Source organism: Lissotriton helveticus, chromosome 1_1 (assembly GCF_964261635.1).
Source record: "Lissotriton helveticus chromosome 1_1, aLisHel1.1, whole genome shotgun sequence".
NCBI classification, from domain to species: domain Eukaryota; kingdom Metazoa; phylum Chordata; class Amphibia; order Caudata; family Salamandridae; genus Lissotriton; species Lissotriton helveticus.
The window spans coordinates 111,662,742-111,951,099 of record NC_136057.1 but is presented as its reverse complement, the minus strand read 5'-3'; the positions used below and the strand labels follow the sequence as shown (position 1 = coordinate 111,951,099).

Sequence of the window (288,358 nt, the reverse complement as noted above, 5' to 3'; positions counted from 1 at the left end):
AGCGTGATGTGACCCTCCAGGGCATCTCCCGGTGGAGTTTGTCAAGAGCTGTAACTTCTCGCCGACAACAGATAATCGCTCCAAACTTTCACCGAGGGCGGTTATAATAGTGCTCCACAGTTTCTCTCAGTTTCAGCGCTTTCAGATGGTGGTGTCTAAGGATAATTGTAGGGTTATGTCCCAGGCTACAGGAGCCTCACCGTTAGGTGGCCATACTGTAGTGCGCCCTCTAGCGCCCCGACATTCACTTATATTATAAAACGGCGCCCTGGTTGAATGGTCACAGCGGGAATCTGAAAAGCACTGGTTACATATGGATCGCAGTGTGACTGGAAGGGCCATATGGGACCTAGTCTGGCGACCCAAAAGCTATAGGCCTAAGAACACATACATCAGCACCCCCATGCGTACCACCTTGGAGGTTTGGGACTCAGTTTCAGGAGACGACAGGTGGACTACGTTCCCCTCTCCATTCACACCATTTACTTCAACACAGCATTTCCCCCGGCCCTACATGAGTTACTCTTTGACGCCTGGAGGGAGGGAGGGTGCCTATTCCATAATTTTGACCCTCTTACTTTTGATAATTGCAAGGGCGACTACGGAATAGGGAACACAGAAAGATACCATTCTATCCAACTACTACACTGGGCACTTACACCTCAGGTACGCGAGGCTGCCACTCGCCCCCTCACAAAATTTGAGGCTTTTCTCACAAAGACTTTCTCTTTGAAGGGGGTGATTTCATTCATATACAACTTCCTACTTACCACCACACTCTCTCCGCAGTGTATGTATATGAGGGAAGAGCTGCTTCAGCGCACTATTACTGACAAAGAATGGGCACACTTATGGTCCGACAGCATAAGATTCAACCACTCCACAGAACTTCGTGAAGCTCACTTGAAGACCATGATGGACTGGTACCTGCACCCATCCAAGTTTAGGCGAATCTTTCCCAGCACCTCAGACAGATGTTGGAGGGGGTGCAGACTGCTTGGGGACTCTCAGCATATATGGTGGGACTGCCCAACTATCCGGCCCTTCTGAAAGAAATGTTGGCACATATAAAGGACATGCTGGGATACCCCATCCCCACAACTATGGCGGATGTCCTTGTGGGGCTTTGTGTCTCCACCTTAGAACATCAGACTACTAGAGCAGATAAAATGGTTATGTGGCTTTGTATAGGAGCAGCTAAGATCACTCTAGCAGCCGCCTGGAAGAGGAAAGAAGCGCCAGCTATCTCTCTCTGGCACTCTCGCCTATGGAAACTGCTTAGCCTGGAACGCATGTCAGACATTTTCAGCCACGACTACAAGATTTTTGAGTTCAAGTGGGGTCCCCTAGTCTCCTTTCTTTCACGAGGTCTGCCATCGGCTGTATGCCCTTCCACCTACTAGGGCCCTTCACCTATTTCAATTTTGAGTAGAGCTCTAGTGCTGTAGATTAAGTCAAATGCATGAATGCTGCCACCACCGTGGTTGGGTAGGGGGGTGGGAACCGGGGAGGGTTTTTTTCTTTTCTGTTTTTAATTATGTTCACTTTTGAGGGGGGAATGTTAGGCTTGGATAATACGTTCACTAGGTGTAGTGCTTCTCCTTGGAAAGATTAGGATTTAACCTGGCAGACAAGAGATGAAACACATCCAGAGTTGTTGTTCGAACTTTATACCTGGAAGACTGTGCCCTGGGCTGTGCTAGTGTCAGAAATTGTACACTCATTTACGCTACTCTCTGAGAAAGGTGTCATAATTAGGCTGAGCAACGTATCTTGTCAAAGCATTTGGTTGTCAGCTGGAATAAGTTGCTCCCCTGCGAGGGAACTTGTGTTGGTATAGTTTCAGAGACTAATTGCTGGAAAATTCTAAAAAAATATCTTTGACGAAAGTTGAGGTAGCCTTGCCCTCAGGGTTTCATCCTCAGACTAATGGTCAAACCGAACGCTTAAATCAGGGGTTGGAAGAATACTTTGATTGCTTCTGCAACTCTACCCAAAACGAGTGGCCTTCCTATCTACTCTTAGCAGAGTTTTCCTATAACAACACTGTCCACAGCGCATCTATGGCTACCCCTTTGTTATGTTTATATGGTTACCATCCTAGGGCCTTTCATTCAGTCTTACAAGACGCTACTTCTGTTCCAGCAGCAGCCTCTTTTATCTGGCATCTCTGAGCTGTAAGGCAAAGGGTATGTTTCAACATACAGGAAGCCAAAAGGAAATTAAAAACACAGCTGATGCCCTTTGACATCAGTCTCCCTCATATCAGGCTTACGATAAGGTTTGGCTCTCCCCAAGATTCTTACCTCACCGCCTGTGTACAAGTATTGTTTCCACCGACCCACACAGTCAGGGAGGCACCGCTATGGCTGCCTGGGTGTGCAGTGAATGTTTCCCTTATACAGTATACAGTTTGAATCTCTGAGCAGATTTAAAGCCATACTTTTGCAGAAGGAAATGGCCTTAACCTCAGCTCGAGAGATTTCCGATCTCCAGGTTGCAAGGTCTTCAGCTGATATACAGGCTGTAGTCTGAACAAACTTCCCGCTCCATTTCAGAAAAATTGTACATTGTATTTTTAACATGTCTGATAGCAGTGGGATAGTACACCTATTTAAGAATATAAGTTCTGGGCTATTAAGCACCTTTCAGACTGTTATCAGAGTTATTCCTTCTTTGATACACTCCGTGTTTGGAAGCATTTTTGGAGGGCTGCTACTGGTAGTGGGTATCCTGATTTAAAATTTTCTGCTACGCAATGGACATCCCCAATTCCAAGGAGATAGAAAAAGCACTCTTGGAGCGATGTTGCTGTGAACGCATGGTACTCCATCTGGGCACACCTCGGCTTCAGGAGCTAAGTGAGCATTGTTTTTTATTGTTCAGACCAATCTGGGTAGACTGCCTCTTGCCCGTCTCAATGCTGCTTATTCTGTGTATATGAATGCGTGTTGGACATCTGTTTAACACTTCCATCGGTTGTGCCTCCGGACATAGATGGACTGCTGGACCTGTTGAAGGCCGATGTGGTGCAGTGTCCTCAGCATATTCCAATCCTGATGTCAGCATTCTTAGAGCCACCACAGGATGGTTCGGCTCCTGTTGGAATGGACACCGGCTCTGTTTAAGGCTTATAAGCAACAAGTGCATCCACAGCAATGGCTTTGGGAACCATAAAGGATGACCTTTGTTCCATTGCCCTGATCCAAGAGGTGTTACAGGGACCGTCGTCTACGGAGGCAGGCACCAGTGATGTTGAGTCTCCCACACAGGACCCATAGACATTTGCCTCTCCGTGTGCTGGGAAAAATACGGCCTTTTTCTAAAACAACATAAATTGGAATTCAAAAACATAATTTTTGTTTTATTTTTCCACTTCTGCTCTCACTGAGCATTATGGCTTTCAGCATGCTCAGATGGACTTACAGTATATTGATTTTTTTAGAGGACTTATAGAACTTTTTAAGGTTACACCCTTTTTACATATACCATGTTTTTAAGAAAATCATATTTTAGAAATGGTTTTATGCTTTTTTTAGACAGGCATATTTTAGCATTTATTATTATGTCTCCAACACAGAGATAAACACAATGCACACAATACTTCAGTAAAGTAACACAGTAAATAACACTTAAAATACAGTGGGCCCCAGGGGGGCACCAAACCATATACTAAGAAAGTGGTATAAGAATCACGACTCGAGTCAGGACGATGTCGAGAGGATGTATAATCCCTGGGGACCCAAGGAAATACCCAAGGTAAGTAGATTTGGACCCCACGGAGAGCGTGTGCAGTGTGTGAACCCGACTGTGTGCTCCGTACAACTCATTGGAAGACAGAAGGTTGGAGAGCCGCCTCACCCGTGGATACCCTAGTACCCACGTTCCTACAACAGGGAAGGCCGGGTGCATAGGGGTGAAGTGGTGTCGGAAACCGCTGTCGAACCCAATGGAGGACTTAAGGAAACTGCTGCTGCTTGTAGAGGAGAAAAGTGTCCGTGGGATTCCAAACGTGGATTCTTGGAGAAGAGTACCTGAAAGCAGAGTGGACAGAGTCTATGTCACTCTGAGTGAACAGGAGACTTGGAAGACCAATGCCCTCCAATGTCGGGTGCTTCAGGGAAGATGATGATGACCTTGACTCTGCAGCTGTGGGGACCAGGCAACACCGAGGATGACCAGGAGCCAGATACAAGCTGCCTCATGAAGAATTTCAAGTGCTGAGGGGTCGGTGTCCGGAGGGAGCTCTAACAAGCCTTGGCAAATGCAACCCATGCAGGAAGTCAAGGAGGTGCAAAGTTGGGACCAGCAAGGTCCAGGAGACTCACCAAAAGCTGGGGAGCTAGGGCGTGCCTGAGTAATCAGGGGAGCCCAAAGGTGACATAGATGACCCTCCACAGGACCCACATGCCTAAGGCACTGGAGTCGCAGGAGAACCTTGGGCAGCTTACCAAAGTAGCAGGCCACAGTGCACACGATGTGATGTGGCTGAAGATCTTGGTGGAGGAAGTTGCCAGAGGTTGGGGCTACTTGGAGGCCGATGCACGTGTTGCAAAGTAGCCAACTAGTCTTTGTACTTGCAAAGGTATGCGGTGCACATGGGTTCAGTTATTACAGCCCCCACAAGGGATACTGGCCTCAGATCCGGGGAGAAGACAGCTCAGGTCTTGAGAGACATAGAAAACCACCACCTGTGTAGTTGAACCCTTCGGAGTCCTCAGCTTCTTGGGATCAGCAGACCAGTCAGCAGTGTTGAGGTGCATGCGAATGCAGGGATCTAACTCCTTCACTATTGTCTTTGATGCTCCACAGGCCTTGGAGGATTTATGTATGAAGCACAGACACAGACAATGCAGCAGACAAGATGGGGGATGAAGTCGGCCCCTTACAAAGTCCAGAGTGTCTAAACGGTCGAAGTTGAAGTGGCTTTGGAATTGAATCTTGTCCCTCGATAAACCTAGGGCCCAATACCCAGGTAAGCCTTTAAGTACCCTAGGGAAAGGGTTAGGACGATTCAGGGGACCCTCTCAATGGATGGTCTGGACTGGGGAAATTTACTCCCATGTCCTTTGTCCAGGCACTAGGGACAGGGACAGGGACACCAAATGTGCCCCTCATAGAGGCTTTCTGGCACTGGCAAGCGCACCCAGGCAGCCCTAATACACAAATCCTGTCTGGGAGGTGGTCACACTTGCCTCTGACTAGATGCCTATTGTTCTACCTTCCTTTGCTCGAGCTTGGCTCAGCAGCAGCAAGGTAGAAATGTGTCTGTGGTCGGCAGCAACTAGTTTGTGCGGTCTGGGACTAGAAGGCTGGTACCGGGAGCACTGAGAGCCTAATGGAGGGCTCTTCCACTGCTTAGAATCATACATCCCATACCATTTACGGTGTGGGGGTATGATTCCAACATGTTTGATACCTAAAATGATAGGATTCGTTGCAGCCAGTTTCGAGACGGTCATCGCTTAATTATGCGGTGCCCCTCTATATAGTATATGGTTGCTTCACTGACAACCCGTGAGAATGGACTCCATAGGCTTCAGGGGATCCCACTGCTGCCACCAATGTGAGGATTTGGGTGAACTATATGATATGGTTGTGGGGCTTATCATACAGTACACTCACAAATACCATCTTGGGTCCAGTCAGGCTTGTTTATTTTACCTCAAACCCAGCTGTGGGTAACTGTGGCTTAGAGCAGTAAGGGTAAGCAGAGGAACTTTACAGGACAACTGCCATAGGCATCAATGGAAAGGTCCTGATGCTGAGCGATACAGGCAAAAGGAGCTCAAAGGATGCTTTGGTTGTGGTGTGGTCCACAGTAGTGTCTTTGTGGGTCCTCCTCAGTCCATGGGTAAAGTGAGACGAACGTGGCCACAGAGATCGGGGGTCCCTCAAAGTCCTCTAAGTTGCAGTACCAGGCCAGCCGATGCTGGGCTACTGGTCAGTCTGCACCTTGGTTAGGGCGAAAACCTTAGGAGGGGGCTATCGTTCAGTGAGTGTGATGAATCTGGACTTGGATAGCACCCCCGTATCAGAAAGACTCGGGTGCAACTTTTGGGTATTTCAGATTTGTCCTCTTGGGTGCTTCAGGGACAGGTAGTGGTCACATTTGTTTATGCAGTGGCCACCAACTTGTCAGTTTAGGCTACTTCAGCTCTTGTGTCCCTGTAGCTGTCCCAGGAGATCAGCCAACTGATCATTGAAGTCAGTGCTAAAGGTTGGGAAAGGGATTCAACTTTTCCCTGAGCAGAAGCTGCAGGCATAGTCCAATCTTTGTTAGTCCAAAGTACAGCAGTTGCAGTCCTTCCGATGGTGCAGTATCTTGTTGTGAGGTTCCAAAGGCAGCTGGGCAGTATTTATTTGGTCTTCTCTCCAATTCCAGAATGGTCTGAGGGTCAGAGTGCCAGGGATGCTATATTTATCCCAGGAAAGTGCCCTTAGGGTACCATGCAGTCACTAGCCAATAGGCTACTGCGTCCGCTCCTGCCAAGTGATGAAATTCCTGTGAGGTGTGGCATCTGGCAACCCCAGAATGCTACATTCTTATCCATTTCAAGAAGGCTCTACACTTCCTCGGTCGTTAGGAGCTTGGCAGTCCACCCTAGAAGTATAGTTACATGAGGACTACACGCCCACGGTAGAACTGGTTTGGGGACGGCTTTTTCCTCCTTGACCCTGTCTCCACTGACTGACTGACTTAATTATTTCTAAAGCGCACTAATGCCGAGGCGTCTTGGCGCTGAGATAAAGTACAGGCTAGTGCAATGTGACAGGTTAACATTGAGAGGAAAGCCATGTTTTTATTTGCTTCTTGAAAAGTGTCCTGTTGGGTTGAAGTCGGAGTGGTATCGAAAGTGAATTCCACAATTTAGCTGCTTGGTGTGAAAAACGCTCCCCCCCCACCTTACTCTGTTTATCTTGGGCAGAGTACCAATCCAGTGTTTGAGGATCTGAGACAGCATGATGGTTCAAAGCAAGGGAAGAGGACTTGTAAGTCATAAGCCCCTCCTCCATAGATGGCTTTGTAGACTATACACAAGGCCTTAAAGTCCGCCCGTCGTTTTACTGGAAGCCAGTGTAATTGCTTTACGCCAGCAGATGTGGAATGGTGCTTTGGAAGATTAAGCAATACTCTTACGGACGCGTTTTGTAGAGATTGGAGTTTGGAAAACTGGGCTACACCAGCTCCCAATTATAGAGCATTGCAATAGTCCAACCTCGATAGCACTAAAGCTTCGACCACTGTTTTCCTCAGGGGAAAAGGGATAAAGGGTAAGATCTTCCGAAGGACCTTCAGAGTGAAAAAATGGGCTGAAGACACCTGGTTCATCTGTGGGGCAAGAGTGAGGTCTTTGTCTATCAGGACACCTACATTTCTAGCTTTGGATGCCGGCACCGTCAAATTCCGGCTTCAGGGGGCCACCATAGTTGGCGCCAAACAGATGCTTTTGTGCCAAACTCTACAACCTCGGTTTTACCTGGGTTTAGTTTTAGAAAGTTGCGGTTCATCCAGGTCATCAGATCTGTGATGCAGTTTCGAAACCGTTCCGCCGTTGCGTCTACGCTATGTGTCACAGACACCACTAACTGTGTGTCGTCAGCGTAGGACACAAGCGAGAAGTTGTGGTTCTTAATTAATCTAGCTATGGGAGCAATATAGATGTTGAACATAGTGGGGGGCAAGGCCGAGCCCTGAGGGACTCCACCAGGAAGTGTGAACAAGTGTGACTGGAGTCCATTCCAGTGGATTAAATGTTCCCTGGCTGACAGGAATGATGATAGTAGGCTTAGGGCCTTTCCGCTGATGCCGACCTCCTGCAGCCTTCATATCAGTACTTTGTGATATACAGTATCGAAGGCAGCCGTGAGGTAGAGCAGGATAAGGGCCGCCCACCCATCCCCATCCATTGATTTATGAACTTCCTCAGTCGCCAAGATCAGGGCAGACTCAGTGAAGTACCGAGATGTAAAGCTATGTTGAGTGGAGTCTAGTATGTTATTGTAAACTAGGTATGATGTTAATTCTGCATTCATAGTGTTCTCCAAAACCTTGGAAGGCAGAGGAAGACAGGAGATGGGGGCGATAGTTTTTAGCCTCTAAAGGATCGAGCGTGGGCTTTTTCAATATAGGTCTTATACAGGCCCTTTTCCAATCCTGTGGTTTAGCAACGGCGTCAGAGAGACAATAATCTCCTCTGCAGCCAAATGTAAAATATGAGGGGGGCGGGGGTCGAGTGGGGACCCAGATTTAACTTGAAGCTGTAGGACTTGTACTTTTCCTTTCTCTAAAGCAGAGAATTGAGTGAAAGTTCCTTGTGGTGCCTTCTCTAAGTTTTCCCCCAGATGGGTGATCCCGTCTGCTTTAGCTGTATTTGCTAAATTCGTCGAAGACGTTTTGAACTTTGCTTTGAAAAAACACAGCCAGGTTGTTGACAAAGGAACAAAAGGCCTCCTGCTCAGGGGTGTTGGACCTACTACTCTCACAAAGGCAGCTTCACCTTTGAAGCTTGCTTTTTGGGCTAACACTGAGTGGCCATTCTGGGAGAAGAGGTGAAACCTCACTCTGTGGCAGCTGCTTTTGTTCATGTGCTGGAGAGTTGTTCACACATCTCCCCAGGCAGTCAGGAAGCTGTATGTGTGCCAGGGCCTTTGTATGGAGTACAGGGGGGCAACTTCCTAAAAGTAGCTTAATCTCAATTTGACATGTAATATGTTCAGGATCAGAACACTGGTACTGGTGGTAAGGTTAGCTGGTCTCTATGCACTCTTAGAGTCGTAAAACCAGAAGAATCATTCCAAAATGATATTGACGTACCCGACTAGGACAAGCAAACACCACTATTAACCCCTTGGTGCTGTTATTAGTGTCTGGGACACCCCACACACCCCTAATGAAGACGCACTCCTGAGAGAGACATGTGGTCTCCTGCCATGATTTTGGGTGCAGTCATGTCTTTATTGCTTTTCTGAATTCTAGATCACTATTGATGGTCCATATTCTCTTTAGAAGTTTGCTGCACATGTACAGAGAAAGACCCGGAGAGGAGCCTTTCTTAAAATGAGTGTCCTCTTAGGAGTGCAAGGGTTGAGTTTGGATTGTGATGGTGGAATCACATTCATCTTCCTCCTGGATGCAGTGCAGAGCCCCAAGTGCAGGTGAAATCCCTTCAATGAATCTGCACAACATTTTCCTATAAAAGTTCATCCAGTTTGGGTCAGCAGTGCAAGTTAGGTGCAGACCCTCCAAGCGGAGGGCACAAGTGGTCTTTACGATTTCAATTCCCAGAGGAACCTTTGCTATCTATACAGAAACAAAACTCTGAAGGATTTACACAACACGTGGCATGAACTTAAAACTTTACTCAAGGAACTGCCATTTCTTCAATTGTTTTAAATCAATTCAGTATTTTTTGACAAATTAGTGTTTAAAAACGTTTCTGTTGTATTTGAAATGGTTAACACGTGGAATTATTTAAAGTGTTATTACACTAAAATACACAAATCTGTGTTAGGGCACCCGCAGTTTGAAAGAATAACTCAATCTTATTGGATAAGGGAGCTAATTTTTGTGTTATCCTTATCTGGTTCTGTAAATCGTCTGTGAATCAGATTGGCTGGCTGCTACATGAGAAGAATGTTGTGGTTGTCATTATTGGAATCAGTCATTCGCTCCCCACATCCTAAAAACAAAGAAGAATTGGCATAATAGTGGAGGGTATGTAAACCCTGACCCCCAGACCATGTTGGGTGTCCGAAGGGTTCTCCTTCAAATAACAGACTTTTTAAAAGGTATTATTTGTTGTGGAATTTGCAGACCCGACTGCAGGAATAGCATGCTTCAGCACGACTCCCGAGGTTTGCAAACATGCAGCAAGAGGTCATTGTCTTTTTATGGACCTCCTGCAGTTTCGCAAACCCCATGGAGGCTGGGCAAGTGACCAGGACCCTGGAAGTGTTTGGAAATGCTTGACCAGAGTCCACAAAACTCAGAAATATTTGTAAAGAACCCCAGAAATTCCATGAAAAAGAAAAGTTTAAAGTGAAGTTATGATGTGTGTTTAGTTAAAAAATCCTAATAAACGGTAACAATTCCTTCTGTCATGGTGGTAGAGGACTTAATGCCCGCCACCCTGACAGACAGACAGTAGTTCATCCTATTTAGAGATGACATAACATAACATAACATGAGTATTTGTAAAGCGCACGTTCACCACTACGGGCATCTTGGCGCTGAAATAACAGATGTTTGTTGTTACCCAACTCAATGGTACTCATTTTATCGACCCCAAATGGATGAAAGTCTGAGTGGACCCGCCGGGATTTGAACCTGTGACCATGAGGTCGAACACAGGTCCCTGCAGTAGACGCATTAGTCCACTGAGCCACCAGACCCGACCAGCGGTCAGCTCTGTATGTTGGAAGGAACCACCATCACAGCGGTTCATTTCACTATATAATAAGTTTCACCGACAGCTGTCGTTGGTTTTGATGTCCATCCACTGAGCATATAATATTGTTTGTTTTTTAAATACGAACTCCAAATATAGTTATTTAAAAAACAAAAGACCCCCCCCCCCCACCTCCAAACCCCCTGGGATTTCTGTTCCAGGGCGTCAGGCTCCATATGTGTTTTTTCTTTTTTCTTTTAATTTTCTCTCCCAACCAGGCTACACAGGGAGGCCTGAAGCCACGTTTTGGTGTCACTCTAGTGGGTGGCACTATAAATACTGCAATCCAGGTCAAAGCCACATTTCGTTGGCATTCTAGTGGATGGCACTATAAATGCTACAGTCCAGGCCAACAGATCTGGCATTGTGACTTTGTCAGTGCTTGATTTGTTCTGACATGGATTTTGCAAAACAATATTGAGGAAGCTGCCAGACCCTCATCACTCTAAAAACATTGAGGAAGGAAAAAATTATAAAATGTGAATGACAAAACAGACGTATAGATGAAGTCTGACTGAAAGCCACTATAAATAACAGTGTGTAATACATAAACATGATACAATCGAAAGGTAAAACGAACACCCAACCTAAATAATATAATTGATCTGGTGTTGGCTGCCAGCCTCTTGCCTTTGCTAATGCTTTTTGAAAATCTTTGCTGCAAATAGAGAAGGTTGAAAAGATAGATAAATAGAGAGTCTTGAAAGGAAGAGCAGCTCGTAAAGACAGGCAGTCAGGGTTGGATAGACAGATTGATAGAGATAACCTTGTAGATATGACAGATACACCGGAAAAGATAGATAGACTGATAGATAGAATGATAGATTTACAAAGATGTATATCTTTGCAAAGAGATATAGAAGTCAAAAAGATTGATAGAGATGCAAAGGTAGAAGTTACATAGATAGAAGGACAGACTGGTAGATAGAGGGACACTAGATAAATAGACAGGATGATAGATAGACAGGTAGACACATATATATAGACGGACAGGTAGACGGATAGATTAACACACAAACAGACAGAGGTAGATAGATAGGATTGCAAAGACAGCACATCGCAAATTCAATTAGTTATGTTACAGTTAAATATCTATATACGCACAACAATCGACCACTGAAAGCAAACTAGCAAGACAGACAAGCAGGGCATACAGACTAAGTTGGTTTACAAGCACAGCTGTAGTGCTTAATTAAAATACACACAGGAGTGAGGTATAATTGCATTTCATTGTGTGCATTCTAAAAAGTGAATGACTTTATAAAGAATAGATTCAAATGGACACCATCTGGTATACTCTGATATAGCAGCATTGAAATAAACAAAGGCAGCTCCAAAAGTAATTTACAACATCATTAGCAGGAGGCAGGAAATGATAAAGCTGGAATGTGTCCTGTGCTGTGACAAGCTGATAGAATGCGTCCTGCTATAACATGAAGCTCGAACCACACAGGCAACGCTAATGTAATTAAGTACAAACATAAATACTTTCACTGAAGGAAACTACCTCCTCTTGAAAGATTAAAATGCCATCACTCAAAGTGAAGTTAGCCAGTGACTGTAGTAGGCAGACCCACTGCTCCATGCTGTATTCTGTAGTGGGCAGAAGCAAAATGTGAATGGCACAACAACTGACCGTTGGATGGCGAGCTGAAAGCCCCTTTAAGTAAGTATAACACATGTAATTTTTGTAAAATAAGAGGTCTTGGCTAACACCAGACTGAACACGGAAAACAGTGCATGTGTCATTCTGTAGGTGTGCGCATTTGTGGAGAACATTTTGCAGACCTACAGAATGATGCAAAAGTAGCCGCCTGTTTGTTTTTCTTTTTCTTTCTGATGTTGTGCATCATTGGGAAAGCCTACACGTCTTAAAGATGATACTTATTGACTTTGCCAATGTGTGTTTAAAATGGTAGTAAACCTCCTGTTTCATGTGCAGATATGGTCAGAGCCTCAGATCTCTGGAGTTACACTATATATAAGATGCTCAGATTACCTGTCCGGCGCCTACCCTAATCTCTCTGATATTATAAAGGACTCCCTTGCAGCAGTTGCTTATGTTTCCTGCTGTTTTTTTTAATGCTTTGTGTTGCATGGTCCATTCACTGGAAAAGGCTCCAGCTTGTATTATTGATTAGGCCCTGTGATAATAGGAAGCATTCCCTGGACAAGAAGGGAGGCATCTTGTCGCTATGGATTTAACATTGTAGTGTGTCATAGGGGAGAGGGTCTCACTCACTGAACAAGGAACCTTCTCTGGTGTCTTGGTTAATCCTTGAGTCCACACTCCTCGATAGAAGGGGACCACGGAAGGGTGTAATCTAGAATTTCTTCACCTTACTTATCAATAGGGACAATTAAATGCCAATAGATTTTTGTGATTGACTCTGCATTTCAGCTTATTCAGTGTTTCTTTTTCTTAATCTATCAGGTGAAATAAGTGCAGTGATGAACGAAAACGATAAAGCCATTAAACATCACTCGTGTAGGAAGTGATGTAAAAGCAGTATACCTCGAAATCTCTTCCTTTGAAGGCTGATGCCTCGTCAAAGTCTTCTTACAGCAAAAAATCCAAACTTGCCAATGAGGCCTGTACTTGACTCTTAGGCATCAGATGATATACTTGGAAGACATAACACACTGACATAGCGAAGCAAGTCTGAGGTGCTGATTACGAAGGAAGAGCTAACCTGGTGTCAGAAAGAACACACAGGAAAGAAACTGTATGAATGTCACAAAACATTTATTTGTCTGAGAAAGAGCAAATGCCACATCTCCAAATTCATACTGGAGAAAAGTCATATTGATGGACTGATTGTGGAAAAGTGTTCTGTGCAATGAAAGACCTAATCAGGTGTCCACGTAGAGGACAAATCATATAAATGTACAGAATGTAATAAAATGTTAGGAAGGGTGAATAATCTAGAGCAGCATCTACAAAACCACGTTAGTGAAAAACCATATGAATGTACACAATGCGACAAAGCATTTATAACAAATCGAAATTTAAGGCAACATCAGAAAGTCCACACTAGAGAGAAACCAAATGAATGTACAGAATGTAATAAAATGTTCCGAAGTAAGGAGACCCTAATGAAAGATCAGAAAATCCCCACTGGGGAGAAACCGTATGAATGTACAGAATGTGACAAGGCATTTATGACAAAGCGAAGTTTAAAAATTCATCAGCAAGTTCACACAGGAGAAAAACCACATAAATGTACAGAATGTGACAAAGCATTTATAACCAATGGAGAGCTACAGCGACATCAGAAAATCCACACGGGGGAGAGACCGTATCAATGTACAGAATGTGACAAGGCCTTTATGAGAAATGGAGAGCTGAAACAACATCAGAAAATACACACTGGGGAGAAACCAAATCAATGCACTGAATGTGACAAAGCATTTATAAAAAATGGACATCTAAAACGACATCAGAAAATCCACACTGGGGAGAAACCATATCAGTGTACAGAATGTGAAAAGGCATTTGTTGCAAAGCAAGGTTTAAAAATACATCAGAATTTTCACACAGGAGAAAAACCATATAAATGTACAGAATGTGGCAAAGCATTTGTAACCAATGGAGAGCTACAGCCACATCAGAAAATCCACACGGGGGAGAGACCGTATCAATGTACAGAATGTGACAAGGCCTTTATGAGAAATGGAGAGCTGAAACAACATCAGAAAATACACACTGGGGAGAAACCAAATCAATGCACTGAATGTGACAAAGCGTTTATAACAAATGGACATCTAAAACGACATCAGAAAATCCACACTGGGGAGAAACCATATCAGTGTACAGAATGTGAAAAGGCATTTGTTGCAAAGCAAAGTTTAAAAATACATCAGAATTTTCACACAGGAGAAAAACCATATAAGTGTACAGAATGTGGCAAAGCATTTGTTGCAAAGCAAAGTTTAAAAATACATCAGCAAGTTCACACAGGAGAAAATCCATATCAATGTACAGAATGTGACAAGTCATTTATAACAAATGGAAAGCTAAGGAAACATCAGAAAATCCACACCGGTGTGAAACCATATCAATGTACAGAATGTGACAAAGCATTTATAACAAACGGAGATTTACAGAAACATCTGAAGGTCCACACTGGGGAGAAGCCATATGAATGTACAGAATGTAATAAAGGGTTTGGATGGAACTCAGATCTAAAGAAACATCAACAAATCCACACTGGAGAGAAACCGTATGAATGTACGGAATGCGACAAAGCATTTATAACAAATGGAAAGCTGAAGCGACATCAGAAAATTCACACCGGTGAGAAACCATATCAATGTACAGAATGTGACAAAGCATTTATAACAAATGCAGAGCTAAGGAAACATCAGAAGGTCCACACTGGGGAGAAACCATACCAATGTACAGAATGTAATAGAGTGTTCAGAGAAAAGCAGAATCTAAAGCAGCATCTACAAACCCACACTGGGGAGAAACCGTATGAATGCACAGAATGTGACAAAGCATTTACAAAAAATGGAGAGCTAAGGAAGCATCAGAAGGTCCACACTGGGGACAAACCATACCAATGTACAGAATGTAACAGAGTGTTCAGTGAAAAGAAGAATCTAAAGCAGCATCTACAAACCCACACTGGGGAGAAACCGTATGAATACACAGAATGCGACAAGGCATTTATTACTAATGGAGAGCTAAAACGACATCAGAAAATCCACGCTGGGGAGAAACCATATCAATGTACAGCATGTGATAAAGCATTCATAACAAATAGAGAGCTGAAGCGACATCAAAAAAGCCACACTGGAGAGAACCATATCAATGTGTACAGTGTGGCAAGGCATTTATAACTAATGGACAGCTAAAACTTCATCAGAAAATCCACACTGGGGAGAAACCATATCAATGTACAGAGTGTGGCAAGGCATTTATAACTAATGGACAGCAAAAACGACATCAGAAAAGCCACAGTGGAGAGAAACCATATCAATGTGCACAGTGTGGCAAGGCATTTATAACTAATGGACAGCAAAAACGACATCAGAAAAGCCACAGTGGAGAGAAACCATATCAATGTATAGAATGTGACCAAGCATTTATAACAAATAAAGAACTAAAACATCATCAGAAAATCCACTCAGGGGAGATACCCTATCAATGTTCATAGTGCGACAAAGCCATTTGAAAAATATAAACTTGGAAGAGCATTTCCTACCAAACGCTCTCTGATAAGGTATCAAAAAGGCCACCCTCGTTTAAGATGTACTGATATTGAAGTCTTTCATTTGAAACAGTCATCAGTTGCTACGTCAAAAAATCCACACCTCACACAGATATAGGGTGATGCCCTGAAATACCTGAACAAAATGTGGAACAAAGGAACAGAAATAGTGGCTGTCATGGTAGGTGCCAAAGGATTAGTCAAGAAAGGGTCCCACCTTACCCCTATCCCACAGAGATTAAAATATGCAAACTCCAGAGAGCATCAAAGTTCGACAAAATGCAAATGTTACAGAAAACAACAGCTGGATTTATTTCCTTGTTCCCAGCCTACTGTAGTATAAGGACAATTTGGCCATCTTGTGATAAGACCTGACTCTGCCTATTCACTCACCAAAGTGATTTTTGTTCTGCAAGGCTTTCTCGCGCTTGTATCCACAGTTTTAACACATTTCTGATAATGAAATTCAGTTTGTTATCTAGGATGTTATGTTTTTGCTGTTTATTGTTGACATTCCCTTTCTTTCAGTAGCAATCCTGCCCTGGAAATGACAAGTAGAATTTTGGGGTCGGTTGGAAGACAGACAGATACCACTGGCTTAGAGGTGTGCAGCTCCCAAAGTATATGTGCATCAGATTTATGGTTGCGTGTGGGACAGGAGCTGCCACCATTTGTACAGACATTGCTAGACAGTTTGCTGGACAATCTAAATTAGAGGCCTCTACTTACAGCAGTGATTACAATCTCCTATATCACATGTAGGCAACAAGTGTATTCTTTCTACTTCTATACGGTGTATTTGTTAAACATGCTCATCTGTAATAAAATGAACATCTGCTGAAAGGACCAAATGCAATCCTAGATGTTTGAACATTGCAATCATTCTTATACCATTGCTAAAGTGCTCAAATGTCGATTCAGACTATGCCCATGCAATAGAAAAAAAAACCTGTGTTGTATTTACACTGCTCCCTGCATATTCCCTCTTGCATTGTATTTTCTTGTATATATGAGCTGACTTCTATATGTACAGTACTCTTGATACCCTGATGGGTGTATGTTTGTGCTTTAAAAAGCTCTGAAAATAAATATATAAGGATAAACTGTGATGACAAATGCAACAGCATTGTACCATAGTTCCATCCGACCTGGTCTCCGACTGGGATCCCAGCTAGTAACAATGATAAAAAAACATATTACTTATCTGTATGGGCCCATCTGGTGACCAAAGAGCCACAGCAGGAAAAATTGGGCCAAGGCTGCAAATTCTGTTCCATAAAGGGTCCGTAGGTCGCACGCTACTCCACCATTCCAGCGTGTATACCCCAAGAGCATTATGGTTAATGCAGTTTTCTTGAAAGCGGGTGCGCTTTTCAAAGGAATCGAAGTGTAATTGCAAGGTTGCAGGCCAACTCTGGACACCGGTGTTTCAGGATTATTGTCCTTCATCAGCAGAGTGTAGGGCGTTTTTCAGGGGTTGCTGTGCAGGCTGCCAAAGTGTTCTCAGGTATGGTACCTCTCCAGGCGCGTAGGGCGTTACCTCAGCTCGTCAGCTGAAAGGCTCAAGGGAGCCGTGTTAAATAAAGGGTCCGTAGGTCACACGCTACTCCACCATTCCAGCGTGTATACCCCAAGAGCATTATGGTTAATGCAGTTTTCTTGAAAGCGGGTGCGCTTTTCAAAGGAATCGAAGTGTAATTGCAAGGTTGCAGGCCAACTCTGGACACCGGTGTTTCAGGATTATTGTCCTTCATCAGCAGAGTGTAGGGCGTTTTTCAGGGGTTGCTGTGCAGGCTGCCAAAGTGTTCTCAGGTATGGTACCTCTCCAGGCACGTAGGGCGTTACCTCAGCTCGTCAGCTGAAAGGCTCAAGGGAGCCGTGTTAAATAAAGGGTCCGTAGGTCGCACGCTACTCCACCATTCCAGCGTGTATACCCCAAGAGCATTATGGTTAATGCAGTTTTCTTGAAAGCGGGTGCGCTTTTCAAAGGAATCGAAGTGTAATTGCAAGGTTGCAGGCCAACTCTGGACACCGGTGTTTCAGGATTATTGTCCTTCATCAGCAGAGTGTAGGGCGTTTTTCAGGGGTTGCTGTGCAGGCTGCCAAAGTGTTCCCAGGTATGGTACCTCTCCAGGCGCGTAGGGCGTTACCTCAGCTCGTCAGCTGAAAGGCTCAAGGGAGCCGTGTTAAATAAAGGGTCCGTAGGTCGCACGCTACTCCACCATTCCAGCGTGTATACCCCAAGAGCATTATGGTTAATGCAGTTTTCTTGAAAGCGGGTGCGCTTTTCAAAGGAATCGAAGTGTAATTGCAAGGTTGCAGGCCAACTCTGGACACCGGTGTTTCAGGATTATTGTCCTTCATCAGCAGAGTGTAGGGCGTTTTTCAGGGGTTGCTGTGCAGGCTGCCAAAGTGTTCTCAGGTATGGTACCTCTCCAGGCGCGTAAGGCGTTACCTCAGCTCGTCAGCTGAAAGGCTCAAGGGAGCCGTGTTAAATAAAGGGTCCGTAGGTCGCACGCTACTCCACCATTCCAGCGTGTATACCCCAAGAGCATTATGGTTAATGCAGTTTTCTTGAAAGCGGGTGCGCCTTTCAAAGGAATCGAAGTGTAATTGCAAGGTTGCAGGCCAACTCTGGACACCGGTGTTTCAGGATTATTGTCCTTCATCAGCAGAGTGTAGGGCGTTTTTCAGGGGTTGCTGTGCAGGCTGCCAAAGTGTTCTCAGGTATGGTACCTCTCCAGGCGCGTAGGGCGTTACCTCAGCTCGTCAGCTGAAAGGCTCAAGGGAGCCGTGTTAAATAAAGGGTCCGTAGGTCGCACGCTACTCCACCATTCCAGCGTGTATACCCCAAGAGCATTATGGTTAATGCAGTTTTCTTGAAAGCGGGTGCGCTTTTCAAAGGAATCGAAGTGTAATTGCAAGGTTGCAGGCCAACTCTGGACACCGGTGTTTCAGGATTATTGTCCTTCATCAGCAGAGTGTAGGGCGTTTTTCAGGGGTTGCTGTGCAGGCTGCCAAAGTGTTCTCAGGTATGGTACCTCTCCAGGCGCGTAGGGCGTTACCTCAGCTCGTCAGCTGAAAGGCTCAAGGGAGCCGTGTTAAATAAAGGGTCCGTAGGTCGCACGCTACTCCACCATTCCAGCGTGTATACCCCAAGAGCATTATGGTTAATGCAGTTTTCTTGAAAGCGGGTGCGCTTTTCAAAGGAATCGAAGTGTAATTGCAAGGTTGCAGGCCAACTCTGGACACCGGTGTTTCAGGATTATTGTCCTTCATCAGCAGAGTGTAGGGCGTTTTTCAGGGGTTGCTGTGCAGGCTGCCAAAGTGTTCTCAGGTATGGTACCTCTCCAGGCGCGTAGGGCGTTACCTCAGCTCGTCAGCTGAAAGGCTCAAGGGAGCCGTGTTAAATAAAGGGTCCGTAGGTCGCACGCTACTCCACCATTCCAGCGTGTATACCCCAAGAGCATTATGGTTAATGCAGTTTTCTTGAAAGCGGGTGCGCTTTTCAAAGGAATCGAAGTGTAATTGCAAGGTTGCAGGCCAACTCTGGACACCGGTGTTTCAGGATTATTGTCCTTCATCAGCAGAGTGTAGGGCGTTTTTCAGGGGTTGCTGTGCAGGCTGCCAAAGTGTTCTCAGGTATGGTACCTCTCCAGGCGCGTAGGGCGTTACCTCAGCTCGTCAGCTGAAAGGCTCAAGGGAGCCGTGTTAAATAAAGGGCCCGCTTTGAGAATACTGCATTTACCATAATGCTCTTGGGGTATACCCGCTGGAATGGTGGAGTAGCGTGCGACCTATGGACCTTTTACTTTATTATGGCTCCCTCGAGCCTTTGAGCTGACGAGCTCAGGTAACGCCCTACGCGCCCGGAGAGGTACCAGACCTGAGAACACTTTGGCAGCCTGCACAGCAACCCCTGAATATCTTCCTACACTCTGCTGATGAAGGACAATAATCCTGAAACACCGGTGTCCAGAGTTGGCCTGCAACTTTGCATTTACACTTCGGAACTTTTGAAAAGCACACCCGCTTTGAGAATACTGCATTTACCATAATGCTCTTGGGGTATACCCGCTGGAATGGTGGAGTAGCATGCGACCTATGGACCTTTTACTTTATTATGGCTCCCTCGAGCCTTTGAGCTGACGAGCTCAGGTAACGCCCTACGCGCCCGGAGAGGTACCAGACCTGAGAACACTTTGGCAGCCTGCACAGCAACCCCTGAATATCTTCCTACACTCTGCTGATGAAGGACAATAATCCTGAAACACCGGTGTCCAGAGTTGGCCTGCAACTTTGCATTTACACTTCGGAACTTTTGAAAAGCACACCCGCTTTGAGAATACTGCATTTACCATAATGCTCTTGGGGTATACCCGCTGGAATGGTGGAGTAGCGTGCGACCTATGGACCTTTTACTTTATTATGGCTCCCTCGAGCCTTTGAGCTGACGAGCTCAGGTAACGCCCTACGCGCCCGGAGAGGTACCAGACCTGAGAACACTTTGGCAGCCTGCACAGCAACCCCTGAATATCTTCCTACACTCTGCTGATGAAGGACAATAATCCTGAAACACCGGTGTCCAGAGTTGGCCTGCAACTTTGCATTTACACTTCGGAACTTTTGAAAAGCACACCCGCTTTGAGAATACTGCATTTACCATAATGCTCTTGGGGTATACCCGCTGGAATGGTGGAGTAGCGTGCGACCTATGGACCTTTTACTTTATTATGGCTCCCTCGAGCCTTTGAGCTGACGAGCTCAGGTAACGCCCTACGCGCCCGGAGAGGTACCAGACCTGAGAACACTTTGGCAGCCTGCACAGCAACCCCTGAATATCTTCCTACACTCTGCTGATGAAGGACAATAATCCTGAAACACCGGTGTCCAGAGTTGGCCTGCAACTTTGCATTTACACTTCGGAACTTTTGAAAAGCACACCCGCTTTGAGAATACTGCATTTACCATAATGCTCTTGGGGTATACCCGCTGGAATGGTGGAGTAGCGTGCGACCTATGGACCTTTTGCAAATTCTGTTCCACTCGTGAAATTTGCGGAATTTGGGTAATTTTGCGTTCAGCAGAGAACGCGGAAATGCCAAAAAATTCTGTGATCTGCGGCTTCGCAGAGTTATTTGCTTGTTTGTGCTTTCAAAATGCGTGTTCACAAGATATTTCTCCCCGAGCACACAAACAGTGTACACGAACAGGAAAAAAGCATTGCGAATGGTTAGAACAATCAATTCTGTGTGTTCGCGAAACTTTTGCGTGCTTGCGGAGATTTTTTACTGTTTCGCAGAACTTTGTATAGCGCGACTACGCAAATTCCGCCCACCCCTAGGAAGAATACGAAAATGAATTCTCCGTCCTTGAATGGACAAAAGGGGGAAATTGATAGGTTGTTGTTTCACCATCTTGAAGATATTGACACTTGGATAGAGATTATAAAAAATCTGGAAGGTTCTCTCCACCTGTTTGTGAAAGGCGAACTGTTGTTAATTCCACAGTGAGCAAGACTTGCTCTTGTGCTTTACAGATTCTAAAAGAGGGAGGCAGTCAGTGTGTGAGTTAGAAAGGGTCTCCCCATACAGAATTCACCAGCTACTAATCCTCGAATAACAACCTACAATCTCAAAACAAGTTAATCTCTCATCGATATGCAAGAAGAACGGGCTTCTATCACTACTGTTATATCTAACACTGCGGAGCATCTCATGAGTCTGTACTACAATGTGATTGATGCCCGTTTAGCCACCCGGAGGCTACACTGTAAAGCTCTGGGAAGGTTACTCATGCAATGTGGGTAGGCGATTGTTGGGAGAGCTGTTTGGGCGACTGTTACTAAAACACAGCTGGGACAGTTGTTTGATGTCAGACATGCTTCTGATCTGACAGGAGAGCTTAGAGGGAAGAGGGAGTGAAAACTGCAGACTGAGGCAAGCCCCGAATGTAAGGTTAGGCTACCTATCTGGAATGTGAGTGGGGTGAATGACAACCACAAGGCTCGACTGGTGATTGTGTACTTCAATAGACATTATGTGGGTGTCGCATGCTGCTTCTGTGAGAGCTAATCATTTTGCCAATAGCGGGAGCTTGTACTCCTATTACTCTTCCTCCTTAGCGAAGGAAGTGGCCATATTGGTTAAACGTGGCTTACAGTTCAGGCCTCTGGACAAGTTCTGTGATGGAGAGGTCCAGTGTGTGGTTGTCGGATTCAATTGTGACAACCTCATTTTTTAGTAAAGTTAAAGACAGGTTTGCAGCCACTTCCCCTCACTTTAAACAGAAAACAGCCAAGTAATGTATCTTACCTCAGGGTAAACCAGGGCTCGGTTGCTACTGGGGCTATGCTGTGGGAAGTGTTTAAAGCCATTACTAGGGGTGAATGCATATCTAAAGTCACAGGATATTAAGATCATTAAGAGATAGACTGTCATGCCCAGCGCAAGAGATATCATCGTTAGAGTGAGAATATGTGAGTTCTGCAGCACAACCAACACCAGCTATATTAAACCTAAAAAGGCTGGATTTCTGTGGCTTAGTGGACAGTGAAGGTAAATTGCTAGATAAGCATACTACTGCCCAGTGGTGCAGCGAAGGGGAGGAGAGGCATAATTGCCTTTCGTACTCATACTACTAGAAGGGATGGGTATGGGCAAACCTGTGCTCAAATGCATCACTCTACTATACACTACCCCAAGGCAAGAAAAAAACTCAACAATTTGTATTCTCCAATATCAAAACATAGGAGCATCAGGCGAGGCTGTCTTCTCTCTTCTATCCTTCTTCCCTAGCTGCGAAGCCACCTGCCAGCTTTCTTCCACAACCAAGGAGGCCTACAATTTGGTGTGCGTAGGGTCATTCTCTCGATGTATGCAGATGATATTCTGCTATTGCTCAAGGACCCTGCTTGTAGTCTTCATCCTATAATTACTGAAATAACAGTATCAGGGGAATGGTCTTTAAAAATCAAGTCAGAAATGATGCCCCTCACCAGGTGGAGAACTACCCCTGAGCTGCAGGTACCGCTGAGGTGGCAATTGGAACCTGTAAGATACCCGTGAGTTGGGTGTCATTAGAATTTGTCCACAATACCTAGTGAAAACTGTGGGAAGTTCTACCCCAGTCTACCCCACCCCAATCTACTCTACTCCACCCTACCCCCAATCTATCCCACTGTACCCCAAGCTACCACAATCTAACCCGCTCCACTCTACCTCTCCAAAATGTACCAAAGCCCACACTACCCACTATTCCCCAATCTACCCTTATTTACCCCACCCACTCTACCTCATTCCAGCGTGGACCAAGATGCATCTGCTATGCAAGCATGGGAGATTTGAGCTCCCAGCTTTAAAGTATATCACCTACCCCAAGCTACCACAATCTAGCCTGTTACACTCTCCCCCTCCAAAATGTACCAAAACCCACACAACCCACTCTTCCCCAATCTACCCTTATTTACCACACCCACTCTACCTCATTCCTCCACAATTTACCCCAATCCCCCACCCCAATCTACTCCACTCTACCCCAAGCTACCCCAAGTTATCCCCCTCTACAACAATCTACCCTATTCCGCCCTAACCCAGTCTACCCCACTCCACCCCAAGCTACCAGAATCTACCCCACAACATTATACCCCTCCAAAATGTACCCCAACCCACTTTACCTAATCTACCCCACCCTATTTACCCCACCCCTCTACTCAACCCCACTTTACCCCAGTTCACCCCACCCCAATCTATTCCACTTCACCCTACACCAATCTACCCCAAGCTACCACAATCTACCCTACTCCACTCTACCCCTCCAAAATGTACTCCAATCCACTCTACCACAATCTATCCCAACCCTATTTACCCCACCCCACTTCACCCCATTCCACCTGAATCCTCCACCCTACCCCAATCTACCCTACTCTACCCCAATCTACCCGTTCCACTGTACCCCACGCTACCTCATTAAATCTACACCACTCTACTACAATCTTCCCCACTACACTACAAGTTACCCCACTCTATCCCACTCTACACCACCAAAATGTACCCCAACCCACTCTACCCCAATCTACACAATCCCTATTTACCCCAGCCCACTCTACCCCATTCCACCTGAATCCTTCACCCTACCCCAATCTACCCCACTCTACCCCAATTCACTCTACCCCAATCTACCCCGTTCCACTGTACCCCACGCTACCTCATTAAATCTACCCCACTTCTCTACAATCTTCCCCACTACACTACAAGTTACCCCACTCTACCCCACTCTACACCACCAAAATGTACCCCAACCCACTCTACCCCAATCTACACCATCCCTATTTACCCCAACCCACTCTACCCTAATCCAATCTACCCTACTCTACCCCAAACTAACCCAATCTACCCCACACCACTCTACCCAAATCTAATCCACTCCAGTACAAGCTGCCCCACTGTAACTCACTCCACTCTTCCTTAGTCTAACCCCACTCTACTACAATCTACCCATTCCAATATTCGCCTCTCCACCCTACACTATCAAATTCCAATCTATCCCATTCTACCCCAAACTACCCCACTTCCCTCTCCCCTAATCTACCTCATTAAATCTACGCCACTCCAACCCACTCTACCCCACCCTAACTCAATCTATCCCACTTCAATATACTCCACTCTATCCCAACCTAATCTACCCCACTCCACCCCAATCTACTCCACTCCAATCTACCTAACCCCACTCTACCACACTCTAATCTACCTCTTTCTTCCTCACTCCATTCTACCCCAGTCTACCCCACTCCAATCTACCTCAGCCTACTCCACTGCAATCTACGTCACTCTACCCCAATCTACCCCACCCCAATTTACCCCAGTGTCCCCACTCTACCCCATTCCACCTCAATGTACCCCATTCCAACCCAACCTACCCCACTCCACAACAATCCACCTTACTCTTCCCTAATGTACCCGACTCCACTTTACTCTAATCTACTCTACCACATTCAACCCTATCCCATTCTACCCCACTCCAATCTACCCCACTACAATCTACTCCACACAAATCAAACCGAATCAAGCTTTATTCGGTACATTGAAAATGTCCATATAAGCATACTATAATATAGGAAGCAATACATCATACACCAAAATACATTTATAATCAATTATTCAAAATATTACTTATAATATTAGGGCATGTATAACTGCGTTTATACATTCAAAAACATGCCGTTTAACAGATATTATCTATTCGATATCATAATTCATATTTTCCAAATATGCAAGATCCCTTCTTTGTTTAATGTCCGACAATATAAAACCAATTACCGCATTACACATTGATACACTCTCCTACTTTCGGATTTGATGAAAAGCAGTTTTAAAAGTGTACAGGCTATTAGCTGTAAAAAGTGGTCGTAAAAAGATTTTTCTAATGTCTCTATAAAAATGACAAAAAAGTAAAAAATGTAGAGTAGTCTGAAGAGCAGATCTACCATCGCACGGACAATTTGGTAAGTTAGAACTCCACTTACCCATATTAGGAAAAGCAACCTGGTAGTGGAGTTTATTCAGCCTTAATCTTGTAAAGTGGAATCTATGTTGTATATTAGTTGTAAAAATAAGATACGGCTGGATACCCAATGATAAGGGTCCTTCAAAGTAGGAGGTTATACATGTTTTGGTGCTCTGAGCCGCATCCCTCGATGTAGCCCTAGTCTCAAAGAGCCTCTTTTTCAATTTCTTTTTAAGAAAATTTTGGATATCCTCGGGGGTCTTGAAGTTGGCAGCCAAGTTAAATTCATTTAAAAGACCACAAATATAATTTAACCATGATATTTTCTTACAATAATCCTGAGTAAAACAATCTAATATAATGTCCCTCGTAAAATGTGTCTCCTCCCTAGTCCAGGTGCGATGCCACAAAGTTAGAGCAGCTATACTAATTAGGTCAATTACATATGGTGTATCAGTCTCCCTATGCCGTATGATACTGGCTGGGGAAGTCGGTACTGCTAGCAATCTTCTTAAAAATCTACCCCACTATACCACTACTATACCCCACTCCACTCTACAGTAATCTGTTCTCCTCTACCCCAGTCTTCCCCAATCTACTCCACTTCAATCAACCCCACTCCTCTCTATCCCACTTTAATCTAGTGCAATCTACACCAATCTACCCCACTCTACTCTACTAAAATCTGCCCCACTCCACTCTACCCGTCTACTCCACTCCACTATACCCCAATCTACTCCACTCCAATCTACCCCAATCTACTCCACTCTACTCTACCCTACTCCACTCTACCCCAATCTACCCCACTCCCCTACAATCTACCCTCACTCTAACTGGCTCAACTCTAACCCACTATACACCGCTAAACCACACTCCACTGTACTAGAATCTACTCAACTACAATCTTCTCCACTCTACCCCATTCAACCACACTCCACTCTACTCCACTCTTCCACAATCTACTCCACTCTGATCTACCTCACTCTAATCCATTCTTCATCACTCCAGTTCACCCCAATCTGCTATACTTCACTCTACCCTACTTCATCCAACTTCACCCCAATTGGCCCCACTCCAATTGACTCCAATAATTCTACCCCAATCTACCCAATATCCTCCACTCCAATCTACCCCACTCTTGCCCACTTCACTCTACACCCCCCCAATGTACCCCCCCCCCCATTTCCATTACAGTCAACTTCAATAACACCTCTCTCCCTCGGCTCTAGCCCAATCTACCCCACTCCAATCTACCCCCCCTCTGGCTCATTCTACCCTATCCCATTCTATTCCAATTTACCACACTCTACCCCAATCCAATCTATATGACTCCGATATACCCCAATCTAACCCACTCTACCTGTTCCACTCCATCCCAATCTATCCCCTAAATCCCAGTCTACCCCACTCTATCCTACCATAATCTACCACACCCCAATCTATCAAAATCTACTCCACTCTCCCTCACTCAACCCCATCCACTTAACCACATCTTCCCCACTCCAATCTACCCCAGTCCACCCCACTCCAATCTACCCCACACCTATTTACCGCACTCTACTCCACTACAATCTACCCCACTCTACTCCACTACAATCTACCCACTCTACTCCACTACAATCTACTGCACTCTACTCAACTCACTCAACTCCACTCTATTATACTCCAATTTACTCTACCCTGCCCCAATCTACCCCCTCCACCCATTCTACCCCTGTCTACCCTACTACAACCTATCTGCCCCTATCTACCCCACTCTACTCTACCGCAATCTACTTCAGTCCAATCTACTTCACTCCACTACAATCTACACCACTTCAATCTATCCCACTCCATTCTACACCAATCTGCCCCACTCCACCCCAACCTATCCCACTACACTCTATCAAAATCTACCCCATTCCATTAAATTCTACCCCACTCTTACCCACCCACCCCACTCTACAACCACTCCACTCTACCCCAATGTGCCCGTCTCTGATCTATGCCACTGCAATCTACCTCATTTCACTCAACTACAATCTACATCAATCTATCCCACTCCAATGTATCCCAATCTACTACACTCCAGTGAACCCCACTCTGCTGCAGTCTGCTCCTCTCCAACCTACCACACTCCACTCTACCCCACTGATCCCCAAGCTACCCTACAGTACCCCACTCCACCCTACCCCAATCTACCTTACTCAAGTCTACCCAATCTACTCCACTCCAATATACCCCTCTCTACCCCACTCCACTCCACTCTACCCAATCTAATCTACTATATTCCCCCTACCCCAATCCACCCTACCCCAGTTCACCCTGCCTACCCCATTCTGTCCCACCCTAAACCAATCTACCCCTTCGACCCAGTTCTACCCCACTCCATTCTACCCCAATCAATGAACCCCACTCCGTTAAAATCTGCTCCACTCCAACCTACCACACTCTACCCCACTCAAATATCCACCAATGTAACCAAAGCTACTCTAGTATACCCCACTCCACTACACCCCAATCTACCCCTCCACTCTACACAAATCTACCCCAATCCACTCTAATGCAATCAACTTCAGTCTAATCTACCCCACTAAACTCTACCTCAATCGTCTCCACACCAATCTGCACCACTCTAACCGAATCTACCTTACTGTACCCAAATCAACACCATTCTACCTCAATTTACTAACTCCACTCTACGGCACTATACACTACCCCAATCTACACCACTCTACTCCACTTCAGTCTCCCAAATTTATTTATTTATTATATATTTTGAAAGTTTTGTATAGCGCGAACAAGATCTTTACAGATATCAGAGCGCTTCACATAGGAAAGGGGAGCATGAGGGAACATAGTCAAACAGGTAAGTAAAAATGCTAGTAGTGCAAACACGTGGCAACCAAGAAAATCACATAAAACAATAATACATATAAAACAAATAAGCCACGGGGTCGAACAAGGAGTACCGAGCAGCGCGGAGTCTTAACAAAGTTCAGAATAGCAGTTCAGGTGTATTTAGCCATGAATATAGCTTTTACTTCTTTCTTAAACAGTGCAGTGGAGGAGATAGGCCTCGTTTCAGGGGGGAGTGAGTTCCAGATCCTGGGTGCCATTCCTGAGAAGGAGCGTTTATAAGTTTTTTCCTTCCGGAATCTTCGAGGCTTCAGCAGAAGATTGTTTGTGCCTCTGGTGTTTCTAGAGCCACCAGAGATTGTCAGCTTCTGAGTGAGATAGCTTTGTGAGCTCATGTGGACAGCTTTATGCATCATGCAGGTGATTTTCAGATGTATTCTGGCTTCGAAAGGCAGCCAGTTCAGGTTTTTAAAGTCAGGGGAGATATGTGAGTGTTTTCTTCAACCAGTGATGAGTCTCGCTGCAGCGTTTAGAGAAGCTCTTAGTGGAGCAGTAGTAGTTAGGGGGAGTCCGCAGAGGGCGATGCTGCCATATTCTATTCGAGGGATGACTAGTGCTTGTACTGCAGTTCGGAAGTCATTGGCAGGGAGGAAGGGTTTAAGTTTCCTCAGGGTATTTATTTGGAAGTTCGCTCCCTTGGTTGCCTTGCTGATATGTTGCTGCATGTTGAGATTGGTGTCAAGTGTAATGCCTAAGGATTTTGCTGAGTCTACGATGGTGGGTTGGACATTGAGTGCAGTTAGGTCTTTAAGCCAGAGTTGTGTGGTAGAGATCTTGGTGGGAGGTGAGATAAGAAGGAACTCTGTTTTCAGAGCATTGAGTTTGAGATGATTATCGGCAAGCCAGGATTGGGTGCTTCTGATCGTTGAGTTCAGGAGCAAAATGTCTTTGGGGGATTGTAATTTGAGATATAGTTGGGTATCATCAGCGTACATGTGAAAGTGTATATTGGACTCTTGTAACAAGGTGGTGAGGGGTTCCATGACTAGGTTGAACAAAGTTGGGGATAGGGAGGAACCTTGTGGGACGCCTAACGAAACAGGTATAGGCGAGGACATCAGGTTGTTACTCTTGAATTTCTGCGTCCTGTTGTGTAGAAAGGAAGTGAACCAATTGAAGACTGTCCCAGATAGCCCCATTCTTGTGTTTAGTAGTTCGAGTAATTTCTCATGCTTAACGGTGTCAAAAGCTGAAGAGAGATCAAGAAGGATGAGGAGACAGGTATCGTTTTGATCTAACATTTGAAGGGCATCGTCAATTATGTGAGTCATAGCCGTTTCAGTGCTGTGCCCCGCTCGGAAGCCTGATTGATGCGGGTTGAGGAGGCCAAACTGGTCAATGTGTTTAGTCAATTGTAGTTGTGCGCATTTTTACAACAGTTTGGCGAGAGTGGGGATATTGGTAATGGGACGGTAGTTGTTTAAATCAGAGGGGTCGGCTGTTGGTTTCTTTAGTAAAGGCGTGACTTGTCCTACTTTGAGGGAGTCAGGGATTGTTCCTTGTTGAAGTGAACTGTTGATAATTTTAGTCCAGAGTGGGAGGAGCAGAGGGATAAAGCCCTTTACAGCGTTAGCAGGGAGGGGGTCTGTGAGATGATTGGATGGTTTAATGGTGCTGAGCAGTTTCCCTATTTCATCTTCAGAGTAGGTGACAAAGGATGACTATGTGGCATTGTTTTTCCGTTCAGTGGGCGCTATGCAATGAGGCTTGGAGTAGAGGCTTGCGTCAATGATGAGATCGCTCTTTATGTTGTCAGTTTTTTGGATAAAGAAAGTGGAGAAGTCTTCACAGGAGGGTGCCTCGTGCATATTGCTGTGTGGCTGGGGTTGTTCCTTGCATTGAGTTCTGATTAGTTCAAACAGTTTCCTCGGCCTGTTCCTTGCTTGGTCGAGCTGGTGGCTGAAGAAAACTGTTTTTGCGCGTTTAATTTTCCTGAAGTAGGCGTTTCTCTTTTTCTTCAGTGTTTTTAGATGCAGTGCAGAGGGAGCTGATCTCCAGGTGCGCTCTGCCATTCGCATGGCTCGTCGGTCCTCGTTGAGACTCCCGCAAATGTACCCCACTCCACCCAACAGCAATCTACCCACCAGTCTACCCAAATCTACCCAACTCCGCTCTACCCCAATCTACTCCACGCCAATCTATCCCACTCTAACCCAATCTACCTACTCTACCTCAATCAATTGCACTTCAAACTACGCCAATCTTCTTACCCCACTCTACCCCAAATCACACCACTCCAATCCACCCCTCCATTTCACTACAATCTACATCAGTCTACCCTACTCCAACCTACCCCACTCAACCTCGATTTAGCATGTCACTCTACCTCAATATACCCCACTCCACTATACCACAATCTATCCACCCTACTCTAACCCACTCTAGCCCAATCTACCCGACCCCACTCTACCTCAATCTACTGCACTCCACTCTACCCCATTCTTCCTCAATTCAGTCTACCCCAAAGTACCCCACTCTACCCCAGTCTACCCCACTGCACCCCAGTTTACGCCATGCTATTCTACCCAATTCTACCCCCTTAGAAATACCCTACTGCACAATATTCTATGCCAAACTAACCCACTCTACCCCACTCTGACCCACCCCATTATACCCCACTCTACACCAGGCTACAGGCTTCCAATCTACCTCATTCTACTCCATTACAATCTATCCCTCTCCAATGTACCCCACTCTACCTCATTCCATTCTACCCCACTTAACTCAACCCCAGTCCACCCCACTTCACTCTAACCCACTTCACTTTACCCCACTTCACTTTACCCCACTCCCCTCTACCACAATCTACCCCTTAAATGTAACCCACTGAATAGCAATCCTGCCCTGGAGATGAGAAGTGGAGTTTTAGGGTTGGTTGGAAGACAGATACCACTGGCTTAGAGGTTTGCAGCCCCAAAAGTATTTGTGCATCAGGTTTATGGTTTTGTGTGGGACAGGAGCTGCCACCATTTGTACAGACATTGCTAGACAGTTTGCTGGACAATCTGAATAAGAGGCCTCTAATTACAGCAGGGATTACAATCTCCTATATCAAGTGTAGGCAAAAATTGTATTCTTTCTACTTCTGTACGGTGTATTTGTTAAACATGCTCATCTGTAATAAAATGAACTTCTGCTGAAAGTACCAAATGCAATCCTAGATGTTTGAACACTGTTGATTATGGCTTCTATGCTCGCAGAGCTAGTTATGACTTTACTGCTCGTCATCCCAATGGAATGTAAAAGGCCGGTGATCATATTTATAACATGCGAGCAGTTACAATGAGTTTACTTCTTCAACATCCACTTCAGATCTGGTTTTCAACCGATCTCTTTAGTGGCTGTGGTCAGATGGCAGACTGAGCAGGAGCCGCATGGATAATGGCCTACACTAGGGGCAGACGCCACGCTGTTGTAATAGTTTCATGCCTCTCTGCTCTCTTTTTAGACTGCGTATGTACAAGAATATCCCTCAGATTTCTCTCCCTTTTGTAGGTCAAACGGGGTTGTGGCCAACTGAAAACTCCTGTGTTGACAATCCTCCTGTTCTTACGGATGAGCGTCTTGCGATGCTTTGATGCTGCATTAGACAGTTGTGCATGGCATCAGATCTTGATTAGAGGGTGCCTCTTTTTCTTGGAGCAGGATATCCCAATGTTGCTGTTTTACTAGTTTTTTAACATTTAGTCACAATGTTGGTTGGATAATCTTGGATTTTAAATTTTTCATTGAAGGCTTTTGCTTGTATCTTGAAGTCAGTTGTGTTACTACAGTTGCGTTGAAGACGTAGATACTGATATATATATATGGTAAGTTTGCGTTCTTCCACCTTGGATATTATGATCTTTGCAGAAGGCACTCATCTTGGCACCAGGACTTATTATAAGCCAACAGATATGAACAATTTACTTCAATTTTATAGTTTCAATCCACGTGCCTTGAAAGAAAATGTGCCATATGGTCAGTCTCTACGTCTACGATGCAGCAGTTTCCCCTGTATTTAACTGTATTCCGTGTGCTTCACCGACATTGGGGCCATGCTTGGTAGACCTGTTTGTATCTCACCTCAATCATCAACACCTGACCTTTTCAGTTGTATCCGGGAGCCGAGACCACAGTTGCATTTCTTCCAGATTTGTCCCCTTACTGTGTGACACCTTCCATCAATCATGATGATTCTCAGGTTTTTGATGCCAGAGGGCAGAGTTGATCTTAGTGACTCCGCTTTGGAGAGCACAAGTGAAGTTTCCATAATAGACCCCTGGCCTTTTACCCAGCACAATAGTTCAGTTGATCACTGATTTCTTGTAAGCATGTGTCTGACTTCAAAGCTTTGGATCTGACGAGGAGAGTTATTTCTAGACTAATTTATGTAATTACAGGTCAGTATTTTTTATACAGCTTTTCCCGTGGGATCCGGTGCTGAGGCCATAACCATTACCTCCAAAGCACACCATTCAGAAATCCCTCCGCTGTGAACGGCAGAGGGATTTTCCTTTTGACTTTGTCAACCTCTGGAGCTGGGGAAGAGTTTCAGAGGCTGCCCAAGGCATATTTTTCTTTCAGTGTAATGACGATCGGCTCATTTCACTTTCACTGCCTATATACTCATGGGGTTATCTCAGCCCCCTGAGCACGTAGGCAGACTGGATAAGTACCATTGGCAAGCGGATACTTTCCCCTTTCCAATGCTACCCTTCCCTAATAGATCCAAGATTGGGGATCAACACAGTAGGCCGATCCCAAGCAGGGATCCACCACTCGACACCAGAGAGGGGGGATCGTCCCTTGGGCAAGAGCCTTTGCTCCTCCCAAGTATTTTGGACATTTCCAGTCTTTCTGCCTCCCCTGGGGGGCATATGGGGGACACAGCCCCTGATCTGCGCTTCCCCGCGGGAGGGCAGAAAGCCCACTAGGCATCAGGGATTCTTTTTATTTCAATATATAGGGTTGAGGGCTGGCCAAAATGCCCAAAATGGGCATGCCAATGCCCCAACCTCACCCCACCAAACACTTATGGGTCAGTCGTTCTGCCCACGTGGGGGGGGCAGATGGGATAATAGCCACTGATCCTCCCCTAGGGGGTACAAAAAGCACACAAGGCACCAGGATTTTTTCTGTGTAATATGTAGGTGTAGGGACTGCCCAAAATGGACATGCTAATGCCACCACCCCACCAAACACTAACACTAAAGGGACAGTCTTTCTGCCACTGGGGGGCAGATGGGGCAATAGCCCCTGATCTCCTTTCCCCGGGGTGAAATGCCAACTAGCAAACAGGGATTTTTTTTAAATGTCAATTGAGGGGTGTGGGCTGCCCTGAATGGGCATTGCTTTTATGCACCCCCTGGGGAGCAGATGGGGGCAATACCCTTCCATCTTCTATGCCTCCACTATCCTTTTTCAATACAAATAAAAAAGTCACATGTCCACCGCTCAAATTAATTTCTTACTCCCCAATGCTAATTCCCCCAAAATCCTGTTTGGGTTCCAAGTAGCGTGCTACCCACCGAAAAGCACTTCAACACCTCCTCAGGCGCTATATAAATGCAATTACAATTACGGAGGAGCACGTCTACATGCCGTGTCCGGGCTTCACATATTTAAGCTCTTGCTGCCTGATTAGTGAACGTGAGGCGTTTATGTTGATGCAGCGGAGCTTCAGAAATTTCTTCTCAACTCACATCCCATGAAGTCACCGATATCACATTTACTCAACAGTGGGGCCCATAACACTGAATTCACTTACTCTCTCGAACACCTCTTCATGGATTGATGTGATTCATTGGAAGCACCGCTGGAACATTAGTGGAGCGCCTAACCTTATTTAAACCTAGTTATATTATTTACAGACTGCAGTTTAAATTCCCTTTACCATAGTTTGCACATAATACATTACAATTTAGACACACCACCAATGATTTTGATGGCTCAACTAGTAAGAAATTAGTCCAAGGATGAACAAGACCAGTGTGGTAAATAAATAATTAATTACCGGTACTATTTTTGAATACATTAATGAAAACAGATAGCTCAATAAATAAGAGGCAGGATCCGTGGAATCTGAGTCTAACAGGCTTTAATCAGACACAAGGGAAGGGACAGGATCGGAACAGCCTGAAATAGAATGGCACGAGTGGCAGCTGCCACGTCTCATTAACAGTACAAGGTATATATAGTAAAACATTATAATTGCATTACATACAGTAGGCGTAACAAGTGACAAACGTAAGATAAGAACACATGGGCGTGAAAAGAAGGCGTGCACAGGGCGTGCACGAAGACATGTGATGAGAACGTCACAGAAGTGTCATAAAAGTGGGTGGATACATGGAGGGGGCTACCTGGGCAGCTGGAACCTTTAACCTAGTCAAGTCAAGTCAAGTCATAAAATTTGTATAGCGCACTACATACCCAGAGGGTTTCAAGGCGCTTAGGAAGGGGAGGAGGATTATTTGTCAAATATCCACGTTTTAAGCTGCTTTCTGAACGCTAGGTGGTTCTGGGTGAGGCGCAGGTAAGCGGGGAGTGAGTTCCATGTTTTAGCAGCCAGGTATGAAAAGGATCTGCCTCCCATGGTGGTCTTGTTGATGCGAGGTACAGTGGCGAGGGCTTGGCTGGAAGACCGTAGTTGGCGGGGGGGGGTGTAGAAGGACAGTCGAGAGTTGAGGCAATCTGGTCCGATGTCGTAGAGTGATTTGTGTGCGTGGGTAAGCAGTCGGAAAGTGATCCTCTTATTGACGGGTAGCCAGTGGAGGTCTTTAAGGTGACCAGAGATGTGTTCGTTGCGTGGGATGTCTAATATGAGCCTGGCTGATGCGTTTTGGATTCGTTGGAGTTTTTTCTGGAGTTTTGCGGTAGTACCCGCGTAGAGGGTGTTTCCGTAGTCCAGACGGCTCGTGACCAGAGCGTGGGTGACTGTTTTCCTTGTTTCGGAGGGGATCCAGCGAAATGTTTTTCTGAGAATGCGAAGAATGTTGAAGCATGAAGAGGATACGGCGCTGACTTGTCTGTTCATCGAAAGTGAGGAATCCAGGATGACGCCCAGGTTCCGTGCGTGGTCTGTCGGGATGGGTGCTTTTCCGAGGGCTTCCGGCCACCAGGAGTCGTCCCATGAAGAGGGGGAAGTACCTAAGATGAGGACTTCTGTTTTGTCTGAGTTCAGTTTCAGACGGCTTTGTTTCATCCATTCGGCAACTTCTTTCATTCCTTCGTGTAGGTTAGTTTTGGCGGTGCTGGGGTCATTGGTGAGAGAGAGGATTAGTTGAGTGTCGTCCGCGTAGGAGATGATGTTGAGGTTGTGTTGGCGTGCGATGGCCGCGAGGGGGCTCATGTATACGTTGAAGAGGGTGGGACTGAGTGAGGATCCTTGAGGTACGCCGCAGATGACTTCAGAGGCCTCGGACTTGAATGGAGGAAGGCGGACTCTCTGGGTTCTTCCGGTGAGGAACGAGGTGATCCATTCAAGTGCTTTTCCTTGGATTCCGATGTTATTGAGGCGTTGTAGGAGGGTGCTGTGGCAGACTGTATCGAATGCTGCAGAGAGGTCGAGGAGGATGAGGGCGACTGTGTCTCCATTGTCCAGTAGAGTTCGAATGTCGTCTGTTGCTGCGATGAGGGCGGTCTCAGTGCTATGTTTTGCTCGGAAGCCAGATTGTGAGGGGTCGAGGGATTTGTTGGCTTCGAGGAAAGCGGCGAGTTGGTTGTTGACGGCTTTCTCGATGACTTTGGCCGGGAATGGAAGAAGCGAGATGGGGCGGTAATTTTTGAGTTCGGTGGGGTCCGCTGTTGGTTTTTTCAGAAGGGCGGTGAGTTCAGCGTGTTTCCAGTCTTCTGGGAAGGTGGCGGAGTTGAAGGAGCAGTTGATGACGTCTCGGAGGTGCGGTGCGATGACGGAGTCTGCTTTGTTGAAGATGTGGTGAGGGCATGGGTCTGTGGGGGATCCTGAGTGGATGGAATTCATCAGGCGGATGGTGTCCTCGGTGGAGATTGGGTTCCAAGCGTTAAGGGTGTTCACGGGGGGAAGATGGTCAGCAGATGGTAGGGTGGGTTGGTTTCCGGGTTGGTTGTCAAAGCTGTTGTGGATGTCTGCAATCTTGTTGTGGAAGAATGAGGCTAGGGAGTCGCAGAGGGCTTGAGAGGGGGTGATGTCGTTGGAGTTGGCCGAGGGATTGGAAAATTCCTTGACGATGTTGAAAAGTTCCTTGCTGTTGTGGGCGTTGTTGTCAAGTCGATCCTTGAATGCTGTTTTCTTGGCTTTTCGGATCAGTTGGTGGTGAGAGCGGGTGGCGCTTTTGAAGGCGTCCTTGGTGCTGGTGGTTGGGTCTTTTTTCCAGGCCTTTTCAAGGGAGCGGCAGAGTTTCTTGGACTTCTTGAGATCATCGTTGAACCATGAGGCTTTCTTGCTGCCAGGTTTGCTTTGACGTTTTTTCAGTGGAGCTAAGGTGTCGGCGGTGTTGGATAACCATAGCGTGAGGTTGGAGGCGGCATCGTTGGCGTTGGAAGAGAAGGCTGGGGAGTTTCGAAGGAGCGATGCGGAGATTTGGTCTGTGGTGATTTTGTTCCAGTTTCTTTGCAGGGTAGGTTGGGAGTGGTTGATGGGTTTTGGCTTGTTGTAGATGAAGTGGACGCAGCTGTGGTCGGTCCAGAGGAGATCCGTAGTGTGGCTGAAGGAGACATGGTTGCTGGATGTGAAGATGGGGTCGAGTGTGTGACCTGCGATGTGGGTGGGGGAAGTGACTAGTTGTTTAAGTCCGAGGTTGGCGAGGTTGTCCAAGAGGGTGGTGGTGTTGCGGTCGTTGGTCTTTTCAAGGTGAAAGTTGAGGTCTCCCAGAAGGATGTAATCTTTGGAGGGGAGTGCGTGTGGGGTGATGAAGTCCGTGATGTCTTCACTGAATTTTGCGCGGGGTCCTGGTGGTCTGTAGAGGAGAGTGCCTCTGAGTGTTGTTTTGGGATTGATGTGGATCTGGAAGTGAAGGTGTTCGGAGTTAGCGAGATTGACGTCGGAGCTGGTTGAGATGCGGATAGATTTCTTATGGACGATAGCGATTCCTCCTCCTGTGTGGCTGGTACGGTCTTTGTGGGTGATCTTATAGTCTTCAGGAATGGCAATTGTGATGTCTGGTGCGGAGGAAGCATTCATCCATGTTTCCGTAAGGAAGGCGATGTCCGGAGAGATGGTGTCTAGTAGATTCCATAGGTCAATGGCATGCCTGTGGATCGATCTGGTGTTGAGAAGGATGCATTGTAGGTGGTTGGGGTCGGGAATCTGTGGTGTGGTCGTAGCAGAGATGTTGTCGGTGCCGCTGAATTTGCAGGAGTAGCAGGAGAAAGATCCATGGGTGTGTCCAGGAGCGGCTTGGACGCAGTTGGGGGCGCGGCCGGGGTTAAGGGCTAGGAGGGTGGCGGCATCGTAGGTAATGCGGGAGGGCTGGGCAGCGCGAGGGGCAGGGGGTCTGGCGCTGGGCGCGGTCCAGGCGCGGCCTTCGGCGTGGCCGTAGCGCGTGGACGCTGCGCGTGGGACCATTGGCCATAAATGGATGGTGGAGGGGGCGGAGCGTGGGAGGGTCAGCAGGGAGGCGGGAGCGAGGTGGGGGAAGGGCCAGGGGATGTACACAAAATGGCAGCAACAACAACAAGCTTTGCAGCAGGGGAAACGGAGGTGCTTTTAAAAATCAAGTATCTCTGAACAAGCACAGCCAAGAAGTGCGCGCTGGCGATATGAAAGGCACTAATAATGCAGGCACTGTGGTTTAAATACAGACAGTGCAGTGAAGCGCTACTGATGGTAAATGGTCTGCACTCAAGCGCTATGATAAAAAATGCAGAGGCAGAGTCAGGCGCTACAATCACAGGTTAACACTCAGCGCTATGAAGAGAATTCAGCAGAGTCAGGCGCTACAATACCAGGTCTTCTCCGGAGGAAGGCAAGGGGGAGCGACCGTTCGTGTCCAGGACAGGACGGTCACAGCTGAAAGAGGGTGCGAGGACGTCCTATGGATTCCGTGGGTGGGAGGGTCAGCAGGGAGGCGGGAGCGAGGTGGGGCAAGGGCCAGGGGATGTACACAAAATGGCAGCAACAACAACAAGCTTTGCAGCAGGGGAAACGGAGGTGCTTTTAAAAATCAAGTATCTCTGAACAAGCACAGCCAAGAAGTGCGCGCTGGCGATATGAAAGGCACTAATAATGCAGGCACTGTGGTTTAAATACAGACAGTGCAGTCAAGCGCTACTGATGGTAAATGGTCTGCACTCAAGCGCTATGATAAAAAATGCAGAGGCAGAGTCAGGCGCTACAATCACAGGTTAACACTCAGCGCTATGAAGAGAATTCAGCAGAGTCAGGCGCTACAATACCAGGTCTTCTCTGGAGGAAGGCAAGGGGGAGCGACCGTTCGTGTCCAGGACAGGACGGTGCGCGCAAACGGACCATGACGTGTGACTGGGAGAACTGGGGGCTCTGACTTCTACACTAGAAGAGGAGACGAAAGTCTGAGATGTCAGGATGACATGTACCTATAGCATATCTGGTATCTTGTGTTTGGAGTACAAGTTGATAGAATCTAAAAGTTATCAGAGTAAAGGCTACTTGACACTAAGGCTGGTGCATGCATATATTCTACATGTATTGCGTGTGCTATGAATCTTCTATGGAACATTAATACAGTAATTCACTTGCATGGAGACATGAAGACTAGACTATAGCTGGAAATGTTTATGCGGTTCGTTAGCTTAGGAATGTGAAGACGGAGAGCTGAACTGATAACTAGAGGCATAATATATTCTTGGCAGACAGGCAGGCAGAGCCAGGCCGGGCACCGCGCTGCGCGGCAAGAAGTAAGCGAAGGGTCAGGGATGTAGGTGGGGGCTGCATCGCTCCTCGGAGTGGTTTCAGGAGACTGGAGCTTGAATCTGGTGTTCGGGCCCTTTGAGGCCTAGAAACGGGGACAATTCGATAAATTAACGTGCATAATGTAAAACGTGGGCAACATAGGCCTAATACTCGTTGCTTTCACGAGAACTGGAAACTGGCATACTAACGTTGGACACAACTATAATTGCGTCTTTAATCGATCATAGGGGGATATATGCATATCAATCATGCACATATGACATAGGATGGGGAACACGTAGGCACACATGACAGGGCAAAATTCAATTTTCCTCATTCCCTCCTTGTGCCCTACGTTTCCATCAGGAAACATCAATATTCATGATACCATCTATCTGTTCATATAGCATCATTTGTTCGTCTTGAATTGTCTTGGAACGGGACTTTGGACTAGGAATACAAGATGTAGCACACAAGCCGCAAATCGCAGGGCCACATTGTAAACATAGGCAGCAACTGAATATGATCATTACTGCTATACCCAGGAATGACAATACTTTCCATCCCCAGGCAGATATTATACTCCAGAGCCAACCGGACCATGTCCAGGTGCCTGGATTCTGGTGTAACTGATGGGCAATTTTATGAAGTCTGGTTATAGCTGAATAAACAGACGGTGCGTTATTAGGAATGAAAATGCAGCAACTGGATCCGATGACTCTACAAGCTCCTCCCCTATCGGCCAGTATGACGTCAAGGACGAGACGATTTTGGAGCACGACAAATCTCATAGCAGACTGTTCTTCAGTTAAGTTACCTAGAGCGGAAGTAGTCTCATTCACTACTGCTTCAAGGGTTCTGGTTAGCCTACGTATTAGCTTACTATTCTGGACAGGACCTATGAAGAAGAAGAAACCTTTATTGAAGACTTGATATTGTTCTAATGCAGTTTCAGTCTGATCGACAATTGGGGACTCGACCTCCCTTCTATGTCTACTGTGTACTAGATGTGTGTTTCTGTGATAATCGGATGGGGCTAGGAAAACTGGTGGCAGTAGGAAGGCAATGTAACATGTTCCATCCCAATCTAGGGGCAGACGTACATATGCGGTCTGACCACACACAAAATAAGAATGACGTGAGGCTTTGAAAGTAGATTTCCCACTGTCACTATACTCGACCATAGTAGTACAATCACTATGTCCTACATGTACTGAACCATTCTTTCTGACACATAATTCACCTTTCACTGGTAGGACTGAAATAGCAGGCAAATCTGGAGTAGTGTCCGTCTGAACATTCAAGACCATGAAATTCGAGGAATAATTACCTAGATCATATACTTCATTTTCTAGATCTAACCCTGTTCTATGGGAAAGACCTTCCTTGTCTGGGAAACATGTTCTATTCAGAAGGGACATATCATTTGAGGATGACGTTAACGTGGACCATGCTCCACACGAACCATTGTGTGAAAATGGATAGGGAAAGAGTGGCAGAACTCCCTTCGGTGTCTGAAAAGGGGGGAGTCGACCACACACCCAACAATTAGTGGCATTGCTGGTCTGGTGTGAATAGTGTAACATTCGGATAAAGGTATTATTGCGCATGCAAGACGATAGGATAACTCGTGAGGAGGCAGTTCACTAAAAGTGTGCTCTACTGTAACATTAGAGGAAAAATGTACATGCGAATTAATAGGAAAACATAAATGTAAGGCATAACTTATGCAGGTAACCATAAGACTCAGAAATAACATGAATAATAGAGTAATAATGCATCGACTTCGAAGATTCTTACAATAACGTATTCTCTTAGAGTTTCGACTAACTCTCTCACTGTGTGGGTCTATCTCATACATGTCAGGAACCTGTCTAACCGTTTCACCCGAGAGGGACTTAGACAATTAAACTGGCTGACTTACTAGACCTTAACTTTTCTTTATACTCCTGCTGCGGAGTTTTCTCTAACAGAGGAAGTTTAGAGTCAGTATCCGGGCAGTCCTTGAGAACGGGGCAGTCTTTGAAAAATGTTTTTGGACGGAGTCCATGGAATCGCTTCACGTGACTGGAGTGCAACCACCCCTTGCGACCTTCGATCTTGATTGCCGTCCTCGTTGTTAGCAGGACGAGTTTTGGTTCTTTCCAACGGGGTTCCAGCGGACTTGAACGATCAAAATTTCGAACTAGAACGAGGTCGCCTGGTATGACCTCGTGCGGTTTCACTTGGGTGTTGTCTGGAAAAGCAGCGGCAACCTGTGAACGACAAGAGAGTAGTGCAGACATCAAGGAAGCCAGGTAATCTGTAAGCATATTACTGTCAACATCTGTAATGGTACGTGGTCTAGGTGTACCCCATATGTTTGGGGGACGACCGAAAATTACCTCGAAAGGAGACAGACCTGAACGGGAGTGAGCGACCATTCTCATATAAAAAAGGGCGACTGGCAGTGCTACCATCCAATCTACGCCTTTCTCTGCGCATACCTTGGCAATGCGGATTTTCAGGGTCTGATTATGTCTCTCTACGAGACCAGCTGCTTCAGGATGTCGTACACAGTGGAACTTCCACTGGTACCCTAACAGAAGGGATACTTGTTTCATAAGCTCGGATGAGAATGGCTGGCCGTTATCTGAATACACGACCCTCGGTAATCCATAGCGTGGGAAAAACTCACGAACCAACTGTCTGGCAGTGGTCGCGGCAGTGTAATCTGGGACTGGATATGCTTCTGTCCATCTGGACAAAGCGCATACAACTACGAGGACATACTTGAAACCTCGACATCGATCCATCTGAATATAATCCATCTGGAGGACTTCAAAAGGGTGGTCAGGAGGATGGAATCCACCTTGTTCCACCGGGACACCTTTACCTGGATTGAACTGACAACATATCATACAGGTACGCACTTTCTGCTTGGCTGCTGCTCGTAAATGCTTGTTAAACCAAAGGTTCTGAATACTGTCTAACATGGCTTTTTCTCCTAAGTGTGCTGGACTATGTGCGGTGTTAATAATGACTTGAACCATAGAGTCGGGGAGAAACCATGTGGCTTTTCCCTTCGTCAACCATCCTTGATCTGTCTGGACCCCTCCTTGTTCGGACCATTTCTTGATTTCATCTGGGGTAGCATGTGTCTGTATATCTAGTACGTCTTGTGTAGGGTCCTTAACTGTCATACAAGTAGTCTGAACTGAAATGTCTGTCTGTGTCGTGTTAACTGGAATGTCTGGAGTCTGAGCGGTAAGCTTGGCTGTTCGATCTGCCAGGTCGTTACCCTGGGAAATGATGTCAGTGACTTTCGTATGTGCCTTGCACTTCATGATAGCGATAGCTGTCGGTAAATGTATTGCATCTAACAGAGCTTGAATGAGGGGGCCATGCTGAATCTTGGTTCCATGAGAAGTCATAAAACCTCTTTCTTGCCAGAGCACTCCAAAGTCGTGTACGACTCCGAATGCATAACGTGAATCTGTGTATATGTTTACTTTCAGGTTCTTGGCTCGTATGCAGGCTTGGGTCAGAGCGACGAGCTCTGCTGCTTGAGCAGACAGGGTATCAATACGATGTGTTTCTATAACTTCAGTTTCAGTAGTCACTGCATACGCGGCTACTAGTTCTCCTGTACTTGTTCTCATACATGAACCATCCACATAAAGTGTCAGGTTGGGATCAGGTAATGCAATGTCTGTCAAGTCTTGTCTTGGCTTTGTCATGGTGTTAACAACTTCCACACAGTCATGTGTGGCAGGATTTGAAGTAACTGAGGGTAACAGTGTAGCGGGATTTAAAATGTTGCAGCGTCTGATTTCTATGTGTGGCTGAAACAATGTCAGTTCATATCCTGTTAAACGTGCAATTGTCAAGTGCTGAGTCTGTGTTCGGTTTAAAAGAACTTCCACGGAGTGTGGAACTTGTACTGTCAGGGAATGTCCTAACACTATGGAATCACTTTGTCTGATAGCTAGTGCTGTGGCTGCAACTGACTTGAGGCACGCAGGCAAAGCCTGGGCCACCGGATCTAATGTGCTAGAAAAATAAGCACAGGGCTTGTATTGTCCTGCTTGATCTTGTGTGAGAACAGATAATGCAGTACCATCACGTTCAGTGACAAAAAGTGTAAAAGGCTTACTGTAGTTTGGTGTTGCTAGAACAGGTGCTTGGCATAAAGCTTTCTTTAACTCATTGAAAACAAGTGTATGTTCCTGGGTCCAAGGGAGGACAGTCAATGCGGCTGCCTCCTGTGTCGTTAACTGTATCAGTGGCTTGGCTAGATATGCGTACTGAGGAATCCATTGTCTGCAGTAAGAAGTGAGGCCGATAAAAGCTCGTACCTCCTTCTGAGACTTGGGCTGTGGAAGATGTGCTATTAACTGGATACGGTCAGGTGTCAACTGCCTACCCCTCTTGGACAGTAAGTGTCCAAGGTAGACCACTTGCTGTACACAGAATTGTAGTTTTGAAGGGGACACCTTGTGCCCCATCTCGGCCAGGAAATACAAGACTGTAAGTGACGCACGTTCGCAGTCACGTTCAGAACGGGCTGTGATCAATAGATCATCGACATACTGGAGCAGGGCAGTGTCAGTTGGCATGTGAATATTGTCTAGTTGTCTTTTCAGTGCTTGACTGTAAATGCTAGGACTTTCTGTGAAACCTTGAGGAGCTCGTGTAAATTTATAGCTCCTTCCATTTAAACAGAATCCGAAAAGAAACTGGCTGTCTGGATGAATGGGGACACTAAAGAATGCGTTCTTGAGATCAATAACAGTAAAGAACGTAGCTTCGGAATCAATGGCAGTCAATAGGGAAGAAATATCTGGAACCACTGGGTACTGGGGTATGATACATTTATTAAGTTCTCGGAGGTCAATCACTAATCGATAAACTGGAGGTGCACTGGGATCTGTACGTTTTAGAATCGGAATGATAGGAGAATTACATACATTGGAGTCGGTTTCTACAACTACTCCTTGAGCAATAAGCTCGTCAATAATTTTTGATAAGGCTGCTACAGCCTCAGGTGGCAATTTGTACTGTCGGATTCGTGGTAATACAACACCTTGCTTCAGAGTGACACGATGGGGTGTGATGTGCATACAACCTACATCAGTTGGACCTTGCGCCCATAAATGCTGTGGTACATTCAATAATCTTGGATCAAAATCACGTAATACATAATGACCTTTAAAATCTCGCAAAAACAATCGTACTCCTTCTGGGGAACAGCATATGACTGCTCCTAATTCTTTCAGAGTCTTAATGCCTAATAAATTCTCTGGACATGATTTCGTGAGTAACAAGTCTGTAGTTCGGGACAATGGACCAACTTCTAGGGTAACTGGTTTCGATATTTCATTAACAATAGGCTTTCCTGAAAATCCAAGGGAAACATTTCTAGAGCCTGAGAGTGGAGCCCCTGGAACCTCGTCATGACTGATGGTAGTCCTACTTGCCCCTGTATCAATCAGAAACTTTCTGTCTTTCCCTAATACTTGACTGTGTACATAGGGACCCTCTTGATCTACAGGTATCTCGATGAGAGGCAAGCCAACCTCCCTCTCTAGGCTGTTTCATGAATACTACTGGTAATCCGGATATTCCGACTGTGCATAATGGTACATCTGCTGTGTAACGTGTTGTGTGGCAGCTATAGGCTGCGGTACTGTAACTGTCTGTTGTGCATTCTGCGGTGGCTGGGCATTCTGCGAAACTTGTTCTTGTCTATGCGGACGTGGTCTCTCTTTCGTTTTACCAGTAGCTATGTTGTGTTTCAGAACTGTACATTCGTTTATATAATGACCTGGCTGTTTACAGTAATTGCATGTCCCTTTAACGGGAGCTGCAGGATGACTCGCTTGATTCGGGCCCCTCTTCTGACTGTCTTGTGGAACAGACTGTGCAACTAGTACTTTCATTTTCGTGTCTTTCATACGTCTCCTTTCATGTTCCTGCTCCTCCCTGATTCTGTTCTGGTGATACTGGAGCATCTGAAGCATTTGTGACGGAGTATTAGCTTGCCAGGTACTTTCGACTTTCAGTACTCGATTTTTAACTTGTGGTAAAGAATTCTCGACTAGTTTGGTAACAAAAAGATGTGGATACGATTCACTACTTGTTTTCAGACCACTATTAATAATGAAACATTTCTCAAATCTCGAATAAAAATCACTAGTGTCTTCATCTTGTTTCTGTTTACAGGCTGAGATGGCATCCCAGTCTTCCTTTTTCGTGGCTAGTAATCTTGGCAAGACTTGTATCAGCAACTCGGGCAATGCTTTAGCTTTATCCCCAAGACCAGTACCTGGAACTCGTGTATTATCTTCAGTCTCTAATGCGGTCCAATCTATATTTTTCTCTCACACCTCCCATTCTTTTTCTTTGAGTTTTTCATATATGCCTGCAGGCAACAGGACCTTTAACATTTTAATGATATCAGGATACGTGTATTCTCCCATACGGAGCATGTCCTTTAATTCACGATGGAACCCTGCTGGATCTTTATCGTGACAGGGTATTAACTTTTTCATTTCTAGAAGTTCTATTTTCGTGATAGGGGTGTAAACAAATACTCGTTCTAGATCACCCCCCTCTCCCTTAACTGGATGTACTTCTCGCAACGGATTCTGTCTGTCTATGTAGAATGATTTTCTTACTGGAGGTGGGACAGGAACAAAATGTGGATTCAGGAACGTTCTGTATTTGTGACGCTGTTCTAGTATGACACTAATTAAATCGGTACCTAGACCTTTCCATCTGTTTAGGAGTAACTCGTTCAGTACATCATGTAAAGGACCTGGATCAGAATGCTGATCCTCATACAATGTAATGAGGTGCTGGATCATATACATACCCACCAGACGCTGCTCGGCTGGGGGCAGTTTCAGAAACGTTTGGGCCACTATTTCATCTGGAAACGTGGTAGAATCACTAGTCCATCGGACTGCTGATCGGGCTAGTTCTTGTTCATGCATGGTACTAAGCTCACTATAACCTATTCGTGATTTCAGAATTTTATCAGTAGCCTGAAATATTTGTTCAAGAGAACACTGTTCTGGTACGGGAGGAGGAAAAGCTTTCTTGCAATCTAGACGTGAATGTCTGTCGGAAAATCTAGTTCTACCTACATACGCTATTCTGGTGGTATTCTCACTGTCTACCTCTTCACTTGAAGAGTCATTCTCTTTCTCGGTTGTTCTTTTTGCCTCCTCCTTCTGGTGTATACTTATAATTTCCTTACGAATTTTCCTGTACATACTTTCTATACTACCTTGTGACTTGTGTTTTCCCTCGGCTATATTGTCACTCCACCTAGTCAGGCTTTTCATCTCGTCTTGGTCTTTATCAGGATAATCTTGTTCTCTTATTAAACAGTTAATCAAGAATTGTAAAATCATATTTTGAATCTCGGCTTTCCTGTGTGCCATAGCTTCGTGAATACTTCCTGGATTCTCTCCTGTACGGACAAAATGATATATTCTGTCTAGATGTTCTTTCATGTCTGGCAGGGTGGCCAAAAAGTTGGCAACCCGTCTTAAACGTACTGAATATAATATCATGTGATCTTCGCCTGGAACTGGATCATATATGCAGTCAGTAAGAAGTCGCTTGAGGTCTGCGTATGTAGCCACTTTTGGCGTACGCTGTAACGCCGCTTCTCTCGGCGTCAGTCGTCTTACTTGAGGCGGGGTGATAGGAGCACCTCCCCCCGCTCCTCCTGAACTAGAATCGTCTGTTAATACTGTACGTGCTGGTAGAGTGACTGGCAAAACGGGCACACATAATGTGGGCTGGTCCGGGGGCACTGGTACATTAACGTGGTCCCCGGGACCCGTGGCTGGAGGAACAGGAATTACATTATTCACAGGGTGCTGCGGGTGAGCAGGCGGAATAGGATTTGCATATGCTGGGACTGTATCGTCTAAGTAGGACGAAAGAAAAATTTCAGCTGCTGTCGGTTTATGACGTAGCTTAATCGGGACCAATGGTGGCGGTAAATTACAGGGTACTTCCGGGGTTGCTTTCGGCAAGCCCTCGGCAAGAAGAGGATACATACCTTTAATAAGGGCATTTATCTGTTTGTCTGACTGTTCTGCTCTAACTCGTTCACCTTCTTCGATTAATTCCCTTTCTTGGGCTTTTTCTGAGGATTCCCTACTTAACTCTGCTTTTCTGAATTCTTTTTCGGTTCTTTTATGAGATTCTTTGCGCCATAACTCGATGGCATCTTTCTGGGACTGTCTGGCTTTCTTTTTCCATAATGCTTCTTCTACTTGCATGATGCACTCGGCATCCCATGTACCTGATACAGGCCATCTATATTTCTCTTCAAGATCCTTGGTATAATCCACCCATAAGTCTAGATATAATATGGCATCTAAGCCATGCTTGTGATACATAAAATGTCCAGGACTGTCCCTAGGGGGGACAGGAACTGATTCTTCGAGTAACCCTTTTCTGGTTTTTATCTGACGTAATTTCGAAAACAGAGGCATAATCGGGTCGTACTTGAACTAAACACAATACACAATATTCACAGTAATGAAATGGCAAACAAATCACTCATACCACGACATAGGAATACATTAATAACAGTTCGAACAGAATACTACCTGATACACTGAAAACATAATACTTGAATTTCTCGAGAACGGACTTACTAGAATTACTGGATGCACTGCTAAAACAGTACAGAACATACCGGTCTCGTGAAGAGACACGTCATACCGTATCCACCTAGGTGAATACTTCGGACTGGATCTGTGTACCCAAACCCATCGGACCAGGGACAAACTAATGAACCTGTCTAGATACTTCCCCCGCAACGGTACTCACCGGGAAGCAGAACTTGAAGGCCTCGGACTGGACTGGACTGCTACGACGTCTGGTTACTACGCATGCGCTTCGAACTTCGGGCTTCGGTTACAGGTGGGCCTCCGGATACCTCGGACCTTGCTCTCTCGGCTTGGGCTCTGGTCGGGACGAACCGCATTCCTCACCGCCTCGTCTGGATGCCGGACCGCAGTCTCCGTCTCCTCCGTGGGCCTGAGGGAGACTTGATGAAGCAGAAATATCTGCACGTGCACGGTAGAGTTCCGTCACGTCTGTAGAAGGGTCAGGGGGCCTGCGTTACATCGCCGGCGCGTGGGGAAGGGGCTCGTCCCTATTCGGGCGCCATTATGTGGTAAATAAATAATTAATTACCGGTACTATTTTTGAATACATTAATGAAAACAGATAGCTCAATAAATAAGAGGCAGGATCCGTGGAATCTGAGTCTAACAGGCTTTAATCAGACACAAGGGAAGGGACAGGATCGGAACAGCATGAAATAGAATGGCACGAGTGGCAGCTGCCACGTCTCATTAACAGTACAAGGTATATATAGTAAAACATTATAATTGCATTACATACAGTAGGCGTAACAAGTGACAAACGTAAGATAAGAACACATGGGCGTGAAAAGAAGGCGTGCACAGGGCGTGCACGAAGACATGTGATGAGAACGTCACAGAAGTGTCATAAAAGTGGGTGGATACATGGAGGGGGCTACCTGGGCAGCTGGAACCTTTAACCTAGTGGTGCGCGCAAACGGACCATGACGTGTGACTGGGAGAACTGGGGGCTCTGACTTCTACACTAGAAGAGGAGACGAAAGTCTGAGATGTCAGGACGACATGTACCTATAGCATATCTGGTATCTTGTGTTTGGAGTACATGTTGATAGAATCTAAAAGTTATCAGAGCAAAGGCTACTTGACACTAAGGCTGGTGCATGCATATATTCTACATGTATTGCGTGTGCTATGAATCTTCTATGGAACATTAATACAGTAATTCACTTGCATGGAGACATGAAGACTAGACTATAGCTGGAAATGTTTATGCGGTTCGTTAGCTTAGGAATGTGAAGACGGAGAGCTGAACTGATAACTAGAGGCATAATATATTCTTGGCAGACAGGCAGGCAGAGCCAGGCCGGGCACCGCGCTGCGCGGCAAGAAGTAAGCGAAGGGTCAGGGATGCAGGTGGGGGCTGCATCGCTCCTCGGAGTGGTTTCAGGAGACTGGAGCTTGAATCTGGTGTTCGGGCCCTTTGAGGCCTAGAAACGGGGACAATTCGATAAATTAACGTGCATAATGTAAAACGTGGGCAACATAGGCCTAATACTCGTTGCTTTCACGAGAACTGGAAACTGGCATACTAACGTTGGACACAACTATAATTGCGTCTTTGATCGATCATAGGGGGATATATGCATATCAATCATGCACATATGACATAGGATGGGGAACACGTAGGCACACATGACAGGGCAAAATTCAATTTTCCTCACCAGCTTAGTTCGTCTTTAAACCATCTTTATTAATCAAAGAATTTTTTTTTTATTCATAGTTTTATTTCTCTGTTGCTTTATTAAAAGTTTATTTAAAAAATCATGGAAAAAGTTAAATGCTTTAAAGTTTAGAAAACTCAACATTTATTAAATTCTAAAATGAACAGCGTTTTAGTAAAGACAGGATAGTTCAATTCAAAGTTCAATCACCTAAGTCCCTATCTATTCTTTTGCCCTAAAATCATCTCCCTCTACAGCCTAAGTCCCGGACTCAATCTAAACAAAGAATTAGAAGTTTTAATGAAGTCTTACGTGTCAAATCAAAGGACAGTCCGACAGCATAAGCTAGACTAATCCCCGGACCGACTCACTGGAAGGTACTAACCTGGTTCTTAGCGCCTGGACGCCTCAGAGCAGCTGCTGCGCTTAACAAAACCCCTTTTCATTTCATTCATTTCATTTCATTTTATTTCAGCATCTCAGCCTCATTGGAGATCGAAAAGGAGCTTTTTTCACTGTCTCCGGACCTCATCTTTTATACCCTTTTTCACTAACTAAACTATAACATTTTGGTTAATTCAGCATAGTTCGAGCGCTCTGATTGGACAACACGACGGTGGAGTACAAGAAATGTTCACTTTCACGCGGCCGCCTCCGTGGATCATGCACCTTTTGAAACTTCGCATTGTTCGTCGTGCATTACTTCATCATTTTAACACATTTGAAATATCTCATTCCTTTCCCAGGCGCTTCATATGGTCTTTTCAATGCTTGGCAATTGGCCAAGTTCCTCGGCTCTCACTTTGGCCTTGAACTGGAGCCCCCAAGCACAGAGCACTCGTCCTTGTTCGCTATCGAGCAGGCGCATTATTCACGCGACTACCAGGCTTTCAGAGTCGGCCATATTTATTTAGGCCTCAAAATGGCCCACTCGAGAACTATCATAGAAACAAACACAAATTTCAGTTAATAATAGAAATAAAACGTATTCTGTTTGCCTCCCCCTTCTGCTAATAGCCCTGTTAGTGGTTACCTAGCAAAAGCATTCACATATAGGCAATGTTCTTACCAATCTTGCTGTTTCTGCCACATAGACGTTTACAGTAAGCACATAAAATGCGACATGCAATTTTATTTTGAAGCTGCAAGTTAGACAAACATGACGAAATCACAGAATTAGTTCATTATAGTTGCAACATAAGCAGAGTTAATATTCCCGCGTGTCAAAAATAAAATAAAGTGTAACTTATTCTAGGTTGATTAGTTCTTCATACAATTAATTCAGGTTATGTTATGGGTCCTGACTTCACGTCGGGTACACAAAAATGTTTGTTTTGACCCGCGCTCCATCAATGTGTATTACTTTACTGAATTACTGGCCGCAGGCAGTCTTTTTTCATTATTTACATTTCAGCCCTGCACTCGTAGATAGTGCATATCCCTGCAGGTTCTGATATTGAGCTCCACCTACCCCCTTCCTGTTCTCTGATACACAGTGCTTGTGCTGTCCTTCTCTATACTAATTCCCCCACAGAGGCACCATTTGGTTCGAAGCGATCGAGGGGCTGGAATCCAGCTTTCCTCACTGTACACACGCCAAGCATTGCCGTAGACGCCTGCACTTCACATATTTAAGAACTCACCGCCCGATAACCAAAAGATGTGCGGGAGGCGTTCATATGTATGATTTCACTAAATACTGGCCCCAGGTACTTTTTAGGTCGAACCTAGAGTCAGCGCGCAAGCGCTGCTCTAGGGAAGATCTGGGGTAGTTCAGTACAGGAGAGAAGCCCCACCCATACTTTTCATTGGCTTGTGCGTTTGTCCTTCGTAAATGCTGGACTCTTATTCATTATGAGTCTTCTTAGTCCCTCCTTAGTACGGCCATGTCATCAATTGTAACCTCCCATGGCTACTGGCCCCTTTACCTTGTTGTTACACATACTTGTACTATTGATTTACTGAGTTTTTTTCTAGTTATCCAGGACGTGCTTTGCTTACATTTTACGGGCCATGCCCTCTTCCACTTTCAAAGCAGGAAGCAGCCGGGACAATAGCAGCCGTGGCGGGACACAGGGCTGCTAGAAGCCTCCCGGGGAATTGATTGCCCGCTCCCTGCATTTATGACTGCATGAGCATCATAAACGAGGCGAGCCCCCGAGCAGCCCTGGGCGACGCTGGATGAGGAGATAAGAGACGGCGCCATGGCTGCCACACTCAGTGCCAGCTTTGGGTCCATGAGTCGCAACCTCCTAACCTTCCACCCCCCCGCACCCCCACATGACAGTGCCCGCTACAGGTACTCCAACTGTGCAAAATGTCTCAAAACCGATGACAACGCCCCTATTGCTTGTTTAAACATGGTCACGTGATGATCACACGTGTTTATCAAGTGTAGAAAGTCAGGACTAGAACTCTGGCTCATTGTCTGCCTTTAAAATGAAGAAGGAGGTCTGGGGGCGAACAAAAGTCTTGTCCATCCTCTCATTTGAATTAGACAATCACACTTAATATGGGGAGCTTCATTACATTAATGATTTAGACATGCAGAGCTTAAGGGATTCTCCACAAATCACAGCGTTTCAACCCAAGTGCGGAGCGGAGCTTGGAGCAGTCCCAGCGGGGTGGCTTCAGCCCTTAGACCAGGTCACCGCCTCTGACACTCTCCGCGTCCACGTTAGTCTCGAGCTGTGGAGCCCCCGATCCATGCAGAGGTATTCATGGACATAAACATGCTGACCCGGTCTTACCTCGAATCTGTTTGATTACACCCGAAGGTCACAATTGAAAGGTTGTCCCTTATAGGCAGCCACCTTCTGCAGAAGCTCTCAGCAGAGAGGCCAGTGGACCAGGCGCTAAGCTGCAGGTGGAGGAGGGGCCAACAGAGGACGATGAGGCACCTGTGAGAGACTGCAGCCTCGGTGCCTGTGCGAGCCAGAGCTGCACTGGGGGAGACCCGTGAAGGAGATGGAAGGGGGGGCATTGGAGGGATGCACATAGTGCCAATATCGGCCCCACTCACCAGCCCTCCCGCATACATGTAGCACAAATAAGCAGACAGGACAACTTTTTGGTGGAGAAAATTGCTGCAGGTTTATTTGCATACAACTATGCCAACATGGTGGGTTATCTTAGAGGCGACCCAAAGGCAAGCTGCCCCTCGCGGCCTACCACCTGATGGGCCAACTTGCATTGTGGCCTTAGCCAATCGGTGCTTAACAGTTGTGGTGAGGGGATAGCCACTCCCACTTCCGATGAACCATCGGTCCACCCTCTTACTCACGACCCCCCTATGAGGGGAGGAGCGTTCAAGCGACCCCCGGTTGTACAGGTTTCCAACCGCTCGTAGGACCGACGGGGCGCCATCGCACCCTAGGGTCCACCGCAAGACTTTCTGGGGATATTAGGCCTCAGGACCCTTTGTGCTACTGAAGAGGGTACCTCTGAGTACCTTTCCGCCTCTGGATCGCCCTGTAACTCTGCCACAGCCCTGGGTGTGGCGACCGTCGCAGCCTGGGCCCCCCACCAAGGCCGGCATTTCTCCTTACTATTTCTTACTTGCTATTTCTAGTGCCTCCCCCCTATCCAGCAAGAATCAGGTCCATGCATATACTGGACAGATGTACCCTCATCGTCCTGAAACACCCTGTGAAATTGGCGTGTAGCATTCATGTCTAATAAAGCCGAATCTCTCCTCAATAAATGTACGCATTGCGCAGATGAACCTCCTGTGTGCCAACTGCCTCTCTTCCTCCAACAGAGCTCCATGCCACTGGAGTAGGGGCTGAATTCAGACCACTAAAGTTCCCTTGTCCCCAACTGGTTGCCAATTGCCCCTTGTGGTCTTCTTCTAGGGTGCATTACTTTGCCCCATTGACCAGACAAGTTCACAGTTCTTTCCCTTAGATCCCTGGCAAACATAGCATGGTGTCACAACATGTTGGAGGGAATGAGTGTACGGTGCCTGTTTATTAGACACTGCAATCTTTCTAGAAGGGCCAACTTACGCAGCCTACCCTGCTTGCTGAACCTTCGACCGGTCACCGATGCCCGGTCCCTGCTATCCACCTGTGTGCCTTGATACTTCCACCAGTAATGGTGTCGGACTACCAGATTCTGTGTCACCTGCTTCGCTGCAGTCCCTTTGGTGGATCCGCTGGGACCCTTCTGTATCCCTGCACATACTGCATCACGCACTACGGCCCTTTAAAGCCCTTCCCCGTCCCTCAAAGACATCTGACAGCCTGATGCCCCCTCGCAGCTTTGGTGAAAGGCATTGGGCCCAGCACACCCAGTCAGTGTTTGTAACATATATCTTCCTTAGAGTTACCAGTCATTGTGAGTGGCTAGCCCTGTCCTGTCAAGGCATGTCAATGGCCGTTCCCACCTTTTGGTGACTATCTTGCTAAGTGATATGTGACATATGCACGGGTGTCCCGGTGTACCTGCCGTGTAAGAGGCGAGAACAACATGAATGAATACTTGCCCCTTCTTGAGCAGTGGGAACGTCAAAACAATCCTTCTTAAATCGTTGTAGACAAAATATGCTCTGACCCAATGCTCCCCTCACCTTATTGCCCCGCAACCCACAAAAGCCTGGCTATAGGGCGGGTCTTTTTGTCTGTCTTGGATGATCTCGAGGATCCATCTCTTGGTGCATGCTTGCAACCCTTAACATATTACATTAGTTGGACAGCCCAATGCCTGGCCGCAAGTTTATCCATCATGCGTATAAGGCCAGTTTGAATGTTGCTTAGGCAACAACCCTTCTAACACTGCGTAGAGTATCTTCTTATGTTTATCACTTGTACAAGTCACCCCCCTTTGCCTGACCCTCGTTGGACCATATGAAGCTTTCAACAAGCACCCTACACAACTGTATATACATGTTGTGCAACTGGGGGAACTATTACTTCCTCACTCGTACTTCCTGGCATGTGAAAACTGCAAAAGGAAACCCTACTTTAGTACCTGAATAACCAAATAAATTACTGTCTAGGCAAAAGCTTACAAGTGGACTTAGCCAAGGGCCCTCCACTGCATGTCAACCCTAGTTGTTGAATTTTGACTGTAAAATTTTGCCTGTCCAAATCCGCACCCTTCAAGTAAAATCAGCCAAACCAATCGCCTACATGGCCATAAACGCACCAACCTGTGTCCAGTGAGATTAAACAAGTTAGAGGCTTTATTGTATCAGCCAGACCCAAGCGGAGCCAGACTTGAATGGTATTAGTGGGGTCAGACTGGAGGAGGTATGTGTCGCTAAAGCAGGCCCAAAATTCTGTTCAAATTGATCACACATTACCTAGTGCCAATGGGCCTGAGTATAAGAAACTGGTGATGCTGTAAAACAACTTATGTGAATGTCTCAGCTTGGGCCAGAATGTAGGAGGTATAAGTGTGGCTTATGCAGGCCCAACTAATCCACAGGGCTACCCAGCGTGCTCAGGCAATGTGCTGAAAATTGCCTGGTGTTCCCCCACTATACCATTGCCTCCCTATAATTACTACAAAAGGAGCACTACATCTACAACCAGCCCATCTGTAGGCTAAGTCCATACTTCTTAGTTGCATAAATTAAATAAGCTACCATATCGCTTTCTTGCATAGCCAACCGAGAACTAGCCGCCCCCATCCATGGCTGCCAAAGTTTCAACTGCCATGTGTGACATTTCCATTCTTACGGTGCACTATGAGTGACATATAAAAGACCATGAATGACACTTTATTGCTAGCAATAACACAATGAAGGTGAGGGAGACCCGATATCAGTAATTACTCCCATTTGACCAGAAAGAAACTCTAAGAAGACCATGGTTTAAGGCTGCTTTTGTGAGATACTCACAATCTTGGAGTGTGCATGTGTGAGACAGACATATATACAATATTTTGGGAGTCATTGTGCCTGGTATGGTATGAGTCTGACGTAGCTCAGATGGAGCAGCGTATCACAAATATACACAGTCAGTCTGAACAGCCTGGCACCGTACGTACAGTAGATGGGCGCATGCAAACTACGCCTTGTGCGATGCACAACCCTTCTCTGATGGGGGAGCTGTCTCGTTCCAGCTTCGCCTCATACTGAGCATGCCACTCACTGACACATGGTGTCATCAACAAGGTGCACCCCAAAGGCCCCCAAGCAGCAGCTGCACCTAGAGAGAGTACTGCCCTTGCCCTACCCGGGGAAGGGATGTCCGGAACTGCCCCTTTTGCGCACAGGACACCAACCAGGCGGGCGAACAGCCCCAATATGGCTTTTGTGTGGCAGTACTGAAAACACAACGGATCTGGGGTGGTGGCACATCTGCTTGCGAAGAACCCAGTCCCTTATCAAATTGGCGCCCCAAGTCCAAGTCTCTATTTCTTCTTTTCAACCTGTGAGAGCAAAACTAATAGCCATGGTCGCACCACCGTCCCACAGCGGTCTAGTTACCGAGCCCAGTAAGCCTCCCAGCAACGCTTCACCCTACGCCACTTGGGCCATGTGTTCCACCCTTACAACATCACTAAAAGGTTTCTTTTAGATCAAAAGAGGACCTCCTATATGCTAGATGGTAGAGTCACCTACTAATTTCATTACTATTTGTGGGCTGCTGCGTTGAAACACTGTTTCAACATTGGAACACGGCAGCAGCTCCTCAATTATTGTACCCAAATCTGTGACACTCGCCAAATTTCCAATTGAAAGCCTGAATTGGTCTAAGAGATACTATGGATGTTGCATGGGACCAGGAAATCTATCCCAGCAAAACAAAATGTCTTCTCACCCATCGCCCACGTGATTGAAAACTTAGATTGCTCTGAAAGTAAAAAGCATGAACGTCATCCATGTCCTCACAAAGTTCATCCATATCAGTAGACCAGGGATGACTTTATACCTTTAATTCCTCTGACTTATGGATCTCAGTTCGTTACTTGACTACCCCAGATTGCATAGACAACACCTGATTGATAATATCTGCATATTGGAAACCCGATAAGTCGGCCCACAGCCCATCACCTCTTGGCCTTTCTGGAGGAAACATTCACGAGTACTTAAAGTGGTCCGCACCATGGAGCAAACTAAGCTGGGGGGGGGGGGTGTAGGGGACCGCATGACTCAGATTCTCTGGCTGGTTGTACTGTTCCAGCCGCGCACCAGAAAGCCACCCCGTCCAATGAGCCAAACTATCAGCGGGATAAGCAGTAGTAGGCCATTGCAGCCCTTTATTAATGTTCGAGGGCATCTTAAACGCTGTGTGGTATGTAACAGGATCAGTACATGTACTTGGGTTGAATCTGAACTAATGCATCCCTCTGACTAATTGGGCAGGGTGGAATACTGTTTGTTTCCCTCCCTCTGCAATATTCGAATTCCCCTTCTATCTCAGCAAAAGACTGCCGAAGACCAATGCGATAGTCCTCTTTCTACATCTCACTGCCTGTAATTAAGAGACAGGCGACAGAGGATACCGGGATATGGGATCGCACGCCAAGATGATAGCTGCCAAAGAGGTGTGTTGCCAGAAGTGACCTTTCCATGATTTCAATGTGACAGTGTCGTCGACTCGAGAGACACTTTCTCGTGAGCAGGCCCGATTGAAGGTGGGAATTAACTCATGTAGCTTTATCGTCCCAGTTAATCACGGACATGAACATTCCAGCTCAATATCTAACGCAGCCTCCGAGAAATAGGTCCATGAGAAGTGACGGACTAATGAACCAGTGAGATAAAAGTACCGGCAATGTGAAGTGAGAAGCGCTACCTCAAAACAAGAACAAACGCGCCCCTGGCCGAGCTGCCAACCCTCACACTGCCCCAGCTCCCAGTGCTCTGCAAGCTGCCAAGCACCCTCTGACCCCCGTGTCTGCCCCACACCTGGGAAACACAGGAGAAGTGTTGATGTTTGCATTCACCTCAACAGACTCAAACTAAATGTGCATGGATAAATAGTCCCACTTATTTACTAGATAAAACCAAGTGTGAACAAATCCAAACACTATAAAATAAAACAGAAACACATGACAGAAAAGTAAACATTGTGAAATGGTTACACACCATTATACTGTAAAATGGAAGATCTCAAAGTTATTGGACCCAAGATTTAAATTGGCTTTACAATTATCTCTTTTCTATTGCAAATCTAAAACGCAAGCACACCAACATTTGCGTTGCACCAAGTGAGCACCAAATGATGGCCATCTCAACCACAGTGACCTAACTATGCAGATGCAAAATGAATAACTGGTGGGGTCATCTCACTCTATAGTGCACATTGCGGCGGATGAAAGCTGAGATCTTCACCGCACTTATTAGTCATGACACTGACGTGCCTGTTACACACTCGCAGATCTCTGCAGGAGCGCACAGTTCCTCTGTCTGTAGGAGCAGGACCTGTGTCTGTACTCGCCCCAGCCCTTCTAGTCTCCCTGGGGAACTCTGCGCTGCTTTACAGGATAGTTCAGGCGAGATCCTGGAGACCACCGGAGACATTCTGGATGTGCTGCTGCTGCCTTCAACCAGCAGCATGGCACGTCCATCACGGGCGCTGAACCCCGTCTGGTAAGCTACCAGAGGAGAGTAGGGTGACCAACTGGCATAGGTGCAAATTCAGGACAGCAAAAGTAAAAATTCAGGACAAAGGGTCAAAATTTAGGACAGAAATTTGGGACAAAAGGTACGTTTTCAGACACATCAGAGGAAGTCGTACAATAGTGTATAAGTAAGTAAATAGACAACCAACATAAGTGCAAGTCAAAATAAGTTTATATTAAGTTGAGACAACCGTGCAACTCACTGTTTTGGTATGTGCACACTTTTGAGCAACTGTGCAGGTCTTTTTGTGGTATTTCATATGATTTTTTGTTTACAGTTTGGGGTTCCCTTGAAGTGTTGTCCCACCCGCACTGCAGGGGATGCAGAGGCCTTCATTACACCCCTTCACCAAAGACCTCCTTCTGCACAGATTCCGTCACTATCCACCTCCCATGGTGCCCCTCATCGCTATATAGACCCTCGGACACGTGTATGTCATTTATTTTAGAGTGCTGCTCATCCCAATGTAGGGTGTGGAGCGCTTTAGCTCACACACCTATTGCTCAGAGACAATGACTCGTATAAGTATCTAAATCAATATATAGGTCATGTTACTTACGACAAGGAGGGCTACAAGGTGTAGGAGTCAGAAGGCATGTATTCTGGTAGCTACTATATGCACAGCGACAGGAACTATGCAGCAGAGAGGTCCAAATTATGCTGCAGAGTTGACTGAATTATATGGCAAGAAAAGGGAATTTATGCAGCTCAATGCTGCAAATTTGGTCATAGTATTACCATATTATTTTCTGAATTTTGCACATTTCATCACTTTCTGCTCATAGGTTGCACCTCATTAATACCCATATAACACCCAAATGTAGAAATATGCAAAGGAAGGTGACCAGTCAACCTTTATAAAGGGCCTTTGCAACACATCACTGCCTTTTTAGTTATTTTTTAACCATTTGAGGTAGCAATTGTTTTTAAATTAGAATCTTCAGCTATATTCAGCTAATGATGGATTATGTGGCACATGCGGCAAATCCATAATCATGTGAAAACTGTTGTAGCCGCACAATTGCATAATTCCAGTGACCCCGAAATACAAACTGAGGATACAACACACAACATAGTGGTGCGGGTTGTCTTTACAATTATAATATAAATAAATACTTTGCTCTGCATGTTACACTCGGTGCTTTACAAGAGGCGCATTATGCCTCTATGCGACTTTATTTTGAGTCAAAACCGGGATTAGTGAAACCTCAGATCTCTCCAAGAGATACATTAATCACCAGAGTTAAATAGATATTTTTGTTATGGCCAGAAAATTGCAGTAGCGCAAAGCACTCCGAAGTCTTTGCCTTTCATCCCGTTGGAAATTTCAAAATGTAGCTTAGTCCTCCAGCACGGCTCCTCCCCAAAAGCAGCATGCAGTGCCCTAGGCCTATGCAGAGGACGGCACGCCACATGCTGTAACTACACAAGGGCCCATTGGAAGGGAGAGGCCAAAAAACTAAAATACCCCCGCTTTATATGGCACTAAATAAAGGAGCAAAGTGAGCTATCCCAGTCTCTCCTTTTGAAGTCTGTGAAAATTGTTCCCCTGATGAAAATTTGCAAAATTAATGCAAAAGTATGCTTTTTATAGCAGGAAAGAAACTTGGCCAAAAACTGCATTTACCTATATTGACGTTTGTCTTTTATTCTTTCCGTCTTTTCGTGTTCTTTCTTTCCTTATGTCCTTCTTTCTATCCACCTTTGTTCTATACTTTCTTCTTTACATCCTCCATTTATTTTTCTTTCCATCTTTCTGTCTGTGCATCCTTTCATTTTGTCTCACTCTCTCTATTCTTTAAATGTATATTTCATTTTCTTTTCATATTTCCAAATTCCACATTAACATTCATTTGTGTTTTTTTTTTATTTGATCATCCTCTTATCCTTCCTTCCATTATTACATCTAAATCTTTCTCTATCTTTCCAGCTTTCTTTCATTATTTGCTTTCTATTCTTCCTTCGCTTTCTCACTCCATTTGCCTTGTGCTTCTTTTTGTTTTACCAAGAACCAGATACCACACATTATCATTATTTCTCTTTCTGTCGCTGCTTTTGGCTACTTCAGCACCCTCTGACCCCCCCTCCCCCGCACACACACACTCAGAGCTGCATTACAGTGATCATTCCTGCTTTTATTTATTTGTTTGTTTTTCTGCCCTGTGCTGATCTGAGAGTCACAGATCAAAGTTAGGAAGGACCATGGAACACTGATCTGCCCCCCCCCCATTCTTCGCCCCCCCACCCGTCCTCCGGTGCTTCTCCACACCTTCGGCCCATTGTCATCATTCTTTAGTTGATAATCATCCACATCAGAGTGACAATGGGCCCGTACTTGGACTGAGCGAGGTCGGGGAGGGGCTGCTGCAGCCTCAGAGAAGTGCGAGCTGACTGTGATTGTCCCAGGGGAACAGCACAGCCTGCTGCCATCCCCAAAATTACGGACAAATGGCGTCCGTAAAAGAAAGGCTCGCGGACAACGGACAAGGGGCCCAAATAACGGGCAGTCCGTGAAATTTACGGACGGTTGGTCACCCTATGCACAACGCGTGTGTGCTTGCATTGCAGCGGATCCTATTTGGTGGAAATGAGCTAAACATTTGGGGGCAGATTTACAAGCCCCTTGCGCCACTTTTGCGTCACTTTTAACATGGGAAAAATGACGCAAAAGTGTCGCAAGGGGCTTGTAAATCAGCCCCTTAGTTTTCACTCTTTATTTTCATTTTGTTTGTTTTTTCGTTACGCATGTACGCATTAGGCCCATCTCCAGTGCCAGCAGAGCATTGCTACAATTCGGCACCGGGGCGAAGGCAGTGGATTCCATCATTGAAATTTGCTTGTGCCCCATGTAAAGTGAAGTGTACATTTAGATCCAGTATTATCTGTTTTACAAAAGCAGCGACACAAACATCTGCCCCGAACACAACCCCAGCCTGCCCTTTAGCATTCAGAGTCAACCTGAGGAACAGGCGGGGGTCTCTAAGATATGCCTTCCCTGTAAATACCGACCAAGCACTGCCCTATTAATACAGAACCGAGGCAGTCCTGTAGTAATCAGAGACAACATACAGCACAGGTGGGGTCTATATATGTTACACCTGTAGTATAAATACTGACACCAGTCTGATTGTAAATACGGACCCTGGCCTGTGCTGTAAATACTGACCCCAGCCTGTCCTGTAATGATCAGAGACAACCTGCGGCACAGGCCGGTTCTAAGGGATATACTTGCCCTTTAAGTACCAAACCGGGTCCTACCTCCGAACCTGCACGGATACAGAAATATCTTCACATTGTGCTAGCATCACACGTGATGCATGCCACTTGACAGGCGTGTAACAGTCAATACAGCCAGGGGCCGACACTGGTACTTTGAGCCTGTACACCAACTGAGTCTTAAAAATATATATATATATATGGCAAGTAAAGTGTACAGTTTCTTTAAAAATGCCTGCAAAAACGTTTAATTTTGGTTATTTTATTATCAAAATTGTGCTGCAAATTGCACCATTTTAACCTATTTAAAAAAATATATATACAATTCTCGAGGGGCAGTCACACTTGATCAGGCAAAGTCTTGCTTCCATTTTACGCCTCACTACTTTCAAACTTCACCAGCCGCCACTGTACTTAATTGTCATAATGCAGTCCATTTTGGATCATGGTACTATCCTTGTGCTCCTCCACATGACTATGTGTCCTCTAATATTTCAATAAATCGTCAGGCTTTAATAATAGCTCTCTCTTCCGGAATGAGTGCATGTCGTTCCAGTTGTACATTGCATTGGACCTATGGGCTTGTGATATAAAATTAATCTGAGCAATTTTATAAGATGCAGATTTGACCCAAAGGCATCAGAGTGTTGCAGTATTTTATCAAAGCTGCGCGCGTGTTTGTTAAGTTTGATGTTAAATAATCGTAGCGAAGCAAATGCTGAGGGTCGGCTGGCGATGAAGACGTGACGGGTGTTGCCTGGGCGCACATCGATTAATACCTCCTCTCTGTTTTGGAAGGCTTGAGGTCGAGTGCATACTCATGCACAACATCGCATGTGGTAGTATTATCAGTTGCCCTTGGTAGAAACTTATTTGGGGCCCCCTGTTTGGATCAGCTTTGAATTTGATACAGTCCAGCTCTTTCATGCCCACTTTGGAAAGAGTTACTGACAGTGCACGGACATACTCTTCCAATTTCTTAATGTGTTTCCATACAATATGCGGGGATGGTGACGTGTTTGCAAATTTGGTAACACAGCAGCAGCTCACTAATAGTAATGAAAATAATAGGTGACTCTACCAACTAGCATAAAGGAGGTTCTGTTTTGATCTAAAAGAAACCTTTTACGGATGTTGTAAGGGTGGAACACATGGCCCAAGCCGCACAGGGTGAAGCTTTGCAGGGAAGCCTGCTGGGCTCATTAATCTGAACGCTGGGGGTCGGTAGTGCGACCATTGCTGTTAGTTTCGCTCTCTCAAGTTGAGAAGAATAAAAAGAGACTTGGACGGCGCCAATTTGATAAGGGACTGTGTTCTTCGCAAGAACATGTGCCACCGGTCCAGAATCGTTGCATTTTCAGTATACTACTACACCAAAGCCATATTGGGGCTATTCGCCTGGTTGGTGGCCCGTGCGCGAGAGGGGCAGATTCAGATCTCCCGTCCCCGGGTAGGGGAGGGCAGTGCTCTCTCTGGGTGCAGCTGCTGTACAGCACTGAAATGATGGAAATGTCACACTCAGCAGTTGAAACCTTGGCACTCATGGATGGGGGCGGCTAGCTCTCGGTTGACTATGCAAGAAAGCTATAAATGTGGCTTATTTATCTTATGCAAATAAGAAGCAACGACTAAGCTTGTTACAGGTGTAGTGCTCCTTTTGTACTAAATATAGGGAGGCAATGACATAGCGGCTAAATACCAGGCAATACTCAGCATATTACCTGAGCAAGCTGGGTAGTCCTTCAGATTAGTTGGGCCTGCATAAGCCACACATATACCTCCTACATTCTGGCCCACCCAGAGACATTTACATAAGTTGTATCACAGCATTGCCAGTTTCTTATACTCAGGCCCATTGGCACTATGGTGATGCGTTATCAATTTGCACAGATCTTCGGGCCTGCTTTAGCCACACATACCTCCTCCAGTCTGACCCCACTAAGACCATGCAGCTCTGGCTCCACTTCGGGTCTGGCTGATACAATAAAGCCTCTAACTTGTTTAATCTCATTGGACACATGTTGGCACGTTAATGGCCGTGTAGGCGATTGGTTTGGCTGGTTTTATTTGAAGGGTCCGGATGTGGCCAGGCAAAATCAACAGTCGAAAACTCAACAACAGGGGTTGACCCACAGTGGAGGGCCCTTGGCTAAGTCCACGGGTAAGCTTTTACCTAGAAGGTATTTATTTAGTGGTTATTCAGGTACTAAAGTAGGGATACCTATTGCAGTAGTCACATGCCAGGAAGTGCGTAGTGAGGAAGTCATAGTTACCCTAGTTGCGCAACATGTATTTACATTTGTATAGGGTGCTTGTTAAAAGCCTCCTAGGGTCCAACGAGTGCAAGGCAAAACGGGGACGGCTTGTACAAGAGATAAACATGAGTAGACACTCAACACGGTGTTAGAAGGGATGTTGCCTAAGCAGAACTCAAACTGGCCTTAAACGCATGGTGGAGAAGTTTGCGGTCAGGCAGTGGGCTTGTCCAACTAATGTGAAATTGTTAAGGGTTGCAAGCATGCACCAAGAGATGGATCCTCGAGACCATCCAGGACAGACAAAAACACCCGCCCTGTAGCCAGGGAGCCAGGCCTTTGCGGAAGCTGCCAGCTAACTTGTGGGTTGCGGTGCAATAAGCTAAGGGGAACAAGGGGTCAGAGCATAAGTTGGCTACAATGACTGAAGAAGGATTGTTTTGGCATTCCCACTGCTCAAGAAGGGGCAATTATTAGTTCATTTGTTCCCCTTTTACACGGCAAATACACGAGGACACCCGTGCTTATGTCACATATCCCACGGCAGGATTGTCACCAAAAGGGTTCAATGGACATTGACATGCCTTGCCAGGACAGGGATAGCCACTCACAGTAACTGGAGCCTCTAGGGAAGATAAATGTTAGAAACACAGACTGGGGTGTGGAGGGCCCAAAGCCCCTCACCAAAGCTGCGGGGGGCATCAGGCTGTCAGGTGTCTTTGAGGGACGGGCAAGGACATTAAAAGGCTATAGTGCGGGACACAGGATTTGCAGGGATACAGAAGGGTCCCAGCGAATCCACCAAAGGGACTACAGCAAAACGTGTGACACAAAATCTGAGGGTGTCTGGCAAGTCCATGTTGCTCTTACATATACATACACACATCACTCACGTGTGAGATGGGTATAGTGATAAGGATCTGCACCCACATCCCCCATGAGAGCTGCCTTAAAGGGCCATTTCATGTAATGTACTTTTTTTTTCTTTTTACATTTGACTTCACATTGTGGTTCTAGTTTACTCTGCAAATTTGTTAGTTTTGCAGGGTTTTTTGTGCACAGTATATTGTCAATGAAAATTGCAGTTATCATTTGATGGGAAAGTGTACCAAACCAAACTTGGATGTAGCACTCCTGGAACAAATAGAGGCCGTGCATTTTCATTTTCTATAGCATCACAGTCTTTTAGTCACTGTCTGTGTTTTTTTGGTCTGGCGTGACAGCGCAGCTGTCACCAGACAATTATGTGAGCATCAATAGACGGGGCTTTGGCTCCGCCCACACGTTGGAAGCCAGGAGTGCATGTTTTCCTTTGGCAGCATCACAGATGGGAAGCAGGGAGTCATTAACCTACATGGATTTTTAGGTCTGGCTTGACAGTGCAACTGTCACCTGACCTTTTAACCTACTCCAAGATTATTCTACAGTTCTTTGCTTCCACACAAATACATATTTATTCCCATGATATTTACTTATAATGCTTCACTTTACCATACAGCATTCCTTTAAAACCAGACCTATTGCATTGCCAGTGCTTGTTTTAATTACTTGTGGTCATGCTGCGCAGCAGCCACGGTGCTCTACAACATGGCTAAAAGACATTGTCAAGAGCTAATAGCTATCGCATAGGCGAGACCTATTGGCTTCGCCAATGCTTGTTGCTAAGGCTGTGATTCCTGCCTCGTTTTTATTAATAACAAACATCTGCATAACGGAAGAGTTCAACTTGTCATTAGGAGACCAATAGATGTTAAAGGTCCCGAGGGATCTACTACAGTGGCAAGAATTCTGATGACACTTGGGGCCATATTATCAAGAACGGCGTTAAAATTATCGCTTCTAGCATGAGTCAACACCGTGATGTCAATGTAGATTTCCCGGCCACCCGTAAGAATGCCACTAGAGGACTCGCCATCTTGGAGCGACTGAGGTGGAATATCACTGGTCGTGCAGAGACCTGCCCCGCTCAACAATCCTGTTTGCACGGAGCTGGCTCCACTTCTTTTAATATCCCAGCAGTGGGAATTTGGGTTGATATTTCATTGGTACTTCCGTCGAAGCCAGTGAGGATTATTCAGCTGCAGTCTGAAGACCGGGCCTGGGGGACTTGTCCTTTAGTCAAGAGGAAAATCTAACTGCATTTAAAAGCTGGTTGGCAGCTTGTATCACTTTCTTTAGCTCACAGGCTTTGTTCCTGTGACAGATGGTTTAATTTTATTTCACCCAGGCTTTTTACATTTAATAATGGTCATTATAAAGGTTTGATTGCTTACATAAAATGTAAAGTTCAGCATGGGAATGGATATTAGATATGGAAGTCGAGTCCCTTCAGGAAAGTGACCATGAGCCTCTCCTTTGAGCCTGAAGAGTCTGCACCATGCGGTAGTTTGCAGTAAGCCTTTGGTAGCAAATAATAGTTAGCCAGAAGTTAGTCTCAGCAGAAATTACCAGCCCAGAGTTCCATCAATGCACAGCTTTGCAAGATCCTATAGTAGACCTCATAGTTCCTTATTCTCTAAACAGGTTTTGGTAAAGAGACTGTCTAATCATGCAAGACAAACCCAATATGGCCAAGATGGTGGTCTCACCAGGTCTGCTTTAATTCCAGCAATCAAATCTATTCTAGCTAACACTATGGAAAGTTTCAATTCTCTTGAGGACAAGGAGGCGAGGACTATAGAATATTTTATTTCCATCCAACAGCCATGTGACAAACATCACATATCAAACTAACGTTCCCATAAGAACTTGGGCAAATGTACCAGCTCAGATTCATCCAATCGCAATGCTTCCCAGTCCATAATGGTCCCTCGTCATTTTCCATGACCCTCATTCTTCCTGCGACGAGCACCAATACAATTGATCCAGTTAATCCTGTTTAGAACTTTAATTTCCTGAAAATAACAGGGCTTTTCACTGTCTCCACAATTATAATATCCATTTTCATTTCGATTATTAACAATGCAGATGTGCTAGTAGTTAGAAGTTATGCAGGCATACAATGGTACCTTCATAGCCTTGTTCATTTACATAATTCTATATATGAAACATCTATTAGCAACAATCTAAATTACCTTCTGTCAACATTTTCATGTTTACCTCTGTCCATTTAATGTCCCCTGGTGGGGTGAATGACCTTCAGTCCTTTGGTGAGACAATCCTTGCCTCTGTGTCTTTAATAGAATTGAAACATTCAGTTACGTTAGTAAGGATATTTTTCATCTATGCCCGGACTGGAAGCGAGGATTGTGGTAGTTTGAGGCTTATTGAGTCTCAGAGTAGCACATCAGCGACCGCTTTAAAGTAAAACCTCTTGAGGGTTGAATCTGAAGACCAGTCTGCAGCATTAAGAGTGTCCTCTTATCCAGCAGCAAGTGAGAAGGCTTTTGCTGCCGTAGTGTCTCTAGCTGAGTGTGCACCGTACTCTTTAGTCTCGATCCCAGCTTCCTGCATGACCCGCTGAATCCATCTAGCTGTGGTCGGGGATGAAACCGCCGTATGAGCTTTTTTGATGGCAATGAGCAATTGCCTCTCACCTGGAGGGCGAGGTTCCTCTGTATGCTATCGCATGCCTTTATTCATTTTACCACGCACCGTTTTTTGGGGAATGCCAGGTATGAAACAATTCTAGAACTACATTTTGTGTTAATGGGTATGTGAAAAGTAACTGCATCGGGGTAAATACCTTACTTGTTACGTTGACAGCTCAGACGTCTATGACACTTCTGATTGAGACTAAGCGCAGGATCATGTCTACTTGCCGGACAGTTCTAAATAGATATTTAGGGCCATATTTATCAAAAAGAATTGCAGTGAAGCAAGTCCTCTTGCTGCGCTGCGTTACAGGGAAAGGGCCGGAATGTGCCATATTTATCACAACGCCGCGCATTCCTGCCGTTTACCAGTGCTGGCGCACAATGTGCAGCCTAGCGCCAACGCAGCCACCCTGGCACCATGGTGCCAGGGTGGCTCCAGGATTGTTTTTGTGCAGGAAACGGCACATTCCTGCCCAAAAACATTCCAGTGAGACATGCTCCTCTTCATAAAAAGAAGAAGTAACAAAGAGAAATAAAGATATTTCTCCTCATTACGCCTCCCCTCGGAAGGCGTAGCATTTTGGCGCTTACCTCCGAAATGCTGAGGTGTATTCAATCACATGCTGGTAAATCTGTGAATGCGTCAACATCCGTGGGTGTTTGGTGGAAACACACACGCAACGCCCATGGAATGCCTCTCTGGAGCAGAGTAATACAACGCAGCGATTTGTGCTGCGTTGCGTTAGTTGAGATTTATCAATCGGTACACAGACATAATTTCGACCTCAAAAATATCGACATACACAAATATCGAGTTAAAAATATAGACTAGACATAATATCGACCAGACATAATATCGACTACAAAAATATCGATTACTATCGATATTAATAGCAAAAATATCGAATCAAAAATATAGACTAGACATAATATCGAGTAGATAGAATATAGACAACAAAAATATGTCAAATTAGGTGTTTTATAATTTGTATTAATTGTGTAATATAAATCTGTAGCGGGTTGTGGGTTTATAGGGGAATAGGGTGGGAAGTAATTTAAATATAATTATATAAATATGTAATATAATAGTAATTGTTAATTAATTAATAATTGTTTTTTTTTTTTTTTTTTTTTTAATCCTCATATTGCGAAACTTCTATGTGTATGGAAAAATTGGGTTTCTACCTCTGACAGTTTTTTGTACCGTCACTGCCCATTTCCCTCATGTCATGAGAGTTTTCCTTTTCCATGTTTAATCAGAGGAGACGCCTTGCCATTACATATTCACAAGTCTGTAAGCAGAGGGAGAGGGAGCTAGCCACCTTGGCTACTCTATGAGTATCATACTCATATTCCAGACTGTGCTTTCGCTTTAATCATAGGATAGTGTGTTCTAACCTTCTTTATGGATTTAGGTGTTTCTCCATAATTTCCCAATAATTAAATCTCTTACTGCAATTACCCCGTCTGTCTAATTTATTTATCTTTATAGCGGAGTTCATCCATTCCCCATGTGATGGGGATGTTGGCCCAATCCACTTGATGCATATTTCCCTCCTTGCTATCACCATTAACACAAAAAGTAGCTTTGTTTCCATTACTGTTAATTTTACTTGTTCCGTTGTGTTACCAATCCCAAAAAGAATAAGAGTTTCACTTACTTTTAGATGTTTTCGGAATATCAAACTTAACGTCTTACCAACTTCTTCCCAGAATGTTCTCAGGGATGGGCAGCTCCAGAACATATGAATATCATCTGCCCTTTCTTCCCCGCACTTAGGGCATTTTTTAATTCCTGCATTCTTAAATTTTGAAAGTTTTTTCGGAGTCCAGTAGGCTCTGTGCAAGGTGTACAAGTGGTTTCTTTTCAGTCTCACAGATTTTAGTGTTGACCAACATTTCTCTATTGAGTCATCCCATAGGCTTGCTAGTTCTTCTGTATCTAGATCTTTCCCCCACGTTTGTTCTGCTATTTGGTAACTTTCCTCCTCTTCCATTATTAAAGTCCAGTACCATTTTGCTACCTCCTTGTTTATGGGTAAGATTTTTGTCATTTCTTTTTCCAAGGTTTTACTATCTTTATCCTGTGATGGTATTGTTTTTGCCCAACTATTCAGTTGATAGAACTTACATTTTGACATTGTTCCATTAGTGATTTTATTCATTTCTTCCCAGGATATCAATGTTGACCCATTTAGTAGTTGACCCCAATAGTTAATATTGTTTTGTTTTAAAGGGGTGGCCATAACATCTTCCAGACAGTTCGGGGTTCCGGGAGAGTTCCATATTGGAGCCATTGCGCTATAGTAGGGAATTTTTAAAATCGTTCTCAACTGTATCCAAAGTTTTGCTGCTTCCTTAAGAACCTTTAATTTAACTTTTTTAAAATATTTTGGATGTCCAAATTTGAAGAGATAGTGGTCCTCTGCTTCTGTAGTCGCTTGCAAGTATTCCGGATAGTATTGGTGTATTCCTAGAAGGTTCCTTATATTTTTAAATTGGAAAGCCCTACAGTATTCTGTCAAATCTGGACTTGCGATACCTCCTTTCTCTTTCTTTCTCCTTAGCTTCCTCCATGATATTCTGGTTCCCTTGGGGGCCCATATAAAGCTTGCAATCTCTCCCTGTAGTTTTTTCAGTTCAGCTTTTTTGAATTGTAATGGAATGTTATTAAACAGAAAGGTAAATTTTGGAAGTATATTCATTTTTATGATGTTGGACTTCCCTATAAAGCTCAAAGGCAGGCTAGACCATACTTTCAGTAGTTTTCTTACATCTTGGGCTACTCTGTTTAGATTGTTTTGTGGTATTTTATCTATATTTTGATTTATCAAGATGCCCAAGTATCTTATCTCTTTTTTTGTGTTTGGACTATGAAAATGGGTATTCCATGTCATTATTTCTGTTTTCGTATGATTTACTGAGTATCCTGAAACTTGACCAAATTGAGAAATGATTTTTTCTATAGCTGGTTTGGATCTCTCATATTCCTCTGTGAATAGCATCAGATCATCTGCATAGAGTGATAGTTTTTTCTCCCATCTCTGATATTTGAAGGGAATTACATCTTTACAGTTTCTGAGTTTATTTGCTAGGGGTTCTATATATAAGTTAAAAATCAGCGGAGAGAGAGGACACCCTTGTCTCGTGCCTCTACCAATTTTTATATTATTCGTAAGGTTGCCATTAACCAAGACTCTTGATCTAGGGTTTTTATAAATTTCTCCTATCGCATAAAGGAAGGATTCCCCTAGATTATTTTTAATCATTATTTTGTTTAAGAAAGCCCAGTTCACTCTATCGAATGCCTTAGCAGCATCGACAGTTAATATTGTGAGAGGAATATTTTTTGATGTGGCTATATCTATTGTACTTATGAGTTCATGTGTCAGTTCATGCAATTGTCTTCCCTTTGTGAAACCTTTTTGATCTGAGTGTATAAGTTGGGGTATAAGCTTTCCTAGTCTTGTTGACAAAATTTTAGTAAACATTTTATAATCTGCATTAAGCAGAGATATCGGCCGGTATGATTCACATTTTTTTGGATCCTTTCCTGACTTTAAAATGATTGTTATTGTTGCATCATTCCAGGTATCTGGCAACTTTCCTTTTTGTTTAAGTATCAAATTTACTAATTCAGTTATTTGTGGGACTAGTGTGTCTGTTAGAGCCTGGTATAATTCGCTCGGTAGTGCATCAGGGCCTGCGGCTTTCCCTTTTTTCAATGTTTTTATTATATTTTCGACCTCAGTAGGAGTGATTTCCTTGTTAAGCTCATTTTTCTCCTCCTCAGATAGTTTTAACATTGGCATGTCTTTTAGGTATTCTTCTACCTGTTCCTCAGATGGATTTATTTCTTCAGCGTATAACTCCGAGAAGAAGGACTCGAATTCTTTTCTGATTTCATCTTCTTCTGTAGTCAAACTTGATTGATCTTGATTTCCTATGATTTTTATTTTGTTTCTTACTAAGTCGGTCTTTAACTTCCACGCGAGCCATTTCCCACATCCTTCTCCGAATTCATGTTTTGCCATCTTGCTTGCTTCCCATTTAGTTTTTATTCTTTCTTCAAGAATATCACTTAAACCATCTTTCTGTTTTTGCCTATCTTTTTGCAGATTTTCTTTCATAACCGGATCCCTTTCTGTTAGTATCTGAGTATCTAGGGCGTCTATACCTTTTTCGATATCTAGTAATTCTTGTTTTAGTTTCTTTGATCTATATGTTCCTAGACTGAGTAGCTTACCCCTAATTACTGCCTTATACGTATCCCATATTATTTGTTTAGATGTTCCAATTTTGTTATTTTCAAAAAAGGCTTCTGTTTCTTCCCGAAGTGCTTGTACTATTACTTGATCTGAAAACATGGCTCTTTCCACCGTGAATCTTTTGTGTGTATGAGTTGTCTTGATTTGTAATGTTAGCTGTACAGCTGAGTGGTCCGATAGATGGGCTGGAATATGAATTAAGCTTGTTACATTTGTCAGTAAGCTTCTATCAACTAGGAAGAAGTCTATTCTAGACCTATGTCCCAATCTCTTATTATGCAATGTGAAAGGTTGGCCCTTATCCCCTTTTTCTCTCCATATATCAATTAATTCTAAATCTCTCTTGTATATGCCAATCCACTCCCTCATTTTAGGTAGATTAGGAGAATTGGAATTTCTTCCTGGGGGAGACCTATCAGTTTTAGGATCTAAGATAAGATTGAAGTCGCCTCCTAAAATTACTGGAGTGTTAGCTGTTAGTAATTGTGTATACAGATTCTGTAAGGGTTCTGGGTCATCAAGATTGGGGCCATAGTATCCTGCTATTGTGTATGCCATGTTCCCTAGTTTTACTTTTGCTAGTGCCCATCTCCCTTTCCTGTCAACTTCTGAGGATTCTATACTTGCCTTTAAGGATTTCTTTAGAATAATTATTACGCCTTTAATGTTGCAACTTTGGTTCGTGCTGATATAGGCATCCGCCCATCCTATGTTTTTCATTATCTGATCCCATTCCTCTTTCAATAGGTGTGTTTCCTGAAGAATAATAATTTCACTTTCAGATGTTTTAAGATATTCCAAGATTTTATTCCTTCTGCTTTTAGTTCTCATACCATTAACATTCCAACATAGAATTTTTATGGTTCTACCGGTGTCTCCCATTCTCCTTTATAGTTTTTTTATTTTTTTTCCCGGCCAGTTTCGGTAGCCTAGTACTTGTTTGTTGTTTCGCTTTTTTTTTCCCATTTTCCATTTTTCTTTTCAATATAGAGGATTTATTTTTTTGGTTTTTTTCCCCCATTTTGCTCCCCACCCATTCTTTGTCTTGTGTTTTTTTTACGCTTTTCTGTTTCAATGTCTTATTCTTACCCTCCCTGGGGAAGCCTCCTTCTTCTTCCTTCCTTGGGGATTTCATCTTATCCCCTTTTCGCTCCTCTTCTTTGGACCTGGAGTATGTATTGCGGAATCTAGCGCTTTCGCTCTCTTTATCATTTTTTTTTTTTTTACCCACTTATTTTACCTTGTATACATTTGGAGTCCTTTTTTTTTTTTCAACTCGTGGATTTTTCCCCTTGAACAGTGTCCTTCATTAAGCAGAGCAGATTTTTCACCTCTTCAGGATCTCTAATGTTCCTCATTTTGTTGCGCCACATAATTCTTAAAGAGGGTGGGAATTTCATCTGTACTGTAGCTCCTAGAGCTTGTAGCTCCGGCATGAATTTCCCCAGTTCCCATTGTCTGTCTTGAGACGCTTTGGACATATCAGATCTAATTCTGAAAAACCATGAGTCTTTATTGAAATTTCCCTTTTTCAGGGCTTCACCCAAGATTCTTTCTTTTAATGTATATGTCTTGAAGTTTATAAGAATTTTCCTGGGTGTTTTCCTGTCTTTGGGCTTTCCGTAGGGATCTCTATGGACTCTTTGTATGTCTTCTCCTAGCGTCTCAGCTTCACACCACGGGAAATGTTCCACTAGTAGCTCCACAATTAATTTTTTAATGTCACTGCCCTCTTTATTTCCAGGAACATTCAAAATTCTTATGTTATTTTTCCTTGCCTGATTTTCAAGAGATTCCATTTTTTCGCTTATAGATTTTCCCTCTTGTCTCAGCGTGTATATTTCTTTTCTGTTGCTTTCCACTCTACTGTTCAATTTTCCCACTTCTCCTTCTATAGCAGTGACTCTCTCCCCTAGGGCGTTCAATTTACAATCCAGCTTTTCACAAACCTCTTGAATCTTATCTTGTTTCGCCTCAGATATGGCGAATTTGTCTCTCATCTCGATCCATATTTTTTCAAGAAAATCGTTGGTTTGACTTATGGGACTTTTGGGACTCGTCGGTCCTTCCTTCTCATTTACTTGTTGCTCTCCCACATTTTCTTTCTCTTTGTTTTTTTCGGTATCTACATTATTACTGGTTTGGGTTTTCCTGCTGTATCTGTTTCTTCTATTTCTTCTGTTTCTTGTGTTGTAAGTGTGGTAGCTTTGACTATTGCTACGCCTCCTTCGGCCATTTCTTGATGATCAAGATGAGGTCTAATTTTGTCAATTATTTTGCTTTCTGACCCAGCTTTAGTTACTGATTTTAAAAGGAGATTTGGATTTTTGATTTGTGGGATGTTGAGAGACTCCTTTTGTGAGAGGTGATTTTCTTTTTTTTTTTGTGGGCTTAATTCAATTTTTTCAGGTAATAGTACAGGTCGTTTTATTTCATCTTTTGTTTTCTGTACCTGGACTTTAAAAAAAGTTCTTAAAGAGGGTGTGATCTTTATTTTCTGACTTACGTCAACTTTGTTTTCAGGTAGTTTTGAGAGTTTTTTTGAGGGTTGTAGAGATGGTTTTTTTACCTTCCTTCTCTTTACCTCTCTGGGGGTAATATTTTTAGGGTATTGCTCCTGTTTGAGGAAATTCCTGTTCCTATGGCTGTAGTTTGAGACCACAGCTACTGCACTTTTTTTTTTTCCTCTATACCTTTCACACTGTCTATTTTTTTTGAGCCTACACACTTTTCATAAGTGTCTGTCTCATTATCTGTGGATTTTTTACTTCTCAACCCGGTTATATTAAAATTACCCTCCTCCTCCTGTACTTTCTTATTCATGTGAGGCTCCTTTTTTATTAGGCAGTCTATGTTTGTGTTGGTGTTTAAAACCGCTGTTTTCACTGTGTTCGCTGCATTCACGTCTCTTTTCACTCCTTTTTTGCTCACATTTTCCCTCTGAGCTCCAGTGTCCCTGTTAGCCCACACCTCCCGAGAGACTCTGCCCTGAATCCCAGAGCAACACGAAGCCCCGTTCTGCTCACCTTCCCTGCTGTTTCTGCCGCTGCCGCTGATTCCTCGGAACAGGAAGCCAAGCCTCCCAAACACCTTCCTGTGAACCGCCTTCGCCTTCCCAGCCTCTGCCCAGATACCGATGAGGTTCACAATGCAGTTCGACGCGTCCTTCGACAGCCTCACCGGCAGGTCAGCATTCTCACCGGGCTCCGTTCTCAACCTCGAATTTCCAAAAATCAGGTAACCGACCATCCCTTTACTTTTTAACTTTTAACTTTTAACTAGTTTCCTTTGCTTGCTCGAGGCTCAGTAAAGGGTTCCAAAAGAGTTCCTTTCTTGCGTCCGGTTACTCCTGCTTCATGTTGGCTTCACGTGCGCTTCATGTCTCATAACGATAAAGTTTGCTTTTCAGAGCGATTTAATATTTCTGTTAAGCGCCGTCATTATTCCTGCGCTGATACCGCTGTAGCTCGCATTTTGCCCTCCAGGTCTCTCATGAGGAGCTCTCCGACCGGGCGTCTCACTCGGCCGCCATCTTCCCCCCATTAATTAATAATTGTTAATTAATGAAAGTATAATTGGTAATTAATAATAATTGAATAATTGATAAATCATTACTTTTTACTATATTATTTTTTTTAGCGGGTTGTGGTGTAGTGTAGTTCCTATCTTCCCAATAGGCTCTGCGCATTGGAATAGTACCTACAGCAGTAAAGGCCTAGGCCAGACGTTAACTAGGTCTACTACTGTCGATACTAGACTTAATTTTTGGGTTTGCCAGCTAAGCTCAGAGTTCGCTAGAAACTTTCTCGAATGTTCAAGGAAGGATTAACTTCCCTGATTAGACAAGAAGGGATTTAGTTTCTGACAACCATAGAACATGACAACTTTGCTCTCCCCTAATCAAGAGTCAATCTCGAGAGTCGTGTGAGCACAAGGCAATTATTTTACTCAGTCAGTACGTGCATTCTTAGTCTCATCAGAATGTAGAGAAAAGGAAGAGACGGGCGTGTTCAATAAAAAGGTGTTATTTATTGATCAGTCTCTTTTCTCATACATGAGAAATGGATCGATATTATTGCAATACTTATAGTTAAGTAAAGTGCATACATTAGAAGCAATAGTATAAAATAATACTGTAAAAACATTGATATGGTTTCTGAGCCATATGATGTTTAAAATGATTAAAATATATTTACATACACATATACATTTGACTAAACGTACTCAACTGGTGTTTCTAAATACGCCTACCCCGTGTACCTGACCTAAGTCTAATGCGTGGGCGGGAATAGAAAGTTACAGTTTAAGTTAAGTTTGTTTTTGCCAAGTGAATAACTAAAGAATTCTCTGTGAGGGGTTATTCAGTTCTGTACCTGGAATTTAGGATGAATGAGGAATGGTATCTCTTTCTCTGCTCTCGATATTCCAGGCTGCCTGCGAGGGCTGCCCGAAAGCGCCGGTGCTGGGTCTCTCGGCTTGAGATAGCAGCGCGTCTCTCAGCGCGTCAGGAAGGCTGGGCTGCTGCCAGCGGGGTCTGCTTCTGCTCTCGGCTTCGGCAAGTATGGCTGCTCCGTCTTGTCACCACGCGTGTGTTTGCATAGGGCAAGGTCGGCAATATTTATACCTTAAAGGTGCCGAGATTGACGTAAGGATGGACATAGGTACGTCAATAAAGATGTCATACGACTTGCTCGTTAGCACATTCTTTTGCAAAATTTCTCTGTGAAATCAAAACAATGGCCGCACGGATTATCCAGGTTGTCATAGGTTTGATTTGTTATGAGAACGTCGTATGCCTTATCAGGGGCTGGAGGAATGTCGCTTGTCTAATTAGATCTCAAGCGTTATGACCTAATCAGATAACACGTTCCTGTGCCGTAGTGTGACTGCGTCAGATAACGGTATCTGCATCATGGGGGTTTTCTTGCCTCATGGGCTGACTGTTAGTTAACTTGATAGTTAGTTTAACCAGAATAGGGTCAGGAATAGGGGGATCGATTCAGAACCTATAGAAATACACGACACCCACTCCACGCTAACTATGGTCATATCTACTAATCTATGCATAGTATAACATAGTACAACATACTATAGAGTATAGTGTATACCTTACCACCCCAAAATACATAAATGCATTTCGAAATTTTCAAATATACTGAAAAATTGCAGTCATATATATTGTATGCACTTAAGCTATGAATTAAATGCAAAAGTAAACACGCATTTTTATGCATTATTGCTAATTGGTATATGAGAAATACACATGAAATGGCTCTTAATATGGCTATACAGAAAGGAAGTTCGAGACCATTTCATCACATAATAAAATATTTGTGAACATACCAGCGGGCAGCTAAAGTCTATATAAAGTATCTAAAAATAAAAATCTTAGCTCTCTAGGAATAGTTTCTTACTTTAAGCAGAAGATCAGTGTCCCGGAAAAAATATAGGAAGAAAAATATTTTAGGGGCTTGCTGAAAAAATTGCTGTCCGTGAACTGGATTGTAATTGTTCATGTGACTTTATTTTTAAAGTTGAAGGCCGAATTCAGGGAACGCCGTGTGCGAGTTTACTCAAAAGTCTCTATTTCTGTTCTGGAGAGAACATCATATCATTCAGGCTTTCGAAAAAACTGTCAACAGCTTCATGGGAAAGTTCCACTAAGTCGGAAATAGGGGTAACCATGCATTCGTGCGCATGATTGTCTCCATTGACATTCTGATTCGCATTGCTGACAGAAGGTCGTACCTGTTCGATGTTGCTTTCATCTTGAACTTCACTACTCTTCAATCGTAGTGGTGAAGATTCCAGGAATGCCGTCATCAGGATTGGCAGCCTTTGAGGGCAGCACAAAGCGTGAACCTTGGTAGGAACCAACAGTGTATCTGCATCCACTGGCGCATCTGATTGTAGCGTCAGACAGGTGTCTAACACGCATTCTTCTCCGCATAGCAGACACCTTAGTACAGGTAAAACACACCTTTGCCACATTGGTCGAAATGATAGAAACCAAGTCATGTTCAGGTCTCTAAGCCGGGAGAGTCCCAGGATTTTTGATATCCGGTCCCGGTATCCAATGGCTAGGATCGTATCTTCCATTGTCGCGAGAGTTTGATCTGTGACATGGGTTGCCATAACGAAAAATAAGGACTAGGAATAGGATTCCTGCAATTAGTCCCAGGATCAGGGGAAGTCCGCCAAAAATCGAATGGACGAAATCTGGAAAAATACCCAGTATGGCTTTGAATGGTGTTAATGCCATCGAAAATACTTTCTTAAATACCCCTGAGATCCCATTGGTATCAGAAATATTTAAGATTTCGCTCAGGATTTCCGCGAAATGTACGGGGGAATTAGTTGATAATAATGTATGTATCTCTGCAGTCGTCCTTGCGACTTGTAGATCATACGTTTCTTTTGATGACGTGAGCCTTGTAGGCGTCTGAAGAAGCACTGTTTTCATTCTGCTTAAAGTATCTATTCGAATAGAAGTAATTTTCAAACTGGGCCATGCCCTTGCCTCCCTGTCTGGAAAGGAGCTGGGGAATAAAGAACGTCCACAGCACTTGACCTTCGCCGTTGTAGTTACTAGATAAGGAGTCCCGGGCATAAGACTGCAACATCTGCGGTCTACAATAAGAATGTAACTCCCATTATAGAGTCTTTGAAAGAATGGTTCTATTTCAGTTGCAGGTGCGCCTTGCTGGTGACATGAAAGGTTGTATGAATTCCCTTCACAGGCTCCATGCAAACTAATTCCGTTACACAGAAGCGTGCCGCTTAGTGACATAGCACAATTGTTGCCACTAAGAAACACTTTCTGTCCTTTATTACTGACACATGCATGTGAATAGGGCAGGTTCCAAGTTGTTTTAAGGTACCCCTTTCCCAATTTCTCGTACATGCCAGCCTGTATATATTTTTGGCAGTATTGAAACCTGAAGGTTGAGATTGGAATATTTATGATTCCGTGGATTATCCATTCACTGACAGGTCGTTCTGACATTGTCATTGGTAATCTTTCTAGTTTTTCAATGCTCAAGATTGTATAATCAGCACCTTTTTGCGCCATACCGATTTGTCTATCAGTAAGGTTAAAGATTTGGAATAGTGACGTTGTGTTGATTAAACGCCAAGGCACATAGCCTGAACGCAGATTTTGTAACGTCCAGCCAAGCTGTACAATGGAACGCAATTGTGACTGACCATGTTGTAATAACAGTAAGTCTTGCGATAATATATCGATTGCTGAAGACACAATGCTGTCCAATGAAAAAATTCTGGAGGACAGAGTCATTAACCCATTGTCCACTACAGATAGTGATTTTTCCAAATTGATACGGTCAATTTCCCGTATTCTTTCTGCTGTCTCAATTTGAGTAACCTTCCAGGCCTCATTGTATGCTGCATATACAGAGGCTGCTATGAAACGCTTTTGACGCTGTTTGCGTGGTCCCATTATGAAATCACGCAAGTCAGCACCATCAGTAAGTAAAGTTAGGTGTTGCTTAATTTCAGGCAGTGTGGAAGTTTGTAGCCATTGAAGGCATAATTTGCCCACACTGTAGGTTGTTATTATCCCTGGGTGATGTCTTTGGGGATATCTAGGGTCTGGCCTGGTCATTTTGAAACCCTGTGTTTTATTCAGGAATCTATCTTGACAGTAATTTGTATCTGTGGGCCAGATCAACCATTGTTTCCAATCAGGATGTGTTCTGTTTTGGTTTAGTATATGGTTTACGTCTATCTCTTCATCTGTATCAGAGCTATTGCTAAACATTGTTGGCTTTGGAATAGACGGTTTAATTAAATCTTTGATTTTGGCTAAGCCAAGACAGGTGGTTTGTTGAACAGTGTCATTTAAAAATATCATTTGTTCTGGGATCATGCAGGCTCTAAACAAAGCTTCTAAACCCTGTACTTGCCATTCTTTTGTACCCCAAACACTTTTCAAATCAACATTTTTGTCCCAATAATCAAATCCAAAAGTATTCATTTTTTCGAAGAATGAATCTGAATATATCAATTTTGTGTTGGTTATCATGGTTTTCATCCCTGTCTTGTTTGACAATTTAAAATAAAATGTTTCAGCATTACTTATGTTAAAACCTGAAAAATATGAATATTTGTCATATACGGTTCTAGAGCTTCCTTTTGGAGGTGTAGCACAATGTTCCCATTGATTATAATTTAAAACATTTCTAGGTTGTGCAGATTTATGCAAAAAATGGTTACCATAATGGTTATAGCAATACATACTATCATAATTTGTAGAACCTTGCAAATAATCATGTTTTGTAAATTTAGCAGACATTACTAAGTCAGACATCATATTGTTGATGCTTTCGAAGTCCCAATCATCAGCAAATGAGTTTGGTTTTGCAAAATCACTCAAAGAGATCTTGATTTGGTGTGGATATTTCAGGATCTCGACCGGACCATAAATTTCATAGTCAGTGTTGTCCCAGGCTACCCCACCAGGTATAGGATTGGCTGTGAAGTTGGCTGAAGAAAGTTCTGAAGAAAGTTCTCTTTTCTCGACGTGTGAAGATGTGTGTGGTTTGAGGACCAAGTTGATGTTCTGACTTGCTGTGTCCATTTTAGCATATTTTCCCTCAATGAAGCGTCCCAAAGTAAATACCATGATGAGCCAAAGTATGAGGATAAATGCGCCAAAACCCACCCAAAATTCAATCCAAGGAGAAATCAGATATGTTTCTTTCAGATGTTTCAAAAGTTCCTTAGCTTTGTCTTTAAAGGATTTTGATGATGGCTGTGTCTTTGATTCACTGAAGCCGTCAGAGGAATCATCGAAGTTGATGAAGTAACCAGATGCAGTTCTGTCAATTGTTCCAATTGGTTCAAGATTTTTGTTTTTTGCATTTTCACTTGGTACTTCAGTATAGATCGGTGTGTCTCTGCTAAATGTTTTTATTTGGGTTTTCAGAGGTCTTAGTTCTATTGCATTGTTGCATAGTCCTTGTTGTTCTTTTGCAGGCGTTTCGAATGTGATGAGCCTTTTTGTTAGGACCTCTGTACTGGTAGCAAACCTTGGTGTTCTGCTACTTATTGGGAGTCCACTTGGCCTACTGTTTGTTATCGGCCACATGTTGTGGTTTTACCAGGTCGATGGATACAACTCGGTTCTCCTTTTTTCCAGCAAGTGGCGGTAGTACAACTGATCTTGTCCCGTTGACAGACAAGACAGGAACTGCTTTTCTGTAAGAAGGCCCAAATTCCTTCTTTACCGCGATCTTCTCCCTGACTAGATCCCCGACTTTTGGAATCCAGACAGGTCTTGCTGGGACAGGTGGTGATTCTTCAGTGGTCGTTGGCTGTTGTTTCAACTGTATGTTGCTCAGGTCTTTTCTTGTTTTGTTTAAGTCCTGCAAAATAGCCAAACGGTCTTTGACATCAAAGGTTTTTTCTATTACCACTGAAGTCTGACTATCAAGGTCAGAGATCAACATCCTAGTTCCGAATAATAATTCGTACGGACTGAATCCCTTCAGAGAATTTCTTGGCAAGTTATTTAGACTACGTTGGACACTTATTAGATGTTTGACCCACCCAGCTCCCGAACCTAATATCCTTTCCATTATAGATTGCTTTCTGCCTTGGTTTTTTCTTTACACCATCCCGTACCCTCAGGAAGGAAGTGAGAAGATTCCCGCTGGGCTGTGCTCATTTGGCCATGTTTCCCCCCCAGGCTGGATTGCCTGAGTGAAAACAATGGTCGAACGTAGCATGCTCTTAGCGTATATGCCATTTAGACTCGCAAATCTTGTATAATAGTCCGGACGTCAGCCGAGTGCTGGTGATCTACATTATAAGTGGAAACAAGCCTGTATATGTTAATCGCAAGCCATTCTTTTTGCTGGTAATATTATCTGCCTTGATACGACGAGGTATTAAACTGCTTCTCTCCCCACTGCGATCTCTGTTGCAGTTTGGGCAGTTTTTTACAAACATGGTGTAGTGCAGGCTCATGCCTGGCCACCAGTACCGTGATTGTAATTCTTCCAGAGAATCTTTTAATTTAAGGTGTCTGAGACCCTCGCCCATGTGTGCGTCTGCGATTAACAAGTTTCTCCTGTCCATGTTTGGAATCACTCTATCCCCCACTCCAGGGATTCGAGCAAAAGGGACGGAGTTTGCATCGATTATGTATGTATAATTGAGTGGATAGTTGATCGGTAACGCTGAGCAGTCGCCTTTTGATGACGTTTTCACCGCCAGCATTGTTTCACCGTCAATGTATTTTAATGTACGCTTTTTTCGATCTACGGGAGCCGGTTTAGTGGCTGCCGCTGCGGCTGCTTCAGCCAATGAATTCCCTACAACGTGAACGCCGTCACGTTGATGACTCAGTGAGTGAGTCACGTGAGTCTTTGGTAGTTCTTTTTTCAAAAGAGCTACTTGTTCCCAGAGCAGTCTCTGCTTTATTGGTGCATCTGTGTCATCTTTGTAACCGTTCTGAATCCATGTCTGCAAATCCTTGTTATATGCTTTGACGCAGTAATATGAATCTGACACTATAAGTGTCGGGAATTCGCGATCCGCATTATCTAGCGCCATTTTCAAAGCTATTATTTCAGTTTGTAGTTCTGAATTAGTTTCTACTGAGTGTGATTTTGTTAATAGAGGTCTTAGTTTACCTCCGCGCCACACTTCTTTTGTAATCTCACATTTGGGGTTGTATGCATGTTCTCCCCAAACGGAGGGTTGAGCATGTCCGTCTGTATAGATTACACAGGCGTAATGTCGTAGAGGCAGAATGTCGATTGGCAGAGGATACGTCTTTTCATATTTTAGATTTTTTAATTCTTCTAGTTCTTAAAAAATTGTCAACCAGGCTATACTTGATAATTCATATCCTTCGTATAGAATTTTTAGATGGGCAATTCTGGACTTTTTGAAGTTAAATTTGTAACCCTCTGCAGCGAACCCAAGTATTATGGTGTTCACTCTTTTCAAGTGAGTCTCCAAGTCATCATCTGTTAAGTAAATGTCATCGACATAAGATAATGCTTCATCATCATATAGTTGTAGTAATTCTGTTACTCTCGCTGAGAATACCCCCGGGCTGTTCTTGTACCCCTGGGCTAACCGACAGAATTGTTTTTGAGTGCCATTTACTGAGAATGCAGTTAAATATCTGCTCTCTGGTGCTATGTTTTGACAAAAGAATCCATTGGAGATGTCCAAGGTTGTTTTGTATTTTTTGCGCACTATGTTATTCATTAGTGCAGCACTGTGTGAGTTTTGCACTGCAAAGGTTTTGCAACATGTGTTAAGGTGTCGGTAATCCAAAACTAGACGGTACGAATTGTCTGGTTTGGAGACCGGAAACAAAGGATTGTTCATGTGTGAGGTGCAAGTTTCAATCACCCCCTGGTATTCTAGCTGATCTAGTATTTCATTTACCTGTTTTTTAGCTTCTTGCTTAATTGGGTACTGCCTTTGTGCAGTAGGTTGTGATTTTAACTGGATTTTGTGAGGAGGAGAATCCTCATCCCATCCTACATGATTTTTATATAAAGCAGGTGCTAAGGCCACTGCCCACTTTCTAGCAAGTGTATATTTTTTATGAATCGGGATTTGATTCGAGAAGGCAGGCATAATTACTTCTTCGCCATGAGGGCACTCCCTGACAAACTCTGGTGGCCAGTCTTTTTCAGCTAGGAGGATGTCATAGCCCTTGGAGAGGTTATCCCAAAATAGTCCCCTTATTTTCCTAGTCTTATCTCCCTCTATACGTAATGTTATCTCGTATATCTTGTGGGGCTTGCTAACTCTGGTGTCTGCAGTTTCCACTTGAAGGTATTCATTCGTGTCCACTGTCTCCAGATGATTCATAAGGACTTTGCGAGCTATGCTCACCTCTGCTGCGCTGTCTAGCATTGTCTGAGCCCACTCTCCGTTTTTCAGTTGTGTCCTCAGTATTCTCGGCATTGTTAACTACCTTGATACTGGCTACCTTCTTTTTTGGAAATTGTAATTTCTTTTTTAGTTGAGCAGGTTCCTTGTCTTTGGACTTGGCGTGCTCTTCTGATCGTCCTCTTCTTTCCGATTTCTGCGAGGAATTCTGAAAAGATTGAGAGGGACGTGTATCAATGTCTTGATATCTATCAGGTTTTTTAATATTATCCCTATTTCTAAGGTTATATCTATTCCCCGAGGGGTCACTCTGCGGTGACCTCTGTCTTTGGTTTGGAGATTTCTCTCTTCGCCTCGGAGACCTTCCTCGGGACTGGAATTTCTTTTCTTTAGGATTGGATTGTTTGTTTCCATCCCAGTTCTTTTTCGGTGAATTATTATTATTAAAAAATATTTTTTCTGGACTTGTAGTCAGTTGCGGTTTTACTGGTATTCCACCTAGACTATCTCTGCCTAGTTCTTCATAGGATTTTTCTATGATTCTGGCAATTTCAGCTGGTTGGTCTGCTATATCTGTCTCTTTTAACCTCTGGCGGATCGCCACGTTTGCTGCTTCACCTTTTATGTTGGCTAGTAATATAGCCGAGACCTGCTTGAAGTCTTTCAGTAATTTCATACCAAGAGTTAAAGCAGGTTCTGGACCGTATTCATCTTGAATTTGTTTTAGCACATCTGGTATCACCGAAATGGAAGGAACACCGTGCGTTTTTGTGTAGATTGAAGCAAAGACTGTACCCCAAGTGTCACAGTCCTCTATGTGTGGTGCGATTCCCATTGGGAGACATATAGTCAGAATCCTGTGTTTTTCTAATGGGGTGGTGTCAGGAAACACCGCCTCTATTTGGGTAATTTTCTGTGCCAACCAGAATGGTATCTGTTCCCGTTTAGCTGGAACTTTGCCTAGGCAGGATTGGATGTTCTGTGGTGTAATTTTATTTGTGTTCCCCTGGTGAGGGGTCAGCTGTGGAAGTTTAATCGCTGGCTGAATTGTTGAAGTCCGCATTACATACTGAACTAATTGTCTATGAATTTTTAGTAGTTGTTTTAGCTGTATTAACAGCTCTGCTGCAGGCATTCTTTCGATGTCTGGATGTGGTGTGTATCCGGCTAAGACCGGCCACGTTGCTCCTGGTCTTCCTAAAGGACCGAGCCTTGTAATGTGATTGTTATGTTTTAGGGCGCCATCAAATAAGAGCAAATGCTCTTGGAATTTGAGTGGTACTTCCACCTCCTCGAAAGGAGTGTACGTTTCAGGAGGTTCCTCTACTTTGTAATAGTGGAAGTACTTTGCTACAGCATTTGCTGCTGGAAAATGTATCCATGAATAGTATACCTCTGTCTGCCGATATTCGTGTGCCTCGATTACGAATATGACTGTGCCACCTCTAGGTGTCAGTCCATTTTCTATAAGTTTTAAGGTTATAGATCTCCTTTTAATGACCGGAATGAGTATTATATCCGCGTCTGCTGCTTGCATGGTAGCATCAGCATCTGCGAGTTCAGTTGCTAATCTAACTGCCTCTCTTTCATCATCACTCTCTGCCATTTTTCCGACAGGAAGCTTATGTCTTTTGTTTGCAGATCAGGTTTCTTATGGAACAAAGATTAGATGTACAATATTTTGGAACTGTTTATCCTTCAACGTTGACTATACCAAGAACCATACATAGGAGTTCCCTCCTGCGAGGTTTTGGAGGATATAACCTTTCACCCACTCCAGACGTCTTTGGAGTTTTTGGGAAAAGGGGTCTGAGTGAGAAAGCACGACTGAGTTACTCTAAATGTCTTACGTTAGTTTTATCGCCCTTTCCAAACGCGTTGGGCGCCATGTAGTGTAGTTCCTATCTTCCCAATAGGCTATGCGCATTGGAATAGTACCTACAGCAGTAAAGGCCTAGGCCAGACGTTAACTAGGTCTACTACTGTCGATACTAGACTTAATTTTTGGGTTTGCCAGCTAAGCTCAGAGTTCGCTAGAAACTTTCTCGAATGTTCAAGGAAGGATTAACTTCCCTGATTAGACAAGAAGGGATTTAGTTTCTGACAACCATAGAACATGACAACTTTGCTCTCCCCTAATCAAGAGTCAATCTCGAGAGTCGTGTGAGCACAAGGCAATTATTTTACTCAGTCAGTACGTGCATTCTTAGTCTCATCAGAATGTAGAGAAAAGGAAGAGACGGGCGTGTTCAATAAAAAGGTGTTATTTATTGATCAGTCTCTTTTCTCATACATGAGAAATGGATCGATATTATTGCAATACTTATAGTTAAGTAAAGTGCATACATTAGAAGCAATAGTATAAAATAATACTGTAAAAACATTGATATGGTTTCTGAGCCATATGATGTTTAAAATGATTAAAATATATTTACATACACATATACATTTGACTAAACGTACTCAACTGGTGTTTCTAAATACGCCTACCCCGTGTACCTGACCTAAGTCTAATGCGTGGGCGGGAATAGAAAGTTACAGTTTAAGTTAAGTTTGTTTTTGCCAAGTGAATAACTAAAGAATTCTCTGTGAGGGGTTATTCAGTTCTGTACCTGGAATTTAGGATGAATGAGGAATGGTATCTCTTTCTCTGCTCTCGATATTCCAGGCTGCCTGCGAGGGCTGCCCGAAAGCGCCGGTGCTGGGTCGCTCGGCTTGAGATAGCAGCGCGTCTCTCAGCGCGTCAGGAAGGCGGGGCTGCTGCCAGCGGGGTCTGCTTCTGCTCTCGGCTTCGGCAAGTATGGCTGCTCCGTCTTGTCACCACGCGTGTGTTTGCATAGGGCAAGGTCGGCAATATTTATACCTTAAAGGTGCCGAGATTGACGTAAGGATGGACATAGGTACGTCAATAAAGATGTCATACGACTTGCTCGTTAGCACATTCTTTTGCAAAAGTTCTCTGTGAAATCAAAACAATGGCCGCACGGATTGTCATAGGTTTGATTTGTTATGAGAACGTCGTATGCCTTATCAGGGGCTGGAGGAATGTCGCTTGTCTAATTAGATCTCAAGCGTTATGACCTAATCAGATAACACGTTCCTGTGCCGTAGTGTGACTGCGTCAGATAACGGTATCTGCATCATGGGGGTTTTCTTGCCTCATGGGCTGACTGTTAGTTAACTTGATAGTTTAACCAGAATAGGGTCAGGAATAGGGGGATCGATTCAGAACCTATAGAAATACACGACAGTGGGTTTATAGGGGAATAGGGTGGGAAGTAATTTAAATTTAATTAATTAAATATGTAAATTAATAATAATTGTTAATTAATTATTATTTGGTAAATAATTAAAGTATAATTGGTCATTATAAATATTTAAAGAATAAATAAATAATAATTAGTAAATTAATTTCTGTAGTGGGTTGTGAGTTTATAGGGGGATAGGGTGGGGAGTAATTTAATAATAACTAATTAAATATGTTAATTAATTAAATTTGTTAATTAATTAATAATTGACCATTAAATAAAATTTACTTTGTAAATAAAAGTAATTGGTTTTGGAAATTAAATTTAAGTTTTGGGTTTTTGGGTAAAAGGGTATTGTTAGAGTTCAGGGTCAGTTTTGGGTTTTTGGGTAAAGGGGTATTTTTAGGGTTCAGGGTCAGTTTTGGGTTTTTGGGTAAAGGGGTATTTTTAGGGTTCAGGGTCAGTTTTTAGTTTTTGGGTAAAGGGGTATTTTTAGGGTTCAGGGTCAGTTTTTAGTTTTTGAGTAAAGGGGTATTTTTAGGGTTCAGGGTCAGTTTTTAGTTTTTGGGTAAAGGGGTATTTTTAGGGTTCAGGGTCCGTTTTTGGTTTTTGGGTAAAGGGGTATTTTTAGGGTTCAGGGTCAGTTTTTAGTTTTTGGGTAAAGGGGTATTTTTAGGGTTCAGGGTCAGTTTTTAGTTTTTGGGTAAAGGGGTATTTTTAGGGTTCAGGGTCAGTTTTTAGTTTTTGGATAAAGGGGTATTTTTAGGGTTCAGGGTCAGTTTTTAGTTTTTGGGTAAAGGGGCATTTTTAGGGTTCAGGGTCAGTTTTGGGTTTTTGGGGTACAGGGGTACAGTGTAAAAATAAAGTAAAATTTAAATTAAATTAATTTAATGAAATGAAATGAAATTAAATTATATTATATTAATATGTTTATTTAATAATATGTTTTTATATATATATATATATATATGTGTGTATTATTTTTGGTGATATAATGTTTTTATTTATATTAATTATTTATTAATATTACATTTATTTAATAATTATTTCGAAGTTTATATTAAATATATTTATATATAATATTTTTAACTTAATTTTAAGACATTTAAAAAAATCGATATTTTTACAGTCTATATTTTTGTAAGTCGATATTTTGGAGTCGATATTTTGTACTTCGATATTTTTGACTCGATATTTTTGTATATCGATTTTTTTGATTTCGATATTCTGTCAGTGATCCTTATCAATCCACTCAGGGACCAACAAGGTGGCCTTGATGCTTTGATAACATTGCATTTCAAGGGTTGCGTCGCTTCTGCAACACATTGCGATGCAACCATTGATAAATATGTCCCTTGTTATTCTGCCCTGAGAGGAAGAGATTAAAAACCCTATCCACATCCCATAGTGCGGAGTACCAAGACTCTGGAGTTATTGAGAGACAAATACACCACAATAGCTTACTAAGTATCAGGTGCTCGCCCACTGGTTGGTCCTCAAGAGTGGAGTGCCTCGCTGAGATGGCTGATCATAAAGGTATTCACCGACCTGCACTCCATTTAATCGGAGGGCACGCTTGCCAAAAAATCCTGTATATTGACCACTTCTGTCCCCACTGGCCACTGGTTCCTCTGCAAGCACCAAGACATTCATCTCGACGATGCCAATGTGTATTGTCTAATTATTCCATCAGCAGAGCCTTTAGATAGGAGTGACTGAGCTAGGCACATACGTCCTTGGATTTTCCATCTTTCCCTGTAATCCTCCGAACCATAAGACGTAACCTGCCCTCCATTACTCGATGATGCATGCTCCTCGATGGATGCAGTAGCAGAACTGGGAGAAGGGTGTGACTTATTGGAGAAAGTTTCAATATAACTGGAAACCACACTTGAGATGTCCTGATCGGGGTTACCACTACCAGGTCTTAGTGTGGTCGCACAACTGTGCTGAGACCTGCCTCATCATCTAGAAAGGTGGAAAACTATAGCCCTTTTTCCTTGGTCCAATTTTGCAGGAAGGCGTCCATTGCTCCCACATTTGGGTCAAGACTCCAACTGTACTATCGTGATAACTGGCGATCAAACGTTGAGGTGAAGAGATCAATGGTGAACGGACCACAGCACATTGCGATCTGCTTGAATATCTCCATCTTCAACCTACAGAAGCTTACGTCCGACATATGTCTCATGCCAATCCGCTACCACCTTAGGAGGACTTGGCACTGTATGCTGTCCTTATCCCAGCACGGTATCATCAAGGGGCCGGTACGGAGCTCTTCACAGTTGATACGCAGCTGATGTTTTATTTATTTATTTATTTTTATTCCCAGTAGAGAAATCGCCACATCTGGCTACCTTGCACTTCTGCTGGTGTCTGAGTCACTTTCCATACTTGCATGTGGGAGAGCCACCAAGCTGTCTCCTCCTTTGCTTTAAATGACAAGGATGCTTTCTGTGAATCTGTAAGGCCTTTCATGAGATACTTCTCCAACCTCTAGAGGGCTCTGTAGTGCAAAGGACCCGGGATGATGGTCTGTGTTGACAAAGAACATAGAAGAAACACTCTAATGAACAGGCGCCCCCCTAAGCGTAGTGTTTTGTTTAGTATATGTTTAGTGTAGTAGGTGTTTTCGTTTATGAATTCAGTTAATACTTCTAGGCGTTTTAAAATGGCTTCGCCTAACAAGGTGTATAATAAGGCTGTATGGTATTGCGCCCTCAGTTTCAAGGATGCGGGAAAGTCAAAAGGGCAGACATGGCACAACGTTAAAGCGGGCCGCCCTGCAGCCAGCTCCCGCATTATCAACGTAGCTACACCACATAGGGATGGTCCCATAAGCGCGAGTCCTGCCAATACGTTTCATTATAAAGAAAATTTTCAAGGCAGCATTAGTTCTTTACTTGGGGGCTTATTTACAAGCCCCTTGCACCATTTTTGCGTCACTTTCCTTATGTTAAAAGTGACGCAAAAGTGGCGCAAGGGGCTTGTAAATCTGCCCCTTGGTATTTAAATTTACGTTTGATCCGTACTTTCTGGCGCAAGAGTTAAGAACACCGGCTAAGGAGTCTGTGGCCATAGGGTTAGATTCCTGCCATAGATAAGCGGGATGTGCTCTCTGGCGGGATTGGAGGCTCGGGTGTGCTTATACACCTCTTTTTAAAAAATAAATTTGAAAAAAAAGCAATGGATTGATTACAATGATTTCCCTCGGTCACAATAACTAACGGAATAAACATAAAAGCCGTAGTGGTGTCATAGGCTTAAAGTTTTGCTGAACATTTATGCGTCCGCACGTATCCCTAGCTCTTCATGCCTTGGTAGAGCTTGAGTATAAGAAATAACAGCGGCATTAAGTCTACGCATTGATGTTATACTGTTGCTTTTATTGTGAAGTGACCGTGGGAACGAGCATAGGTAATGAAGTATGCATTCATGTTCGGTGGTCCAGCGAGGGCTGGGCTCAGCTAAGCTAACTGTGCCCTCAGTGATAGTCCCGAGCCGGTGGTTTATAGTAACCTGCGGGTTGGATTCAGCTAACTGTGCCCTCAGTGATAGTCCCGAGCCGGTGGTTTATAGTAACCTGCGGGTTGGATTCAGCTAACTGTGCCCTCAGTGATAGTCCCGTGCCGGTGGTTTATAGTAACCTGCGGGTTGGATTCAGCTAACTGTGCCCTCAGTGATAGTCCCAAGCCGGTGGTTTATAGTAACCTGCGGGTTGGATTCAGCTAACTGTGCCCTCAGTGATAGTCCCGAGCCGGTGGTTTATAGTAACCTTCGGGTTGGATTCAGCTAACTGTGCCCTCAGTGATAGTCCCGAGCCGGTGGTTTATAGTAACCTGCGGGTTGGATTCAGCTAACTGTGCCCTCAGTGATAGTCCTGAGTCGGTGGTTTATAGTAACCTGCGGGTTGGATTCAGCTAACTGTGCCCTCAGTGATAGTCCCGAGCCGGTGGTTTATAGTAACCTGCGGGTTGGATTCAGCTAACTGTGCCCTCAGTGATAGTCCCGAGCCGGTGGTTTATAGTAACCTGCGGGTTGGATTCAGCTAACTGTGTCCTCAGTGATAGTCCCGAGCCGGTGGTTTATAGTATCCTGCGGGTTGGATTCAGCTAACTGTGCCCTCAGTGATAGTCCCGAGCCGGTGGTTTATAGTAACCTTCGGGTTGGATTCAGCTAACTGTGCCCTCAGTGATAGTCCCGAGCCGGTGGTTTATAGTAACCTTCGGGTTGGATTCAGCTAACTGTGTCCTCAGTGATAGTCCCGAGCCGGTGGTTTATAGTAACCTGCGGGTTGGATTCAGCTAACTGTGCCCTCAGTGATAGTCCCGAGCCGGTGGTTTATAGTACCTGCGGGTTGGATTCAGCTAACTGTGCCCTCAGTGATAGTCCCGAGCCGGTGGTTTATAGTAACCTGCGGGTTGGATTCAGCTAACTGTGTCCTCAGTGATAGTCCCGAGCCGGTGGTTTATAGTAACCTGCGGGTTGGATTCAGCTAACTGTGCCCTCAGTGATAGTCCCGAACCGGTGGTTTATAGTAACCTGCGGGTTGGATTCAGCTAACTGTATCGTGAGTCGTCAGGAATGCCACGTATATCCTGTGATTTTATTGGAAAGTTGAGCGTCTGAAATAGCAGTGGTATTAAGTGTATGCATTCGTTATGCTGTTAATTTATTTGAAAGTTGGTAGCATAATAGCATGTTAGCACAGTCTGAGCCGATGAATTATCGAAACTTGTGGGCTCAGCTAACTATCATTAGTCATCAGGAAAGCCACATAATGACTTACTCTGTGCTGTTATCCTGGGCCCGCTGAACCCCTATCTGGCTGACTGGTTATTGAGTCAGTTGTAATAACACTGGTCATTCATATACGCTCTGTAGTTCATCTGATTTCGGCAGCATGTGCTTAAACACATATGGCCTGCGTCATCAGGCAGTTTACTCAGTTCAGGAGTCATGCTTTTCTTATTTATATTTTAAAGTAAGACCTGGAGTTACTTAAATCAATTAAGCTGCCATAAAATGTTCCACATGTGCAAGGTTTGAGGGGCAGTATGCCGCTCACAGCAGGTTTCGTAGGCTTGTTTCAAATCTGCCAGACATAAAGCCGTTCTGACTCCCAAAGGGTCTTCAAAGGGGCTCCTAAAACAAGCATTTTATGCGATAGTCCCCCTCCTTGGTGGTATTTATTAAGGCCCAATTTATTTTGTTTAAAGCTCAAGCTCGAAGGAAGGCGTTGCTGTGTGAGAAGTTGTTTGACATTTACTGAGCCTATTATCAAAACTTTAAAGGTTTTGGTAACACAATGTCGAAGAAAATGTGGTCACATTTTGGGTGGGCCCGTACATATGTATAAAGATGTTATCTGTCTGTGATTCAGCAGGGGCCCCTGACCATAGGCTAGGGGGCCAGACTTCATAACACATGTCAGAGCTCAGTTATGTACAATACAAGCATTGGCATCGTATGACTAGTGACGCCTTCAAGGCGATGTGCATTTCCCACCAGGCTTTCTGGCAAATAGATCCAGCAATTGGTCACCAACTACTAACTCAGTATCATCCTAACAGGAATCTTAGATCAAGTCAGGCTTTTACGGCCTCAGTACCTAGAATAAAAAGGGCAAGAACTGGAGGAAGGATGTTTTCCTTCAACTCCGCCAAGATGTGGAACTCCCTTCCCCTCCATATCAGGTCCACCCCCAACCTTCTTTTGTTTCGGAAACAACTGAAAACTTTTTTGTTTAATACTTATCATTAATTTTCCTGGCCTAACCCTCTTTTGTTCATTAATTACACCTTACACTAGCGCTTGAACGCCCCTGGGCAGCAATTGCGCTTTATAAATACTTATTTCATTTCATTTTATTACTTAGTACATTCCTCATTTAGCTTGGTTCTCCATTGCACTAAATGCGCTCCTTTTAAAAGGTTCAGGATTCTTTCTCCATGTAAGTATTTATGGTTCAAGGGCTACACCAACAGGCCCTCAGATTACAATTCATAGCTCATACGATTGTCAACAGTTTGTTTGGGCTGTCCGGGAGGGCCGGGGAGATTAATGGGTTAACGCATCCATTGCAGGGCCTGGGGTTCCGCCCCTTGGTCATGGGTTCTATTCCCGCTGAGGTACTCTTAAGATTTTTATCGTGGCGGAGGTACACCACTAAACACGATGCTATTTAGTAATGAGCATCTGTTATTCAACCCCTAAATGCCAAGGGGTATGGGCGTCGGCAACCCAGGAGTCATTCCTTGCAAGTTGGGATGGTAGTGGCGGACCGGGGACACAATATTTCTTTGCTGATATGTCCCGGCGTCGGCGTCCACAAGTGGTTTGTATTATGTAATAAAGCATACATTAAGGGGGGCGGTGTTTACCCGCAAGCTAACAGGCTCAATTCCTAGCCGGTACGCATAGCCCTTTCCTACCATAGGGTTATTCAGATCCAAAAAACCCAGGGGGATGGGCTGTTGCAAACTGGTAGTAACCCTTTGCGACTGCGACGTGGACTCATTGCCGGCGGGAATAAGGATTAGAATAATGTCAGCTCTGATGCACAACTTTACTATGTTAAAGGTTTTCGGCCACGGGTTCACCGGCTGGTGCAAGTCATTTGGTAAAACGCTGAAATAAATATACGATACCGTAGGCTTTCTCTACTTTGAAATGTAATAATATAGGGTTATAGTGCTACCTATTTCGCCCACAATACCAACGCAACTGTTTGATGCCCGGACAAGCCTAGTAGAGGCCGCAGAAACAAGAAATGAGGTCCTATTTTGGAAAACAATTGACCACCCGTTTTTTAAAGATAATGCAACAGGGAGAATAGAAATATCGGTCTCTCACGAAGACTGGATTATGCACTTTGAGTGTATTTCTAACCCAGAAGCCTTAAAAATTAGTAAAATAAAGAAGAGTACATTTATTTTAGTTGAACCCGTAAAACCCTACCAATCTCGTCTGAAGAAATAAAAAACGCCCTCCATAAAAGTGCTACCGGTAAAGCCGCTGGACCAGATGGGGTGCCCATCGATATTTTTAAAGGTCATGTGGATGTTTGGACCCTAATCCTATTAAAAGTTTTTAATGCCGCGTTAAGAGGGTTCTTGCCTGCATCCTGGGCAGAAAGTATGATCGTCCCAATTTTTGAAAAAGGAGCCAGAGGGAAGGCAAACTGTTATCGACCCATATCCCTTCTGGACTCAACCTCCAAATTAATGGGACAAATTCTTCTGGGGAAGCTGGAAGAATGGGAAAATAGAATAATATTCTCTCTGAAGCCCAGCATGGGTTCAGAAGGGGAATTGGAACGGTAGAACAGTGCCTAAACTTGGAATTACCAATTGGAAAATATACCTTGCTAAGGAGGGTGCTCTTCATCTTTGCTTCGTAGATCTAACAAGTGTGTTTGATCTCGTTAATCATGTCAAACTATGGCAAACCTTGAAAGAGCAGGGAGCACCCACTGATATTATTGTATACCTGTCCCAAATTTATACATTTTTAACTTCCAAAGTACGTTTTGGAAAAAATGGAGAATGTACCGAGGATTTTAGAGTGACAAGGGGAATACGCCAGGGTTGTGTACTGGCGCCACTGCTCTTTTCTTGATATATAAATAATATAGATACCTACTTACAAAATGAAACTGTAGATACCCCAAAAGTTGGAATACGCAAAACTCCAGTCTTACTATGCTGATGATGCTGTCCTTTTATCGAGGACAGCGAATGAAAAGGGGGGGCTCTTGGCCCCCCCGCCCGCATGGCGGCGCGGTGACCGCCTTCTCCCCCATGCCTCTCGGTGGTGGGGCGTGCCCTCCCGGGCGCACCCCTCCACCGATTGGTTGGCGCCCTCCCTGACCCGGATGTCATAGTAGGACTTCCGGGTCAGGGGGGCGGGCCGCAAGAGGGGCTGGGCGGGTGGCGTAGCCGCCACCCCGCCGAGCCCCTTGGGGATAAAGAAGCGGGGAGCGCCCAGGAGACCCTCTTGTTCCCTGGACGCTCCCCCACAGCATGTCGTGCCACGCGCCCGGGGCTTCTTGTTTTTCTTCTCCTTGATTCCCCTTCTACAGGTGGTGCAGCTTTGGAGCAGAGACGGAGTCAAGTGAACGTGAGGGCGCTCGGGGATGCTCATCCGGAAGCAGTGAGGAGTCTTCATGCGCGGGGCAGCAAAGCCCCGGTGAGGGCAGTGACAGCGACCTAGCAGCAGGGACTGCGGCATGGCGAGGTTATTAACGGTGAGACTGGCAGCGCGTTGATTATTTGTAATTGCCCAATATGCTTCTATGCCAGGTCCCTTACGCTGGGCTGCCGCTTGGTAACTGCGGTTAAATTTACATAGTATCATGCTCTGCCTGCTGACTCGTCACTGAACGATCAGTTCTTCTGGGAGGGAAGGTGTGTTCTCCGGAGATGCGCATGGCGCGCGGACGTCTTTAGATTGATGTTTGGAGATTCAGTAGACGGCTCGGGGGACAAGGGCACCGGCAATGCAGTTGTAGAGCAGACCGGGGTTCAAATCCTGGCAGGGGTAGTCAAAAACAGACTGAATTCCGCTATACTTTACACGGACGCCGAAAGCTCGTGCTGATAAAAAATCTGCTTGTCTTTCAAAACATTGCACCGTCTACACGTTCTACATAAACGTTTCATACTGTTAATGTTTATAATGTTCTCCACCAAAAGAATGGTAAAGGGATTTAGCTCAATGGTAGAACGCGCGCCTTGCAGGTAGGAGGCCCGGGGTTCAATACCCGGCATCTCCCGATTTTAGCCAGGTTTATATTGGAATTTGGCAGAAAGCTAGGCTGACTTCAGACCGAGGAAGGTGAGCAGCCCGCATAAATCGCAGACGTTTGCCTTGTGAAATGTTTGTATCGGGGATATGTCATTGTACAAATGTTGTGCAGTAACGCACCCACACAGGTAACATATATTTTTGTATATCAAGGCACGCCGCAACATTTACAAAGAAGCAACTTGTCAAGCTTCTTAGTTGCAGATGCTCACCCATTAGAAAGAGACTGGTTTGTCAACGTAGAGGTCACGCGCTCCTGGCATACCTCAGTTATAAGTACCTTGTTTTAATTTCACACATGAAATGACTGCTATGTGCCCCATTGTTCACTGAACAACTGCATTGTTCTACCCCGAGAGAGCCGAGAACCCCATTCAATGAACTCGAAGCGAGTGTCAGAATGGCACGCGGCAGTTAAATCACTCCCATTTCACCTCCTAGACATTGGTTCTAGTCCAGGTCGAGGAGCTAAATTAAATACACGTGGGTGGTCCTGCTCTGCGCTTGTCCCCGACCCCTACTGATCCGCCTCACACTGTGACAACCTCTGGTCAGGAGGGAGTGCGCCGGGTCACGGAATCGGAAATGTTTGTTCCGATTCCGGGGCGTGGCGGCCGGAGCTGAGGTCACTGTCCGGCCAGCAGTGATTTTACCCACCCTCTGCAACAGTACCACATGGTGTGGGTTGGTTGACCCTTAATTACTGGAAACGTCCAAAAGGAAACATTATAGCGGTACCGCAAGAGAGGAAACTGCAGTAGCAGTGCGCTAAGGACCTAAATGTACATTTTCAAAATAAAGCCAGAGACTAATCGCATTTATCTATAAGCGTAACTTCTTGCATTTTTACATTTGTTGTTTAAGCGATGGAGAGCTCACCGGACTCTTTACAAGAGAAGTATTGGACAGTTGGACTAGAATAACGTTAACGATGCAATGTGATACAAAAAATGTCTGCCAAATTCAAGAACCCACCACAAGACACGTAATTTAGACGTAGATTCTACTTAGAAAAAGATGTTCACACCATTAACGGCGTCCGGTGGCACTTTTAAACGACGCAAATCGTCTTGTTAGATAACTGCAGCTTGCACTCTGCAGTCCCGCGTGATGGCATCTGGTGTCGAACAAAAGCCTGCATTCCTCTCTTATAGAGTTTCCTAAGTGCGGAACAGCGAACTGTAAGGAGGGCAAGTACACAACAGCTCGAGTTGCGTGTCTCTGAAAAGAGCATGACGGCCTAATCCCCAAACAGGCAAATGATTTAATGTTGTGTCCATTTCATAGAATTATTGTGTTACCACCAGGAGAGAGACGTTACGATGCTGCCATAGAGTTGGATGCCAGTGGCGGAGCTGGCAGTGAGAGGTGCAGCACCGGGCCTCAGAGGCCTGAAGGTCACATTTGCTCCTGTTCAATTATGCTTTTTACTACATAATCAAACGTTAAGGGGCATTTTCATTACCTGCACTGTGGCTCAGGGCACCTTAGCTATGCCTGTGTTTGATGTTGGTGCAGAGTCTGGCAAGACCAGACCAGCGTTCACAGAGGACCTATCGAAAGTAGAGGCGTGTAAGCCCATTTTGAGTTTTTCATCTCAAATTCTCTTTGACAGAGGTCACATAGCGGCCCTGCGTCCATGTTGCACACACCAACTGGTTGCTGAGCTACAGTTCACAAAGAGTAGTATTTATTTATTTAATTTAGTAATGCGTTTTATATAGCGCGGACTGTACCAGAAGGCGTCAAGGCGCTTCACGATAGGGACAGAACTGAGACATGAGGAGAGCATTACACGTGAACGGATTACAAAGCAGACGTTGCGTGGCATGAGGTAAAAGTGACAATTGTGAGCAAACATAATACATGAGGTAGCAAAAGTGCGCGGGACGAAAACGTGACAAGTAGGCAGATTACAAGAGAAGACAAAGTACAACTAGAGGTATAAAACTGCAATATATGCTAGACACTCGGGCACAAGAACAAATCTTAAGTAGGCAATGGTGGCATTTGGGTAAGTATCAAAGGCAAACAGATTGCGAGAGGTACAAGCTTTGGCAAAGTCAACAGTTCTGACTCTAAGGGAGTGACTATGGCATCCCACCTAAAGCTCAGTCCGTGGGAGCGTGAATGGTACTATGATGCGATACCCCGTTTGGTAATACCACATACAAGTTGCGTCATCATGGCACGGTTGTCCATGCGTTGTTTGTTAGGGAAGGTCACACCTAAATAGGGGCTTGAAGGCAGTTGAATCAGATGGAGGGTATTACCACGCCGAGAGGCCTCTCCTTTCCGTTGCTCTTTGGTGCTAGGCTTCCTGGATAGCAATTTCAAACAATGCACAGACTGGCATGATTTAATGAAGATGTAGGGAGGCAATTATGTTAGCGGATGGTGAGATTAATTCGGGATACAATGCAGCGAGAATAGATAGTCGGGGGAAGCACATCTTTTATTAGGTGTGTATGGTTAGTCACTAACATGGGTTTGTGAAGTTAACTCCTAACATTAGAGATGAGTGGGGCACAGTACTGTATATTCGTTTAGGCGAAGATAATTTAAATGTTACATTATAGTGTCTCATTTCTGTAATAGGCAGTAATGTTAAACTTGGCTAGCCATAACACTGTCAATGCCTGAAACAATGCGCAAACTTTTTCTCAGCAGAAGTCTGTCCAGTATCTGGTTTCATAGTTGCTTCACGGCGAACTTTCTGTTCATACAGTAGTGGGCAATGATGATCCCTCACCACCCCTTGTTGTAAATATTTTTGTCCACCCTAAGCGTGGAAGGGTATACTCAGACATGAGTCCCTTGCTCATTGCACCATCAGGATTCAAGCAAGCCGGGCCGAAGACGGCTGTAATGCCAGAAACCGGTCCCCGGAAGCTTGTTTCCTTCCCAGTGTAAGAATTGGCTTTTGTAGTCTGGTCTGCCCTGTTCCCATGATGCACTGGGCCAGGGACAGACTAATTTGCATACAGCCAGGTTCTGAAACTGGGATGGTGCAATGAGCTAAAAAACGGTGTTGGATCTAGCCCTGATCTCTTGACTGGGTGAGAGTATTCTGCTTAATTCAGAGACTCTGTCCCTCACCACCCCTTGTTGTAAATATTTTTGTCCACCCTAAGCGTGGAAGGGTATACTCAGACATGAGTCCCTTGCTCATTGCACCATCAGGATTCAAGCAAGCCGGGCCGAAGACGGCTGTAATGCCAGAAACCGGTCCCCGGAAGCTTGTTTCCTTCCCAGTGTAAGAATTGGCTTTTGTAGTCTGGTCTGCCCTGTTCCCATGATGCACTGGGCCAGGGACAGACTAATTTGCATACAGCCAGGTTCTGAAACTGGGATGGTGCAATGAGCTAAAAAACGGTGTTGGATCTAGCCCTGATCTCTTGACTGGGTGAGAGTATTCTGCTTAATTCAGAGACTCTGTCCCTCACCACCCCTTGTTGTAAATATTTTTGTCCACCCTAAGCGTGGAAGGGTATACTCAGACATGAGTCCCTTGCTCATTGCACCATCAGGATTCAAGCAAGCCGGGCCGAAGACAGCTGTAATGCCAGAAACCGGTCCCCGGAAGCTTGTTTCCTTCCCAGTGTAAGAATTGGCTTTTGTAGTCTGGTCTGCCCTGTTCCCATGATGCACTGGGCCAGGGACAGACTAATTTGCATACAGCCAGGTTCTGAAACTGGGATGGTGCAATGAGCTAAAAAACGGTGTTGGATCTAGCCCTGATCTCTTGACTGGGTGAGAGTATTCTGCTTAATTCAGAGACTCTGTCCCTCACCACCCCTTGTTGTAAATATTTTTGTCCACCCCAAGCGTGGAAGGGTATACTCAGACATGAGTCCCTTGCTCATTGCACCATCAGGATTCAAGCAAGCCGGGCCGAAGACGGCTGTAATGCCAGAAACCGGTCCCCGGAAGCTTGTTTCCTTCCCAGTGTAAGAATTGGCTTTTATAGTCTGGTCTGCCCTGTTCCCATGATGCACTGGGCCAGGGACAGACTAATTTGCATACAGCCAGGTTCTGAAACTGGGATGGTGCAATGAGCTAAAAAACGTTGTTGGATCTAGCCCTGATCTCTTGACTGGGTGAGAGTATTCTGCTTAATTCAGAGACTCTGTCCCTCACCACCCCTTGTTGTAAATATTTTTGTCCACCCTAAGCGTGGAAGGGTATACTCAGACATGAGTCCCTTGCTCATTGCACCATCAGGATTCAAGCAAGCCGGGCCGAAGATGGCTGTAATGCCAGAAACCGGTCCCCTGAAGCTTGTTTCCTTCCCAGTGTAAGAATTGGCTTTTGTAGTCTGGTCTGCCCTGTTCCCATGATGCACTGGGCCAGGGACAGACTAATTTGCATACAGCCAGGTTCTGAAACTGGGATGGTGCAATGAGCTAAAAAACGGTGTTGGATCTAGCCCTGATCTCTTGACTGGGTGAGAGTATTCTGCTTAATTCAGAGACTCTGTCCCTCACCACCCCTTGTTGTAAATATTTTTGTCCACCCTAAGCGTGGAAGGGTATACTCAGACATGAGTCCCTTGCTCATTGCACCATCAGGATTCAAGCAAGCCGGGCCGAAGACGGCTGTAATGCCAGAAACCGGTCCCCGGAAGCTTGTTTCCTTCCCAGTGTAAGAATTGGCTTTTGTAGTCTGGTCTGCCCTGTTCCCATGATGCACTGGGCCAGGGACAGACTAATTTGCATACAGCCAGGTTCTGAAACTGGGATGGTGCAATGAGCTAAAAAACGGTGTTGGATCTAGCCCTGATCTCTTGACTGGGTGAGAGTATTCTGCTTAATTCAGAGACTCTGTCCCTCACCACCCCTTGTTGTAAATATTTTTGTCCACCCTAAGCGTGGAAGGGTATACTCAGACATGAGTCCCTTGCTCATTGCACCATCAGGATTCAAGCAAGCCGGGCCGAAGACGGCTGTAATGCCAGAAACCGGTCCCCGGAAGCTTGTTTCCTTCCCAGTGTAAGAATTGGCTTTTGTAGTCTGGTCTGCCCTGTTCCCATGATGCACTGGGCCAGGGACAGACTAATTTGCATACAGCCAGGTTCTGAAACTGGGATGGTGCAATGAGCTAAAAAACGGTGTTGGATCTAGCCCTGATCTCTTGACTGGGTGAGAGTATTCTGCTTAATTCAGAGACTCTGTCCCTCACCACCCCTTGTTGTAAATATTTTTGTCCACCCTAAGCGTGGAAGGGTATACTCAGACATGAGTCCCTTGCTCATTGCACCATCAGGATTCAAGCAAGCCGGGCCGAAGACGGCTGTAATGCCAGAAACCGGTCCCCTGAAGCTTGTTTCCTTCCCAGTGTAAGAATTGGCTTTTGTAGTCTGGTCTGCCCTGTTCCCATGATGCACTGGGCCACGGACAGACTAATTTGCATACAGCCAGGTTCTGAAACTGGGATGGTGCAATGAGCTAAAAAACGGTGTTGGATCTAGCCCTGATCTCTTGACTGGGTGAGAGTATTCTGCTTAATTCAGAGACTCTGTCCCTCACCACCCCTTGTTGTAAATATTTTTGTCCACCCTAAGCGTGGAAGGGTATACTCAGACATGAGTCCCTTGCTCATTGCACCATCAGGATTCAAGCAAGCCGGGCCGAAGACGGCTGTAATGCCAGAAACCGGTCCCCGGAAGCTTGTTTCCTTCCCAGTGTAAGAATTGGCTTTTGTAGTCTGGTCTGCCCTGTTCCCATGATGCACTGGGCCAGGGACAGACTAATTTGCATACAGCCAGGTTCTGAAACTGGGATGGTGCAATGAGCTAAAAAACGGTGTTGGATCTAGCCCTGATCTCTTGACTGGGTGAGAGTATTCTGCTTAATTCAGAGACTCTGTCCCTCACCACCCCTTGTTGTAAATATTTTTGTCCACCCTAAGCGTGGAAGGGTATACTCAGACATGAGTCCCTTGCTCATTGCACCATCAGGATTCAAGCAAGCCGGGCCGAAGACGGCTGTAATGCCAGAAACCAGTCCCCGGAAGCTTGTTTCCTTCCCAGTGTAAGAATTGGCTTTTGTAGTCTGGTCTGCCCTGTTCCCATGATGCACTGGGCCAGGGACAGACTAATTTGCATACAGCCAGGTTCTGAAACTGGGATGGTGCAATGAGCTAAAAAACGGTGTTGGATCTAGCCCTGATCTCTTGACTGGGTGAGAGTATTCTGCTTAATTCAGAGACTCTGTCCCTCACCACCCCTTGTTGTAAATATTTTTGTCCACCCTAAGCGTGGAAGGGTATACTCAGACATGAGTCCCTTGCTCATTGCACCATCAGGATTCAAGCAAGCCGGGCCGAAGACGGCTGTAATGCCAGAAACCGGTCCCCGGAAGCTTGTTTCCTTCCCAGTGTAAGAATTGGCTTTTGTAGTCTGGTCTGCCCTGTTCCCATGATGCACTGGGCCAGGGACAGACTAATTTGCATACAGCCAGGTTCTGAAACTGGGATGGTGCAATGAGCTAAAAAACGGTGTTGGATCTAGCCCTGAACTCTTGACTGGGTGAGAGTATTCTGCTTAATTCAGAGACTCTGTCCCTCACCACCCCTTGTTGTAAATATTTTTGTCCACCCTAAGCGTGGAAGGGTATACTCAGACATGAGTCCCTTGCTCATTGCACCATCAGGATTCAAGCAAGCCGGGCCGAAGACGGCTGTAATGCCAGAAACCGGTCCCCGGAAGCTTGTTTCCTTCCCAGTGTAAGAATTGGCTTTTGTAGTCTGGTCTGCCCTGTTCCCATGATGCACTGGGCCAGGGACAGACTAATTTGCATACAGCCAGGTTCTGAAACTGGGATGGTGCAATGAGCTAAAAAACGGTGTTGGATCTAGCCCTGATCTCTTGACTGGGTGAGAGTATTCTTCTTAATTCAGAGACTCTGTCCCTCACCACCCCTTGTTGTAAATATTTTTGTCCACCCTAAGCGTGGAAGGGTATACTCAGACATGAGTCCCTTGCTCATTGCACCATCAGGATTCAAGCAAGCCGGGCCGAAGACGGCTGTAATGCCAGAAACCGGTCCCCGGAAGCTTGTTTCCTTCCCAGTGTAAGAATTGGCTTTTGTAGTCTGGTCTGCCCTGTTCCCATGATGCACTGGGCCAGGGACAGACTAATTGGCATACAGCCAGGTTCTGAAACTGGGATGGTGCAATGAGCTAAAAAACGGTGTTGGATCTAGCCCTGATCTCTTGACTGGGTGAGAGTATTCTGCTTAATTCAGAGACTCTGTCCCTCACCACCCCTTGTTGTAAATATCATTTCTGTAATAGGCAGTAATGTTAAACTTGGCTAGCCATAACACTGTCAATGCCTGAAACAATGCGCAAACTTTTTCTCAGCAGAAGTCTGTCCAGTATCTGGTTTCATAGTTGCTTCACGGCGAACTTTCTGTTCATACAGTAGTGGGCAATGATGATCACTATAGACTCACCTTTGCAATCAGGTCAGACAAACAGCCACAACCTCAATGAATGTTAAATTCACAGGAGCATGACACAGGGGTGGCTGTAGCCTCTTCTGGTGAGCTCTAGACATGCCCTGGGGGGCAAGGTCAACATGCACATATCGAGCGTAACGTCCGATATGCCAAACTTAGAGGTCCCGAAGCCTCAATTAGTCTGAGCAGGAGTATTTACTTCAAGATATAGTTCCACCGGTTACTGCCTGCTCCACCCATTCCTCCATTGCACGCTTGCCTGCGTTCACATACAAGATGGTTGTAAGTTTTTCAGGAATGGCAGTAGGAAGGGTTCCCTATTGCTATTATCTGGAAGTCTATTCCAGATCTGGGGGATCACGACTGAGAAAGCCCGTCCTACCATGGTGGTTCTATTAAAACACGGGCAGACCAGAGGTCCCGACTAGGCACATAGGACTTCGAGTGCCATTCCGAATTTGGGCTTTATGCGCAATGCACAGGCCCTTGAAGCTGACCCACTGCCTAATAAGGAACCAAAGTAACGGTTTAAGCAAGGGAATGGATGCTCCCTGAGGCTAGGACAGAGCTATACCTCTCTGAGGTTTGTAATGGCAGGGTACACATGTCAGGGGTGGTTTGAACCATGTCAGGTTAGTTTGGACGGTAGGTAACTAAGAGCCAACGCTATGATTAGACTGATAAAGGGCTTTGGGCCAATTTTACAGCTCGGCACGTATAGCAATGTGCTAACCCAAGGCTGAATGAAGTTGTTGCTATTTGCAGAGGGAAGGGTCCCTGGGAATACATTGGGCGTTAATCATGGCTAAGACATGCCTTGTGCGGGCAATGTAAGACAGGCTTGTGTAATGCAGTTTTCGCCACGAAGCCAGAAACACTAATTGTTTGTGTTTGTCTATCTTTGTATTCATGGCTGGGTCCATGGCGGATATCTGAGAGGTGCTCCACACCGCAACATCAGCAACTGGTGGACGACAAAAGGGAAGCATACGTCAGGCACGGCGACCGCAAGCAGCAACTTCAAGTGTCGTGGCGATCGATCAAGAGGACACCCAAGGGCTCAAGCGGTGCTGGCAGGTGTAAGTGCTACCCACTCCCTAAGGTGGGAGTGGGAATTGTCATCCAGGTGGGGTGCTAAGGGTGTACTACCATGGTTGGCCCAGGGGCAGGAGTAGTATGGAAAAGGCGTCTCAACAACTCCCTCGTGGGAAGACGGATATTGAGATGGTTGCGCCTGTGCTTGCAGGCGCCCCCCCCTTTTTTGTTAAGAATAACGCCGCGTGGAGTAAGGAGCATACATCATGGGAGGGTAGGCTGGCACGTAACTGGACACTTTTAACTTGGATTGTGGGCCGCTCCTATGCGAAGTGCGCCAAACATTTTTGCCCCGCTGGGGCGGGTAGGAGAAGGACAGAGCAGGGCGGGTATTCCATTTCCTTCTGTGGGAGGGGGGAGCTTATGCAGCAGCCAGTTAGGGGTTATTATAGGAACCACTCTCCCAACATACCACACCCCCATCAGTGGTGATACTTCACCTGGGGGAAACGACTCAGCCAAATTGGGGAGGCCAATAGTGATAGAAGTGGGATGGGGTGCTCTGGAGGGAGGCAGGGAATGTGCTCTGGGCTACTAATATACTGGCATGGTTGGAAGGGTTTGCAGGGTGAGTATGACCTTTCTAGAGGAGGTGAGGGGGAGGCCAGATCGCCGGTTAACAATGCTGGCCTGTGGCGGTAAGGTCATGACCGGTGAGCAGCTATTTTAAGGTCTGAGGGGGCGGGCATCATCAATTGGAGGTTCCCGCCCAGGGGGAGGGAGCCATTGGCCCCTCCTAGAACTTCAAGGGCAAGGTAACTGGTGCTTCAAAGGGGCGCGGGTTGGAGTAGTCACGCTTTCCTTTGGCTGGTAGCCACCCCGCGCGCGCATACTCATGACGTCACCGGATAGCGCAGAGTAAGGGCCCTCCTTTAGTGGGTAAATGGAGTTCACGGTGTGGACCGGGTAAATTACCGGGCCCGGCTGCGCATGCGCACATCTCTAGGTAAGGCGCAGCTAGTAGGACCTGACACCGGTTAGCGACCTTGCCATATGGCCAAAAAATGTAGTATACAAAAATCAAGATGAGGATGTTAGATGCGGTTAGGAAACAATCTGTATTAGAGTTTCTGTTAAGGTTAGTCTCTCAAACTTGTTGACATGATTGTATCTAATGTCCTGCTGATTTTTGTATAAATCGTTTACCATGCAAAAAAAAAAAAATTGTTATTTTATATCTTAATAAATACGGCCGGGGGGTCTAGCGACCTCCCGCCTTCCAAAGATAACCATCTTTCATGTTCATGTGTTCGGGTGTTGGTGTGGTCAGTTGGGGAGGGGGCGGCAGCCAGTCGCTGACCATGTGGCTTACAACATTTAATTGAGAAATTTGCTGAATTCATGCCAAAAAAGGATTTAAAGCTAAACTGTACTAAAACATTCGTAATGACATGTGGGAAATCTAAGTTGAAGCATAAACAGCACCACGTTGGAGGAGTAGTTATAGGGAGAGTCCCAATGTTCACCTATCTAGGTCTTCTTTTTAATAGTAAGGACTCTTGGAACCATATATCGCCTCATGCAGTCTGAAATTTTTATGAAGAATTGAAGGAATTTTCTGGTTTTCGTCAAAAATGGGAAATAAACCTATAAGGGAAATCCTCACCCTATATAGAAGTAAGTGTGTGATGGGTGTTTGCCATGGGTCAGCGATATGGGGGAGAGAAAATATTGGGCCCTTACAAACACAAGAGAACACATTTTGAAAAAGACTATTGGCAGTTCCAAATCCCACAGCCAATTTTATAACACAGAACTGTCTTTATCATATATTATTCATTTTATTAATATCGCGGGACTTACATTCTGGCGAGGGTTATGGACTAAAGAGGAGACCAAATTTACAACGGATCTGAAAAAGGATTGTTACTCCCTTGATCACAGTAAAAAAAATCCCTTGGCTAGAGCACATCTCTAAACTACTTAAATATTGTAAGATAGACTTTAATAAAATGGATCCGAGATCTATTCTAGAAATAAGTAAGAAAGATCTGAAGTTGAGATATACTATTGCCAGTGAACAAGACAGATATGATGAAACAAGACAGAAGCAAAGTGTTAATATTTACTGTGAAATTCTCTTGGTGGAGGGTATACAAACACATTTAACACCAGTAAGGAATATCCAACACAGATTTTACCTAACAAGGCTTAGACTTGGTACATTACATTACTTAACTGCTTTTTCCGACAAGGAAAAGTGGTCCTATAATTTACCAAACTGCCCGTGCAATGGAAATACCCCACAGTCCACGTTGCATTTGTTACTATTTTGTACTTTCTATAGCGGTATCAGGAAAAGCAATTAGGAAAAGAAGAGAATTAACACATCTAGATGCACTATTATTTGAGAAACCTGACAAGATTAACGAGGTCTGCCTAACTATGAACTAATTTAAGAAGCAGCCTTGTAGAGTAAGCACATTTTTTATACATGAGACATTTTATATTAAATGGTGTATATAGTTCTATATGTTTAAATAAGTGTACATATTTTAACTGTGTATTAGGATGATATTTTAACATACTCCCAGATGAATTATGTGTGCTGCCCCTAGTGACCCACTGTAAAATTTGTATATACTAAATGTTTTATTTATTTTTCCTTTTTTCTTTATTACTTTTAGTATGCTTTTATGGTTGTATATTTTACACTGAATAAAGTTGATTTGACTTGACCTGAATGGACACAGCTTCAGCCGAGTTTAGGTCAGTACACGTGGATTCTGGTGGCCAGATATCTGCGGACTATCTGGTGGATGGCTCTATAGATCAGAACTAGCACCTTGAACACAATTCATTTCCACACAGGGAGACAGTACAGCACAGAATCCTTGGACTGCAGGGGTGGAGATGAGGCAGAGAGCAGTACAGTGCATGACACCCAGGGGCATTGCCGAGATGGCGAATGTTTAGTGAGCTCTGTGCCGACCCAAACATTGTCCTGTCCCATAGCATCCCTTAGCCTGCTGTGGTACCGCCCTACCTCCACCAAGCGACCTGCGGGTGGCACCTGCTGCAGACACCCGTTGTTTAGAGTGTCCGAAGCCCCAGAGAGGTGTTTGTCGGTCTCGCCCAGTGTTGTCTGTTACCTCGAGGAAGATTGGAGCAGACAACGGCAGAAACCAGCAGGTGATAAATTAATTACTGGGGAGCCGGCTGGAACCCATCTCCACGAACCTCACTAAGTCAGGACTCCACCGACAGCACAACCGGAACATCGAAACTGGCTTGGTGCAATACCACCAGCCTGACAGCAGCAGAGTACTGTGAGCCAGCCGAGAAGCCCGCCGCCACTGTGGTCTTCTGTCTCCAGCCGCAACATCTAACTACAGCGGGCAGAGCACCGCCAGCTGAACAGAGTACTTGGGACCGGCACCACTGCAGACTGGCACCGCTGCGAACTAGCACCGCTGCAGACTGGCACTGCTGCGAACTAGCACCGCTGCAGACTGGCACGGGTGCGGACTGGCACCGCTACGGACTGACACCGTTGCAGAATGGCACCGCTGCGGACTGGCACCGCTGCGGACTGGCACCGCTGCAAACTAGCACCGCTGCAGACTGGCACGGGTGCGGACTGGCACCGCTACGGACTGACACCGTTGCAGAATGGCACCGCTACGGACTGACACCGCTGCAGAATGGCACCGCTGCAGACTGGCACCGCTACGGACTGGCACAACTGCAGACTGGCACCGCTGCAAACTAGCACCGCTGCGACTGGCACGGGTGTGGACTGGCACCGCTACGGACTGACACCGCTGCACAATGGCACAGCTACAGACTGGCACCGCTACGGACTGGCACAACTGCAGACTGGCACCGCTGCAAACTAGCACCGCTGATGACTGGAACAGCTGCCGACTGGAACCGCTGCCGACTGGAACCGCTACGGACTGGCACCGCTGCAGACTGGCACAGTTGCAGACTGGCACCGTTGCAGACTAGCACTGCTACAGACTGGCACCGCTGCTGACTGGCACCGCTGCGAACTAGCACTGCTGCGGACTGGCACCGCTGCAGACTGGCACCGCTGTGAACTAGCACCGCTGCAGACTGGCACCGCTGCGAACTAGCACAGCTGCGAACTAGCACCGCTGTAGACTGGCACCGCTGTAGACTGGCACCGCTGCAGACTGGCACTGCTGCAAACTAGCACTGCTGCAGACTGGCACCGCTGCGGACTGGCACCACTGTGAACTAGCACCGCTGCGGACTGGCACCGCTGCGAACTAGCACAGCTGCAGACTGGCACCACTGCAAACTGGCACCGCTGCAGACTGGCATGGCTGTGGACTGGCACTTCTGCAGACTGACACTACTGAAGACTGGCACTGCTGCGGACTGGCACCGCTGTGGACTGGCACTGCTGCAGACTGGCACCGCTACAGACTGGCACTACTGTGGACTGGCGTCGCTATGGACGGACACCACTGTGGACTGCACAGCTGCAGACTGGCACTGCTGCAGACTGGCATGGCTGTGGACTGGCACTGTTGCAGACTGGCACTGCTGCAGACTGGCACTGCTGCAGACTGGCACTGCTGCAGACCGGCACTGCTGCGGACTGACACCGTTGCGGACTGACACCGCTGCGGACGGACACCGCTGCTGACTGACACTGCTGCAGACTGGCACCACTGCTGACCGGCACTGCTACAGACCGGCACCACTGTGGATTGGCACTGCTGTGGACTGGCACCACTATGGATTGACACCACTGCAGACTGGCACCGCTGTGGACTGGCACTGCTGCAGACTGGCACTGCTGCAGACTGACAGCGCTGCAGACTGTCACCACTGCTGACCGGCGCTGCTACAGACTGGCACTGCTGCAGACTGACACCGCTGCAGACTGGCACCACTGCTGACCAGCACTGCTACAGACTGGCACTGCTGCAGACTGGCACCACTGCAGACCGGCATCACTGCGGACTGGCACCGCTATGGACTGGCACCACTGCGGACTGGCACCGCTACGGACTGACACTGCTGCAGACTGGCACCGTTGCAGACTGGCACTGCTGCGAACTAGCACCGCTGCAGACTGGCAATGCTGCGGACTGGCACTGCTGCAGACTGGCACCGCTGCGAACTAGCACTGCTGCAGACTGGCACCGCTGCAGACTGGCACCGCTGTGAACTAGCACCACTGCGGACTGGCACCGCTGCGAACTAGCACAGCTGTAGACTGGCACCGCTGTGGACTAGCACCGCTGCGAACTAGCACTGCTGCAGACTGGCACCGCTGCAGACTAGCACCGATGCGAACTAGCACTGCTGCGGACTGGCACCGCTGCGAACTAGCACAGCTGTGGACTGGCACCGCTGTGGACTGGCACCGCTGTGGACTGGCACCGCTGCAGACTGGCACCACTGCAAACCAATTTTTAAGAAAGTCATCTTGTGGCTTGTCCTGAAGAAGGCGCTGGTCGCCGAAACGCGCGTCGAGAATTATTTGCTACCTTGCCACATATTTTATATGCATTTATGTTTGTTTTTTGTATAAGTTGTTATATATGTAGTGTTTGCCCCTAAATAGGGTCATTTTTGTTCTTCAGTTTCATTAAGCAATTGTTTTTAAATACATTTTATGAATTGAAATGATGTGAATAAACTTGTATTACCATATCTTTGAGAGTGGCCTTTAACCTTGATGGTTTTCTTGAGACAAGCACTAACAATTGCCTAGATATATACTTACATATATGATTTTACCCTGATCTAGGAATTGCTCACTCCTTATTACTCAGGGGCCTTTGTTTCACTCACTACCGATGCGAACTAGCACAGCTGCAGACTGGCACCACTGCAAACTGGCACCGCTGCAGACTGGCACAGCTGCGGACTGGCACTGCTGCAGACTGGCACCACTACAGACTGATATCGTTGCAGACTGGCACCTATGCAGACTGGCACTGCTGCAGACTGGCACTGCTGTGGACTGGCATCGCTATGGACTGACACCACTGCAGACTGGCACTGCTGTAGACTGGCATGGCTGTGGACTGGCACTACTGCAGACTGGCACTGCTGCAGACTGGCATGGCTGCGGACTGACACCGCTGCTGACTGACACCGCTGCTGACTGACACCGCTGCGGACTGACACTGCTGCAGACTGGCACTGCTGCAGACTGGCAGCACTGCGGACTGGCACAGCTGTGGACTGACACCACTATGGACTGACACCACTGCAGACTGGCACCGCTGTGGACTGGCACAGCTGCAGACTGGACCGCTGCAGACTGGCGGTAACACTGCCAACATCTAATTAAGGCCGAGTTATGTAGTGCTCCGCAGGGAGCGGTCAAGTCAGAATAAGTGTCGCTTCCATCTCTGATTATTAGCATCCTTCCATATATTTTAGAAAGCTCTTTGAAATGTGCTCTCTCGAAATGTGTGAATTTGGGAAAGTTTAGAAAAACATATGAATTGGAAAGAGCTTGAATTGCAAACTGCGTTCCCGCTGTCAGATACCACATCAGGTGCGCAGGGGACAGACGCATTTTACTGGTCCTAGTAATCCAAATGTGTCCCTTTCCTCGATGCTGGGAGCCCCATGACGGATAATCCTGTTCCTTGATGAGTGAAGAATGAGGCTCGTCTGACAGTGGCAATTTCCTTTTTTCCATGGTCACTTTGGGCTTAAAGCCTAGAGACACCAGGGGAATCGGGGGGCATATTAGCAAGAATCTCGTTAAAATTATCGCCGTTTGAGCGGCAGGAAACTGCCGCTCAAACGGCGATAATAGCTTGCAGGCGAAGCCACCCCCTGCAAGAAGGCCCAGCAGACGCAGTAGTAGTGGTGGGGGTTTATTGAACGGGTTTATGCTACCAGCTATGTATCGGTTTGGCCAGCTGACTGTTGCCAACTCAGTCTGGGGAGGGGAAGTTAAGTTTTCTTGTTGTACTTGTACACAAGCTTATTAGGAGGGGACTGTGATGCCTATCTTCAGGGGATAGGAGTAGGAGAGGGTTAATATATGAACAACACACGTAATGCAGACACGACCCTCTAGGTACAACTTCCTTACCCGGAATTTCAGGGGGGTGTGCTCCATGGCCAGATGGTACAAAGTCTTAATATGGGACTCAGAGCAGTCAATGGTAAGTCCTCCTCTGGCAGGAAAGTGGCCAAAACATAGAATAATATGTCTCATTCTAGTCGCATGGACTACCTGTTTCTAGACTTGAGACTTTGGTCACTCCTGATGGATACGTGTATCCTATAGAGATTGAACCATAATCCCCGCTGTCTCACTATGAAATCTTTTTGTATTAAAAAAGATGCCCAACCCACTTCAAAGATGGATACTGGTCAAACGACACACAGCACATTAAATGGGCCAAAGTTGTTGACTCCCAGACATTCTGCTTGCAATTACTGAGGACATAGCATTTGGTTTAAAGGAGGTGTCCACTAAGTTATCTAGCGTTGGGGACATAGGGGCAATTATTGCCTCTAATAATAGCCTTACTTCCTCAATCCTGCATCATTAACTCGCAGGCCCCCTTTCACAACAAAAAGTTGGTTTAATAAGGAGCACAGTAGAATCGCTCCCTATTAGTCAGCGCAATAAAAGCTAAATATATGCAGCAGGCCCACCTCGCAAGGAAACTCTATAAAACTTAGGCCTAGGTGAAAAGAGAGAGGGATGAGGGGAGATGGAAAGACCTCCAAGCTGCTTCTTCTGCCAAGACTGTTAGATTTTGGAACCTAGTTAAGTGGGGTAGAGACGGGCAAGCCTACCCACCCCATAATTCTATTACCCTTGTCCGTTGCTCATTTTGTCCATCTATAGTCTGAGGTCACTTCCTCTAATGCTGCCAGGAGTGAGCTAAATGATCCATTGGCATCTTTCCCTGTAGCCTCAGTCTGAGGTCCATATGATGGTGCAGATGTCGCTAAAGCCCTATAAGCAGTTGGCAGAGCCAGGCCCAGACAGCATTCCTGCTGACGTATTTTTTGCAAGATTGGGCAAAGTGGTCTAAGTATCTACTCATTCTGGCGAACGCCATCTCGAGTGGTGTCCCCATTCCTGCTTCCTCCAAGGGAGCTGCACTAATTCCTATTTATAAAAAAGACCGGTGCCTGCCTGGGAACTAGTGGCCTATTCGTTTAATTGATTCAGCCCAAAAATCTTTGCCCGACTCGTTTTGTTTAAAATCCAGGATAGCATAATTGATCATTATATCCTTTCATGCTTGCAAACAGGTTACCGCAAGATCAGCACTATCGATCACATTTTCTGTTTCTTACTTCTATACTGGAGGGTAGTATAAATCACCAGAGGCTACCTTCGTCGACCTCAAATAGGCATTTGATTTGGTTCAAGTAGTTATCTTCATTCCTCCTTGAATTGGGCATGACGTTAGATCTGCTTTCTCTGGTAATTTATATGCATCAAGGTAATTATGCCCAGGTTTGTTGGGTTGAGCTGCGTAAATTTACCTATCAGCTACCTATAGACAAAAGTGTTTACCAAAGCTGTGTTTTGGCCCCTACTCTGTTCTCCCTGTTCCTAAATGGCACGGTTCATTTTCTCTCTTGCTTTCCTATCGACGCCCTTACTCTGGCCAGTACAAAAAAAACCATATTGTTGTTTGCAGGAGATACTTTGCTGATCTCGGAAACACCAGGATGTCTGCAACGTGACCTGCACCATTTCGAGGAGTTCTGCAGGGTGCGAGGTCTTGAGACAAATGCCATCAAGACGAAATATATGTCTTTCAAACAACATAGATCTTACAAGGGAAGAATAATGTTGGGGGACATCCCACTGGAGAGGGCAGATGTATTTAATTATCTTGGTGTCTCCTTGTGTTCGACCATGTCCTGCAAGCACAAGTGGATGCCATGGTTCCTAAGCACAGACAGATTATCTGAGTTATAGTGAAGGAACACAATCGCTCTTTTTCTAAATCAATCGGTCCAACTTTAAAAATCTATGAAGCTAAAGTGTTGGGGTCGGTTCCATATGCTTCAGAACTCGGGGAGTTCCCCAACATTTCCTCTCTAACCCTCTCTGAGAACAAGTTTCTGAGAAGTGCAACTCACCTTCCCCCACCTCTGATACTTGATCTGGGAAGAAAAGGGTTAGTTAACACCTTCACTGCGGCGGCTATTCCTCCGCAGTGCTAAGGCGGCGGGGGGGGGGCGCTGGTGGCGGAACCGCTCCGTCACCAGCCTCGGTTGAGCTGTGCTGATAACGGAGCGGTTCCGTCATGGCCCCGTCCGCTCAATAGAACACGCCGCCCAGGCGCGAAATCAGCTGATGATGTAGCGGTGCGGTCATCAGCGTCGAAGAGGCTAATAAAGTCAAACTACACCCGTTAGTATACTGGAGAAGGGCTTGGTCCACACCAGAACTTGCTCACTAAGCTTTGGCTCAGCGGGATGTTATAGATGCCGAAAGGCTTCACAAAATCAAGTGGCTACAGCAAATTAAAAGCTTTCTACTAGATATGGATATGAGGGTACTTTGGGGAAACCAACCCTGCAAACCTATCCCCTCATCAGAAATCTCATTACTGGCTATGGATCTGGCAATGCGAAGCGAGAGGTGGAGAGCCATGGACAGGAAGGTTCCGTGATTTCAAACGTCGCTCCTTACTGAAATGCTACTGGGACATTATCACTGTGCCTCTTGAAATAAATCTCTATTTCCACTTCAGAGTTGGCACTTCGCCTTTGAAATCTTTTACCAACAAATGGAACTCAAGTGAATACAATTCTTTATAACTAAACATATTTTAGCCCTACTCTAATCTAATGTAGCAAATAGATGCCTTACATCAACACTATGAAGCATTATTTGAGGACATTGGAAAATGGATGGTGCCCAGATTTTGAATCTAACCTACTTGTATGCTGCAATGCTTTGGCTCTCATATGAGAAAAAATAGTATGTAATTTATGTAATGCTTGAAGAAAAAAGTAATACTTCATATGCCGAATGTAACTATGTAAAATGATTTTATGCCATGAATTGTCAAAGTAAAACTTATTGAATTGCTACTAGAATATAACATACTACTAATGATAATAATATTAAAATATACATTGAAAATAACATGCAGGCAATGGTATTAAGAAGGTGGACCTGACAGATGGTGTAAATGGGAATCATGAATGTTCTGGGAACAACCTAAGGTTTTAAGAACAACATATGTCCTTGAATGTCATCGCAGGCAATGATAGATCAATAAGTCAGAGTTGTTCAGTTACTGTATTAAATCAATACTCAGCACTTGTACTAATACTAACGGGTGAAAAGCATCTTCAGGAGCTGTTGGCACTCTGTCGGACTTATCACTAAGCAGGGACATCTTTGTGGTTTAACTGATTGAATTGTTCAGTTCACTTTGGCTTGGAAAAGCCTCCTAGAACTTCAGGGGCAAGGTAACTGGTGCTTCAAAGGGGCGCGGGTTGGAGTAGTCACGCTTTCCTTTGGCTGGTAGCCAGCCCGCGCGCGCATACTCATGACGTCACCGGATGGCGCAGAGTAAGGGCCCTCCTTTAGTGGGTAAATGGAGTTCACGGCGTGGACCGGGTAAATTACCGGGCCCGGCTGCGCATGCGCACATCTCTAGGTAAGGCGCAGCTAGTAGGACCTGACACCGGTTAGCCACCTTGCCATATGGCCAAAAAATGTAGTATACAAAAATCTAGATGAGGATGTTAGATTCGGTTAGGAAACAATCTGTATTAGAGTTTCTGTTAAGGTTAGTCTCTCAAACTTGTTAACATGATTGTATCTAATGTCCTGCTGATTTTTGTATAAATCGTTTACCATGCAAAAAAAAAAATATGTTATTTTATATCTTAATAAATACGGCCGGGGGGTCTAGCGACCTCCCGCCTTCCAAAGATAACCATCTTTCATGTTCATGTGTTCGGGTGTTGGTGTGGTCAGTTGGGGAGGGGGCGGCAGCCAGTCGCTGACCATGTGGCTTACAACATTTAATTGAGAAATTTGCTGAATTCATGCCAAAAAAGGATTTAAAGCTAAACTGTACTAAAACATTCGTAATGACATGTGGGAAATCTAAGTTGAAGCATAAACAGCACCACGTTGGAGGAGTAGTTATAGGGAGAGTCCCAATGTTCACCTATCTAGGTCTTCTTTTTAATAGTAAGGACTCTTGGAACCATATATCGCCTCATGCAGTCTGAAATTTTTATGAAGAATTGAAGGAATTTTCTGGTTTTCGTCAAAAATGACGCTGCTGCAGACTGGCACCGTTGCAGACTGGCACTGCTGCGAACTAGCACCGCTGCAGACTGGCAATGCTGCGGACTGGCACTGCTGCAGACTGGCACCGCTGCGAACTAGCACTGCTGCAGACTGGCACCGCTGCAGACTGGCACCGCTGTGAACTAGCACCACTGCGGACTGGCACCGCTGCGAACTAGCACAGCTGTAGACTGGCACAGCTGTGGACTGGCACCGCTGTGGACCGGCACCACTGCGGACTAGCACCGCTGCGAACTAGCACTGCTGCAGACTGGCACCGCTGCAGACTAGCACCGATGCGAACTAGCACTGCTGCGGACTGGCACCGCTGCGAACTAGCACAGCTGTGGACTGGCACCGCTGTGGACTGGCACCACTGTGGACTGGCACCGCTGCAGACTGGCACCGCTGCAAACCAATTTTTAAGAAAGTCATCTTGTGGCTTGTCCTGAAGAAGGCGCTGGTCGCCGAAACGCGCGTCGAGAATTATTTGCTACCTTGCCACATATTTTATATGCATTTATGTTTGTTTTTTGTATAAGTTGTTATATATGTAGTGTTTGCCCCTAAATAGGGTCATTTTTATTCTTCAGTTTCATTAAACAATTGTTTTTAAATACATTTTATGAATTGACATGATGTGAATAAACTTGTATTACCATATCTTTGAGAGTGGCCTTTAACCTTGATGGTTTTCTTGAGACAAGCACTAACAATTGCCTAGATATATACTTACATATATGATTTTACCCTGATCTAGGAATTGCTCACTCCTTATTACTCAGGGGCCTTTGTTTCACTCACTACCGATGCGAACTAGTACAGCTGCAGACTGGCACCACTGCAAACTGGCACCGCTGCAGACTGGCACAGCTGCGGACTGGCACTGCTGCAGACTGGCACCACTACAGACTGATATCGTTGCAGACTGGCACCTATGCAGACTGGCACCGCTGCAGACTGGCACTGCTGTGGACTGGCATCGCTATGGACTGACACCACTGCAGACTGGCACTGCTGCAGACTGGCATGGCTGTGGACTGGCACTACTGCAGACTGGCACGGCTGCAGACTGGCATGGCTGCGGACTGACACCGCTGCTGACTGACACCGCTGCTGACTGACACCGCTGCGGACTGACACTGCTGCAGACTGGCACTGCTGCAGACTGGCAGCACTGCGGACTGGCACAGCTGTGGACTGACACCACTATGGACTGACACCACTGCAGACTGGCACCGCTGTGGACTGGCACAGCTGCAGACTGGACCGCTGCAGACTGACGGTAACACTGCCAACATCTAATTAAGGCCGAGTTATGTAGTGCTCCGCAGGGAGCGGTCAAGTCACAATAAGTGTCGCTTCCATCTTTGATTATTAGCATCCTTCCATATATTTTAGAAAGCTCTTTGAAATGTGCTCTCTCGAAATGTGTGAATTTGGGAAAGTTTAGAAAAACATATGAATTGGAAAGAGCTTGAATTGCAAACTGCGTTCCCGCTGTCAGATACCACATCAGGTGCGCAGGGGACAGACGGATTTTACTGGTCCTAGTAATCCAAATGTGTCCCTTTCCTCGATGCTGGGAGCCCCATGACGGATAATCCTGTTCCTTGATGAGTGAAGAATGAGGCTCGTCTGACAGTGGCAATTTCCTTTTTTCCATGGTCACTTTGGGCTTAAAGCCTAGAGACACCAGGGGAATCGGGGGGCATATTAGCAAGAATCTCGTTAAAATTTTCGCCGTTTGAGCGGCAGGAAACTGCCGCTCAAACGGCGATAATAGCTTGCAGGAGAAGCCACCCCCTGCAAGAAGGCCCAGCAGACGCAGTAGTAGTGGTGGGGGTTTATTGAACGGGTTTATGCTACCAGCTATGTATCGGTTTGGCCAGCTGACTGTTGCCAGCTCAGTCTGGGGAGGGGAAGTTAAGTTTTCTTGTTGTACTTGTACACAAGCTTATTAGGAGGGGACTGTGATGCCTATCTTCAGGGGATAGGAGTAGGAGAGGGTTAATATATGAACAACACACGTAATGCAGACACGACCCTCTAGGTACAACTTCCTTACCCGGAATTTCAGGGGGGTGTGCTCCATGGCCAGATGGTACAAAGTCTTAATATGGGACTCAGAGCAGTCAATGGTAAGTCCTCCTCTGACAGGAAAGTGGCCAAAACATAGAATAATATGTCTCATTCTAGTCTCATGGACTACCTGTTTCTAGACTTGAGACTTTGGTCACTCCTGATGGATACGTGTATCCTATAGAGATTGAACCATAATCCCCGCTGTCTCACTATGAAATCTTTTTGTATTAAAAAAGATGCCCAACCCACTTCAAAGATGGATACTGGTCAAACGACACACAGCACATTAAATGGGCCAAAGTTGTTGACTCCCAGACATTCTGCTTGCAATTACTGAGGACATAGCATTTGGTTTAAAGGAGGTGTCCACTAAGTTATCTAGCGTTGGGGACATAGGGGCAATTATTGCCTCTAATAATAGCCTTACTTCCTCAATCCTGCATCATTAACTCGCAGGCCCCCTTTCACAACAAAAAGTTGGTTTAATAAGGAGCACAGTAGAATCGATCCCTATTAGTCAGCGCAATAAAAGCTTAATATATGCAGCAGGCCCACCTCGCAAGGAAACTCTATAAAACTCAGGCCTAGGTGAAAAGAGAGAGGGATGAGGGGAGATGGAAAGACCTCCAAGCTGCTTCTTCTGCCAAGACTGTTAGATTTTGGAACCTAGTTAAGTGGGGTAGAGACGGGCAAGCCTACCCACCCCATAATTCTATTACCCTTGTCCGTTGCTCATTTTGTCCATCTATAGTCTGAGGTCACTTCCTCTAATGCTGCCAGGAGTGAGCTAAATGATCCATTGGCATCTTTCCCTGTAGCCTCAGTCTGAGGTCTATTTGATGCTGCAGATGTCGCTAAAGCCCTATAAGCAGTTGGCAGAGCCTGGCCCAGACAGCATTCCTGCTGACGTATTTTTTGCAAGATTGGGCAAAGTGGTCTAAGTATCTACTCATTCTGGCGAACGCCATCTCGAGTGGTGTCCCCATTCCTGCTTCCTCCAAGGGAGCTGCACTAATTCCTATTTATAAAAAAGACCGGTGCCTGCCTGGGAACTAGTGGCCTATTCGTTTAATTGATTCAGCCCAAAAATCTTTGCCCGACTCGTTTTGTTTAAAATCCAGGATAGCATAATTGATCATTATATCCTTTCATGCTTGCAAACAGGTTACCGCAAGATCAGCACTATCGATCACATTTTCTGTTTCTTACTTCTATACTGGAGGGTAGTATAAATCACCAGAGGCTACCTTCGTCGACCTCAAATAGGCATTTGATTTGGTTCAAGTAGTTATCTTCATTCCTCCTTGAATTGGGCATGACGTTAGATCTGCTTTCTCTGGTAATTTATATGCATCAAGGTAATTATGCCCAGGTTTGTTGGGGTGAGCTGGGTAAATTTACCTATCAGCTACCTATAGACAAAAGTGTTTACCAAAGCTGTGTTTTGGCCCCTACTCTGTTCTCCCTGTTCCTAAATGGCACGGTTCATTTTCTCTCTTGCTTTCCTATCGACGCCCTTACTCTGGCCAGTACAAAAAAAAACATATTGTTGTTTGCAGGAGATACTTTGCTGATCTCGGAAACACCAGGATGTCTGCAACGTGACCTGCACCATTTCGAGGAGTTCTGCAGGGTGCGAGGTCTTGAGACAAATGCCATCAAGACGAAATATATGTCTTTCAAACAACATAGATCTTACAAGGGAAGAATAATGTTGGGGGACATCCCACTGGAGAGGGCAGATGTATTTAATTATCTTGGTGTCTCCTTGTGTTCGACCATGTCCTGCAAGCACAAGTGGATGCCATGGTTCCTAAGCACAGACAGATTATCTGAGTTATAGTGAAGGAACACAATCGCTCTTTTTCTAAATCAATCGGTCCAACTTTAAAAATCTATGATGCTAAAGTGTTGGGGTCGGTTCCATATGCTTCAGAACTCGGGGAGTTCCCCAACATTTCCTCTCTAACCCTCTCTGAGAACAAGTTTCTGAGAAGTGCAACTCACCTTCCCCCACCTCTGATACTTGATCTGGGAAGAAAAGGGTTAGTTAACACCTTCACTGCGGCGGCTATTCCTCCGCAGTGCTAGGGCGGCGGGGGGGGGGGGGGCGCTGGTGGCGGAACCGCTCCGTCACCAGCCTCGGTTGAGCTGTGCTGATAACGGAGCGGTTCCGTCATGGCCCCGTCCGCTCAATAGAACACGCCGCGCAGGCGCGAAATCAGCTGATGATGTAGCGGTGCGGTCATCAGCGTCGAAGAGGCTAATAAAGTCAAACTACACCCGTTAGTATACTGGAGAAGGGCTTGGTCCACACCAGAACTTGCTCACTAAGCCTTGGCTCAGCGGGATGTTATAGATGCCGAAAGGCTTCACAAAATCAAGTGGCTACAGCAAATTAAAAGCTTTCTACTAGATATGGATATGAGGGTACTTTGGGGAAACCCACCCTGCAAACCTATCCCCTCATCAGAAATCTCATTACTGGCTATGGATCTGGCAATGCGAAGCGAGAGGTGGAGAGCCATGGACAGGAAGGTTCCGTGATTTCAAACGTCGCTCCTTACTGAAATGCTACTGGGACATTATCACTGTGCCTCTTGAAAGAAATCTCTATTTCCACTTCAGAGTTGGCGCTTCGCCTTTGAAATCTTTTACCAACAAATGGAACTCAAGTGAATACAATTCTTTATAACTAAACATATTTTAGCCCTACTCTAATCTAATGTAGCATATAGATGCCTTACATCAACACTATAAAGCATTATTTGAGGACATTGGAAAATGGATGGTGCCCAGATTTTGAATCTAACCTACTTGTATGCTGCAATGCTTTGGCTCTCATATGAGAAAAAATAGTATGTAATTTATGTAATGCTTGAAGAAAAAAGTAATACTTCATATGCCGAATGTAACTATGTAAAATGATTTTATGCCATGAATTGTCAAAGTAATACTTATTGAATTGCTACTAGAATATAACATACTACTAATGATAATAATATTAAAATATACATTGAAAATAACATGCAGGCAATGGTATTAAGAAGGTGGACCTGACAGATGGTGTAAATGGGAATCATGAATGTTCTGGGAACAACCTAAGGTTGTAAGAACAACATATGTCCTTGAATGTCATCGCAGGCAATGATAGATCAATAAGTCAGAGTTGTTCAGTTACTGTATTAAATCAATACTCAGCACTTGTACTAATACTAACGTGTGAAAAGCATCTTCAGGAGCTGTTGGCACTCTGTCGGACTCATCACTAAGCAGGGACATCTTTGTGGTTTAACTGATTGAATTGTTCAGTTCACTTTGGCTTGGAAAAGGCTCTGCCCCAAGAGAATACCAGTGTTCTTTTATGAAATAAGGACCTGAAACAACATATATATCAAGGCGGGTGGAATATGTTTCAACCTTTATAATCATTATTTTGCTTATGCTAATATGACCGAATGGCCACATTTCTCTTTTGATGTTTTTATGCATTATATGTATTAAATATTATGTATGTTTTTATTGCTTTCATGATTTTATTATATTTTCAGTGATCAAATAAAGCTATGGTGAATATATTTTACTAGAATAAATATTCATGACATTTAGAATAATAGATAAAAGCTATCATAAAATGTTCTTGTTGATTGTCCTGATGCGTTCAATTACTTCATTTTGTGAGGAAGGAGAGGGCAGGGTTGTCATGGTATGCAGATTTGTAGAGCGCACTGTCACCCAGCAGGGTAGCCCGACGCGGAGCAGTTGTGAGTCTAGGCATCCCTTGGGCCTAGTGAGACTACTCGGAGAGCCGGGTCTTCAGCTTCTTGCAGAATTCAAGAACTGAGGAGGAGGTCTTTCTGTGTAGCAGCAGTTTGTTCCAAGTTTTAGGATCTATGTACGAGACATTTCGACCACTGAATCTGGTTTTCACTTTGCCTGAGCTTTGTGCAAGTAGGAGTCTGGATGAGTAGAGGTGTCTGGAAGGTTTGTGAAAACAGATGCGATTGTTGCGGTATTCTGGGCCAGTCTTATGTAGAGCCTTGAAAGTACGGGTGATACGTTTGAATTGTGTTTGCCATCAGTGCGGGAGTAACTAGTTCGCTTTTTACTTCACTGATTAAAAAGAGCCACGATAAGATTATTGATGTTCAAACTGTCAGTGGGAGTTGTTGCATCTGATATTTAATAGATGCAACAGAATCTGCCTTAGCCCACAACTGAAAGTTTGCCAATTTTATGAATAGCGACAGTAACAAGAATAGATGTATTTGGTATGTTAGTTGGGGATCAGGAAGGATATTATTCACACGCTTACTGTAATTATAAATTGCATGGGAAGCATAAAACAGTGTATATAACAATAGGTGTAGCAGTTGTAACAATACACATTTTGTAATAATCAATGAGCGAGCATGGCTAATTATTTTCAATTGATCCCTATGACTTTAAGTTATTCAATATTTGTTTAATGGCGCAGATATCACCTGGCCTGCATAAGGTGCTGGAGAGAGGATATCTTTGAAATTAGGATGAAAGCTGTGGTACCTGGCACGTCGCTGGTAGTCCTCGGTCTGGTGGTTGACTTTAGGCTTGTACAAGACAAGCTCTTGCAGATTACAGTGAGGTTCACACAGATAGATGTGAAATGTGGAGCTTTGCAATGATTTGAACTAGAGTTAGACAACCTGACCAGTAATATCCACTTACCATCCGACTAATAATCACACTTATAATTTGCAAGAACTCGAGAGGTGGTTTCCGAGAATAGTATTCCTTTTGAGTGGCGTTGTTAGGGCTGTGAGGACGGAACTAGTGACTTGTGGGAAATATTCCGCGTTGTGCGTTCCTGAGGATTCTTGGGTTGCTGGTAGCTCAACGATAGGAATGTCTCAATAGGATTGATCTGGTGACTATCTAGTGTCAAAGCAGAATGAACAGAACTGGCCACATGGTGAGATTTAGGACAATAAAAACCTTATGATTCTTCTTTCCTCCGGGAGTGGTGGGTGTTTGTAGTTAGAGGTGTTATCTCCAACACAAATAATACAGTTATGAAAGAAAGAATGTAATATTCCAGGCCAAATTAAAATTTAGCAACAGAAAAAAATTAATGAATAAAAATAACACTCCTGGAGCTCATGTTTAGGATTCCAAATTTAAAAAGGTCTATAAAAACAACCCCTGACGCGGGGTTACCACCTACAGACATATTATGGGAGTAAACCACCTTTGCACTTCTGCTGGGGAGTGTTCAGGTCGAACTGTAGTCCTGTGGAATGGGGCAAAAGATCTGACCAAACGAGGGGGTATTCAATCTGGGTGTGGGTGGGAGAGAGTAGCTAGGTGCCAGGCGGCATATAGGTGGTTGCAGCTCAGCTCAAAGGTGCCAAACAACATGTTTAAAAAAGTAGACACACCACCGTGAAAGGAGGGAAAGCGGCTATTGGCCCTGTGGACTGAACGCCCATTTGATTGATGTTGAAGACGTAGGTGGGAACGAGCACCATTCAGTATGGCCCTCTGCATCACAGATGGAGTCCATCATTCAAAACTGTTGCTGGTGCCTGGCAGCTCATTGGCAAAGAAGCAAAGCTGTTGGCTTGGCTCAAAGCTGGCACAGTAGGAGGTGGATCATGGCTTAACAGGACGTATTCCTGACTACTCAGAACCCCCGAGTCGGCAGACGTTATGCATCGACATAGGTCGGAGTATCGCCCTAAATTGCACAAAGTGGCGCTTTTAGGATCATTAAGGGTGATTGATTAAATCCCAAGATCCATCTGAGAATATCCCAGAAAAGGGACTTGTATGAATGATATGACATTATTCTCCATCGAGGGAACAAACAATTATCAACAGCTTTTAAGCAAAAGGGTGAAAGAATAAACACCGAGGTAGCTGAAACCATAAGAGGGAACCAAGTAAAGTCCTCTATAACTGTATAGACCTAACATAGATGGAGGTTTGAAAGACTAAAACTACCTGGAACCCTCTTTGATCTGAGAGGATTTGTTGTATGAAGAAAAGACATTTTTAATTGTTCAGTCCTGAGGAAGGTGTTTTTCCAAAAGAAAAAAACACACAGAAACTCGTCGACACAAGGATCAAGTTTTTTTTGTTTTTAATGTATTTGTTTTATAGATTGCAATGTAATAATTCTCTATATATGATGCACGAGCCTGAATAATTGATACTATTGGATGTAATATTGTAAACATTACTGTATTGAAGTGAGATAGTAACATGCTGAATTTTTACTTTGAAGCCTTGACGCCCTATGGGCTAAGTAGCACAATATAAGTCGGGTTTATTATTATTATTATTATTAAGTATTGTGTATATGTACATGTTTTTAATTGCATTGAAAGTGTTTATAATCGCAATATCCAAATTTGCTACTCTATAGAAAAAAGGAAAAAAATAAACGAAGGATATGATTTTACGTATTGCTATATATTTTATGATTCGTTTTTCTTTGGTTCACTATATGTTGTTGTGATTGATCACATTATTATTGAACTACACAGAAAGGAAACAATTTTGTTATCACTTTGTATTTCCCGTCCTTTCTGGTATACCAGGGTAATTCTTTTTTGTGGAGGATTAACATGCATGTTGTCACTGGTCTAAAATGAGTAAGCCATTTGAACATAATTCTCCTCTTCAGTAGAGTTCTAGAAGTTACCAAACATAGAGCCCTTGAGGGGGTATTCTGTGATCATCTGTACTCCTCTGGTTACAAAACCCTTGAAACATCTCATCTTACAGCTTCTTGAAGCAAGTTCATTCAACCCACAGTGTGTGTAACAGAATCTGGTCAAATAATCCTGTGAATCAGAATCAAGCCCTGAAGGCAAAGATTCAAGGAACATTGAGAGAGACCCTTTTCAATGTTCCTCTCGATGCAACAACCTCCTTTTGACTCTAGCAGGGACTCTTCCCTCTTCTGGGTCCAAACTAGTCATCAAATGCCAGCGGACCAAGCAGGAGCTTGTAAAAGGAAAACTAGAGTACACCGATGAGTAACTCTAAGTCAAGCTGTAAAGAGTTAAAACACGTCCAAGCTTTTCAGAGATGCAACTCTTTTGTTTAGTGTCATCAAAATGTTAGCATTTGTTTTTACAAGGGGCCTGGTATGTAGAGCAAAAGGATGACTGAGTCAGTAAAACTTGAAAATTATGCAACTGTAATTTGGTCGCAAAACATTCATACATCCCATTCAGATTCAGTATTTGGGCGGGACGTCCTAAACACGCCGCTTTCAAATACTGAATCGCAAAGACAAACTGAAATTCACAACTTGTGTTTTGTACATGTGTAAAAGTATATTTTGTACATGTGTAAAAGTATGTTTTGTACATGTGTAAAAGTATGTTTTGTACATGTGTAAAAGTATGTTTTGGGGCCAGAAACGGCCAGACCTCAAAAATGGTTTCTACATACGGCCCTTAGCTTCCAGTGAGTTAAGCTTCGATAACTGTCAGTCAGCCTGGCCTCAGTCTCACTCACGGATCAGTTGATGAATGCTGATAATTGATGTCAGTCCTGGATGTTGTTGACTGATGTCAGCTCTGGTTGTTGGAAGATGTTAACTTATTGTGAGTCCTGGATGTTGGGGTCTAATGTCAGGTCTGGGTTTTGGTAACAGATGTCAGTTCGGGTTGTTGGTGCTGGATGAACCCCCCACCCCCAGCACCACCCCCGAGGCAAAGTTGCATCTATCGTGAAAAATGACGGACCATTTGTATTCTGCACTATGAAACATTAGGATCAGTTTTGCAGTAGCTTTTTCAAACACCTGCACTTCTTAATTTGTGCACAGGGGCAATATTACCATATTTCAGATGTTTGCGAGATTTCATCTTTATAGATAGACTATTTATGTTTTCTTCTGATTCAGGTCTCTGAATAGGCTTTCATTTTACACACAGCAGGAGTCATAACAAAAGATTCCATGAGGAAGGATACGTTAGTGAAATGTTCTACATTACTAATCTTTACACTATTGACAAATACTATCAATATCATCTGTGCAAAAATAGATACTTTCGTAGAATTGATTGTGTTTTCACTTTCACAGGCAATATCTTGAAGTGGTTTTAATAGGCCATACTGGGCAACAATTGGTCGCAATCGATTACACTTGGTCACAATGGTTTGTGATTTTTCTTTTTTTGTCCCTAAAGGCATATTTCAACATTTGACACTCTTCAAAAAATCTCCATGCATTGTTCTCTGGTACATATTATACAATTCCCACACTAGAGTCCATACACAACTTGCCACATTAATATACTGTTCACCAGAGTCAGGACGTTTCAATAACTATCAGCTTAAATCATTTCACTGGTTTCAATTTGTTTTACTAGTATGACAACGTGCCAAGGCTAGATTCTCTTTGGCTTTTTGAGTAGCAGCACATTTAAATTACCCTGCTGGCTTTCATTCATTAGCTTGTTGTAGGAATTTAGAGAAGAGCATTTCAGTTAACTGCTTCCACTTTTTTGCTCCTCACAATTTTCTTTTTTATGTATGTAATCGCATTGATCTTTCCCATGAGCAAAGTCACAGGAGGGAGTAGCTCTCTTACTACTGCAACTTATTTTATGTCAATCTGCTGAACGTTTGGCATGGGAATGTTTATAAAACAGTGTGAGTGTGTTGGGGGTGGGATGTGTGTGGGCGGGGGGTGTGATTAGGGGTGAATGGGGTGTGTGGTGAGAGTGCACTGGGACTGGAGTGCGTTGGGGGAGGCTGGGGCAAATTGGGGGGAGGCAGGGGTGTTGGGGGGAATGCGGGGGCGTTGGGGGGGAATGCGGGGGTGTTGGGGGATTTTGTCATTTACAAAAAAGCCCTTACAAGTTCCACCTTAAACAGGTTTGCAACTAAGCTAGATTTGCGCTCACCCATTAAGTCAGATTACCATTCTAACTTTAGCTTTTCAAAGATATTATTTCTCATGCAAACCGGATATTTTCTCCCTCATACGCCTAGGCAGACTGAGTTATTCATACATTCAAACACTAGCCGCTTGGTTTTGCAGCGCACTGCTAACTTTTTTTTGGCAATTCCATGCTATCTCATCTGTAAGACGGATTTCAGAATTAGAGCTTGCGTAATATTCACTGCACTTGTAGGGGTTCAGTTCAGGTTAATGTCCATATGTTGTACTTTCTTTTAGTTTACATGGAACTATGTGAATGAACATCATTCCTGAGCGGAGGCGTGCCTAGCGTGCATACGCTCATGGTGAGTCAGGCTAATTTTGTGGTTGAATCCTTTCTGACATTCACTGCACCAGTAGGGTTTTTCCCCTGTGTGAGTTCTCTCATGCTGGGTCAGATGAATTTTCTGACTGAAGCTTTTTTGACATTCTTCACACTGATAGGGCTTTTCTCCTGTGTGGGTTCTCTCATGATGTACGAGATGGATTTTCTGACTGAAGCTTTTTTCACATTCTGTGCACTTATAGGGTTTTTCTCCGGTGTGTGTCTTTTCATGCTGAGTTAGACTACATCTCTTAGTAAAACATTTTTGACATTCATTGCACTGATATGGCTTTTCTCCGGTGTGAATTTTTTCATGCTTAGCAAGAGTACTTTTATCGTTGAAGCTTTTCTGGCATTCAGTGCACTGATAAGGTTTATGTCCCAAGTGTGATCTTTCATGTAACGTGAGGCTGATTTTATGACGGTAGGTTTTACCACATTCAGAACACAGATACCGTTTTTCTCCAGCATGTGCACCTTCATGCTGAATTAAACTTGCTTTTTTGCTGAAAATCTTTGGACATTCAGTGCACTGATATATTTTTTGTCCCAAATGTGTTCTTTCATGTCGTGTCAGATAGTGTTTTTGACTAAATCTTTTCTCACAATCAGAGCACTGATAAGGCTTTTGTTCAGAGTGCGATTTCATATGTCGTGTCAAGTAGGATTGTTGAGTAAAGGTTTTCTCACATTCGGAACATTGATAAGGTATCTCTCCTGTACACCTATTTTTCTGTACTGTCCTGTTCAAATTACAAGCTAGGTTTGTCCCTTGTGAAGTGCATGGGTACACTACTTCTGAAATCTGCACAGTCTTATAAATAATGTACACTGTTTTTTGATTCAAATTGTGCTGTTGTTCTGGCTCTTGCTCTACAGTCACAAAGCCCTCCATCTCCTCGATCATGTGTTTCCTTGCTGCCCCCAACTTAAGGGTTCATTGACGTATAAGAAATTAGAAAGACTCCAGAAACTGCTTTTACAATCAGTCAGCGACTCTGCTCTGTATTGTCGTTACTTCCTGGCCAAATCCAGGTTTTAGACATTGGTTTCTTCTAAAATTCCAGGAATAGCTCTCTCTTTGTAGTCTATTTGCTGCAAATTACAGAATCCTTAAGCTTTGTTCCTGTCCACACTTGAAGCCACCTGCAGTATAAAAAAAAAGAATTAAAATGAAATATCTTTCAAGGTGTAAAACTAATTTTAATGAAATTATTTAACAGAGAATGGCAGCATTCTGGAAGTAATGCATGTACTTTTCCGATAGGACAGAGTTTGTAGTAGTAGTAGTAGTATAAGGATTTATTTCGATAAAAAACCTATCTTAAAAGCATCGCATTAAAAAATACATTACATGCGTACCTTAGAAAAAAAAGAAAAAAGAATTTGATACACAAATAACATCAAAGCTAAAATCAGTGGTAAAAAGAAGAAAAAAAAAACAGGAATAAAGAGGTAAAATCACAATTTACAGATTAGAATCACAAATTATACATTTTCTTTAAATTCACAGATTATACATTTTCTTTTAGCCTTTTAGATCTAATGGCCCAAGCCCATGATAAAAATGTTGACAGACCACATACGTACAGCGACTGAGTGTCAGACATCAGGATACGCAACGCCTCATTGTGATGTCTAGTACCCAATAATCTACATAGTGGTTTAAGCCAGCACTTCCTCGGTGACGCATAAGCCGGACATGCGAACAGAATATGTGCAATAGATTCTGTTCTGGATTTACAGATAGGGCAAAAGGGTGTTGATTGGAATGGGGCATTCCAGCGGGCAGTTAATTCGTGCACTGGGAGGACTCCGACCCTAAATCTAAAATACAAAGCCCTATCAGCGGGTTTCTGAATAATATCAAGGTAGGGTTCTCGGAATGGCACATCCTTAAACCTTAAGAAGTCTACTGTTAATCTACCAAGCTTTGGATCAGTGCTAATTCTTGTTACGACCCATCTCCAATAAAGATTCTTTAATGTTGCCTCAGGGGTGGTAGACCTATTTACCCAGGCTTCATTGAGGCCCAATTCACCAAGTAGAAATTTTACATCTTTAAGCCATTTAATTATGTGACATCCCGTCATCGACATTACTTCTGCCAGCCCCTCTGCATATTTTGCTAGTTCTGGCACTCGCCACAGCCGGGCCCAAAACAGTAGGACTTTTGCCAGATCTTTAATCGAGTGGCATCCTAAATCAAGTAGCAAAGGTACCGATGGGGTGCTCTGCGGGAGTGCCAATAAATCCTTTAGGAATTTATTTTCTGATCTTAACAGCTGTTCCATATTGCAAGAACCCCACAGTTCCGCCCCATAGAGGGCCGAACTGACTCCCCTCGCCTTATAGATATCGATGACCGGGGCGATGGGTCTGGTTGAAGAGGAGCGCTGTTCCTTAAGGAGCACCCACACAACCCTTTTGTGGCTTAATAACATTTTGTATAGATGAGGGTTCCACTGCATGGTGTCAGAAATACGTATACCTAAGTAATTGAATACAGTGACCCTTTCCAAGGATACATCGTTTAGGACTGGGGGTCGCCCGAGTTTTTCCGGGGGGTTCAACACCAAATATTTTGTCTTGTCTGTATTTATTACAAGCCCTCTTTGAGTACAAAAGGACTGAAAATTATCTAAGAGACTCTGGAGGCCCATAGGGGACTTGGATATTAAAAGCGTATCGTCAGCGAGTAAGAGGGTTGGAATTCGCTCACCCGCCAGGGATGGTGCATCAGATGGATTTTCCAGCAAGTGCTCGACCACACCATTCATATATAGTGAAAAGAGAGTGGGAGCAAGAACGCATCCCTGGCGGATATCTCTCTCCACTGGGATTCTATTTGTCTTCTGCCCCTGAGTGCCCCACCTCACTTGGGCAAAATTGCCTTCATGGAGCCTCACTAGGATTGACAAAATATTGGAAGGAATCCCCATATCGGACAACACTCCCCATAAGCATTCCCGAGGCACCAGGTCAAAGGCAGTCTTTAGATCAATAAACGCAAGGTAAAGACTGCCTTTGCCTATAAAGATAGAGACTGTAGGGTTTTGAGGCACGGATAAATGAGACCAACATAAAATAAAGCAGATTGATATGTTAACAGTAAGTGTGCACTCACTCATATCAGTAACATATCAAATAATGATAAATCTATTTACATTTTGTATAGACCGTAAAAGAATTAAAAACAAATTGTTTTGCCATGTTAAATAATATCAAACTGAATAAACTAAACTTGCATAATCTTGTAAAAAGGCAGACACAGGAAAATGGCTGAATGGAAACCTTGAACGATTTCTCTGCCGGGCACCCTGCCTAATCCTACGGAATCCAGTACTCTCCCAAGGAGTTAGAGGTCAGACTGTGTGCCCCTTGAGGCGGTCCCATGCATAGAGCCCTCCAGTTGGTAGTGCTAAAGGTCAAGCTACCAACCAGAATAAAAAGGTCCTTAAGTATTGCCCGGCGGTGTCGCCTCTTAAACCCACAAGATAATAATACAATGAAGAGGCAGGCGCTGGAGACTGGAAGGCAGGAAAGAAGGGTTTTATTCAGCATCTCTCCGGAGGAGAACACATCGGTTCGGACAGCAAGTATCGTCACGAGGTGCTCTAACCGCATCTCTGAGGCCTGGTCTCTTATACATAAGTTTATTGCTTTATTACATACAACACATCCTTGGCAATGCTTTGATGTACGGAGGGATATCCTCCGAATCTCCCCTTCATACCCGTTCCCACACACATTTACAGTTGAAGTCCCCACCCCGGTCACAACAGGTGATGATTACCGCGCAGCTGGACATTCCGCCAATTCATGGAATGTGGGGGTTTGGTCGGATCTCATAGGGTGAGGGCTTTGATCAACCTGGGGGTCCTTTGATAAGGGAAGCTTTCTACTGTACGGGGAGGGGCAATAAACAGTATCGGCAGGGCTAGGTGTCGGCCTGGGAACGGGGAGGACAAAACGGGCACACAGGAAAAGGGGTTTGCATCAAAAGGGCCTGGAACCATGAAAGGAATGAAGGGAAGTGTCGCGCTGGGAGCAGGATGGGGTTCTGAGGCAGAGCCGCGCTGAAGAGGGGTTTATGACCCAAGACGTGTGAGAGTGGAAGTGGGGGGGGTTGTCAGCGCGCGAGGGGTCGCCTGCGAGGTCGAGAGTGAGAGAGACGCTGGCTATCGGCACAGGGCAGGGAGGCCATGGTGTACAAAATGGCTGCCGCTTATGCGCACGAATGGGCCCAGGGAGAGCAAGATGGTGCCGATAATGTTGACATTTTCGGTCTAACCTTTAACAGTCCTCCCTTTTCAACATATCTAGCCAACTTGCCTACTCAATGTCAATCTTCATCAAATTCCCAACCTCGGCATCATATAATGCCCCCATGCGTTCGTTTCCAAAGTCCACGACCTTAGGACAAATACAGTTTGCACATAATGAACACAGGGGTGGCAGACATTGAATCCCTAAACATAGGCCACATATTACTACCACAGGAATTAGGATAATGGTGAACAGTCTCCAGCCCCAGTTCTTAACGGTGTTCCAGAACCAACCACCAAGCGACCATTCTTCCTGTTCCTGGTGGACTTCCGAAGAGAGTCTGTGAAGATGTTCGATGGCTTTGTACACTGAGGGCGAGTTGTCCGGTATGTATGTACAGCAGCTGGACCCAATAATGCGGCATGCTCCACCACGGTCCGCAAGAACCACATCTAGGACAAGGCGGTTCTGTAGGGCCACCAAGCGGACCGCTTGGAGTTCGGCGGTGTTGTTGGCAAAGATACCAGCCGTGATATTCATTGTTGTCTCAACTGCCTGCGTCAAATGTCGGATGGCCCGGCTGTTTGCCATCGGGCCCCAAAGAGGAACAAGTCCCTTCATAGCATCGAGGAACTGTGCTCCTGTTGAGTCGGCTTGCTCGATGTCCTTGGCTCGTTTTTGTCTATGATGATTTGCTGGGGCCACATAAGTCGGAGGAAGGATGAAGGAGATGTAACAAGTGCCCCCCCAGCCTTTGGGGAGCCAAGTGTAGGCTTTGGTGCCGCAGACGAAATACATGTTTGGGGACGACACAAAGGAAGGTGGATCCGTGGAGTCCAAAGTTCTGGTGAAACGACAGGCACTGTGGCCCACCAGCTGTGTCCCATGTCCTTCTATGCACATGTGGCCTGTGACGTTGATGACTGACAGGGCCACAGTCAGGGTGGCAGCCGTTCGTTTCCGCAGGTAGCAGAAGGTGGGTCTGGTTGGATTGTTGAACACCTGCATTTCAATTCGTTCTTTAGCAGGGATATCCATGTGGATGGAGTCGTTGGAGGTCTGCGGGCAGAAGTGTGTCTTTGTTTTGTTTCGCCGGACCCCGTGGGAGAAATGCGTTGCGGTTTTGCTGGAGGTGGCATTGTCCTTGTAGCTTTCTTGCAGGAGGATCAGCCAAGCAAGGCAGGAGCCATGAACCGAGAAGGGTGAGGGGATGAATGGTATCGAGTGTCCAGTGGCGTGGGGTAGCAACCCACAGATCCAACAGTTGGTGGCATTGGAGGCGAGATTGTGCTGGTGAAGGAGCTGTACGAAAGAGTTATTCCAAAACTCCTTTCGCCTCTCTCTGAGTTGGGGAGAGAGCGAAATCAGATAATGTTCCTTCGCGGTGATAGGCCGAGCAGTGGTCAGGAGTGTCTCATGAGCAGGTGAATTTTCTTCCACAATCCAGAGTGTGGTCATGAGGAGAAAGCAAAAAAGGATTGCGATGAAGAGTGCAATTGTCTTTGAGCTGTGGAGTCTGTCTGTTCTTGGGTTTCTGTAGTGGGTATTTCCTGTTGTCCCCATCATCTTCTTATTTGGCGCTTCCATCATCTTCTTATCTGGCGCTTCCATCATCTTCATTTTCAAGGTGCTCGGTAGTGGGCAGAACCACAGACTTAGTTTAGCCTCTCTCCAGGCAACCCTTGATTGCTTTGGGTCACCGTTTTGAGATTCAACTTAGTTCGTGGTCTACTTAGCCGAAGCTCCCTCCTTTCGACGCAGGAAATACCCTTCTCTGGATGGCACAGTGGGATTGGAGAATTTGGAAAGTTCAAGTGTTTCGGTATCAGGATAGCAGGTTAGTGACGGTCGGTCCTTGTTCAGGAGCTCTTCTTGGTCGCCGATGTTTTCCGCCGTGGCCAGGGTCGGGGAGACCATCTTACAGTGGTGCGCGTGCAGCCAATGCCTTTTCCCCTCCACGCGAAGAGCCGTCCGGGTGGTGATTAACACTTGCCAGGGGCCCGTCCACCGGGGTTCCAAACTTTTCGTCCGCTGAAAATTTCGGATCAGCACGAAATCCCCGGGTTGGATGGCGTGACCCGGACCCCTGGAAGCATCGGGGATGGCCTGCTGCACCTGCTGATGAATGACAGACAGAGTTTCAGTCAATTTATACAGATAATCAGACATTAGGACGTCCGGGACGTCATGAATGGAAGTTGGCTTTGGTGCAGACCAGATACTCATGGGTCGGCCGAAAACAACTTCATAAGGGGTTAAGTGATGTCTGGTGGGGGTGGAACGCATCGATAGCAATGCTAGGGGGAGGGCATCTGGCCATTTCAGACCTGTCGTAGCTACTATTTTGGCCAGTTTAAGCTTTAGTTTGGCATTGTGTCGCTCAACGAGTCCAGCGGACTGGGGGTGAAAGACTGCATGAAATTTCTGCCTGATGCCCAACCCCTTTAAGATGAACTGGATGACTTCGGCTATGAAGTGGGGGGCCATTATCGCTCCATAAAATACGACAAAGGCCGTAACGGGGGAAAAACTCCTTTAATAGTACCTTTGCAGTGGCCATAGCAGTGTTGTCACGGGTTGGGTATGCTTCCACCCATTTGCTAAAGGCGCACACCACGACAAGCACGTATTTCAGGCCTTGGCACCTATCTAGCTGGATGTAGTCCATTTGTAGGACCTCAAATGGGTGGTTTGGGACCCCAAATCCTCCCCGGGGCACTACAGTTCCTTTCCCGGGGTTGTGTTGCAGGCATATCAAGCATTGTTGGACCAGACGTTTGGCGGAATCTGTGATTTTATCATTGTGCCAAACTCTGGAGACAAGTTCAATCATGGGGGCGGATCCTATGTGGGCAGGGGAGTGTGCCATAGCCAGTATGGGAATCAGGTATGAATCAGGTAGCAACCATTTGTTTGTGTCCCTTGTCCGCCAGCAGCCTTCATCGTCTTTTAATCCCACCCGTGCCCATTCAGTCAACTCGTGTTGTGAGCTAGCCGTTTGAATGTCTCTAATAGTGTCTCTAGCGTCAGTCCATTTTTCTGCTTGTGACCTGGTCACGTACATATGTGTTGTCGTCCTATTTTCAGCTGTCGTTCGGGCAGTGACGTCGGCTAGCGCATTTCCCTGTCCAATGATGTCTGTCACCTTTTTGTGTGCCTGGCATTTGATGACTGCAAGCTTGTTGGGGAGAAGGACGGCCTCGATCAAGGCGGAGACTAGATCCCCGTGCAAAATGGGGGTGCCATGTGAGGTCAAGAATCCCCTTTCCCTCCAAAGGAGCCCAAAATGGTGAACCACCCCAAAGGCATACTGGCTGTCGGTGTAAATGTTTGCTGTAGTTCCTGTTGCCAGGATGCAGGCTCGGGTCAGGGCAATCAGTTCCGCTGCCTGGGCAGATCGTTGCGTGATACGGGCTGTCTCAACTACAGTTCGGGCCGTGGTGACTGCATAGGCAGCGGAAGTGGTGCCCCAAGCCCATGATAAAAATGTTGACAGACCACATACGTACAGCGACTGAGTGTCAGACATCAGGATACGCAACGCCTCATTGTGATGTCTAGTACCCAATAATCTACATAGTGGTTTAAGCCAGCACTTCCTCGGTGACGCATAAGCCGGACATGCGAACAGAATATGTGCAATAGATTCTGTTCTGGATTTACAGATAGGGCAAAAGGGTGTTGATTGGAATGGGGCATTCCAGCGGGCAGTTAATTCGTGCACTGGGAGGACTCCGACCCTAAATCTAAAATACAAAGCCCTATCAGCGGGTTTCTGAATAATATCAAGGTAGGGTTCTCGGAATGGCACATCCTTAAACCTTAAGAAGTCTACTGTTAATCTACCAAGCTTTGGATCAGTGCTAATTCTTGTTACGACCCATCTCCAATAAAGATTCTTTAATGTTGCCTCAGGGGTGGTAGACCTATTTACCCAGGCTTCATTGAGGCCCAATTCACCAAGTAGAAATTTTACATCTTTAAGCCATTTAATTATGTGACATCCCGTCATCGACATTACTTCTGCCAGCCCCTCTGCATATTTTGCTAGTTCTGGCACTCGCCACAGCCGGGCCCAAAACAGTAGGACTTTTGCCAGATCTTTAATCGAGTGGCATCCTAAATCAAGTAGCAAAGGTACCGATGGGGTGCTCTGCGGGAGTGCCAATAAATCCTTTAGGAATTTATTTTCTGATCTTAACAGCTGTTCCATATTGCAAGAACCCCACAGTTCCGCCCCATAGAGGGCCGAACTGACTCCCCTCGCCTTATAGATATCGATGACCGGGGCGATGGGTCTGGTTGAAGAGGAGCGCTGTTCCTTAAGGAGCACCCACACAACCCTTTTGTGGCTTAATAACATTTTGTATAGATGAGGGTTCCACTGCATGGTGTCAGAAATACGTATACCTAAGTAATTGAATACAGTGACCCTTTCCAAGGATACATCGTTTAGGACTGGGGGTCGCCCGAGTTTTTCCGGGGGGTTCAACACCAAATATTTTGTCTTGTCTGTATTTATTACAAGCCCTCTTTGAGTACAAAAGGACTGAAAATTATCTAAGAGACTCTGGAGGCCCATAGGGGACTTGGATATTAAAAGCGTATCGTCAGCGAGTAAGAGGGTTGGAATTCGCTCACCCGCCAGGGATGGTGCATCAGATGGATTTTCCAGCAAGTGCTCGACCACACCATTCATATATAGTGAAAAGAGAGTGGGAGCAAGAACGCATCCCTGGCGGATATCTCTCTCCACTGGGATTCTATTTGTCTTCTGCCCCTGAGTGCCCCACCTCACTTGGGCAAAATTGCCTTCATGGAGCCTCACTAGGATTGACAAAATATTGGAAGGAATCCCCATATCGGACAACACTCCCCATAAGCATTCCCGAGGCACCAGGTCAAAGGCAGTCTTTAGATCAATAAACGCAAGGTAAAGACTGCCTTTGCCTATAAAGATAGAGACTGTAGGGTTTTGAGGCACGGATAAATGAGACCAACATAAAATAAAGCAGATTGATATGTTAACAGTAAGTGTGCACTCACTCATATCAGTAACATATCAAATAATGATAAATCTATTTACATTTTGTATAGACCGTAAAAGAATTAAAAACAAATTGTTTTGCCATGTTAAATAATATCAAACTGAATAAACTAAACTTGCATAATCTTGTAAAAAGGCAGACACAGGAAAATGGCTGAATGGAAACCTTGAACGATTTCTCTGCCGGGCACCCTGCCTAATCCTACGGAATCCAGTACTCTCCCAAGGAGTTAGAGGTCAGACTGTGTGCCCCTTGAGGCGGTCCCATGCATAGAGCCCTCCAGTTGGTAGTGCTAAAGGTCAAGCTACCAACCAGAATAAAAAGGTCCTTAAGTATTGCCCGGCGGTGTCGCCTCTTAAACCCACAAGATAATAATACAATGAAGAGGCAGGCGCTGGAGACTGGAAGGCAGGAAAGAAGGGTTTTATTCAGCATCTCTCCGGAGGAGAACACATCGGTTCGGACAGCAAGTATCGTCACGAGGTGCTCTAACCGCATCTCTGAGGCCTGGTCTCTTATACATAAGTTTATTGCTTTATTACATACAACACATCCTTGGCAATGCTTTGATGTACGGAGGGATATCCTCCGAATCTCCCCTTCATACCCGTTCCCACACACATTTACAGTTGAAGTCCCCACCCCGGTCACAACAGGTGATGATTACCGCGCAGCTGGACATTCCGCCAATTCATGGAATGTGGGGGTTTGGTCGGATCTCATAGGGTGAGGGCTTTGATCAACCTGGGGGTCCTTTGATAAGGGAAGCTTTCTACTGTACGGGGAGGGGCAATAAACAGTATCGGCAGGGCTAGGTGTCGGCCTGGGAACGGGGAGGACAAAACGGGCACACAGGAAAAGGGGTTTGCATCAAAAGGGCCTGGAACCATGAAAGGAATGAAGGGAAGTGTCGCGCTGGGAGCAGGATGGGGTTCTGAGGCAGAGCCGCGCTGAAGAGGGGTTTATGACCCAAGACGTGTGAGAGTGGAAGTGGGGGGGGTTGTCAGCGCGCGAGGGGTCGCCTGCGAGGTCGAGAGTGAGAGAGACGCTGGCTATCGGCACAGGGCAGGGAGGCCATGGTGTACAAAATGGCTGCCGCTTATGCGCACGAATGGGCCCAGGGAGAGCAAGATGGTGCCGATAATGTTGACATTTTCGGTCTAACCTTTAACAGTCCTCCCTTTTCAACATATCTAGCCAACTTGCCTACTCAATGTCAATCTTCATCAAATTCCCAACCTCGGCATCATATAATGCCCCCATGCGTTCGTTTCCAAAGTCCACGACCTTAGGACAAATACAGTTTGCACATAATGAACACAGGGGTGGCAGACATTGAATCCCTAAACATAGGCCACATATTACTACCACAGGAATTAGGATAATGGTGAACAGTCTCCAGCCCCAGTTCTTAACGGTGTTCCAGAACCAACCACCAAGCGACCATTCTTCCTGTTCCTGGTGGACTTCCGAAGAGAGTCTGTGAAGATGTTCGATGGCTTTGTACACTGAGGGCGAGTTGTCCGGTATGTATGTACAGCAGCTGGACCCAATAATGCGGCATGCTCCACCACGGTCCGCAAGAACCACATCTAGGACAAGGCGGTTCTGTAGGGCCACCAAGCGGACCGCTTGGAGTTCGGCGGTGTTGTTGGCAAAGATACCAGCCGTGATATTCATTGTTGTCTCAACTGCCTGCGTCAAATGTCGGATGGCCCGGCTGTTTGCCATCGGGCCCCAAAGAGGAACAAGTCCCTTCATAGCATCGAGGAACTGTGCTCCTGTTGAGTCGGCTTGCTCGATGTCCTTGGCTCGTTTTTGTCTATGATGATTCGCTGGGGCCACATAAGTCGGAGGAAGGATGAAGGAGATGTAACAAGTGCCCCCCCAGCCTTTGGGGAGCCAAGTGTAGGCTTTGGTGCCGCAGACGAAATACATGTTTGGGGACGACACAAAGGAAGGTGGATCCGTGGAGTCCAAAGTTCTGGTGAAACGACAGGCACTGTGGCCCACCAGCTGTGTCCCATGTCCTTCTATGCACATGTGGCCTGTGACGTTGATGACTGACAGGGCCACAGTCAGGGTGGCAGCCGTTCGTTTCCGCAGGTAGCAGAAGGTGGGTCTGGTTGGATTGTTGAACACCTGCATTTCAATTCGTTCTTTAGCAGGGATATCCATGTGGATGGAGTCGTTGGAGGTCTGCGGGCAGAAGTGTGTCTTTGTTTTGTTTCGCCGGACCCCGTGGGAGAAATGCGTTGCGGTTTTGCTGGAGGTGGCATTGTCCTTGTAGCTTTCTTGCAGGAGGATCAGCCAAGCAAGGCAGGAGCCATGAACCGAGAAGGGTGAGGGGATGAATGGTATCGAGTGTCCAGTGGCGTGGGGTAGCAACCCACAGATCCAACAGTTGGTGGCATTGGAGGCGAGATTGTGCTGGTGAAGGAGCTGTACGAAAGAGTTATTCCAAAACTCCTTTCGCCTCTCTCTGAGTTGGGGAGAGAGCGAAATCAGATAATGTTCCTTCGCGGTGATAGGCCGAGCAGTGGTCAGGAGTGTCTCATGAGCAGGTGAATTTTCTTCCACAATCCAGAGTGTGGTCATGAGGAGAAAGCAAAAAAGGATTGCGATGAAGAGTGCAATTGTCTTTGAGCTGTGGAGTCTGTCTGTTCTTGGGTTTCTGTAGTGGGTATTTCCTGTTGTCCCCATCATCTTCTTATTTGGCGCTTCCATCATCTTCTTATCTGGCGCTTCCATCATCTTCATTTTCAAGGTGCTCGGTAGTGGGCAGAACCACAGACTTAGTTTAGCCTCTCTCCAGGCAACCCTTGATTGCTTTGGGTCACCGTTTTGAGATTCAACTTAGTTCGTGGTCTACTTAGCCGAAGCTCCCTCCTTTCGACGCAGGAAATACCCTTCTCTGGATGGCACAGTGGGATTGGAGAATTTGGAAAGTTCAAGTGTTTCGGTATCAGGATAGCAGGTTAGTGACGGTCGGTCCTTGTTCAGGAGCTCTTCTTGGTCGCCGATGTTTTCCGCCGTGGCCAGGGTCGGGGAGACCATCTTACAGTGGTGCGCGTGCAGCCAATGCCTTTTCCCCTCCACGCGAAGAGCCGTCCGGGTGGTGATTAACACTTGCCAGGGGCCCGTCCACCGGGGTTCCAAACTTTTCGTCCGCTGAAAATTTCGGATCAGCACGAAATCCCCGGGTTGGATGGCGTGACCCGGACCCCTGGAAGCATCGGGGATGGCCTGCTGCACCTGCTGATGAATGACAGACAGAGTTTCAGTCAATTTATACAGATAATCAGACATTAGGACGTCCGGGACGTCATGAATGGAAGTTGGCTTTGGTGCAGACCAGATACTCATGGGTCGGCCGAAAACAACTTCATAAGGGGTTAAGTGATGTCTGGTGGGGGTGGAACGCATCGATAGCAATGCTAGGGGGAGGGCATCTGGCCATTTCAGACCTGTCGTAGCTACTATTTTGGCCAGTTTAAGCTTTAGTTTGGCATTGTGTCGCTCAACGAGTCCAGCGGACTGGGGGTGAAAGACTGCATGAAATTTCTGCCTGATGCCCAACCCCTTTAAGATGAACTGGATGACTTCGGCTATGAAGTGGGGGGCCATTATCGCTCCATAAAATACGACAAAGGCCGTAACGGGGGAAAAACTCCTTTAATAGTACCTTTGCAGTGGCCATAGCAGTGTTGTCACGGGTTGGGTATGCTTCCACCCATTTGCTAAAGGCGCACACCACGACAAGCACGTATTTCAGGCCTTGGCACCTATCTAGCTGGATGTAGTCCATTTGTAGGACCTCAAATGGGTGGTTTGGGACCCCAAATCCTCCCCGGGGCACTACAGTTCCTTTCCCGGGGTTGTGTTGCAGGCATATCAAGCATTGTTGGACCAGACGTTTGGCGGAATCTGTGATTTTATCATTGTGCCAAACTCTGGAGACAAGTTCAATCATGGGGGCGGATCCTATGTGGGCAGGGGAGTGTGCCATAGCCAGTATGGGAATCAGGTATGAATCAGGTAGCAACCATTTGTTTGTGTCCCTTGTCCGCCAGCAGCCTTCATCGTCTTTTAATCCCACCCGTGCCCATTCAGTCAACTCGTGTTGTGAGCTAGCCGTTTGAATGTCTCTAATAGTGTCTCTAGCGTCAGTCCATTTTTCTGCTTGTGACCTGGTCACGTACATATGTGTTGTCGTCCTATTTTCAGCTGTCGTTCGGGCAGTGACGTCGGCTAGCGCATTTCCCTGTCCAATGATGTCTGTCACCTTTTTGTGTGCCTGGCATTTGATGACTGCAAGCTTGTTGGGGAGAAGGACGGCCTCGATCAAGGCGGAGACTAGATCCCCGTGCAAAATGGGGGTGCCATGTGAGGTCAAGAATCCCCTTTCCCTCCAAAGGAGCCCAAAATGGTGAACCACCCCAAAGGCATACTGGCTGTCGGTGTAAATGTTTGCTGTAGTTCCTGTTGCCAGGATGCAGGCTCGGGTCAGGGCAATCAGTTCCGCTGCCTGGGCAGATCGTTGCGTGATACGGGCTGTCTCAACTACAGTTCGGGCCGTGGTGACTGCATAGGCAGCGGAAGTGGTGCCATCGGGGAGTTTGATGCAAGAACCGTCCACCCACAGCTCTCCGTCAGGGTCAGGGAAAGCCGTGTCTCTGAGGTCAACCCTACTTCTAGTCTGTTCGTCTGTAAGAGTCACGCAGTTATGTGCAGGGTGCACGTTGGGATCGTTCTCTGGCAAGGGTAACAGAGTTGCCGGGTTCAGTGTGGTGCATCTTTTCAGGGTGATATGGGGTGCAAGCAAGGTCAGTTCGTATCCAGTCAGTCGTGCACTCGTCAGATGTTGCGTCTTGGTTTGGTTCAGGAGGGTGTCGACTGCATGGGGTACCAGTACCGTGAGGGAACTCGAGAGTACGATCCCCTCACTCTGTCGGATAGAGATCGCAGCAGCAGCTACGGCTCGAAGGCAGGCAGGCAAGGCTCTGGCTACAGGGTCAAGAGTGGCGGAGAAGTAAGCGCACGGTCGTCGCTTAGGGCCGATGGCCTGGGTCAGGACAGATAAAGCGCACCCCTCCCTTTCGTGTGTGTAAAGGGAGAAGGGCTTTTTGTAATCAGGGGTACCTAGGACGGGGGCTGAACAGAGGGCATCTCGTAGTTCCGTGAAGGAGGTTTGACACTCAGGGGTCCAAGGGAGTGGGAAAGGAACGTCTTTACCTAGCAGAGAAAGCAGTGGTTTCACAACGAGGCTAAAGTTTGGTAACCACTGTCGGCAGAAGGAGGTGAGGCCTAATAGGGAGCGGACCTGCTTCTGGGTCTTAGGGACAGGGGTATCTAGAATGGTTTGGATTCGATCAGGGGTGAGTTCTCTTCCTTCTTTGGACAAAAGGTGGCCTAGGTAAGTGACCTGGGGTTGGCAGAATTGTAGCTTCTTCTTGGAGACCTTGTGGCCATTTTCCGCAAGGAAGTGCAGGAGTTGAATGGAGGCTGTGACTGCTAATGGAGTGGTGTCGGCTGCTAAGAGGATGTCGTCGACATATTGCACTAACACCACTCCGTCGGGTAACTGGACTTGATCTAGTTGTCTCTTGAGGGCCTGGCTGTAGATGCTAGGGCTTTCTGTGTAGCCCTGGGATGCTCGGCAGAACCTATATGAGCGTTTTTTTAGGGTGAAGCCGAAGAGGTATCGGCTGTCTGGATGGATGGGGATGGAAAAGAATGCATTTTTGAGGTCAATGACAGTGAAGGTGGTGGCAGTAGAAGGAATCAAAGTCAGGATGGTGGTGATGTCCGAGACCACAGGGTACTGGGGTACCACCACTTTGTTGATCTCTCGAAGGTCGATGATAAAACGGTATGCTTTCTCATCTCCCTCTCCCTGTTTCTTGATAATGGGCAGGATAGGGCTGTTGCAAACGTTGCTAACTACTTCCTCCACTACTGCAGCGTCGACTAGCGACTGAATAATTTTTACCAATGCCTTCTCGCCCTCGGGCGATATCCGATATTGTGGAAGTTTTGGGAGAGTTGCGTCTGGTCGGACAGTAATGTGCACTGGGTCGATTAACATGCGCCCTACGTCCGAATCCGTCTTGGCCCATAGATATGGAGGCAGAGTGTCAAGCAGGGATGTGCCAGTGTCGGTGATGGAGAACATGCGTCGGGGAGGGCAATGTCTAAGCAGGACAGGGTTGTCGTAAAGAAAAACTCGAACTCCGTCTTGAGAACATCTAATCGTCGCTCGGAAGTGTTTCAATAGGTCAAGTCCCATAATGGCGTCAGGGCTATTGGAGGAAAGCAAAAACGTGGTGTCAGTGGTGTTGTTTTCTACGTCAAAGAGGATCGGGGTGGACAAAAGGTTAGTGGAGGGCGTTCCATCGAAACCTGTCGATGTTATAAGTGAGCCAGACAAGGGTGCCCCCGGAATCAGTCGTTTAGATAACGCACTACGTGTTGCGCCAGTGTCTACCAGAAATGGTGACGTGGTACCCAGGACCTTAGCAGTGACGTAAGGGCCTTGCTGGTCAACATAGAGCTCGACTGGATCCCTCCCTTGCCCTTGGCAGTCCTATGCAAAGTTGTGGGTGTCATCATAGTCAGATTGCTGGTATTGGTTCTGTCTGGGTCGATCAAATGCATTTGATCTACCTGATCTGTCGTTAGTCGTGTCATTTGAGGGCCCTCGCTGTTGTCCCTTATTTCTCGGCCCATTTGCTATGTCCTTGGGGTCTTTGTTTCTGATCATGTCCAGAAGAACCGGGCACTGGGATTTCCAATGGCCAGTCCCTTTACAGAAAGCACACTGGTCCTCTCTAATGTCTGTACGTCCACTGTGGGGAGTCGAAGTACGGTCTTGGGACTTAGGGGCATTCGTCTGATAGTTTCCCCGGTATTGGTCTCGTCCTATAGTCACCCCTTGCAGCTGGGCTATCATCACCCTCTCCTTCAAATCCTTCTTCTTTCTCTCGGTTGCCCTATCGTTTTCATTTTTCTGATGTTCATAATATTGGGCCATCTGGAGGATAGCCGTAGGTTTGGAGGCTGCCCAACTACTCTCGCTAGCCTGCAGTTTCTGGGAGACCTCGGACGACAGACCCTTAACATAATTTTGGACGAACAGATGGTGTCCGGTTGCAGTAGTCATGTCCTGGCCGCTGTAATCGGAGAACACTGTTTCGAACCGAGAGAAGTATTCCGATACATCCTCCTGGGGTTTCTGGCGACAGGCCGTTACTATCGACCAGTCCACTTTCTTTTCTGGAATCAGGGTTTTCAATTTCTGTACGATTTTATCTGGGAGGTCTAAAATGGATTTCAAAGGCTTCTGTCCCGGTCCTCGTTGTTTGTCAATTTCCTCGAATTGTGTCCAGGTATGTCCGAGCAGCTCATGGTGGTCGACTTTCCGGATTTGCTTCCACACATCAGCTGGTAGACATAACCCGAAAAACAAGTCGATGTCAGCCAGGGTCATAATCGTTGAACCTAGGGCTGTACCTAATTCAGTATAGAAGGCAGTGGGGTTTTTACGCAGGTCGGGTAGAGATTTCCGGAATGTCAGAATCTCTTGTCGGTCCCATGGCTGGTAGACCCAGTTGTACACTACCCTTCCTTTTGCATCTTGGTGGTTTGCATCATCGTGAGTCCCTGCACCTCGTGGAGGCACCCAGTAAGGGGCAGCCTCTCATATTGGCATCATGGCGCTAGGTGGCTCAGTTTGTGGTTCGGTCGCCACGGATGTCGTGGGTTTAGCTCCCGATTCTCGTTCCGTGAGGTGGTGGAAAACCTCAAGCGTACGCGTAAGGAGATCCGTCACATCACACTCGCCCTCATCCCCGATATCGACCTTCCGGTACAGAGTCGTTAGGCTCTCGGGACCTTGGTCTCGATATCGGTCCTCGTATGCATTCAAGACATGGTAACACAGTCGTACAGTAAAGTGTCGTCTGTGACTCCCTGTATATGATTTAAACATATCCGTGATGTACTCTTCACCTTCCTTCCTTTCTACCAGTGTCCTTACTATCTTGTCGATCCCTGTTCGCTCATCTTTGCTTAGTCTGCTTATTCTGGCGGAACCGGTCCCTCGGGTCTCAGGGTCGCCCAACGTTGCCGTTTGCAGAGTATTTGGTACAAGAGGTTCGGCCGACATAGAGACCATGGGGGCCGATGCTGTGGCACTACCCTCATTTGCACCCGGGGGTGGTGGGTGTTGTGCTAAGGGTTGGGAAGGGGCATATGGAGGAGGCATGTAGATGGTCGGAGGGCCTAACAGCAAATCATCGCTCGCTCGCTTTTGTCTCGAGGATAAATCAGGGTAGAGCATGGAGGGTGTTCTAACCGGGCACTGGCTTGATGTTTCCATTTCTAGTTTCTGTTTGGCTTTCTCCCTTTCCTTTATCTCTCCTTCTAGCTTCTGAGCAGCTAGGTGGGCTGCTTTTCGCAGCTCTTTTTCCAACCTACTCTCAATTTTCCTTTTATGTTGTTCAGTTTCTTTGCGCCACATGCCGAAACTATCAAGCATAGCGGGCGTTGTCTTATTTTTACCTAGGGCTGTTTCTAGCGCGTTTATTTTGTCATCATCGAAGGATCCTATCAGTGGCCACTGACTTCCTTCATTCTTTTTCGTATATTTATGCCACAGTTTGTTATAGGCTATAGCGATCAATCCATGCTTCATGAACATGTCCTTATTAGGGGTGCCTTCCGGTGGAGCCGGATGGTTCATCTCTAATAAGCGGTCCGGGCTAAACAGGCTACCGATCAGTGGGGAGAAGACAGACATGACGGCTCGCAATGAGGGACAAAAAGTCAGCACTGCCTATCTTATCACTGTGCGCAAAGACTAGACAGAATATTTCTATTCTACGTTGTTTGCAAGCAGTGAATACCTCATGGACCAATAAAAATAAAAAAACAATTCAGTGGGAAGAATAAGTAGGCTCGCAAAGGTCTGCGTTACCTACCCTTTCACTATCTGTAAAAAGGGGGAGAGGGGCTCTTCCCTGTTTGCAGACAGAGAATCTCCAGAAAACAGTTTGTGAACAATAGTTCAGTTTCAAGTAATTGATCAGTGGGGGAGAAGGATAGACACGACAGTTGTATTACCTATCCTCCACTGTTTGAAAAGGGAGAGCCTGTTGTTTCCCCGTTTGCAGACAGAGGATCTCCAAATAAATTAACAAGGAGTAATACTAGTATTTTCTGGACAATTCAAATAATCATTTCGCAATTCGTCGTGTTTACACGACCTTACCCGGACCGCATGGACAGTTTCTTGTCTTCCGAATCCAGCGCCCGATCGTCCTCTTTTCCTCGTATTCCTCACGGCACTCCTGATGGTTCCCAGTCAGGACCGTAGATCACTCGAGAGAGGTCTGTTCGGAACCAGTGAAGTTCGGATGATCGGCTGTCAGACGAGGGTCTATCGGACAGGCGCGCTCCCGATCGTTGCAGTCGTTCACTCTGTCGTCAGGACCTCTCCCACTGGATCCACGAGTCGCTGATGGGCCCCACGTTTGGGACGCCAATTGCTAAAGGTCAAGCTACCAACCAGAATAAAAAGGTCCTTAAGTATTGCCCGGCGGTGTCGCCTCTTAAACCCACAAGATAATAATCAAATGAAGAGGCAGGCGCTGGAGACTGGAAGGCAGGAAACAAGGGTTTTATTCAGCATCTCTCCGGAGGAGAACACATCGGTTCGGACAGCAAGTATCGTCACGAGGTGCTCTAACCGCATCTCTGAGGCCTGGTCTCTTATACATAAGTTTATTGCTTTATTACATACAACACATCCTTGGCAATGCTTTGATGTACGGAGGGATATCCTCCGAATCTCCCCTTCATACCCGTTCCCACACACATTTACAGTTGAAGTCCCCACCCCGGTCACAACAGGTGATGATTACCGCGCAGCTGGACATTCCGCCGATTCATGGAATGTGGGGGTTTGGTCGGATCTCATAGGGTGAGGGCTTTGATCAACCTGGGGGTCCTTTGATAAGGGAAGCTTTCTACTGTACGGGGAGGGGCAATAAACAGTATCGGCAGGGCTAGGTGTCGGCCTGGGAACGGGGAGGACAAAACGGGCACACAGGAAAAGGGGTTTGCATCAAAAGGGCCTGGGACCATGAAAGGAATGAAGGGAAGTGTCGCGCTGGGAGCAGGATGGGGTTCTGAGGCAGAGCCGCGCTGAAGAGGGGTTTATGACCCAAGACGTGTGAGAGTGGAAGGGGGGGGTTGTCAGCGCGCGAGGGGTCGCCTGCGAGGTCGAGAGTGAGAGAGACGCTGGCTATCGGCACGGGGCAGGGAGGCCATGGTGTACAAAATGGCTGCCGCTTATGCACACGAATGGGCCCAGGGAGAGCAAGATGGTGCCGATAATGTTGACATTTTCGGTCTAACCTTTAACAGTAGAGGAGGCTGCGACTGACTTTCTACCATGATCGATCGCACGGATGCCACGCTGAGAGCCATACAGTGGCAGCCCGTCAATTGTAAATTGAGCTCGGCTGACCAAGGGGGCCGCAGACTCCACTTCCCCAGCCCCACGAAACCATGATGAGAAGGGCATAGACGCTTGCAGAGGCATAGCTGAGATGTACTGGCAGAGCCAGGCACAGTGGGGCTGAATGGCTGTCTAGAAATAAACTGACCGCTGGGGCACGCACCGCTGGTTGGAGCCTAGAAGCCTGGAGGATGGTTGCCACAATGACAGCGGCTAGATAATGGAGATGAGGTAAGAGCATTCCTTAGGCGGTAACTGCCCCTGCCCTTCCTGCGTTGCGGACTGCTGATGCAGAGAGCGTACACAGTTGCAGAAGGCCTGCCTGAGAAGGCACAGAGGGCCGGGCCTGTGAGGTGCATACAAGTTGACATAGAGGTGCCTCCTGTGCAACCCCTCCTCCCTCCCCATTGATGTGATCATATAGTGGGGACTGTGTCCCGGTAACCTTGACCTTCCAACTGATAAGAGGTTGCTGAGAAGGGATCTTCCAGCTACTAACCTTTGAGACGTGAGAGGTAGTGGATGAGAGGGAGGCTTCTAATCACATATCATCACCCTATGCTCACCCCCATAATAATAAATACAGCACTCTAGATAACTGTAAGCCTACTAAACTCCCCTCCTCTCATCACTTCTACCTCAAGGAGCACCCCACTCACCCACTGTGCTGCCCAACACCTGGCACTCAAATGCCCTATAGCACAAAAGACAGATGGAGAAAAACTGTAGAACACCACTTCCCTCTACTCTTCATACCCCCTCCATGTCACCAACCACAAGACCCCAACCTCCACTTATACTTTCATCCAGGACTATGTGGAACCTACATTACCTACCACTCTTCCTTTTGCAAGGCGACATCACTCCCTTCCTATCCCCAGACCAACTAACCACTCCTTATACCCCTGCACCCCCCTTTGAGGCAGGACCTCCAACTAGTTAAAGAGGGTCTTCTGAACCTACTACACTTCTCTTCAATGATGGAGGTGCGCTGGAACCTCTACATGTCCTTCAAGAATGATCAATCATGCCTCCACACTACGGCTAAACTCTGCCAAAGTCAAGACTCATCCTTGGAAAACAAGACAAATTTTACCTGGAAATCTAGGCCTCATTAACCATCACGCCAGGCCACATGGGATCACTGACCCTATGCCTGATGCAGACATTCACTCCTTTCTACTTCATTTTCAGTAAATCAGAACATTGTTGTTGGAGTCTCCAAAATATCCGATAGGGAGACTGAAGAGAATACAGTCGATGGCCGCCAAGTTCGCACTAATGAGACCACGCCAGTCTTCAGCGTCTCAGGCCTTGGCCGAGCTCCACTGGCTCTCAGTTACACAGAGGGTACAGTTCAAGTCAATGTACATAGTCTTTAAGGCTCTGTATGGCATTGGGCCCAAGCCATTACAGAGCAGATTGGAATGGTATGTCCCCCACGTAACCTTTGCTCCTCCTCAGCTAAACTAGTGAGAGTATCCAGGTTTAGAAGAGTTCGATCAGGAGGAAGAGAATTTAGTATTGCAGCAGCTTCGGCCTGGAACAAACTCCCAGCCGAACTTAGACAGATAGGTAATCTACTGCAGTTCAGAAAGAAGTTAAAGACCTGACTCTTTCCTAGGGCGTAAGTATGTGGACGTGACTTTCTTATCCTTTTTAACCCTGTACTCGCTATTACACTCAAGGTTAATTGATCTCGTGTGTTCAAGCGCCAGGATACCCGTAGGGTCACAGTGCGCTCTATAAATGCGGAATACAATACTTTAAACCTTGATAATTTACTATCAGTCTCCACATCTCCTCAAGAAGCTGTGGTTATCAAATCCCACCTCAAGTCAATGCTTTTGAATTGCAGGTCAGCGGTTAGGAATGCTGCGAATAAAGCCGACCTCATACTCTCGCAAGATCTGGACCTCCTGATCAGACCACAAACTTGGCTTAATGATTCCTCCTCACCAGTTTTGGACGTTCTAGTTCCCCCTGAATATAACCTAATCAGATTGGACAGACATCACAAAGTTGGGGGTGGCATAGCTTGCATCTCTCGCTCAACTTTCACTGTTTGCTTGTCTCTATTTGCGTTTTCTCTCCCTTCTTCTTTTGCCTTCCTCTCTCAGGTCCCGAGTCCGCAGCTGCTGGCTTCTGCTCTCCGCGTGGATGCATGAAAATGCAGAGATGACTGCAACTGCCGACAAGACATGCACGCTAAAAGCTGTAGCCTGGAATGTGAGGGGCCTGAACTGCGGTAGAAAGATGCGGTTAGTGGCAGCGCTTCTTAATTGATATAGAGCAGACATCTGTTTTTCACAAGAGCTGCATCTGATGGGAGCCTCATGTTCACGCCTGCAAGCGGGATGGATGGGTGAAAAGTTCGTAGTGGGATACTTCAACTACGCCAGAGGCACAGCCATTGTTCTCAGAAAGGGCCTCCCTTGGCATACGTGCACTGCAATATGCGATCCCCAGGGTCGGTATGTGATAGTGGAGAGGGTTCTTGTAGATTGCCCAGTGAGACTCATATCAATATACGGCCCCAACACCGACGCCCCCCAGTTTTTTAGGGAGGTGCGGCGGATGGCGGACTCCCTAAGCCCCGGGGCAGTGCTATGGGGAGGTGATTTTAATGTGGTTCTCAACTCCAATTAGGACAGGTCAAATGGTTCTCGTCCGCCTCACGCCTGAGCTGTGGGGCAACTGCAGGCCCTTATGGAAGACCAGGATCTGATATATGTCTGGTGCTGCCAACACCAATCCAGCCGAGACGGGAGTTGCATTTCTTCTGCGGGCCCCTCAAGGTCTAGAATTGACTGACTCATATCCCGTGACGAGGACACTTGGGTTAGAGACTGTGCAAATCTTGCCTGAACCCTATCGGATAACGCTCCAGTACCATTAGAATTTATTTTAACAGACGCGCCGAATAGAGCCTTCAGCTGGAGACTTCCAGCTGGTGCCCTCTGGGACCAGGTGTTGCGAGAGGAGATTGGATCGGCCATAATGGAATACTTTGATACCAAATTAGGCTCTGTGGACTACCCGTCCACACTATGGGAGGCGTCTAAGGATGTCATCAGGGGCAAGTGTATTGCTAAACAAATTGGTGTTTTACATTCATTGAGGAATGATCTGGGGTGGCTAGAGAAAGATTCACTCATTTGAATCAAAATATTTCACGTCCAATCAGCTCACTACCCTTGGGGAGATCAAGGCGAAGACAGCGGAATTTGAGGATGCTGCACACAGAGAAACGCATTTCCTGGGTCAGGAGGCGAGCGCTCACCAATAAGGTGGGTGACCAGGTCGGCAAAACCCTTGAGCGTCTTCTTAAAAAACCTTGGGCAAGTGGCTATATCTGTGAGTTGCGCAATGACGAGGATTTGGTGGTGATCGAGCAGGATGCTGTCCAGGCCAAAATGACTCGATATTACTCTTCACTGTATGCTGCTCGACAATTGGAGGCACTTCCTGACAGGCTCCCTTTCTTCGACTCCATTGAACTCGTGTGGCTCAGTGATGCATACCGAAAGTACCTGGACGAACCATATGAGGAGGAGGAGGAGGAGGTGATTAGGGTAATTCGGGCCATGCTTGGGGATAATGCACTGGGGTTGGACAGCCTGATGCCCACCTTTTACAAGGAGTTCGCGCCGCTTCTCGCACCTCACCTCCTCAATATGTTTGAGGACTCACTTGAGGGGCGTTCTTCCTTCCTCCCTCCCTCCATGAAGCACTTATCGTGACCTTCCTTAAGCCGGATAAGGCTCTGTTACTCTGTGATTCTTATAGGCTGCTATCAATGACCAACCTAGATAATAAAATCTTTGCTAAGTTGTTGGCTATGCGGCTGCTTCCTGTGCTTCCTACGATACTCCGGCACAACCAATGTGGCTTTGTTCCTGATAGGAGAACTGCCCACAAATTCCGTACCCTCTTTGCGGTGATGCAGGAGGTGGACCCCTTCTTCCCAGCTGCTGCTGTTTTTCTGGACGTGACCAAAGCATTTGATACACTGGAGTGGCCGTATTTGTTCTCGCTATTTGCCCACATTGGTATGAGTCTATATACCTCCCCAACAGCCAAGCTGCGGGTCAACAGGGTCATCTCCCCTCAAGTTGCCGTGGCACGAGGCAGGGGTGTTCGCTTTCGCCCCTCCTCTTTGCCATAGCCATGGAGGCACTGGCGGCCAGATAGCGGAATCATGCCCGAAGGGGGCTCGATTTCACGCCCAAGGTAATCCTTTAGTCTATGTACGCGGATGATGTGAATCTGTAAATCAATAATCTGGCAACCAATCTTGACCTCCTTAGACGTGAAATCACTAGGTTGGGCGGCCTTTCAGGTGTTAATGTTAACTGGAGGACATCTGCGATTTTTCCTCTCACTGCCGCTATGGTCATGTTTCAGTCAGAAGAATTCCTGCATAATGGGCAGGCTCCCCTGTGAAGTACCTTGGTATTTGGATTAGTAGGTATCACGAGGAGCTGTGGAGGTATAACTACAGCAGGCTCAGGGATTGACAAATCCAGTCGCACGCTCGTATTTGCGGGGTAGAATTATTGAGGACAAGCTGTTTTTAGGTCATACTCGCCCTTTCTGGCGAGTAGGAAGACAAACTAACTTTTGTCCTCTGTCTCTGAAAACGGAGCAAATGTGACAAGATTTAAAGGCATTTTTATTGCTGACAAAGGGAATGAGCAATACAGATGCCTTTAAATCTTCTTATCTTGTCACATTTGCTCCGCTTTCAGAGACAGAGGTCAAGTAGGTTGCAATTAGGTTGAGGAGATTTTTCAAGGTACTAGACCTACAGGACTAAAGAGCCGTTTACCCCACTGAAGAGCGTTTCCCTCTCTCTGGCGGGCCGGATGGCCATTGCAAAAATGGTGACACTACCTAAATTTCTATATGTTTTTGTGAATCTCACGCTCCCCCTTACCTCCGAGTTCAAGAGGAGACTTCGCTCAGATCTGCTATCTCTTGCATGGGCAGGAGGGCAACCTCCGATGGCCTGGGAGTCTTACGCTCCTGTACAAGCAGGGAGGTCTGGAAGCACCAAATATGGAACTGTATCACAGCTGCACACAGGCCCAATTCGGGTTCCATTGGGTGTACCAGACCCTCTTTATGACACACACCGCAGCCAAAAGTGACCACGCGGACCCAGTTCCGCTACATATGGCTCTGTTTTGCCCGCAAAATCACCTGGGGTCTGGGATTGGCGCTGTTGGCTGCATGGTCTGGGCCTGGCAGCAACTCAGCCGCAGGGCACACCTAGACACCTTATTTGCACCGTTGGTGCCGCTCACTAGACACCCAGCATTGCCTTTCACAAACGAGGCAGGCGCCTGTCAGCGACAGCGCAAGCTTCTGTTGCTTACGTTGGGACATGCTTTCCAGGATGGTGTCTTTATTGCTTTGGACTCCGCACTGGGGGATGAACATACTGGCCTACTTGATAGACTGACTGACTTCCAATTGCGGGCAGCGCTTCGAGTGCTATATACCTCGTTCCCGGTTGCGCCCCTAACTTGCCACGTTCTGGATGCTTTTTTAACTAACCCCTCGCCCCGCAAACTTAGATTCTAACTGCATGCCGGAATAAATGTGTGATATATCAGCGTACCCCCCCCCCCGCCCAACGCGAATGGGAGGAAAGCCTGGGAACCCCATTTGAGGAGAAAGTATGGGCGTACTGCTGCACAGTCAAGACATGTGTCACCCAATTATAGATTGAGGTTTATCCATTTCAAATTCCTTCATAGGCTCTATAGGACCCATGTATGGATGTGTAGAACGGGGTGGAGCAGGGATACGAGATGCTTGCGCTGTGCCTGAGGCCTCCTTCATGCACCTCGCTTGGGAATGAGAGGATGTGGCGAATTATTGGAATTGCGTCTTTGATGTGTTGGATGAAATGTTGGGAGTGCAGGAGGGAGCGCTCTCCGCTTACTGATTTGCTAGGGTAAAAAAAAAACTTCACTGGAACCACGCTAATCATCCCTTACTGTGCACCTTTCAAGCTTTCCTCAAACCACACACAGTCCTGCAATGAACCTACCCACATCAAGGGATCCACGCTCAACTCAATCATTGCCAAAGACACAGTTATTTAAATGGACGCCATAACTCCCTTTGACTGGTCGGATCATTACTTAGTCTCATTTCTCATCCTGGAAAGGGTGTTGACCAGATAAGGTCAACCTCGCAAGGCCAAACAATGGTCAGGTGACTTAAGAAAGATCAATTATAATTGAGCTAACTAACATTAGTAATAACTTACTTCGCCCGTCCTCTTAACTGACAAATCTAGATGTCCTTACAGAACATTACATTCACTTCATGAATGATATACTTTATTCAGTTGCTCCAAAGCAACTCAAAAGAATGCAGAGAAAACCCTCCAAACCCTGTTTCAGCTGCTCCCTTAATGAGGAAAGACATAAACGGAGGCTGGCGGAAAGGTCATGGAGCAACTCTCCCTCTATAAAAAACCTTAAGCAGCTGAGGACGATAAGAAGCACCTATACAAACATATCCATAGTGCCAAAACTGCTCACTTCAGGTCTCTGCTCGAATACGCCAAAAACAGGCCAAAAACAGGCCGAAAAAACTGTTTGCATTTTATAAACAAGCCAACCACTCAACTAATCAACACTCTACACTCAATGACTTAACACCTAGCAGTGAAGATTTTTTTGCACACTTCATCGAAAAGATAAGAATGATCGAACAAGATTTAAAGCGCAACTCACCAAACACACTGGGCCTGACCCAGTCCATTGCCCCGCCATTCCCATTATTGAGTTCTTCTCCCTGTGGCTCCATGGTTCACTCACCCAAAAAATCAGGTATTATGGAACTCCTTTATTCTACCAGTAAGTAACTCAAAACTATAAACTCATTAAAACCTTTCAAGGATCCTCTGCCCGCCAAGCTTTTCAAAGATCTTATACCTTCCATAATCCCACTCTCGTCCAAGATTGTCCATGAATCTCTCCTTCAAGGCAGGGTTCCCGATTGCCTCAAGACTAGCCAAGTCACCTCCGTACCTAAAAAGCCAAATGCAGACTTAAATGATCCCAACAACTTTAGGCCCTTTTCCAATATCATGACCCTAGCCAAACTACTTGATTACACACAACTGCGTAATCACATCTATCAGTTTCAACTCCTTGATCAATTCCAATCAGGTTTCCAAGCGGGTCACAGTACCGAATCTGCCCTGACACACATTACTGATGACACTCAGATTTCTTGACCGAAATGAAAGCTGCCTACATTTTTCTCCTGGATCTCTCCTCCGCGTTCGACACCGTCAAACACGATAACTTGATTGATCTTCTCGAAAAAAGGATGGGCTTATCAGACATAGTTTTAAATTGGTTTGCCTCATTCCTTACACAATAGATCACAGAGAATCAAAGTTAATCATTCCCTTTCTAACAACACCCCGATCTCAACAGGGGTCCCTCAAGGATCTGCATTATCACCCACGCTCTTCAACCTGTACATGGAAATTCTGAACCGCTCGAACATATATTATCAAATGTACGCAGATGACACTCAAATATACCTAAAAGTCTCTTCACCTGACAATATCAAAGCTCTTAACTCTGTCCTTGTGAAAACTCAACATTGGCTAACTCACAATCACCTTATGCTGAATACCCTCAAGACAGAATTCCTACTTATTGCCCCCCACAAGCATACTACTCCCCATTCAAGACTAGCTCAAACACCCAACGGCCCTCAATTGCATTCCACATGTTGTGGATTCCACCAGATCTTTAGGCACAACGCTGGACAAACACCGGAGCATGAAAGACCACATCAGGGCAACAACGAGGAGCCAATCATCAACTCAATACTTACTCAAGTGGCTCCCTCTCGAAGCAAGGATTCATCTCAAGATACCCTGCCTGACACACAGTTTGAACCGAGCCCTGAGAAGGTCGAATAATCTACTACTCAAACGTCAAAAATTCAACAAAAAGAACTTACAACCGACCCTTCTATGGTCTTGCTCCAAGAATATGGAACGGTCTTCCTCCCGAAATCAGAACTAATCCCTTGATCGCCACATTCAAAAAAGAAGGCAAAGGGTTGTTCCTGAATATTTACTTGCAATAATAGTCCTGAAATCACTCAAACAACCTGTACTTCCTGTTTACTGCACTGTTTTGTATTGTCCTACAATGCATTTTATACTGCTGTGTACCCCTCATGACCTGGGCAATTCTTCATTCTTCTCCTGGTTAAATTGCTTGCTTTCATGTACAGCGGTCGGATACCCTGATGGGTCATGTTCGCGCTATATAAAACCTTTCAAATAAAATAAACATATATATATATACACACACACATACATACATATATATATATACACACACATACATATATATGAAAAATCATAAATGATGTATATAATTTGTTAAGCAGACCTAAAGAATATCTATATGTTTTTTAAACCATAAGTAGTATATATGTACTGGAAAACAGTGACTATAGAGGGTGGCAGCCTCTACTTTATATTCGTTGATCTGAAGTCTGCCTTCGATCTGGTTCCTCGGGAGAAGCTGTAGAAGGTGCTGAGTGATCTTGGGATTCCTCCCTATCTTCTCAAGGTAATAGAGAGGCTCCACCTGGGAAACTTTGCGCAAGTAAGCAGTGGACAATATAGGAAACTTACTTCTCGCTTCCCTGTCCAAAAAGGGGTACGACAGGGATGCGTTCTGGCCCCTACCTTATTTTGTCTTTTTATTAATGACCTCCTCAATTATCACACAAACATCAAGGACATCGATGCCCCCAAGCTAACATCAGGGAGGGTGCCTGCGCTAATGTTTGCCGATTACACCCTGTTACTTTCAAAAACATTAATGGGCATCCAGCGCACGCTCGATGGCTTTCCTGATTTTTGTAAGCTGCGAAGGATGGAGATCAATCTAAATAAAACCAAATATATGGTCTTCAACCCTCCTAGTACATCCAGGCCAAACCCTTCGCTAAGTGGTACTCTTTTAGAAAGAGTAAAGATATTTCACTATTTGGGAGTCACCCTGTCAGAGTACTTTGAATGGGGGCCCGAGTTGACCAAAGCAAGTTAAGCAAGTTAGGCCAGACAGTGGGTGTTAGAAATGGGATTTCTGGTAGGCAGAAACCACCATTCCCATGTCAGGGCAAGGAAGTCACCCACCAAGACAACCCCTGCTCACCCTCTTGGTAGCTTGGCACGAGCAGTCAGCCCTATCTCAGAGGCGATGTGTAAAGCATTTGCGCACGCACCCACTGCACAACATCCAAGGCCCCCCACAAAAGGAACTCCACACAAGGTATATGTAAAAATAGCCTTTGTATTACAAAACACATTAGATCGAAACACATACTTTACAATGTGCCAACAGGCACGGGCAGCATTTACAGGGGATTATGTACCGGACAGGGCCACATGCACCACTGTCAGGAATATGCACTTTTAGGTTTAGAATAATAATCACTGTTGGACAAAAATGAAACATAGAGCGCACAACCAGTAACTACTGGTAACAGGTAAGGATCACCTACGCAACCCTAACCACCTTAGGAGAATATTACGCAGGGAACCAGGACCTCACTAGCAACACCTGTACTAGGAAGAACAACCACCTAAGTATCCCAATACATTTAGGGGTATAAGCATGAACATATTACACATGATGCTTCACAACATTCAGAGGTGTAGGGAAGGAAAACACATGATGCATAAACATACATTCAGCGGTGTAAGAACAAGGCACATGACGCATCAAAACACATTCAGAGGTGCAGCACAGGAGAACACATGATGCATAAACAACACATTCAGAGGTGTAAGAACAAGGCACATGATGCATCAAAACACATTCAGAGGTGCAGCACAAACTAATACGCAGCAATTACGTAAGCCACGACCTGTGGCAGTCCCAAATGTCATGTGGGGCCTAAACGGAGCAGCTGCCCACTAAGTGCTGGGCAGCTGGAGATGATGGGGTGGCCAACACGGTGGAGCCTCGCAGGCTCTGGCCAAACACTTGTGTCCCCGTGAGCCTCGTGGGCTCTGAGCAAAAGGTGGGGCAGGGTGGGAGCCTCGCAGGCTCTCACAACCAAAACAACTGTGCCCCTGAGCCTCTCGTGGGCTCTGAAACAAAAATGCCACCATTAGGAGCCTCGGGGCTCGCGAATAACTGGGGGGGGCAAGTGGGAGCAGCCCGTTGCTTTCCGGGGCCACTCTACCACACCTGATCAATGCCCCCTTCTACGTTGGAGTCCCTCTCGGGGGACTCGAGAACAAATGGGGCACTTGGGAGCTTCTCAGGGCTCGTCGACACATATGCCCCCACGAGCCTCTCAGGCTCGTAAATCAAATAGGCTGCCTGAGCCTCTCTGGGCTCAGTAACTATGTGATGCCACCTGAGCCTCTCTGGGGAACTCTGACTTAAGTAAGGCCACATGGGCCTTCCGGCACAACGGCCCTTGCTCTGGAGGGGAGGGGTGGGTACCGGCAATGTGCCCCGACGCCCCCTCTCCTTCTCGGGTGCACTCACCGGTCTTGCGGCAGCTGGCTGGAGAGCTCCCGCTCCTCGGGACTCTCCTCGGTCGCTGTCTCCTCCCGCTGACGGCTTGCTGCGGGGATGGAGGCTGTCTCGCTGTGGAGCCTCCCAGGCTCCCTCGTACTTTGGCCTCCCAGGCAGGCGTGCCGGGGCTCTCTGGCGGTACGACGCGGCAGGACCCTTCTCGCTCCGTGGCTGCGGGGCGGGACTTCCGGTTTGGGCAGGCAACACTTCCGGGTCACCGCGGGCAGCGCGGCGGCCCTTTACTTGTAATCACCGGTGGCGCTTCGGCAATATGAGGGGTAGGCTCCCTCGAGAAGCGCCCAATGACAGGGGCAATGCGGGGTGGCACCCGCTCGGAAACTGCACACTACGGGCCAAAAGCGGCAAATTAGCGGGGTGGGCTCCCGCACCGCAAGATTAGCAATTTAAAGACGCAGGGTGGGCACCTGTGCGCTCGGGGGCACAAAAGGGGGTAGGAGCGCTTCCCTCCTAGGGAAAACAACAGCGCTCTGCCTATCACGAAAGATAAAGCGCTCCCAAGTCTCTGGGGGCATAGATAGCACCGACAGGCCCCCAGAGATGACCCCTATCGCAAGAAGGGTCCCAGTCAACACAGGACAAGGTTTCCAGGGTAAAGCAAAGTCTCCAATCATCCCAGGAAAGGCAGAGGGGTCACAAGGATTCTTCCAGCAATTCAAGGCATCCAGGGGCTGAGCAAGGCCCAGGGAGGCAAGCCTTCCCCATGGCCCAAACAGCAGCACGCCTCTGATAGATTCCAGTCAGAAACAAGAACATTTTACAAGAGGTCACAGCCTCTTTTTATACACAAAAATCCCTTTGTCTAAAGGTGCTGGGTGGGGGCAAAACCAGGCGCAGCTGGTTTGGGAGCACTCTTGATGGGCTCAGCCCCTCTCACTATTCACTGGCCAGGCTAGGGTCATTAGACGCACCACAGGGGACGGAGCCAGCATTGTGTGGGGAAAGCCCAGCCCTATTCAGGTCCCAGGTGTACTCCTCCCTTACATCACTCAGGCTAATCTCAACACTCAACACCGGGGCAGACCCATCATGACTCATGGAGCCAGGCTCACCAGCCAGCTCCAGCCAATCATAAGCCAGACACAAATTACACAAACATGCCAACTTCTAGAAGTGGCACTTCCACACTAGACACAATCATACCGCATACATCATTGCGCAGCATTTAATCACACGAGTCCGCACATACCAAACTCGCATCTGCACTCCCCACGCATCAGGAACTACCAGGGACACACATATTCCCCATGCATTCCTATGGGAGGGCAGGCCATTCTCACACACGCACTCAGGGAGCCCACGCACTTTACACTGCGCCACAGTGTCAAAGTGCGCAAAGACCAGAAATCACTATATTTATTTAATATTACCAGGCAAAATGTTCAGGGGTGAACCTGCCAGAAGGGCCAAGTCCAACAGTGGGTGGTATAATGAAGATGTAGCGGTTCAGTTTGTAAACCAGTAGCCCCTGTGGTGGAAATGTATAAAGCTCAAGCAAGGGACGCCACGTTATATGGGGTGGAGCTGTGGGGGCCCTGCTCCACCTCTAATTTAGCAAAGGTTGGAAACAACTTTGTGAAGCTCGTGGGCCTAACCCGTAGTACTCCTCTCAGATCCGTCCGCATGGACATGGGTATTAGGCCCCAGGAGCAAGAGACATTTTGGAGGAGACTTTGGGTGACCCCAGAGCTGTCTGTCTACAGGGCCAAGCTAAAGGAGCTTCTGACCTTAAGTACTATTAAAAAGCTCCTGTGGCTCCGTCACATAAGGGACCTAGCTACCAAGCTGGGTAAACCGTGCCTCTGGAGAACTCCCAAAGAAAGAATCAGGTGCCACAACATCGAGGCTTGAACTAGTTAAATGTAATAGACAAAACATACTAATGTCCCTGGAAGAAAGTGTCTCAGCAGAATTTTTGCTAGTTAAAAATACATACAGTAAGGAACAGTTTCTGGACTTCATTCAACCCCCATTTGCTAGGAATCATTACGTGTAATTTAGACTAGGGACCCTCCCCTTACTAGCAATTACCAGCAAGTGGGTCAAAGAACAATAGGGGGATTGCCCTGCATGTAATCATACGGTGTAGTCCGAAATACACGTTCTGTTCCTCTGCCCAGCCTATCGGTTGCCGCGCAAGCGCTGGTTAATACAACTCTGCAAGAACCTAGGCTTTGTGCGCTGCACAGAGGCCTACAGAGTTGTAAAGTATGATACTCATCCATGAGTCTTGGCTGTATCCCGATTTTTAAATAGCATGTGTCACATTCGACAAGCTATTCTTAAGCAGAACCATGGGGCAGTAGAAAATGCACTGAATTTTGGTAAGGTTCATTAATTAGATGGATTTTCTGGATTTAGCCCCGCAGTCCCACATTTTTAGCTGTGTACTAATCCTTGAGTGCTGCTTTCCCCTAGGCGGCTGCATCTATCTTGTATCTTTTTAATTGGCTGATGGCGGTAATCATTAGCTTTTTTACTTTTTTTTAGATTTTTTAACCTGTGTATGTCCACTGGATAACTGGTTTAATATATGTATTTGAGAAATGTATAATTTTCTGTAACTACAAAATGTATTATATCTGTTTTACTGTGAACTGTACTTTGATGGCCCTAGTGGCCGAAATAAAGTCATTTGGATTGGTATATATTTTTCTACAAAGAAGTATCTAAATTCATATATGTAATCAAATTATACATAGTTGCTTGCAAACACAGAGTCAGTGAATCCACCATAAGGGTGTGCATATACCCAAAGGGAAGTTAAAATAAGTGTCTGTCCTACAGTGTTGAAAATCTAAAGTTATCCAGACCCACTGATTTCAATCAGGTGGATTCTGCCTGTGCAAGTTTGAATACAGGAGAGCCACAGATTTCAGAGAGAAAGACTTCAGATTAGAGGAGGATGAGACACAGAAAAGTACGGGTGAATGCGGACAGGAAAAGCCCAGGGTGAGGGGAAAGAGGTCCATGAATAAGAAAGTGGCTTAGAGCGGGTAGAGGAGCATCCTACTTGTTATGGGCAGTCCAGTGGCCTCCTCTCATTCAGATGTTCCCTTGAAGTGTGTAACTCAACAATTGGAAATGGTGAGATCAGTGTAATACAGTCGCCCTCATAAGGTTTGCTTAGGCGATCTCCCTCCTCACTTGGCAGAACTCCTCTCAATCCCATGACTGTTCCCTCCTCTGGTCAGTGACTCTACAGAGGCTGAACTCTCCTGGCCTCTTCAGTGATGTGCTTCTCCTCCCCTTCGGTCCCCTCCCCTCTTCTCCTACGGTCCCTTTCCCTCTTCTCCTACAGTCCCCTCCCCCCCTCTTCTCCTACAGTCCCCTCCCCATCCCCTCTTCTCCTAGTCCCCCCTCGCCTATGCTTCTTGCCCCCTCCTCCTCCCTCCCCTACGCTCCCTGCTTCCTCCTCTCCCCTCCTCCGCTTCCCTCAACTCCCATTCTCCGCTTCTCTCGAATCCCCTCGTAATCTTCCATCGCCTCCCCTCCTCCACTTTCCTCGCCATCCCTCCTCCACTTTCCTTGCCTCCCCTCCTCCGCTTTCCTCGCAGCCCCTCCTCCGCTTTCCTCGCCTCCCCTCCTCCACTTCCCATGCCTCCCCTACTCCGCTTCCCATGCCTCCCCACTCCGCTTCCCTCGCCTCCCCCACCCTGCTTCCCTCGCCTCCCCCACTCTGCTTCCCTCGCCTCCCCCACTCCGCTTCCCTCGCCTCTCCCACTCCACTTCCCTCGCCTCTCCCACTCCGCTTCCCTCCCCAGCCCTCTCCTCCTCCGCTCCCCAGCCCTCTCCTCCTCCACTCCGCTTCCCTCTCCTCCTCCGCTCCGCTTCCCTCTCCTCCTCCGCTCCCCTCTCCTCCTCTTCCCTCTCCTCCTCTGCTCCCCAGCCCTCTCCTCCTCCGCTCCCTAGCCCTCTTCTCCTCTGCTCCCCAGCCCTCTTCTCCTCCGCTCCCCATACCTCTTCTCCTCCGCTCCCCAGCCCTCTTCTCCTCCGCTCCCCAGACCTCTTCTCCTCCGCTCCCCAGCCCTCTTCTCCTCCGCTCCCCAGACCTCTTCTCCTCCGCTCCCCAGACCTCTTCTCCTCCGCTCCCCAGACCTCTTCTCCTCCGCTCCCCAGCCCTCTCCTCCTCCGCTCCACAGCCCTCTTCTTCTCCGCTCCCCAGCCCTCTTCTCCTCCCCTCTCCAGCCCTCTTCTCCTCCGCTCCCCAGACCTCTTCTCCTCCGCTTCCCAGCCCTCTTCTCCTCCGCTCCCCAGACCTCTTCTCCTCCGCTCCCCAGCCCTCTTCTCCTCCGCTCCCCAGACCTCTTCTCCTCCGCTCCCCAGCCCTCTTCTCCTGCACTCCCCAGACCTCTTCTCCTCCGCTTCCCAGCACTCTTCTCCTCTGCTCCCCAGACATCTTCTCCTCCGCTCCCCAGCCCTCTTCTCCTCCGCTCCCCAGACCTCTCCTCCTCCGCTCCCCAGACCTCTCCTCCTCCGCTCCCCAGCCCTCTTCTCCTCCACTCCCCCAGACCTCTTCCCCTCCGCTCCCCAGCCCTCTCCTCCTCCGCTCCCCAGCCCTCTTCTCCTCCGCTCCCCAGCCATCTTCTCCTCCCCTCCCCAGCCCTCTTCTCCTCCGCTCCCCAGACCTCTTCTCCTCCGCTTCCCAGCCCTCTTCTCCTCCGCTCCCCAGACCTCTTCTCCTCCGCTCCCCAGCCCTCTTCTCCTCCGCTTCCCAGACCTCTTCTCCTCCGCTCCCCAGCCCTCTTCTCCTCCGCTCCCCAGACCTCTTCTCCTCCGCTTCCCAGCACTCTTCTCCTCCGCTCCCCAGACATCTTCTCCACCGCTCCCCAGCCCTCTTCTCCTCCGCTCCCCAGACCTCTCCTCCTCCGCTCCCCAGACCTCTCCTCCTCCGCTCCCCAGCCCTCTTCTCCTCCGCTCCCCCAGACCTCTTCTCCTCCGCTCCCCAGCCCTCTCCTCCTCCGCTCCCCAGCCCTCTTCTCCTCCGCTCCCCAGACCTCTTCTCCTCCGCTCCCCGGACCTCTTCTCCTCCACTCCCCAGACCTCTCCTCCTCCGCTCCCCAGCCCTCTTCTTCTCTGCTCCCCAGCCCTCTTCTCCTCCCCTCCCCAGCCCTCTTCTCCTCTTCTCCTCCGCTCCCCAGACCTCTTCTCCTCCGCTTCCCAGACCTCTTCTCCTCCGCTCCCCAGACCTCTTCTCCTCCGCTCCCCAGCCCTCTTCTCCTCCGCTCCCCAGCCCTCTTCTCCTCTGCTACCCAGACCTCTTCTCCTCCGCTCCCCAGCCCTCTTCTCCTCCGCTCCCCAGAACTCTTCTCCTCCGCTTCCCAGCACTCTTCTCCTCCGCTCCCCAGACATCTTCTCCTCCACTCCCCAGCCCTCTTCTCCTCCGCTCCCCAGACCTCTCCTCCTCCGCTCCCCAGACCTCTCCTCCTCTGCTCCCCAGCCCTCTTCTCCTCCGCTCCCCCAGACCTCTTCTCCTCTGCTCCCCAGCCCTCTTCTCCTCCCCTCCCCAGCCCTCTTCTCCTCCCCTCCCCAGCCCTCTTCTCCTCCGCTCCCCAGACCTCTTCTCCTCCGCTTCCCAGCCCTCTTCTCCTCCGCTCCCCAGACCTCTTCTCCTCCGCTCCCCAGCCCTCTTCTACTCCGCTCCCCAGACCTCTTCTCCTCCGCTCCCCAGCCCTCTTCTCCTCCGCTCCCCAGACCTCTTCTCCTCCCCTTCCCAGCACTCTTCTCCTCCGCTCCCCAGCCCTCTTCTCCTCCGCTACCCAGACCTCTTCTCCTCCGCTCCCCAGACCTCTCCTCCTCCGCTCCCCAGACCTCTCCTCCTCCGCTCCCCAGCCCTCTTCTCCTCTGCTCCCCCAGACCTCTTCTCCTCCGCTCCCCAGCCCTCTCCTCCTCCGCTCCCCAGCCCTCTTCTCCTTCGCTCCCCAGCCCTCTTCTCCGCTCCCCAGCCCTCTTCTCCTCCGCTCCCCAGCCCTCTTCTCCTCCGCTCCCCAGACCTCTTCTCCTCCGCTCCCCAGCCCTCTTCTCCTCCATTCCCCAGCCCTCTTCTCCTCCGCTCCCCAGCCCTCTTCTCCTCCGCTCCCCAGACCTCTCCTCCTCCGCTCCCCAGACCTCTCCTCCTCCGCTCCCCAGCCCTCTTCTCCTCCGCTCCCCCAGACCTCTTCTCCTCCGCTCCCCAGCCCTCTCCTCCTCCGCTCCCCAGCCATCTTCTCCTCCGCTCCCCAGCTCTCTTCTCCTCCCCAGCCCTCTTCTCCTCCGCTCCCCAGACCTCTTCTCCTCCGCTTCCTAGCCCTCTTCTCCTCCGCTCCCCAGACCTCTTCTCCTCCGCTCGCCAGCCCTCTTCTCCTCCGCTCCCCAGACCTCTTCTCCTCCGCTTCCCAGCACTCTTCTCCTCCGCTCCCCAGACATCTTCTCCTCCGCTCCCCAGCCCTCTTTTCCTCCGCTCCCCAGACCTCTCCTCCTCCGCTCCCCAGCCCTCTTCTCCTCCGCTCCCGCAGACCTCTTCTCCTCTGCTCCCCAGCCCTCTCCTCCTCCGCTCCCCAGCCCTCTTCTCCTCCGCTCCCCAGCTCTCTTCTCCTCCCCAGCCCTCTTCTCCTCCGTTCCCCAGACCTCTTCTCCTCCGCTTCCCAGCCCTCTTCTCCTCCGCTCCCCAGACCTCTTCTCCTCCGCTCCCCAGACATCTTCTCCTCCGTTCCCCAGCCCTCTTCTCCTCCGCTCCCCAGACCTCTCCTCCTCTGCTCCCCAGACCTCTCCTTCTCCGCTCCCCAGCCCTCTTCTCCTCCGCTCCCCCAGACCTCTTCTCCTCCGCTCCACAGCCCTCTCCTCCTCCGCTCCCCAGCCCTCTTCTCCTTCGCTCCCCAGACCTCTTCTCCGCTCCCCAGCCCTCTTCTCCTCCGCTCCCCAGCCCTCTTCTCCTCCGCTCCCCAGCCCTCTTCTCCTCCGCTCCCCAGACCTCTCCTCCTCCGCTCCCCAGACCTCTCCTCCTCCGCTCCCCAGCCCTCTTCTCCTCCGCTCCTGCAGACCTCTTCTCCTCCGCTCCCCAGCCCTCTCCTCCTCCGCTCCCCAGCCGTCTTCTCCTCCGCTCCCCAGCTCTCTTCTCCTCCCCAGCCCTCTTCTCCTCCGCTCCCCAGACCTCTTCTCCTCCGCTTCCCAGCCCTCTTCTCCTCCGCTCCCCAGACCTCTTCTCCTCCGCTCCCCAGCCCTCTTCTTCTCCGCTCCCCAGACCTCTTCTCCTCCGCTCCCCAGCCCTCTTCTCCTCCGCTCCCCAGACCTCTTCTCCTCCGCTTCCCAGCACTCTTCTCCTCCGCTCCCCAGACATCTTCTCCTCCGCTCCCCAGCCCTCTTCTCCTCCGCTCCCCAGACCTCTCCTCCTCCGCTCCCCAGACCTCTCCTCCTCCGCTCCCCAGCCCTCTTCTCCTCCGCTCCCCCAGACCTCTTCTCCTCCGCTCCCCAGCCCTCTTCTCCTCCGCTCCCCCAGACCTCTTCTCCTCCGCTCCACAGCCCTCTCCTCCTCCGCTCCCCAGCCCTCTTCTCCTTCGCTCCCCAGACCTCTTCTCCGCTCCCCAGCCCTCTTCTCCTCCGCTCCCCAGCCCTCTTCTCCTCCGCTCCCCAGCCCTCTTCTCCTCCGCTCCCCAGACCTCTCCTCCTCCGCTCCCCAGACCTCTCCTCCTCCGCTCCCCAGCCCTCTTCTCCTCCGCTCCCGCAGACCTCTTCTCCTCCGCTCCCCAGCTCTCTCCTCCTCCGCTCCCCAGCCGTCTTCTCCTCCGCTCCCCAGCTCTCTTCTCCTCCCCAGCCCTCTTCTCCTCCGCTCCCCAGACCTCTTCTCCTCCGCTTCCCAGCCCTCTTCTCCTCCGCTCCCCAGACCTCTTCTCCTCCGCTCCCCAGCCCTCTTCTTCTCCGCTCCCCAGACCTCTTCTCCTCCGCTCCCCAGCCCTCTTCTCCTCCGCTCCCCAGACCTCTTCTCCTCCGCTTCCCAGCACTCTTCTCCTCCGCTCCCCAGACATCTTCTCCTCCGCTCCCCAGCCCTCTTCTCCTCCGCTCCCCAGACCTCTCCTCCTCCGCTCCCCAGACCTCTCCTCCTCCGCTCCCCAGCCCTCTTCTCCTCCGCTCCCCCAGACCTCTTCTCCTCCGCTCCCCCGCCCTCTCCTCCTCCGCTCCCCAGCCCTCTTCTCCTCCGCTCCCCAGCCCTCTTCTCCTCCGCTCCCCAGACCTCTTCTCTTCCGCTCCCCAGCCCTCTTCTCCACCACCGAAATAATGCACCCCAACTACACTTTCATTCCTACTGAATTTACATTTCTCCTTTGTTAATGTAACACCATGTTCTTAAAGAACGAAGGAAGTATATTTTTTACTCTCATATTATATTCCTCTCAATCTTTGCACATTATCATCCTGAAAATCACAATGACCTGCGCAGGGGAGTCCCCAAGATATTGCAAAAGCTTGTCCCTTCTCGGTCTCACGCGCAGACCATTGAAGTTGCAGAACAAAATCTGTATAGAACTCATGGCGGGTCAAATCGGCGGCCTCTTGCACGGAGAGAAGATTGAAGGTGCCAGCACCCGATTCATCGAAGTTCCAAAGATTAAATAAAAAAAAATAATATAGGGCGAATGAGGAAGTGCCAAAACTAGGGACGGTTGCCCCCAGAAACGTTAACCTCACTGGTTAGGGGCTGCCCAGCTGCCATTCCCAACCGCAAACATGCAACAGGCATAAATGCGACACCTGCAGGCACATACTACAGAACCCTCCTGACCTGATGAAGATCAGAAAATGACTGAACCTGCTGTTTGACAACCTGGGAGGAACACAGAGTCACTGGACTGGTTTTCTTTTAAATCCAGGAAAAAGAAGTGGATTCCAAGGGTCAGTTGGATGACCACATGTTGAAGCTACAGGTATACAATAAGCTACAAGAAGCCTTTGCTCCAACTGCTCAGGCGTCCTCTGCCCAACACCCTGAGAGTGTCTAGGTGCCACCCCGGAGGGGCTTTAGCTTATTACTTCTATGGTGGGTTGGGAATTAAAGGGCTAAATCAGTAGGTAAAATCTTTGTTTCAGTGCTGCATAAATACCTTACGTATTGCCCTTAGGTGAGCCTGTCTGCTCTGTGCCAAAGAGACCATGGGGATGAGCTCAGTGACGCTGAGGGTTAACCCTGAAAAGGGTTGTGATTATTCCCTGTAGTGGGTAGTCACCCTTCCACCCCAAATAACAATCCAATTTCTTCTTGGTCATTCATGCGGAACGCTGTTTCAGCCGTTTCCGGAAGGCAGTCAAGACCTGGTTGTTTAACCAATAACGTTCCTTCTACTGTACGCTACTCTAGTCTTCATTTAGCGCTGGGAAACCCTGTTTGGGTAGCTGTCGCGCTCTACAAGCTGAAAAAATAAATAAATAAATAAATAATAAATAAATTACAAATATTGAAGGATAAGTGTTAGTAAAATCTTACGCTTTGCAATGCTTGTTTACCATGTTACCACTAGCCATTTGAACTACTCGCAGTTTTCTCATATATTGATGTCCTACTTGCGCAACAGTCTAGGTTCCATTGTAACTCTTCAACAGTGCGCTTGAGCACCATTCTAGTACTTTAAATGAACATTAAAAAACAAACATTCCAGTTACCGGAAAGCAAAGGGATTAGATTTGCTGCACCCAGATTTTTCATTATACAGAAACCAATTTAAATGGAACTACTGCAGCGCCGAACAGACTCGGGCACCCGTCATGAGGACTTTCGTCCAAACAGAAGGCTAGAACAGAATGGAACTGCTCACCCCCGACAAGGTCTCTGTGTTCCACTGGATTACAGTAGAAAGGGCTTGAGTTTTGCAAGTCCACAGAAGGGCTGGGGTTGAACGGGGCAGCATCTATAACTGTGCTGGGGGGTTTATGTGGTAAATAAAAGATTACCCTGTCATAATTTCTATAGATAAACAAAGTGTCATGCATTAAATGAGAGGCAGAGTCCGTGGTATCCGAGTCAAAGGGCTTTATTCCAATAACTCGAGTTAAGGGAGAATCTGTTCCATCACCTCTAAGGTTCAGAAAGGGTCTTCTAAACATTATTTTCTGATTACATATTTATACGTGCAATCTTGTACATAGGAGGAGCGCTCGAGGCAGAGCAAGAGAGAAAAGAAGATAAGAGCATGTGGGCGTGCATGAGGGTGTACACTTGATGAGTCATAGGTGAGTCATAGGTGGGTGGATACATGGAGGGGGGTTGCATGGCAGGCTGGAACTTTGCCCTACTTGTGCGTGCAACTTGATCATGACGTGCAACTGACGTGTGACTGGGGGGAAAGCTGACATTCAGTCTAGTAGGGAGGCCTTCAGTGTCAGGGCGACCAGCACGTCTGGTATTATCTGATATCTTGAGTCCGGGGATGTTTTATCTGAACCAAGGGTCGCTCATCACTAAGAGCCAGAGAGGGCATATATTTCTTCGTTCATTGCGTGGGGGCCGTGGGCTTTCTACGGATGCAAGCTCTGTAAGTCACTTAAACGGAGACAGAAAGGCTAGGCCCTATCTCTGCAGACGGGTTCTGTTTACCTTCTTCACCAGGCAGGAATGTGATTCTGTAGAGCAAGCAGATAACTGTTGTGCAAAATACTGTCTTGGCACCCCGTGCTGGGCCTCTTTCGGCTGAGCCAGAAGTATGCGAGGTCAGGGATACGTAACTGCAGCTCTCAGAGTGTCTGGCGTCATGAAACCCTAATTCAGAGACTGGCTCAGGCTGAGCCACAAAAAGGGTTCATCTTGAATTAAGAGTGCACAATGCAAACACATGGGCCTCAATGCAAAATTAACGTTTCTTACATGGGAGACTTGATGACTGGCATCCTAATGCAGGACGTAAATGCAGAGGCCTCATTATTCAGGCCACTAAGGGAAAATGCATGGGTGACATGCACATACATTAAACATAGGGTACACGCAGAGGACATATTGGTCATGTAAAATTTCATTTTCCTCATTCCCTCCTTGTCCCCTACTTTACCCTTCAGGACACATCTATATTCATGAGACCGTATAGTTGATCATACAGCATCATTTGTTCATCTTTGATCCTTTGTATACGTGGATGTGGAACACAGGCAGTCGCAGAACAAGGCGGTTCTGGGTAACAACAAGTCTCATGGCAGACTGCTCCTGGGTCAAGTTCGCCAGAGCAGAGGCAGTCACATTCACTACTGCTTCCAGAGTTCTTGTTAACCTGCGTATCAGTTTACTGTTTTGGACGGGACCTATGAAGAAAAAGAATCCCTTGTTGAAATCTGTATATTGCTCCCAAGCTGTTTCAGTCTGATCGATCTCTGAGACATCGGTCTCTCTCCTTTGTCTAACATGCTCTAGTCGTGAATCTCGATGGTAATGGGATGGGGCCAGAAAGACGGGTGGCAGCAGGAACGCTATATAACATGTCCCACCCCAGTCTGGGGCAGATGTACATAGGCTGTCTGATCGCAAATGAAATAGGTATGGCGTGATGCTTTGAAAGAAGACTGTCTTTTATCGTTAAACTCTACTACAGCTTTACACTCGCTGTGTCCCATATGTACTGAGCCTTTCTTTCTAACACATAAATCACCTTTTACCGGTAGGACTGAAATAAACGGTGGACCTATATTTTGCATGGGCTGAACATTCAGCATTATAAAACTAACGGATGCATTTCCTTGCTCGTACTCTTCATTTTCTAGATCGGTTCCCTTCCTTTGGGGAAGTCCGTCTTTGTCTGGAAAACATGCCTCATTCATTACTTTATTCAAGTTTCCATATATCCAGTCACCCTGGTAAACTATGGACTTTCTGTCTAGTGAGGTCATTAAGGCAAACCATGCTCCGCACGAACCATTGTGGGAGAACGGTAAAGGGAAGAAGGGCAGAACTCCCTTCGTCTTTTGATAAGGTGGGAGTTGGCCACATACCCAGCAATCAGTCGCATTGCTGGTCTGATGAGAACGGTGTAACATTCGAATGAAAGTATTGTTACGCAGGGCAAGTCGATATGACAGTTCATGGGGTGGCAAGTCACTGAATGTATGCTCTACGGTGTTGTTAAGGGAAGAGTGCATATGTGAGGCAAGAGGAGGAAAGAAAACATGTAGTATTAAACTAACACAGATTATAACGATACACAAAAAAAATAGAATATTCAAAGAAACTATACATCTACTATGTAATAGCTTACAGTATTTCTCTCTCATTTTGCTCTTCTTACTATTGTCGTATGCGATCTTATACATGTCAGAAATCTAGTCTAACCGATTCACCACCTAGTGGACTTAAACAATTAAACTTCGTCTGACTTACTAGATCGTAACTTAGACCTATACTCTTGCTGTGGAGTCTTTTCTAGCAAAGGCGGCGCAAGCGGCGCAAAGTCTTTAATGTCTTTGATCTCTTTAATGTCTTTATTCTTTACCAAAGTTCCAGATTGTCCAAAGTATCGTTTACAGTGATGGGCGTGAATCCACCCTTTTCTTCCTTCGATCTTTATTGCAGTCCTTGTGGTTAGTAACACTAACTTCGGCGTCTTCCAACGCGGCTCAAGGGGGCTTGATCGATCGAAATTCCGTACGTAATCTCCTGGTGCTATGGCATGCTCCTTGACCTGGGTGTTGTCAGGGAAGGCGGCAGCAACCTGTGAACGACAAGAGAGTAGTGCAGACATCAAGGAAGCCAGGTAACCTGTCAGCATGTTACTGTTAACATCAGTTATTTTCTTAGGCATAGGCGTACCCCACATATTTGGCGGTCTACCGAAAACTACTTCATACGGAGATAGGCCTGTTCTGGAATGAGCTACCATACGCATGTAAAAGAGGGCAACCGGCAAGGCTACCATCCAATCCACGCCTTTTTCTGCACAAATCTTTGCTAGTTTCGTCTTGATTGTCTGATTATGTCTTTCTACAAGGCCTGCTGCTTCAGGGTGTCGTACACAATGGAACTTCCAATTATATCCTAACAGAAGAGACACTTGTTTCATTAATTCAGAGGAAAATGGCTGACCATTGTCTGAGTAGACGACACGGGGCAATCCGTATCTGGGAAAGAATTCGCGCACCAATTGCCTGGCGGTTGTCACAGCAGTATAATCTGGAACTGGATACGCTTCTGTCCATCTAGTTAGTGCACACACAACTACCAAGACATACTTGTAACCTCTACATCTGTCCATTTGGATATAATCCATCTGGAGGACCTCAAAAGGGTGGTCAGGAGGATGAAATCCGCCTTGTTCCACCGGGATGCCTTTACCTGGATTGAACTGGCAACAGATCATACATGTTCGTACTTTCTGTTTCGCTGCTGCACGCAGGTGCTTGTTAAACCAGATATTCTGTAAGCTGTCTATCATTGCCTTCTCTCCCAAGTGTGCTGGACTATGTGTTGTGGTTATGATTACTTGTACCATGGAATCTGGAAGAAACCATGTGCCTTTTCCCTTAGTCATCCAACCTTGGTCAGTCTGGACCCCTCCTTGTTCAGTCCATTTCTTTATTTCATCTGTAGTGGCATGTGTCTGTATGTCGAGTACATCTTGAGAAGGATCCCTGACTGTCATACTTTTTGTCAGTAGTGGTACCTCTGTCCTTGTCGTGTCTGTTGGTGTCTGGGCTGTAAGTTTAGCAGTTCGGTCTGCCAGGTCATTACCCTGGGAAATGGTGTCTGTAACTTTGGTGTGAGCTTTGCATTTCAGGATAGCTATGGCTGTAGGTAAATGTATTGCTTTCAACAGGGCTTGAATAAGCGGGCCGTGCTGAATCTTGGCTCCATGAGAGGTCAAGAAACCTCTCTCCCTCCACAGTACTCCGAAATCATGAACTACGCCAAAAGCATATTGTGAACCTGTATAAATGTTCACTCTCAAGTACTTAGCTCTTATGCAGGCTTGTGTCAGAGCGATGAGCTCTGCTGCTTGTGCTGACAGTGTGTCTATTCTTTGTGTCTCTATGACTTCAGTAGCAGTGGTCACGGCATATGCTGCTACTAACTCTCCTGCACTCGTTCTCATGCATGATCCATCTACATAGAGTGTTAGGTCAGGGTCTGGAAGTGCAATATCTGTCAGGTCTTGTCTTGGTTTCGTCACTATATTCATTACTTCCACACAGTCATGTGGTGGTGCATTTACTGTACTTGAGGGCAAAAGTGTAGCAGGGTTCAGAATGTTACATCGTCTGATCTCTATGTGTGGTTGAAATAATGTCAGTTCATATCCTGTCAGTCTCGCTACAGTCAAATGTTGTGTCTGTGTCCTGTTTAAGAGAACCTCCACTGCATGTGGTACCTGTACTGTCAGGGGGTGTCCCAGCACTATCGAGTCACTTTGTCTTATGGCTAGGGCTGTTGCCGCAACCGATTTCAGGCACGCAGGCAGAGCCTGGGCCACTGGGTCCAGTGTACTAGAAAAATAAGCACAAGGCTTGTGTTTTCCTGCTTGATCTTGTGTGAGGACAGATAACGCTGTTCCATCCCGTTCAGTTACGAAAAGCATAAAAGGTTTACTGTAACTAGGAGTCGCTAGAACTGGCGCTTGACATAATGCTCTTTTTAATTCCTCAAGTGCCAAGGTATGTTCTTGTGTCCAAGGGAGGACAGTCGAAGACGCTGCCTCCTGTGTTGTCAATTGTATGAGTGGTTTGGCTAGATAGGCATACTGGGGAATCCATTGCCTACAGTATGAAGTGAGGCCAATGAAGGCCCGTACTTCCTTTTGTGTCTTGGGTTGTGAAAGGTCAGAAATGAGCTGTATACGTTCTGGTGTTAGCTGTCTACCCTCCTTGGACAGCAAGTGTACACCACCTGCCGTTCACAGAATTGTAACTTTGAAGGGGACACTTTGTGCCCCTTGTCTGCCAGAAAGTGTAAAACTGTCAGTGATGCATTTTCGCATTCTGGTTCTGATCGTGCTGTAATTAGGATGTCATCTACGTACTGGAGAAGTGCAGTGTTGGGAGGCATGCTAATACTGTCCAGCTGTCTTTTTAATGCCTGACTGTAAATGCTAGGGCTTATTGCAAGAGCAAAACTCCTGCCAATTATTCTGTTTACACTACGAGGGAAAAACTATTCATTTGCAAGCATGCCTTATCTGAAGTCAATGAAGCTTTCTGTGCTGACTGTAAGGAAGAGCAACTTGACCCCCTCCTTATATAAACATTTCTCTGCGGCTCATCAAGTTTTTTTCTCTACACTGCCTTCCCCTTCATCGTGATGTCACCCACAGGGCTGTTCCTCCACCCTTTCAAAACTCTGAGAGCTAAGAACAGCTGCCAAGTTACTGAAGAGAGAGCTTGGTCAAATTGCAAGCATTCTTTATCTGCATGCGAAGGAAGCCTGTCCGCGGAAAAGAATTGGAGTATGGCCAATAATAACAAGACAGGCACTGCTCGGCGCTCCAAGAGGGAAAAGCCCTCCCTTCACAAAATATCTTTCCCTGGGAGCCAGGCCACCTCAAGGCCGAAAAACACATTCTTTGTAATTCAAAACATATCTGTACCCAGGCCAGAGAGCTAACCAACATTCTCTAACTTAACTGAAGCAAATTTAAAACGTGATAAAAAGCATCCTAAAATCAGTAATTAATAAGGACATATTTTATTTCGTAACTTAGACACATGCTAGCATTTTAAAATAATTATATCATAAAATATTGTTACTAGCTGCAAAGGAAAAAAAGAAACAGAACAACATGACATGGAAACACATCACATTTTACTTTTTGAAAATAACATGTGAAACACCATAATTTTGCATTGCATAACCAAGATTTTCATAATTAAGTGTGCAAGCTCTTCTATTCTACCTATTAAAAGGGCCAGATTCATCATTTTTCAAAAAGCCATGTTTTCTAATTGAGTGGATTAACTGTCACACGCTATTCTAAAGGGCAGCTTGCATTGGGAAAAATAATAATGTATATTTTGTAGAACACATTTTTATAATCAGGATGAACCCATTTTTATTTTAAAAAAAAAACACACGGTTGCATTACACTAATTAAAAGCACATTCTATGATGGGTCTGTTTTATATTTTCTTCTCAACCGTGAAAACATTAAAGCACCCTCCGTGCAAACCCTTATCTCAATCCGACTGGTTTATTAACAACTTTACCGACCTCTGAGTCAAACACATTAAATCAAGTGTTCCAAGGCAAACCCACACAAATACGCGGACGCATTTGAAATAGAATGTTAAATGAACACTTCTTTAGTCTCCATGCAAAATGTTACCATTCAGTCAGCAAGCTGACAAAGCACATAGGCAGACCCAATAACCAATGAAAAAGTTAAATCAAACCATCATTCATATAAACACTCACTGACTTTTAGTGTCAGCTCACATAACCATGCATGTTAAACAGCATGTTAAAACGAATACTGCCTTCTCAATACAAGATATTAACCCTTTGGCAGCTGAAGCACAATCATTCCCCAATGACTGCAGTACATGGGAAAGTCATGAACTCATCTCTCCACGTTATCACATAACACGTACGCACATCTTCAAAACGTTTTCTCCAAGCACTTGAAAGAGATCCAGCTCTCTCCTGCCTAACGTAATGATAACATGCTCTGCACAAACCATAACCACATGGCGCTATTCACAAGCCATATTCACAAGAAACTCAACAAGTTATAATAATGACATGCTCTTCATAAACCATATTTACAAGGAGCTATTTACAAGGAACTCCACAGTAAACTTATATGGCCGATGGGGGCGGAGGGAAATCTGCGTTTACGTAGTCCGGTACGGGCTCTTCTATATAGGAGGAAATAAAAGCCTCTGATGCTGTCGGCTTCTTCCTACATACTCTAAAGGGCACAGGTGGTGGCATTCGCGACCTACGGGGTGTTTCTGAGGGGTTCACTCTAGCTAGTTCTTCTGAGAGGACGGGATAAATGCCAGTAACGATGGTATTTCTTTCTCTATCAGCCTGTTCTGTTTTGACCCGCTCCCCCTCCTCTCGCAGTTCTTTTTCTTTCGCTTTTTCCGCTGCTTGTTTAGTTCCCTCTGCTTTGTTCAATTCTTTCTCTGTTCTCCTATGTGACTCTTTGCGCCATAACTCAATGGCATCTTTCTGAGAGGGTCTTGATTTCCTTTTCCATAGCGCTTCCTCTACTCTCACAATGCATTCAGAATCCCATGTTCCTGAGACAGGCCATCTATATTTCTCCTCCAAATCCTTCGTGTAATCTACCCATAAGTCTAAAAACAAAATAGCGTCTAGCCCGTGCTTATTATACATATAATGACCAGGTGTGTCTCTAGGCGGGATGTTAACTGACTCTTCTAGTATACCTTTCCTGGTCCCTATCTGACGTAATTTCGAAAACAGTGGCATGTTGAAACCAACACAATGGAAATACAATACACACAGAATAGACTGACTGAAACAATCATTCACACTACAACACTAAAACACTAAAACAGATACAGTCTAACCTGATACATGGAATAAAACATGTACTTGAAAACAGTTAACTTTATGCACTGGAATACAGTACAACCATACCGGTCCCAGAAATGAGACACGTCTTTACCGTGCCCACGTTTACCGTGGACCAGTCTTTACCGTGTTCGTGTGAACGGACACGTCTTTACCGTGCCCACGTTTACCGTGGACCCGTCTTTACCGTGTTCGTGTGAACGGACACGTCTTTACCGTGTTCAAATAAATGAACCCGTCTTGAACTTTATGCGTTCCCAATAGTGGTACTCACCGGGAAGCAGAACTTGAAGGCCTCGGAAACTTGATACTGCGCATGCGCCTCGGAACAGGTGGGCCTTCGGAACCTCGGACCTTGCTCTCTCACGGGTTGGGCTCTGGTTGGGATGATCCGCGATCCTCACCGCCTCGTGTGGACGCCTGGTCGCAGTCCGTCTCCTCTGTGGGCCTGAGGGAGTAAGCAGGAAGTCCTGCTGCGTGTGCACTTTGAAGTCCGTCACGGCTGTGGAAGGGGGCAAAGGCTGGACCTACGTCTTCGGCGTGTGGGGAAAGGGATTAGTCCCTATTCGGGCGCCAGATTTATGTGGTAAATAAAAGATTACCCTGTCATAATTTCTATAGATAAAAAAAGTGTCATGCATTAAATGAGAGGCAGAGTCCGTGGTATCCGAGTCAAAGGGCTTTATTCCAATAACTCGAGTTAAGGGAGAATCTGTTCCATCACCTCTAAGGTTCAGGAAGGGTCTTCTAAACATTATTTTCTGATTACATATTTATACGTGCAATCTTGTACATAGGAGGAGCGCTCGAGGCAGAGCAAGAGAGAAAAGAAGATAAGAGCATGTGGGCGTGCATGAGGGTGTACACTTGATGAGTCATAGGTGAGTCATAGGTGGGTGGATACATGGAGGGGGGTTGCATGGCAGGCTGGAACTTTGCCCTACTTGTGCGTGCAACTTGATCATGACGTGCAACTGACGTGTGACTGGGGGGAAAGCTGACATTCAGTCTAGTAGGGAGGCCTTCAGTGTCAGGGCGACCAGCACGTCTGGTATTATCTGATATCTTGAGTCCGGGGATGTTTTATCTGAACCAAGGGTCGCTCATCACTAAGAGCCAGAGAGGGCATATATTTCTTCGTTCATTGCGTGGGGGCCGTGGGCTTTCTACGGATGCAAGCTCTGTAAGTCACTTAAACGGAGACAGAAAGGCTAGGCCCTATCTCTGCAGACGGGTTCTGTTTACCTTCTTCACCAGGCAGGAATGTGATTCTGTAGAGCAAGCAGATAACTGTTGTGCAAAATACTGTCTTGGCACCCCGTGCTGGGCCTCTTTCGGCTGAGCCAGAAGTATGCGAGGTCAGGGATACGTAACTGCAGCTTTCAGAGTGTCTGGAGTCATGAAACCCTAATTCAGAGACTGGCTCAGGCTGAGCCACAAAAAGGGTTCATCTTGAATTAAGAGTGCACAATGCAAACACATGGGCCTCAATGCAAAATTAACGTTTCTTACATGGGAGACTTGATGACTGGCATCCTAATGCAGGACGTAAATGCAGAGGCCTCATTATTCAGGCCACTAAGGGAAAATGCATGGGTGACATGCACATACATTAAACATAGGGTACACGCAGGGGACATATTGGTCATGTAAAATTTCATTTTCCTCAGGTTTAGGAAGAAATGGAGCCCAAAGGAAGAATACCTCATGTGGTTGTGCAAAATAGGGTCCAGCTGAATAGTTTCCAGCAGCTTGGTTTGCCTCCTATCACTTGTAAGTCTCTGACAAACTCGACAGACTTGAGGATTTTTTATTAACTTTTCTAAATAAAAAGACCAATTTTTTTAACACCTTACCATTATTTTAAGCTGTTGGTTATTTTTCTCCTTCAGGACATGCCATACCATGTTGAATGAGTGCCTGTTTTATTAAAACAAATATCTCAGGAGCTAGAGCACTGTCTGATGAGAACACGTAGCATTTCCTTATTTGTTTATAAACACTCATTTTCATTAGAGGCAAGTAATGGGACCTTCCATCTTAAGACAGATAAATGACTTCATTCTAAAATCAACAGGTCTGGAAGGAACATACACTAGCTTCTTGAGATGCTTTGAGGGGCAGGAGTATCCCATTTTCAATGGACCATTAGAAAATGCACTAGAGTGCTGCAGCCTTGGAAGGGGTAGGGCGCTTTGATTCTTAGAACAAGTGGTCCTTTTATTTGCTGATCACTACATGCATTTTATTGTTTCCCTTGTCCTTTAGCACCAAGAGGCCTTTGGGTGGACATTATAATGAATAAAATAAAAATATGAAATGTTCCACTGCGAACAGTATAAATCAATCAAGGACTGCAATAAAGGCAGTGCAGAAGACAACAATACCCCTTTTCCATCTGACGATTTCTCCCCTGCCTTCTTCACTGTGTATGTAGCATTACTGGAGTTCAAACTTGCAGCTTCATGGAAATCAGTGGGTCACATCCCCTTGTAATAAGCCCTTTTATGCGGATATCCGAGTCTCATTTAGCTATGAAGCAGAGAGTAAGTTGATGCAACAAAATGACCACAGTAAGAGTTTAAGAAAGATGTGATATTATAATCACAGAAGAAAAGGAAGACAGTTTAGAATTTCAGTATTATAACATTATTTCAAATGGTATTTATTCATAGCATTAAGATCCTTCTTTCTTTTACAAACTTGATCTTGAAGTTTATAATATTAAATGGCTACGTTTTGTGAGTCGCCACTTTCTGAAGGAACGTTTATAACTGTATTTGGATCAAAGCATACGCAAAACAAATTCATTTTACATCCATCTGCCCGTCCCCTTGCCATGCAACGGCAAACACTGGAGACCCAGGGAAGCTTACGGTGCTAGGAATGTCTCCTATACCCAGAAAACATTCTACCAACAAGGATGTTGTGACAGCCTCACTGCCATTTAATGTATGTACACTGCTCCTTCAGTTCATTCCAAAGGCATCCTGCACAAGAGCTGAACACACTTCTTGTGCTAAAGACAGTATTACTATTTACCACAAGAATAAAGGCTTGCAGGCAGGGGGTGTAATGCTGCAGATCCCAAATTATTATAATGATTTGTAAAAATGTGTAAAGTGCCGAGCTTCAGAGCAGTGTCAGCAAACATGGACAGATGAAGGGAGAAGAAGGCTTGCATCCATAAGGCGAGCTGAACATAGATGAGTGACCTTTAACCAGACGTTGACCAGAAGCGGTCAACTGAGGGGTGAATGTTACAATTTTGGAAGAAATGACAGCAGTCAAGAAACACAAAAAGGTTTCGGAGGAGTGTATATTCCTCACTTTGCATGTTGAGATGTCCACCTTGCTGTGTGTAGGTGTGGGTACTGGTATTTTTATGTTGCTATCCTAGCTAAAGAGAAAGAGCACTATAAATTAATGCAAGTGTTTCTTGTATGGTCGGTGATGCCATTCTATAAGCATATGAAACCACAACCCTATCTGCAAGAAGGCTTCAGACACCATTACAAGTGGAAATTGACCTTACTGAGATTGGGTTCTTTTTTAAATAAAGATCTCACTCCAAAATGGCTACAGACTTGGCCATCCCTGGACTGCTGCCTCTGTGGTAACGGAGCAGAGTCACTATTACATCTATTATGCATCTGTCTGGCACTACATAACCGAAGGACGTCACTTTTAAGGCCAATCCTAAGAGAAACTCAAATCCGGACTTGCAGAGCGGCCATCATAAAATGCCTCAACGGTTCTTCAGTTCAATTGTTTAGCAACACTGTCAAATTTTTGTCACTAGTAGCACAAGAACTAGAAAAGAAAGAAACAGCACAAAACCTTGGAAAGAATGAAACACCAAAATAAGAATTTGGCAGAATGGTATAAAGTAGCCGACCTAAATCTTTTTCAGACCTTTTTCTGTACTCCCTTTCTTTCAAAGCTCCTTTCTATGACGAGCCCTAGGCACAAACACGATCATACCAGTAAATGTTCCGGGATAGGAAATTATAGTGACTTAAGAAACTGGATAGAAAATTATGCATAGCAGTTCTGAATTTGCTCCCTTCCCATTTTCCGTTGGCATTAGCACTTTAATTACAACAGAAAGCATGGATATGTTTACATTGCTGTTATAATAATCCGCTGTTCTTTGGTTTCATATCACATGGGGGTTACGACAACAAAGAATGTTTTAATGCAATTTTTATTCTGTATCTGAATTATGACGTTTTCATCATGGTAGTATGTTCCACTCTTTTTATGATTTTAACAGACCAAATAAAAGTATTTGTTATTAATGCAAGTGTTTCCAGACAGAACACTCATGAAGACCTGGCTATTCACCCAAATCTAATCTTTCTTATGTTCTGTAGTCTCTCTTGGTGCTCATCTTTGCGCTGGGATGCCCTGTTGCTGGGGCAGCCTTGCGCTCTACAAATACCTTAACATAACATATTGTGCCCATCAAATGAGGATTTACATATTTGAAATCCACAGCTGTTTTACATTTCTTGATTTACCATTTTGGCAAAGGAAGATTAAGAGATCTTAAGATTTTCAGGAAAGCGCTGAAGCTGGAATCAGAACCCAGATCCCCAGGTTCCACAATCGTCAGCTGAGACACTAGCATATATTTCCTCTTAAGATGTTCTTTTAATGTAAGTTGCCTCCGTGCTGAGTGGGAATGTGCTAGATGCATTCAATAAGATTGGGGTACAACTGAAGCGCAGACTTGGATCTGGCAACTTCCACTCCCCGTGAGAAAAGCCATCCTCAGTAGCAGATAAGGCCATTGAGCTTTTCAAAGGTCTCTTCAGCACTGCGAAGTGCCACGCATCTAGAGTTAATAAAATACATGTAAGTGCATGCCCCTCATCACCCCACTAAAATGCAAATGTAATGCATATTTAGCTCTTCTTCATTGCTTGTGGCACTTGGCAGAGTTGTGCTTTGATCTCAGTGCAGCATGTGTAAAGTCAATGTTAGTGTTGGCAACCTTTTAATGTGGCCCAGTCAGGGTGAGCCGGGCCCAGAATCACAATTTTTGACCTATGGTACACTAATACACTCCCTACAGACACTATGGAAGGGCAGCCACATTGAATCCCAAAAACATGACGTCTTACAGGTTGTACTTACCTTTGGTAGTGGGAGCAAGCTCATTTCTCGGCTATCCTAACCTGTTGGCATTGACCGCAACCCCACTGACAAAACTAAGGCCATACTGGGAGGAAGCAATAGGACAAAAACTGAGAGACAACGAGTGGGTCATATAGGGGCACATCCATGTGAGGTCTCCAGACACACTAGATTCCACTGAACGCGATGTAACTATCTGCACACCATGTACTTACACCCAAAGACTGAACATTATTTTGTTGACAACAGACAAAAAATGCCCCAGGTTCCACAGAACAGATGCAGACTTTATACATGTGATATGGGCTTGCCCATCCATTGGCAAGAGGTCACAGCAGACTTGGGGAGTGGGCAACCGGGAGAAAGCACATGTGTTAACCATGGAGACATGTCTACTGGGCCTGTATCCTGACTTGCAGCCCCAGAAAGTGCAGTCTAGATTTGTGGATTTAGGTTAGATCACGGCCCGCCAAGCAATAGCGATGTGCTGGAGATCACTAGAGGGGCATCCCCACTGCCACTGGAGGAAGTTCATAGAAGGGAAAGAGCGCAGGGCACGGCCCTCCCAACCGAAGAACGCTGAGGGCTCCATAAGCACTCTACAGCGCACCTCTGGAATGAACTGACAGAATCATTCAAAGAACCCGCAACATAACCCCACAGCAAAGTCACAGATAAGAACAGATATACAGAGGCCATCACAAATGACACAGATCAATGCCATGACCCAGAACTGGACTATGAATGATAGACCAGATAGGCAGCTGCTACCAGCGACCATAGTAAATGTATACATTTACAAATTAGATAGTAAACCCTGCGTAAGGGGAAATGGGGTTGCCATGGAATCGTGCGTTAAAACCGCTGAAGTCTTATATAACGGACAAAAACCAGCACCCCACACTCCATAAAATTCTGTCCACCAGCCGTACTGCAAACCAATCAAATTTCCTTTTAAGTCTTTAAATGTGGCAGAAGAGATGAAGATCACAGAAAATATTGGTAAAGATAGACAAGCGATCATGTTTAATGAGAAAGCTGTTAGTAAAGTCTCAAAAACATTCTGAAGGTATGGGGCACCCGGCCCGATTGGACTGTCTGGGTCCGTGTTTAAAACCGATACTGACAAGGAGACCAACTACCTCAGTCCCCAATATTATTACTGCTCTGAGTCAGCTCAAATTCCACACTCATGGAGAGGATCCATATTACACCCAATCAACAAAAAGCATTGGCATAGCCAATAGGTCTCGCCTTTGGGACCTTGTAAGTGTTTAGTTATCCAGCACAATATCCTTGGTGCAACAACATCAACTGTTGCATAGCTAAACACTTATAAGGTCCCAAAGGCGAGACCTATTGGCTAAGAAGGAGCCTGAGAGTCCGCAAAGCCCACTTAGGCGGTCTGTGACTGCATAGAATGTGAAATAATATAAATAGATTAATAAAGAGCATACAAATAAAGAAGCACAATTTAACATTTGAAAACGTTCTATAAATGTGAAGGGATTTAAAATTTAAGTCTAAAAATTAAGTTAGTATCCTCCAGATTAATTTGTTAGAGCAGTGCAAGTGCATCAAATAGAATGGAGTATGTATGGTTGTGGCCTCCACTGAATTTAGAGAGGCTGCAGCCTTCCCATTAAAATGTTGAGATTGGTTGGTGAAATATATAAAATATTTCCTAACTTATGTGCTTGAGTGTTTGTTTCTTTATTTGTGTAATGTTTTGTAGTTCAAATTATCGAAAATGCTACAGTCAGTCACCTGCTTCCAATAATGACTTGGTGGGGGCCCCCAGATTCCAGTAATGATTAAATGAGGGTCCACAGAAGTCAAAAGGTTAGGAATTACTGGCATAGAGTGTATTGGCTTTGAGTAAAGTGGTGTAGACCGAATTGGCAGGGAGTGCAGCCGCATAGAATGCGGTAGATTATAATGGAGTGGCACAAGGTTGATTCAGAGGTGTTGAGTGGAATGACGCGGAGTGGAATAAAATGGCATAGAGTGCAGTGGCGTAGAATAGATTGTTTCAGAGTACAGTGCAGTGTTGTAGAGAGCCGTTGTCTAGAGTACTTAAGTGTTGTTTGGTGTACAGTGCATCGCTGTAGAATGGTGAAAAGTGGAGTGCAGTGGCGGAGAGTGCAGTGTTGCAGAGGAGAGTGGCGTAGACTGAAGTGACATAGTGAGAAGTGACGCAGGGTAGAGTGCAGTAGCATAGACTGTAGGGGCCTAGAGTGGTCCACAGAGTGCAGTGGTGTAGAGTGGCAGAGTGCTGTGTTGCAGAGTAGATTGTTGTAGAGTCCAGTGGTGTGTAGTAGAGTGGCATAGAGTGGTACAGACTAGAGTGGCATAGAGTACAGCGACGCAGAGTAGAATAGAGTGGCTTAGAGTACAATGGCATATAGTGCAGTGGCATAAAGTGTTGCTGAGTAGAGTATAGTGGCACAGAGTGCAGTGGTACAGAGTGAGGTGGCGCAGAGTGGAGTATTTTAGAGTGGAGTGGTGCACGGTAGAGTACAGTGGCGTAGAGTGGTGCGGGATAGATTAAAAAGGAGCAGGGTGGATAGGCAGAGTGCACTGGTGTGAAGTGGTACAAAGTACAATGCAGTATGGTGTGAATGGCATCATGTGGAGTGGTGGTGCAGAGTTAGGGAAGGGGCGTGGGGGACTAATTCAGTAAGTAAGGCTTGGGCAAGGGAAGGGACGAATTTGTGCTGAACAGCCAAAAACACACAGAGTCAACAAATAATAAAAAAGCCGGCACATGCGAGTTTTAAACCACAAAGCCAGTAGTAAGCAATGGACGGAATGCATTCACAGGGAACCTTTCAGCATGTTCCCTAGATGTCGTTAACAAACAAGACAGCTGTGCTGTCAGGTAGGCTATGACCTAATAAAGTGTGCCAGTTTCTGCCATCTGCAGCCGCCAGCACAGATTAAATATACACTAAAGAGAGGCTAATTTTTGTTCGAGACGTGAAACGCTGACGCTGCCATGAGAGCAAAATATTCAGAGTATTTGTGATTGTTTTACTCATAGGTCAAAAGTCAGCCTCTTCAGTGAGAATATGCACGTTCACAACTTCGACTTTGTGCGATTATGGCCTGAAATCCGTCACCGGTGTGTGGGGGGCGGAGGGGTGTCTTGTCATGCGTGGTGTGCCTCTTCACTTCTCCAGTCTCACGAGGCCAGGGGTGTGGAATTTTATGAAATATGTACTTGTCCATGGGACAAGTAGCTTCATAAATCTACATGTCCTGTAACAAAATCCACTTGTCCCTTTGGTGCCATGTAGTGCGCTGTCAAATAATGGCTGCAATGTCTTTATAGAAGACCTCTGATAATAGCCTCTCTGGTTATATAGAGAAACCGGAGGTCAGTGAACACGTTATGTCCGATGTGGTCGATTGGCCCAGAGCACAGAGTTGGGAAGTGCACATGTAACCAGTGCTCCCTTGCCCCCGGAGGTGACTTAAGGATGCCTTACTAGGGGTGCTTAGTGTTTCGCGGAAGGCCTGAGCGGGGCAGTGGACGGCTGGAGAGCGCAGGTCAGCGAACCAGGGCCTTACTTGGCGGCACACCCATCACACAGTAGTACGGGTACTCATTGCAGGAAGCAACATTGTGCGGGCTACTGTCGCCTTACGGGCTAAGGAGTGCCCTGTTCTCCGCAATGAAGCCGAAGAATAAGGCGGAGGGTGCCACGGAGCACGATGTCACCAATGTTGACGGGGAGGATACGGAGGGCACGGCGTCGTAAAGAAGGTTGAATGATCGCCTGGACAAAATACTAGAGGCCATCACAGCAACGAAGGAATCCTTACACAACGACATCTCGCAGGTTGCGACAGGGCTGGGACTCCTGAAAGCAGACCACTCGAAGCTGGTTGACAGGGTGAAAGACACTGAACTGGTAGTTCAAGCACTGAAACCAGCGGTGGTAACAGTAGAACGTAAGCTGGAAGATGCGTTACAGCGCCTGGCAACCCTAGAAAAGAAGGCCGAGGATGCGGAAAGTCGAAATCGGCGCAACAACGTCAGGGTGGTCGGCCTGCCTGAAAAAGTGGAGGGGACGGACATGGTAGTATATCTGGAAGGCTGCATAGAGTACCGGCCAAACCACCCTCGCCGGGCCGTCTGCCTCGCCCTGTGGTCGCTAGAGTCCTTCACTTCAGGGACAGGGACTTATTGATTCAAAATGCACGCGCAAATGGGCCCTTTAAAGTGGAGAATGGCACGGTCACACTCTTCCCGGATTATACGCAGGAGATACAGAGACGCAGGGCCTGCTATCTGTCCATCAAAAAAGAGCTCAGAGATGAGGGGATCCAATATTCGCTGTTGTTCCCAGCCAAATTGAGAGTCATTCTGGATGGTTCGACTCAATTCTTCCTGCCGCCCGAAGAGGCCTGGACGTGGTTGGAATCATACAGGGCGGGCACGGACCGAAGTGGCCGAGGAGACCGGGGACAACCGAAAGCACCGCGGATGCGCCAATCTCAACGTATCGGGAAGAGAAACAAGACCCAACAGGCCCTCCTGCTCGCACGATTGGCAGCTGATAAACAAGATGCACTAGTGGTGACGGCGGCGATAACAGGGTCCCAGAGGGAGGAGTCAAACAGAGGGTCGGACTCCGCGACGACAAACGACACTCGGGTACTGAACTGTCGGATGTAGACAGCGCTCAGGGCCCGGAAGTGACACCTAGGTCGGCAGACGATCTATAGCGGGTATGTTCTTTTCTATGGGTCCCCGTCGATGGACTACACTTGGAGGGGATGGAGCCCCTGGTAGTATTCCTGATCAGTATGACTGTATCTGGCACGGTGTGGGATTGGGGGATGGGAGCTGGGGTGGGAGCTGCCACCTGTCGGGGCTGAACCACATTCCCTTTGCCCTTAAGGCACCCTGTAGTGACTACTACAGGATTCTACTGTGTGAGTTGGAATGGTAGTTTGGATGGGGGCTGATGATTTGTTATTGGGTCCTGTTCTGGGGGGGAGGGTCATGGGGGCTTTATGGGGTGTTCAGGCTGGGGTGGGCTGGCGAAGACTGGAGAGGGAGCTGTTGAAGAACTATTGCAATGGGAACGTTACCTGAACTGAAATGTATTACATGGAACGTGCGTGGATTGCACACTATGTCCAGGCGCCACTAGGTGCATGCATATTTGGTGCGCCGTGGAATTCAAATAGCGCTGCTTCAGGAGACACACCATACCAAGCAAGAATGTGCTGCATTGCAGAAGCGATGGCGGGGGCAAGTGTTTGGCACCGCCTACTCTGCGTTTGCCAGGGGAGTCCTGATATGGGTGAGGGCGGGGTTTCCATTTCAGGTCCTAAATAGTGTCATTGACCCGGAGGGCAGATATGTGGCGGTGGAGGGGAGATTGTTTGGAAGGGATGTGGTGCTCTGTAGCATCTATGTACCGAACACGGAACAGCCCCGATTCTTGGACAAACTATCGGGGACATTAGCGCATTGTCTGGCGGGCCAGGTCATACTAGGGGGAGATTTCCACTCGATAACTAATACCACACTAGACAGATCACATCCACTATTGGCTGACTCACAGGTCCGCAGAATAGCGAAGCAAAGGGTAGAGTGGCAGGATAGGTGGGGATTGGTCGACGTGTGGCGGGGACACCACCCAACAGAAAGGGACTACTCGTTTTTCTCGGCACTGCACGAACTACATGTTAGGATTGACGCCATCTTATGTAGCAACTCAGTGGAGCAGCTGACTACGCACTCGGAGTATCTGGCTAGGACCATATAAGATCATAATCCCCAATTGGTGTCCCTCCAATGGCAGCGTGAGAGGGCGGCGATCCCAACTTGGCGATTGCAACCAGACACTCTGGAGGATCAGGTCTTTAGTTCTGAAATTAGAGAAGGTATTGAACGCTATTTTGCGGAGAATAGGGATACGACGTCCACCAGGGCTATAGAATGGGACGCGTTTAAGGTGGTGGTGAAAGGGTTGTGCATAAGTAAGCACTCTGGGGAACGGCTAGTGGTACTGGCGGATTTAAAAAAAGCTGAGGAGGCGCTGCAGGAAGTGGAGAAGCGGAGGCCAGAACGGCAGACACTGCAAGAGCAGCTATTAGCGGCTAAAGAACTGGTAGCAGCGGAAACAGAGAGGCTTCGGAGTTATGATTACAAACAATACCCGGAAAAAATTCATAACGAGGGGGACAAGGTGGGTACACTACTAGCGAGGATGGCGAACCCGACGATGGGTGGGTGCCCAGTTTTGAGCATACGAACGGAGATAGGCAAAATGGTCTATTCCCAGAAGGCGATTATCTCGCGTTTCTTGGGCTACTATGAGAAGCTCTACCAGAGTCACCAGGAGGCGAGCGGGCTGGACATGGAGGACTATTTGGCGGGAGTCCCACTCCCGCAACTGGGTGAAGAAGAAGCCGAGAGTCTGGGCCAGGCCATCTCCTTGACGGAAGTTCGGGGAGCGATTAAGCAAATGGCTAGGAACAAGACACCGGGAGTGGATGGCCTACCGATAGAATTCTATGTAAAATACATCAACCTTCTGGCGCCACACCTGGTGGAGATATATAATGAGGCGGTAGAGTTGGACCATTTGCCGGAATCTATGAGGGAGGCGCTGGTCGTCCCCTTATTGAAACCGGGGAGGGAGAGTAGTGATGTGACTGCCTATAGACCCCTGTCTATGCTGACAGTGGACTATAAAATCTTAAGCCGCATACTGGCCTCGAGACTGCTTCCCCAAATGACTGCGCTAATCCATGAGGATCAAGTGGGGTTTATTCCCACTAGAAATACCTCGAACAACATCCGACGTCTGATACGAGTGATGGGGAGTGCCTTGGATGCGGATCTGTTGCCGGCTGTGTTATCTGTGGACATAGAAAAGGCGTTTGATAGCCTGGAGTGGGATTACCTCGATAAGGTGTTGGAAAATTTTGGTTCAGGAGAGCGCTTTCGCTGTTGGACGAGGGTCTTGTGTTCCCTCACCACTGCTAGGGTGCGCTTGGGTCCTGTGGTATCTGCGGGGTACCTGGTGCTGGTTGGCAACTAGGCAGGGATGTTCGCTTTCGCCCCTGCCCTGTTTGTATTATGTTCTCTGCTCATGCAGACACACAGACAGGCTGTAGGCTGCAAGCAGTAGACTATTAGATCATGCACTTTTCATATCGAAGCAGCACCTGCCACAGCCACTGGGCTGAGGCGGTAGCAATAGAAACAGAACAAGCATTGGCATAGCCAATAGGTCTTCCCTTTTGGACCTTATAAGTATTTAATTCTGCAGAACAATATCCTTGGTGCAGCATCAACTGTTGCATGGCTAAACACTCCCACTAGCGAGACCTATTGGCTATGCCAATGCCTGTTCTTCAGGCTACTAGCCTTTGATCCCGGATTCTGTTTTGGGGCCATACCTCTGACCAACAACCGCCTCTGCAGACTCCCAAATCGGCTGTGAGCACTGCAGGCTCCCGCGGTCTCCGCTCCTGATTTTCCCTTGCTCCGCAGACTCCGCCGGCTCCGCATCAGGCTCCGCCCTCCTGCTTCTGACAAGCGTCCTCGACCGGGAGCGAGTCTCTCCAGCGTCCACACCACTGCCCGCAGGAGCAATCTCGTTGAGGCGGACCCGGTAAGAGCCGACAACATTACCGCGGTCGGACACCAGGCTAGAGCACAGTTTTTTCCTCCGCTCCTTCCTTTTTGCTTAGGTCGCCATCGGGCTGAAACCAAGCAGCTTCCTCGCCGCACCTCTGCACCGGCCACTAAGCGGCCGCCATCTTCCCCGTGTTGAGTCGACGCTCTACTTTTCTGTTAAATTTGGAAATTTCAACAGCGTAATGGTGACAGGGAATTAAGATCTATGCCCTCTGTTGTCAAACTAGGATCCAAATTAACATTTACAAGACAAAGGTTGTTGTCTATGTCTATTCTCCTTGAAGATTGTTGTAGCAATATGATATGATCTTCCTTCATGAATGTGTTTTTATTAAATTGTTTTAGAAATTGTAATGAAATATTGTGAAATGGTAGATGATTTTATTTAGCAATAAATACAACTTTTTGTATAATTTTTTTTCTTCTTTATAAGTGCTTTAATACGTTCTGAATGGTGTTTGAGGTGTGATGCATGTGGATTGACCTTGAAATGTGATTGGCCTTCATACAGATCCTGACCAAAGGAAAAACCTTTCTTTAACTTAATGCTAACCATTCTACACAGGCTGGCTTTGTGATACATGACAGTCAGGTATGGGAGTTTAGGCTATCCCAAGGTATCTGGCAAAGGGTACTCCCACTATGCTCTCAATAGGATAGGTAGTGTTAGGTACAAGTAGAATAATATAATCATATAACCACACATTAATGTTATATTGGTTGAGCCTGTTGTACGGATTGCGCTGGTAAAGAACTGTGTGTTAGGATGACAGAACGTCAGAGTGTAAGGACTGAGCCTCTCCACAACGTCAGTACCTGTCGGCCCAATCCTGCTAGCTCACAGTTCCTCCCCTGATTGCCTAATCATCCCAGAGTAACAGGTGATTTCGGCAACTTCAAATATGACCCTCTATCCCCAAGGGCACTGTGGAAACAGATCCCCCCTTTTGTTACTCACTCACTCACTCATGCATTCCAATAGTGAACATAAAAAAGACACAAAGAAAGTTTACAACACATTTATTAGAACTATGGCAGTCTATTATGAAGCAAATGTGCTACGATCATTAGGCAAATGCAACTAAGCAAAGTAATTTGAATTACTACTAGTATCATGACGTTAGTGTAAACAAATCACTGTGTGTCTCACGTGCTTAGTGCAGCAAGGCACATAGACATACTTAAGTCAAGCAATCACACACACTCAGTGCGGGCAACCTCACAGCCTGTGTACGGTTCATTATGTCTACCCTGTGGTTATGGAAAGCAAACACGTAGGTCACCGCAAGGACAACATGTTTGTAGCATGTGATCGCATAGACTGATACACAGACAGAATGTTAACACCGCACTACTCGCAGAAGGAGATATATAAAAGCACTCTTCATAGCATTGGCATGTGGTCCGCTGACAGATTCTAAATTATCTGCTATGTGTGTCCATACTGTGCTCAGGTTGGGTAGACCTACAGGCCTCCTCCTAAAACGGCATCATTTTTGCCATATGCATAATGGAGACTGGCTCACAGACCTACATTTAACACTGCCCTGTTTGTATTATGTTCTCTGCTCATGCAGACACACAGACAGGCTGTAGGCTGCAAGCAGTAGACTATTAGATCATGCACTTTTCATATCGAAGCAGCACCTGTCACAGCCACTGGGCTGAGGCGGTAGCAATAGAAACAGAACAAGCATTGGCATAGCCAATAGGTCTTCCCTTTGGGACCTTATAAGTATTTAATTCTGCAGAACAATATCCTTGGTGCAGCATCAACTGTTGCATGGCTAAACACTCCCACTCCCACAAGCGAGACCTATTGGCTATGCCAATGCCTGTTCTTCAGGCTACTAGCCTTTGATCCCGGATTCTGTTTTGGGGCCATACCTCTGACCAACAACCGCCTCTGCAGACTCCCAAATCGGCTGTGAGCACTGCAGGCTCCCGCGGTCTCCGCTCCTGATTTTCCCTTGCTCCGCAGACTCCGCCGGCTCCGCATCAGGCTCTGCCCTCCTGCTTCTGACAAGCGTCCTCGACCGGGAGCGAGTCTCTCCAGCGTCCACACCACTGCCCGCAGGAGCAATCTCGTTGAGGCGGACCCGGTAAGAGCCGACAACATTACCGCGGTCGGACACCAGGCTAGAGCACAGTTTTTTCCGCCGCTCCTTCCTTTTTGCTTAGGTCGCCATTGGGCTGAAACCAAGCAGCTTCCTCACCGCACCTCTGCACCGGCCACTAAGCGGCCGCCATCTTCCCCGTGTTGAGTCGACGCTCTACTTTTCTGTTAAATTTGGAAATTTCAACAGCGTAATGGTGACAGGGAATTAAGATCCATGGCCTCTGTTGTCAAACTAGGATCCAAATTAACATTTACAAGACAAAGGTTGTTGTCTATGTCTATTCTCCTTAAAGATTGTTGTAGCAATATGATATGATCTTCCTTCATGAATGTGTTTTTATTAAATTGTTTTAGAAATTGTAATGAAATATTGTGAAATGGTAGATGATTTTATTTAGCAATAAATACAACTTTTTGTATAATTTATTTTCTTCTTTATAAGTGCTTTAATACGTTCTGAATGGTGTTTGAGGTGTGATGCATGTGGATTGACCTTGAAATGTGATTGGCCTTCATACAGATCCTGACCAAAGGAAAAACCTTTCTTTAACTTAATGCTAACCATTCTACACAGGCTGGCTTTGTGATACATGACAGTCAGGTATGGGAGTTTAGGCTATCCCAAGGTATCTGGCAAAGGGTACTCCCACTATGCTCTCAATAGGATAGGTAGTGTTAGGTACAAGTAGAATAATATAATCATATAACCACACAGTAATGTTATAATGGTTGAGCCTGTTGTACGGATTGCGCTGGTAAAGAAGAACTGTGTGTTAGGATGACAGAACGTCAGAGTGTAAGGACTGAGCCTCTCCACAACATCAGTACCTGTCGGCCCAATCCTGCTAGCTCACAGTTCCTCACCTGAATGCCTAATCTTCCCAGAGTAACAGGTGATTTCGGCAACTTCAAATATGACCCTCTATCCCCAAGGGCACTGTGGAAACAGATCGCCCCCTTTTGTTACTCACTCACTCACTCATGCATTCCAATAGTGAACGTAAAAAAGACACAAAGAAAGTTTACAACACATTTATTAAAACTATGGCAGTCTATTATGAAGCAAATGTGCTACGATCATTAGGCAAATGCAACTAAGCAAAGTAATTTGAATTACTACCAGACTGCATAGGACAAACATCCCAACCATTGCAAATCATATATCTGTCTAGTTCTACCCTTATTTTGTGAGCATAGGGATATATTTGCAATCTCGGGGATTGGTCTAAGCCCCCATACCTGATGTATGTAGTAAGGTGGTCGGCATAATGAGTGTAAACTTAGTTAACGCAGGGTGGCATGTCATGCACTGCTGTCATTCCAGAACAGTCCTTTCTGCTGGAATTCTCCTCTCTGCATCCAAAGGTACGGAACACCATTTACAGGATAAAACTATTGTGTTGGAGATGCCACCGTGTTATGGCTAAATATTAGGCGCTGTTGCAAAATGAGCAAAGAAAACAGTATACCAAGTTATGTATTCTAGACGACCTTGAACAAAATGTGTAGATGAAATTCCAGGAAGAGTCCCTGAATAACAAACATGTACAGCATATTCTCAAAATAATATCGCAAACATAAATGTGTTATATGTGGCTATGCAGAGTAACCAGTGGCAGCCTAAAAAGTCTAAAACGCAAAACTAAGGGAAAGCCAAAGTGGGCACAAAAGGGAAATCACTACAAACTGTTTATCTTTTTCACCATTCTTGTAATGCTGGTTACAGTGCTTTGGGGTTTTTTGCTAAATAATTGCAGCACACTATTTTTATCCAAGATTTCAATTGTTTCAATAAATGTTTAAAAATGCAATTTGTAACTTTCTTGTGTCTACCTTGGGCATGCAAAAGTAAACAACAAAAGGGTAGATCTGTTTTCACGTTTCCCTTAGGGAGTAAACGAGTGGTAATGTTCGTGGTGGCTGATATCATGATATGATATGATAGGAGACTTATATTGTGTGCAGCTACTCCAGGGTGTGTCCTGGTGTGGCACAAGCTGGAGGCCAGAGAGAAAACAAGCTCAGTCTACCAAGAAGAACTAGGTTTTAAGCTTCTTTTTAAACAGCCCTGGATCGCTTATAGCGCGTAATTCCAGAGGGAGCTGTTTCCAAGCTGCCACACCCCAAAAAGTGAGTGATCTACCTCCTGCTCTCTGTCTGTGTGTGGAAAAGTAAATTTTGCCATGTTCTGTGTCCCTACGTGTTCCCCATCTTATGTTATGGGTGCATGATTAAGATGCATATGTATTCCCCTTGTTTGATTAAAGACGCAATTACAGTTGTGTCCATCTCTAGTATGCCAGTTTCCAGTTCTCGTGAAAGCTACGAGTATTAGGCCTATGTAAAGTTACGTTGCCACGTTTCTCAGTGTGCACGTTATTTCATTGTAAAGTCCCCGTTTCTAGGCCTCAAAAGGGCCCGGACACCAGATTCAGCTCCTGTCTCCTGAACCCTCGCTGAGGAGCGATACAGCCCCCACCTGTATCCTCGACCCTTCACTTACTTCCTGCCTCACAGTGCCCGGCTCGGCCTGGCTCTGCCTACGAGTCTGCCAAGAGTATGTTATGATTCTAGTTATCAGTCCAGCCCTCCTTCTCTGCATTCCTAAGCTACTGAATCGCATCAATAGTTTCCGTCATCATCTAGCCTTTACGTCTCCATGTAAGAGAAATACTGTATTTATGGTCATTTAATATTCTTCATCACGCACTACATGTAGAATAATGCATGCTCCAGTCTTAGAGTCTGTTAGCCTCTCCCCTCCTGACTCTTAGTTTATATCAACATGTTCTCTAAACATTAGATACTAGATATTGTTTAGGCACATGTCGCCCTGACTCTCCAGACTTCAGTCTCTGCTCCTAGTGCAGAAGTCATAGCCCCCAGCTTCTCCTAGTAACACGTCATTGTTAGTTTGCGCGCACCATTAGGTTAGAGGTCCCGGCTCCTTAGGTAGCCCCCTCCATGTTTCCGCCCCATTTATGACATATTCTGTTACGTTTACATCACATGTCTATGTATACGCCTCCTGTTACACCCACTTTCACCCTTATCTTTCGCGACTGCTATTGACCACGCCCACTGCTCCGCCTATCATATGTATTGTAATGCAACTATTTTAGTATATATGCTTGTGCATTGTTATTAAAAGTTATCCTTTTCCTTGATCCTGCCCCCGGCAGCGCTGCCATCCTGTTCCCGTGCAGGTTGTCCTGTTCCTGTCCTTTATGCTGTATTAAACCTGCAAACTCCTACTACCTCGAATCTTGACTCTTATTTATTGAGCTATCTGTTATTGCTATGTCCAGTCAAACCTAGATCCGGTATTATTTATTTATATACCACATAATGGCGCCCGAATAGGGACTTGCCCTTTCCCCACGCGCCGGTGAAGCCACGCCGGCCCCCTGACCCTCTGCAGCCGTGACGGAACCATACCGTGCACGTGCAGATATTTCTGCTTCAAGTATCCCTCAGGCCCACGGAGGAGACGGAGGTGGCGGTCCAGCATCCAGACGAGGCGGTGGAGGAACGCGGCGAGTCCCGACCAGAGCCCAAGCCGAGAGTCCAAGGTCCGAGGTATCCGGAGGCCCACCCGTAACTGAAGTCCGAAGTTCGTCCGTCCGGCGTCGAAGCAGTCCAGTCCAGTCCGAGGCCTTCCGTTCTTGCTGCCCGGTGAGTACCGTTGCTGGGGTAGTATCTAGACAGGGTCAATCTAATTGTCTCTGGTCCGTGGGGTTTGGTGGTACACAGATCCCAAAACGAAGTGCCCACTTCGGTGGATGCGGGTCCTGACGTGTCTCTTTATGAGACCGGTAAGTTTCGTACTGTTTTAGCAGTGCATCTAGTTTCTGTTCCAGTCAGTCCTGTTCTCGAGGAAATTCATGTATTCTGTTTTCAGTATTCCAGGTGGTATTCTGTTCGAACTGTTATTTTAAATGTTCTTCATGTATTTTAATGTCGTGGTATGAGAGTGGTGTAATTATCGTGTTCATTGTGTATTGTAATTGTGTCCAGATTACAGTTCAGTCATTCCGTTATTTTCCAGACTACGTCAGTTAAGAACTAGAAAAGGTCTGTTAGAAGCAGCAGTTCCTGTCCCGCCTAGGGACAGTCCAGGTCACTTTATGTATCAGAAGCATGGCATAAGTGCCATATTATATCTAGATTTATGGGTAGAGTATACCAAACAGTTAGAAGAAAAGTATAGATGGCCCGTATCGGGTACATGGGATGCCGAGTGCATCATGCGAGTAGAAGAAGCATTATGGAAAAAGAAAGCCAGACAGTCACAGAAAGATGCCATCGAGTTATGGCGCAAAGAATCTCATAAAAGAACCGAAAAAGAAATCAGAAAGTCAGAATTAAGTAGAGAATCCTTAGAACGAGCCCACGAAAGGGAATTAATCGAGATAGGTGAACGAGTCAAAACCGAACAGTCAGATAGACAGAGGCATGCCCTCATTAAGGGTATGTATCCTCTTCTTGCCGAGGGCTTGCCAAAAGCGACCCCGGAGGCATCCAGTAATTTTCCGCCACCATTAGTTCCGACCAAGCTACGTCACAAACCGACCGCAGCTGATATTTTCGTCTCGTCCTACTTGGACGACACGGTTCCAGAATATGCAAATCCTGTTCCGCCAGCTCCTGTAAATAATGTAAATCCTGCTCCTCCAGTCACCGGAGTACCTGCTACGGTACCCCCGGTCCAGCCTACATTACAATTTCCCACTCTGCCAGCACGAAGAGTATCAGTCGACGATTCCAGTTTAGGGGCCGCAGGAGGAGGTCCTCCTGGTACCCCGCCACCACACCAACGAGTAACGTTAGTCGAGTTACATGAAAGTGCGTTACAGCGTACGCCCAAATATAAGTCTGTTGCAGATATCCGACGAGCTCTTACTGAATGCCGCTATGATCCAGTTGCAGGTGATGATAGTACAGTTATATATTCCATCCGTGTAAGACGGGTGACCGGGTATTTGGATACCCTACCGAATATGAAAGAAGATCTAGACAGAATATATCGTTTCATCCGTACAGGGGATGATCCAGAAAGTATTGGCGAAGCCATGTCTCAAAGGAAAGCTGAGATCCAGCTCATGTTATTAAAGTTTCTGATTAATTGTTTAATAAGAGAACAAGATTACCCGACCAAAGATCCAGCCGAAATGAGAATCCTGACAAGGTGGAGTGATAATATAGCCGAGGGTAAACACAGAACTATCAGTAGTATAGAGAGTATGTATAAGAGAATTCGTAAGGAAATAATAAGGTTACACGAACAACGTAAAGCAGCACAAGTAAGCGAGAAAGAAAATGACTCTTCTACTGAAGAGGTAGAGGACGAGAATCCCGCCAGAATAGCGTATGTAGGAAAATCTAGATTTCCAGACCGCCATTTACGCCTAGAACACAAGTCAGTTTTTCATCACCCAGCACCAGAACAAAGTTCTCTAGAACAAGTATTTCAAGCTACCGATCACATTCTGAAATCACGAATCGGTTATAGTGAGTTAAGTACTATGCATGAACAAGAACTAGCCCGATCAGCAGTCCGATGGATTACTGATTCTACCACTTTTCCAGACGAAATAGTGGCACAAATGTTTCTGAAATTGCCCCCAGCCGAGCAGCGACTGGTGGGTATGTATATGATCCAGCACCTCATCACATTGTATGAGGGTCAACATTCTGATCCAGGTCCGTTACACGATGTCCTGAACGAGTTACTCCAGTATAGATGGAAAGGTTTAGGTACCGATTTAATTAGTGTCATTCTAGAACAGCGTCACAAATATAGTATGTTTTTGAACCCGCATTTTGTCCATGTCTCACCTCCAGAAAATAAACCGTTTTACATAGATAGACAGAATCCGCTACGAGAAGTACACCCAGTCAGGACAGCAGATGGTGAAATGCAACGAGTGTTTGTTTACACCCCGATTACAAAGATGGAACTCTTAGAAATGAAGAAATTAATTCCCTGCCATGACAAAGATCCAGCAGGGTTCCACCGAGAATTAAAAGACATGCTCCGTATGGGAGAATACACGTATCCAGATATAATTAAAATGTTAAAAGTCCTGTTGCCCGCAGGCATATATGAAAAACTCAAGGAAAAAGAATGGGAGGTGGGAGAGAAAAAGATCGATTGGGCAGTTCTAGAAGCTGAAGATAAGATACGAGTACCAGGTACCGGTCTTGGAGAGAAATGTAAAGAATTACCAGAACTGTTAATACAAGTTTTGCCCAGATTATTAGCCACTAAAAAGGAAGACTGGGATGCAATCTCAGCCTGTAAACAGAAACAAGATGAAGACACTAGTGATTTTTATTCTAGATTCGAGAAATGCTTTATTATAAACAGTGGCTTGAAGACGAGTAGTGAGTCATACCCTCATCTTTTTGTTACTAAATTAGTCGAGAATTCAAGTCCACAAGTTAAGAATCGAGTTTTGAAAGTCGAAAGTACCTGGCAAGCTAGTACCCCGTCCCAGATGTTACAGATGCTTCAGTACCACCAGAATAGAATCAGAGAAGAGCAAGATCATGAAAGAAAACGTATGAAAGACACGAAAATGAAAGTACTAGTTGCACAATCTGTTCCTCAAGACAGTCAGAAGAGGGGTACGAATCAAGCCAGTCATCCTGCAGCTCCCGTTAAAGGGACATGCAATTATTGTAAACAGCCAGGTCATTTCATAAACGAGTGTGCAGTTCTGAAACACAATATAGCTACTGGTAAAACTAAAGAAAGACCACGTCCGCCTAGACAAGAACAAGTTTCACAGACTTCTCAGCCACAGAATGCACAACAGACAGTTCCAGCACCGCAGCCTATTGCTGCAACACAGCATGTTACGCAGCAGATGTACCAGTATGCACAGTCTGAGTATCCAGAGTATCAGCTATATTCATGAAACAGCCTAGAGAGGGAGGTAGGCTTGCCTCTCATCGAGATTCCTGTAGATCAAGAAGGTCCCTATGTTCATAGTCAGGTACTAGGGAAAGACAGAAAGTTTCTAATTGATACAGGGGCAAGTAGGACGACCATTAGTCACGCCGAAGTTCCAGGGGCTCCGCTCTCAGGCTCTAGAAATGTTTCCCTTGGATTTTCAGGAAAGCCTATTGTAAACGAGATATCTAAGCCAGTTACTCTAGAAGTAGGTCCATTGTCCCGCACTACTGATCTGTTACTTACGAAGTCATGTCCAGAAAATCTGTTAGGCATTAAGACACTGAAAGAATTAGGTGCAGTTAGTTGCTGCTCCCCAGAGGGAATACGCCTGTTTCTACGTGACTTCAAGGGTCACTATGTATTACGAGATTTTGATCCGAGATTGTCCAATGTTCCACAGCATTTATGGGCGCAAGGTCCAACTGATGTAGGTTATATGCAAATCACACCCCATCGTGTGACTCTCAAACCAGGTGTAGTGTTACCACGAATCAGACAGTACAGATTGCCACCTGAGGCTGTAGCAGCCTTATCCAAAATTATTGACGAGCTCATGGCTCAAGGAGTAGTTGTAGAAACTGACTCCAATGTATGTAATTCTCCGATCATTCCAGTCATGAAACGTACTGATCCAAATGCACCGCCAGTATATCGATTAGTGATTGACCTACGAGAACTCAATAAATGTATTATTCCCCAGTACCCAGTTGTCCCAGATATCTCTTCCCTATTGACAGCCATTGATTCCGAAGCCTCATTTTTTACAGTCATAGACCTCAAGAACGCGTTTTTCAGTGTCCCCATTCATCCAGACAGCCAGTTTCTTTTCGGATTTTGTTTAAATGGAAGAAGCTATATGTTCACACGAGCTCCTCAAGGTTTTACAGAAAGTCCTAGTATTTACAGTCAAGCACTTAAGAGACAACTAGACAACATTCACATGCCAACTGACACTGCCCTGCTCCAGTATGTCGATGATCTACTGATCACAGCCCGTTCTGAACGTGCTTGCGAGCGAGCATCACTTACAGTCTTGTACTTCCTAGCCGAGATGGGGCACAAGGTGTCCCCCTCAAAGCTTCAATTCTGTGTCCAGCAAGTGATCTATTTAGGCCACTTACTGTCCAAGAGGGGTAGACAGTTGACACCCGACCGTATCCAGTTAATAGCGAGTCTTCCTCAGCCCAAGACACAGAAGGAGGTACGTGCTTTTATCGGCCTTACTCCTTACTGCAGACAATGGATTCCTCAGTATGCATTCCTAGCCAAGCCACTGATACAGTTAACGACACAGGAGGCAGCCCTATCGACTGTCCTCCCTTGGACATCTGAACATACACTTAGTTTCAATGAGTTAAAGAAAGCTTTATGCCAAGCTCCTGTTCTAGCTACACCGAACTACAGTAAGCCTTTTACACTTTTCGTCACTGAACGTGAAGGTACAGCATTATCTGTTCTCACACAAGATCAAGCAGGACAATACAAGCCCTGTGCTTATTTTTCAAGCACACTAGATCCTGTAGCCCAGGCTCTGCCTGCGTGCCTCAAGTCAGTTGCAGCCACAGCTCTAGCTATCAGACAAAGTGATTCCATAGTATTAGGACATTCCTTGACAGTACAAGTTCCACACTCCGTGGAAGTTCTTTTAAACCGAACCCAGACTCAGCACTTGACAATTGCACGTTTAACAGGTTATGAACTGACACTGTTCCAGCCACACATAGAAATCAGACGCTGCAACGTTCTAAATCCTGCTACACTATTACCGTCAGTTAATTCGAATCCTGCCACACATGACTGTGTGGAAGTAGTTAACACTATGACTAAGCCAAGACAAGATCTGACAGATATTCCATTACCAGATCCCGACCTGACACTTTATGTGGATGGTTCATGTATGAGAACAAGTACAGGAGAACTAGTAGCCGCGTATGCAGTGACTACTGACACTGAAGTTATAGAAACACACCGTATTGATACCCTGTCTGCTCAAGCAGCAGAGCTAGTTGCTCTGACCCAAGCCTGCATACACGCCAAGAACCTGAAAGTTAATGTTTACACAGATTCACGCTACGCATTCGGAGTCGTACACGACTTTGGAGTGCTCTGGCAGGAGAGAGGTTTCATGACTTCTCATGGAACCAAGATTCAGCATGGTCTCCTTATTCAAGCTCTGTTAGATGCCATACATTTACCGACATCTATTGCTATCATGAAGTGCAAAGCACATACGAAAGTTACTGACACTATTTCCCAAGGTAATGATCTAGCAGATCGCACAGCCAAGCTTACAGCACAGACTCCAGACATTTCAGTTAATCCAACACAGACACATACTCCAGCTCCGACTACTTGTATGACAGTTAAGGACCCCACTCAAGATGTCATAGATATCCAGTTACATGCTACTCCCGATGAAATCAAGAAATGGTCCGAACAAGGAGGGGTCCAGACAGATCAGGGATGGGTAACGAAGGGTAAAGCCACATGGTTTCTCCCCGACTCTATGGTTCAAGTCATTATCAATACCGCACATAGTCCAGCACATTTAGGAGAAAAAGCTATGTTAGATAGTATCCAGAACATTTGGTTCAACAAGCATTTACGAGCTGCAGCCAAGCAGAAAGTCCGTACCTGTATGATATGTTGCCAGTTTAATCCAGGTAAAAGTGTCCCGGTGGAACAAGGTGGATTCCAGCCTCCTGACCACCCTTTTGAAGTCCTCCAAATGGATTATATTCAGATGGAGCGATGTCGAGGTTTCAATTATGTCCTTGTAGTTGTATGCGCTTTGTCCAGGTGGACAGAAGCATATCCAGTCCCAGATTACACAGCCGCGACCACTGCCAAGCAGTTGGTTCGTGAATTCTTCCCCCGCTACGGACTCCCTAGAGTCGTATATTCTGATAACGGCCAGCCATTCTCATCTGAACTCATGAAACATGTTTCCCTTTTGTTAGGGTACCAGTGGAAGTTCCATTGTGTACGCCATCCTGAAGCAGCCGGTCTCGTAGAGAGACATAATCAGACCCTGAAAATCCGCATTGCTAAAATATGTAAAGAGAAAGGTGTGGACTGGCTAGTAGCTCTGCCAGTCGCTTTGTTTTATATGCGCATGGTCGCACATTCCAGATCAGGTCTGTCCCCGTACGAGGTCGTATTCGGCCGCCCCCCTAATATGTGGGGTACACCTAGACCCCGAAGTATTACAGATGTTTCAAGTAATATGCTGACAGATTACCTAGCTTCCTTGATGTCTGCCCTACACTCTTGTCGTTCACAGGTTGCCGCCGCATTTCCAGACAATACCGAGGTGGCACCGCATGAAATCGTTCCCGGATGCATGGTTCTTGTGAGGAATTTTGATCGTTCAAGTCCGCTGGAGCCTCGCTGGAAGGAGCCCAAGCAGGTCCTCCTGGCCACCCGTACTGCCGTCAAGCTGGAAGGCAGGAAGGGCTGGGTCCACCTGTCTCATGTGAAAAGATTTTACGGACTAAAGACTGTTTCAAAGAACATTTCCGAGGATTTTAAAGACTGCCAAAGTACTATTCTCAAGGACTGTCCCGCAAAAGACAATGATACAGATTCCTCCCTGTTAGAGAAAACTCCGCAACAGGAGTATAAGCTAAAATTAAGGTCTAGTAAAATAAGTCAGCCAGTTTGATTGTCTAAGTCCTCCCCTAGGTGAAACGGTTAGACCGGTTTCTGACATGTATAAAATAGACCCCCATAGTGAGAGAGTTAGTCAAAACTCAATCCGATGTATCGTTTTTCTAAGTTTTATATTGTTTTTCAGCCTTATGTTTACCTGCACAAGTTATGCATTTTATTTGTATTTTCCAGTTTCTCATGAAAATAAGTCTGCTAATGCTACAGTAGAGCACACGTTTAGTGATCTGCCTCCTCATGAACTATTTTATCGTCTTGCTATGCGTAATAATTCCTTTATCCGCATGTTACATTACTCACACCAGACCAGCAATGCCACTAATTGTTGGGTGTGTGGTCGACTCCCCCCATTCCAGACACCGAAGGGAGTTCTGCCACTCTTTCCTTATCCATTTTCACATAATGGTTCGTGTGGAGCATGGTCCACGTTAACGTCATCCTCAACAGATATGTCTTTTCTTAACAGTACATGTTTCCCAGACAAGCAAGGTCTTCCCCACAGAACAGGGTTAGATCTAGAAAATGAAGTTTATAATTTAGGTAATTATTCTTCGAATTTCATGGTCCTGAATGTTCAGTCTGATACTACTCCAGACTTACCTGCTATGTCAGTATTACCAGTCAAAGGTGAATTATGTGTCCGAAAGAATGGTTCCGTACATGTAGGCCATAGTGATTGTACTACTATTGTCAAGTATAGTGACAGTGGGAAATCTATTTTCAAAGCTTCACGTCATTCTTATTTTGTTTGTGGTCAGACCGCATATGTTCGTCTGCCCCTCGATTGGGAGGGAACCTGTTACATTGCCTTCCTACTGCCACCAGTTTTCCTAGCCCCACCTGACTATCATAGGAATTCCCACCTAGTACATACTAGACACAAAAGAGACCTCCCAATTGTCGATTATACTGAAACTGCTCTAGAACAATATATAGATATCAATAAAGGTGTCTTCCCTTATTTAGGTACTGTCGTGAATAGTAAACTGATACGTAGATTAACGAGAACCCTTGAAGCAGTAGTGATTGAGACTACTTCTGCTCTAGGTAACTTGACTGAAGAGCAATCCTTTATGAGAATTGTCGTGCTCCAGAATCGTCTCGTCCTTGACGTCATACTGGCCGATAGGGGCGGGGCTTGTAGAGTCATCGGATCTAGTTGCTGCATTTTCATTCCTAATAACGCGCCGTCTGTTTATTCAGCTATAACCAGACTCCATAAAATTGCCCATATGTTACACCAAGATCCAGGCACCCGGACATGGTCCGGTTGGTTCTGGAATATAATTTCCGCCTGGGGATGGAAAGTATTGTCCTTTCTAGGTATTGCAGTAGCGATCATATTCAGTTGCTGCCTCTGTATACAATGTGGCCCTGCGATTTGTGGCATTTGTGCTACCTCTTGTATTCCCAGTCCCAAGTCCCGTTCTAAATCCCGTTCCAAGAAAATTCGAGACGAGCAAATGATACTGTATGAAATGATAGATGGTATCATGAATATTGATGTTTCCTGATGGAAACGTAGTGACAAGGAGGGAATGTGGAAAAGTAAATTTTGCCATGTTCTGTGTCCCTACGTGTTCCCCATCTTATGTTATGGGTGCATGATTAAGATGCATATGTATTCCCCTTGTTTGATTAAAGACGCAATTACAGTTGTGTCCATCTCTAGTATGCCAGTTTCCAGTTCTCGTGAAAGCTACGAGTATTAGGCCTATGTAAAGTTACGTTGCCACGTTTCTCAGTGTGCACGTTATTTCATTGTAAAGTCCCCGTTTCTAGGCCTCAAAAGGGCCCGGACACCAGATTCAGCTCCTGTCTCCTGAACCCTCGCTGAGGAGCGATACAGCCCCCACCTGTATCCTCGACCCTTCACTTACTTCCTGCCTCACAGTGCCCGGCTCGGCCTGGCTCTGCCTACGAGTCTGCCAAGAGTATGTTATGATTCTAGTTATCAGTCCAGCCCTCCTTCTCTGCATTCCTAAGCTACTGAATCGCATCAATAGTTTCCGTCATCATCTAGCCTTTACGTCTCCATGTAAGAGAAATACTGTATTTATGGTCATTTAATATTCTTCATCACGCACTACATGTAGAATAATGCATGCTCCAGTCTTAGAGTCTGTTAGCCTCTCCCCTCCTGACTCTTAGTTTATATCAACATGTTCTCTAAACATTAGATACTAGATATTGTTTAGGCACATGTCGCCCTGACTCTCCAGACTTCAGTCTCTGCTCCTAGTGCAGAAGTCATAGCCCCCAGCTTCTCCTAGTAACACGTCATTGTTAGTTTGCGCGCACCATTAGGTTAGAGGTCCCGGCTCCTTAGGTAGCCCCCTCCATGTTTCCGCCCCATTTATGACATATTCTGTTATGTTTACATCACATGTCTATGTATACGCCTCCTGTTACACCCACTTTCACCCTTATCTTTCGCGACTGCTATTGACCACGCCCACTGCTCCGCCTATCATATGTATTGTAATGCAACTATTTTAGTATATATGCTTGTGCATTGTTATTAAAAGTTATCCTTTTCCTTGATCCTGCCCCCGGCAGCGCTGCCATCCTGTTCCCGTGCAGGTTGTCCTGTTCCTGTCCTTTATGCTGTATTAAACCTGCAAACTCCTACTACCTCGAATCTTGACTCTTATTTATTGAGCTATCTGTTATTGCTATGTCCAGTCAAACCTAGATCCGGTATTATTTATTTATATACCACATGTGGATCCTAGGGGTACTTGTCAGAAATGTATTGGTAGTTAGAAGCTGTCTTAGCGGGTTGTAGATGCTAAATCTGATACTTAAGTAAGTAGGTCCTTTGCCATACAGGGCTGCAAGAACCAGTGCCATAGACTTGCATTTCACTCTCTCTTTAATGGGCAGCCAGTGGAGATCCCAAAGATGCAGCTTAATGCGCGACTGTCTTGGGAGATTGGGCAGGAGTCGGACTGCTGCATTCTGGATCATCTGAAGTTTGTCCTGGAGATATTCCGGAAGGTCTACATAAAGGGCATTGCCCTAGTCAATACGGGACGTGATCAGTGACTGAATGACTAATTTCTAGGAATGGAACGATAAGAGAGTCAGAAATTTCTTCACAGATCTCATGATCCCAAAGCAGGTTCCAACCAACCTGTTAATTCGGGGACTAAATGACAGCGAATTATCAAACCAAATCCGTAAATATTTTACAGAATTTCTTGGGGATCACACAGGGTTGCATCGTCTGACCCCTCGAAGAGAAGAATTTCAGTTTTATATTCATTACATTTCAACTGCACTTTTAGAAGCAATTGAAAGACTGCGGTAAAACAGGTTTTAACATGAGAGCTCTCCAAATCTGTTCCCTTAATCCAGGAGAAGAGCAACTGTGTGTCACCGTGTAGGAGATCACCTTTGCTCCTATTTTTTCTGCTAGCTGGATCAACGGGGTGACATACATATTAAAAAGTCCTGAGGGACCCCTGTATCCACCTTTTCAGAACTTGCAGAGCAGGGGAGAATCCAGATTTGTCAGCTTCTGTTTTCTAAGGAGGATTTTAACAAGCTCCAGGCTAACCCTGTCACTCCTATCTCCTGACGACGAAGAAAGAGAAGAACATGCAGGACTGTGTTGAAAGCTGCCGACAGATCAAATAATATCAGTGCAGTTATACCCCCGGTGTCCAGGGTACCCCTAATAAATTCAGATACCTCTACTAGAGCTATTTCTGTCCTGTACTGGGCCCTATAGCCTGATGGACTCGGGTGGAGAAGCCCATTAATCTCCACATATTTCTACAGTTGTCCATTTACCTGCCGCCAGCAGGGAAAAGGGTCTGTAGTTAGATGGGGGCGGCTGTATCAGCTGTTTTAAGAGGGGTAGAATCATTGCATGTTTCTAAACTTCAGGAACCGTGGCTGTTCCTAGAGATGAATTAAGAATCTTATTGACCAATGGATTAATGATGTCAGCCCCTGCGGTTAGTATTTTATGGGGGCATGGTTCAATCGGGGAGCCTAACTTTAAAGTTGTAAGAGCCGTAAGAGATCCCTTCAAAGAGATGGCTTTGAAGGAGCTCAGTTTTGGGTTGCTAGAGATAACTTCATATTTGTGAAGTATCCGGTATTCTGCCTACTCCCAGGCTTGCCTGAATACTTTGGATGCGAAAAAACCTGCCTGTTCTTCTCACCATTTACCTGATTGCCTCTTTGGAGTAACTGCAGGCAGCTGGGGTCATAAAACTCTTAACCATCTGGTATCCTAGTAAGTTTAGGGGGTTCAGATAGGGCACTGTGAGCTAGTTGGGAAGTAGGCCCAAAATTCCTGATGATACGTGTGAACCAAATTACCATATTCTGACATTTATGTTGCCCAGAATACATAGTCCTACTTTATTCGTATGAACAGTATAACATTCCCAGGGGTATGACACAGTCAAAGAAGGAATTCGATTTCAAGTCAGTACAAAAATGAAAGAACATTCTTTCAAGCAAAAAGGGATAACTTGCTACAAGGGTCACACTGAGGGGGCATTCAGTAAAGAACTATCAGGCGACAGACGTGTCTCAGCAGCTCCCAAAATACTGTGTGTTGACTTGGGTAATGGCCCCCTGTTAGACTCAATCTAGCAGCAATCACAATTTTCAAAGGGGACACAGACGTTCCTGGGTGCATCCGTTCAAATATCATTGGGTCTCTGTTCTTAGCTAGCCTCCTAGGGAGGAAGGTCATTACCCTGACACAGGTGCTGACAGGACTATAGTTGGGAGGAAGTATCCCGAGCATGAGGAGATTCTCTCTAGTGCCAGTTTGCACAGGCTGGCTATCCAGTTGGGATGATATGAAGTGCCTGATTGCCCGAGATGAGGGAGACATTAACGGCACGTCAACCATGGCCAATGGAGGGTTGAGTGAGAAGCAAGGTGTAATGATGTGATTGACCCTGGTTAAGTACCATGACCAGAAGCCTTATCATGGATACATCTACGGTTGCTTGGACAGACAGATCAAGCTTACTGTTTTTCTAATTAAATTAGACTGAGATTGTCTTTGTGACAGAATCTCTGCAAATATCCAAAATCTTGAAGTACGAGTCCTGCAGCCACACCATGTTACGTTTTTTCACAAGTGTACTGGAAGATAAACCTTCCGCTCACTAGTCTGGCTCCAAAAAGGAGATCAACAACCACAAAAGCAAAGAAACAGCTCAAGACACAAGGAGGAACAGCTGGATTCCTTTTAGAGAGCACTTGCAGCAACATATGGACTTGTGAGATAGAATATTATCCCTATTGATGTGGTCTAACGGATTAGAGTTCTCTCAAGAAGATCAACCTCACTTAAGACTTTGTGGTACCCATTTCACAGCAATAGCTATAAAAGTCAAGTGTGTACACTTAGATATGACTTTACAATATGTAGTTTGGCAGATTTCAGTTCGAGTAGTAAATCCTGCTGACACTGTATCCTTTTCTAGAGTTGGAATAATGTCCCTGCAGTGACTTCGGATAAAGAGCTGGTGTATATAATGGCAGCAATGTAATATTTACATTATTGTGTCATTTGATGTGTTGAGACATTTGGTGACAGTTGGAATACTGAGACTTCTGGAAATGATCAAAAAACCTGTGTGTTTGGAGAACAGTTGAACTCTGGACACCAATGACACATGAAAAGTATAACGGAGTCAGTGAGCCTGGAGGCTTGAAAAGTTACAAACTACAAAACATCCTGACCAGAACAGCCGAAGACACCCAGCAGAACACTCCTCCTGGGTACTCTCAGGCAGGAGCTATCAGGTGCAGGAGCTGGAGAAGCATTTTCTTGGGGTCTCGTGATCAGTCAGTGGTGACGTGGCAGTATTACAGGCAGGCACAGTGCTTTCAGGGACACCAATGCTACAGCACTTCAACTAAAGAACCAGGTTACTTTCTTTGAGTAAATGACCCTCGAAGTAGTAAGGTCAAGCAGTCAAGGAATGCTCTGGCACAGGCTAGAAATCATACAAAGGTACAACAAGCATTTGCAATGCAATAGGTCTCGCATTATTTAAGTTTGAGCTATTATTATTGTAAATGGCAATGTTTTTTGCTTTATGCTATAGTTTTCTTATGTACATAAAAAGCTACATATAAAGTATTTGTTGTTAAAATTATTTATGCAGTATTTAAATTTGTTTGCATAAAAGATTACAAGAATATCTTAGCAAAAAAGTTAAACTTTTTAATGGTAATTGACTAAATGTCCATTTGTACATTTTAATTTCAAATAGGTAAGTGTAAACATCACAAATATATTGTGCAAACAGTGCAAAATATTTTAGCCATAAATATTTTTGTTTTACGAGGTAGTTTGTAAGAAAATGATTGTAAAAGGCAAACACTGTAATTAAAATGTAACATATAACAGTACAGTTATGGCTAGTAAACATACATTAGTAGTATAGTATAATTGTAAACAAGATGTAAATAAGACTACAGAAATTAGCATGAATTATCACTTTAATATCAACTTTACAAACATTTTGAAAACACGATCACAGCTGGTAATCATGCATTGGCTTGTTATTACAAGCATTTCATTTTAATAAATATTTCTGATTCCCAAAAACAAATATGACAGTCTCTCAAAATAATGGCTTTTCAGTTTTAGTTGTATCTTTGATCTCCATGTCATCAAGTACTCATGAATATTACTGCCCCATGGACAGAGTCTGGCTTTACATGTCTACATATCAACATCCAATTCCATGAACACCCATCGCATGCCAGGGATGACCATCATCGCTGGTGAAGAGAAGCACAATTGGGTCAAGAATGCCCACAATACGTTGTGGTCCCATTATACCAGGGATGGGCTCAATAATGCCAAAGATGCCAACATCATGCCAAGCATTGCTAGACTAAAAGTGGGAATAATTCTAACAGGGACACCACCAATAAATTAAGAAGGAACACCATTACGCTAAGGCAAGCATTACCGCCTTCGGGTAAAGTCCGCGCTATATAAAAATGCATAAATACATGAATAAAGAAATACCGCCTTCGGGTAAAGTCCGCGCTATATAAAAATGCATAAATACATAAATAAATAAATACCGCCTTCGGGTAAAGTCTGCGCTATATAAAAATGCATAATTAAATAAATAAATACATACCGCAAAACATCCTCGTTACTCTGCCGGCCTGCGACCAGGAAGTCAGGCAGGCCGGCGCGACACCCGGAAACAGGAAGTAGGAGGGCGGGAGCCTACCCCGCCTCCCACGGAAGAGCCGCGATTGGAGCCGTGTTGGGAGCAGGGAGCACCGGAGCAGGCAGGAGCCTACCCTGCGCCCCGGTGCCGAAGGAGGGAAGAAGAGTCCTGCTGCCGGGCCTTGCAGCTGAGGAGAGGAAGCCGGTGAGTGCGTTGCTGAGCGGCGGGCGGGCGGAGGGAGAGGATCATGTAGGCGCGGGGGGGGGGGCGGCCTGTGTATGTGTGTGTATGTGTGTGCGTGCGTGTGTGTATGTGTCTTGGAGTGCGTGTGTGTGACTGTGGGGGAGGGGGTGTGTGTGTGAGCGAGTGTCTGTCTGCGACGTGTGTGTGTGTGTGTGTGTGTCTGTGTCTGTGTGCATGCATGCATGCGCGGTAGGCTGGGAGGGCGGCGCATGCGCAGTAGGCTGGGAGGGCGGCGCAGGACGGAACGTGCGCGTTCGCGCAGCCAAATCCGACTGCTAAAAATCGTGCCAGTTTTGTGTCCCTCATTCCCCGGCATCAGCCGACTATAAGTCTCCGTCCCTGTTCCAGGGCGAGACCTAAAAAGGAGCAGCAGAAAATATACAGAAGGTGCCGGGACCCTCCAGGGTAGATACAAAGTCAAAAACATTTACTGTGTGTAGGAGCACGAATTGGGGTCTCAAATAATATTGAGTCCCATGTCCAATTATAACCTCAGGGATAGCGCTTGGATGTTCTTTAGGACTCAGTGGCTCTTCCTACGTTTTTAAACAAAACTAGTCAATAGGAAATTGGTGCCACATAGAAACTGGACAACTCATTGAGCCAGAGTCCTTGCTACTGTGTTTCAAGTTATTTGATCATTTGTATAATTTTCGAAATTCCAGTCAGGATTGTTCTTTTTCTGCAGTGTGCAGAGTTTTGGAAACTTAAAAAAAGCCTCATCTTGTTTTGCAAGATAATAGGCTGTATTAAATAAAATGTTTAAGTGCCCGATATTTCTCTTTTTTTTTTTAAACAAAAATACTAATAAACAATCAGAGGTTAATAGGGGTACAGTTACACAGAAGGACGCAGCTAGCACTCACAAAGGAGAAAGCAGATTCAGTTTGTTTGGTACAGGCTATCATATCTCCACATGTGTCAGGTATAACAATCAACAGAAAAGGGTACATAAAGGAAATCGCTTCAAGTTACATGCTGTACTAGACATTGCAGAGGTAGTATATCAGACATAGGGTTGTAAATGGTCACTAATAAAACATTTGGGATGGCTGTGAATCTAGTCATACATTTAACAGTAGCCCATTATATGTGGCCTAGAGGGATCAACACAGTTGCATCTTAGCATTTCATATCCATATGGGTGCATTCTGTACATCAGTTCAAAGTCGTCCATTAGAGTGTTTCGCGTACAAAGTGACGTGTCGGTCAGTGCAGTGAGTATATAGGCGGGGGGATGCACCCCATCACCTCCCCTGTGACACATGTTCCCCGCCCTCATCATCATAATTAGCATGACTCAATAAGTAACATTGTAACGGGGCCCATATATCAGCGGGCCTCGAGGTCAGTGGCAATAACTCAGCGTATGATTTAATCTGCTCTTGACAATACACAAGGTCGGTCAACAAATCCTTAAATTTGGGCGCCCTTCCCCTTCCCCATTTGCACGCCACTCTTCGTTTGGCCATGAGCAGCGCCAATGAAACAAATTTACGATGCAATACACGTACCGACTCCACACACCCCAACAGTGCAATAATAGGCGAGGGCTCCAGCTCAACATTGATCATAGTAGAAAGGGCACCAAACACCTGTTGCCAATACCTCTGTACAGCTGCACAGTTCCAAGCTAAATGCAGGAAATCAGCGCCAGCGGCATGGCATCTGTCGCATTCATCGGACTCGCGCAGTTTATACCTATATAATCGCGCAGGTGTGTAATACAATCTGTGTATAAATTTGTAATGTAGTATTCTAAGCCTACTACTTGAGAAAATACGCTCAGTTTGTTGCATGCTGAATGTCCATTGCTCATCAGTCAGCTCTGTTCCCATTTCATGTTCCCAGCGCGCTTTCGCATCAGGAGGGTACACATCCCGAAGTGAGCGAACCATCTTGTATGGATATGGTGGACACCAATCGTTTTGGCGTGGCAGTCAGAAGTATTTTGTGTAGAGGTGCGAACACCTGGGGTTCTTTCGGAAAATCAGGAGTAAGTGTCTTGAATCCCTGTCGAAGCCGAATATATAACAAGCATTTACAATGCAATGGTTTTGCCTTTGGAAAAGTTAGAGCTATTGGCATTGTAAATGACAAAATTTTTATTTATGTGTTGGTTTTGAAAACAGATAAATAAATGGCATTGTCATTTACATTGCCATTAGCTTAATCTCTCGCAAATGTGAGACCTATTGTACCCTACAGACGAGCTCAGCAGACAGCAATTAATACCACACACACACACCCAGAGCCAGCCACACACACACACACACCCAGAGCCACACACACATACCCAGAGACACACACACACACCCACACACACCCAGAGCCACACACACACACACACACACCCACCCAGAGACACACACACACCCACCCACCCAGAGCCACACACACACCCAGAGCCACACACACACCCAGAGCCACACACACACCCAGAACCACACACACACACACACCCAGAGCCACACACACACCCAGAGCCACACACACACCCAGAGCCACACACACACACACACACCCAGAGCCACACACCCAGAACCACCACATCCAGAGCCGCACACACACACACACACACCCAGAGCCACACACACCCACCCAGAGCCACACACACCCACCCAGAGCCACACCCACCCACCCAGAGCAAAAGCTAACTGTGATAAATGTTGACATAAATGTATGTGTTAATGGAAAATGGCCGACAAGAGAGAGCTGATGGGATGAGCTCAGAGGACGAGGGATCATAAGAGTGTGAATCCCGACCCTGAGTGACCCCCCCCCGGATCCCTCCTCAGACCAGCTCCACAAGCGATCCGCACCAGGAACAGCGGGACGAATTCGACTCATGAGCCCCCAGAAGCCACGCTGAAACTACGGGCTGCCTCTGGAGAGCCAGCAGGCGGGCGCAGTTGAAACCGGAGTGCCCCTCCCTCCCGCCTCGCAACCTCGAAAAAGGTAGGAGAGCTCTCGCCGACCTGGAGTAACCCCCGGAGCCCCCCCTCCTCGGTCCGGCTTAACGGGCGCACCGACAAAAACATAGTTGAAGCAAACAAAGGACTCCCCTCATACATAGGGAAAACGATTGACGGAACAAGCTTTCTGATCGGTGTCCAGCTCCCTTATCTCATCGGAGCGCTCTTCCCTCCCTCCCCGTAACCCATGAACAATGATAGGCGCTACCTTCCTGCACTCACCAATAACGGAAGAAGCTCTGTAATCACGAAGAAATCCAAAGAACTACGAATGACGGTATCCGGAACCAACCAGCAGATCTACGTCGTGTCAAGAAGTGGAGACCACCCCTGAGTAATCACTTTTCCCGAATAACCACAGTTTCGATGAAAGAAGCTCCCGACCGTCGTCTTGCCTGAATAAACCCGGGACGTCTGTTCTCAAGATGGCCGCCAACCGACATCATTCCCAGCTAACTTGGCGCTATTTATTGCCAAATACGACCAATTAGCACTAATAATCGTGCCGACCTGTACTCGACCCCCTTGGTGGGCTATTAAGAGGTGACAGGACCTAGAAAACCTCCTGAGAGGTTAACCCCCTCTCCCTTCTCTATCTAGGGACGCCTGACCCCAATATGGCCGACAACTACGAATGATAATTAGCAACTAATGACGCCCTCACCCAGGATCTCCTAAACAGAAGGAGCATATCAGTCTACCAACCCCTGCAACAACAGGAGAAGATTAGACCACTACCCCCTGCAGTTGCCAAGCATATCAACACAGCCTCATACAAATTAGTGAAGTACCCTAGATCACTGCACGACCACTCCTGTCACAAAGCCCCCAACCCACATTATCCCTCGAGGGCAGCTTGACCTCCCTGCTGACTTTACTGTCCCATGATGAAGAGGAACCCGCACAGCTTGTTCAGTCACAAGGTGAGAACCAGTAAAGAGGTGTAGTGTGCTGCTAGAGTGAAACACTGTCTGGCCTGGCAGTGTGAAATCCGAAGGAACTAATGCAAAGCTTTCTCAGCAAGGAGAAAGCAACTCTGAGCACAACGAAGGGGACCAGAAGGTCTTATTCCATAAATCAAAGATTATATCATAAGGTGAAATGTACCAACAAGTTCATCCAAAGTTCAAATTATTTATTTTTCCCAAGGTGTATAAGGTGTTGAATCATCAATCAGCAAATAATATGTTCAATAACATGTCTCCAACTTTGATGACATTTTAAACGATGATCACATATCCCGATGCATTTCGGGCCACGCCCTTCCTCAGGGGATTACTAGAAGGTGAAGAGATTCACGCTCCGCGGACAGCCGCAGAGACCGAGTTAAACCGGGAAGGACGCAGGTGACCCCACAGTCCTGCTGGCCCCTGTCATACTGTTTCCCAGTCATCAAACAGCTCCTACCACCAGTTAGAGAACTCAACTCCTCCGCCCCTCCCAATTAATCCACCCCCCCCCGCAGTTGGTCTATTTAAACTATCAGACCTCATTCAAGAAATTTGAATCCCACTGTAGAGTACTCTCCGCCGGAGAGCCCTTACCCATAACTCCCACCCCCCACATTGCAACTCTACACCCCCCACCCCCTCATTCGAGAGTCCCTCCTCTTTCCTCAACCATACCATGATGCCTACAGCCATACATTCCGACAATTACCCATGCTTAAACACGAACTACCTAACTCCCCACCGTCAAAACACTTTCGCCATTTCTTACCCACATAGACTATCCATCAAAGCACAAAAACTCCTCAAACTTAAAATTATTAGACAATTCCCAGAAACACTTATCGTAGACACGTACCACTGCCCATCTAGAGGTCAGCTTAAAATGGACTTCATCTTTTACAAGGTCAGACCAGACCATTGGATCAACAGCCTTAATGCCCACCTCCTTATTGCCAAAACCACCATCACAGCACTCAATCGTAAACTTACCATCTCCCTGCAAAAACACCAGTCCCTCACATGCTTCATCTCCACAACCATTTTCGATAATGGCACCATCCTGATTCAGGCAAAAAATTAGAACCTCGAGTTCTTTGACTCCTTGTTCCCCACGTTAAAGAAGAACTCCACCCCTACCCCGCCTCATGCTCGAAACGCTTGTCTGGCTAAACTCCAACCCCCGCAAGACTCAGGACCCAGCTCAAACACCCCCTCCTTTCCACCCCCCCGCCTTCGATCGCCAACCTGCACCAACTGTCCACCGTCATGAAAATGCCGACCGCCGCCCTACTCTACCCACCCTCCACTCAGACCCAACACACAACAATGCCCCACTCCCTTCTTCTCCCACAAAGACCCCAAAACCCTCCCACTTTTACTCCGACAGCACAACATACCACCCCCCTTGAGACAACCACTACCACCGTCCAATCCCACCCCATCACCAATCTTAATCATCACTCCAGGGTAGAGACCTACTCGCATCCACAAATAAAGAGCCCTCCCACTACCGCCACACCAGATACCCCCTACAATGATATCCAGATCACCAGAGACGAGCTCCACTCACATTCCCACCCCCAGCGGCTCCCTGGCCCTCTCACCCAACTCCCCACAGTGCAGCCTACCTCCAAACTAGATAGAGCGCCTCCTACCAACTCTATTCACCCGCGACTCACCCTCCCATACCCCTCAAGAGGAGCCGACACCTATTCACCCTCGCCCAACATTCCTTAAAAGTAACACCGCTCCATGCTCACTCACACCCCCAACACAGAACACCATCCTTCTTCCCCCTTCTTCTCACACAAATAACATATCGCACCGTATCACCCTTCTGGAAGCTCAGCTAGAAACGCTGGTTTGAGGCTTGAACGATACCCTCTCTTCCCTAGCCAAAATCTAAGTGCCCACCCATCAGCCCGCCCACTCTTCCACCCACACCCGCACTAGACTGCACAATTCGCCTCCTCCCATCCCGACCCTCGCCTCCACCAGATCGCTCCCACATGTCACCATACCAGTGGTAGAGAAGCGAACAGACAGACCGAATAGAATGAAACCCTCCCTCTCCCCTCAGGACGTGACCACTCTCACCCCTTCCTTCATCCACCCCGCGACCCCTGACCAGAACACCTCTCAGCAGTCACAGAGAGAGACCCCTCCCACCCTTACACTGGTCCCCAAGCTGATCTCCTCACCCAAGTCCTTTATTCAAGTGATTACAGGAGTGGGCAGGGAACATCCCCCCTTGGGACTCCCCAGACCCCCGACACACCTAACCTCTCTAACTAGAGCCCAACCCAGCAATTCATTGCAAGATGAAGAACCTTGCATCAGATGCATGCTCATCAACAGCAAATCTGCCTCCAAACACGCAACAGAACTGGCAAAAGCTATCCTCGCACATGATATTGATGTAGCCTTTATCACAGAAACCTGGCTCAACTCCCTGTCAGCCCCCATCTTGGACACTCACAAAGACCGCCATAAGCAGAGAGGTGGAGGTGTAGCTATCATTCACAAGACTTACCTCGCTATCACAGAAAGCTCACCATACCTATACAGCTCCTTCGAATGCCTTTCTATCAACATCAAATCCTGCACAAAGAGTTCAATACTTTGCCATCTCCTCTACCACCCACCAGGCAATTCTAAGGAATTCGGAATGCAACTATCTGACCTAATCACCCAATGCGCGCTCAACAACGCCAATAACATAATACTGGGCAATCTCAACATTAGATGGAACGAAACAACTAACCCGCTCATCCAATCCCTCAACAACCTTCTGCTAGAAAACGATCTAAAACAACACTGCTCCGAAGAAACACACTACAGAGGAGCGATACTCATGCAAACAGTCTATTCAAAAGAGGCAGCAGCTGAAGTGTGACACCCGGTTATCTTGTTTCCCGGCGCACCGTGCTAATTAACGCAACACAGTAGTGTGGTTTCTAAGCAGGCAAACACGGATGTGGGCCCAGGTATACAGAGAAGGTTTCCAGTATGCTATTTTCGCATTTAAACTACAAAATGTAAATAGATGCATGTTAATCAATATGGATATTTTATTTTTGGTCTGTGATGAGGAGCAGTGTGAGTCACCTGCTGTGGATTTTGTATGCACAATTTAGCTGCTTTGCCACCAGTCACACGTAAAACGATCAGAGGTAGAAAGTAGCTTGGGGCCGGCAACAATGGCTGTCGCTCAGTGGGGGGAGGAGAGGGGCGGTCCGGTCGCCTGGGACCAGCATATGGTGCGGATGGGGTTCACCGCATTGAGGGTGGCGTTGAAGGCTTGCAAGGCGAACTGCAGGCAGAGGAACAGTGCCGCCTGCCACCCTCTTCGCCAGCACCGCCTGGATGTGATCTCACCGCCCGTGAGTCACGGGGAGCCAAGTATTAGGCCCCGGTCACCCCTTACAGCTACCATGCCGCCCTCTGGACCGGGGAGCAATATGAACACCCGGGGCACATTTTAATTGCGGGATAGGGAACGTGTGCCTGTTGCCGAGTAGGTGGCAGATATTAGGGTCCCAAGGTGTCAGCTCATGCCGAGCCACGTGGGGCGGTCGAGTGAGCCAATAAGGACACTCCTGCACCCCGAGCAACAATTCAAGTTACTCGACAGTAAACCAAGGGTGAGCGCCCCACATCCTTATCTGTGCTCAGGCCCCCACCCGGGTCGCTAACACGCTAGGGGGAAAGAGAAGCGTAGTGTGGCATTGTGGCTGGTACTTCAGGTTTCCAGCATTGGTTGGGCTGCTGCCACCAATCCCCGCCACCCCCGTCACAGGTCGCGAACAGCCGCTGCGGTGTCGATCGCTCGCATGGCAGGCACGGTGTTCCCACGGTCAGGGAAAACATGGGTGGTTTCTTTGCCAGCAGGCGCTACATTAAGACTGAGGAGACTTATACGACGGATTAATCAGCAATGTGGAACTCTAAATTAGAAATCAGGCTCTTTTAGGAGCATGCCTACCAGTGGAAGGCATCTGTCCCTGGGATTTGTCCTTGACTGGGTTTGGCTGCGGCAGGAAACGGGTTAACATAAGCCATAAAAGCAAGGATTACGGGCAGAGCTCACTCTCCTGTGGGATACAGAGCAGGGGCTGAAATCACTCTCCACCGGGCGCCATCTTCAAAGAAATGCCCAAAACAAACCCTTAAAAAAAAAAAAACACTGCCCACCGCCGCATGACGCTCGCAAAGGGGCGGAGAGGGAAAAGAAATCGCCGGAACGCCCGCGAATCGCCTCGCACATTGACGGACAGATCGCTCTTCCAATGGCTAGCCTCCATTTATGGAGCTAGCCAATGGAAGAGCAGGCGGGACAACACACACATACTGTTAACATAAGATTTCACCTGCGCGAAACGCTGCTGCGCAGCTGTTCGCCAGGCGAAACCTAAAAAGGTGTCAAGAGGAGATCGCTGAGCGCCCGTAAGCAAGTCCTCTAGGGTGCGAAGCGTTCCATTCGTATATAAGTCCCCCCATTTCGTAACTTGCATGCGTACCATAAGCTTGCGAAAAAGAGCCTCCTGCAATAAAGGCATATTTGGGTGATAAACTAGAGGGAGGAGTGGCGAGTACAGTAGGGAGGTATCCAGTAGTTTACCTAGTTGGTTCCATGCATTGACTGTGCTCAAGACCGTCGTCTGAGTCTTGTCTCTGCCTGGATTGGGTAAAAACAATGCGCCATCCAGTGGGACAGGCTGTGGCATATATCGAGGCTGAAAGACCCAGTAAAAGGCAAAGGGAGCCTGAGCGCTGTAGTAGTAGAGTTCAAAATCCGGTATGTCGAATCCACCCTGTATATACGGTCTCGTCATGATCTCCCATTTCAATCGTGGATGTTTGCCCCCCCATACCAAGCGAGTGAGTTCAGATTGGAGTTGCTGGAAGAAGTAGCGTCCCGGAAAAAAGGGAATATTTAAAAATAAGTACAGCAACTGTGGCAGTACCATCATTTTGGTCAGGGATATCCTGCCTGCCATAGAGAGAGGAAGCGTGATCCATCTAGTAACGTTGTCAGTGAGGCGGGACATAACGGTACCATAATTGAGTCTCATAAGCTCGTCTCTGTCTCTGGAGATGCGAATTCCCAAATATTTAAGTTCATCATCGCACCAAGTCATAGGATAGTCCATAGGGAAGATAATAGTCATGGGCGTTAGAGGAAATAGGTAAGATTTGCTCCAGTTGATGTGTATACCAGAGAGCCTGCCAAATCGTATAAATTCTCGAAGCACAGGGTTTAAGTTGGCTTGGGGGTTGAGGTACTGGGTTTTTCAGAACCGGTGCTTAACCGGTAACCCAGCGGTGTCAGGGAATACACACCCAAAGACCTCCAGTCCTTTTCCTGATTCAGACCACAGAAACTCAGAGTCTTCTAGGTGAAGTCAAAGATCGGTTTATTGGCTGCAACCAAGGTAACAAGTGTCCTAGAAGTACAACACACGGAAGTATGTTCTCAGGAGACTGCTTCAAAATCACGAAGTCAGGCTTCTCTTTTTATACAAAATAATAAGCTTCAGGCAAACATTCCTAGATTTTCAGGATACTATTCACATATTTCGACCACAAATAAGTAACAGAGTTATGATGACAAGCTCACATTTCGTTTGTCTGGTACATAATAAATTACTCGGCAAGGTCCGGTATTTCAATCAGATATCGGTGTTCCCCAATAAAATGAGCACATTCTCATCATAAAACAAGTAGGAAAGAAGGAGCGGGGTCAGGTGTGGGCAAGATTCGGCAGGGTGAGAAATGTGATGAAAGGGCTTTATGGCCGGGTGCGCCTAGATGCTATCTTGACCGGCCACTGGGAGAGGAACTGACCAAATGGGTTGGCTTGGGGCGATGGTTTAAACCTGCCCAGGTCACGAAAAAGTCAATCAAGGAGTGCTTGTCCTTATGATATTGGATTAAGCCTATGTGAAGGGCAACATACAAAATGGCTGCCGTATATAAAATGGAAGCCAAGGGTTCAGGGTATAAGTGACGATTTCGAGGTGAAAGCAACCTTCGAAGGCGGCGAAAATGCTTGTGCATAATGTACTCGCCATTCTCGGTCTTTTGATACTGAATTTGTCGTGGTACGATGAAGTTTTATTCTTGCGTCTGAATGGTTACACGAGTTTGGATTTTCAGTACTACAAACCCTCCTTTTGCCCTTACATAGGCAATTTAACCTACTCTCATGCTAATCTGAGTTTAGGTCGATATTCCTAAAGCCATTGAGATGTTGCTGTAACATCATCCTAGTACTTAGCTCGTCTCTTGATACAGGTTTCCTTATACATGACGTGACACAGAGGCCACATATTGCAGGAGCACACTGTACACACAGACAGAAAAGGAAAAGGATGGCTAAGACCATCCCAATGACCATCAGGATTTTCCATCCCCAGCTGGATATTAGTTCCCAGAACCACCCCATTAATGACCAATCTCCTTTATCCACATGAATAGATTCGGAAATCTTATGCAGTTTGGAGATGGCTTGGTACACTGTTGGAGCGTTATCTGGGATAAAAATGCAGCAACTAGATTGGATCAATCTGCATACCCCACCTCGGTCTGCAAGTATGACGTCTAAAGCAACCCTGTTCTGAAGGGTCATAAGACGATCCGACTGGAGCTCAGCAGTCAGGTTACTAAGGGCACCAGTAGTTTCAATCACGGTAGCCTCAACTACCCTTGTCAATTGCCTTATGTCCCTGCTGTTTACCATGGGTCCCCTGAACGGCAGAAAACCTCTTGCAAAGTCCCCAAATTCTTGACCTGCAGTGTCTTCTTTACTCAAGACACCTCTAACTATCCTCGTCCTGTGGTAATCCGCCGCTGCTGTGTAGGTGGGAGGTAACAGGAACGAAACGAAACATGAGCCCGAGAAGTCAGGGGGCAACCATGTATAGGCTCTATCATGTCAGATGAAATAAGTACCCTTAGCTGCTAAAAACGCAGGGGAAGTCTGAGACCCAAAAGCATATGTATCTGTACAGATACTTCTCCCTAACTGAAGCATATGTATCTGTACAGATACTTCTCCCTAACTGAGCTCTGGGATTCCTGCCAATGCCTTGCAGACACAAGTTACCTTGATGGGGTACAATCCAGATCGGGGAAGATCTCTTCGCTTGCTGTTTCTCACTTAAAGTAACTCCATATCCGGTCACGTTCCAACCTACATATGCAAGTATCTCGTCATTAGGGGTATTTTCATAAGAAGTTACTTCCTTAATCATGTCAACTATGCCTTTTACTAGGGCGCTAGTCTTGAGGTTGTCTTTTACAGAACGTAGGGGTTGGATTTCTCGTGCATATATGAACATCGTTCTGTATGCCCACACAGAACCATTATGACTGAAAGGTAGAACTAGATAAGGGATACCTTTATCCGTCGTGTGAGGCATAAGTCCACATACCCAACAGTTAGTTGTGTTCATTACTAACTGGTGCAGGAGCTGAATGAAGGAGTTATTAATGAATTCTAATCTCCTATGGGATTCATGGCCAGGAAGGGAGTGGAAAGAATGAGGGGAAACAGTAGTAGGAGGAGGTGTAGGGGATGCAGGTGGTGCGAGTGTTACATAAAAAGAGAATCCTATCAGAAATATCATCACACTGGATATCATAAAAATGCACATTATTAAAAAACTTTTTCTTGTCGCCACTGTACACAACTGGCGTCTAGAGTTCGTTTGTTTGGCAGGCCTTTCCATTTCAGAAAACTCCATCCTTTCTAGAGTGCTGCCCGCGGTGGTAGGTTGATTCTGCTAAAAGATGCTTCTGTCAGTCCAGGGTAACTCCCTTAGACCAACCAGAACTCCCGACCTAACGTAGTTAGCTGCACCCAAAAGACTTTTAGGCAACCGCGGCCATAGCAGCGGAACCCGGATGGCGGTTCGAAAAACAAAAATGAGCAAGTTTTCTTCTGATGGAGGAGCTGCCTTTTCAAAAATAGTACTTGGAGGGAAAAAAATAATGTTTTATTAGTCCATAGGTTTTTGCCTTAAAGTGGAAAAAGTTTAATTTATTAGTCCGTATTTCTTGGTCTCAAATCGTATCTTTGTCTTCCCGGTACTGTGTTGTCCTGGAACAACAGTTCAGGCTCTGAAGTGTTCAATCGTTTTGACGGTGGCACACCTTCTTGAAGAATGTTCTCGTTTTCGCACTCAGAGTTAGTTCCTTTTACTTGTGCATCACTGAAAGGTATGAACCGAGGTACCGTGTCTGTTTCTGAGTTGCCGACACCTTCCTGGACCCACTGGTCATATGGCAGAGGAAGAGGTACCTTCTTGCAGTGGACCCCGTGGATCCAGGCCTTTTTTCCTTCCACTCGCACTGCCGATCTTGTAGAGAGAAGGACAAGGTGTGGCCCTGTCCACCTGGGCTGGTCGTTTCTGGTCCTCTGGAAGTTTCGCACCAGTACCCAGGATCCAGGGTCAATGCTGTGTCCCGGAGTCTCAGAGACCGGCGGCAGGGTGTCGTTGACCTGTTGATGTAAAACACGCAATTTAGCCGTCAATTCATACAGATAGTCAAGTAGAACGGGGTGCTCAAGCTCGCTAAACTTTTTGGGCCTAGGCACTCCCCATATGTTGGCCGGGCGGCCGAAAATAATTTCGTAGGGGCTGAGTTTCACTCGCGAATGCACAGTCATTCTGGTGGATAGGAGTGCTAAGGGTAGAGCGTCAGGCCATGTAAGACCTGTGCTCGCTTGAATTTTGGCCAATTTTAACTTAAGAGTGCCGTTGTAGCATTCTACTAATCCAGCTGATTGGGGGTGATTTGCAGCGTGGAACTTCTGCGGGATACCTAATCCTTCACACACTCTCTTCATCACACGACCCACAAATTCACTCCCATTATCAGACCAGACCATTCTAGGCATTCCGAATCTAGGGAAGTACTCTTTCACAAGGGCTTTCGCTGTGGACAGGGCAGTATTGTCTTTCAGGGGGTATGCTTCTATCCATCTCGAGAAGGCACAAACAACAACGAGCACATATTTTAAACTGTTGCACCTTTCCATATGGATGAAATCTAGCTGCAAAACCTCGAACAGATACGTAGGAGGTGCAAAATTACCAGCTGGAGTTGGGGTTCCCCTACCAGGATTGTGTTGCAGACACACCATGCATTTCTTGACCACATTCTCTGCACACTTGGGAATCCCTGAATTCTCCCATACTGGAGCCAGCAACTTGCAAATCCCTTTCACGCTGATATGAGCCATACCATGAGCCATTGTGACTACTGCAAGCACGTACGCATCGGGTAACAACCACCTCTGATGCTCTGACAATTCAATCCAACAACCACTCGCATCCATTCTACCCAAACTTTCTCTCCACGTACTCAACTCTTTCTCTGTGGCTTCGGCTTGAATGGACTTCACACTTTCTATCGTGTCTTCACACATTCCTATGTCACCAACCCATCTTGCAGGTCCTGCAACATACATTCGGCTCATCCCATTCTTCGCAGTTTCTTTAGCCGTTTCATCAGCGAACGTATTTCCACGACCAACATCATCAGTCACTTTCTTGTGAGCGCTACATTTCACAATCAACTTGTAAGGGCAAAGTCAGTGATTCTAGAAGCTCATTTACCAACTGACCATGCTTAATTTTAGTTCCATGCGAAGTCAGAAATCCACGTTCTTTCCACAATCGTCCAAAACTATGGGCCACGCCGAACGCGTACTGGCTGTCAGTGTAGACAGTTACTTTCATTCCTTCCGACAACACACATGCTCTCGTGAGTGCAATTAGCTCCGCTGCCTGACCTGAATTGTGTGGGATGCGTGTAGTTTCAATAATCGTGTGCAAAGTCGTGACAGCATATGCTGCAGTCGTATCGCCATTCGGAAGCTTGAAACATGAACCATCCACCCACAATGTACCATCACATTCAGCAAGAGGAGTGTCGAAGAGGTCTACTCTTCCTTTCGTCTCTTCTTCTGTTCTATAAAGACAATCATGTTGTTCTGAAGTATCTGATTCTTCTATGAATGGTAATAACGTGGCTGGGTTAAGGGTGTTGCACTTTTGAATGTGCACATGACATGCTAGCAAAGTCAGTTCGTACCCTGACAATCGAGCACTGGTTAAATGCTGTGTCTTGGTTCTATTTAACAATGTGTCTACTGCATGTGGGACCATCATGACTAGTGTATTATTCATAACCAGGCCAGCAGACTGTCGAATAGAAACAGCTGCTGCCGCTGTGGCTCTTAAACAACTAGGCAATGCTCTAGCCACTGGATCCAAAGTCGAGGAAAAGTAAGCGCATGGGCGCTGTTTGTTCCCAAATAACTGAGTCAGGACTGATAATGCACAACCATCCTTCTCATGGACATACAATGTAAAAGGCTTACTGTAGTTGGGGTTACCCAACACAGGAGCCGAACATAAGGCTGTGCGTAATTCGGAAAAACTCATTTGACACTCTGCAGACCAAGGGACGGGAATGGGTGTATCTTTACACGTTAACGCCACCAAAGGTTTGGCCAATAACGAAAAATTGGGGATCCATTGTCTACAATATGATGTAATGCCCAAGAAAGCACGCACTTCTTTCTGTGTTCTTGGCACACTCAATTTCGCTATTGCCTGAATTCTTTCTGGGGTCAGTTTCCTTCCCTCCTTCGATAAGAGATGACCTAAGTAGGTCACTTCTTGTCGGCAATATTGAAGCTTGGAAAGTGACACCTTATGATGCAAATCGCACAGATGGTGTAACAGTGATATTGTTGCTTTCTTGCAAATTCCCTCAGTATCCGCAGCTATAAGCAAATCGTAGACGTACTGTACAAGAGTAGCACCTTTTGGCAAAACAATCGTATCAAGCTGCGTTTTTAGAGCTTGACTGTATATTGACGGACTTTCACAGTAGCCCTGAGGGGCGCGTTTAAAGCGGAAGCTTCGTCCTCCTAAACTGAAGGAAAAAATATCCCTGCTCTCCTCAGCGATCGGGATGCTGAAGAAAGCATTCTTCAGGTCAATCACCGAAAACCAAGTGGCAGAAGCTGGAATCATAGTCAATAATGTAGTGATGTCGGGGACAACTGGAAATTGTGGCACAACTATTTTATTCACCTCTCTGAGATCGATCACAAATCTGTACACCGGTGGCTGAGATGCGTCAGTTCGTTTTAAAACAGGTAGAACGGGACTATTGCAAACGTTACCTCTTGTCTCTTCAATCACATCTTTTTCAATTAACTCGTGAACGATCTCTAGCAAAGCTTTTTCACCCTCACTAGAGATTAGGTATTGCGGAATTCGTGGCATTTTAACATTGGCTTTCAATGTTACAACATATGGTTGTATTTCTAAGAGTCCCACATCATTGGGACCAGCTTCCCAAAGTATGTCTGGAAGAAACGACAATTCTGTTGGAAGTTTATCTCTCGATAAGTACATTGGAGAAACCACTTTCTCACCCAGGGTAAGTTGTACTCCTGATGGAGAACAGTACAAAGTTGCATACAATCTTTTTAGCAAATCTAATCCTAGCAAATTTTCGCCACAACCTGTCAGAATAAGGGGTGCTTCGAATTCGCAAGGACCAACAGAAAGAGACAACGGGTCAGAAATCGGGTTCCTAACCGGGGCGCCAGAAAAACCTACAGAAACGTTTGTTTCGCCAGACAAAGGTGCGCCAGGGAGTTTGGAGTGCATAATAGAACTCTTTGTAGCACCAGTATCCAAGAGAAAAGGTTCTGACACACCTGATGTGATCACCTCATCGTATGGTCCACTCTGATCTACTGGAACTGAAACAAATCCCTCTCTTTGTCTACGGCTGTCCTAGTAATCATTACTGCTCCATTGCTCGCCTTCTGTATAGTAATCATCTGTATAGTACTGAGCTGTCCTACCAGATGCGTTGTTCTGCTAATCGAATTTATTCATAAAATTCTGTGGTGGAAGAGACTGCGCATTCTGGGGGATTTTTCCACGTCCTTTACCTCTAGGTGCTTGCTGAACGCCTCTACCTCTTACGTTCGAAGCACCATTCGCACGTTGTAACAAGATAGGGCAACTACACTTAAAATGACCTTCCTCCTTGCAATATGAACACTGGTTGTGACCTATATTGACACGTGGCTTATTATACTCGACTCTTTGTGAGTTCCCTTGATACTGTTGTGGCTGCTGATAGTTATTCTGATAGGTGTTCTGACCACCGTTATTCTGGCCATTACCACCACCACGTGGCGGATAGGCTTGCTGCAGTAAAACTTTAGTCTTTAATTCTTTCGTTTTCTTTTCTACTCTATCTTTCTTGTCTTTGTCTCTATTCTCGTAATATTGTGCAGTGGCTAATATCTGTGCTGAAGAGGAAACAGCCCAAGAACTCTCCGAATCTTTTAACTTTTTACACAATTCTGGAAGCAGATTGTGCACGAACTTGTCGACAAATAATCGCTGACCACCTTCTGTGGTCATGTCTTGGCCACTGTGATCGACAAACGTTTCTTCGAACCTGGTGAAGAAATCTGAGACCGTCTCGTCTTTCTTCTGTTTACATGCAGATAACTTATCCCAATTCACACGCATTGCAGGCATTATCGTTTTCATGTAATCAACTATTTTACCAGGAAGTTCTGCTATTAATGGCTCAGGTTTAGCACCACCAACTTGTCGGGCATCTACAGCAGCGATATTGGCCCACGAATCGCCTAATTCCTGATCATGATCTGAATGACGAATCTTACTCCATAAAGGCTGTGGAACAACGTTCCCAAATAACATATCTATATCGGCTAAGTTCATTATACATGACCCAGCAGTCTGCGACAATTCCTTGTAATACCCTGCAGGATTCTTACGCGGATCTGGTAATGTCTGTTTAAGTGCTAAAACTTCAGCTCTCTTCCATGGGACATGTACCCATACACACTGAAAGTGTGGCGGAATAGGAGGTTCAACAGATGTGTCACCCTCCCTCCATTGCGGGGGAACTTCTCTCATGGGATGCTGTCGTGTCTTTTTCCTAGGTGTATCGTGCTTAGATTGTGAGCCAGAAGTGTTCCCTTTACTCCGATAAGACAACAATACCTCAACCGCTTTTTGGACATCGGGACCTACGATCATTCCTTCTCCAAACTTGAACCGTACATGACACAACTCCTGCGGGTTACTTTCTAAATCATTATCTTCCAAATCCTCACCGAGAAAAACACACATTTGTTCAAAAACATATCTTTGTGTCGGTGCTTCCCACTGAAGGAAGACTTTCATGACAGATTCAACGTCATACTTTACAGTATCTATGATCCATTTACGAGCTAAACTATTCAATACATCTCTCTCTTGGTAGTCAGGCAGTTGACTTCGCAACTGTCTTCGTTCCGTGTTAGGGGTCGTTTTAGGCGACCGAAAAAGTGGTGGAGGAATGTTAGTGACAATGCTGGCCATTTTATGCCAAACGGAATGTGAAAGTGAAGGAGGAACGGGTGGACAAACAGTGTGAGATAAGGCTGAAGTAGAGGCAATAGCAGAGGGAGCATTATGAGAGATCGAAGATGCATTAGGCAAAGTCATAGAAGGTATAAGCGAAGTAGATGTAGCCGGTGTGCCTTGAGGAGGCTGCGCCGGAGGAGCGGAAGCCAGCTGAAGAACAGCTGGTGGGTGCTGAAGAAAGGCAGGCATAACAACCATGGGCGGCGCAACTAAGGGTTGCGGAGGCGCCGTGGCTGTTTGTGCATAGGGGGGTGGAGAACTTAATAAATGCGACATCAATGGGTCTTTTTCACGTTCTTTGGCTGTCTCTTGCTGAAGAGACGGCAAAACTGGATAGCATTTATCTGTTGCCATTTTACGTTTCCTGTGCAACTGCTCACTCATCTGTACCTCTTCTTTGTCTTTAAACCGCATAGCAGCTTGTATTACTGAAATATTCCCTTCTCTCTTATTTTTCTTCTCTAATTTAATTTCCTTCTGTTTGGCCTCTTTACGCCATAGGCGGAAAGAGTTAAACATCGCCGGCCGGGCTTTCTTTTTGAACAGTTTAACTTCGAGGTTATCTAAGATTTCGGTATCAAAGCTACCATGTTGGGGCCATTTTAAAACACCATCTTTTCTGGTGTATTTAATCCACACTTCGTTATATGTGATGGGGCCTACTCCATGCTTCACATATAACTCGTAGGTTGGAGTTCCAACCGGAGGAACCGGACATGAGTCCTCCAATCGGGAGTCCCTATTATTACCACCGAGACAAAACAAATTTCCAAGTCTAAGACTAGGCATCTCTGCTCTCTAGTCTAGTTCCAAACGTCAAAGGATTATCGATTACGATATTTTCTCGTGAAAACACGAGTCCTTCGGTTTTGGTGCTTGCAAGTACCAACACAAAACTTTCCCAAAGGATACCCAAAACTAAGAACCAACTAAGGACTGGGAGACGCTCCACTTATACTTAACTGAAATGTCGATGATGTCACTAGAAGACTCGTCTTAGTGTTTCGCTCTACCAAACTTCAAGGGTCCAAATCAGGGCGATAGCCAGGGCAGCAGTCTTTCGTAGCCGTCGGGAAGCGGGGAACCTCGCAGCAAAGACCTTCGGACCACGTCGACATGCAGGGGTCGTTGAAGTGGCGGCCTTCCTCCGGAATTTTCACACGAAGCTCCTCACGAACCTCTGGCTGGACCGGTACCGCTGGAATCGCCCCAAACGTTGGGCGCCAACTGAGGTACTGGGTTTTTCAGAACCGGTGCTTAACCGGTAACCCAGCGGTGTCAGGGAATACACACCCAAAGACCTCGAGTCCTTTTCCTGATTCAGACCACAGAAACTCAGAGTCTTCTAGGTGAAGTCAAATATCGGTTTATTGGCTGCAACCAAGGTAACAAGTGTCCTAGAAGTACAACACACGGAAGTATGTTCTCAGGAGACTGCTTCAAAATCACGAAGTCAGGCTTCTCTTTTTATACAAAATAATAAGCTTCAGGCAAACATTCCTAGATTTTCAGGATACTATTCACATATTTCGACCACAAATAAGTAACAGAGTTATGATGACAAGCTCACATTTCGTTTGTCTGGTACATAATAAATTACTCGGCAAGGTCCGGTATTTCAATCAGATATCGGTGTTCCCAATAAAATGAGTACGTTCTCATCATAAAACAAGTAGGAAAGAAGGAGCGGGGTCAGGTGTGGGCAAGATTCAGCAGGGTGAGAAATGTGATGAAAGGGCTTTATGGCCGGGTGCGCCTAGATGCTATCTTGACCGGCCACTGGGAGAGGAACTGACCAAATGGGTTGGCCTGGGGCGATGGTTTAAACCTGCCCAGGTCACGAAAAAGTCAATCAAGGAGTGCTTGTCCTTATGATATTGGATTAAGCCTATGTGAAGGGCAACATACAAAATGGCTGCCGTATATAAAATGGAAGCCAAGGGTTCAGGGTATAAGTGACGATTTCGAGGTGAAAGCAACCTTCGAAGGCGGCGAAAATGCTTGTGCATAATGTACTCGCCATTCTCGGTCTTTTGATACTGAATTTGTCGTGGTACGATGAAGTTTTATTCTTGCGTCTGAATGGTTACACGAGTTTGGATTTTCAGTACTACAGGGTGACGGATATACAGTGTAATGTCATCTGCATACATAGACACTAAAATTTGTCTCAGAGGTCATTGCAGTCCCTTGTCATTATGATGTTGCCTTAATTTGGAAGCGAGTGGCTCGACCGCCAAAGCGAAAAGCAGAGGCGATAGGGGACATCCCTGCCTAGTGCCTCTAGTAATATGTATATCTTGAGACAGTTTCCCGTTGATAAGGACCTTAGCCACAGGCGTTTCATATAGCAGTTTGATCCATGAGAGGAAAACTGGTGGGAATCCCATACGTGCCATTATTTCTAGTATGTAGTCTCTTTCTAATGAAACAAAGGCCTTGATGGTGTCTAGATAAATAGCTGCAAGGGGCAGATCTTCCGATACATTATTCATGACGGAAAAAAAAGTCCGTAAGTTATGGGAGGTAGCCCTTCCAGGGACAAATCCCGACTGGTCGGGCAGAACTAGATTGGTCATAAGGAGGTTTAATCTGGTGGCAATAAGTTTAGCTAATATTTTGACGTCACAGTTAAGCAGTGACAAGGGCCTGTATGAGTCGCAACTATTCGGGGACTTCCCAGGTTTTAATAGGGATGTAATAAGGGCAGTTCTCATAGATGGGGGGAGATGGCCCACTTCAAGATCGTCGTCGTATATTTCCTTAAGCACTGGGGCCATAAAATCAATGTATGTTTTATATAATTCAACGGGTATCCCATCTAGTCCAGTGGCCTTGCCCGATTGCATGCTCATAATAGCATCTCGGACCTCGTCAATTTCAAATGGTGCAGCCAAAAACCGCCTCTGGGCGTCGCTAAGCCACGCCAGAGCAACGTCTTGTAGATAATCATTCAGGTAAAGAGGCTCGGACCGAGACGTAGAATATAAAGCAGAGTAATGGTGTACAAAAGTATTCAATATTTGCGTGATGTCTCTATACACTGCTCCGTCTTTCCCCTCAAGTTCAAGTATAGTGTTCGGTTGTCACGTCAGTCGGACCACAGATGCCAAAGCTTTCCCGGGCCTTTCCCCCTCGTTATATCTCCTAGCAGTCCAATACCGTCCTCTAAACCTAGCTTCTCTATCGGCTTCTTCTGCATATGCCGTGATTGTTTCCCTAATTTTTGCAGCAGTATCATTGTCGGGGTGTAGGGCCAGAGAGCTTTCCAGTGTCTTGAGTTCAGCTTCAAGCTTATTAAGCGTACCTCTGACGCTCCTAAGGACCCCCGATCCCTTAGAGATGCATATGCCACGCAATGTGACCTTGAAGGCCTCCCAAATAGTCTCAACCTCTGCTACGGTGCCCTTGTTTCGTGCAAAGAATCCTAGCATTTCATCTCGCAATTCTCCTGGAAAACAGTGTCTAAGAGGATGGTAGGTTGCAGTCGCCAAAAGAAACTGGAGGGGCTTATATCGTCTGCGGCCAAAGTGAGACGAACCGGTGCATGGTCCGAGTATGTTCTGGCTAAGTGTGTCACTTTCGATATCGCCGGGCAGAGGGCTTTCGACATCAGCAGGTAGTCTATGCGTGCCCATGTTGCTGCATGTGCGGTATAGTGGGTACCTTCAAGGGTAGTGGGGTGTACATGTCTCCAAGTATCAGTGAGATTGTAATCTTGTATTATGTCACGCATCGTAATACGGGCTTTGGTGTAATGATGGGAGGATGGACTAGACCTATCCACCTGGGGGTCCATTGCCAAGTTAAAATCTCCTCCCCATACGATTTTATCTGGCCCTGTGGCTATCACCGCCGCCCATAATTCTGTGAAAAATTGTGGATCGTCTACATTCGGCCCATAACAACACACAAGGGTGACCGAAATGTGGCCTAACCTTCCCCACATTATACAGTAACATCCACATGCGCTGCTTTTTTGACTTACTAGTGTAAACGGGGCGCCTTTTTTAACAAGGATCGCGGTACCCCTAGCGTATGTTGAGTAGGAGGAGAAGATAGTGTGGGAAGCCCATCTACAAGCGAATGTCGGAGTGCTGTGTGGGTTAAGGTGCTTTTCTTGTAGAAAGGCAAACTGTATATTATGTCTATCAAGATATGATAACACATGTCTCTTTTTCCTGGGATCTCCCAGCCCCCGTACGTTCCACTTTAGGAAATTTAAACTAGAGCGCGGTGTCTGTTGCATAGTAGCGGGTAAAGGTGATAAAAGGGTGCACGCTGAACCTGCCAAGGTCTCCTTATCCACAACAATTTTATATCAGCATTGCCCAATGTCTGATTTGTTGACATACAGCATCGTCTATACCAGTTTGTCGCACAACGATAGCCAAAAGTACCAAATAGTATAATTTCAAATAGCGTCCCTCCAGAAACAACAGACCCTAAACACACCCCAACATCGTAACCGTCGTGCTCTCCACCCCTATTCAACAACAATAGAGCAACTAACCATTGTACAGTTTGTCCCATCCCCCCTCCCCCACCCACTGCAGCAACCCAAACTTGCCAGAATAATCTTCCCCCCCTCACCCAAAAAACTCCCTAAGGGTTGAAACAGTCCCCAGTAGTCATATCTGAACATTGGGGTATGCCCATAAGGGGAAACACATAGAGAGCGCACAGCGACCTCTCCCTCCAGCCGCACCAGGCACCAGACTAGCATCAGAGAGACCGGGGAGAGATAGTGGTCCCTGACATACATTACTGCTAGATTATAGGCACAGGGCCTTCGCAGGGGAATATTCGATGTCCCAAACCAGTTTACGTCATACAGTGTTCAAGGTCTTTCAGTCAACAAGATCAACTAGTGGCGTTCCGTCGTCCGATCAGGCTTCATCATCAGTTTCCCGTGGATTCTCTTGGCGTGCCGTCTCCCGACCGTTGCCTCTTCGCTGTGCTTTTTTAATGGCCTTTAGATATTCTCCCACTTGGTGAGGTTTAGTGAAAAAACGTTGTTTCACCTGGTGAGTAACACGAAGTTTCGCAGGATACAAGAGAGCATAGTCAATCTCCGCAGCACGGAGTTTCCGCTTGACCTCCAGGAATTTGCGACGTTCCTCTTGTACAATTGCAGTGAAATCAGGGAAAATGGAAAAAGCCACTCCGTTGTAGGACAAGTTTTGCTTGGCACGGGCAGCTCGTAATGCCACATCCCGGTCACGATAGTTTAAAAGGCGTGCTATAATGGGCCGAGTTGGAGCTCCAGGCTTAGGTACAGGAGCCAATGATCTGTGTGCCCGTTCGACTATAAATTGTGCGGAGAAGGCATCAGCCCCAATGGACGTAAGAAGAAGTTTTTCCACATAGTCTTCCATCCGCCCTGTGTCTGTGGATTCTGGAATGCCCGTGACGCAAATGTTATTACGTCTACTGCGGGCTTCTAAATCTTCATTCTTTGCAGCGATAACTCGCAATAAGTTGTCCATACGTGCTAGTTGAGTCGTGTGGGTGGCAGTAGTGTCATCATTGTCCGAAATTCTCCTCTCAGTCTCCGCAAGCCGCTCTTCATGTTGGTCCACTTTATGCACCAAGGTATCCATTCTGGAGGTAAGTCTATCGACCTTATCCACTACCGTGGCGAACCCTTGGCACATTTCTTGTAGTATTTGTTGTATATCTAAGTCCCCAGGAGGAGTGTCACTGCACGTCGCACCTGCACCAGTTGTTTTAGGGTCAGGCGTGGTAGTCTTGGATTTATTTTTGTGGGTTGCGTCAAAGGTGAGTTTCGGTTGTCGATTGTCCTGTCTCACCATGTTGCCTCTGGCTCCGCTGGGTCTCAGAGACACAGCCGACCTGTCGTGCCGTTGGTTGTTCAGGTGTACTACAATGAAAGAGTTGCAGCTATGCTACCATGCAACAGGGAGTAAGCGTTGCGGCAAAGATGAGCTCACCGGAACCAAGAGGCGTGGAGGACAATCCCCTAGCTGGCGCAATGAGCGGCTCGGCACTATAGGTGGAGGAGACGTCACAATTCACGAGGGGCTGTTTCAGGCCAGCTTGTCCGGTGCCTCAGGCTCAGCAGCGTACAAGGCCAAATAGTAACCCAGGAGTGCCCAAAGTAAATATGTTCCTGCAAGTCAATCTCCGTGACAGGTACCTCGTGGAGGTGGGCAGCTCGCTATCTTAATCGCGGATGGTCACATGCAGCACTCGTCATAGGGGGAAATCCGCGCTTGGTCAGGCCGCAATACGATCCACAGTGATAGGGCACAGTCCGCACCCTCCAGATCCCGGTGGTACACGTGCCCTCCCGCCGTGCTGCAGGTAAGACAGTGCGCCGCTCCAATTCGGTGCCCCCGTTGTTCTCGTATCCTCACAGCGCGCCCGCCCCGCGACAGAGCAATCGTACTTATAAGGGGGAGGGGGGGAGGTCACCGGTGTCCTGGGGTACGTTACCTCGCCCGCAATCATGCCAGTTCCCCCACTCACCGCACAGAGGAAGGCTCCGGGCCGTGCGCTTCCCCGCTCGGGTCTCGAAGAGCAGTCTGCAACCGGCGGGGGGAGGGGGTGTTCAAACACACGCAGGCCGGGGCCGAAGAGCAGTAATGTCGCCTGTCCTCACAAATACTAATTCGTCCTTCAGTACCTTCCAGGCAGTGGAGGGGGAGGTGGGGTGAGCACACCGCCCGTAGTGCAGCAGATGCGGCATGCGCCGCGGACCCCAGAGCAGGATCGTCGCCTTGGGCCTGTTGCTTCGTGGGAAGCCCCGGGCTTTCCTAGTGTCACAACCCGCAGTGCGCTACAGCAGGGGCTCCAACGGCGTCCTAGGGGGAATCTTCCGCACTGATTTTCTCAGGCACAGTTGATCAGAGCCACATCAAAATCTGGTCGAGTCTGGTGGGGTATGTAGGTAACCTAATCGTGGAGTTTGGGTGTAATTAACGTCCAGCAACCAAGGATAAAGATCGGATAATGGAGCCAGGGAACAGGAGCCTCACCAAAAGGCGGCCATACTGTGTGTGCGCCCTCTAGCGCCCCCAAGTGCCCGATATTTTTTTCATGCATTTTTGGGATTGATTTGGCTATGCAGTTCTCCTGTGGGTTTTGAATTGCAGCTTCATGTAATATGCACTTTTCATGTGATTTGCTCTTGTTGTGCCATTCCAACTACTCCCTTTTGAATTTTTCTGTCACACCAACATATAGGGAAGACTAAGGGGCCGATTACGATGTCAGGCGGATTGCCTCCGCCAGGCTGGTGGTAGCCACCGCCGGCCTGGCGGAGGGAATCTGCCCGACACCATTTCCCTAATTCCCCCCGCCATATTAGTATGGCGGGGGGACTGCGGCCAACGGAAAGACCGTCTGCCGCTTTTCCGCCTCGGTCGCCTTGCGGCCGGGGCGTAAAAAGAATAATATGGTGGCGGTGTCTAACAGACACCGCCAGCCATATTATGATGGGGAAACAGATGCCTTTCGGCATGCGGTCTTCACTTTGGAGGTCTCCTGCAGCCCCCAAAGTGAAGGAGGGGTGAGGGGTGCACACGGGGGGGGTACCTGTGGTACCCCCCAGCATTTGCATAGGCAATGCCGTAGGCACCGCGCGGTGCCTGCCGCATTGCGTATGCAAATGCATGCAATAATTCATAGCATTGTGCCGGGCGGTGCAGAGTGCACCGCCCGCCACAATGTTATGAATGCAGGATGCGGCCGCCACTGTGGCGGCCGCATCCTAATGCCAAACACGGGACCCCCGCCCTAATGGCGGGCGGTCCCATTCCACGATAGTATGACGGGCGGACAAAGTCCGCCCGTCATCCTAATGAACCCCTTAGTATCTGCGAGATGAGGAAATTTCTTGCAAACTCCACAATACTAAACTTGAGATTTTTTAAAACTGGTCTCGACTAGGACAGCTTTGTTACTTTCCTTTTCTTCAATCACTGCCCACTTGAAATCTTCAAGCCATTTCTGTTTTACAACTCTCTGTCTTTTTGTTTGATCATACTCCCTTTGCTTTTGGTGGATTTCGTCTAATGACTTCCTTTTCCCAACTGCTGAACTCTCTCCTGCATTATTCATTGGAGTTTTAGCTCCAGTGGTTTTTCCCAACCACAACCTGATGTCTGCCATTGCAGCTGCTGCACTCTCTGCCTGTTGTCTGCCTTGTCCTCACTAGTTAGCCAGCACTGCTTCTGTCCGCTCTGAGCTAGAATCAAAGACAATAACTGTAACTAATTTAAAATAACATGAAGTTTGTACAAACTACTAAAGGCTTAACATTTGCTTTCAATAATTAATTAGATCATGGCTCCAAATACTTAACTGCATGATAAGATCTGTAACTCACTGGCACTCTCAGGTTCGCACAAAAGCACCCCAATTTGGAAAGCGCTCTAATCAATCATGGTACTGAACGATGTGCATCACCAGTGCTTTCAACTGAAATAACTCACTATCGAGACTAGGCTGCTCTGGAGAAGTGCCGGTTCTAATATGTATGCAGATGGGGGCAGGGTTATACCTCTTCAGTAAAATTAAAAGGTCTGCCTGAGGCTTCATCTAAAGTCAGAACTGAAAAGAAATCCACTCAGCTTAAACTTATTAGCGCTCCCATAAAAAAACACGCCAACTGTACTGGCTCCCTTATACTCACTGAGAATGAGTAACTTACAGTCAGGATCCCCGAGACAGGAGTGACGCTTGATATTTTTTCTAATGCTACCCTATTGATGAATGGATGCAAAGCCGCGGTGGTGCAAACCCTAAGCAAACAATACTTATAAGGTTCCAAAGGCAAGACTATGCAGGGGGCACCGTTTGTTGGCCAGTGGGCAGTGAGTGAGCAAGCTCAAACCACCCGGGGATCTCTGCAAGAAAAACAGTAAAATAATGGGGCCAAATTGTGCATTTACAGCCCTTTATGTCAGCGAAACGAACTCATTTCTGAACATCAGCTACTCATGAGTTGCTTTGTGCAAGATCACTGACTCCTCTCAGTTAGTCACGGTTTTGGAATTTCCCAGCCCTCACAACAAAACTCACTCAGACTGCCCTCAGAATGTACTTGAACAAATAATACTGCATTTGCTCCTCAGTGATGCAGGTGCACTTTGTGCCATTTTAACAGTTTGCTCTATTATGGGACAGCTTTCATTTTGGCACTGGACTACACTAGGACACACCAGTTGTTCCGAATTCCCAAGACAGGATCAAGGTCGGTGGACTTACATCATGCACCAACAAGACTAACAAAAGAAAAGAGGCAAGGACCAAGGTCAACTTACCCACCACAGACACATGGGATCACCAGCGGGCCAGCTACAACACTGCTACGCCAGGCAGGCAGGCATAGTTAAAAAGTCTCCGGTCAGGCACAATACTGTCATTGCTCCCTAATAACCAGCACGCAGCAAAAATAAAAGCTACCAGATCTCTCTGATCTGGACACAACCATAATCATTCCAAAAACGTACTCCTGGCATTCAGAAATAGGCACTGACAAAACAAATGTTCTAGTTTTAATGTGACATTGGGGGTCTGCCCTGCAGATTCTAGCAGCACAGCTGAGGCTGTGTTGCGCCATCTTTTTACGGAAACAACATCTACGATCATGTGAAGCTCACTCCCCCCTCCCAAAGCCAAACTCTGGGCCTGAACTTACTTTTTGGGGGGAAACTGTGGGTGTGGTAATTAGCAGTAACAGCATAGTACATTCACACAATGTTCTATTGCAACTTGCATAAATTAAGCAGTATTATTATAAACTCTGGGATGACATTTAATTTAGTTTGTACCTTCTGATAACTGACAGAAGTAAGGACGTTCAAGTGCAAGTATAGAAACCCTACGCTGCAACACAAACAGCCAAATCAAACTCTCCACATGCGCTTCATCCAGGAAAAGCGAACCTTTTTTAACCTCTTCCATGCTGATGACGAACCCCAGCCGTCACGCTCCACGGTGCTTGTGTGCTGATGATGGCTGGGGTTCGTCACGGCCCCGCCCTGTTCTTTTGTTTACCGCACAGCGGTGGAATCGGCCCAGCATGGAAGTGGTTAAACAGTTTATATGGGCACAGCACGCACTGTAAACAAATTGCACAGACTAATGCAACAACCCAAAGGAAAATCCTTAATAATTAATAAGCATGCCCTGTGAACAATGCAGAATGATGTGCATCAGAGAAAAAGCATCCCTCATTGGCTTGGAACATGACCACATGCAAAATAAGGCAACAGTCACCCTGTGTAGAATGTGCCAGAGGAGGAACCCTCTAAAGAAATCAGCAGGACCCCAAATTATCTATATTATTTTTGGAAAATAATTAAGTCTCTAGTGAGTCAAGAGCAGTGGTCTGAAACATTTTCTATAATAAGAGCTGCTTATGTTATTGTCCCATGCACTAATATTCGTGATGTAATAGTTACTTTATCAGTCAAGATTACATATCGGCCCCCTCATGCAAGATTTTGTCAGCAGTGATCAACTCAGTGAATCAGGCAGTGTTTCCAGCACAATTGTACATAAAAAAAGGATTAACACATTTGGAACGTCTGTACATGTATAAAGGCATAGCCACAGCTGCCGGGTAATGAGTAATAAATCGCCCCAACACTGTTTTATTTCACTAGTTAGATTTAAATATAGTTGGCAAATTCATCTACCCCATGAGTTCTGAAAATGCACACATTTGTATCTTCACTACATGCTTTCCAGTTCTAGATATTGATTCAACCTAACAAAACCTTTAATTTACACAATGATTACAATCAATCTGTGACTAATGTACAACTGAACTGAAATGAATTCCTGGTCTGACTAACTTGCACAGCAGGTACACACAAATCTAAAAGGAGTCTACCTGGGCACTGGATTTCGCTTACATATAAAAGTCTTAAATAACACAGATCGTATGTGTAAAATCAACTGAAACATATTACAGCAAAACTATATTGGGTCTTAACTAACTGGGTAAATATTCAGAGGTCTCTATTGTGCACTCTTGGAAGAAAGGTAATGTTGATTATGGTAACAAACAACGTCACACAAAGGTTAACCGTAAACATGTGTGGATAGAGCCCCTGCTGCTGGAGAAAGCGCTTTGCCATAATTACTGTGCAGCCCAAGCATCGTGAAGAGATTAGGAAATAGTAAAAACGCACGAGCCAAATGCAGCATGAGAAACCAAACCGCTTTCAAGAAGAACAATAAAAAGTCGGTCAAAATGAAGCCCTTTAGCACGGCGCTCCGTTAAAAAGAGGGGGGTTCTTGTGTGATTATCGGGTCGAGGGAGATGAATATATGTAAGAGCGCCTAGTGTGCATTGGTTCCAACTCTGGTGCCTTTCAATGTCACAGTGTTCAGACAGAGGACCATTATTAAATGGCTCTATCTGTGTCGCATTAGTCAGAGAAACATTACTCCTAGGTATTGTGAGGGACGTCTTTCCGTGTCAGCGGTCTGATCTGATTCCACAGCACAGCGTTTCGAGGGACATTACTCTACTATTATTTATCTCTGGCGCAAGCTTTGTATTTGTATTTTCTGGGAAGTATTCCTTACAGCGGCAACTACTAGGGAGAACACAATACTCATGTAAATAGAATGTGCTCTATTCGGCTAAGTGACTTAATTCGAGGGGCAAGGTTGCTATAATACATATGTGATAGCTATGGGGACTATCACATATGTATCATAGCACCCTTGCCCCTTGAATTGAGTCACTTAGCCGAACAGAGCACATTCTATTTACATGAGTATATGATACATGTGAATCAAAACATGGACATTTAATCTCAGTTCCCCACACTATTTGAGTATATCAATTCATGAGCGTATTCAACTGCCCTAAGTTCTGAAAATCGGAGAAATATATTCAAGGACATGAATCTTGTGGCATTCGCTATTCAATAGCTGTGTGGTGCATGCTGGACCTAATAGTTTAAAGAGCAACAGGCGGGAAACAAACTATGCGCAAATGGAATCTCTGATGGTAACATTTCAGTGTGTTTAGGTCTGGTGTTAATGGGCTTCAAAATGTGAAGGAGAGTTGGGGGGAGGAAAGTAAGGTATGGGGGAAGTTGTGGTGGAGCTTGAGGAGGGAGAAGGAATCGGAGGAATGAAACGGCGTGGACAGTCATGATTTAAGAAGGCCTTTGGGAGAGGTTGGGTTACAGGTGGTTATATAAAAGGTTTTGGTGTAAAAAAAATGATTCACCTCTGCAAGCCAAATCGCCCAGCACTCCGTCCCGACTCCACCGAAGAGAGCACGTGGTAGCGTGCTGCGTCACTGCTGCACTTTAAGCAGCACAGCGTGGGGGCAGGCCAGGGCCGTCCTTGGTAGCGCTTTCGCGCGCTACAAGATTGACGGCCCTGGGACCCACAGAAACAATAGGCAGCACACCACACCACCACCACTAAGTTAGGTGGTGCATGCATGCTGCCCCCTAGAGCCTTCACCGCGCACCACACCACCACCACTATGCTAGGAGGTGCGTGCACTCGTTGCCGCCGTCGTATCATGCTGCCCCCTAGAGCCTTCACATGCTACTGCACCACTGCCAGATAGCACTCGCCGGGCCGGTCAAGTAGGCCTTGAAACTGACTCACCCTTCGGGAAAATCACTCGCATTTGCGAGCGGTCGAGTACATTTTTCGACCCCTGTTATAAACATTCAAAAAATCCCTTCTTGCCCACAAAAAAATTTAAGACACAAAAGGACCCACTAAAATTAGATTTATGGCACCAAGCATCCCAGTGTCCAGTCACAAAGTTGTTAATGGATCAGCTGATGCCCGACAGCAACCCACAAAAAATATCTGCCAGATGTACATTTTTTGACACTGTATAATTTCCAGTCATATATGCACAGAATTACACACACGTGGTATGCTTTGTCAGTTTGTATGTGTAGAACTCCAATTTTAACTTTTGACAACTTGGAAAATGTTAGATTTTACTTCAGCGAATGCTGGGGTAACTCTCCTACCATGGTTGTAAGGCAAATGGATCACCCAGCAAACATTATGGTTTGTACGAGGGTGTCTCAAAAGAAAACTGGGGAAATATCAATACGCACTGGGAAAATGGCATATCACCAAAATGGGATACATTTTCACTAGATGTGTTTACACTTTTTTTTTCACAGATTGGGCACTCTGTGTTCAGTTTATCAAGGCCCAGTGCTTGGTATCAAGGCATAGAGCGGGGTTAGACTAATTAAGACCTGAACTGGTCTGGTAGCTGCAAAGTACTCAATTTGAGATAAAGGCAGTGTAAGTAAGTGCCCTCTTTGGAGTCCACTGGAATAGGATTCTGCTGCCGTGTCGTGAAAGCTTCTCATTGCAGCCACTCTTTTTAGTGGTGCAGGAAGCTTAAGGACTGAGTCCAGTCTCTAAACTGATTTAGAGGCTGTCAAACACTTGCTTTTAGTTGAATATCCCTCGATGGAAGGCATTGCAGGCAGACTAGACGTTCCAATTACTCTGCTCCTATCAGTGTGGGGGTTCTAAGAATGTTCCTCTTCTGCTCAGCAATATAACTGAGCAACTCAAGGGCTTTGCTACCTCACCCTTTATCTTTAATCTGTGGCAGCACTGAGGGGTTAGTCCACTCCTTTGGTTTAAAGTGTAAGCCTATGCCGATGACACACAGCTCTTCCTGATGATGGAACAGGATTCTGACGATTCCATCAGTCACCTGGGGTCTGCTTGACAGTCATTTGTGTCCTGATGACTACATGTCGACCTTATCCTAGGACTGTGTGGTTCAAATAAAGACCGCGCTTCAGTCCTTTTTCACTTATTTTAAAGAGACCAGTTGTCCATGTAATAAAATTGTTTATGGTATAACTGGGATCTTTTAAATTTTGCACTCACAACACTTGAGTACATATATTTTTCACTTCATAACACCAGCTCCGCTGTAAGTCAGGCGTTGTAGCACACTGGGGGGATATTCGGTCCCCCCAGTGAAAACCCTATGATGAAGCATGTCACCATTAGGGTGAGGGTTTTTTATAAAAATAAAGAATTTTTCTTTCCCATTTGTGTCACGTTCCTTTTAACACTATTTGGTTATTTTTAGGTGTTGGGTTGTCAAGATAGTGTTATCACAGCACCCTGGTCACTCTGGTCACTCTTATGTTGTTGATATATATATAGGGCTGGCATAAGGTAATCTGGCTCAGGGAGGTTAAGCGGCTCCTTTATGAGTTGGGTTTAGGAGACGCTTGGGCCAACAGAACAGCACCCTCTAAACAAATGCTAAAGAAGGCGTATTGGTCATGGGTGGATAGCGAGAGAATGTGCAATCCTAACCATTGTAAATCTGTTGCTCAGTTCTTGCTAGTTAAGGAGCTTCCCTATAGAGAACCGTATCTGGACGTAATTCATAACTCGGGCGACAGATCATTGTACTTTAAATTTAGGGTGGGAGTACTTCCCTTAGGGTTGTTTACTTCCACCTGGAAACCACCATTTCAAACTGTACCATATTGCCCATTCTGTGACTCAAGGGTTGAGACTATTGCTCATCTGTTGTTTGAGTGCTATGCTTACGCGGTGCCCAGGTTGAGATGGTTGAAGCCTTTATGTAGGAGCTTGGGCACTAGATCACATGTGGAAGCCTTATGTATATTGCGTTCAGATGCCCGACCCTTCTTTGCCTGCTGTATGGCAAAATTCCTGGGCTGGGCTTGGCGGATAAGAACTGCAAAGAAACTGTTGATACAGTAATGTGCTTTTGCCTACATCGGCTCATAAAATTCGGCCAATAATTCATTCTTTTAATGCCACTTTGATTCTGAAGGCTTTTTTACTGTGTATTGTATTCTTAAACTGTTTTTACTATTGTTGCAATGTGTTGCTTTTATGATATGTTTTTATATCGAAATAAAGCTAAACTGAACTGATATATATAACTAAAATGGCTGCCACAAACAAAAATGGCTTCAGCTGATGCTACCAGCAATGGCAGCTAGTTTTCCATAGAACGACTTCCCTCAACTCAGAGCCTCCTCCTCACTTCTAGAGCTAAGCAAGAAGCTGAAGACATGGCTCTTCAAAAACATGTCTAGAGTTGGGACAGATTGAGGGTGCAAAATTGGTGCAGCTTAAATTTGTTTTCAATGTATTTATTAGGAATTTGTTAGACACAGTGGTTTCTGGCTGGGATGCATTTAAGGCAGAATCCACTGTCCTAGATAGGATGAGTACAATACACTTGTCTGATAACCTATGCTCACCCTTCGATAGCTTGGCACAGAGCAGTCAGGCTTATCCTCAGGGTCAAAGTGTAAAGTGTTGATACAACCCTCAACCTCACAACACCCTATGGACGCTACAAAAAGACTCTACACGGTATGTATACAACACTGGTCTTTGTATTGCACACATATTGAAATCAAAACAACATACACATTGGATATATACTTTACAGTTATATGGAATGTTCAAACTCTTCCATTAGCAGCAGAACGGCATTAACATATATATAATTGTCCTGGGTGTTCACTTGCACCATTATCCCTTCAGCCTTGTAAGCAACATACACACAATACAAGCAATCCCTTCCACATTAAAAGCAACAGGAACATATATTCAGGCTGTTCAGAGGTATTTCACTTTTCCGCTAACACATTTGCATAAGCAACAACATTCCCTTTATCGCGTACTCGGTATACTTGTAATGGTCAAGAAATCACAGGTTATCTCTACACCTTATGACTTAGCCCCTCAGCCACTCACACTACACCAGACAACGATACACATTGCCCCTGCTGTTGACACTTTAATTAGATTAAGGGACCACCTAAAGTGGAAAGAAACAACTATGTTTTCGTTCATCCAGATTAGGTCCTAAGGCACCCAGTGGCACCTTCACGAGTGCAGGATCACTATCCTCTCCACAGGAAAAAGACAGCAACACCAGAAGCTGGCACCCTCCCAATTTGGAGAATGATTTCGCCTCTGGCAGAGGTGGAAGCTACAGTTGCTCCAGAGAGCAAGTCGTGGGTGCACGCAAGGCGGGGCGAGACCATTCAGTCATGCTATCCTTAACAACGTCGTACCTTGTGGCATGGGCCTGGGGAGAAGGAGCGAGTGACCTCAGACTGAGGCCGCGATGGCAGGAACTGTCATCCTCCCAATCTGGAAGACGGACACAGTCTAAGTTGTCAGCTTGGCTATCGCAGAATCTGCAAACTTCTCTGAACACTACTCAGAAACAATAAGGAATACTAACTAGCAGAGGTTTCCGGCTGTAAGCGCGAGCCTCTCTGACTCATTAAACGTCCCCTGCACTCGTCGAACTTGTCCCGCTATAGCCATCCCAGGTGTGCCACTGAACTTTACCAGCTCACTCTTCAGCACAGTCTGATGACTGCACACGTCGAGAGGGTCCATGTCCCAACCGAAGATCACTTCCACATGCTTACGCCCCACCCTGTGTGGTCCTTACGATCTTGTGGAAACGGGGGGACCTTTTCTGTCCCTGGGAACTCGTGGGCAGGATGCCAGTCAACCAGCCCTTGGAGAGAGCCTGGGGACCTGGGCCACAACATATGCCAATTAGCTGCAGGCCAGCAAAATCCAGGCAAAATACACCAAGTGATAGTCCCCTTCCTGGAGCACAACAAGCCCCATGCCACCACTAGTCTGCTGATAATCCAGTTGCCGCCCCCCTGCCCCAATAGTTCTTCTTGTTGATGTTGCAGCATCGAACCAGCATAGTATGTTTCCAATCCCCAAGGCGTCTCTAATTCCTAAAGGCAGAGCCCCAGTGGTTATACCCACAATGACCTATGAAGATGAGATCAGCTCAAAAGGCTACCTTTGAAATGCACAGGCTTTCTCTAAATGTTGTCATGGCTGACATCCTACCCTGGGAGGCTTGATCAGTATCTTTAGTGGGGCCACAACCCTGCCACTTAGAATGCAGGTGCCAATTCCACCCCCTCTTAACCAACACAGGAAGGCCCCTCAGAGTGAGAGGTCTACAGTATACCTTGAGCCCTTAGTTTATGGCTGTCTTATCAGAAATACACAGATGTAGCCATCCCCCCAGCATCCATCTGTGATTTGGAGACAGGTGGATAGGCATACAGAGCCATGAGTACAGACAGTCCCACTTTCCCAAAGTGGTATTTCCACCGTCATAATGTTGAATTCACTCACACACCGGAGCAGGTTCGCCATTACGAACTCATCAATATAAAACACTATACTGACACTCTTCTGCATGCAGGAAATCCAGCTCAATAGCCTTTCCACAGATCCCTCAGGCCAATCCAATACGAGGAGCAGGCCCTACTGTTCCAAACACACTACTCTGTGCCATTCACTACCAGTGTACCTGCTCATGAGTCGATGTGATGTGTTGTGTTGATGATGTTTAATAAAAAAAATATATATATTTTTTTAACAGAGACAGCAACATTCCACTGCTTGAAAGACCTCCTACCTGGCAGACCCAAGGTCAGTGCACACACACACAATCCCTGCAGCAGACACACAACCTCTGCAGCAGATAATGCAATAAGCCAACCTATACCGCTGGAAACTATTGCAATGACTGAGGTTTTACCTGAGATATGAAAACAGGGGCAAAGGGGCACAGGGCAGCAGCCTGGTGCACAGACTTTGGACACAGGGGTAGACTTACAGCGAGAGCCGAGCAAAGAGTGTGCACAGATTTATCACAGAGCACTAAGATGCAGTGCAGTGGCACACATTCCTCAGTAAAGTAAGACGCAGTGCAGTGGCACAGAAACCTTATAGTGCAGTAAAGTGCAGTGTGCACAGATCTATCACAGTTCCTTAAGATGCAGTGCAGCGTGCACAGATTTCTCATAGTGCAGTAAGATGCAGTGTACAGATTCCTCACAGTGCAGTTAGATGCAGTGCAGTGTGCAGAGATTTCTCATAGTGCATTGAAATGCAGTGCAGTGGGCACATATTTCTCACAGTGCATTAAGATGCAGTGCAGTGCACAGGTCCTCTCTTTAAAACAAATGATGACCACAAACACTGCCAGGGCCGGACGGAAAGCCCCCCGGAGGTCCCTGGATAGAAGAGCCCGGCTCCTGGCAGAGATTTCCTCCAGGATGATACCGTCTATTTCTACAAACGCAGCAGAAGGTGCTGACAATCTCCTACCTGAGCAGAAACCTGTGAAGACATTTCCAGGCTCTCTCCTCCTCCTATGGCTGGGGTGGGGCAGGTACGGATTTGGGGTAGGGGATCTATGAGGGTCTGAAGATGAAGATAACTGCACAGACAGACAGGGCGTCCTTCCTCCTTCGCAGCAGGCTGGACACAGAGGGAGAGACAGGAAATGATGTCACCATCTGCTGCTTGTGCTGTCTCTGCCACCGCTGACCTGTAACAGGAAACTCTTCTCCCTTTCACACAATGTACTCAGTGTATTCATCTCAGCAAGCGAGGTGCGCCCTCTGCTGGCCACTTAAAGAACCATCACATCGACTCTCCAGTGAATATACACAAACAAGCATTTTGTGACAGGAAATGCCTTCGTTTTTAGATGTCTCAGAAAGTATTTACAGCTTCACTTAACATTGGCATCTTCAAAACACTGATGCAGAGGACTAAAGAGTATTTACAGAAAGTTGTCAACTGGAAGTGACAGTTTATATTTCATTAAATATATGAGAATATGTGTTAGTGGTGCAATTAAACTAGATAGCTCATTAAGTTTTCATTTTATTTTTTTAACGCTTTAATTTTTTGGGTTTTTCAGATGGACATCATGGTACATAGCAAAGTTAATAGAGAAAAATACCATGCAATTTCATAAACCAGACCAAATACATTGTGGCATAAGTCATATGTCAAAGTGGAAATTAAAAGAACATATTTTTTCTAATCTTCCGGTGTTTTAGGGTTATTCCTTATCATAGCTGCCAAGGTTTCAGATTGCTATGAGTGACATTTCAATGACAATGAGTGACACTTTCTGGCCAGCATAATTAAGTGAAGAGGAAGAGGAAAGCATATAAATATCAGAAATTACACCCATCTGAGCAACAAGAAACTAAAACGTTAAGTGCTGCAAAGCACCAGAAATGGAAGGGCACTAACCTAGTGCCCTTGTAAAGTCAGAGGCACCACACTACTGTTAACTGCTGCAACCAGTTAAAATATCTAAAACACTCCTAAAACCATTTATAAGCAATAGCTGTTTTTTACTGAGTTTTATATAGCGCGAACTTGACCCGTTATCGGGTATCAGAGCGCCTTCCATTGCACCAGTTGCGTTACATGAGGACACATTCATCATTTTTGTTAGGCACGGGGAGATTACGTAATTTGCCCAGAATCATAGGATGTTCAGCGTCATTGCAGAGACTCGAACCCAGTTCCCCAGATTCGAGGTCGACCGCCCTTACCGTTAGGCCAACTATAGTTTCACCATTAAAGTTCGCCATGCATGCAATGGTGTAAAGCTATTTCTGTGATATCGACTGATGGAGCTAAATCTGTTTGTCTAGTTCTGTATTACACATGCAGCACAAATGGTGTAATTCATAAGGATATATGCGGACTGCTGTGATTTCTGTCTCAAATCAGGAGGCACGCTGGACTTGAGAGGAGCTCTCTGACCTGGTGGATGTCACCAGCTTCAAAGTACTAGTGTTGCAAGGAGACAGCAACAATTCCAGGGGCCGGGCAGATAGAAAATTGAACTAGGGACATGATGCCACAGCATCGGATACCTGTTGGGAAGACAGCCGGTGTTCTACAGGCACAAAAAGACGGGGAGCTCAAACAACGTTACACCCGAAGAAAAGCAATTAGTCATTCCAGCTTTCACCAGCCTTAGTACACCCACTGGGCTTTTTGCTGGCAATCAATCGAGGCAAAAGAGGAACATCACTGGCCAGGTGGATCTATTTGTCCAATGCAGGACCCGGGTCCACTCTTGTAGGACGTGAGAGGGCCAAAACCCGATCTCCGCTGCCTCACCCTTCATAATTCTAGTCAGCTAACAGTAGTCTAGATCACAGCCTGGCAGGCTGCTGTTTTTCAAAACACAATCACTGACAACTCTCAGAAGCAAAATAAAAATCATTCATTACAGCTGAGATTCCGACTGCCATGTGAGCCGGCGCGCCACACGCCCACGACCTCAGTTTTGTTGCATCAGTATGGCCAGCCCTGCCACGTACCACGCATCAGGCATTAGAGTAACCCATTTCAGTTTGGTGGTCCCCATCACCTCACTGAAATGCGAAGTCACGCATTATAGCGCCTCCTTAGCTGGTATAATGCACTATAACTGAGGGGCAATGTGTGTTGCACGCTGTTCCAGGTAGGTTTCAGGGGCGTGCTCATGATCTGCTCCTTGCAACTCTCTCCTTTGTTACAATGTATTAGGACTGGACACACCATGGGCCGATACGACACGGCATCATTGAGGAGTCACTACCCAATTACTTGGCTACTTAGATACTTAAAATATAATTGTGAAGCTTTGAGACATTTTAATAAGTGGGGGGTGAGTCACGGGGTTAGTCCTGCAGTGCTGCCGGTCCACGCTACCCGCAGTGGTGCAAGGCATTTCAGGAAGGGTTCGCTGACACTTGTCAGTGTTTTGGGCAAATTTAATGGTGGCACAAGTCCTCTTCGCCGCTCGCACCACGGCATTGTGGATGAGGATCGGTTCCCGGACCCAGAGTTGGCCACGCCTGACTTGCCATTTTGGTGAAGCTGGTCAGTATTGCCGTATGCTCACCATCCCAGCGGTATGGATTCTGTGAGTTACCATTTCACACACAGGCAGAGCCCACCAGCGCCAGCAATAGAGCTGATGCCAGTCCAAGTCAGCGGCCTGCCCCCCTGGCAGAGTGAGAACTGTCACCGCAACACACACAAAGAAAAAACTGCCCTCACTCACAAAATTGTGACATGCTTCATCATTGGGCTTGCTTACTAACAACCTTGTGTTCCATGATTGTCCATGATTTGATTAAAGTGGGGGTTGTGGAAGAAGTTCCTTACAACATTTGCAACAGTCCTATTCTTCCTATTTTGAAAAAAGACACTGATACTAGGATTTACAGATTCATCATTGCTTTGCGGGAAGTTAACAAGATTGTAGTACCGCAATACCCTGTGGTTTCTGACATAACGACACTGCTTACCTTAGTTCCTCTGACAGAAACTACTTTTTCTGTGATAGACCTTAAGAATGCTTTCTTCTCGATACCTATTCATCCTGATAGCCGATATTTTTTCGGTTTCACTTTGAATAATCGATCGTCCAGATTTTGTAGAATTCCTCAAGGGTACACTGAGAGTCCTAGCATTTACAGTCAAGCATTGAAAAGATAACTTGATTCTTTCACTTTGCCTAAAGGAGTGGCTCTCATACAATATGTCGATGATATCTTGTTGGCAGCCGATACGTCTGAACAGTGTGAAAAATGTACTTTGTATTTACTTTCTTTTCTTGCTACACATCATCACAAAGTGTCACAGAAGAAATTGCAGTATTGTTGATCGAAGGTTACCTACTTAGGTCACCTTCTGTCTAAGGAGGGATGTGCACTTACACCAGATCGCATTCCAGCAATTTTAGACACACCAGTACCTTCTACTCAGAAAGATGTCCGTGCATTCATTGGTCTTACTTCGTTTTGAAGGCAATGGATATTAGGTTTTTCGCACATTGTTAAACCCCTGCTAGCGCTTTTGATTAAAGACACTCCAATGCCCCTTCCATGGACAGATGAATGCCAGGATGCTTTTCGTCAGTTACGACAAGCTCTTTGTTCTGCACCAGTATTAGGCACTCCAGATTATACGAAGGCTTTTGTACTCTATGTACACGAGAAAGATGGGTGTGCATTGTCAGTTTTAGTACAGACACATGGTGACAAGCAGCGTCCCTGTACATATTTTTCAGCGGTTCTTGATCCTGTTGCTCATGCATTGCCTGGGTGCTTCCAGTCAGTTGCAGCAGCAGCTGTGTCCATACGTCAGAGTGAAGGGATAGTTTTGTCACAAACTGTTGGTGCTAGTATCCCATGCGGTCGATGCCCTTTTGAATCAGACTAAAACGAAACACTTAACTAGTGCTCGTTTGACAGGATATGAATTGACACTGTTAGCCCCTCACATTACCTTGAAGAGGTGTGCGACTCTGAACCCAGCTACTTTGTTACCATATCCAGTGACTCAGACTCAGTCACAGGAATCTCACGATTGTATATTCCTTACTGAGGAACAGACAAAGGGTTGCGTTGATTTTCAAGATACGCCCCTTTCAGGTGTAGATGGGAAACTGTGGGTTGACGGGTCTTGTTTGAAGTTACCAGATGGCACGACTTCAGCTGCTTATGCAATTACGACACTTCAGACAGTAGTGGAGACAGCTCGTATGCCACAGAAGTCGGCTCAAGCAGCTGAGCTAATAGCTTTGACACGAGCGTGTGAACTTAGCACTGGCTTGCGTGTGAACATCTATACAGACAGCCGCTATGCTTTTGGAGTGGCCCATGATTTTGGTCTACTTAGGAAGGAAGAGGCTTTCAAACATCCCACGGGATGCAGATAATGCACGGAGAATTAGTGCATAGCCTTTTGACTGCACTGACATATCCAAAGAAAATAGCTATTGTGAAGTGTAGCGCATACAAGAAAGTGACTGATAAGACAGGACAAGGCAATGCCTTTGCAGATCGCATAGCTCGTGAGACTGCAATGCAACGAAGTACTACATCTATGTACGTAGTGAAGTCACAAGCTGAGCGTTGGCAAGATGCTAGACAAGAAGTATTAGATATACAGAGATCTGCCTCTGTGGAAGAGCTTGAGCAATGGTCTGAGGAGGGAATGTTGGACGATGAGGGTTGTTGGCGAAACAAAGAGATGGATAAATGGAAACTGCCTATAGCCTATTTACAGCCTATGGTTCAAATGGCACATGGGCTGGCACATGTTGGAGCTCTAGCGATTACGAAATTCCTTATGCAAGTTTTGGAGCATCCAGAAATTGCCAGCACAGCTAAGGGAGTAGTTCAGTCTTGTTTGATCTGTTGGCAGTACAATCCTGGAAAAGGGACACAGACTCCTACAGGAGGGTTTGCTACACCAACTGCACCTTTTGAAGTTTAGCAAATGGATTATATCCAACTTGAACGCTGTAACAACTTAAAGTATGTTCTAGTGGTGGTATGTGCCTTCATGTGCCTTCAGTAAATGGATAGAGGCATACCCTACAAAGGATAATACAGCTCTCACCACAGCGAAGGTGCTTTTAAAGGAGTTTTTCCCTAGATATGGTGTTTGCAAACTTTTGTGGAGTAATAACGGACCTCATTTCATTGTGCAAGTTGTTGAGTATGTCCTGAAAGGATTAGGGATGAAACAGAAATTCCATGCAGTTTTCCACCCACAATCAGCAGGATTAGTGGAAAGATACAACGCTACTTGAAATTAGCGAAAATACTGGCTTCCACGTCTTTGAAATGGCCTGATGCACTACCCTTGGCATTGTTGTCCATAAGATCGGTGCCACATTCACGATCTGGGCTAACACCATATGAAGTGGTATTTGGGAGACCGATGAACATTTCAGCAGTTCCTAAACCACGCCCCATACATGATGTACCATGTGTTCTGATGAATGATTATTTGGCACAGTTAAATGACAGTTTGATCTCTATCCATCAAAAGGTTCGAGAAGCTCTGCTTCCTGACAGATCTACAGGTAAGGCCCATGAACTTCGGCCCGGTGACCATGTGATGGTCAAGGTCTTCGAGAGGTCGAACAGCTTGGAGCCGAGGTGGCGAGAACCTGCTCCTAGCGACAAGGACAGCAGTTCGAGTGACGAACAGGAAGAACTGGGTCCATAGCACTCACTGTAAACGAGTGTCGCCTACCTTGATGGAACCTGCTGTGCTGACCGACCATCGAGAGATTCTGGAAATGGAGAAAGGCCACACAATCTCACCTGACGAATCGGAGGAAATCTTCCCAGACCACACGATTGCTGGAGTATCCTAGTACCAACTAAGACCGAGGAAAGAGTCTGCTTTGTTGAAAAAGACTGGTTGAGCTACCGTCCTGGGTTGGTGAAATGGACTGCCGATGTGGCATGGGGGGGATCAGTCCTATGTAGTGACACCCGTCTTGACCCTCGGTGAAGAAATAAACGGCTGCCCAGGGCAAAGAGCTCCAACAATTGTTTCAATGATGAACTTGGCGGGCAGACTACTTGCTCGGTCCTCCCACCCTCACCTGCATAAAATGACTGCCCCATCCCGGACGCGCAGCGGGCGGGCGCAGCAGGCGCAACGAAGGCTCGCCAAAGGCGAGCCCGTCTGCGCCAGACCCGGGCCTTGGGCCACCCCCCCCTGGTCCTTATATTTCATGCCCTACACCCTCCAGAATCCAGTACGAAGCTGCTTATCTCAAGACGCTTAATACTACTATCAATTCCTGTACTCCCACAAACTTGCGTCTTGTAAATGACTCTTCATACGCTTGTCCTCACTGCCCCTTCAAAATAATTGATAACTCCTATTTGCTGGGTTCCACGAACTTAATTCACAAGAAGTCTGCTAAAACCATTAAAGTGGCACTGCTCAATGTTCGATCTCTCTCCAAACACAGGTATGAAATAGCTGACTTTATCGAAAACTGGGATTTGGATATCTTATTCATGACCGAAACCTGGGGTGACCAGACCTCTGATCCTGATTTCACCACGGCCACGCCGGAGGGCTTTGCAAACATCAGACAGGATAGACCTCTAAATAAAGGTGGTGGCATAGCGATAATATATCGCAATACCTTTGTCTTACGAACAGAGCCTATAATCACTAATACATGTGAAGCATTGAACTTCACATTTTTCACTCCATACTCTAGCTCCTATAGAGGTGTTTTGCTTTACCGCCCTCCTGGTTCTCGCTCAGCATTCCTATCTTCCTTGAGTCACCTTTTGGAGCCTGTAGCAGGGGAAAATAACTTCACCATTATAGGCGACTTTAATTTTCACCTCGATCTCTGCGGTGATCCTGACACCATTGCCCTCCTTACCAAAATGGATGCAGTAGGCCTAAATCAACTCATCCATTCTCCCACGCACTTAGCAGGACATACACTAGATGGAATCTTCTCCAACCTCAAATTTCTCTCTATAGAGAAAATACTGCTCCTCACCTGGATAGACCATTCAGCTGTATGCTTTGACATTTCCCCTTCTTGTCCCCTTCCCACCAAATCCTATAATACCAATACTTTCAAATCATGGAAAAGTATCAACATTGACGACTTCAAGAACAAATTACACATGATGCAGGATATTAATACCTCTAATCCCGAAATTGCAGCCACCATCTACACCAATTGTCTTCAAACCCTAGTTGACACCACTGTTCCTACTAAAAAAAGATCTATCAATAGAACATCTAACTCAGCCCCTTGGTTCAATGAGTGTCTTAGGTTGGAAAAACAAAGTTGCAGACAACAAGAACGTAAATGGCGCCAAAAATACGACCCTCATGAAAAAATCTGTTATAAAGAGAAATTAACTAAATATAAACATGTGATCATTACTCAGAAAAGTCTATTCTTCAACAATCAAATTGAGTCAGCACAAGACTCGGTTAAACAACTCTACCAGGTTGTCTCTCATCTCACAGGTCACGATAAATCCACCCCCGAAGAGGCTTCTCAAGCTAAGTGCGACGCCTTGTCAACTTACTTTCAAGATAAAATGTGTGACATTTATTCAAAATTCAATAATCTTAACCATGACATCACTACTTCCCATACTACCTCTGATCCAATTCTTACTAATTTACCCACTTTTTCTTTTGACCAAATTTCTCCAGAATTGGTTCACAAACTTATGATGACCATTAACTCGGGCTCTCCCAATGACCCTTGTCCTCCGTCAATACTTAAATTGGCTCCTGTTATTATATGTCAAACTCTTTGTGATATCTATAATGCCATGCTCACCTCAGGTATTTATCCTTCAGTATGGAAAAGAACAGTAATTAAACCTTTACTCAAAAAATCCACACTAGACCCTTCCAAGGTAACAAATTACAGGCCAATAGCATGTCTTCCCTTCCCTGCCAAAATCAGAGAAAAAAACATGAATAGCCAGATCTCTGAATCCATTGACAATAACAACTGTCTTGACGACTCGCAGTTTGGATTCAGAAAGGGTCACGGAACGGAGACGGCATTAATAAAAGCTTCTGATGAGATCAGAATGATCTTGGATAGAGGAGGTGCAGCGGTGCTTATAATGCTCGATCTTTACGCAGCCTTTGACACGGTCGATCATTCTATCTTGATCGACCGTGTCAAAAAATCAGGAGTTTCCAGGAACGCCATTTCCCTTCTTTCCTCCTTCTTAGCTAACCGGGAACAATCTGTTTCCATGGGCGGATACTCCTCCTGCTCCTTCTCTCTTCCCTGTGGTGTCCCCCAGGGATCCTCGCTGAGTCCAACACTTTTTAACATTTATGTAGCGGACTTAGCGAGGATCATCAAAGCTCATCGCCTAGCAGTTACATCATATGCTGACGATACGCAGCTTGTCCTGGCTATCAATAACAATGGACTGGAAGTAGCCAACAACTTCCAACGGGGAATGCTTGCCATCAGTAGCTGGATGAGTAAAAATTGTTTAAAGCTCAATTAAGACAAAACTGAAGTCATGGTATTTGATAAGCTCACTCCTAGTTGGTCCCCCACTTGATGGCCTCAAGATCTTGGACCCCCTCCTGTCCCTGTCACCAAGGTCAGGAACCTAGGAGTGATCTTCGACAACAAACTCTCCTACATACACCAAGCAAATTCCATTGTTTTGGTTTCATTCTTCACCTTAAAAATGATTTAAAAACTACAACCATATCTCCCTGTAAATACCACAAATACCTTGATTTCCACTCTACTTGCTCTTATGCTTAATGCACAAGAACAGGTGTTAAACTAACTCCAGTTGGTACAGAACGCAGCCGCCAGACTTGCCACCCGAACACCTAAGTTTAAACCCATTTCTAATGTCATCCGAAAACTTCATTGGCTATCTGTGAGGCAAAGAATTAAATGTAAGGCTTTGTGCATAGCCTTCAAATCCATCCATGAAAGGGGTCTAAACTTCTTACAACATGCCCTCTGCCCATCCAGACCAAGTCGCACCCTTAGATCTGCCAAGGCAAATCTTCTGGAGGTAGCCAAAACAAGAAAAGCTACATGGGGAGACAGATTCTTTTCAATTGCCACGGCTAAACTATGGAATGCCCTTCCTAATCAACTTAAGAGCACTCCCACCCTAACTCTTTTCTGGAAACACCTAAAAATCTGGCTATTTAACCAATAATCTATGCTAATTAACTCATAATTCCAGCTCTTCTACGATCTTCTGTCTAGCGCCAAGACACCCTCGGGTAATTGCGCGCTCAACAAGTTGTATAAAATAAATAAAATAAATAAATTAACTGATCATGTCTGCAGAGAGATCAACTGTTGCTAAGACCATTTGTGCTGTAGGACTTGTTGTTGCTATGGTGGCTATAACCGTAATACCCTTGTTTCTTGGGAAAGTGGCTCCTGCTCAACAGCTTTTGATCGCCACTACTCCAGTAGCAGTTGAGCATCATTACTTTACGCTTCCCTACCATGAGCAGAAGCATCGACAATACTACTTGAACAACACGTTCATTCAGATGCTGCATCACACTCACAATGCCACAAATACTACTGACTGTTGGGTGTGTGGGATGATACCTGCTCACCAAAAGAAAGGAGCAACACCTTTTATTCCACAATGGTTTTTGCCAAGCTTGGTTTACGCTTTTGTTTGCTTCTGAAAGGGCTAATTTCACAAGGATGACAGTAGGACGGATTCATTATCACCTCAATAAAGAGTGTTATCCCGATGAAAATAGTTACCCTCAAGCTAAAGGGACTAAATGGGAATGGGAGGAGAATCAACCTGACAATATTTCTGCACCATATGTTTTCACAAATACGAGAACTATAAAGAACAATGGACCTTTTGTGATTTCTGTGACCAGAGCTAAAGCAGACTTGTGTATAGGTAGTATTGGATGAATTCCTGTGGGGAGAAGTGAGTGTACTGTGGTTTTGACTATTGAAGGTGCCAATAACAGCCGTTTCACATCCTCACATGATACCTATTTTGTCTGCGGTAACAAGGGATATTACCAACTACATGTTGGATGGTCAGGAGTATGTTATGTATCCTTCCTGTTGCCCCCTGTGTTTATGGCACCTGCATTGTATCATCGAGACTTCAAGCTGTACAATGATATTTCCAAGAACAGAAATAAGAGGACAAGAAGTATTGATGAGGTTGACCAAACTGACACCGCTTTGCAACAATATGTTGATTTCAATTTGGGCTTGTTTTTCTTTGTGGGTGCTGCATTAAAGAGTAGAAAGATAAGACGATTGACTCGTGTTGGGACTTGGAAACATTCCAGAAGCGCTGCAAGTTGTGAGAATTGTAGCACTCCAAAATCATATGGTTCTTGACGTGATTATAGCTGATCGAGGTGGTGCATGTCGCATCATCAGCAGCAGCTGTTGTATCTACATCCCGATCACTCACCTTCAGTGCTTAATGCAATCTCTAAACTGCATAAGATTGCTGCAGAAATTCACCCAGAGACTGGCACCTGGACTTTTTCAGGTTGGATGTGGACACTCTTTGTAACTTGGGGCTGGAAGCTACTGACTATCCTATGTATGATACTGGTGATATTATTTACATGCTGTGTATGTATACAGTGTGGTCCCATGCTTTGCTCCATTTGCATCACTACTTGTACACCTGCTAGGAGAAATGTTGCAGAAATAAAAGCCCAACAAATGCTGAATAAAGAGGTCACTGAAATGATGAACATCAATGTACAGGATGCATATTTAGATTACCTTAGATGAACGAATGTCTTCAGCTAATGCAAAAAGGGTTGTCTGTTGTAAATTGGCAGCGATCGGGGTTTGCTTTTAGCTGAAGCCATCTTGTATGCTGGCAGCCATCTTGTCTACCATGTGCTACCACGTGCGCACCATGTGCTCTGTCCTACCTTACTGTTGTTTGCTCTTGTATTCTGCCTAGGAACAAACTATATTTAGCTTCTTCCACTTTGCACATGCTCAGTTGAGCTTGCAGCTGTCCATGCGGCTGCCTCTAGTCTGTAACTGTCAGGATGTGTTTACTAGAATTAGCAACTGTTAGCTTCTCCCACTTGTTGACTATACATTTTCTGTATGACCTTATATGTACCTAAAACCTTCTTCTTGTATTTGTACCGCCTTCTTTTGAGCCCCTGTGTGGGTATAAAAGGACCATGCTCCTTCGGTTCAGTGTGCTACTTCATACACTACCGAAGGGTGTTGTGTGAATGTAATTCCACCTCATGAGGTTAATTCATTTTGTATTTTATATTCCTGTTTCTGTGCCAACTTCTATCCTATTGGTCTGAGGAGTTGTGCAGAGAAGGGTGAACCCCTAGCACTGGTAGGCCTTGTTGAGGCCCACCACCACAGAGGGGTGAAGGAGTCTTAATCTTCTCCTGTCACCACCATCCTTCATGTTTTAAAACTAGCCAGATGACCCAGGAATAAAGTTTTGCATGGGTACACATCCAAGCTAGTTTTAACTTTCACTAGCTGCACTTTTCTCCAGTGATCACATATTTTCATTTTTTTTTTTCTTCTTTAGAGTTTTACATAGCGCAAACTAGACCAGAGGAATTGGGTATCAGAGCACTTTAAATAAGCACCAGTTTCGTTACAGATGAACACATTCATTTTTTGCTTTTTTCTGTTAGGCATGGGGAGATTAAGTGATTTGCCCTGAATCACAGGATGTGGAGCGTCAGTTGCCGAGACTTGAAGCCGGTTCTCCAGGTCTGAGGTCGACCGCTCTACCATTAAGTCTACATCCTCCCCTCCCCTTTGCTCTACCCCAGGCATTGGTCTGCGCAGTGTGTTAGTAAGCAAGTCCAATGATGAAGTATGTCACAATTTTGTGAGTGAGGGCAGTTTTTTCTCACTGAGCACCTGCCATCTTTTATTATCCACTTCCCCACTCCTTTCTGTGTGTTGCAGTCATAAATTGGGGAGGTCAGAGTAGAGATGTCACCTCTCTCCCCTTCAGGTTGTGTTAAAGGGATTACTGTCACCACCAGTGTGTGTACAGTGGCACATGACCATGAATCATGCAGGGGTGGTGTTGGTTGCACCACAGGCCCGGGAGTCCACGAGGAGTTGTTGCAGGCTGGCCATGCAGGGGGTCCGCCTGTTGCAGCAGCAACAATGTTCCGTTGTACAAGTAAGTACCTGAGAGCGAGCCGGCATTCATCCATCTTCATGTAAACTTGTGCCGTATCTGTTATTTGCTTTTAAAAGACTATCCATACATAGCTACCAAGGTTTCAGATTGCTATGTGTGACATTTTCATATTTTCAGTGTAATTATGAGTGACATTTCAATGACTATGAGTGACACTATCTCCGCCACCACTGACCAGAGTCACACGACGTCACCGGCGCGGCCAAAGACACTTCTGATGAAGATAGATAAAAAACTAGCATTTGCACGTGGCATTTCTTGAGACCAGTTGTGAGTAGCCCCGTAGCTTGTCCCATTTCTCCTCAGTGAATTGTTTGCTGTATGTTTCCTCTCATGTTCTACATTTGTATCACCTGGTATAATTCGGTCACAGCCTTACATCCAGTGACGAACCTACAGGTGTGCTTACTGGTGGGCTTTAAGGAGGGTATTTGTGACACATCAAATAAAGGCATTTTTTGATTAAAAATCATGAGTATCCCACCAGAATCAGGTCTGACGATATGTATGTTTCTGTTCATTGGTCAGCGCATTCTGCCATGTTGTCTTCTGTTAATTTCGACCTTCCTTGAAGCATGCTATAGTACTTGTGTGTCCGTCCACTGTTTGGGTTGTAGGATCTACTTTTCCCTGCTCCCTTGATGTCTGCTTACTCACACTTTTAGCCTCACAGGCATACTCTATGTGAATGTATTTTGTTACGGGAGACTTTTTTTTCTCTTTTTAATACTTCATTCAATATTTTTTTAATGATATTCACGTATATATTTTAATCTTGCCTTGTAACTATGCCCTTAGCAGATGCACATCCAGACCGCATACTTTAAATACTTTCCTCAACATTCTTTGTTTATTTCTTCATTTCAATTGCACTTACACTTTAAACTCTCCCTGTGACTGTATGTCATTGACAGATGCACATCCTGGACACATACATTTATTTCAACCATTTAAAACCAATTTCCATATTTTATATTTTTACCAACTTGAATTGCAACAGATTTTTATTTGTAAATATCTCTATTTACACAGCTAACTAGACTTATAATGCTACATCTTACCCAAACACCCGTACTACCAACCTGCCGTAAGAAAATAAAGAGCTATGACGCATCCAGTGCTTGCCACGTTAGAGCGCTTTTTCCTAACTGTTACATTTTTCGTGAAATCAGTTAATGTTTGCACACATTCGAGACAACAGTGTTGCGTAACAAAAGTGTTTTTCAGAAACTGGTATAAGGTTTCTTTGGCTGCTATACGCTAACTTACATTTATTTGACAAACTAAATATATTTTCAAAAGCTCACAAAGTATTGCAATCTGTGCTCTCACAATCTTTTCATTTCCTTATCTTAACTGACCTTACTGCTGCAAAGAACCTGAAATATAAGTAAGGGCACTCGTGAGAGGCCCCTGCGGGGAGCGGAACTGAGCCAGCTTTATGAAACTGAACAGAACTCAACTTGTTGTGCAGACAGTCAGTGACTGCAGAGCTCTGAGCTGTGTCACTTTCACAATTGCTTTAAGGGCTCCCAGCTGTGTAGTTACTTTGTGCAGCTGCCTGCATACAGCGAAATGCAGAGCAGCCTCTCAGCTAAACTAACAGTTACAGGCCTAATGAAGACGTGCGCTTGACATCCTGTGCTGCAGGAGACAGTACGGGCTACAAAGCAGGTTGAAGATGCGATCCTTCCTCCTGCCCCAGCAGACAACAGGTCTCCTGGGACTTATAGTCCCTATAGCAGGCAGTTCAGTTCAGTTCAATAAAACTTTATTCGGCCACGTTTTGGCCATAAAAGTACATTTCACCGTAAAGGACATAAACAGATAAAATGTATAACTGCGGTACGAATGTGGTTCAGAGCACAAATAAAATTCATCCATATAATAAAAACATTTCCAAACAGAGCGAAGTCATTGCTATTGTCAACCCATGTTTTTTCTTTTACGTATAGCCCCTGATAAAAAACTTGCAACCCCATAACTAATAAGTGGGGAGTAGAACACTTGCAGGTAAATTAGTGCTGGTCTTACTTGTGCAAAATAGCAATTTGTTAAAAGTGGTAGAATATATTTTGCTCGCAGCTCAGTATAAAAGCAACAGAAGAACATAAAGTGCAACAGATCTTGGTCAGAAAGTGTCACATGCACATGGCTGTAAGGTTCCTTGCTTTGAGAAACCTTTAGGTACAGTAAGGAACCAATGGATATAATTAAATCTAAATCTAGATAAAAGGAAGCGATGATGCAAATTATTAACAAAAGACCCAAAAGGTTCATCGAAAATCCCAGGACTTGTAATCATAAAATGTTTGCGTGTAGGTTTCTTAAGTTCATTTGCTTTCCTATCCAGATTTCTCCTAGTTAAGAATTGCGTTTTTATAACTTTCACCTCCATGAGGTGCATCTTTCTTGGTTGATTAAATAGCTCTGGTTGTCCTAGTGCTGAAAGCTGCCGAGAAACGTAGCTTAACCAGGGAATATCTGCGGCTCTATCTTGCTTCATGCAGTCATCTAGAATAATTTGGTTTAGGTTCGCCTCAGTTCTAGACCATAGTTTTAACCACCATATCAAGGCAGTCTGTTGACAGTGCGCATGGTTCTTTGTTGATAATTAATGCTTGGCACAATGGGGTTCTCTCTAGATCAGGCCGAACAGGACTTTTTGGGTCGTCAGTCATAGCTCCGATCCTGTGCTTTCCTGTCTCCTCTGATTCCGTACTCTTGCATGGACACGTACTGACTGGGTTGTTACTGCTGTGCCCTTTTACAATGGGAGAACAGAGCCTCAGAAAGCACAGTCTCTAGAGACTGCCCGTCCCTAGGGGCGATAGCCAGGCTAAGGTGTCAAGCACAGGAAATACATGCCTATTAGAAACACTTTGCTTCGGAGGGCATTCCCACCACTGGTCCAAGGGTTCATTTGCTATCAGTCCACTCTCTCAAACTCAGATGCCTTTTACAGCACCTTAAGTTCTACAGCTGCAACCAGGCATCCTTCCTGTCATGCTGGTTCTCTCTCTTCCTACGACAAAGGATACAGAGTTTGTATACATGATACCCTACCAAGTGTCTTTTCAGACACTGAAAGCCTCAATCTTATTAAAGACAGCATTACTCCTCCACTACTGTGACTTATAGTCATAATGCGGTCCATGTTGTTCAGAAATAAAGACTTGATAATAATTCTGTGTTCGTCGGAAGACTGAGGACGTTATCCTGACAATAAATGCGTACATTAAATAAAGGTATACCTATCTACACTAATGGTAGGCTGAGACATAATGCAATGATTAATGATACACAATATACGTTTGAGACTCTTTCATTGATTCAGCACAAGTATTGTCAATTAAATTAATCTAAAAGATATTTGGGGATAGTGCAAAATATATTATTGTTTAAGTCAATTGCTTGATGGAGAAATATTAAATATGAATGGCTATATATTTAACAGAGACAAATCCTGTGACATAACTTTCAGTGTCATATTTTACTAAGAAAATAATTAACCCGTTCGGTGCGGAGGACGGCACCCTAGCTGGAAGAAAAATTCCCATTTTAATGTTTGCTGATAATCTCCAAAACATCGGGTGGATTGCAGCATGTCCTCACGCGTTTTGCCATATGAGGGGGTCTTAAAATCAATACTGCGAAGACAAAGTTCATGGCATTTAACCAGCACAGATCGTTTAGAGGGAAAATGATGATGGATGGGCTAACCCTGGAGCAGGTTGATGCTTTTGTCTATCTGGGCATCAAACGGCAAATGTATATGAGGTGGAAGCCACACATTGAGGTCATAGCGTTAAAGCATCGGCAGATAGTAGGTATTGTTAGGAAAGAATTTAAAACTTCCCTGACAAAGCATTTATGTCCGGTACTTCAAATCTATAACATCAAAGTACTGAGCCCAGTCCTATACGAGGCTGAGCTGTGGGGTCTAGATAACTTGACCTCGCTATCAACAACCGAGAATGCACTCCTGCGTGCAATCATTAGTCTGCCTCAGAGTACACTCACCTCCCTCTAAGGAAGTACCTAGGTAGGAATTCCCTGGCGGATTTCGCCAGATTACGGCCAATTTTATTCTGGCGCAGAATATGGTGCACGCAGGAATTGGCAGTGTACGCAGAGGACCTAAGGGATTTAGTCAACTTGGATCGCTTTCACAAAATTGGCTGGTTATGTGATTTGAGAAGCCTGCTCAACATAATGGGCTTATCACACCCGTGGGACTCCCCTTCCACGAAATGTTTCTGACAAAAAGTAGCCTCAAAGAAATGTATTGGGACATGGTTGCACAAGATGAGTTTAGGTGCTATGACCAGACTTCTCTCTCTGGGCTTTTCCTCCAGATTAACCATTCCCAATACTTGAGCCATACTGGGATACTATGCAAAATTCTTTGGATCGAAAACTTTACTTCCAATTTAGATCAGGCAGTCTGCCCCTGAAGTTTTTTACATCCAAAAGGTCTCCCACTGGAGACAACAAATGTCTTGCTTGCGCCAAACGTGCAGAGTCATACGCGCATGTGCTTTTTGCCTGTCCTGCCTTTGCCGGACCGTGTAAAGCTTGGCTGGCCCAGCTTTGTAAGAACATGGGTATGAGGTAGCCCTGGGAATCTTCTGCACTAATCCATCTCCTAGGTATGCAATTTTGGTGCCCAAATACCTTAGGTGGATGTGGCACAGACATTCCAATTAAATCAAGGCTGGATAATGTTTAAGATTTTATTTTATTTATTTATGAAGTTTTGTATAGCGCTAGCCTGACCGGAGGGTATCCGAGCGCTTCACAGCAATTGCATAGCAAAACATGCGCGAGAATAACATATTACAATAAAGCGAGCAAAAGGGAGCAGAACATATAGCAAAACATTGAGACAGTCCGGGTGGGAGTCGTAGTAAAGAAGATGTTGAGTGGGTCCATTACAAGGACTTGTTATCCCACAGCCGGGTGAGGTAAAGTGTCATTTTCAGCACTCCGATAGGTCCTATCTGATCGCTGGAGATCGATCGAGGAAAAGAAATTTGAGCTAACTTTTGAATTTAGCGAAGGAGGGAATAGTTCTGATGTGGGGGGGGATAGAGTTCCATATTTTGGGTTCCTGTTCTGTCCTGCTTTTTTGAGTTTAGATGCCAGATATTGGGGTTTGCCTGTGTGGAGGGGTTTGTGGGTGAGGCAGGCCGTTCTGAAGTTCGCCTGCATTTCTATGGGTAGCCACTTGAGTTTTTTGAGGGCAGGAGAGATGTGGTCAAATTTCTTTAATCCCGTTACCATTCTGGCAGCCGTATTGAGAGTTGTTTTTAGCAGAGCAAGGTGTGTTTTCGCAATTCCAGAGAGGACTGCGTTTCCATAGTCCAGTCTTGACAGCACCAATGCTTGAGTGGCTTGTTTAAGGTCGTTGGGTGGAATGAAAGGTTTTATTTTGTTTAGCAGTTTCAGATTAAGGAAGGCGCTCTTAGCTGAAATCTTAATGTGTTTGGTCATCTCCAGTTTTGAGTCTATCGTGATGCCTAATGATTTGACAGAATCGGCCAGGGAGAGGTTCCCATTGAGCGCATGGATCAGCTTTAGCCACTCAACCACTTGAGGGTTCTCTTCTTTGTTCGAGATGAGGAGTAGTTCGGTTTTGTCTGGGTTCAGTTTTAAATGGTTGCTTGATAGCCGTTGCGCATCTCTTAATATTTCATTGAGTCTTTGTATGTCTTTGGCAGAGGAGATTTCCAGGTAGATTTGGGTGTCGTCAGCATATAGGTGAAAAGGGATGTTAGCTTTCCTGAGTAAGGCGGCGAGGGGTTCCATGTAAATGTTAAAGAGTAGGGGGGAGTGCACTGATCCTTGGGGGACTCCCCTCCAGACTGGTTGCAGGTCGGATTCGAAGCATCTGATTTTGATTTTCTGGGAGCGGTTGAGAAGGAATGAGAACCATTTAAGGGCTACCTTGTTTAAACCAGCCCTTTCTTCAAGGGCTTTGAAAAGAAGTTTGTGGTCAACTGTATCGAATGCTGCCGATAGGTCTAGGAGAATAAGGAGGCAGCATTGGTCTGAGTCCAGTGATTTGTGAATATCATCAATTATGTTGAGGATTGTGGTTTTAGTGCTACATCCTTTCCTGAAACCGGCTGATGGGAGTCGAGGAGGTTGATATTGTCCAGGTGTTGAGTTCATTGTTGGAGTACGCATCTTTCTAGGATTTTGGAAAGATGAGGAAGGTTGGAGTCAGGTCTGAAGTTGTTTAGGTCATTTATGTCCAGGCCTGGTTTTGTTAGCAGTGGGGTGACTTGACCCACTTTCAGACAATCTGGAACGATTCCGGTTTTTAGGGAGCTGTTTATAATCCTGCACCAGAGTGGAGCAAGGGAGAGTTTCAATTTTTTTGTGAGTTGAGCCGGGAGAGGGTCTAGGGTGTGAGATGAAGGTTTAGAGGTGGAAATAAATTTGACTATCTCTTCCTTAGGAATGGGTTCGAAGAGTGACCAGGATTTGGAAGTGGGAGTGGGAGCGCAGCTGAGCACCCCAGCTGGGCTGCTAAGGTAAGGAGAGGAGAAGTTGATGTCTAGTGAGCGCTCGATCTTGTCGATCTTGTCATTGAAGAAGGTGGCGAAGTTGTCGCACCGTTCTTTGGAAGCTTGACCCAGGGGCGTATCAGGTTTGGAGGTTTGTTGTTTGATGATCTTAAAGAGCTCCTTGGGTCTGTTTTTTGCGCAATCCAGTGCAGAGGGGAAATATACAGATTTTTTGTTCTTGATATGACTGTTATATTTCTTCCTGATAGATCTGAGTTGATTGTGGTGGGAGGTAGTGGGCATGCTCCTTCAACGTCTTTCTGAGGTCCTTAGTTGTCTCCTTTCGTCGTTGATGTCAGAGTCGAACCAGGATCGGGACGGGATGGCTCATTTTTTTTTAATTTTCAGGGGTGCTAGTTGGTCCAGCAGGGATACCATATTTATGCTGTATAGCGAGGTGAGGTCATTTGTGGAGAGATCCTTGCCGCTGGGTTGGATCAACTTTAGCCTTTTTTCTAGGATGTCGAGGGGGATCTGGGAGAGGTTTCTGGACCATTTGGGTAGCTCTTGAACAGGAGGCAGGGATAGAGCTTTTTTGTTGATGTGGAATAAGATCATGTGGTAACCTCCCACCACTGTGCAGGTATGTGACTGCGCAAAGCAGCTATTGGTGGGTATACCACGCTCGTCAACGTGTTTTAGATTGCCTTTTGATTGTTGTTTGTGAATATTGTCTCTTAACTCGGTTTACACTATGTGTAACATAACGATGGTTTTGATTGCACTTTTGAATTAATGTCTTAACCAAATTTAACTTTTGTAATATAGTTTTTAAAATTCTTTTTATCTGTAATGCTTTTATCACTAGCGCAGTCTAATAAAACTTTTTTGAATTGATATTGACCCATCCTTACAATTTGCTGGTTGGATATGCCAAATTCCAATCTTATTTGTGCAGGTGATGCATTGGTGGAGAGCTGAAACAAAAATGTTAAAACTTTGGTAATAGCATTATTTAAAGGTCTAGGGTCCTTGCCACAGAGTGCTTCACTGCAGTAGGGTAGACTGGGCAGCATTTTTGCATTTATTACTTTTAACAGTGGACGATAACAAGACCCCACCAAGGAACTCTGCAATGTACGAAATGCCATTAGTAGGGAGTTAATTCTCTTCATCAACTCTGCTTTATGTAGACAAAATGATCCCTTATCGTCGAAAAAGAACCCAGGTATTTATAGGTTTTCACTTGTTCTAATTGTCAGTTTTGTAAAAACCATTTATATTTATTGCATTTCAATGCCTTGTTATTAACTTCCTTTACTTCGTTTTAACTTCATTTATTACCATCCTGTTCTCCATAGAGTATTTTGATATTTTGTTTATTAGACGTTGTGATCTTATTTTTGTTTCACTTAATAAAATAAAGTCATCAGCATATAACAGGTTTGAAATGTGTCTATCTGGCAATTTAGCTGGATGAGTGATATTGTTATCTAACACTTCTGTTAAATCAGATAAAAATAAATTAGATAGGGTGCAAGTACGCACCCTTGTTTTAAACCCTGAGATGTTTCAATATTTCTAGATAATTTTGTGCCTTTAACTAATCAAACCCCAGTCCTGGTCTAATTATATAGTAATTGAATTGCTTTTAAGAGGCCCGGGCCGATACCTTATTTCTCTAATTTTAGACAGTCAAAAGCGGATTTAAAATCCACAAAATATAAGTATAGCGGTTGTTTCCTGAGTTTGTATTTTTCAATTAGGATTGCAAGTATTAAAATGTTGGTTGTTGTACCTTGTCCTTGCATGAACCCCGGTTGATTTGGTGGAATTATCTGCATTTATGTTGCCCATTCTGTTAATTCTGACAGGAGGATTCCTGCAAAAAGTGTGGCTTCCGTATCTTGCAACATTATTAATCGATAGTTTGTTGGTTGTTCCCACTCTTCGCTTTTATAGATAGGTGATTCGGGAATGATCGACGTTTGCAATGCTTGGTTGAAAACACTTGTTGGGTAATCTGCCCAGATAGGCACATTTTCTTTTTTTCTTTCTAGAGTGCAGCTGAAATCCCATTGGGACCAGGGACTCCATCAAATTTCTGTTAACACATAAGCTTACATACTTGGTCTTCAGTTGAATGCAATTCATTTTCCTTATTATCCGTCACTCATATTGTATTATCTGGACCTGGGTTGAACTCCATGTCTGGATTGCAATTCAAATGAAGTTGTAAAAACTTAATCCAACCAGATTCAGTTAATATAGAGGATGTTGTTGTCCTACTAACTCTATTCAAGTTGTTAATCAATTTCCACAATTCTCTTCTATTGTTCTTTTTGCTAGTATATAGGGCTTTTGCTCAAAGGGCCTCATTTACTTATGATTTCTTTTCCCAAATTAGATTTCTCACATCTGTACTACATTTTCTTTAATTATCCACCATAATCTTGATTGTCTGGCCACTTCTTTACCATTCTTGATATTCTATTATGCTCACTTTTTAGTAGACGGCCTTCAAAGGCCAGTTTTACGAGTACCTGCGACTTTTTATCTTGTTGCTTTCTTTTTGAGTGTAGTTTGTCATTAATTATTTGTAAAAAGGGGTCCACTTTTCAATTGCACAGAGAGTGAGATCTTCAAAACAATGTTCAACCATCTCTTCTAGTTTATTGTAGTTATGTCACCTTGAAGAATCACATAATTTTCATGCCGTACACAGTTTAGTTTTAGCTCAATTATATGTTAACTATGGTCACTCCCATTTGCTTCTGCAATCCGAAAAGATTACATTTTCTTGAATTGGTGGATGGTTAGGGATCACCCATAGATAATCCCATTGTTGTATTAATTCATCTCTAATATATGACCACAGCAAATTCATTTTGTAGTCACCTGAAATAATAATCTCAGGTTGCATATCTTTATTCAATTGCTGTTGTAATATAGCCATTAAATTACTAGCCAATGTTTTCCTCAAATTAGGATCAGGGTGAATATATATGTTTAATAATAGCGATTTTGTCCTGTTTTTAACTTGACTATTAGACAGTTACAAATATTTAGAACTACTAACTCACTTTCAACTTTTAATTCTATTGAAATAAAGGTTGCCATACCCCGCAGGCCGTACCATATTTATTTACTTTCTTAGTAGGTTTGTAATAGACCATAAAACCTTCTAATTTAAAAGGATAGGAGGCCCAGGTCTCCTGGAGAAGAATAATTTTAAAATTGCCCGATGGTGTATTCAGATGCTCATTTTGAGACTCTGATTGTAAACCTTATATATTCCAATAGCATATATCTAGCCTTTCTCTTCAATTAGATACCTCTTCCTGGACACCGTTAGATTGATTTTGTCAATCTTGGTTTGCTCCATGTAGGTCTGCTGTCAGCCACCCAAATTGCAGTTCCTCCACTACTTCCCTTTTAGTTTCTGTAGTGAATATAGAACCTTGGCCAATAGTTTTACCAATAGGATTTTTCAGTATTGAATATACCTGCTTGTTGTCTGACCCTTTACATTGACCCACTAATTTTTGGGGGGAAATAAATGGGCTTGCATAGGAGGGTTGAAGTGGCCTTGTGATTTTTATTCGCCAGGTAAAAAAGACAAAATATTCATGTAGGATTAGGCCTACTAAGCCAGTAGAATTCCAGGATACCAATGTCAGTTCTTGGTTATCGACTTTATTGGGTAAAAATTCAATTGCTTCTATATCTTACCTTCAAATTCCTTCAAATGAGGGAATTACCTTACAACGTTTAAGGATATTACCCCAGTTCAAGTTATCATGCTTGCCCCTGGACTGGTATTTTGGTTTCTAAATGAATTGTATCTCTCCTTTATGTATCCCGTTTTTACTTTCGAGTGCTTGATTTGTACCAATTTTATTTTGCAGAAAAAATTAGTCAATATCAGGTCTTGGGATTTTCCGGTTTGGTTTTCTAACTTTTGGTCCCAAGTCCTTAGTATGGTTGGTTGTGGACTCTTAATTAAACTTTCCAACGTCTAATGATTTTTGCTTCCATCAATAACCTGCTTCTGCGGTACCTCGATTTTCCACTTATTTTCCGGTGCGCCCAAATTATCTTGATCAGTCATAGTACCCTTAATATTAGCTTTATTATTTCCTTTTTGCAATAATTCCAGTTTTGCCATCATTTTATTTCCATCAACTTCTAGCTTGACAATTTGGTATTGGTCTTCAAGTTTTCGATGTTATCTTCAGGCGTTTTTCTTATTGAACAAAGGGAAAAGTGGTTTCTTACATCTGTAACTTTATCAGGCTGGTTCTGAGTTGCTTTTATATCTTCGTTTAAATTCTGTAATCAATTTTCTATTACTGCTTTTAGAGGAGATAAAGAAATTAACCTTATTCCTCGCTCTCCGTTGTTTTTTCCTCTGTCTTTTTGACATTTGGGGTACTGGGGATGTTACGAGAGAAGCTGATTTCTATTCTTCTACCTCCTCCTTCTTTTTGTCCATTAAAACCATGTTATTTTGAAGGATTAACTTGTTGCTTGTAGTTATTTTTTTGTGCTACATCCTCAATCGAATAATCTTTATTTCCATTAATTTGTAAATGTCCTCTTAAATCCTTGATTATTGTATTTAATATTTCTGGAGTTTCAGCCAATGTATTAATCAACTGTGCACAATTACAATCTGGATATGGTGCTACTGGTTGTGCCTGAGCACATATTACTAGATTCTTTAATGTGGCTAGCTTCTGGTGAATTCCCGCTACTAAAGATGCCATGACATCGAGAAGTTGTATTTGCACCTCCATTTTGTTCGATTGGTACTTTAGTGCCTCTAATGTCAGTTGCAAATTTTTGAAATTTGGTCCCAGATTGCCACGGAGTCCCAATTTCTAGAGTCTCACTTGTCTGCTTTCCATAGGGTGCTGTTTATTATTCTCACAAAAGGGGCTTAGTTGTTGTTCCTCTTTTCTATTCAACTGTGCATGTTGCGACCTGCTGTTATGATCATTATTTTGGTAGGGTGTTCTCCAACACTGCAGATTGTCTGATTTCAAAATATAATCGGGCCAATTATCTTGATTTCCATTACCCAGCCTATGACTCTCCTTTCTCCTTTTTTGTTTCATATCGTTCAAAATTATATTAGTATTTATTTGAAGAGATTGTGATAAGTTATTGGTTCCAATAGTTTTTTGCGGATCAACCCCTATAATGGGGCTACATTGATATACCTTGTTTGTTTGAGTTAAGGGCATAGGTTCCACGCAAGAGTTTACATTTTTTATTTTTACTGACACTTCAATTGGAAGTGGTGCACACGATGACAATAACTGTTGAGCAACTACCGACAATAATTCAGATGAACTTAAGTCCCCGGGCTGCAAATGTGAGGTTAAGGGGACAGTTAACATTTCCAAATCAGTTATTTGCCCCCATTGATTGGCCGATTCTTCCTTTATTTTAGGTATTTGATCCCCTCATATTGGTCAGGCACACCTAATCCTTGATTTGATCTTGTTATTCTTGCCTCACTCAGCGGTTTCATTGGAGTTTGTAGTTTACATGAATCTGGTTGTATAGTTAACATGGCTCCCATTGGTTCCTTCGTGAATTCAAACTTATTTGGAGTCCCAAATATACATATCATTGGGGATATTAACAACTGATTTTTCCCGGATTGTTTTACTTCCATTTTATTTAGAGATGTTGAGGGTTGGTGTTGTCTTTTTCCCTCTTAATGGGGGGAAAAGGTGGCCACTCCTTGCCTGATCGCATATGTCCCCTAACCTCTTACAGGGTGCAAAACTCCTTTCAAAGACCTTAGGTCTGGGCACATTTTGGAAGGGGGCCTGCACCTCAAAGAGCTCAATGGGCTCTTAATTTCCCTTCAGTAATCCAGATCAATCCACAAGAGCCCCTCAGGAAGTCTGCAGCAAATCCACACTGTTGTGTTATACTGACCGAACGAGACGGGTTCACCAGATGAGATCACAGGCTGCACCTGAACCTAGTCGGGCCACCTCCGTGGTCCACGCTCGCTCTCGCTCAGAAGCCATCAGCTTTTGGTGGCCGCTCTCTTCCTTGCTTCCTGTGATCCTCACAAATCAGCTCCAAGTGCCAGACCCGGGCTCTCGACCAAAATCCAACCAAGCACAGGTGAGGGCAGTCAAAGAAATGGGAAGCTGCGAGCGTCGGCGGTAGATAGAAGCAGATTTACTCAAGAAAATTAAACAACTAAAATGAATTCCTCACCATATTCACTCACTCGTGTTGCTCATTTGAGTGGCTTCTGCAAGCAAGTCCGCCTCTTTCTCCTCATCATGCGGCTCCAGATCCCGAAGCCAGCAGGCTCTAGCTAGCACGGGTGCAACGCAGAGCGCGGAACCCGCATCGTCAATCAATGAACGGCAGCGGCGGCTGCAGAGAGCAGAAATGATGGGATTGGCTATTCTGAGAACTCCTAGAAATATCTCCTGCGGAGCCTCAACACACTGCCGAACTACACTCTATGCTGCTTGCCGCTGCCTAGTGCTCCTCCTGCCGCTATCCTCACAGCTCCGCTGCCTCTCAGTCTTTCTGGGTCGCAGCCATGCTCCCGCTGCTCTTTGCCGAGGCAGAGAACCACTGACTCATCAAATGGGACTGGAACTAAGTGCAAGCAGTACAAGCTTTCCTCCCTCGTCCAATGTTATATAATCAAATATTGAAAAGGGGTCACAATATTCAGTTTTGCTTCTTCTTTCGAACATACTTTATTCATTTTTATATATTAATTTTAATATTATTTAATTTTGTAAAAAACTATTGCAGACCTCCTGAGTAGGCCTCGCAGACCCCTTGGGGTCCTCGGACCTCAGGCTAAGAACCACTGTATCAGAGAACTAATTAGGGAGGGATAATACATAAAAAAGAGAGTCAAACCACTATCCACAAAATTAAAGATAGATGACTATGTGTATTTAATGAAATTAGGACTTTCCATCATTTACAATGAGAACACCGGGATTATCTTGCAAGACTGGAGACTACCATTGTGCTATTTTAAAGCCGCTTATTCACAGAAAAAGAAAGAACAAGTGGTTTGCAAAGGAAAGTTTTGAAAGTGGAAGCTGAAACCAATTAGCAGCTCTCGGAATGTTCTGTTGTTGCAAACGTTTAGGAAGCCACTGAACCCCCAGAGGAATGACCTCATGAAACAGGTTCTATCAAGTCTAGATTGTTTCATGTGTCGTGTAGTACCTAGGAATCCCAAGGACCTGCGCGTTTTGGATGACCTAAACTGAGGGCTTGGTGTCCCAACCGCTTTCTAACACCCCCACAGGATATGTCAGCCATTAGACGAGCTAGCTCTACAGTGCCACTACCACCCCCCAACAGTGGTGCATAGTAGTCTCTGGCAACAACTGAACATGACAACCCTGATTTCTCAGGGATCGTGGTAAGCAGTACAATATGTTTCGCCCAGACACTCTTGCTTGCTTTCTCTCAGGAAATACACAGGATTGCGATTACAACTTTTCAATAAGAATCTATTGGTCCAGTGTCAGCCTTGTTTAAAACATATGTGCTGCAACAATCAGGAGACAGAAGCATACGAAAGAGATTGCTAGTACCAATACAGTAAATCGTAGCTACATTTCTACCATAGTGCTAATGAGATGAACATAAGCACTTCAGATAAAAATAGTAGCACTTGCATATTCCTAAAATGTGCGCCTTAAGTTGTTTGCCTAAGTGTACCGAGCCTAGTCTGGATGTGTAGGCGTTTATGTATATGCGAATCTCTAAATGTATCTGTAGCCAAGAAACCTCTAGGGATGAATCCACCCCCTCACCTGATGGTTGCGAATGAAGGACCCCGTCTCTACCTCGAGGATGACACCTCGCAAGGGATTCCAGGTGGCTCTGCAGTCGGCAATAAACAGATAGGATCTCGGGTATGTCACCTAGTTGGGTCCCCTCCAGACCGCAGGGGACCCAACTAGGTGAACTACCGTGAGGAGAACTCCCGCCAAAATTAGGAATACGAGAACCCTCATCCCCCCCAAGACCATGGGGCACAATTATGCTACCTTATAAATACTACGTGACAATGCTTGATCATATGTATTAACGCATGCCTATTAGTTGTAGCGCACTTTCATTTTTCATTTCCTTTGATTACCTAAATATAGGTCCTTTAGGAGCGGCATACCCAGGCTGGTCCCTGTTTAGTCCTGACGAAGAGCTCTGGGGAATGCTCGAAACATGTTGTCATATACTAGGGATTCCTAACCCATTATAGCTAGGTTTTTCCAATATCTTACCCCGTTTTTGGACATACCAACGAGGAGCAAGAATATAATATTTCGCCCACCAGCTAGGTATTTTTAACTTACCTCTGTCCACTCCACTACACTTTTGCCCCACACATAGTCTTCACTAAGGTGCTCCTACGTAATTCTGCAAGTCGGAGCACGCCTCAGTTTGTAGGGGACTGAGATGGCCCCTATGATGAGGCATGTCACCAAGGGGGAAACCCTGGTGAGTGAGGGGACTCAAGAAAGAAAGTTTTTTTTCCTGCAGATTTTCTGACTCACATTGAGTGAGCATCTCTTCCACCATTGGCTAGGTTCTTCAACCGGTATCTCGGGTTTTCAGGTTTAGCATTGCATTAGGAGGGTGGACCTAGCAGATAGCTCTACCGCCCCCTTATTTTACTGATTCAAAGAAGAGAAGAGCCTGCCGTGGGTGTAAAACTGTCAGTAGACTGCAGTGATAGGGGAATGGAGATTGAGATAGGCTGTTGCACAAAGAAAATGAGACCGCAACAAAAGAAAAAGTGCCAGGAAAGTAGCAGTGAAACAGAGGAAACAGGAGCTGAGATAGCTGTAACTATGGGACACAGTTGTGCAAAGAAGAAAACGCTGCTCAGAGTTGGTGACCAGGAAAGACAGCAGTTGACAGAAAAATAACTGGATTGAAACAGTATTTATTGAGACAGACTGCTGTACAGACGAATAAAAGTATCTTCCCAGCTTAGCAGTTTAAGAATTTCCCCACAACGGTTGTAATGCCTTTGTGATTACAATTCATGCACTGCTTGAAAGATTGCTTGAATTCATTCAATTCAGGCTAGGCAGTGAGCCTCTGTTCCTCTTTGTGGTCGTAGCACCTTACTACACTTTGCACTGAAAGATTTACAACAGTAAAACGTAAGTCAATCAACTGGACTGCCCGCTCGTTCTATTAACACTGGTGTTCCTTATCTTTTTATGTCTGAGATGAAGAATATTTTATGGCAGTCATTTTGAACCGCGTTTATTTTTTTCCAGCTTGGTATTTCTCTACCTCCCTGATTAAATTAAGTTGAACATCTCATTATTATAAGCCGGGGCTTTTGCAGTAGCAACATCTTTTAAATACAAGCATGTAAACAAAACAGCTTGTGCTGTTAATATAAAAGTTGTGGTACCCGCACAAACATGTTACTTATTTCCACACTGGCAGGGTGTGTAAATCTTGATTCTGCTAACGAAGTATCAAAAACAGTTTGTTACTATTTTTTCTTCTGCAAATGGTGATAGTGGGGCTAGCGAGCCACACCTTTTCAAGGCTTGTTCAAATCTTGAGTCAGGAAGAGAAATATCGCCCTTAGTCTACATTCATTAGCAAGCCATCAAGAGCGCTTCTCCTGTCAGCAGGAAATAAAGACAACTTCACTTGGTATGTCAGTAACTTTCAACAGTTTTACAAATTTGGAGAAACTGTTTCTAATAACGCTCTTTAATGAAACAACAGGAATCCTTGAAGGATACATTGGTGGAAGAGGTTACCCCAGAAGGACTAAAGCAGGCGAAGAAGAGGCCAAGAATCATAGAGACAACCTCCTGCACCCTTATGCATGAGTAAGAGAAGAAAGCATGGCCGTGGTTCTCATGTATAATCCATTAGAAAATTGTATTAAACGGATTATAAAAATAAATTGGAGAATTTTGGAGGTTGGTGAGAAGAAGCTACCACTGTACCCCTCTGTTTGAACAGAGGTCAGAACCTCAGGAACCCTCACAACAATGACCGACATACCTGGGGCAGTTGGTGTAAGTACATCAGACAGTCCGCCCTACTTATGGTAGGCATTCTGACCTACGTGTTTCTCTTCAGGAACACAATGAAAAGACTGGTTGTATCAAACAGAAAAAATCTATGAAAAATGACCCAGACTCCCTTGTAGAAAGCTCTCAGTGTATCAAGTACATGATTTATTGGATTTACAAAAAGCAAACTCTCACTTAAGGAGTAAAACCAAAAAGTCTGTTGTGCAACCGTGTGAAAAATGGCAGCAACTCAGCAAACTTTAGGTGCTTTTAGAGGAGCTCCTGTTGCTCCTTGAAGACACAGGGATAGCCAGGTTGGTGGAGATGGCTAAATATGGTGGACGGTAGTCTAATGGGGTAGTGGAGGTTGTTACGCCTGTTCCTCTGGCAGACTGTGGACCCCTGTCAAACTATAAATGAGCAGGACAGTCTTCAAATGTAATTCAAAATAGAAAAATCACTAAAGAAAGGCGGGTTGGATTTAGGGCACTCTATCAAAAATGCAACAAAGCGTTAAACCAGCCAAACCAAAGGCCCACTCACCATCCTTGTTTAGAGTTGGACAGATTGTCAGCCTTTCATCGGAAATCCCAATGAGTCTGTCGATGGAAAACTTCTCGAAGGGCTCGAAGAAAACCCATCAGACATTATTAGATGAAGCAGTGCTACATAAGAACCTTTAAAAAAAAATTTGTATTTGCCAAATTCATGTTTTAATCCCTGTGGTATTTTTATGGATTATTAACAAGAGGACTGCCAAGATACAGACATATTTTAGCTTTCCTAAATCAATCAGGTATTGATTGGGTAAAAAAGACTGAATTAAGTTCCCAAAACAGCCGTGAATCCCAGAACTCAGTATTACTGGCAACACTTCTCTCTTCATTAACACAGAAGGAGAGGTAGTACCATCTCAAGAAAAGAACAGCCTCTCACCCTGAGAGAAGGCACACTGGTGAGAATAGTCCCCTCTGATACCACCTGCACCAGACTCCCAGCTGAAAGCAGTCATGCTATCGAGATTTGACCCCTCTATTACCAAATAAACTAGGCTTCTTGCTGACATCACAAATTATCTTTAAAGTTTAGGGTATAAATCACATCTAAGATCGCCTCATATACACTCAGCAAGTCAAATACCATTAATTCAAATACATTTGTTTTATTAGGTCTAAAAACATACATTTCTTATTAACATGTAACATCTAGTCATAATTGTGTACATTTCAAAGCATCATGATTGTTCTTGCTGTATCATAATTTAGTTCATGTTAAAGTAAATCCTGGTACACACCTCTGTAGTGTGGTTTTTAAAGGCTCTTGGATGTCCATACATGGGTGGTGTTTGGTTATGTATCATTAATACAGATCTATAAAGTATTAGGTTTCAAATGTATTATACCACTAATGGAAGTATAAACCCCTTGCTCCTAAATATAGATTCTCCAGTTCAGAACTCGTTGCTGTTAACGTGAAAGTAAAGTGAGTTCGACCCTGGAGCAAACCCCTGTAGTGTGTTATGTATAAGGGTGGGTGTTCTGAAGAGCAGTCTTGTTGATGTTCCTGACTGGCTGGGTGGTATGTTTTTTTCCCTCGTGTGTGTTCGCTGGTGACTCCGGAGGGTTGATAACTGACTGAATTTCTTCATTCATTCACTGCACTGGAATGGTTGAGGAATGACTAAAACTACTTCCACATTCATTGCAATGGTATGGTTTTTCCCCAGTGTGTGTTCGCTGATGTGATTGGAGAGTTGAAACAGACTGAAGCTCTTTGAACATTCACTGCACTTGAATGGTCTTTCTCCAGTGTGTGTTCGCTGATGACTCCTGAGTGTTGAGGAATCACTAAAACTACTTCCACATTCACTGCACTTGAATGGTTTTTCCCCTGTGTGTGTTCGTTTATGTACTTGGAGGTCTAATAACTGACAGAATTTCTTCACACATTCAGTGCGATGGTACGGTTTTTCCCCTGTGTGTGTTCGCTGATGTCTTTTGAGTTGTGATAACTGATTGAAGTTCTTCGCACATTCATTGCAATGGTATGATTTTTCCCCCGTGTGTGTTCGCTGATTATCTTTTAGGAGTGCTAACTGACTAAAGTTCTTCACACATTTATTGCAATTGCACGTTGCTTTTCCTGTGTGTGTTTGCTGATGGTTCTTTAGTAGCGATAACAAACTAAAGCTCTTGCTGCATGTATATGTTTTTTCTTTCTTGGTTTGTGTCTGTGGGTCGGGTTTATAATTGTCTGCATCCCATGAGTGTGTTTCCTGAGGAGCTAACATGGTTGATAAAGCACTTGTGTTATTCTCACATTCCCGGTGTGTCTGTGGTATTTTGGGATGGTTGATTTCAGATTTCACAATGAAATACAAGACTCGCCATCTACATATATTATTATTTTGGGAAGTAAAGCTTCTTTGTAGGTGGGTATGTCTTTTGATTGCATAATAGTTTTGTGTGTTACGGGTAAAGATTAGTCTTCCTTCTGGTCGATGCAATGTAGCACAGTCTGTTGTAGATCAAAGACCCTCTCTTTCTATTACCCTTCAGTTGTCTGGCTCCACTCCCTTGTGTTTTTCTCGTGCTCATGTGGTTTGGCCAGACAGAGTTTATAATACACCTAGCACGCTGAATAGTGGTCTGCCATCATTACAGGAAGCAGAGCAATGCTGTATCCACCTCATACCGGACCATGATCAATGCTGGTGGTGGAGGCCTGTTTATACAGGAGGTGGTTTGTCAGTGTTGTTGCCTTAATTTTCTAGAGGTCATTTCTTAGTCCTGTTGCGTGCATCCACTGATATGCTCTTGACTGCTTCTTCCAGGATCTAAAAGGTTATGTTCAGGTTCCTCAGTCTCTGACTGTGCAGATCTTTTCCTGAATATTGGCGCTCATTTTGTCTAACCACTTTTTTCAGAATTACACAATTACTGTCATAATTCACGATCATTTGGGCATTCAAGGCTGGTTTCCTATTGGATGTAAAGAGATTTAAAATCACTAAATGGAAATGTAAGAGAATGTGAATACACAATATTTAACTAGTTGTAAAAGATATCTCTTCTTTACCATTTATGAAAGTTACCAAGAGATATTTCACCATACACAGACATTTAACTAAATCTTTCATTGAACATGTCACTCTTACTTACTTCAGAAAAGGAAGTGATTTTCCAGTGTTCACAGAGTAACTTAGTACAGAAAGAGTACACATGGAGCGCCCACTTGCTAGAGGTACAGCTTTAGGAAGATGCAACATGGCCAAGATTTTATTTAAACAAGAAGGGATTGTGGAAAAAGAGATGGATCAGGATGTGCTGCTGTCACTTCAGTTTCAGGAAGTGTATAACAACGGTAACCCTTTCAAGAACCATATCACAAACAAAACTCTTCAGGAAGTATATAATAAAGGTAACGCTCCAGGAAGTATATAAGAAATGAAGCTTCATTCACACTCTTCTTGACAGTACTTTCCTGTTCACAGTTGAGCAGCTGAAGTTCCAACTCCTGTCTTTACTTTTCTGTTTGTTAAGTGATCTTTGCCACATTCCTAGGGATTGTTCAAGCATATATGAGAAGATTACAGCATTGATTATAGAGATTCCATCACAACCTGTAATATACCTGCGATATCTCTGCTGTCAATACAGGTCTGCTTTTTGTCTTTTTCTACCTTACCATGGCATCTGACTTAACGTTTTCCGTTTGGTGCCATCATGCTACTCTGTGGGTGGATGGAGCGTAGGCAGAGTGGGACAAGATGTCCGTTGCTTGAGGGGGATTGCAGCATTTACACCTTTGGGCATTTCTTGAAATCAGCTTCACCTTACTCCCTGTTCATCGCCTTCCATACTCCCTTACGTCTGCGTACTCGCTCAGCAGGGTTCATTCACAGCTAAAGCAGAGGAGAGACTCGATGCACACAGCAGACATCAGGTAATGATCTGATAGACAAACGGCCATGCTTGGCAGTACCAGGATCACAAGCGTCATTAAAGAGGCTTCCCCGGGACATACAAACGGAGGAAGTGCACAGGTAGCTACTAATGAGGCACAAACAGAGGAGGTGAACATGTAGGTACATGCTCCTTTTTCGGTCTGTTTCAGGCCTTTACTGGGCTGGGTATTGGTGTGCACTATATCTTATTCCTGCGGCTGATAGAGGCACTTGCTGCAGGGGTGTTACCACTTTGACCCTTTACAAGAGGAGAGCAGAGCCTTACATAGCACAACACCTGGAGACTGCCTGCCTTGAGGGGAAGGTGAGGGTCCGGGTGTGAGACAATATCAGCAAGGGACATAAATGGATCCTATGAAACACAGCCGCAGAGAGGCGAAATCGTCAGCCTAGATGGAGAAATGGGTCAATAGTTTTCTGGAGCTGTGGCATTTAATTATGGATCACCTTGGCGAGTTTCCATATTGATACTTCTTCTGTGCTCAGCGTGAGTTTGGCTAATTCTAGAAATATGGGTGTGACGCTCTCCTGAAATTTCAAAATATTATCAGGTTTAAATGGGTGATCTGGAGATCGAGATTTCACTTCACGCATTAAGGTGGAAATAGAATCTGCGTCATGTAGAGCCAATTGGTCCAAGGAAGCCCATTGCGAGTGGTAGGCCCCTGTGTCAAGAGAGAAAGGTTTGACTGTTTCCTCACCCCTGTTAAAGTAAAGATAAAGATCATTGACCAAGCTTGCTGCAGTGGCTGTCAGAAGCTTCCGCTAATCTGGGAGTGGAGGTAGGTTTAATCAGGTTGTTCACAATAGAGCGGATTTCCATGCTTTGGTGGAAGTCTCCGCTCGTTCTACATTGAAGTCTACTAGAGGCACACTCCTTTCGATAAACCTTGAAAAGGCAGAAGGGTCCAGTTTATGCTACTGCTTTCTCATTGTGGGGTTACCGGTAATGTTTTTTCAATGCTATCAATAGTCATAGGCACCAAATAATGGTTTGACCAGGTCACTGGAATAGGGGGAGCAGTTTGAAGTGTGGCCAGGTTGGAAAAAACAGGGTCCAGCTGATGGCCGGCCTCATAGCTGAATGTTTTACTAACTGAGCTAAATAGAAAGTGGCCAGGTCATTAGTAAAGTCCTGGATTTCTTTATTGTTGATTAGATGAAGATGAAGATTCAAGTCTCCAAATATGCTCAAGTTGGACAATTGAAGTGAGTGCACTCTACTAGAGATTCCCTGGGGACGCATTGGAGCAGGGCCGTGGCACTAAATACAGTCCCCAGGCTCCACCGCATGCCGCATCACTCTTCCTGCGCCCGGAGGTGCTTAAAGGCAGCAGTGAGGTCCCACTGTGGGGTACACATCAGAGCAGAGCCATGGCACTGACTAGAGCCCTGAGGCTCCACCACACGATCCAGCACTCTTCCCGCACCCAGAGGCGCTTAAAGGCAGCAGCGAGGTCCCGCTGTGGGGGCCGCATCGGAGCAGAGCCGGGGCACGGACTACAGCTGCTTAAAGGCAGCAGCGTGGTACCTCTGCATGGGCCAAGGGCAGACCCATCCATGCCCGTCAGAGCCCAGAGGAGTCTGGCCCCCCCCTCTAACTTCTACAGTCCCCCGTTACTGGCCCACCATGGGCAAGAAAAAGCTGAGAGTAACAGAGGGGGTAAATGTTACCTCTTTAAATACCTTTCTGGCCAAGGCAACATCGGCATTAGAAAAATAAATCACACTCACAGAAATAAGAATTTGGTTAGGGTTAGGGACAGGGCAGTCATCTAGTCTAGTTGTTTTTCTTCCAGAATTACCGGCAGTCCCTGTACCAACCCCCGAACATTCCTAGCCAGCCTCTACATTTAGTGGGAAACCAACTGACGCTACCTCCGTAAATGGTAAATGAAAAAGAGGTTATGAGACACGGCCCTCCAAGTGTCCTGCCAAAAAAGATCAGAAAGGTTTCTCTGCCAGCGAGTTCCACATGTATGAATAGCCAGCAACTTTCAGAGACTACATTTTCCTCATATTGGTGTGATCTTCTTGATAACTTCAAACTACTTTTGCAACCAATCTATGCCCGTTTAGATTCTACAGATAGCACCTACGGTCATCCCCTCTGATGTCTGTAAAACTCTTAAAAATTATAATTGTGGAACTCATAATTTGCGTTTTAATTGTGAAAACATGATCCATGGTCGTGAGTTAGCTAAATCGCCCTCTACTTCTATTGGTCATCCTTGTGTTGAAAATCAGTTGGCCCCCAGCTGGGATCCTACACGACCAGACCATGTAGATTTGGTCCTTAGGTGTTGCCCACCACAGGTGACCATACAAGACTCTATGGGTAAGGGGCAATCACACAACTTATAAAGACCCCAGGTTAAGGTTAATCCCCCGTCTACTCAGGCCCATAGCAGACCAAATCAACAATACATTGACTTCCCTCCTGTAGCTTGTCAGTATGTTCAAGTTTTAGTCAACGTGCCTTTACTACGTCCCAATCTTAGAAAATCTTCACTTCAGCTGATGGCCAAAGCTCGACACCGGATGACTCAAAACTCTAATCAAGGTCATCTAATCCAAAATCATTTCATATTGGCCAAAAGAATGCAGTGAATTGGGTCTGGTGTAAAACCAACCAATATGACTGGTTATTTTAAACTTTGATAATGAATGGCTAGTGAGAGACCTATTAGGGAGTTTACTGGTTGTCCCTTCACTCCAATCTCAGATTTATGCAGTCTTGTTGGGATTTTTTATAGGTCCGCACCAGTACATAGTTCCACCGTATTCATCCAGGGCCTATCTTTAGTGAAAAATGGACATAAGCCTGCGCAGGTGGCTTTCGATGCCCTTGCCCTATCAAATAAGTAGTCATTGTTGGAAGATATAGAGGCATGTGATTGACTGATCTTTCCACTAAATCATTTGCCTCCTCAGTCTGTTCTTTATAACGATTTTTAAACGGTTTCTGGTTTGGTACCCGTGGAGAGGGTTCAGTTGGTCATTTTAGATCCACTAAGCAGTATTACATCCTTCCCAATTGACCCTACATCATCCTTCTCACCAGTACAGACAGCGATTTGGTCGCAGGAGTCCCTAAGTGATATAAAGATTCTGTCTAGGAATTTAGCGGGCTATGAAAACAAAAAGGATAATCAGAAATGTTTACGAATTCTGATATCTGCTTACAGGAAAATTGGGCAGAGCAGTTTGTCTATGTAAATGGCTACAGCTCCTTTGTTACGCCAGCAGTTGCATCAGCAGCAGGTAGATCTAAGGGGGGCTTACTCAGAATTGTAGCAAACACGATCACCCTAACTAAGGTGACCTTTATCAATGACTCACCCCATTTTCATGTTATCGTCGATGAAGGTTCTGGGGAAATTGATTTGTTACACATTCATTTTTATTATAATAATTTTAAGAATTCTACACAGGTGACAGATTAGTTGGCGGGAATATTGGAATCTCTGTTAACATACCAAACATGTTCAATTTTTTTTATTTGAGCTCGGGATTTTCACGTGTACTGTAGCCCCAATTCGGACTAATGTATTTGTGGGGTAATTGACACTAATGATTCATTGCTAGTCCATCATAACTACGGAAGCATTTCAAACATTTTTTCATTAACTTGGGACCTAGTTATAATAAACCTGTATCAATTCATGACTGGTCAACCCCTAGAGTACTAGGACTCCTGAGGTGAAAAGCCGGGAGTCAGGGAACGCGAAACCTAAATTGTTTAATCTTATGCTGGGTGCACTTTATTTTAAAACACGTACCTTTTGTGCGTCTATGTTGTTTTAATTTCGCTTTTACAGTGCTTGGATTCAATTGAGAATTTGGTGTTGAAATACTGACCCATAGGGACCCCCTACCTTGTGAAGAGCCGAATTTGGGCTCACGGATAATCACCGGCCGTAATCCCCCCGGCGCAGACTTCGGGCGCCATATTGCAGGAGGACCAGGTCAGCGGTCTAGTGCGCAGGCTGATTTGGGGCCTCAGCGCTACAAAATGAATGTCATTTCCCGTCCGCGCAGCGGGCGGGCGCAGCGGGCCCGCCATTGGCGCGCCGGAGGCACGCCCGTCTGGGCCCGTCCGGGCCAGACCAGGGCCAGATACAATGTCCATTTCACCTGAGTATCGTATGAGGTATTCGCGGGAAGAGCTCTTTCATTTAAGGCCCAGAATATCTCCTTTAGAACCATTGACATTCAACTCGGATGTTCCACTTCCGAAAGGTAATCCCTTGACTTCGAAGTATGTGAGCTTGGCATTGCTTAATTGTAGATCTGTACCGAAACACTGTTAATTCAGGACACTAATGTGGATATAATGTTCCTCACAGAAACATGGTTGTCCCCTAACTCAGAGGCAGATATCGTCAGTGCGCTACCCCAGGGATTCTTTATACAGCTCCACAACAGAACCCATGGGAAGGGAGGCGGGCTGGCCATAGTCTATAGGGATAGGTTTACTTGTAGGATACATGAGGGTGGAATTTCTGACTGTGAAAGTGTCAATTTTAGCCTTCAAATCACTCCAAACAAATCTCTATCTGGTCTTCTTGTATATCGCCCCCCGGTAGCCTAGGGCAATTTGTGGGCTCTCTGTTAGAGACTACGATTGCCTCCTTTGCTGCGTCACCTAACTTCTTCTTATTGGGGGACTTGAACCTTCATTTTGACGATTCTTCTGACAAGACAGCACTTGATCTTAAATCGGAGCTAAATGCGTTTGAGCTCCATTTAAAAAACATCGAGGCCACTCATACCAAGGGGACCCTATATTTTCAAACATCCCAGAGTTAGAAGCCTGGTCCGACCATTTTTTGGTCCCGTTTGCTTGGTAAACGAATACTGATTGCCCATGGGCACAGGTGCCTCGCACCCTGGAGAGAGCATGGTCTAAACTCTCCTTTAAAAGCTGGACCCTTAGACTAGAGCAGACTGCTCCCCCTTCTGATCCCGACGCAGTGAAGGCTGACATTAATTTTACTAAATGGCTGAATAACTCCCTTGACTTTGTGGCACCTAGGAAAAAAATGGAAAAGAAGAGCAGGGTCTTTAAATCACCATGGTGCTCTCAAGAACTTAGAGATCTAAGGAAAACCTGTAAAAACTTGGAACGTAGGTGGAGGAAAGATTGGGCCTCCCCTAACAAGGAGAAATATAAAGTGGCCATGAGGACCTATAAATCAGCTCGGAAAACAGCCCAGGCTGCCTTTTTTGAGGAGAAAATTAGAACGTCCTCTAATTCATCTCGAGAGACATATAAAATAGTGAAAGATCTCCTCAAAATTCCTAGCCCCCCGATGGTGCAGGATATGTCGGACTCCAGATGTAACCAATTAGCGGCACTTTTTGAGAATAAAATATTAAATATCCTACAATCTCTACCGCAAAGGGCCATACATATGTTCCTGCGGACTCCACTGCTCCAATCTCTGGCCCTTCTCTGGATTCCTTTGCGCAGATATCTAGGGAAGACTTCCAAATTGCTCTGTCCTCCATGAAGAGTGGATCCCCTAATGACCCGGCACCTATGTATATTCTACAACACGTGGGACCTACCATCTCCCCCTTGGCTACGGACCTTATTAACGCCTCCTTTGATCAAGGGGTTGTCCCCCCTGGTTGGAAGCAGGCTATAGTAAAGGCGCTATTAAAAGAAACTGAACTTGATCCTCTGGAGTTAGCCAACTTCCGACCAATCTCTCTCCTACCAGGTCTCCAATAGGCTGCTTCGCACCTCTCAAACTGGTTTCCGCCCAGGGCAGGGTACTGAGACCGCTCTATTAGCAGTGGTCGAGGAGGCAAGGTGCATCTTGGATTCGGGAGGATCAGCGGCGCTGATCCTCCTGGATCTAAGTGCAGCCTTTGATACGGTGGACCATAAGATCTTAGTCCAGCGCCTCTCTAATTTAGGGGTAACGGGCACAGCACTGTTGTGGCTCACATCCTTTCTGAAGAATAGAACCTTCCAAGTTTGGGAAGGAAGCACGCACTCCAAGTCAATCCCCCTCCAGTGTGGGGTTCCTCAGGGCTTATCACTGAGCCATACTTTGTTTAACGTTTATATGGCCCCCCTGGAGGATGTGGTTACTCCCTTTGGGATTAAAGTTATTACGTACGCAGACGACACCCAGCTGGTCGTCTCGCTTTCCCTGGAGAAGGGTAGTACGGAAAACCTGCATAACTGCCTCTCTGAAATTCACGCATGGATGTGTGACTCCTGACTTAAATTGAATGGCACAAAGACAGAACTCATGCTTTTAGGCCAGCAAATAACATCTCTTCCTATCTCCATCTGGCCCTTGTGCCTGGGAGACTTCCCCGCATTGAAGAAGGAACTTAAAAGCTTAGGGGTGTGGCTTGAGCAGGACCTCTCCTTCAGGACACAGGCAAAAAAGACTGCCGGCACCTATGTGGGCTTACTCCGTTCAGCCCGTAAGATCCTTCCCCTACTACCGGCACAATCCAGGAAGTTGCTTATTCAAGGTCTAATCCTGTCCAGATTAGACTATAGCAATGCCCTTTTTTTGGCCGCCCCAGAATCAACTATTAACATCCTTCAGCGCGTCCAGAACTCGGCGGCCAGGCTGCTTATAGGCACTCCCCGGAGATCATCGGTCAAACCTGCACTCAAAGCCCTCCACTGGTTGCCAATCCGGGAAAGGATTAAATTTAAGTTCTTGTTTATTACCCATAAATCCCTTCAGGGCAAGGGGCCCCCTATCCTTGGAAACATGGTCTACTCCTACAAGGCCACCAGGACTCTGTGCTCTGCTCACGGTAATCTGGCCACAGTACAAAGAGTCAGGAAGGCCCGAACTGGAGGGCGCCGTTTTTCGGTTAATGCTGCGACCTTTTGGAATTCCCTTCCGGTCAGGCTTCGAACCGAACCGTGCTATCTGAAATTCCGAAAGCTCTTGAAACCGTTCCTGTTCCCACAGGACGCGTAAAAGCCTGTGCTCCCCCCAGATATCCTTAGTTGTCCTCTGTACTCCATCGCTGGGACGCTCCCGGGCAGCCATGCGCTTTATAAATCCTAACTCTCTCTCTCTCTCCTTTCATCGTACAGGAATTACCTCGACATCTGATTTTACAAATATTCAGACTAATTTTAAGAGATGTATTAAGTAATCCATAGCCGAGTTGGCAGAGTTCATTGATCATGCTTTCCTTCTTTTTTTGTTCTGTTTGGCCTCTTTCTGCAAAGTCAAGCTCTATATTTACCGCAGAACCGATTCTGAGTAGGAAAAATGGATCTACTCTTAATTGAGATAAAATTAACCCTATTTCCTTCATCCCAAAGGTTGTAAAGGAGGTGTTACCTGACATTGTATCCTGCTTAAACACCAACACTGATAGTCATCAAGTAGTAATACATTTAGTAAAATTGTAATATCTATAAATTCTAATCTTTTACATCCAGCTACAAGGAACACTCCATCGACAATAAGGGGGTTTGAGACAAATTGCTCAAAGGCCTCCAAAAATCTTTGCACTGCTCTTAAAACAAGTCCCAGAAACAAAGATATGATAAGGAAGCTACGAGCTGACTGTAAGACAGCTAGGGTGGTGAGAAAAAAGGAGTTACAGGATGAAACATGGGAACATTTGTGTGAGGCTTCGAGGAGTAAAGATATCAAGGCATTTTGGAGGGTGGTAAATGCCTTTCTTCTGCAGGATCAGGGCTGCCCCTCTCTTGATATTCATATAGATCAATCGACCTGGGTGTCTCTCCTCCAGGGCATTTTTAATGTAGAGATGGATAGCGCTACAAAAAAACCTTAGGACTTGATGACTGACCATCTGGGGATGGAATTCTCATTAGAGGAAATTGAGCTTGCACTCTCTCAATCGCCTGCCTCAAAGGCAGCAGGGTCAGATGGGGTTCCTCTGGATATTTTCTTTGTACCCTAAAATGTATGGGCTCCACCCTTGACCCAAGTTTTTAATACAGTTTCCAAAGTGCGACCCCGGTATCTTGGAACAAATCCGTGATTATCCCCATATATAAGAAGGGGAATTCCTCGAATCCTGCAAATTACCGCCCAATGTCCCTGCTGGATAGCACTGCCAAACTTATGGGGAGATTGCTCCTAAATAGACTGGAGGAGTGGGCATTTGTTATATAATGTTTTAGCTGGGACACAATAAGGGTTTAGAAAGGGGAGGTGTACAATCTACCATGGACAAAATTCACCCTTACTTGCAGCAAAATATGTTTGTGCAAAAAAGGGCCAGTTTTATACGGCTTTTGTGACTTGTTCGCGGCCTTCGTCTGCGTAAACCACTCAAAATTGTGGGTTCTTTTGGAGTCGATGGGAGTGAACAATTCAATCATTCTTTTTATTTGGGAGACGTATACAGAGGCAGGGACAGTAGTCAGATTTGGTAAACAGGAGGAATGTTCGGAAATTTAAAATTGAAAAGGGGGTACGACGGGGTGTGTCCTTGCCCTCTTGCTTTTTTTCCTTGAACACCAATAAATGTAATGAGGTTTTGAACGCGCAGGGCAGAGATGTTCCCTCAGCAGGAGGCTTATGGCTGTCTGCTCTCTTCTATGCAGCTAATGCAGTTTTGATGGCCAGGACACCGCTGGCCTTACAGCGCTTGATTGGCTCTTATTCAACTTTCAAGGCGGAACTGGGCCTGCTTGTTAACAAATCAAAAACCTTTATTATGAGAGTGGGACTGGGAAGGAAAAAGTATTTATCATTCCATCTAGTTGGGTGTTCTCTGGAACGGGTAGAGTCCTTTATTAGGTTGAGCCTGAGCCAGCGTGCAGGCGCTGCTCTGCGGAGATCTGTGGTAGTTCCGTACGGTTCGAAGAGAAGCTTCGCTCATGTTGCCATTTGTATCCTCCCATGGCTACTAGCACCTTTACTTGGTTGTTACATGGTGCGTGCTCTATTTTCTGTTATCAGTTTTTCCTGCTGCAGGCAGAACAACGTGCCCCACTGGGACAATGGTGCAGCCGATTTTCTAAGCGCCGCACTTTAATGCTATTTGCAGCTTCAAAGCTGCATCTGCTCCCCCTCTAACCCAACCCACGTCTTTATTAGCCGCAAAAGCTTCTTCTGGCTATAGTGGTCAGCCGCTGAGCTGGTGTCGTGGTCCTAAGCCAGAGAGAGGGTTATGGGATTTCTGCTCCCTCCTGGCATGGTAAAATACACACATCCTGTCCCAGAGCAGTGAGGGCTCCACCTCCAATGATGCAGGGAAGACATAACTATAAGGCCCAGAAGGCCATGGAGCACCAGGGCAGGAGCCGCCTATAAAGCCCTGTTCCCATGGGGCACAGGGTCAAGACTGATTTGCATATGGCTGGGTTCAAACTGGAATGGGATGGTGAACAAAAAACGATGGATTTAGGCCCAGATCTCTCTGTTGGGGTGTATGTATGACATTGTTCTGCATTCTGTCCATCAACTGTTGTTTTTGCATTTGTCACCCTGAGTGGGGCGGGTATGCTCAGATGTGAGTCCTGTGAATTTGAATTTGAATTTGAATTTGAATTTGAATTTGAATTTGAATTTGAATTTAAAAAGCTTATATAGCGCATCGTACACCATTGCGGTTTCTTGGCGCTTTAACGGCTTGCAATAACCTAGTAATGGACCATTTAGAGTGGGAAGGCCTGAGCAAACAAAAAGGTTTTCAGGCCCTTGCGAAAGGCCGAATATTGTTTAGAACTTCGAAGGTGGTCCGGCAGGGAGTTCCAGAATACCGGAGCTAAGAAGGAAAAATTAGAGCCTCCCCATTTTTTCCTAGTGAAACGAGGGACTTGAAGTACGGACCGATCCGACGAACGAAGTTGTCTGACGGGAACGTAGTTGGTTAGAAGTGATGAAATGAAGGCCGGAGCCGTTCCCTGTCTTGCCTGAAAGACCATGCACCCCATCTTAAAAAGTGAGCGTTGCCGGACAGGCAGCCAGTGTAGTTCCTTCAAAAGAGGTGTAGAATGATGGAACCGGGGAAGGCCATACACCAGCCGGGCTGCTTGGTTCTGCACCAGCTGGAGTTTGCGGAGGCTGTATGCCGGAATGCCGTTGTAAAGGGCATTGGCATAGTCTAGCCGGGAGATGACCAGGGCAGACATAATGAGTTTAAGTGCCAACGGGGAAAAGAAACGGGAAACAATACGGATAGTTCGGAGCATAAGGAAACAAGAAGAGACAACGGCAGCAACCTGTGAGTGAAGGGTGAGCTGGTGATTAATTTTTATACCCAAAGTTTTTACCGTAGAAGAAGGAAGGGGAGGGGTACCAAGAGTGAGGGGCCAAAAGGAAGAGTTCCAGGGACTGGAGGAGCCACCAGTGAGCACCAACTCGGTTTTGTCCGGATTGAGCTTCAGATGGTTGTGGCTCATCCAGTCCCTGATAAAAATCATAATAGACTGAAAATTGGAAATAGCGTGAGGAGAGGAAGACAGATCGAAGACCAGCTGGAGGTCATCCGCATAGTTATACACCGCGACCTCCAGCTGTTGAAGTGCAAAGATCAAAGGGTAGATGTAAAGATTTAACAATAGGGGAGAAAGAGAGGAACCTTGGGGAACACCACAAGTGATCTTCAAAGGGTCTGCCATGAACTCTCCCAGCCGGACCGCCTGTGTGCGATCCCGCAGGAAGGACGAGAGCCACACTAGTGCTGACCCCCCGATTCCCGCCGCTCCGATACGTGAAAGCAAGATGGAATGATCCACCGTATCGAAAGCGGCGGAGAGGTCGAGGAGCACCAGGGCTTGATGTTTATTTTGGTCCCGACCCTCCCTGAGGGTGTTTAGGACCGACACCACCACAGACTCAGTCGAGTGTTTGGTGCGGAAGCCAGCCTGGCAGGACGCCAAGCCTCCCGTGGCCTCAACATGGGTGCTAAGCACCGAGGCAACATGCCGCTCAAGCACCTTGCCCAAGAATGGCAGCAAGGAGATGGGCCGATAGTTAGAAGAAATTGCAGGGCCGGCTGTGGTATATAAATAAATAATACCGGATCTATTTTTGAATGAATGAATGAATAACAGATAGCTCAATAAATAAGAGTCAAGATTCGAGGTAGTAGGAGTTTTGCAGGTTTTAATACAGCATAAGGACAGGAACAGGACAACCTGCATAGGAATAGGATGACAGGGCCCAGCAGCTGCTGGGGCTGGGTCTGGGATGAGCGCGCTAACTTTTAATAACAATACACGAGCATATATACATAGCGCAAACACATAGCATTACATTGCAGTAGGCGTAGCAGTGGGTGGAGCAGAAGGCGTGACGCGTAGCAGTCGCGAAAGATAAGGGTAAAAAGAAGGTGTAACTCAGACATGTGATGCAAACGTAACAGAATATGTCATGAATGGGCGGAAACATAGGAGGGGGCTACCTAAGGAGCCGGGACCTCTAACCTGGTGGTGCGCGCAAACTGGTAATGACGTGTTACGAGGAGAAGCTGGGGGCTATGAACTCTGTGCTAGGAGCAGAGACTAAAGTCTGGAGGGTCGGAGCGACATGTACCTAAACCCTATCTAGTATCTGATGTTTAGGGAACATGTTGATATAAACTAGAAGTCATGAGGGGAAAAGCTAACTGACTCTAAGACTGGAGCATGCATTTATTCTACATATAGTGCGTGATGACGAATATTAAATGACCATTAAATACAGTATTTCTCTTAACATGGAGCCGCATAGGCTAGACAATGACGGAAACTATTGATGTAGTTCAGTAGCTTAGGAATGCAGAGAAGGAGGACTAAACTGATAACTGGAATCATAACATAGTCTTGGCAGACTCAGAGGCAGAGCCAAGCTTCACCGGGCACTGCGAGGCAGGAAGTAAGTGAAAGGTCGAGGATACAGGTGGGGGCTGAATCGCTCCTCAGCAAGGGTTCAGGAGACAGGAGCTGAATCTGATGTCCGGGCCCTGTTGAGGCCTGGAAACGGGGACTTTATAATGAAATAACGTGCACACTGAGAAACGTGGCAACGTAGCTTTACATAGGCCTGGTATTCATATTACTCATGAGGACTGGGAAATGACATACCAGAGGTGGACACAACTATAATTGCGTCTTGAATCGGACATGGGGAATAACATATGCATATTGATCATGCACACATAACATATGATGGATGACACGTAGGGACACAGAACATGGCAAAATTTACTTTTCCACATTCCCTCCTTGTCACTACGTTTCCATCAAGAAACATCAATATTCATGATACCATCTATCATTTCATACAGTACCATTTGTTCATCTCGAATTGTCTTGGAACGGGATTTAGAACGGGGCTTGGGACTAGGAATACAAGAGGTAGCACACATGCCGCAAATCGCAGGGCCACATTGTATACAGAGGCAGCAGCTGAATATGATCGCTACTGCGATACCTAGAAAGGACAGGACTTTCCATCCCCAGGCGGAAATTATATTCCAGAACCAACCGGACCATGTCCAGGTGCCTGGATCTTGGTGTAATAGATGGGCTATTTTATGGAGTCTGGTTATAGCTGAATAAACAGACGGCGCGTTATTTGGAATAAAAATGCAACAACTGGATCCGATGACTCTACAGGCCCCGCCCCTATCGGCCAGTATGACGTCAAGGACGAGACGATTCTGGAGCACAACAATTCTCATAAAGGATTGCTCTTCGGTTAAGTTACCTAGAGCGGAGGCAGTCTCATCTACTACAGCTTCAAGGGTTCTTGTTAACCTACGGATTAGCTTACTATTTACAACTGTACCTAAATAAGGGAACACACCTTTATCAATATCAATGAATTGCTCTGCAGCAGTTTCAGTATAATCGACAATCGGGAGGTTTCTCTTGTGTCTAGTATGTACTAGGAAGGAATTCCTATGGTAGTCAGGTGGGGCTAGGAAAACAGGTGGCAGTAGGAAGGCAATGTAACAGGTTC

The 288,358-nt window shown here is 45.7% G+C and overlaps 2 protein-coding genes across 2 annotated transcripts; one reads left to right on the top strand and one right to left on the bottom strand.

The window, feature by feature from the left end:
• Positions 1-12,771: 12,771 nt before the first annotated feature.
• LOC144762444 (uncharacterized) lies at positions 12,772-16,609 on the top strand. The gene is given in 2 exon segments (XM_078647673.1): positions 12,772-15,255; positions 15,258-16,609. Coding segments are annotated over 2 exon segments (2,256 nt in total). The 5' UTR covers positions 12,772-13,355; the 3' UTR covers positions 15,614-16,609.
• Positions 16,610-124,350: 107,741 nt separating this feature from the next.
• Positions 124,351-242,800, bottom strand: LOC144762380 (uncharacterized). The gene is made up of 2 exons (XM_078647577.1): positions 242,666-242,800; positions 124,351-127,328 (listed from the first exon to the last, which is right to left on the bottom strand). Exon 2 carries the CDS (start codon positions 127,087-127,089, stop codon positions 126,121-126,123), a length of 969 nt encoding a protein of 322 aa, XP_078503703.1. The 5' UTR covers positions 127,090-127,328; positions 242,666-242,800; the 3' UTR covers positions 124,351-126,120.
• Between the last annotated feature and the right edge of the window lie 45,558 nt (positions 242,801-288,358).

Excerpts from the sequence above, each read along its gene's own strand:
- LOC144762380 (XM_078647577.1), bottom strand. The coding sequence starts at position 127,089 with ATGATCGAGGAGATGGAGGGCTTTGTGACTGTAGAGCAAGAGCCAGAA.